Source organism: Capra hircus, chromosome 13, assembly GCF_001704415.2.
Source record: "Capra hircus breed San Clemente chromosome 13, ASM170441v1, whole genome shotgun sequence".
In the NCBI taxonomy this organism is placed as follows: Eukaryota; Metazoa; Chordata; class Mammalia; order Artiodactyla; family Bovidae; genus Capra; species Capra hircus.
This window is the reverse complement of record NC_030820.1, coordinates 62263593-62521342: the sequence shown is the minus strand read 5'-3', so window position 1 is coordinate 62521342 and position 257750 is coordinate 62263593. Positions and strand designations below refer to the sequence as shown.

At 46.3% G+C, this 257750-nt stretch overlaps 7 protein-coding genes and 2 long non-coding RNA genes across 15 annotated transcripts; 4 read left to right on the top strand and 5 right to left on the bottom strand.

Annotated features, from left to right (window-relative positions):
• On the top strand, positions 16325-46080 carry SNTA1 (syntrophin alpha 1). Its single transcript, XM_005688662.3, has 8 exons — positions 16325-16800; positions 19837-20022; positions 38102-38306; positions 41691-41898; positions 42054-42184; positions 44310-44506; positions 45220-45407; positions 45492-46080. Exons 1-8 carry the CDS (start codon positions 16329-16331, stop codon positions 45582-45584), a joined length of 1680 nt encoding a protein of 559 aa, XP_005688719.3. The 5' UTR covers positions 16325-16328; the 3' UTR covers positions 45585-46080.
• CDK5RAP1 (CDK5 regulatory subunit associated protein 1) lies at positions 51031-86895 on the top strand. 3 transcript variants are annotated; one of them, XM_005688465.3, is made up of 16 exons: positions 51031-51138; positions 51803-51974; positions 53663-53790; positions 54221-54551; positions 56631-56734; positions 57235-57269; positions 58298-58398; positions 60577-60787; positions 62338-62458; positions 63819-64049; positions 65096-65193; positions 65819-65874; positions 72036-72166; positions 75786-75935; positions 80196-80336; positions 86634-86895. In XM_005688465.3, exons 4-16 carry the CDS (start codon positions 54242-54244, stop codon positions 86712-86714), a joined length of 1770 nt encoding a protein of 589 aa, XP_005688522.1. In that variant the 5' UTR covers positions 51031-51138; positions 51803-51974; positions 53663-53790; positions 54221-54241; the 3' UTR covers positions 86715-86895. The 3 variants fall into 3 exon arrangements, with proteins under 3 accessions (XP_005688522.1, XP_005688523.1, XP_017913211.1); XM_018057722.1 differs by having other exon boundaries at positions 51039-51138; positions 51726-51974; XM_005688466.3 differs by lacking the exon at positions 51803-51974 and having other exon boundaries at positions 51033-51138.
• Positions 92239-108352, bottom strand: LOC102171893 (vomeromodulin-like). 2 transcript variants are annotated; one of them, XM_013968888.2, is made up of 14 exons: positions 107609-108352; positions 103875-104367; positions 103332-103433; positions 101836-101991; positions 100848-100926; positions 100451-100508; positions 99746-99816; positions 98367-98507; positions 97480-97602; positions 97116-97183; positions 96568-96598; positions 95094-95154; positions 94276-94355; positions 92239-92887 (listed from the first exon to the last, which is right to left on the bottom strand). In XM_013968888.2, the coding sequence occupies exons 1-14, from the start codon at positions 107922-107924 to the stop codon at positions 92864-92866; spliced, it is 1803 nt and encodes a 600-aa protein (XP_013824342.2). In that variant the 5' UTR covers positions 107925-108352; the 3' UTR covers positions 92239-92863. The 2 variants fall into 2 exon arrangements, with proteins under 2 accessions (XP_013824342.2, XP_013824341.2); XM_013968887.2 differs by lacking the exon at positions 92239-92887 and having other exon boundaries at positions 94010-94355.
• Positions 98426-113846, top strand: LOC108637413. The gene is made up of 3 exons (XR_001919058.1): positions 98426-98847; positions 113250-113484; positions 113597-113846. It is a non-coding gene; the product is annotated as an uncharacterized LOC108637413 (long non-coding RNA).
• Positions 125430-143384, bottom strand: LOC102187691. Its single transcript, XM_018056900.1, has 15 exons — positions 143276-143384; positions 141979-142195; positions 139553-139657; positions 138145-138276; positions 137086-137170; positions 136915-136978; positions 136380-136465; positions 135774-135956; positions 133355-133408; positions 131932-132084; positions 130553-130620; positions 130256-130301; positions 129697-129760; positions 127755-127834; positions 125430-125456 (listed from the first exon to the last, which is right to left on the bottom strand). The coding sequence occupies exons 1-15, from the start codon at positions 143382-143384 to the stop codon at positions 125430-125432; spliced, it is 1473 nt and encodes a 490-aa protein (XP_017912389.1).
• BPIFB1 (BPI fold containing family B member 1) lies at positions 150215-190490 on the bottom strand. 2 transcript variants are annotated; one of them, XM_018057721.1, is made up of 16 exons: positions 189777-190490; positions 171346-171495; positions 168774-168909; positions 167989-168096; positions 166868-167017; positions 166053-166134; positions 161996-162059; positions 159874-159959; positions 158673-158852; positions 157681-157734; positions 157063-157221; positions 154397-154464; positions 153884-153929; positions 152937-153000; positions 151896-151972; positions 150215-150391 (listed from the first exon to the last, which is right to left on the bottom strand). In XM_018057721.1, exons 2-16 carry the CDS (start codon positions 171458-171460, stop codon positions 150359-150361), a joined length of 1422 nt encoding a protein of 473 aa, XP_017913210.1. In that variant the 5' UTR covers positions 171461-171495; positions 189777-190490; the 3' UTR covers positions 150215-150358. The 2 variants fall into 2 exon arrangements, with proteins under 2 accessions (XP_017913210.1, XP_013824417.1); XM_013968963.2 differs by lacking the exon at positions 189777-190490 and adding an exon at positions 172229-172283.
• On the top strand, positions 177423-185459 carry LOC106502800. Of its 2 annotated transcripts, XR_001919057.1 has the most exons (6): positions 177423-177804; positions 177901-178179; positions 181276-181371; positions 182231-182816; positions 183020-183101; positions 185284-185459. It is a non-coding gene; the product is annotated as an uncharacterized LOC106502800 (long non-coding RNA). The 2 variants fall into 2 exon arrangements; XR_001296459.2 differs by lacking the exon at positions 183020-183101 and having other exon boundaries at positions 177427-177804.
• Positions 200241-207591, bottom strand: BPIFA1 (BPI fold containing family A member 1). Of its 2 annotated transcripts, XM_005688459.3 has the most exons (9): positions 207216-207591; positions 205504-205678; positions 205194-205353; positions 203642-203749; positions 203176-203325; positions 202253-202337; positions 201590-201653; positions 201007-201082; positions 200241-200430 (listed from the first exon to the last, which is right to left on the bottom strand). In XM_005688459.3, exons 2-8 carry the CDS (start codon positions 205661-205663, stop codon positions 201042-201044), a joined length of 768 nt encoding a protein of 255 aa, XP_005688516.2. In that variant the 5' UTR covers positions 205664-205678; positions 207216-207591; the 3' UTR covers positions 200241-200430; positions 201007-201041. The 2 variants fall into 2 exon arrangements, with proteins under 2 accessions (XP_005688516.2, XP_017913209.1); XM_018057720.1 differs by lacking the exons at positions 200241-200430; positions 207216-207591 and having other exon boundaries at positions 201042-201082; positions 205504-206541.
• BPIFA3 (BPI fold containing family A member 3) lies at positions 214889-225620 on the bottom strand. The gene is made up of 8 exons (XM_005688458.1): positions 225587-225620; positions 225275-225413; positions 219679-219829; positions 218570-218677; positions 217394-217543; positions 216106-216190; positions 215621-215684; positions 214889-215110 (listed from the first exon to the last, which is right to left on the bottom strand). Exons 2-8 carry the CDS (start codon positions 225396-225398, stop codon positions 215076-215078), a joined length of 717 nt encoding a protein of 238 aa, XP_005688515.1. The 5' UTR covers positions 225399-225413; positions 225587-225620; the 3' UTR covers positions 214889-215075.

The window sequence follows — 257750 nt, the reverse complement described above, 5'->3', positions numbered from 1 at the left end:
TAACCTACCTCCCTGACTCCAGAAGAGGAAAATCTCCCTCCGAGACCACCAGAGCAGAAGGCAGGAACTGCCAGGGCTTTGCCCACACTGGCTGCCTGCCCACCTGCCTGCCTGCCCTCCCTTGTTCTAGCAGATTAACAGTGACCTGTGACCCTGACAGGCTGGCCACACTCCCGGCCAATTCCAGCCTGTCGAAAGGAGTCCCCAGGGGTAGTCAGGGCTCGGGGATATGTTGGCCAGATGGGCCTGGGAGGTCTTGGGTTGGGTTTATCCCAGGAGGCAGAGCAGGTGGGCAGCCCCCAGCACCCCACCCCCATTTCCCCCATCATGCATCACTGGGTTGGAGCTGGAGCCAGATGGTGGGGATGGGGCAGCCTTGTAGCTTCTGATCTGACAAAGGATCCTCTATACTGCCCCCCTGCTCCCCCCCTCCCTCCCCGGCCCTGACCAGCTTGGCTAGTCTAGTCTCTGGCTGCCCAGTCATCCTCAGCCTTGGCCTGCCTTGCCCTGCATAGCTTTTCTGCTGAAACTGTCCCTCCCCACTGTGCTATTTGTGGAGGAAGTTTCCCAAGCAGTGTTCCTGGAGAGCCTTGAACTTGGAAACCCACTTACTATCCATCTGAGGGTGGGGAGAAGTGACTGAGTATGGCTCTGTTTTTATAACAGGTCACCAATTCAAATACACTAAGAAGATCAAGTGCAACGGGCCATGTAGGGATTGTGGCAAACCAGTGCCTGGCCCTCAGGGAGCCCTCACTGATGGCCCCTCTCATTACTGCAGATGGGAAAGCTGGAGCCTACAGCGGAGGGTGCTTGCAGGAGAGTCTCATGGATAGAAGAATAAGCTTGGGAGTCAGGCCTACCTGAATTAATCCAGATCTATCGCTGAGAGTGAGTCCTTGGGCAGATCACCTAAACTCTCATTCCTCATCCAAAATGGGGCTACATAAATCTTTATCATAGAGAACAGTCCTGAGGGAGAGGGAAGACAGGGCAAGGAAAGCATCTGGTACAGAGTTGGCCCTCAATCCATATGAACTAAATCTCACTATTGTCCCTGGAAACGAGTAAGAGGGTGAAGGTGCTGCTAGAGACAAGAAAGTCTCAAGGTGGGGAGAGGAGGATCCCAGAGCATCTGTAGGTGATTGATTCAGTCCTGGAGTCCTCCCCAAGGACGCCCCCAATTACAATTGTACAACCTTTTTCTTGGCTGTGACTCAGTTTCTTTATCTGTAAAATGGGTTAAATGAGAACTGTTATCTCCTAGGAGGCTATGAGGATGAAATAAGCTATCACCTGGAGGGTTTATGAACCATATTCAGTAAGTATTCATTACTATTAGGAGGTCAGGAGTCACCCCTGCTGCCTCCTCACCCAGGCTGGGTTTCAGAGGGTCTCCAAGTCAGATCTTGGGTGTAGCTGAGGGAAGGAAGGGAACAAGGCTGCCCTGGTTGGTCAAGAGCCCTGGGTTTCCTCTGGATGCACCACTATTTTGCTGGGAGACTCTAGGCCTCTGGGGAGTGGATGGTTTGGCCTCTGCTGTTTCTCAGGAGTCTGTGGTTCCAGAATAGTCTCTGATGTGGGCAAGAGCATGAAGGGAGAAGGCAGAGGGGAGGGAGGTGAGCAGAGCTGAGGCACGGGGCTGCAGTCAGGCCGGCCCTCCTGCGGTCCTGCCTCCAGGAATCCATCTCCCCACACAGGGTCTGGGCATGTTTCAACTGGCTCCTTGATGCCAAGCGAAGTCTATTAATATCAAAGTAATGAGGTAATTACTGTGATTTGGAAAAATTACTAGTGAGTGCTTTTGAGGGAATTTCAGACCAGAGAGGAGGGTGAATGAAACATCTGTGTGGAGAGGAAGGAAGGGTTATTCTGGACACAGCACAAGGATGGGTGAGCTCTGAGCCCAGGGGGGCTCCCTCCACTGCTTGGGACTCTTCCTGGAATGGGTGAGGAAGAGCTGTATGTATACATATTCCTCAGGAGGGGCAGAGAAGAGCTGTGTGTGTGTGTGTATGTGTGTGTGTGTTGGGGAGGGGCCTGGGTGAAGAACAAACAGGGGAACCAGAGGCCAATCGCCTTTTCATACCCTAGTCTGTAACCTCTGACCCTCATTGAATGATCTCCACCCCCAAGTCACCCCAGTTCTGGGACCACCGGCTGGAGAAGGGTTGCGTGGGAGACTCCTGAATCAGAGAAGCTGAGAAGAGCTAAGAAGTCAAGGTTGTCCATGGATAATTCTTGGACCACAGCATCATTGTCATCTGGGAACTTGCTAAAAATGCAAATGAGTCTATGGCAGACCCACTGAATCAAAACTCTGGGTTTATTAATGGCTAAACGGGGCTCAGCAATTGGTGTTTTAACAAGCCCCTAATAGATGCCTGAAATGATAGACAGGGCTAGGCTTAGGAATTGAGGATGGAGACTGCTTTGAGAGGCTTTGAGGGAGCTGAACTATAGGAATTGATGCCAGAATGGATGTGGAAGATAGCATGGTAGGAATAGTAGTAGCAACAATAATATTGATAATAATAATATTAGCAACTGAACATGTACACTTACTCTGTCTGACACTGTGTTAAGAATTTCTAAGTATTATCTTCATTTAACCCTCACGAAAACCCTAACAGGTATCTACTGTTATAATGCCAATTTTTGCATAGGAAATTGAAGAACAGAGAGGCTGAATGAATGTGCAAGGTCACATAGCGGATCAGTGATAGAAAGAGTCTTCAGATGCTGGCTTTTTGCTTCCTCTCTTCTGCCATCCTGCTTTGGTAAATCTGAGGAGGTGTTTGGTGGCCAAAGTGAGCAGTAAGAGGAGAGGTAACTTTAAGGGAGGCTAACTCTGACTTATAATTTTTGTTTTTGCTTCTTTCCCCACAGCTTGAGGGATCTTGGTTCCCCAACCAGAGATCAAGCCCAGGCCACCAGTAGGGAAAGTACTGAGTCCTGACCACTGGATCACCAGGAAATTCCTGACACTGTTTTTAAATTTACTGAGCACTTATTTTGTGCATTTGCTGTGCATTGTACACTTAATTGTCACCTTGATCCTCTAGGTACTGCAACTATCCCTATTGTATAGATGATACAACTGAGGCTCAGAGAGACAGGATCACCTGCCCAAGGACATAAACTGAGGGGTGCAACATAATTTTAATGCAAGGCAACAGGTATTTGGAACCCTGACTTTTAATCCAGATAGTCTTCGTGGGTGCTTTCCTGGCTTCTGCCAATCTGGGAGATCCACCCATGTGTCCCCAAGCACCTAAGATAGATCTAGGCACAGAGTATGCACCAAGTGAATGTCCATTGAGTGACATCAATAACATTCATCTAAATAAAACAATCTATAGAAGCCAGAAGAAGGGATTGAAATTTATGGAGTTCTCCCATGTGTGAGGCACCTTACACAGGGCCCATTTAATTCTCTCAGAGCCCTCCAACCTTTTGTTTTATTATCTCCATTTTATAGACAAGGAAAGTAGACTCAAAGAGAAAGCTATTAGAGGTCATATGATGTTGGCAGGGCCTTCCCAGGTGGCACCAGTGGTAAAGAGCTCGACTGCCAATGCAGGAGACATTGAGATGCGAGTTTGATCCCTGGGTCAGTTAGATTCTCCAGTATTCTTGCCTGGAGAATCCCATGGGCAGAGGAGCCTATAGTCCATAGGGTCGCAAAGAGTGGAACATGACTGAAGCGACTTAACATGCACATTCGATGTTAATGGAAGAGCCAGGGTTGAGGCCAAGTCAGTCTGACACCCAAATGGGTTCTCCTTCCACTGGGGAGGCGGGTGCGGTCTGTGACTGGGGGTTGAGAGCGTGCAGATGGGTTGGGTTCAACAAATGGTGACTGGTATAATATGGTTACAATAATAATTACCACCATCTGTGAAGTGAATTTGTAATTCTGATCTGCGGAAGAGAAGAAAATGCTTCAGAAGCGGCAATCTCAAAGATGCCTGCTTCCCACCCTCTTCTAGATTTCCATCTTTCTTGTGCCAGAGCTGGATGGCCAGCCTGCCCAGGACTCTGCAGCCCTGGCTCTCTGCTGCCCTCTGCTGGCACCTGACAGATGTGGCGCTAGGCTGTGGAATCCGCATGACCCCCAACATCAGCCTGTCTCCTGCTTATTGACAGTGTTCTTTGTGAGTGACCCAAACTGGGCTCTGGAAACAGGGCTAGTGAGGCTCTCTAGGGCCTCCCTCCTGAAATACTCTCCTTGTTTCTAATCCACCCCCCCCCCATATTGTCCATATTCTATTTGGTGGCCAGAGAGTTATTTTAAAAGCATGAATCAGTCAGCAATTTAGTGGATTAGATAACTCTGAACAACTCTATTTCTTTCTTTTTTTCTGAACAACTCTTTTGCTCAAACAAATCTAAAAGTGCTGGGTAAAACCTAAAAATGCACTATGAGCAGCTAAGAATGAAAGGGGTAGAGCAAAAACTATTTTCATACACAAGTATTTCTGCAACATCTGAGTCATGATGAAAATAAATCAACTCATGAAAATCAACTCATGAAGGACTGTTACATGCAAATCTCAGACATTTTTGGAAAGAGTTATTGTATCTTCCATTTTAGACCTTTGGACCCCATGGACTGTAGCCCACCAAGCTCCTCTGTCCATGAGATTCTCCAGGCAAGAATATAGGAATGGATTGCCATGCCCTTCTCCAGGGGATCTTCCCAACCCAGGGATCAAATCTACGTCTCATACATCTCCTGCATTGGCAGGTGGGTTCTTTACCACTAGCACCTCCTGGGAAGCCCAAGATACAATTCATCTACCATAAAGTTCACTCATGTATAACTCAACCACTTTTATTATATTTACAGAGTTGTGTGACTATCACCATACTCTAAATGGATTTTCATTACATTTTTATCACCTAAAGTGTTACTTAGCTATAAGAAGGAATGAAGCTGGATCGTTTGTAGAGACATGGGTGGACCTACAGTCTGTCATACCAAGTGAGGTAAGTCAGAAAGAGAAAAACAGATACTGTATATTAACACATTATATGTGGATTATATGTGGAATCTACTAATATAGTACAGATGACCCCATTTGCAGAGCAGGAATGGAGACAGACTAGCGGACGGACCTGGACACGAGGATGGGGAGTGGGTGGGATGAACTGGGAGATTTGAATTGATGTCTGCACTGCCGTGTGCAGGATAGCTAGTGGGAAGCTGCTGTATAGCACAGAGGGCTCAGTTCAGTGCTCTGCGGTGACCGAGATGGGCAGGATTGGGGGGGGGTGGGGAGGGGGAGAGGTCCAAGAGGGAGGGGATACATGTGTACATATAGCTGATTCACTTCATTGCACAGCAGAAACTAACACAACATTGTAAAGCAACTATACCCCAATTAAAGAAAGAAAGAACCCTTTCACCCCTTGATAGACTCTTCATCCTCCCAATCCGAGCCTAGGCAGCTGCCCATCTATTCTCAGTCTCTAAAAATTTGCCTAGTGATACAGATTTGCCTATTCCTTCCACATAAATGGAATCATTCAGGATGTGGTCTTTTGTGACTGGCCTCTTTCACTTGGATTTCCCTGATAGCTCAGTTGGTAAAGAATCTGCCTGCATTGCAGGAGACCTTGCAATGCAGGGTCTTTGATTTGATTCCTGGGTCAGGAAGATCCCCTGGAGAAGGAATAGGCTACTCACTCCAGTATTCTTGGGCTTCCCTTATGACTCAGCTTGTAAAGAAACCACCTGCAATGTGGAAGACCTGGGTTTGATCCCTGGGTTGGGAAGATCCCCTGGAGAAGGGAAAGGCTACCCACTCCAGTATTCTGGCCTGGAGAATTTCATGGACTGTATAGTCCATGGGGTCGCAAAGAGTCAGGCACGACTGAGAGACTTTCAGTTAGTACAATGGTTTTGAGGTTCTTTCTTGTTGTAGCCTGTATCAGTACCTTGTTCTTCTTTTATCGCATTGTTATCCACTCATCAGTTGGTTTCATGTCTCTCAGGCATATACCTAGGAATGGGCTTGCTGGATCATATGATAACAATGCTTCATAACATTTAAGGAACGGACTAACTCTAAAACTGAAGTTGTTATTATTTTTTTATATTTACTTACTTAATTTACTTTTGGCTGCACTTGGTCTTCATTGTTGCCAGTGGGCTTTCTCTCTTTGCAGCAAGCACAGGCTACTCTCTAGCTGTGGTGCGTGGGCGTCTCACCCCAGTGGCTTTTCTTGTTGCAGAGCACGGACTCTAGGGTGCATGGGCCTCAGTACTTGCAGCTTGTGGGCTCAGTAGCTGTGGTGCACAGGCTTAGTCGTCCCTCGGCATGTGGGATCTTCCTAGAGGGATCGAACCCATATTCCCTGCGTTGGCAGGCATGCTCTTAACCAACCACTGGACCACCAGGGAAGTCCCTGGAATTATTTTGTTAAACAACCTCTTAATTTTTTTTAAAATATAGGTCTTGTGATCTGAGGGTGCAGTTCCTTGACCTTCACACATATTTGTTGGATACATTGACTGTTTTGTTTGACGTTGACATAGCCTAGAGGTTTTCTTGATTTTTATTTTTTAATAATTTTATTTGCTTGTTTCTGGCTCTGCTGACTCATCCTGGCTGTGCCTGGGCTTTCTCTAGTTGAGATGTGCGGTGTGCGGGCTTTTCATCGCAGTGGCTCCTCTTGTTTCAGAGTACTGTCTCCAAGGCCCACGGGCTTCAGGAGGCTCAGTGTGGTGACTCGGTACTTGCGGCTCCTGGGCGCTGCAGCATAGACCCCATAGTTGTGGCACGTGGGCTTAGTTGCTCTGAGGTGTGTGGGATCTGGATCAGGGATCGAGCCCGTGTCTCCTGTGTTGGGAGGTGGATTCTTTACCGCCGAGCCACCAGGGAAGCCCCCTTGTTTTTGTTTTTTGTTTGTTTTCTTTTCCGACCCTGCCTCATGGCATGATCTTCGTTCCCTGAACAAGGATTAAACCTGTGCCCCCTATATTGGGAGCACAGTATTAACGACTGGACCTCCAGGGAATCTGTGGTTTTTTTTTTTTTTTAATTAAAAAATTTTTGTTTTTATTGCCTAATGTCTTTTTTTTTTGTTCCAGGATCCCATCCAGGACATCACATTTCCTTTAGATGACCTGTCTCCTTAGGCTCCTCTTAGCTCTGACAGTTTCTCAGTTCAGTTCAGATCAGTCGCTCAGTTGTGTCCGACTCTTTGCGACCCCATGGACTGCAGCACTCCAGGCCTCCCTGTCCATCTCCAACTCCCGGAGTTTACCCAAACTCATGTCCATCGAGTCAGTGATGCCATCCAGCCACCTCATCCTCTGTCATCTCCTTCTCCTCCTGCCTTTAATCTTTCCCATCATCAGGATCTTTTCAAATGAGCCAGTTCTTCCCATCAGGTGGCCAAAGTATTGGCATTTCAGCTTTAGCATCAGTCCTTCCAATGAATATTCAGGACTGATTTCCTTTAGGATAGACTGGTTGGATCTCCTTGCAGTCCAAGGGACTCTCAAGAGTTTTCTCCAACACCATAGTTCAAAAGCATCAATTCTTTGGTGCTCAGCTTTCTTTATAGTCCAACTCTCACATCCATACATGACTACTGGAAAAACCATAGCTTTGACTAGATGGACCTTTGTTGACAAAGCAATGTCTCTGCTTTTTAATATGCTGTCTAGGTTTGTCATAACTTTTCTTCCAAGGAGCAAGCGTCTTTTAATTTCATGGCTGCTGTCACCATCTGCAGTGATATTGGAGCCCCCCAAAATAAAGTCTGTTACTGTTTCCGTTGTTTCCCCATCTATCTGCCATGAAGTGATGGGACCAGATGCCATGATCTTACGTTTCTGAATGTTGAGTTTTAAGCCAGCTTTTTTACTCTCCTCTTTCACTTTCATCAAGAGGCTCTTTAGTTCCTCTTGGCTTTCTGTTATATCTGCATATTTGAAGTTATTAATATTTCTACTGGCCACCTCATGTGAAGAGTTGACTCATTGGAAAAGACCCTGATGCTGGGAGGGATTGGGGGCAGGAGGAGAAGGGGACGACAGAGGATGAGATGGCTGGATGGCATCACTGACTCGATGGACGTGAGTTTGGGTAAACTCTGGGAGTTGGTGATGGACAGGGAGGCCTGGTGTGCTGCGATTCATGGGGGTCACAAGGAGTCCGGCATGACTGAGCGACTGAACTGAACTGACTGACTGGCAATCTTGAGTCCAGCTTGTGCTTCATCCAGCCCAGGGTTTTTCATGATGTACTCTGCATAGAAGTTAAATAAGCAGGGTGACAATATACAGCCTTGATGTACTCCTTTCCCAATTTGGAACCAGTCTGTTGTCCCATGTTCAGTTCTAACTGTTGCTTCCTGACCTGCATACAGGTTTCTCAAGAGGCAGGTCAGGTGGTCTGGTATTCCTATCTCTTGAAGAATTTTCCATGGTTTGTTGTGGTCCACACAGTCAAAGCCTTTGGCATAGTCAATAAAGCAGAAGTAGATGTTTCTCTGGAACTCTCTTGCTTTTTCTGTGATCCAGCAGATGTTGGCAATTTGATCTCTGGTTTCTCTGCCTTTTCTAAAACCAGCTTGAACATCTGGAAGTTCACGATTTACATACTGTTGAAGCCTGGCTTGGAGAATTTTGAGCATTACTTGACTAGCGTGTGAGATGAGTGCAATTGTGCAGTAGTTTGAGCATTCTTTGGCATTGCCTTTCTTTGGGATTGGAATGAAAACTGACCTTTTCCAGTCCTGTGGCCACTGCTGAGTTTTCCAAATTTGCTGGCATATTGAGTGCAGCACTTTCATAGCATCATCTTTGAGGATTTGAAATAGCTCAAATGGAATTCCATCACCCTCACTAGCTTTGTTCGTAGTGATGCTTCCTAAGGCCCACTTGACTTCACATTCTAGGATGTCTGGCTTTAGGTGAGTGATCATACCATCATGATTATCTGGGTCATGAAGATCTTTTTTGTATAGTTCTTCTTTGTGTTCTTGCCATCTCTTCTTAATATCTTCTGCTTCTGTTAGGTCCATACCATTTCTGTCCTTTATTGTGCTCATCTTTGCATGAAATATTCCCTTGGTATCTCTAATTTTGTTGAAGAGATCTCTAGACTTTCCAATTCTATCATTTCCCTCTATTTCTTCGCATTGATCGCTGAGGAAGGCTTTCTTATCTCTCCTTGCTGTTCTTTGGAACTCTGCATTCAGATGGGTGTATCTTTCCATTCTTCCTTTGCCTTTAGTTCTCTTCTATTCACAGCTATTTGTAAGGCTTCCTCAGACAACCATTTTTGCCTTTTTGCATTTCTTTTCCTTGGGGATCGTCTTGATCCCTGCCTCTTGACAATTTCTCAGACTTTCCTTATTTTTGATGACCTTGACAGTTTTGAGAACTGGTCAGCTATTTTGTAGAATGTCTCTCCATAGGGATTTGTCTGATGTTTTTCTCATGATTCAATTTGGGTTGCTGGTGTTTGAAAGGAAGCCCCACAGATGGATTATCTACAGAAAGAAGTATTTGATTGACAGCTGACTTCTCAATAGCTTCAGTAGAAGCCAGAAGACAGTATCCTTAATGCTGGGGAAAAAATCTGCCAACCTAGAATTTCTACTCAATGAGGCTCTTTCAATAAAAGCATAAAATAAAAATATTTTCAGGTAAAGGAAAACAGAGAGTTTACCGTTAGCATATTCTCTCTCTCACTAAGGGAAATTCTCAAAGATTTTCTATTGTGCCTGGACTCTGCAACAAGAGAAGTCCCTGAGCACAGCAACAAAGAGCCCATCAACCAAACTAAAGTATATACAGACACTTTTATAAAAAATTAAAATATTTAGGGGAATTCCTTGGTGGTCAATAGAAAGTCCTCCTCTACAGAAAATCCCCCCAAAAGATGAAGCCCTCTTCATTGAGCCACCTGTCAGGGGCTCAGTAGTTGTAGCGTGTGGGCTTAGCAGCTACATGTGAGATCTTAGTTCCCCCACCAGGGATCAAACCTGGGTCCCCTGCATTGGAAGGCAGATTCTTAACCACTGGACCACTAGGGAAGTCCCTCCCTAAATATTTCAAGTACTTAATGAAAATAAAGGGTAACTCCATAAAACAAACCATGTTAGTTCTCTACTAAAACCCTCCAGTGACAGCTTGGAATAACTCTGGATGCCTTCCTTGCCTCATGAGATCTGTATTATCTGGCTCCCGTGACCTCTCTGCACTTTCTCCCTTGGCCATTAAACTACAACCACCCAAAGAAGCCAAGGTCTTTCATACCTCAGGGCCTTTGCATTATTTGCTCCCTGTTAACTTTTACATCTTAGTTTGAATATACCTCTTCCCTTTACCACTTTCCAATAGGTCCTCCTTACTGTTTTCCATTATTGTGCCCTCTTAATTTTTTTTCAGGCACCCATCAGTTTTGGAAGTTATTTGACTTGTTTTCTTGCTTAATAAGGCCTTCCCAGGTGGCGCTAGTGGTTAAGAACCTGCCTGCCAATGCAGGAGACTTAAGAAACCCAGGTTTGATTGCTGGGTCTAGAAGATCCCCTGGAGGAGGGCATGGCAATCCTCTCCAGTATTCTTGCCTGGAGAATCCCCATGGACAGAGAAGCTTGGTGGGCTACAGTCTATGGGGTCGCAAACAGTCAGACACAACCAAAGTGACTTAGCAGGCATGCATGTTTGCTTAATAAAGATTCCCCCACTAGACTGTAGATTCCATTATGGCAGGACTATATACATCTTGTTCATGGTCTATGACTAGCACCTCATTGGCTCAGACTGAGATTTAATAAATATTTTTTGAATGAATAAATTCAAAAGCCAGTGCCTGGCTCAGAGTAGAGACTTAATAATATTTTTGAATGAGTGAATAAATGAACTGATTGGGAGCCAGAATCTTAGCCATTGAACTACCAGGGAAGCCCCACATCAAGATTTTTGGATGCTAACATTTCTTTATTCTAAATTCCACAAGCCTACAATTTGAATTCCCTAAACATTCTGAGAGTCTGATTTTAACTTGGATCTTAGGGTAGCCCAGAAATAGCTAAAACTTTGGAATTAGAAATAACTTGGTTCCTATCCAGCTCTCTCATTTATTAGCTGTATAATCTTGGACAAACTGCTCTCTGTCTCTGAGCCTTGACCTGTAGAATGGAGATGACAGTGCCTGCCTCACAAGGTGCAAGAAGATTAAGATGTGGTGTGTAAGGGCAGCACTTGGTTTGATTTCTATCCCACAGGATACCACAGTTTTAGATTTTGGAAACCTCCCACCCTCTTTGGATTCCAGAGATCCAAATATCTCCCTGGGTGCAGTATGGTGTCACAGCGAGCTCTGGTGCCAGATTTGCTGGGCTTAGTACTTCCTGTCCCTGAACCTCAGTTTCCTCATCTGCCTAGTGGGGATAATAACAGGACCTATGATTTTCTTGAAGGTTAAATGAGATGATCCACAGAAAGCATGCTGGTCTTGTAAACTCTCGTTATTACAGCCTTCACTGGGTCTGGGAAGCCAGGAGTGTAGGAATCTCTGTTATTTGCCTAGGAGCTGAAGCACAGAGGCCTCCTTGTCTGGACGAGGGCCTGAGCTTCTTGGTCCAAAAGCCTGAGCCTGCAGGACCTTCCATGGGAATTCGAGACTGGTGAACTGATCTGCTCCTCTCTCCTTCCTTTTCCCGTCCCTCTCTCTTATCTCTTGGGAGTGAACTGGTTTCCCTTGGGAGTTCTGCCCTGGGGTTTGGTGAGGAGCCAGTCCTGCCTGTATGTGTCTGGAAGGTCAATTTCTGAGCCACAGCAGAGTGGCAGCAGCAGAGACATAGTGGAGGGGTAGTGTATTCCTCCAGCTATACCACTGCTGCGAGTGGACTGACGGGGGCACAGCTGATTGGCATTGCCCATACTGCGTGATCATGGACACACACACACACACATACACACACACACACACACTCTCTCTCTCTCTCTCTCTCTCACAGATACACAGAAAAAATACACGTACACATCTATACACACATGCATATACGTGCACACACACACCACTGTTTTCTCTGTCTTTACATTCTTCTTCCTTCTCTGCTAGCCTCCTTTTATTCTACACACATCGCCCCTCTCCTTCCTCCTTTCTCTTTAAAACCATAGAAAACAGTCCCCGAGGGGAGAAACTCTTTCTCACCAAGTTTGTCTGGGGCTCATTAAGTCTTTTTTAAGCAGGGCAGTACGTGGGGTGACTTTTAAGGATCTGGCTTTAGGATTTGGTCCTGGGAAAGGAATCTCATCTCCCCTCTGGTTTCTTGCCTCCTGCCTGATTCCACTTCCCTCCCCCACAACTCCCCCTCCTTCAGAATGAAGCTTTCAAAAGCCACATAAAATGCTGTTCTCTTTTATCATTGTTTAGCCTCAGTTTTCTCAGGTTCTTCTACAATCTTGAAATCTTTAACCATATTTTAAAAATATCAATGCACACACACACACACATATGTATATGATTCCACAGGAATGTGGGATCTTAGTTCCATGATCATAAATATGTGTGTATATATAGTGTTACATGTCTTTCTATCTTCCTCTCATTCTTCCTTCAGTTCTTTCTCACTTTGTCTCTTTCTTCTATATATTGGGTTGGCCAAAAAGTTCATTTGGGTTTTATCCAATATTTATCGAGTATCGGGTATTTGTCAGACCCTAGGTTTTCTTTGTTTTACTTGTGTCTATGGTGTTTTGATACTTATCACTCTAAATTAAAGCTATTTGACTGATACCTGTTTTCTAAGATTATTATGACTCACTTTTTTGTTTGTTTGTTTTTTGTTTTTTTTTGGCTGTCCCTGGAGGAATGTGGGATCTTAGTTCCATCATCAAGGATTGAACTTGTGTTCCCTGCTGTGGGAGCATGGAGTCTTTACTACAGGACCACCAGGGAAGTTTGATAACTCATATTTTTGAATGCTAATTATGTAGTACAGGAACTATGTTAAGTGGTTTATGAATATTATTTTATGTATTCCTCATAATAATCCAAGGTAATTTTAATATTCCTATATCATAGATTATGAAATGGAAGCTTATATGTTAAAAAAGTCACTCAGGACCACAGAGCTGGAAAGTGGCACAGTGTTATATGTCAATTATATCTCAATAGAGATAGGAAGAAAAGGCACAGTAGGGATTTGAACACAGAAAATCAGAATCCAAAGCTCCTGCTCTTAAGCACCATGAGATCCTCCCCTCCACACAGTGGACTGTACGTCCTGCGAGGTGAGACACTGGCTAACTTGTTTACAACTACTTATTTATACAATGACCACTGTGTCTGGCATAGAGTGGATAGTCAATAGGCATTATTGATTGAGCGAATGAACTGTGAAATCATCCTTTGGTGCTATGTGGGTTGCAGAAAGGAGTAAGGGGGATATAAGCTTGGAAGCCAGACGGACCCAAGGTTTGCATAGAGAACTGTTCTTACTAGCGCTGTGTCTCAATTTCCTCACCTATAAAATGGGGATAAGATACAGACTGAGCAGAATTCATGTGAAGTTTAAATGACAATGTATATTGATCAGCCAGCTAATGTACCTATGTGTAACAAACTGAACAAATGACACCTATTTTTATATGTACATGCACAAATAATGCATCTGCATTATGCATGTAGCCTTAGTAGGTTTTCAGTGGTATAGAGCCACTCCCCTATTGTTGGATACTTGGGTTCATCCCTGCTGCTGCTGCTGCTAAGTCACTTTAGTCGTGTCCGACTCTATGCGACCCCATAGACAGCAGCCCCCCAGGCTCCCCCGTCCCTGCGATTCTCCAGGCAAGAACACTGGTGAGTTGGTTGCCATTTCCTTCTCCAGTGCATGAAAGTGAAAAGTGAAAGTGAAATTGAAGTCGCTCAATCGTGTCTGACCCTCAGCGACCCCATGGACTGCAGCCCACCAGGCTCCTCCATCCATGGGATTTTCCAGGCAAAAGTACTGGAGTGACATGCCATTGCCTTCTCCCTAGTTATTCGCAAATAGATGTTTGACGAGGACAACTTGCATACGTACCTGTTTTCTTTCTTTCTTTATTGGAGTAATCATATAATTGCTTTACAATGTTGTGTTAGTTTCTGCTGTGCAATAAAGTGAACCAGTGATATGTGTACATATATATATATATCTCCTCTTCCTCTTGAACCTCCCTTCCCTCCCCCATCCCACCCCTGTAGGTCATCACAGAGCCCTGAGCTGAGCTCCCTGGCTGTACAGCTGCTCCCTACGAGCTCTCTGTTTTATACATGGTAGTGTATGTATGGCAATGCTGCACTCCCAGTTCAGCTCACCCCCTCCTTCCCCTCACACCTTGTGTCCTCACGTCTCTTCTCTCTGTCTAGGTCTCTATTCCTGCCCTGAAAACAGGCTCCTCTGTACCACTGCACCTGTTTTCTTGTGAGCTTTTTTTTTCTTCCCCTTGATAGTATTTTATGTGGAAGATTCTACTTGCAGGGAATCTATACACTGATGTGGCCCTATTTATTGTCCAACAGCATCCCAGGTAGGAGTGGAAGATGGAAACAGAGTAGATATGAGGGCTGGTTGAGGTCTGTGAGGTAGTGTGTTTTTTCTGGTAATGATCACACCTCATCTGTCTAGTGCCCAGGGTCAGTGCCCAGGCACTGGTGTGAGACAAGACTAGGTTTGAATCCCAGCTCTGCCCTACTCACAAATGTGTGAACTGGGCCAATTAGATCTTCTGAATCAAAATTTTCCTTTCGGTATAACGAGAGTATTCTTAACTGTAGCTACTTCACGAGGCTACTGTAAAGCTAAGAAAACACATGAAAATGCTCAGATCTAGGCCTGGCCAATTCAACAAATAAATAAAAGTGGATTCAATAAAAAACAAAGTGATTATATTGATTGCATAAGATTCACAGAGTAAAATATATTTTCCCACTGATTTAATCCTGACACAGTCCCTGTGAGGGTTATAGGGGTTATTAGGACCCCCATTTCACAGATGAGGTAATTGAGGCCTAGAGAACTGTAGTGCCAGGACCAAGGTCGATATGGAACTCACAGTTTCTGAACAGGGTTAAAAAACAGGTCTCCAGAGGTCCAGATCCAGAAGCCCCACCTTCCAGCCTTCTTCCCCAACACCAGGGGTTCTGGGTTCTTCTCTGTCCAGTGTGGAATTCAGGCTTTTCTGTATTCGACTGTGAAGAACAGGGGGTTAATCTCTTCAACTCCTTTCCAATTTCGACGTGGGGAGTGTTACTCCTTCCCCAATCCCTCAACAGCCAGCATCGCGCTTATCCCAGAGGGCGGGGCCTGTCAGCGTTAGACACCGCACCCCACACTAAGCCATACCCACAGACCGAAGTTCCCGCCCCACAGTCGGAAACCCGCAAATCTCCTGCACTATACGCCCGCCTGCGAAGTCCCTTGCAGCTCGATGTCTGCCTCTTAAACTCAAGCCCTGTCCCTGCAGTCCAGCGCTCTGCCATATGCAGCCCCACTCCCGAGTTCAAAGCCTCGCCCCACGATCCACTGTTCTGTCTCTTTTTCTCGTGATCCCACGGCTGCGAGCTACGGCCTCGGCCCTCGACGGCTTCGCCTGGCTGTCTCCTGCGCAGGATCTTAGGGTCCAGCCCGGGACACGAACCCAGGGCCCCGCCCACCCCACTTCATGCTCTCATTGCCTTAACTTTGGGTCCCGTCCGGACACCCTTATGTCCCCATGCCCATGTTGTTGTCGTCAGTGGCTCAGTCGTGTCCGACTCTTTGTGACCCCATGGACTGCAGCACGCCAGGCTTCCTTGTCCATCACCATCTCCCAGATTTCGCTCAGACTCATGTCCATCGAATCGGTGATGCCATCCAAGCATCTCATCATCTGTTGTCCCCTCTCATCATCTGTCGTCCCCTCTCATCCTGCCTTCAATCTTTCCCAGCATCAGCGTCTTTTCTAATGAGCCGGGTCTTCGCATCGGGTGGCCAAAGTATTGGAGCTCCAGCTTCAGCATCAGTCCTTCCAATGAATATTCAGGGTTGATTTCCTTTAGGACTGACTGGTTTGATCTCCTTGCTATTTAAGGGACTGTCAAGAGTCTTCTCCAGCACCACAGTTCGAAAGCATCAATTCTTCGGCGCTCAACCTTCTTTATGGTCCAACTCTCAAATCTGTACGTGATTACTGGAAAAACCATAGTTTTGACTATATGGACCTTTGTGGGCAAAGTAATGTAGTCTCACAGTATATCCTCTGGCTCTTGGAACCCGCCACAGCCCCTTCTGGCTTGCCGGTGACCACGCCCCTCGCTGTTAGCCACACCCACATGCAGCCCCGCCCACCGAGGCTCCACCCTCAGCGGCCTGGGGTAGGGTGGCGGCTGGCCCAGCTGGGCCCCCGCTGCCCTCAGCTCTGGGCGCTGGGTCGGAGCGGGCCGGGCACTGCGGGGGCAGGGCGAGCGCGGCTGCCCGGGGGCTCGGAGGCGAAGATGGCGTCAGGCAGGCGCGCCCCGCGCACCGGGCTGTTGGAACTGCGCGCCGGGGCAGGCTCGGGGGCTGGTGGCGAGCGGTGGCAGCGGGTGCTGCTCAGTCTAGAGGAGGACGCGCTGACCGTGAGCCCCGCCGACGGCGAGCCCGGACCTGAGCCCGGTGCCCAGCGGGAGCCGGAGCCCGCGCAGCTCAACGGCGCCGCCGAACCTGGCGCCGCGTCCCCGCCGCTGCCGGAGGCGCTGCTGCTCCAGCCGCGCCGCGTGACGGTGCGCAAGGCCGACGCCGGCGGGCTGGGTATCAGCATCAAAGGTGGGCGCGGGGGCACCGAGGGCACGGGTCTTGGTGTCTGTGGGACCGCTAAGGCGCAGGGATCGCGGGGGCTGGCAGCGTATTGAGGACGTGGAGTTGGTGGACTTCTGTCCGTGGTAACGGCTTCTGGGAGGACAGAACCGAGGGCACCAGAGCACCAAGGTCGGAGAGGGCTTTGAGGTCTCATTCAGAGGGCACAGGTGTGGACGGCTTTGGGGGCACGCCAAGGGCAAGTGGGTGGGGAGTTGTTTGCTGAGGTAAAGAGGTCTGAGACTGATTGCCTTTCAGGAGTTGCATGGGTATCAAGGACAAGAGGGACCCCAGTAGAGCAAAGGATAGAGAAGGGAGACTGAGGCCTGGGGTGCTACTAGGCAAAGGAGGAGGAAGTCTTCAAGAGACAGTCAAAGTAGAAGGGAAGGAGGGGCAAGGTCTGGAGTGGGAAGCGTTGCTGGGATGGCGACTAGGTGGACGTGCCAACTGGGCTGGGCTCACAGACAGGGGGCTGCAAAGGACCTGGAAATCTGAGCGCCTAGGAAACCTGTATGTATAGGTGAAGAGTCTTAAGTGTCCACCATCACAGCACTGAGATGGGCTTTCAGCCCCCAGTACTGACAGCTTTCTTTAAGGTGCAACCCAGACTGAAGTCCAGAATCACCTGTGTGAACTTGTGTGGTAAGATCCCATGGACTGTAGCTTGGTAGACTCCTCTGTCCTTGGGATTCTCCAGGCAAAGATACTGGGTTGCCATTTCCTCCTGCAGGGGATCTTCCCGACCCAGGGATAAAACCCACATCTCTCATGTCTGCTGCGTTGGCAAGCGGGTTCTTTACCGCTATTGCCACCTGGGAAGCCCTTTTCCATCTCTGGACCTGAGTTTCCTCAACTATATAATGAGAGTAATGATAGAATTGGGATGTTTCTATGAAAATAGGTGTCCAAAATACTCAGTCTGCCAACACATAATAGGTGCCTAGATAGTTATTGCTGTTAGATGAGAGGAAAAATGAAGGTCAAGAAAGACTCCCAGAGTAAGTAACCTGGTGCTGAAAAGTCCGCACACCCCAGCCGCTGCGTTCACCATTTCTTCCTGAGGGGGTGGGGATGGTGGTGACTTGGGTACCATTGTGTGCCGAGTGCTATGCCCAGTACTCTAGGCTCAGGACCCGCTTCATCCTGGCAACAAGTACTAAAAGATAGGAAGTATAATCTTCATTTAGCAGGTGAGGAAACTGAAACTTGGAAAAGTAAAATGATTTTCCTAGGATCACACAGTTGGTGAGTGACAGAGCTGGGATTTGAACCTCAATTATCCAGCCACTAAAGAGTGTTCAGAGAAGTTGATTTTTCCCCAGGAAAAGGAAAGACAATATCTGAACCTAGGTCTCCTGGTTCCAGAACCAATACTCTTAACCCTCTGGTAGGCTGCGAGTCAGGCTCTCAGATACCACGCTATTGCTGCATCCTCAAAGATGGAGGAAAGTTTGGAAAAACTCCAAACTTCCATGCAACCAACCAAAGGGATCTAAAAGGGGGGTAATGAGAAAGCCAGGGAGTGGACACCTGTTTTGCCCTCAGCACCAGCGTGGGTTAGGGCAACAGATCAAGGCAGAAATTGTACACTCTGTGTTAAAGCAGGAAGGAACTTAATGTTCATATAGCATTCCATTTTGCAGATAGACTGAGTCTTGGAGAGGAAGAGGACTTTTCAAGGTCACATAAAGTTATTCCCTAGCTTTACTCCCAGATGGGGGTAAAGGAACTTTTAGGAGGTGTCAGGGGGAATACCAGCTCCATTCAATTCTTTTTGTATGGAGACTGGACTCCTGTTGCTGTGTTGACCTTTCCTTTAGGGTCCAGCCCAGCCCAAGGCATTGAGGAATGGCCATGGATTCAAACTGACTTGAAGTCCCTAGTTTCAGGTAGAAGAGGGCAGAGAGATACTGGGTTGGCCAAAAAGTTCATTTGGGGTGTTCCATATCATCTTATAGAAAAACTCGAATGAACACTTTGGCCAACTCAATTTAAATAGAAACTCTTTCCTTTCCTAGGCTTCGAGCTCTGTGCACTGCAGTGAGCAAACTGCTGGGCCTATGTGGGGGTCCAGAGAGGCATTCCAGTCCTACTTCTGCTACCAGTCTGTTGAGTGACCTTGAAATTATGACCTCCTCTCCCTGGGCCACTTGTTCCTCATCTTTGAGGATGGAGCAATAGTGTGGTATCTGAGGGCCTGACTTGCAGCCTACCAGAGGGTTAAGAGTGTTGGTTCTGGAACCAGGGGACCTAGGTTCAGATATTGTCTTTGCGACTAATTAGCTGGGTGACCTTGGACAACGGATTTGTCTCCACACTTCAACCTTCCCAATAGGAATCTGAACATGCCTGTGTGATTGGGTATCGTGAAGATGCAATGAGACAAGATTGAAAGCATTTAACACAGTGCTTGGCACTTGGTATGTGGAACTAATGTGACTGTTATCGATGTTTATTATTTTTAAAGGACATTCAAGAGTTTATAAATAAAGCAATATGGTAAAATGTATTAATATTTGATTCTTTTGTCTTTTTGCATCAGAGATGCAATTCAGATAGGCTTTTGAAATCTCTAGACTTTAAAGCCCTGGTTTCTAGCCTGAGACCTAGGTTGTGAAGCTTTCAGCTTTGTGGCCATAGCAGTAACTGACTTCTATCTTTATTCTCAATTAGAGGTTATCAGTGAGTTCCCCCATTATGGGAAACTCACTTAAAAAATAAGAAGTTATTGAAGAATCATGTAAGTTCTTCCAACACTGGTGACCACCCAAAGCACTTAACCAAAAGATCCATTATAACATTATAAATTTAGAAAATGCCTTTTAGGTATTATTAGTGCCCCAAACTTCTAAGGCTCTTTTCTGAGATTCTCTTTGCCCCGCACTGCTGCTTTCCCAGTACTGGGCTGGACACAGTGGGAGACCTTCAGAAATAATTTTGCCTTGTTGTGACTCGCAAGTGTTGGAATGTATGCCTCAATTTCTTCCTCTTTCTGTGCTTGTCCAGGGGGCCGAGAGAACAAGATGCCTATTCTCATCTCCAAGATCTTCAAGGGCCTGGCAGCTGACCAGACGGAGGCCCTCTTTGTGGGGGATGCCATCCTGTCCGTGAATGGGGAGGACCTTTCCTCTGCCACCCATGACGAGGCGGTGCAAGTCCTAAAGAAGACAGGCAAAGAGGTGGTGCTGGAGGGTAAGCACTGGGGACCCCAGGGATGTTCAGTTCTTCCCTACAACCCCCCAGGCCTCAAGCAGTGGAGTCTGGGAGGTGGGCAGGGTTGAAAACAGAAACAGAACTTGGAGACCTGCCTTGAGACATTGGTGTGGTGGAGAGAGAGCCGCTTCAGAGCCAGACAGATCTGGACTTCATTTCCTCTCTTCCACTCCCTAGCTGTTTGACCTTGGATGAGTCACTTCATTTCCCTGAGCCTTAGTTTTCTCATCAGTAGGGCAGGGATATAACTTCTGCCTTGCTGGGTTGTGGGACTAGGATGAAAGGTCCATGGTAGGAACTGCCACTCGGTGAGTGACACGGGAAGAAATGGGTGGGGACTGGGGGAACAGGAGACTTAGAATCTTGCCTGAGAAACCAGGGGAGCGCTCAACTCTGAATCCTCCTATCACCCAGGGGCCCTAGAACCCTGCGACCCATCCTGCCTTGGGAGGGTACTTGGCCTTTATGTAGCAGGACATTGGCTGCTTCTAGCCAAGATCCAAGAGGAATATGTTTTGGAGGGGAGGGAAACTTGGTGGCTCCCTGCCCCTCTCCCCTCACTGTGTGGTCTTAGCCGAGACCTTTGCTTCCTCCCGGCCTCAGTTTCCCGTCACTTATTATAGTCTCTTGCTGGGGTGGTCCTGCTTCTGCCTTTTGCCATCTCTGTCAGGAGGTTTCTGCTTTGCTCAGCCCATTCGTCAAATTCTACTCTGTCAGTTCCGGAAACCATGGGGGCCCGAGGAATGTGTCTTTGGCTCCTGGCCCAGAACAGGCACAGGGAGGTGGCGGGGGCTGATGGAGAATGCCACGGCCAGCGAAGCTGCTGCACTGAGCCCCAGGCCCAGGTCCCGACAGGTTGCCAAAGATGTCTCCAAGAGGCAACAGAAACCAACAGGCTCTGGATGCCTGGGTGATCTTTGGCATTCTTGTGGCCCTGACCTTGATACTCTCTCATTTCGTTTTATTTTATTTTTACATTTTATTATTTATTTAAATGTACTGTGTGTCTATTCAAATGCTGCTGTTGCATTTTTAAATATACACTTAAAGCTGACTCTGCGGGATTGATCCCTGAAAGCTTAAGGATATCAATCATATTTTAACAGCAAAGTTAAATAACGAGATCACACATAAAGGAGATGGATATAGCAGATTTTCTTTCCACATGCCTCATCACTTTGATATTTATAGCCAGCAATGCAGTTTGAAATAGTTGAAATTCATCAAAATGTCATATTTCGGTTGACTTGAAAAGCTCTTTTAGTCTCTGCTGTTTGAAAATTTAGTTCATAGATGGTAAAATTTCTACTGTAGACATGTCTCTAATCCACACTGAGGTCTCCCTCCCCTCCTCATCTTTAGGTAGAGAACGTCTCTTTCTGGGTTCTTAGTGTGGATCATTCTGAGAAGGTAGTATCTTTGAGTGTTAGACATTTGAAGCATTTCCTGGTATTGGGGCTAATACCCAAGCCTCTGTCTACCTCATTCACTCCATTCCTTCCTCATTAAAGCCAAGATGCCTTTCCAGAGACCTACTATGTACCCAATGTGCAGAGCATTGGGGTAGAAGGTAAACTGGACCCAGGGCCTGCCTAAAAGAGCCCACTATTGAATGGGGGGACAACATATGAACACTGTCTAAAAATGGGACGACAGAGGATGAGGTGGTTGGATGGCATCACCGACTTGATGGACATGAATTTGAGCAAGCTCCGGGAGTTGGTGATGGACAGGGAAGCCTGGTGTGCTGCAGTCCATGGGGTTGCAAAGAGTTGGACACGACTGAGCGACGGAACTGATTCCACACAAGCCATTTAAAAATCAGCATCTACAGTCCTGTCTGCTCTGAAATTAATCTGGCCTTGAGCAAGACCCTCATCTTCTCTGGGCCTCAGATCTCATATCTGCTGGGGTTAAGCTAGATCAGAGATATCCAATAGCTTTCATTCTGAGTGTCAGTTTCCTTGGTAGCTCCTGGGAGTTCCATATTTGGAAACATTGGGAGGTCTTATCTGAACTCAGCAGAAAGGAACTGGAATTGATTTGCAATGTTTAGTGCAGATAGAGAAGGGAAGAGATATGGTATACATACCATCCCAAGACTGGGGGTCTCTGGCACTTGTGTTCTCTAAAACTTTTCTTTGAGCAAGATCTTTCCTTGGCAAGCCCTATTGCAGGCTGCTGGGTGGAGCCTGGCCTGCCTCTTGCCCAGCATAGGATTTGGCACACAGTAGGGTGGAGAAGGGGATGCCTACCCATTCCTGTTTTCTTGCCTGGAGAATTCCACGGACAGAGGAGCCTGGCAGGCTACAGTCCATGGGGGTGCAAAGAGTCAGATTAATATTTTCACTTTTTTCTGTTAGTAACTCCTCTCCTGTCCCATCACATTTACATAGAATTGGTATTATTTCCTGCTTAAATGTTTGGTAGCAGTCTCCAGCAGAGAAGGCGATGGCACCCCACTCCAGTACACTTGCCTGGAAAATCCCGTGGATGGAGGAGCCTGGTAGGCTTCAGTCCATGGGGTTGAGAAGAGTCGGACACAACTGAAGCGACTTAGCAGCAGCAACAGTCTCCAGGGAAGTTACCCTTATAGAAAAGTTTTTTTTTATTTGCCACGCTTTGCAACATATGAGATCTTAGTTCCCTGACCAGGGATCAAACCCAGGCCCCCTGCAGTGGAAGTGCAGAGTCCTAACCACTGGATCGCCAGGGAAGTCACGATTTTAATGTCCTTAATAAGACAATTTAGATGATCTATGTTTTCCTTGAATGTGTTTTGGTAGTTTACGTCTTACAAGGAATTTGTCTATTTCATTTAAGCTGCCAAATTTCTTGGCATAAAGTTGTTTATAATCTTCGTGTATTTTTCCTCCCTGTTGGATGAAAGCACTCTCCTGCTTTCTCTTTCTCTCCTCCTCCCTTTATACTGCTCTACTCAGTGGTTCCAAGGGGATTCTGTCTCACGGAGCAGATAGCTAAGCAAACCTACCAGATCACCATTTTGTCATGGGTGCTGAGATGGAGTCTGCCTAGAGGTCAGAGGAAGCAGTGGTTTCCTCTCTCTAAATGGTCAGGAACGACTTCCTGGAGGAGGGATGCTGGCATCTGATGAACAATAAGCAGAGGTGGGAATGGGGTAGAGAAAGGGCATTCCAGGAATGGAAGTTGAGCAAAAGGGAAGGGTGAAATGACTTGACTTCCCTGGGGAACTGCCTGGGAAGTAATTCAGTTTTATCTGAGCTTAGGTGTGAGGAAGCGGGTGGAGAAAGAGGAGGCTATTCAACTTGACAGATCCTGCAGGGCCTTGAGTGCCAGAATAAAGGAATTTGGATGGAAACAGAGCTATTGCAAGGGTTTTTCAGCAGGGGCTCACACGGTCAGCTTTGGGCTTTACAGCATCAACCTGATTTGGAAGGAGGCAACAATAGATGCAGAATGGCAGCAAGGAGGGAACTTCCCTGGCAGTCCAGTGGTTAAAAATCCACCTTCAAAAAAAAAAAAAAATATCCACCTTCCAATGCAGGGGATGTGGGTTCAATCCCTGGTCAGGGAATTAAGATCCCACATACCCGGAGCAACTCAACCTGTGTGCGGCAACTACTGAGCTTGCGTGCTGCAATGACAAGAGTCCGCGCACTGAAATGAAAGATCCCTCATGATGCGGTGAAGATTCAGTGGGCCCCAACTAAGATCCGAGGCAGCCAAATAAATACATAAATATTAAAAGAAAAAAGAATGGCAGCAAGGAGGCTGGGGCCATGAGCAGAAGGGAGATCATGATGCTTTGACCTAAGCAGGCTTGGATAAAACAAGTCTCGAAGCTGTGGGGCTTCCCAACTGGCTCAGCATTAAAGAAACCACCTGTGAATGCAGAAGCCTCAGGAGGTTGAGGCTTTGATCCTTGGGTCGGGAAGATCCCCTGGATGAGGGCATGGCAATCCACTCCAGTACTCTTGCCTGGAGAATTCCATGGACAGAGGAGCCTGGCAGGCTGCAGTCCATAGGGTCACAAAGAGATGGACATGACTGAGCACTCATGCATGCACTTGATGTTGTAGCCTTCTTGTTAGTTTTTTTTTTTTTTCTTCCAGCTTTTTCTTAGCTGAAGTCTGTCTCAGCTGCTCTCCAGTAGGCTTGTAGAAGGAGATAATTCCACCCAAGGCAGCAAAGGGCTGGGGGCGAGAACTGGGGTCAAGAATCTTTGAATTGCACAGGTGATCTGAAGAGCCTGGAAGATGTGAGGAAGCTAAGATGCTGGGTTGTGGCTGGTCCTTGAGACTTAGGGTAGTTTGTGGAGAACAGGCAGCTGCCCTAGTCTGGAACCAAAGCTCCTAGAAGCCTCTCTGGGCCTAGGTTGCTCCCCAGCACCCAATCAGTGATCACATTATTCAGAATTTCCCCACCCTCATCCCACTTCTTAAGGCCACCTCCAAGGAGACAAGGGTTTCCCTAATAGCTCAGTTGGTAAAGAATCCGCCTGCAATGCAGGAGACCCAGGTTCGATTCCTGAGTTGGGAAGATCCCCTGGAGAAGGGATAGGCTACCCACTCCAGTATTCTTGGGCTTCCCTTGTGGCTCAGCTGGTAAAGAATCTACCCGCAATGTGGGAGACCTGGGTTTGATCCCTGGGTTGGGAAGATCCCCTGGAGAAGGGAAAGGCTACCCACTCCAGTATTCTGGCCTGGGTCGCAAAGAGTCGGACAAGACTGAGCGACTTTCACTTTCACTTTCCAAGGACCCATGGCCTATCCTTTGGATGTGAATTTGGCAGGGTAGCAGGGCATCTTTCCTGAGGTCTGGGGCTTGGTAGGTACAAAACTCCCTGAGAACATCCTTGAAGGAAAGCTGTCACTGGCAAACTGCTGTTGCCAGCCAGAACCCTATATACCTGGCCTAAGGGACTCAGCAAGCCCAGCCTGCCTTCTGGACCTTTTCTTTTTTTTTTTGGACCTTTTCTTCTGTGAGGTCAGGATTTTGCACAAGTGTCTTGAGCCTATTCTCCGTTAAAGGGATGTGTTTGTGATCAGAGTCTGGGCCCAAGCTGGCAGCCAGTACTCGTCTGTCTGCTTCTTAGAGAGGCCCATTGTGTGCACAGATCTGGAGCCAGGTCCTTGGAGACTGTGCCTGGGGGAAAAGGGAGGGATGGTCAAATGCCTCCACTCCCTCCATAGCCCCTCAGCAAGGCTGGCAACAGGGAGCCTTTGACGCGTTAAAAAATAATGCTAAAGGAAATGGATAAAGTCAATTTTAGTACTTTGTACAGAGAAGATTCACCTCACATAAAGATCAGGCTTTTAAAAGATACAGGCAGAGAATAGTATGTACATAAAAATACAAAGAATAGTCAGAATTGCTATAATTCCCATTTTACAGACAAGGTCACCAAGATTTGTTAAAAATAAGTAACTTCCTTCAAGTCATACAACTAATAAATTGGCAGACTCGGAATTCAGACCTAAGGACTTCCCTGGCATGCTGGTAGTTAAGACTCTGTGCTTTCATTGCAAGGGACAGGGGTTCAATCCCTGATCAGGGAACTAAGATCTTGCATGCTGTGTGGTACAACAACAACAACAACAACAAAAAGAATTCAAACCTAGATTTCTCTGATTGCAGAGGCCACTGTTGACTCTGCCTTGGATAATACCCACTTCTCAGGGTAGTTTGCAAGATTAAGAAATAAGGCATGTTATGTGCTGAGGCCAGTGTGCATAAGTAGGCACTCATTTATGTTTATTTTGTTTGCTATTTATAAGGATGAGACAGTGCACTTGAAGTTTATGGCACAGTGTCTTCCACACGGTAAGCATTTGATCAATGTCCACCTTTGTTATCATCGTATCAGCAGCAGCAATTTTTGTTTTCTCCAGTAAACTTGAAGGTCTCTGACAGCAGGAATCATGTGTAGTTTGTCTCAGATCCCCAGGCCTGGCGCCAAACCTAAATGCTGGTGAGTTTGGGGGAAGTGATCCCTAGGAGGGGACATCTCTGACTCTTTCTACTTTGCCTTTAACCTGTTCAATTGCAGTTGACTTTCCTAAATGTTTAAAAGGGGGTTCCAGGCTCATGCTGGATTCGACTGACTCCTGAGAGTTTCCATTATGAGTCCTCAGAACTCCAAGACCAGGTCCTTGCCAGCCCGTCCTCTGGCAGATGGGTACTGCGAGATATCCTGCCTGAAATTTGGCTCCATATATCACCACTGTCAAAAGTGGGATGTTGTTAACTGATGCAGCTAATGTGAGGTCACCCTGTTCAGTTTAGGTGAGTGTAGCTATGCCTGAGAGGTGCCTGAGGGACTCTTGTCCTGGGAACAGAGGCGTAAATGGAGCCCTTGTCCAGTCCCCACCATGACTGCAAGGACCTGTTGTTCTAATCATTGTTCTCAAGAAAACATTAATTTGGCTCTGCACATATATGGCTTAGGGCCATATGATTCCCCACAGACAAAACTTGGCTTAATCCAGCTCTGGCCTGTTCCTTGGATCTTTGATTAAAATGCTTGTGGGACACTGGGGGCAGGTTTTGGCCTCTATTAACAATAGAAGCTGGTTGCTGATGGTAGCGGAGGGAATTCTAACAGTAATGATAAGAATGTTAGTAATAGTGATGGTATGTCTGCTGTTTATTGAGCACCTATAATGTCCTGGATACTGTGCTAAATGCCCTCTGTATGTTTTCTCATTGGAGCCTCGAAACCACCCCTATGATTCAAGGTATATCATTCATCTCATTGTACAAATAAGAATATTAAAACTTATAGAGGTGAAGCTACTTGCCCAAAGTTACACAGAGGCAGAGATGGAATTTGAAGTTAGATCTGTCAGATGTCAAAGCCCATGTTCTTAAATGCTTATCCTGCACTGCAAGCCATGTCATCCATGTGAGACTCAGTTTATTCAATTTATTCAACTGTTAAATAGAACAGTTTAGCAATGGATCAGTCTCATTGAATTGGTGTGGTTAAGTGATGATATGTCAGTGAGATTTGAGCTTTCATGCTTGGTATATAGTAGATGCTCAAAAAGTGTTTCTTTCTTCCCCTACTAAGATCCTAGTAGGCTTCTTGAGTTGATGAGGGCCTTGTCTTTGAATCCTGGCTAAGATGGTTTGGAATGTGGTATATTTTTGAAAAATAGAATTTTTAAAATGTCAAAAATAATATACACTTAAATTAAAAAATGGAGAAGGAAATGGCAACCCACTCCAGTATTCTTGCCTGGTGAATTCCATGGACTGAGGAGCCTGGCAGGTTACAGTTTATCGCAGAGTTGGACACGGCCGAGTGACTAAGCACAAATGAAAAAAAAACCCAGGAAAGTGCAAAGCAATTGTCTTCTCATAGATTAACGTTACCCATGGCTAATATTTTCACACACTTCCAGAGAGAAGTTTCCATATTTGTTTTTATCATTGAGAAAGTTGAGGACCTCTTTCCAACTCAGCTCATGTGGCTCTGTTTCATTTTCTTTAATGGTTGCACAATATCCCATTATTGGGATTCAGATGTTCGTTTAACCAATATATCCTGAGCCCCTGTTCTATGCCAAGACTCGATGTAGGCACTTGGGACAGAGCTGTGAACAGGACTGAGTGATCTGCCAAGGAACTCATTTCTTGTATTTAGCAATACCATATTCAAGGAATTCACGTTGTTTCTAGCTTCTTGCACCATAGACAATGGTGTCATGACCCCTTCGTGCACCTGTGAACATTTATCTGAAGAGGATTCCTGGAAAGGGTATTTATTGCCAAGTTCAAAGTGTTCGTGTGCCTTTAGGATCTTGATAGATGGTGCCTCTTATACTGCATATATAGGGCTTCCCAGGTGGCGCTAGTGGTAAAGAATCTGCCTGCCAATGGAGGAGACATAAGAGATGGGGGTTTGATCCCTGGGTTGGGAAGATCCCCTGGAGGAGGGCATGGCAACCCAGTCCAGTATTTTTGCCTGGAGAATCCCATGGATAGGGGAGCCTAGCAGGCTACAGCCTATAGGGTTGCAAAGAGTTGGACACGACTGCACAAGGGTCTGGAAGGTGAGATTTTATTCCCCAGAGTGTTGCCCCAGACAACCCAGGCAGCTCTGCTGCAGGGCCTGCCAATGACTGGGAACTATTTATAGTCCAGGCTTGCTGGACTAACAGGACCTCAAAGGTCATCCCTTCCCAAGGGATGTCACAATATCCTGAGTGGACAGGTGGGCAGCCTGGACTTGAATCCTCACAATGCCCTACTCAGAGAGCTGGCATATCAGTGCCAATTATATAGGCAGGCAAACTGAGGCTCAGAGAGACCTCGGGACTTGCCTAGGCCAGAATGCAAGTGATAGGATCTGGATTGAAATCTTTGCCTGTCACCTGTGTTCATCTCCTTATTCTGTCATACTAAGAACAGCAGCAAAAATAATAACCAACCGCATTACGATTTGTTGAAGACCTGTTCTGTGCCAGGCAGGGCAAAGTGCTTTACAAGTGTTGGATCTCAGTATGCTAGGAGGTAGATATATTTTACTCTCATTTTAAGGATGCAGAAATAGAGGCTTACAGAAGTCAAGTCACTTGTTCAAAGTCACAGAACAGGGAAATTAAACACAAGCCTGCATCACTTGAGAGCCCAATTCAATGTCTCTAGCCTGGGAATCCTCAGGATTGTCAATATTCATTTATTTAAAGTATTTCTTATTTACTGATTACCTGGATATGTCAGGCACTATTCTAGATGCTGGGGATATCCTAATAAATAAAGGAAACAAGCCCCTGCCCTCGTGGAACCTACATTTTGTATTGAGGAGAGAGGCTGTTGACAGTAAGCAAGTGGATAGATCATGTATTTTCAGGCAGGGGCAAGTAAGTGACCACCCACTGAACAGACAAGGAACAGTTTGAGCTTAGAGGACAGGCTTGAGCCAAGATTCAAAACCAAGACATGCACCTTTATTGAGCACCAGGATATGCACTGGGTGTGCTGTGTTGAGCCAGAACGGATTTATCCCCTTCTCTCTGCAACACATAGGTTCCCTTCCAATTGTCCTGGGCCGGGCAAAGGGTCCTGCCTTGTCTCTCTTCCTTGTGTTTCTTTACCTTTTTTTTTTTTTGGCCATATCATGTGTCTTGCGGGATCTCAGTTCCCTGACCAGGGATTGGACCTGAGCCACAGAAGTGAAAGCCCGGAATCCTATCCACTAGGCTACCAGGGAACTCCCAGTTCCTTGTGTTTCTTGTGGAATCTATTCCTGGCTCCTTGGGGTCAGTGCTGGCTTCTCTCCTTGGCAGAGTTGGGAATCGGGGCCTCTGGAAAGGGCAGGGTGTCCTGTGTGTGTCTGTTTCTGCTTCCCTGAGGAGGAAGGGCCCAAGTGTCACTGTTTACCAGGTTCCTGGGCCAGAGGTTTGGCTGGAGAGGGTGTGGACACCAACTGGGTCTATACTTGGAGGCTCAAAGAATCCTGGCCACAGGGCCACATTCTTGCCCTCAGCTCTCCAGGCCACTGCCTTTGGGCAGCCCCGCCCTGCTTGGTCGGGTGACTAAGGCAGACATCAGAGGCAGGGAGACCTCAGAGCTAGGCTATTTACGGCCACACTCTGGGGCCTTCAGGACCCCACCCCCACCCTGGGACAGGCCAGTTGGTTTGTGAAATGCCAGCCCGGTTTCAGACATCAGCTGGTGTGCTGTCCGTTTATGGTGTGTTCCTGTGGGCAAGGAGAAGGAGGACCCACTTCCAGGATGGCCTGAGCGAGAGAGGCCTCTAGCAGTTTCTCTGGTTTCAAAACTGACAAATGTCCATTTGCTGAGTACATAGCGTCAGAGATCCCTGCCAAATTCTGGGGCTACAGAGACCAGTCAGTCAAGGTCCCTGCCCTCCCAGTGCTCTCAGCCTGGAGAAGGACACAGATTCCCATATGGACATATAGGGAAGTGGGGTCTAGGGACCTGCAGAGGTGGTGGGTATGCAGGATCTAGTGGGTACCTGGGACGGTTTTCTTGAGGAGCAGTGTCTGGGCTGAGCTGGGACCTCCTGGGCTGTGGCAACTTCTCCTCGTTGAATAAATCTTTTCTGTCCTGGCATTCATTTCTCCATTCACAGAACACTGACTCTGAGTTCGAATCAAACCCCATTTGTGTCGTCTTTGTGTGTGTGTGTGTGTGTGTGTGTGTGTTGCTCAGTTGTGTCTGACTCTTTGTGACCCCATGGACTGTAGCCTGCCAGACTCCTCAGTCCATGGAATTCCCCAGACAAGAATCCTGGAGTGGGTTGCCATTCCCTCCTCCAGGGAATCTTCCCGACCCAGGGATCGGACCCAGGTCTCCTGCAGGCAGATTGTTTTGCATCTGAGCCAGCAGGGAAGCCCGCTCCCAGTTTGGTGAGAAAGAAAGCCCCAACACACAGAAGCAGAGCAGAGTTCTAAGGAGTGTGGGCAGAACCTGTGTCAAGTGTTTTACATCATCTCATTTAATTCTACTGTCTCTCTAAGGTATACATTGTTATTCAGATTGAGGGCCAGGGAGGTGCATTACCTTATTCAGGGGCTTCCCCGGTGACTCAGTGGTAAAGAATCCACCTGCCAATGCAGGAGACATGGGTTCAGTCCCTGGGTTGGGAAGATCCCCTGGAGGAGGAAATGGCAATCCACTCCAGTATTCTTGCCTGGGAAATCCCATGGACAGAGGAGCCTGGTGGGCTACAGTCCATGGGGTCACAGAAGAATCGGACTCTACTTAAGCGACTGAACAACAATAACAGCAACAATGGCCACGCAGCTAGGCAGAGCTGGAATTCAAGCCTGAGAGTGCCTGTCCCCTAACCATGTACTAAGGTCATTCGGTGCAGAGGAAGCTGCATTTTCAAAGGTGTTTGGAAACTCCTACACCTTCTGAGAGCTCTGAGCAGGTCAGTATGATTGGATTAGAGGGCTAGTTGTGGCTGGAGGTGAAGCCAGCAAGGTAGGCAGGGCCCAGGTCCTGGAAAACCTTGAAGTTGGATGAAGAGTGCAGGGAGCCAGAGCATGGCTTTAAGCAGGGGAGGGGCATAGCTAAATATAGTAGGGAGATATATCAGTTGCACCCTGAATGGGGGTGGGGGATGGGTGGGTGCTGCATTAGTTGGGATGCTTTTGTCTGCAAGTAACAGGAACCCCATTCAGAGGCTTAAATGTTAAAGAAAATAGGTTTTCTTCCAGAATACCTAAAGTCAGCGTGGCTCCAGGGTAGATTAATTTAAGGCCTTGCATTCCTCAATGTGTGGACCCCAATCCTGTGGTCAAAGTGACTATCATTGCCTTAGAACAAACTCCCTGCTTTCTAGCAACTTCCAAAGGCTAGAGGAGAGGAAGGGAAGGGAGTATATTTTCCCTCACAGCTCATTGGACAGAATTATATTATCTGCTCCTTTCTAGGCCAATCACAAGTAAGAAGGATGGAATGATCATGATTTAGTCAGTTCAGTCGCTCAGTCATGTCTAACTCTTTGCGAACCCATGAATCGCAGCACACCAGGCCTCCCTGTCCATTACCATCTCCCGGAGTTCACTCAGACTCACGTCCATCGAGTAGGTGATGGCATCCAGCCATCTCATCCTCTCTCATCCTCTTCTCCTCGTGCACCCAATCCCTCCCAGCATCAGAGTCTTTTCCAATGAGTCAACTCTTCGCATGAGGTGGCCAAAGTACTGGAGTTTCAGCTTTAGCATCATTCCTTCCAAAGAAATTCCAGGGCTGATCTCCTTCAGAATGGACTGGTTGGATGTCCTTGCAGTCCAAGGGACTCTCAAGAGTCTTCTCCAACATCACAGTTCAAAAGCATCAATTCTTTGGCACTCAGCTTTCTTCACAGTCCAACTCTCACATCCATACATGACCACTGGAAAAACCATAGCCTTGACTAGACGAACATTTGTTGGCAAAGTAATGTCTCTGCTTTTCAATATGCTATCTAAGTTGGTCATAACTTTTCTTCCAAGGAGTAGGCGTCTTTTAATTTCATGGCTGCAGTCACCATCTGCAGTGATTTTGGAGACCCCAAAAATAAAGTCTGACACTGTTTCCACTGTTTCCCCATCTATTTCCCATGAAGTGATGGGACCAGATGCCATGATCTTCGTTTTCTGAATGTTGAGCTTTAAGCCAACTTTTTCACTCTCCTCTTTCACTTTCATCAAGAGGTTATTTATTTCCTCTTCACTTTCTGCCATAAGGGTGGTGTTATCTGCATATCTGAGGTTATTGATATTTCTCCCAGCAATCTTGATTCCAGCTTGTGCTTCTTCCGGCCCAGCATTTCTCATGATGTACTCTGCATATAAGTTAAATAAGCAGGGTGATGGTATACAACTTTGATGTACTTCTTTTCCTATTTGGAACCAGTCTGTTGTTCCACGTCCAGTTCTAACTGTTGCCTCCTGACCTGCATACAGGTTTCTCAAGAGGCAGGTCAGATGGTCTGGTATTCCCATCTCTTTCAGAATTTTCCACAGTTTATTGTGATCCACACAGTCAAAGGCTTTGGCACAGTCAATAAAGCAGAAATAGATGTTTTTAGAACTCTCTTGCTTTTTCTATGATCCAGCGGATGCTGGCAATTTGATCTCTGGTTCCCCTGACTTTTCAAAAACCAGCTTGAACATCTGGAAGTTCACAGTTCACATATTGCTGAAGCCTGGCTTGGAGAATTTTGAGCATTACTTGACTAGCTTGTGAGATGAGTGCAATTGTGTGGTAGTTTGAGCATTCTTTGGTATTGCCTTTCTTTGGGATTGGAATGAAAACTGACCTGTTCCAGTCCTGTGGCCACTGCTGAGTTTTCCAAATTTGCTGGCATATGGAGTGCAGCACTTTCACAGCATCTTTTTTCAGGATTTGAAACAGCTCAACTGGAATTCCATCACCTCCACTAGCTTTGTTCGTAGTGACGCTTTCTAAGGCCCACTTGACTTCACATTCCAGGATGTCTGGCTCTAGGTGAGTGATCATACCATCGTGATTATCTGGGTCATGAAGATCTTTTTTGTACAGTTCTTCTGTGTATTTTTGCCACCTCTTCTTAATAACTTCTACTTCTGTTAGGTCCATACCATTTCTGTCCTTTATCGAGCCCATCTTTGCATGAAATGTTCTCTAATTTTCTTGAAGAGATCTCTAGCCATTCTGTTCTTTTCCTCTATTTCTTTGCATTGATCGCCTTAGAAGGCTTTCTTATCTCTTCTTGCTATTCTTTGGAACTCTGCATTCAGATGCTTATATCTTTCCTTTCCTCCTTTGCTTTTCGCTTCTCTTCTTTTCACAGCTATTTGTAAGGCCTTCTCAGACAGCCATTTTGCTTTTTTGCATTTCTTTTCCATGGGGATGGTCTTGATCCCTATCTCCTGTACCATGTCACGAATCTCATTCCATAGTTCATCAGGCACTCTATCCATCAGATCTAGTCCCTTAAATCTATTTCTCACTTCCACTGTATAATCATAAGGGATTTGATTTAGGTCATACCTGAATGGTCTAGTGGTTTTCCCTACTTTCTTCACTTTAAGTCTGAATTTGGCAATAAGGAGTTCATGATCTGAGTCACAGTCAGCTCCCGGTCTTGTTTTTGCTGACTCTATAGAGCTTCTCCATCTTTGGCTGCAAAGAATATAATCAATCTGATTTTGGTGTTGACCATCTGGTGATGTCCATGTGTAGAGTCTTCTCTTGTGTTGTTGGAAGAGGGTGTTTGCTATGACCAGTGCGTTTTCTTGGCAAAACTCTATTAGCCTTTGCCCTGCTTCATTCCGCATTCCAAGGCCAAATTTGCCTGTTACTTCAGGTGTTTCTTGACTTTCTACTTTTGCATTCCAGTCCCCTATAATGAAAAGGACATCTTTTTTGGGTGTTAGTCTTGTAGGTCTTCATAGAACCATTCAACTTCAGCTTCTTCAGTGTTACTGGTTGGGGTATAGACTTGGATTACTGTGATATTGAATGGTTTGCCTTGGAAATGAATAGAGATCATTCTGTCATTTTTCAGATTGCATCCAAGTACTGCATTTCGGACTCTTTTGATGAGCATGATGGCTACTCCATTTCTTTGAGGGATTCCTGCCCGGGGTAGTAGATATAATGGTCATCTGAGTTAAATTCACCCATTCCAGTCCATTTTAGTTCGCTGATTCCTAGAATGTCCACGTTCACTCTTGCCATCTCTTGTTTGACCACTTCCAATTTGCCTTGATTCATGGACCTGACATTCCAGGTTCCTATGCGATATTGCTCTTTACAGCATTGGATCTTGCTTCTATCACCAGTCACATCCACAGCTGGGTATTGTTTTTGTTTTGGCTCCATCCCTTCATTCTTTCTGAAGTTATTTCTCCACTGATCTCCAGTAGCATATTGGGCACCTACTGACCTGGGGAGTTCTTCTTTCAGTATCCTATCATTTTGCCTTTTCATACTGTTCATGGGGTTCTCAAGGCAAGAATACTGAAGTGGTTTGCCATTCCGTTCTCCAGTGGACCACATTCTGTCAGACCTTTCCACCATGACCCGCCCGTCTTGGGTGGCCCCACATGATTAGCTAATGATCATGGTTAAAGCTAATAATCATAGTTAGCTTTAACCAATTAAGATTTTTTCCCCCTGGGCTGGGGAGAAGCCCAGCCTTTAGGGCTCAGGGTTCTGTTAGCAAGGAGAAAAAAAAAAGTAGGGTTTTTTTTTTAATGGTTTAACTGACAGAGAGGCTGTGATGTGCCCCATTTCTGTCGTCCCTTGAGACATAGTCTTGGGGTAAGTCATTGCTGTAATGGTGAGGATGAGTCATTTTTAGCCTAAGTTCCCCGTCTTTAGACCTAGGCTTAGTTCTTTCAAAAAAACTCTGCTCTTGTATTCAATATAACTTCTTTTCCAACACCGTCCCTCTCACTTTCACCCTTGTTTGCCTTGAATCCTATCTGAGCAGTCTCTAGTGACAGAAATAACTTCTTATCTGGTTCTTCCACGTAGCTGGGCCAAGAACTTCTTCCCCCTGCTTCCGGGTCTGTCCACCCACAGCCAGAGCCTACTGACTGGGCCTTGACTGCAGGCATCAGATAGCCAACAAGCCAGATGGCCCTGGAGGTAGCAGTGGCAGAGAAGAGAGGAAGAGAGGCTGTCCCAGGGCTAGCAGGCATAGGCGTTCTTCAGTAGGGCAGCCAAGGGGACAGCTGACTGGGAGAAGAGAGACCAGTGCTTGGGCAAGACATTAAAAAAAATTATTTATTTATTTGGCTGCACCAGGTCTTACTTGCAGCATGTGGGATCTAGTTCCCTGACCAGGATCAAACCCAGGCCCCCTGCATTGGGAGTGCAGAGTCTTAGCCACTGGACCACTAGGGAAGTCCCTTGGGCAAGACTTTCAACCATCTTGACATATACACTGTCCTCCTAGTAGCTCATTTTAGAGACAAGGAGACTGCTGCTCCTCAGAATTGGGCACAGGAGATGCTGCTGGGTCAGATGTGGCGGACAGCTTGGTTGCCTGCCTTTCAACCATTTCCCCTTCTTCTATGCTACCAGAGCCTGATTTAATTGAATGGGAATATGCTCAGCCCCAGGGCTTCCCTTTGCCAACAAAGGTCCATCTAGTCAAGGCTATGGTTTTTCCAGTGGTCATGTATGGATGTGAGAGTTGGACTGTGAAGAAAGCTGAGCACCGAAGAATTGGTGCTTTTGAACTGTGGTGTTGGAGAAGACTCTTGAGTGTCCCTTGGACTGCAAGGAGATCCAACCAGTCCATTCTGAAGGAGATCAGCCCTGAGATTTCTTTGGAGGGAATGATGCTGAAGCTGAAACTCCAGTACTTTGTCCACCTCATGCGAAGAGTTGACTCATTGGAAAAGACTCTGATGCTGGGAGGGATTGGGGGCAGGAGGAGAAGGGGACGACAGAGGATGAGATGGCTGGATGGCATCACTGACTCAATGGACATGAGTCTGAGTGAACTCCGGGAGTTGGTGATGGACAGGGAGGCCTGGCATGCTGCAATTCATGGGGTCGCAAAGAGTCGGACATGACTGAGCGACTGAACTGAACTGAACTGAACTGAGGGCTTCCCTGGTGACTCAGACAGTAAAGAATCTGTCGGCAGTGTGGGAGATATGGGTTTGATCCCTGGCTTGTGAAGATCCCCTGAAGAAGGGAACGGCTACCCACTCCAGTATTCTGGCCTGGAGAATTCTGTGCACAGACGAGCCTGGCAGGCTACAGTCCATGGGGTTGCAAAGTGTTGGACATGACTGAGTGACTTTCACTTTAATGTTCAGTCAGCCCCAGAGGCTGACTTGTGATTGGTCTAAATCAATCATGACTACTTCCTCTTACTAATGATTGTGCTAGAAGTTGGCATGCCAGTCCAGTTGGGCCAATGAAATACAAGGTTTCATGGCAGTATATACCTCTCTGATAAGAGGGAGGTATGAGTTGACAGTGCTTTTGCTGCCTATCTCCTTCCTTCCTGGTTTGGTCATGTAAGGGATCGTCGGCTGGACTGTGTTGCAGCCATCCTGTGGTCATGAGAGGAAGGCCAGGAGAATGGTAGGGATGCCCATCCAGGATCCAATGTCATTGAGTCACTGAACCAACCCTGATATTGCTTTCCTCTAGACTTCTTGTCACATGAAATCATAAATATCTTTCTTGCTTAAGGCACTAATATCATGTATTCTATTATTTGTAGCCAAACCCACCTAATTGATAGAGTAAGAGGGACCAAAATATTTTATTATCAATCAACATTAATTGATTGGTAATGGCTACCATGGACTTACCAGGTGGCTCAGGGGTAAGGAATCCACCTGCCAGTGCTGGAGACGTAGGTTGGGTCCCTGAGTTGGAAGGATTTCCTGGAGAAGGAAATAGCAACCCACTCCAGGATTCTTGCCTGGGAAATACCATGGACAGAGGAGCCTGGCGGGCTACAGTCCATGGGTTTGCAGGGTCAGGCTGAAGGACTAAGTACAGGCAGAAATATAATAGAAGCTCCTTGCTTCCTCAGGTAGTAGTTCAAGTCTGACGTGGCATCTCCAAAGTCTCAGCATCCACTTACTTCTGTTTTATTGGTTAGCCTTTTGGAGTATGGCTCATATTCTCCTGGTCAAGATGGTGCTCCCCTGGTCTGTGTTTCAGCTAGCTCAACCCTGTGAGGGGAAAAGGCAGGGAAAGGAAGGGTGTGCCCCCCTTTTTAATGGGCAGGACTTGGTAGCCTAACACATCTCTTTTGTTCTCATCCAGGCCAGACTTGGTCACATGGGCACTTATAGCTGCAAGGGAACCTGGAAATTGAAGTCTTAAGTTGGAAGGTTATCACTATTTTGGAGGAAAATTGGCAGCCTCCATCACAGGACTATCTCACGCAGCCCCTCCTTTTAGCAGATGAGAAGACTGAAGAGAGAGAGGCAAACAAGGGGACAGTGGGGGAGCAGTTCTGTCTCCTGACTCCTGTCTTGGTGCTTGCTCACTGCCTTGTTGCAGTTGTTGCCCATTCTCTTTAAGTAGTCATTTTGAAACTCTAACCACTTATACTTACGGGGTTAGAACTTAGTCATGTGGCCATACCTAGCTGCAAAGGAGGCTGTGAAATGTAGTCCACCAGGTGGCCATGGGTCTATGAATAAGAAAGGTGAAAGGATGAATGTTGGCCTGCATCCAGGATTTTCTACCATGTAGCCCTGTCAGAGACGTTAGCCTAGAGGAGGATAGTGATGTCAAAGTGTGTGTGTTAGTTGCATCCGACTCTTTGTGACCCCATGGACTGTAGCCCGTCAGACTCCTCTGTCCACGGAATTCTTCAGGCAAGAATATTGGAATTGAAAAAAAAGACAAAAAAAAAAAAAGAGAATACTGGAGTTGATAGCCATTCTCTTCTCCAGAGGATCTTCCTGACCCAAGGAGCCAACCTAGGTCTCTTGCATTGCAGGCAGATTCTTTAATCATCTGAGCCACCAGGGAAGGGGAGTGGACATAAATTAAAATTTGATGAATTAGTGACAGTTGTTACATGTGGTACATAGGAGCCCACGTCATGGTGGTAACTGCTGACCTCTCCCCTAACCAGTCAAGTACATGAAAGAGGTCTCACCATATTTCAAGGACTCTGCCAGCGGGACCTCGGTTGGCTGGGACTCGCCTCCTGCCTCACCCCTTCAGCGGCAGCCTTCCTCCCCTGGCCCCCCACCCCGGGACCTCCGTGATGCCAAACACATGTCCTTGAAGATGGCATATGTCTCAAGGAGGTGCACCCCTACAGACCCAGAGACCAGGTAAGCCTAGCATAGGGGGCGGCTCAGACAGACGTGCCCTCATGTTAGGTGGTGGGGCCAAAGGAAAGATCCCTTGTGTTGCAAGTGACAAGCACAATGCCCAAACGCAGTAGGTGCTTAAGCAATGCTTGTTGAATGGAGACAAGAGTGAAGTTATGGGGATGATGGTGTGCTTTTCTTCTCTCTTCTTCCTCTGGGTAGTTCACATCTCAGGAGGAACTTGGTCTGCAGAGGAGTCCTGGATTCCAGTCTTGGTTCTCCTTGAACTGGGCCCTTTTCCTCACTAACCTTGAGATTCTCCCTTATGAAAGAAGGATATCAGACTCAGTGATCCCCTCAAGTCTCTTCCAACTCTGCCGAGGTTCCAAGATACCTGGTAACTTTCACTCAGGGCCATGGAAGGTTACCATCCCTTACATCTGAGCAGCCCTTGACATTGATGATAAGACTGATACTAGCCAGCATTATTGAGTACTTATCATGCACAAATGAATTTAACTCTCACAGCAGCCCTGTGAGCAGAGTCCTATTGTTTCACCCCGCTATTGTAGATGAGGACAGAGGGAGGAAGTAACCTGCCCAAGATCACACAGCCAGGAGGAGAATGGAGCTTGCCTCATTCCAGGTAGCCCTCTCAGCTTCAGAAGCTACTTGAGTGATGGCAGTGGTGAATGCAGTCCAGTTGATCAAATGTGCAGCATTGGGGCGGGGGTAAAAGGCCTGTGCTCTGGGTGCTAATTACAGCTGAGGTTTAATGCCCAGTCAATGCCCAAATTGGCCAGGGAGGTCTGATTAATGTCCAGCATTCAGACCTCCTATCCCTACTTGATGCCCTAGCCCCAGCCTCACCCATGAGGCAAGAACTAGTGATTCACAGGCTACTTACAGGTGCTCCACTTAGGGACCTTTTGTGTTGGGTGAAGGTGAGGTGGTATCAGTCCTTCCTGCGACTCATAGAACTTTAGGTTAGTTATGGTTCCCAGCCTGATCCCAGACATCACCTGAAGCATGTGTGTATTTGTATTTCTGTGTGTGTGTATGTGTGGATGGCATGTAAATGCAAGTGTTTGTGTGTATATGTGAGCATTTGCACAGGCAGGGATGTAGATCTGTGCATATGTGTTTGTATGTTTTTGTGTTAATATCCACACATGTATATGCATGTATGTACATGTGCTTGACCTGTGCACACATGTGTAACTTGAATATAACTGGGGTTCCATATCAGCACAATATCCCAGTCAAAGGAACATCATTCGGTAACCAAAGCATAATGAATAACACTTTTACTTAGTGTTAAGATTACGTTGGTGTGCAAGCATCAGAAACCCCAACAAGCAATGGCTTAATAAATGAGGAGTTAATTTTCCACATGTTTAAAAAGAAGTCCAAGACTTCCCTGGTGGCACCGTGGATAAGAATACGTCTGCCAAAGCAGGAGACATGGGGACCTGGGTTCCATCCCTGGTCCGAGAGAATTCTACATGCTGTGGAGCAACTAAGCCCGTGTACTGCAGCTAGTGGGTCCAGGTTCTGCAGCTACCGAGGCCCGTGTGCCTAGAGCCTGTGCTCCACAACAAGGAGCCTCCGCCATGAGAAACCTGAGCACCACAATGAAGAGCAGCGCCTGCTTGCTGCAATAGAGAGAACACCAGCACGAAGTAATGAAGACCAGTACAGCCAAAAATAAATACAGAATACATAAAAGAGAAACCTAGCAGTCAACTATTTATGCTGCTACTGATGGTCAAGAATACCCTCAAGGCATCAGGCTTCCAGCTTCTTCTTCTGCCTTCTTTTACCATTTTTATTAAAAAAATTTTTCTTGGCTGCACCATGAAGCTTATGGTATCCTAGTTCCCAGACAAGGCATTGAACCTAGGCTCTTGGCAGTGAAAGCATGGAGTCCTAATGGCTGGTCTGGCAGGTAATTCCCCTCCTGCTGTTTTTTAGTATGGATTTTCTTCTTCTTGAAAATAGCTTGGTGCCTGCACCTCTATGCATGTGTCCATATTCTAGACAGGAAGAAGGCAAAAGACAAAGGAATTGTTCCCCTGGTATTTTGTTTTATTGCTGCATAAACAGCCATCCTAAAATTTAGTGGCTTAGAAGATAGCAGTTTAATATTTTTCACAGTTCTGTAATCTGGGCTGGCTTAGCCAGGCAGTTCTTCTGTTCCTTGTGCCATCTGCAGGGGCTACAAATCCAAGAGAGCTGGTTCACCTACGTGCCTGCTTCCTCAGCAGGGGTGGTTGGAACAGCTGGCGGCTGGCTAAGCATTCCTCTTTTTGTAGGGCTTTCCCACGTGGCTAGCTTGTTTTCCCTCTCAGCACAGGTGACCTTGGGGTAGCTGGATTTTGTGATCGCTTAGGAATGCCAAAATGGCACTTCTGCCACATTTTGTTTGTCAAACCAAGTCGGAAGGTCAAGGAGAGGAGAAATAAACTTCACCTCTCGGTGAGGGAGTGCATATAGGGAGAAATGAGTTTGGTGGAGGCCATCTTTGGAAACTAACAGCCCAGCTAGGAACACTTCAGTTGGGAAGGGACTTCGCTTTCTATTTCATCAGTCAGAATTGGATTGATGGCCAGTGCTAGCTGCAGGGGAGATCTGTAGTGGAGGAAGGCAGAGGTGAAGGCATTGGAATGGATATGTGCAAGCCATTCTCCAGTTTCTGCCCCACTGCACTGGTTACAGAAATTCCAAAGGGCAGTGAATCTTTAAAGCCCCACAGAACTTTCGAAGGTCCTTTCCCTGCCACTGACTCCCCTTGGACCTCCTTGAGACCTTCCCCTTACATTTGCCTGTGTGGCTTTTTGTCTCCCCACGCTTTCCCTTCACCATACCCTGGCTTTTTCTTTTCTTTTTTAACCATACAGTGTGCCTTGTAGTGGCGCTTCCCTGGTGGCTCAGTGGTAAAGAATTGACCTGCCGATGCAGGAGACACAGGTTCCATCTCTGGGTTGGGAAGATCCCCTGGAGTAGGAAATGGCAACCCACTCCAGTATTCTTGCCTGGAAAATTCCATGGACAGAGGAGCCTGGCTGGCTACAGTCCATGGAGTCTCAAAGAGTCAGACATGACCCAGTGACTAACACTATTACTACTACTACACTTTTGAGTGTGTGTATTTGTGTGTATATGCCTGTATGTGTGTTGGAGAGAGAGATATAGTCTCTTATCACAAGATAAGATAAGATAGATAAACCCCATGAGGCCCAACAACTGTGGCCAGAGCCCAGCAGCGGGAGTTGCTCCTGATTCTTTCATGGACATCCCCTGTGGTTTCCTCTGGTTTTGTGGTAGATGGGGGTTCCTTGGCTCAAGTTTCAGGGTTGGGCACCTGTCTAGCGGGACTCCCCTCTACCTCACTTGTGCCTGCAGGTATCTGGAGATCTGCTCGGCTGATGGCCGGGACACCCTCTTCCTGAGGGCCAAGGATGAGGCTAGTGCCAAGTCCTGGGCAGCTGCTATCCAAGCCCAGGTCAACACCCTGACGCTCCGGGTCAAGGATGAGCTGCAGGCGCTGCTGTCAGCCACCAGCACAGCCGGGAGTCAGGACATCAAGCGGATCGGCTGGCTGACTGAGCAGGTGCCTGCCTGGGCCCCGGGGACCCCTCCTCCCCTCTTCCCCTCTCCCAGAGGCGACCCCAGTCCCATTTCCCCTCACTGCCTCACCCCGCCCTGGCCCTCTCACCTCTCTTCTCCCCTCCCTGTCCCCCCTCACTGGTGCCTTGCCTCCTGCAGCTGCCCAGCGGGGGCACGGCACCCACCTTGGCCCTGCTGACCGAAAAGGAGCTGCTCCTCTACAGCTGTCTCCCCCAGACCCGTGAGGCCTTGAGCCGGCCGGCGCGTACTGCCCCCCTTATCACCACCAGGTATTTGCGGGTAGGGCAGGCCTGTGTGTCCCACCCAGAGCTTGTGGGGGCGATGCTCTAGATGGACCTCAGGAGCTGGGGACTCCAGCCCCATTCTACGCTGAGTTATTCCCCAGGTGGCCTGAAGCGAGTCCCTGCCCAGTTTGGGCCTTGGTTTCCTCATCTATAAAATGGGGCCTCAGAACAGAAGGATATGAGGTCCTATCAGTCAGTCACTCACTGACACCTGCTCTGTCCAACCTGGTGCTGCCTGGTTCAGATGAAAGACAGTCCCCAGAGGTCTCTGTCCTCAGGGAGGACCCAGCCTGGTGCGGAGATTGGCCTGGGAACAGCCTTTACAATGCAGAGTGTAGAAACCGCTTAACTCTACCTGGCCTGCAGGTGGGGGTGGGGCAAGGCTTCAGGTAGAAGATGACATATGAGCTGGACTTTGGCAGATGGGTAGAAATTTGCTATTTAAGGAAGGGTGGAGAAGCATCTTACACAGAGGGAACAATATAGTCAGAGGGACAGAAGCATGAAGAGCTCTCGCAGCTTCACAGAGCTCACTGAGTGTGCTGTAACCAGGGTGTAGACTCTGTCTGGGAAGTGGAGAGAAAGAAGGCAGGGAGTTGGCAGGCCCTGATCTTGCAGAGCTTCTGTTGCGTGGATAAGGACTGTTAGCTTTATCTTAAGAGCTGTGGCAGACAGAGTGAGAAGAGTTTTAACCTGAGAGTGAGGTGTCTCATCGGGTCCTGTTTTAAAAAGGATCTGTGTGGCTGCCGTGCAGAAAATATACTGGAGGAGGGGGATGGGAGCAGTTACGCTGGAGAGACAGTGGAGGTGGGTGGAGGCAGCAGATGGAGAAGAAAGGCCGCATTTGCATTGGAAACACATGGTGGGAAAATTAACCAGGCTTCGTACTTGCCAGATGGGGAGGGTGAGGGAGGTGTCCTGATGAATGGATGAACGGGAGTTTTAGAGCTGGTGTCTGGGTGGGCAGTAGGAGTGAGGGTGGGAGTGCAAAGGGAGGGGGTTGGATCAAGATGTTGAGTCCAAAGTGTCGGTGGGGGGCGGGTAGGTAGGGAGCTTGGGTACGAAACTGGGGAACTTGTGAGTCTGTTGCTTAGGGCTGCCAAGTAGGAGACTGGGCATCAGAAACAGCTCCAAGGGGGGGAACTGAAGCTATAAGAGAAAGCTTGTGGAGTGAGGACCAAAGAGGGCAAAGGTATAGAACTCTGGGGTCTGCTGTCCAGAGAGGGCCAGTGAACTGCCCAAGGTTACGCAGCAAGTGGGAGTCAGGCTGTGAGGTGTGGGCCCTTGTTGCTCATGCCTCCTCACTCCAGGCTGCATTCCAGCTCACGTGTCAGGAGCCTGCTGCCTACTAGGGATGAGCAGGTCGTGAACGTTCTACCTAATCAAGTGATTCATTAATTCAGGCCACAAATGTTTGCTAAGCACCTACTTTGTGCCAGGCATTGTTTTAGTTTCTGAGACTATAGAGGTGAACAAGGTAGATAAACATTTGTGCCCTAGATGATATTCTAGAGAAAAAGGCAATCAAAAGCCAACTGTAACAGTAAAAAGTAAGTATAATTTCTGGTACCATAAGGAAAAGTGTGGCTAGTGAGTGATAGGGGAGAGTGCTGTTTTATCTTTTGGCTGTGTGGCATGTGAGATCTTAGTTCCCTAACCAGGGATCAAACCTGGGCCCCCTGAGGTGGAAGCGCAGAGTCTTAACCACTGGACCGCCAGGGAAGTCCTGAGGTGTCATTTTAGGCAGAGAAGTCAAGGAAGGCTTCTCAGAGGAGCTGGCGTTTGAGCAAAGGTCTGAAGGAGATAAGGGAGAAAGCAATGCAGATAATCAGGGAAAAGTTTGCTGGGCAGAGGGAACAGCAGAGGGGCTGAGGCAGGAGTGTGCTTGGCGTGATTGAAGACGCTAGAGTGGCTGGAGCTGAGGGGGCCAGGAGGAGGGTGGCAGGAGATGGTCTCCTGTGACTCCATCAGTGACCGTCTGGAGGTCCTATCCCCCCACTGGGTGGAAAAGGAGTCGCAGGGCCCCTTCCCAGGTCACTGCTCCCTTGGCCCAGAACTATTTCCCCGCTGCCCGGGGCCTCATGCTTAGCCCTCTGCCCCCTGCCCCCAGGCTGGTGCACTCAGGCCCCTCCAAGGGCTCGGTGCCCTACGATGCAGAGCTCTCTTTTGCCCTGCGCACGGGCACGCGCCACGGTGTGGACACTCACCTGTTCAGCGTGGAGTCACCGCAGGAGCTGGCTGCCTGGACCCGCCAGCTGGTGGATGGCTGTCACCGGGCCGCTGAGGGTGTGCAGGAGGTGTCGACAGGTGGGCTGGGTGGATCTGGGAGTGCCTTTCTGGTAATGAGCCGCTTGTCCCCAGGGGCATTCAAGTTTCCTTCTTTAGGATGCTTCAGGAGGGGGATTAAGAGTGGGATTTGGGGTCTCCGAGGGCCCTCTGTTTTGGATGTGCAGGTGTCCTGGAAGGTAGTGAGACTCGTTTCCCAGGGGTTTTCTTGTCCTGGCTTTGTGACTCCGCTGGTGAGGATATGAGAGGTGGCACTTGGGGTAGGGTTGCCAGAAAAAGTACAGGACACTCACTTGGATTTGAATTTCAGGTAAATAGCAAATAATTGTTTAATTGAAGGAGATCCAAATTACCCATTGCTTATCTGAAATTCCCATTTAACTGGGCAAGAAGTCTGTAGGCATCTAAAGTCTCCAAAGGCCAGGCTTGGTGGGCCTACCTTCACAGGGAGGGGGCCTCCTGTCCAAGGCGGAGTTGAAGATTCCCCTGTCCTCCTTTGGTGCTGCTGGCTGTGGGTCTGGAAGTGGGGTATAGGTTTTCTGCCCACTCATCCTTCTGTATTTTAGAGTGTGGGGGACTCTCTACAGGGTGGATGTACAAATGGCATGACAGACAGTGAGCTTCCCACCCCCGGTGGCATTCAAGCCCCACTTTTGGGACTGCCAGTGGGGACTGGAGGGAAGGCTTGCAGTCTCTGAGGTGTCGCTGCGCCCGTGCCCACGCCCTCCCCACAGCCTGCACGTGGAACGGCCGTGCCTGCAGCCTCTCCGTGCATATTGACAACGGCTTCACACTGTGGGCGGCGGAGCCAGGTGCAGCCCGAGCCGTGCTGCTGCGTCAGCCCTTTGAGAAGCTGCAGATGTCCTCAGACGATGGTGCCAGTCTCCTATTCCTGGACTTCGGGGGCGCTGAAGGCGAGATTGTGAGTGGAGGGGGTCGAGGGGTGATGTTCTCCTGGAGGCCAGGCTGGGTGGGCTCCTGACCCTTCTTTCCGTTTACCCTGTAGCAGCTGGACCTGCATTCGTGCCCCAAAACCATGGTGTTCATCATCCACTCCTTCCTCTCGGCCAAGGTCACCCGTCTGGGGCTCTTAGCCTAGAGGTGGTCAGATGCATTAGCCCTGAAGAGGGAGTGTCCACCACACGGCCTGACCTGGCCCTCCGCTGATTGCCTGCTTGCCGCTGGGCTGAGGGAAGGGAGAGGAGAAGAGCAAGAAGGCGGAGACCCAGCTTAGGACACAGCGGATCCCACCAGTGATGGGGGAGTGTCCCTGCAGCTCCCCCCATCCCCACCAGTGCCTTTCGTGGAGAGATATTTTGTGTACACAGAAGCCATTCCGAGTCTAGTATGTGCCCCTATGGGGATCCTGACCCCAGCTAACAACTGCTGGCCCGCCTAGAGGCCCCTAAACTGTCCCCAGAGGCCCCACCTGAAGCTGGAGCTCCCTGGGGCCCACAGTGAGAGACAGAGAAGACTTTCATTCATTTCTCCCCTCAGCTCCACCACCTTGGGGCATCAGGTTCTTCTCTTCAGCCTCTCTCTCCTCCTTACTCATGGATAAATAAACAGCCTGTGAGCACATAGGCAGCCTGGCCCAGTGTCTGTGGTTTGTGCCTTGGCCCGTGGGTCCTGTGGTGGCCCTTGTAGTCCAAAGATGGACCAGACCGAAGACTGGAGTCCCTTTCCTTAGAGAAGAACAGGCCTTTAACCATAGGGTGGAAAAAGAGTCTCTTGGTTATCTACTATTGCAGAACAAATGACCCCCAAATTTAGCAGCTTGAAACAATGAACATTTATTATCTTTCAAGTTTGGTGAGTTAGAAATTTGAGAGGGGCTAAGCTGGATTGTTTCTGTCTCAGGATCTTTCATGAGGTTATCATCAAGGTGTCAGTTGTACTCATCTAAAGGCTAGACTGGGGTCAGAGGATTTGTTTTCTATATTTCTAACTCATGGCTGTTGGCAGGAAGCCCTCGTTCCTCACCATAGTCACCTCATTATGACAATGTGGCTGGCTTCCCCCAGAGTGAGTGACACAGACGAGAGAACCAAGAGGAATCCACTGTGCCTCTTATCACCCAGTCTTGGACGTCACATACTGTCATTTTTGCTCTATTCATTAGAAGTGAGTCACTAATCCCAGCCCACTCTCAAGGGGAGAGGAATTAGGCTCTACCTGTTGAAAAAAGGAATGTCAAAGAATTTGTGGACCTATTTAAAAACCATCACTGAGAGCCTCTGGCCTGTTTCCTGCAGAAGAGAGGATGCTTGGCCTGTGCTTCTTGGAATGTTTCTTTGGAAGCTGTACCAGGCAGCTGGCTACATATGAGCCTTACTTGCTTACATTGTCCAGAAAACCACCATGACAACAGTAATTGTAGCGTACATTCAGAGAGTGCTTGCTATCTGCTCAGCCCTGTGCATGCATTTCCTTATGGGGTCCTCACCGCATACCTATGTGGTAAGCACAACAATCCCCATTTCACAGGTACGAAAACAAGGCTCAAAGGGGGAGAGACACTTGCCCAAAGTCACACAGTTATGAAATTCTGAGCTTGGATTCAAACGATGTCTTTCTGACTTCTGACCGCTTGTTCACCTTAGAGACTTTCTGGTCCTGCACTATCCACTAGAAATATAATGCAAGCCACATATGTAATTACTAGTTTTCCAGTAGCCACCTTTTAAAAAGTAAGGAAAAAATAGATGAAGATAATTTTAATAATATGCTTTATTTAACCTAATAGAGGCAAACTGTTAGAACTTCAGTACATAATGTACAAATTCATTAATGAAACATTTTGCTTTCTTTTTCTCATAGTTAGCCTTTGAAATCTGTGTATTTTATACCTACGTCTCTATTCAGAGGTCAGATTTTCATTAGAAACCTTTGATTGGTATTTTCATAAAATTTACAGTTAAAAAAATTAGATTCACATAATCAAGTTATTTCCAAATATACTAAAGTTTTCCAATAACTGAATTGAGTATTGGTGTTTAAAATTAATCAGAATGGAATTAAGTTCAGTTTCTCACTCACACTACCTGCATATCACATGATCAGTAGCCATATGTGGTTAGTAGCTACTGTATTAGACTAAGGAGTTCTGAGCACCCACATGAGGAAATTGAGGCCCACATGAATTCATGTAACAAGCCAGAACTAGAGCTGGTCCTAGAAACGTGGGGAAATGCAGGTAAGCAGAGATATTCCAGTTTTGCCCGCCTCAATCTGCCTACTGTCAATCCACTGTTTATTCAAGAAATATATAGTGCACACCTAGTCTGTATTAATCCTTGGGGCCAGGAGCTGCTTTGCTGGGAGCAAGACTGACAGGTCCCCATGTGCAGGGGAAAGAAATTCAGCAGAAGCTCTCACAATCAAATGTGTGACTCTGATTGGGTAGACACATGGAAGTATCAGAGAGGCCAGCTGGGACCTGACCTGCTCTGAGGGTGAGGGCAGGTTTCTCTGAGGAGGAGACCTGAAGCTGATGTGCATCTGAAGGAGCATGCTAAAAATCAGACAACCCCAATCTCTGTTGCCCTAGAAACAAGCATTTATTTTCATGCTTCTGGGGCTGCATGTTGACTGCAGTTTGACTCTTAGAAGTTGGGCTTGGCTGGGTGGCTTCGGTCCAGGCTGTGGGTTGGGCTGAGGTCTACTCTATGTTTTTCCTTCTGGACCCCAGGATGAATGAGCATCAACTCCCAGGGCAGTATGAGACAGTATGAAATCTGTTATGCATGCATGCGTGCGTAATCACTTCAGTCGTTTCAAACTCTTTGTGATCCTATGGACTGTGGCCTGCCAGGCTTCTCTGTCCATGGGATTCTCCAGGCTAGAATACTGGAGTGGGTTGCCATACCTTCCTCCTGGGGATCCTCCCAACCCAGGGATCAAACCTGCATTTCTTACGTCTCCTGCATTGGCAGGTAGGTTCTTTCTTACTAAGGCCACCTGGGAAGCCCCTGAAATTTATTATGGTATGCTTCAAACTTCTAAAATCCAGGTTTGTTTTTTCCTCACTGCCCCCAGACACCACACTGGCCCAGGACTCCACAATCCCTGGACAGCTGCCACAGCTCCCAGATGATCCACTTATTTGTCTCCTCACTCTCCTTCCCTCAGTGCAGCATATTTTCCACACAACAGCCACTTTATATGCAAAGAAAGTGAAAGTCAGCAGGGATGACTAACTTGGCCATGGCTATCATAAGCATTGGAGCCTTAATGTGAACTCAGCCAGTCTGACTTTGAACTAGTCAGTCAATGATAATAGGGCTTTTGAATCAGACTGGCCTGTGGGTGGATTCCAGTTCGGCCGTATATTCGTTGTGTGAGCTTCAGCACATGACTACCTATTTGTATTTTCAGTTTTCTCACCTTAAAAATGGACCAATAATAGCCTCATAGACTTCTAATTAGGTATCAAAGAGATTAGTTGTAACAGGGGTTGTCAGGGCCCCCAGAGTCTTAGTAATTCAGAGTGGCTGGAGCCATTGTCTGCATCTTATAGTCAGAGGGCTTTCTCCCAAACCACAGCCTCCACATTAACATATATAAGAGTATACTTCCACCATGGCTGCTAGTATATAACTACCCCTTCGGGTGAAATAATTCTGAGATCTGTGTTTTACTGTTTCCTAGATCTCTGCAACAGAATTAAGATTCAGATGCCCACTTCAGTAACTGGCTTGGTAACACGTTCTTTATTGGATGTCTCCCCTTCTCTGTCTCCTTTTCTGACTACCTTATCAGTGTTTTCTGAGATCACCTGCATGCACTCAAATCCTTTTTTCAAGGTCTGCTTCTGGGAAACTCAAACTAATACATAAAGCAGTCATTTATTCATTCAATGCGTACTTATTAAGCCATAAAATGAGTCAGACTCTGTGCTAGATCCTGGGGATATTGCAATGAACAAGACAGATTGTGTTCCTGCTCTCAGGGAGCTGAACGTCTAGGAGCTAGGCAATGCTAAGTAAGCAAATAATGCTATCATTATGGATAGTGACAAGTATTGTGAAGAAAATGATGTGATTAAAAAAAAAAGAAAATGATGTGATAATAATGGGAGCATTTAAAGTGGGATGGTCAGAAAGGGTCTCTCTGGAGAGCTGGTATTTAAGCTGAGACATGAAGGACGAGAAGGCACCAGCCTTGAAATAGTCTGAGGGAACATCCCAGAAAGAAGCTAGTTAATACAAAGGCTCTGAGATAAATAGGTGCTTGGGGTATTGAAGAAGCAAAATAAAATTATGTAGTTGAAGTGTATTCAACTAGAGAGATCATGCTAGGAAAAGAAAGAAATAAATGGGTTGGAGAAGTAAAAGAAAGCAGCAGCTAGATCATGCAGGTCCTAGGACACAGCAGGAAATTTAGATTTTATTGCAAAGGCAATGACAAGCCACCGGGAATTTTCAGCAGAAGAGTAATGTGATCTGATTTTCCTTTTTTTTTCCTGCGGGGCTGGGCAGCTTTTGGGATCTTAGTTCCTTATCAGGGATCCAGATCAAACTCTAGCCCATCGCAGTGAAAGGGCAGAGCCTTAATCACTGGACCGGCATCGAATTCCTGTGACCTCAGGATAAAAACGAATATATTCCCTTAGCTCTGTGTGGGATATAAGTCAGTAGGAGACTAGGTTAAAGACAGGAGCAAGGAGACCAGTTAGGCGATAGCAGCCGTTTCTGATGAGATAACGGTTGCCTGAGATAGAATTGCAGCAGGGGCAGAAAGGGAGGATAGAAAGTGACAGATTCGAGACATTTTGGACTTAGAGCTGACAGAACTTTCTGACTGCAGAGACTGAGGGGGAAGAAACAAAAATGAGTTTCTCTCAGTGCAACTGGGAGGATGCTTGGGTCTGAAATGGGCAAGACTGGGCAGACACAGGTTTTGGTTGAGGATGTGTGTGTAGAAATGACGAATTCTGTATTAAGTTAGAGGCGGTCGATAGGTACCCAAAGGGAGGTGCCCCATAGACAGTGGAACTCTGGGTCTGTGACTCCAGCAGGGGCGGCAAGAGGGGGTGGTCTCTGCTGGAAACATGAATTGCCAATTATTTATAGCGCAGCGCTGTCCAACAGAAACAAAAAGTGAGCCACGTAAATAATTAAAAATTTCTCAGTAGCCATAGTTAAAAAAGAAAAAAAAAAAAAGGAAAAAGAAACAGTTGAAACTAACTTAAATAATATACTTAGCCCAATAGGTCCTAAATATTATCTCAGCACGCAATTCATGGGGTTGCAAAGAGTCGGACACGACTGAGCGACTGAACTGAACTGAATCAATATAAAAATTATCGATGAGACAGTTGGCCTTCTTTCTTCGACATTCAGTGTGTGTTTTACACTTAGAACATAGCTAACGCGCACTCGTTATATTTCAAGCGCTCCGTTGCCGTATGCAGGTTAGGGGTTACCACTTGGTTCAGGGCAGCAGAGGAGGATTTTCAAAGCCAGAAGCTTAGGCGCACCCCGGACACTATAGACGACGCACTTCTGCCGGACGGAACACCCCGGACCGAATTTGCGGCGGAACGGAAGTTGCGTGTATCCGTGCGCAGCCGCAGACGGACGAGCCAGGAGCTTGCTGGTTGAGAGGACGGACAATCCACGGCTGGAAGCTGGGTAGTCGGGCTGCGGAAGGTGAGCGGCGCGCGTTTAAGGTGCCCGGCGCCCTCGCCTGTGGCCCATGACTGGAGCTAGAGGGGCCACGGTGCCCCGGGAATGCTCAGTGTCCAAGGGGAGAATGGGGCGGTGGTTATGGCGCGCGCCCTGGAGTCAGACTCTGGGGTATTCTCACCCTAGCTTCGCTGCCTATTCGTTTGTGACCTTGAACAAGTCACCTCTCTTCCCCTTGAACCTTAGCTTTATCACCTGTGAAAAAGTGGGGATGATAGAACCTGCCTCACAGTTGCTGTGAAGATCAAATACGGTAATCCGTGGAAAGCGCCTCGCACCGCCTATCACGTTGTAATCACCCAGTAAAAGGTTTGGGATGCTTTATTGTTAACTTATGTTGACAAGAGGCTACCGAAATCGTTGACGTCGTTTTTGTCAACTACAAATTAATGTAGCGCCGCACAGAGGCGCCTACATTGTGCTATGTAAGCATTTTATTTGTATTACCACATTTCATCCTCACAAAAGACATGGAGATAGATGCTGTGATAGGTCACTATTATTCCTATTTACATATGAGGAAATGGAAGGTCCCAAAACTTTGATTGCAGGTGCCGGAAGTTACCTGGTGAAGCAGTTGGGTCAGACTCTTAAGACCTTAATCACAATGTTCTATATCCACCATCAGGGAAGTGGCCTTGCTGCAGTCCATGGTATCTCAAAGAGTCTGAACACTGAACAACAACAACAACAACAACATCCATCAACAAAGGAGGTGTGGGCTGCAGAAGTGTGGTTATCGAAGACTTAGTGTATGCAAAGTTAGGTTTTGATATCATTAATTCTCAGCTCTTTGAGAGGTAGGTATTACCTTTTCCTTATTTAACGGAGGTGGAATTGGTGACTCCGATAGGTATTTGACTTGCCCAGGGTCACACAAGTAAGGGGCAGAAACAGGTGACTTTAAAGCTCACACTGAAAGCCTGCTGTTCCCTGTCACTTGAAAGTAGGTTGGCATTGCTCCTAAGTGCTGGTAGCATGTACCTTAGGTGATCAGATTGGAGAATTAACAAGCCCCGTCTGTCTCATTTTATATGTACAGCACCTGCCATGTTACTAGAATGGGAGATACTAAGGATGTAGAAATGAATGAGATTTGTTTCCTTCTTTCAGGGACCCCCGGCTTATAAGGGATAAGCAGCAATTAACAGCAAGGTGTGATGAGTCTTGTGATAGTTAGAAGAAGTCTTTGGGAACCCAGAGGAGGACCTCTAGACTTTGGCGTTAGTGGCCTGAAAAGGCTTCCAAGAGGAAGTAAACTAAAAGTAGTGTAGGAATTGGTTAAGTCAGTTGAGATAAGATGTACCATTCAGAGAAGCCAGCACGTGTAAAAGTCTAGAAGCTAATGAAGATCTGTACAAAGATGTCTGATGTGGGTGGAGTGAGGTAGTCAGGCTGGAGATGTGGGGTCCATTAAGACTGTGTTGTGGAAAGCAAGTCTCCTTTTTTATTAATGCTAGATTCTTTCCTGGGAGGCAGCCATTGTTTCTCAGTCTTTCTCAAGGTACAGTGTGCATTTACAAATATGTACCTGAATTTTCATGCTTTCTTTCCTACACAGATCTGTGGATGGCCTACTATATCTAGTATAGCACTTTGCTTCCCTGCTTTTGTCATGCAACCCCACTTTCTAACAGTTGCATCTTATTCCATTGTATGGGTGTGGTATGACTTATTTACCAGTCCCCTGTTGATGACGTTTAGATCTTTTCCATTTCTTTGCTGTTAGAAACGCTACTGTATCAAGTATCCTTAGGCATAAACTTATGTATATGCAAGGGTCTATCTGTAGGATAAATACCTAGGAATGGAACTGCTTGGTCAAAAGGTTTGTGTGTGTGTTTTCTTAATTTTTATTGGAATATAGTTGATTTACAATGTTGTGTTAGTTTCAGGTATAGAGCAAAGTGAATCAGTTATACATGTACATATATGCTCTCTTTTTAAAATTCTTTTCCCATATAGATCATTACAGAGTATTGAGTGGAGTTCCCTGTGCTATATGGTGGGTCCTTATTAATTATCTAGGATTTGTGTGTTTGTGATTTTGATGGAAGGTGGCAAAATGGTCACTGTAAAGGTTGTGCCATCTTCTGTGCCTCCCAGCCATGTGTGAGAGGGTCTGGGTGAGAAGTTTGAAGGCAGTAATGTGAAACTCTTGGAGGGTAGAAGGAGTCACTGATCAGGCCTATGGTGCCCCCATGTTAGATACTTTCGTTTTTGAAGGAAGACAGAGGCAGTAAGTGGTTTTCACAGTGTGGGGAGGCAGTGTATCAGGGCGGTTAGGGGCACAGTCTTTGTGGTAATTGTCGTTCAGTGGCATTTGTGTCATACTCTTTGCGACCACATGGACTACAGTATGCCAGGCCTCCCTGTCCCTCACCATCTCCTGGAGTTTGCCCAAGTTCATGTTCATTGGATTGGTGTTGCCATCCAGTCATCTCTTCCTCTGACACCGTTTTCTCCTTCTTCCCTTGGTCCTTTCCAGCATCAGATACTTTTCCAATGACTTGTCTGTTCACATCAGATGACCAAAATACTGGAGCTTCAGCTTTATGTTAATTCAGACCTTTGTTTGGATCCCCACCCTGCTGCTTATTGGCTGTGGGAGCTTAGGTAAGTCCTTCACCCTCTCTGTGTGTATTTCCTCCTCTCTGAATGGGGATAATAATAGTGTCTGTTGCCTGTGTTACTCAAGATTGGTGTAAAGATTTAAAGAATTAATACGCTCAAAGTCCTTGGAACTGTTTCTGGCTCGCGGTGCTGCTTTGTTATTTTGTCAGGGCTTCTCATTTCATCTCTGTCACTCCTCTGTTTTGAAAATAGACTGCCTGGATTTGCATCTCATCTCTAGCACTTTTTATGATATTTGTCAAGTTGCTTCAGTTTTTCCATCTTTAAAATATTATTAAGGGGATAGTATTATTAAGAGTACATTCTTGAGTTTTTATGAAGATTAAATGTATTAATATATTTCAAATGCTTAGAGCAGTGCCCTGTGTATAGTGCTCAATAAATTTTGGTGATGTCTGTCATTCTCTTGCAGACTGTGGGCTCCTTTAGTGCCATGCATCCTTTACAGTGTGTTCTCCGAGCCCAGAGGTGTCTGAGGCGGGGGCCTTTGGCCTCTGTGTCCTGGCTGCTGCTCAGGACCTGCAGGGCACACAGCAGTGTCCCCAGCTCTGAATGTCCCAGTCCAGAGAGGCAGCAGGAGGATGGAGTTTGGAAGGATTTCAGCTCCAGGCTGGCCACTGGACCGACTTTTCAGGATTTTTTAAGAAGTGCTTCAGTTCCTCCAGAGCAACCGTCTTCTTCAGAAGTGGAGGACCCACCCCCATATCTCACGGTGGATGAACTTCTAGGAAGGCAGAGGAGAGGTTGGTTTAACTTTACTTCTCTTTGGACTTCCTGCTTTACTCCCTTTCAGTGCTCATGGCCTGATTGTTAACAGATCTTTTATAGACCTGGCTTTGGAGTTACGGGGTTAACTCAGTAGAAGGTTAACCCTCAGTAGAGGGTTAACAGAGTAGAAAGGCTCCTAAGTTATGGAATCATCAACCTCTACCAAGCAACAATAATATAAAGAAACGTAACAGTTCGGATACACGCAACTTGCGGGTGGAAGTCCTGGGGAGTCCTCTCTTTGGTTACCTTTGGAAACCCTGCAATCTCTGTTCTGAGTTTTAGATCATCCTAAGTTACAAGGCAGATTTCGCAATTGGTGCTATAGAAAATCATTATGCTTAGGCAGAGGTTTTCTTAGAAACATAATGCCCTCAGTTAAAATGTGTTAAAATTTGAAAAGACATTAAAAGACAACCAGACCTCTCCCGTTTTGCACTGTTTCAAAAAAAAAGCTTCTGTTTATAACTCTTAATGATTTGGTCGCATTCATATGGTGCAAATTACTTGTAATATGCTATTTTCATTTAATATTCTTCCACATACCAGTCTTCATAATTAAAAAATTGTTGCAAAATATCACATGCTGTACCATGGTGTTTTCCAATTGTTGGGACATTAGGTCGTTTCACAAATTTTTATATTATAAATAACACTATTACAAGTGCCTTTGTATGTATACACACACAGATACACATATTCACACGTATAGAGATAGTTTTGCTTCTTCAAAAATTTTTTTCTAGAGTAAATGTCTAGGCATTGAATTGGTAAATTGAGGAGCCTGTATACCTCATGACTTCTCAGATTTTTGTAGTCCTTTAAAATTTGTTATTCCCTTCTGTCTCTCCCTGACATAAGTTTCGTGTTTTCTCTTTTTAGACAAAGAAAGGGAGCCAAGGAACATTTAGAAAATTTCCTGATTGTTTATTTTTAAAAAAAATTACTGCTATTTTCTATTGGTTTTCATGTGATTGTCCTTCAGCTCTTTTTTTTTTTTTTAACTTTTTACTTTACTTTATAATACTGTATTGGTTTTGCCATACATTGACATGAATCCACCACGGGTGTACATGCGATCCCAAACATGAACCCCCCTCCCACCTCCCTCCCCACAACATCCCTCGGGGTCATCCCCGTGCACCAGCCCCAAGCATGCTGTATCCTGCCTCGGACATAGACTGGTGATTCGATTCTTACATGATAGTATACATGTTTCAATGCCATTCTCCCAAATCATCCCACCCTCTCCCTCTCCCTCTGAGTCCAAAAGTCCGCTATACACATCTGTGTCTTTTTTGCTGTCTTGCATACAGGGTCATCATTGCCATCTTTCTAAATTCCATATATATGTGTTAGTATACTGTATTGGTGTTTTTCTTTCTGGCTTACTTCACTCTGTATAATCGGCTCCAGTTTCATCCATCTCATCAGAACTGATTCAAATGTATTCTTTTTAATGGCTGAGTAATACTCCATTGTGTATATTGTCCTTCAGCTCTTAACTCCATTTAGAATTTATTTGGGTTTGTGGATTAAAGTGTGTTGGTGGTATAGGGATTGATAGAGGGATTTAGTTTGAAGGGGTTTGCTTGGGTGTGAAATTGATGTTCTTAAAACTTGGTGCAGATGTATTTTATGTCATGTTAGTCATGCTTTCATTTAAGATGTTTGGAGTTACTGTACGAAGTTGCCTCATTTTCATTTTGTGGCTTTATTGACCCTCTAGCCACCGCTGTTATCTCTAGAGGCTGGAGAACCTCATTCTGTACAACTGTATTTCCTGAGTCTTAGGAGCACGTTTTCCCCATTTTTAAATGATCTGACTTATAGTTGGTGTGTGTAATGAAGTATTTCTTTTGCTCTGAAAGGCTTCATTATTAATAATTTGGAGGTCCATCTGGCAATTAATGGTGTCTCTGAATTGAGGCACCAGGGGACGTAAGCGACTAACCAGGTGCCTCAGGTGTTTCTGGGGGATTTGGGGAGGCAACCTTTCGGGACGTGTGGTCCCCTTTTGTCTTCTCACCTGTGGAATTGCCCTCTCATTGCAGTCTACCTTGAGACCTATGGCTGCCAGATGAATGTGAATGACACAGAGATAGCCTGGTCCATCTTACAGAAGAGTGGCTACCTGCGGACCAGTGACCTTCAGGAGGTATACACATTTCCCTCTTGCCCTGTTTCCTGGGCCTGGGTGAGATTTTGCATTTGTGCTAGTTCTTAGGTGGAGTTTCAGGAACAGGCTGTGGCCTTGTGAGAATGAGTTCCCTTGAGGGAAGTGAGGAGTATGGGACCGAGGTGTACTTTTGTTGCAGTTATTTTGGAAACTTTTATGGTGGTGCTCACCTTCAGGCAAGGAACTAGGTTGAAAATGGGCTGCGAGGAGAAGGCAAATGGGGAGTTAGTGTTTAATGCCTATTGGTTTTAGTTGGGGAAGGTGAAATAGTTCTGGAGGTTGATGGTGGTGATCGTTGAACAATAGTGTGAGTGACATAATGCTACTGAACTGTATACTTAAAAATGGTTAAAATGGTAAATTTTATGTTGTGTGTGTTTCACTGCAATCTGGGGGAAAATAATGGACTGTGGGCAATGATTCTACAAGACTGATTTCAAAGATCATAATTTTCCTCTTTTTCCTTGCTCTCTACCCAGGCTGATGTGATTCTCCTTGTCACATGTTCTATCAGGTGGGAATTTATTCTTTACCTAGAGAGTGATTAAGTCTTATGTAAAATGCCAGAGCCAGCAGTGCCAGGGTGACCCAGCCCATGGAGATGGGTCAGCAGGTTTGCAGTTTTCCAAGTGAATATAGTACTGATAGAATGGTCAGGATTTGCTGAGCGTATACCTTCTGTCAGGTCCTGTGCTGAGCACTATCTGTGCACTGACTGATTCTCATAACAACCCTACGAGGTAGGTGCTGTTATCAAACTCATTTTATTGATGAGGAAACCTAGAGTGTGCTGAGTTGCCCAACATTTCCTGGGGTTTTTCTTGCACATGTTTATGCTGTATCTCACATCATAAGGGCTAGGTCCAGTCAGTGGCTAGGGACAGAGCTCTTCTGACGGAGATGGGTGGCATCCATCACAAGTGAACAGACCATGTTTATTGCTTTGATTCTGTGTACACGGCATGTTAGTGTTGTTTCCTCAGCTGGCTGTATTACCAATCAATCCAGCATTTTTGTTTTGAGGGTCTTGCAGGACATTGAACTAGGTGCTTGGGGAGATTCAGAAATGAACCTTTCCTCCATGGAGCCCGACTTTATGGAGCTTAGTCTGATATGGGAACTAAGACAGATACACAAATAGCTCTAACATCTGGCAGAAAGCACTAGGTAAAAAAATCAAACAGTAAAAAGGAGAAATTGCTGAGTACAGGGAAAAGAATAGTTAAAAGTGATAGGAGAACAAACTCTCCACCCGAGGAGAGTTTGGGAAGTCTTTGTGAAATAGGTTGTTTTTGAGTTTGGCTTAAAGGCTCATCAGGATTTGAGATGTGTAGGGAGGACTTGTTTTAGGAATGGTTTCAGCTGCACCGTTTGTGAAATGTTAGTTCCTGACCAGGGATCAAACCTGCGCCCTTGGCGGTGAAAGCTTGGAGCCCTAGCCCCTGGACCACCAGGGACTCCCATTCTTCCCAGTGTCATGCTCTCTCAGGTTGCTCTGTAGTTTATTTTCAGGTTCAGTTCTGCCTTTGTTGATCTTTGTAGGGAGAAGGCTGAACAGACCATCTGGAATCGTTTACATCAACTCAAACCCCTGAAGTCCAAACGGCTCCGCTCCCGAGTGCCTCTGAGGATTGGGATTCTAGGTATCTGGTAATTTGCAGGTTTTGTGAGTTTTTTGAGACTTGGGCACCATGTAGCTTCATATGCTATGGTTTCTCTTAGATGCTGGATTCTCAGTCTTAAACATCACATTCAGCCCTTGTATTTAATGTCAGAAGGTGTAGAATTAAATGAGATGAAGCTCCTAAAAGGACTTTTCTTAGTGCCTTGAAAGTAATAGGTACTCAGAAAGTGATCCGTCCTTCCTAGTCTAATGTGGCTTCTGGTAGCACAGAGTAATGGATAGGAGTTTCGAGTCTGAAGGGACAGTTTGAATTTATCAGGTAGGTATCTTTCATCTTGACTCCTAAACATGCCCAAGTGAAGATCCAGCTATGCACTGACCAGTATGATAGCCACTAGTCACATGTGGTCATTTAAATTTAATTACACTTAAATAATATTAAAAATGCACTTCTTCAGTCCCACTAGCCACATATTCACTGCTTATTAGTCACACTTGACTAGTAGCTGCCAGTTTGAACAGCATAGATAAAGCACATTTCCTTCGTCTTAGAAAGTTCTATTGGGCAGCTCTGATCTAGAGAGCTGGGAGGCATATTTCAAAAATAAATATTCTGTACCTTCATGGTCCCAGAATTTAGTCAATGTATTTAACCTTAAAAATAGATTCTGTCCATTGTGGAATAGTTAAGTCCTCTTGATGATGGATCGAAACAAAGGTTGGAGCTTATTCTCTTATACAGATTTATGTACTAAGTGATGCAGAAAGATGGACGGATTAGCTAGGATATTTTGTTCCATTTCAATTCCTTCATTATAGAAGCCCCTATATGTATATGTATATCTATATATGTATCTATCTATCTATCTATATATATCTGTTTGGAGTGTTAGAAATGTCTAAAATAGTTTTTTGTTTTTTAAATTGTAGTAAAGTATATGTAACATAAAGTTTACCTTTTGAACCTCTTCCAGAGGCACAGTTAGTTCAGTGGTATACAGCATATTCACATGGTCGTGCAAACATTACCACCATCCATTTCCAGAACTTTTTCTTCTTCCCAAGCTGAAACTCCGTACCAATTAGGTAATGACTCTCCCATTCCTCACTCAGTTCAGTCACTGGCAACTGCCATTTTACTCTCTGCCTTGATGAATTTTACTGCTCTGAGTACTTCATAGAAAAGGAATCTACAAAAATATGGTTATTTTTGTAACTGGCTTAGCACAATGTCCTCAAGGTTCATCCAGGTGGTAGTGTGTATCAGAATTTCCTTCCTTTTTAAGGCTGAATAATATTCCATTGTATGTACGTGTGACATCTGTTTATGGACATGGGTTGCTTTCACTCTTTGGCTATTCTGAGTGATGCTGCTATAAACATGATTATCCAATCAAGAATTGTTCTTAAATGTTTTTAAAGGGTATTTTTAAGAAAATGGACTTTCAAATTCTAGTTTTTTACTGATAGCAATGGTTTTCTTGGTTATGGAAGATACCAGCATAGATGGATAACTCATTTCTTGTAGGTTTTGATAAGTATTATGAGTGATAGCAAGAGTTCCCAGGTGGGTGAAGCACTCGCCTACCAATGTAGGAGATGCAAGAGGTGTGGGTTCGATCCCTGGGTTGGGAAGATTCCCTGGAGGAGGGCATCACAACCCACTCTAGTATTCTTGCCTGGAGAATCCCATGAACAGAGGAGCTTGGTAGGCTACAGTCCATGGGGTCACTGATTTGAACACAAGTGAGCAACTGAGCACACACATACACATGGGCAACAAGAAAGAAAAAGAGTGTAAGGGCAGTTGTATATAGGTAAATTTTATTTAAAGAAATAAGTTTTTGACACAAAATAGTTTTATTTGTAGTACCAAGTAATTTTCAATTGAAAAAAGATGGTTCATGTCTAGAAATGTTTTTGAATGGTGGTTTAATTTTTGTCAGGCATGTAATTGAATTGCTGTAGAGCCCTTTTCCTGATTTTCTTATATAGAAATATGCAAAAAAACAAAAAAAGAACTATGCAGGTTCCAGAGGTATAGAGTGTTGGGCAAATTTAAGGGATGATGCTAAATTCCTAGAGAAGTTTCTGTGCTTTTGTCTTTGATCCACCTGGAGAGAATGTGTACTGGAAAGAAGTCGTGAGACCAGATGAATTTGGGAACGGGTCTCAGCTTATTTCTTTTCCCTCCCAGGCTGCATGGCTGAGAGACTGAAGGAGGAGATCCTCAACAGGGAGAAAATGGTGGATATTTTGGCTGGCCCAGATGCCTATAGGGACCTTCCTCGATTGCTGGCTGTTGCTGAGTCAGGCCAGCAGGCTGCCAATGTGCTGCTGTCTCTGGATGAGACCTATGCTGACGTCATGCCAGTCCAGACGAGCCCCAGTGCTACCTCTGCCTTCGTGTGAGTCACTGACCAGGAGATGGGGAGTCTCTTTCCTTACTTTTAAAGTAACATCTTACCTTTATTACATTAAAAAATAATGCACATAGTAAAACTAAAGACAAAAAATGGTGTAGTAAGACTCCCTTAGAACTCTCATCCTCAGTCTCCTAGACTGACTATGAGGCAGCCATGTTGGTAGTTCCTTATGTAATCCTTTCAGAAGTATTTTTTGCACATGCATTCATATATATAATATGGACTCTTTTCTACCTTCCCTTCTCTTACTCTTTTCACTTAAGAAAATGTCTTGGGCTTATCTGATCTTTTTTCCCCCTCCCTTGATCTTTTAACTTAAAAAGATCTGATGACAAAATAGTTCATATTTGTTGAAGAGTATGTGGAAAGATAGAAAAACATAGAGAAGTGAGTAAGAATTACTTAACACATTTTACCACCTATTGATAAACACTATTATCATTTTAGTGTATATCATTCTATTCTTTCCTCTGTGTTTGCATGTGTATGTTTTTATGTATTTATTCATAAAAATTGGCTCTTGATATACTTGGTTTTATACCTTTTCTTATTTAAAATGAACAAAAGAAAAGAAAAGAAATAAAATGATGAACATTTGTTATATCATGAAATTTTCTGTAACAGATTGGTGAATAGGCTTATACCCTGTTCTTGTAAACTTTTACTGTAATACAGTCATGCTCATTTGTTTACATATTGTCTGTGACTGCTTTTGCCACTACAGTATTAGTATGGTTTATAAAACCTGAAATATTTACTATCTGGGTTTTTTACAGAAAAAGTTTGCAGCCTCTCATTTTAATGGCTATCCAATACTCTGTTGTTGGAATGCTTAATAAAAAAATTAATAGCTAATGTTTACTTAAGTTCTTCAGTGAACATCTTAAATACATATCTATCCGTAATTGTTTCCCTAAGATAAATTGAGGCTTTCATATATAGGATGCAAATGAAAGAGAGTGATGTAGCTTAGATACTTAGCATATGGATCAGGAATGAGTGAGAGATGCAGAACCTTACATTTCAAATCCAGGGTCTTTACTCGTTATGTACTCTGGGATAATATTTATTTTTTTCTGGTCTGGATTTAAAGAATTCAAAAATATGTAAAAATGAACAGTAGAAAGTCCAAATGTGCAAGATCTGTACGCCATTCCTTCACTACTGTGGTTCCTTGAGGTAACCACCAGTTACAGTTTGGTTTACATCCTGTGATTATCAGATAATTTTTTTTTTTGGCCATGTCATGTGGTTTGTGGGATCTCAGTTCCCTGAGCAGGGATTGAACCCAGGGCATGGCAGTGAAAGCCTGTAATCCTAACCAGTAGGCCACCAAGGAACTCCCGATTAATAGTTTTTAAAGATAAAAATGTCTGCTTTGTTGCTTCTTAGATCTCAGATTGGTCCTGTGTGAGCATGTTGCCAAGAGAATTCAGAGCTAAAGGATAAATGCCAAGGGAGCTGTGACCTTCTCCTTGGGTTGGACCAGATCGTCCTGCTCCTTTACTGAGTTCTGGCGCTTTCCTCCCCAGGTCAATCATGCGAGGCTGTGACAACATGTGCAGCTACTGCATTGTTCCTTTCACACGTGGCCGGGAGAGGAGTCGGCCTGTTGCCTCCATTCTGGAGGAAGTGAGGAAGCTTTCTGAGCAGGTGAGAAATTTTCCAGCCGTTCTGACTGTGAGTGTGTTTGTTGGAGGATGAGGACAACTTTTCTATAGTTTTACAGCCTGTGCTGTCTCTCAGCTGTACATGTTTAGAGCCATAGACCAGAAAGAAATTCTGGGTGTACATCTTGGGTTGCTGCCCACTAAGTATAGGCAGATCCACAGAGAGGTTTCCTCAGGAGAGAGTTCAGTAGAATGGAGAGAGCATGAATGAAGTGGTTATGAATTTGGGTTCCACCATTCTCTGGCTTGATGTGTGTGTAGAGAGAGCAGATGTCTGAATGTGAATGATAAAGAAATGAGGCACAGTGTTAACAGTTACTGAATCTGGGCAAGTAGTTTATGGGAGTTTTATATGCCATCTCAGTTTTTCTGTAAGTTTGAAATTATTTCAAAATAAAATAATAAAAAATAATCTTTATAGCAACCATTTTTATTTTACTTTCTGAAATTTTACAGTGCAGATTTTCAAACACACAAGTTGAAAGATTAATAAACATGATTATTGACATTTTTTCATATGTTTTTTATCTGCCTATCTCTGTAGATACATAAATATATTTTTTTCCAAACCATTTGAGAGTAAGTAGTAGTCATCAAGCCATTTTCCCCTGTGTCTGTCAGTATGCATCTTCTCAGAAGGAAGAATTTTTGTCCCTTCATAACCATAATACCATTATCATAAGTAGGAAACAATTAACTGATATTTTCTAACATGTAGCCTATATTCAAAATAATTATCCAAAAATGTCTTATTACTGTTCTGTTTTTAAGCCAAGATCCCATTAAGATTTGTATAGTTTCATTTGATTGTATGTAATATTTCTTCAATCTCTCTTAACCTAAAACAGTCCTTTCACTTATTTGTTTTTTTGTCTGAATTGATGCATTAGACATATCTCCATTTGTTTGGTTGCTTCCTCATGTTGTTATTTAAAATATTCCCCTGAATTGTGGTAAACTGAAAGGTGTAAAAGCTTGATTGGATTTAGACTAAATATTTTTGGCAAGAATACTGCATAGATAATGATTATATAACATTCAAAGGACAGAATGGTATCATCATTTGATTTTTGGTGTTATAAATTAGCTGTTATTTTTGAATATTGGGTGTGCATCCAGCTTTTTTGCTATTTTTAAAAATGCTTTGAAGATTTTTACATATGGTTTTATCCTGAAGTTCAGTTCTTTGGACATGATGCCCAAGATGAAATTATTGAGTTAAAGAGGGAGTATATTTATGGATGACTCTTGGCAGGTTTAGCTAACTTTAGTTGGAGATTTGGCATAATGCCGCCAAACAAGTTTTAAAATTGCTTCCAATATATTTATTTTTCCTTTTTCAGGGGCTGAAAGAAGTGACACTCCTTGGTCAGAATGTTAATAGTTTTCGGGACAATTCAGAGGTCCAGTTCAACAATGCAGTGTCTACCAATCTCAGCCGTGGCTTTTCCACCAACTATAAAGCCAAGCAAGGAGGCCTTCGTTTTGCTCACCTTCTGGATCAGGTGTCCAGAATAGATCCTGAAATGAGGATTCGTTTCACCTCTCCCCACCCTAAGGACTTTCCTGATGAGGTAAGTATTGAGAGTTTACTGTACCAGATTGACATCAGTATCCCTAAGCATGAAGGCTGGAGCCAGTAGGGTGTGGCAGAGGCATCTGTCCTCAGAGGTCAGGGGATCCTGAGCTATGTTACTGTATTGCCCTCTGAATCTACCCCCTTACGGAAAGATTTGAAGTCCACTAAGGTGGAGGAAGGTGTAGGATTGATACTGAGACCATCAGTGGACCATGAGGGCTGTGCAGAGAGAGGTTTTATTACAAGATGGTATGGGAAGGACAGGTAGGGAGGCAATGTGATGCAGCAGAAAACAATTTAGATTTTGGCCTCAGACAGAGGTGAGTTCAGTCCTGGCTCTTTTCCACTGCTTTGCCAGTTCAGTTCAGTTGCTCAGTCTTGTCCGACTCTTTGCAGACAGCAGCACACCAGGCTTCCCTGTCTGTCACTAACTCTTTACCAGTAGAGATGACTTTTTCAGCTTGTCATCTTCATTTGTAAAATGGTTAATAATCACTGCCTGCTTTGCGTTGTTGGGAAAGTTTTTTGTTTTGGTGAAATGTCTGCCTTTTGGCCCCACCCCTACTTTTTCCCCTCTGAAATATTTGTCTTATTGAGTTGTAAATGTTCTTTATGTATTCTTGGTACGAATCATTTGTCAGTAAATTTTTTCAAGTATTTTCTCCTAGTTTTAGTTTCTTGATGGTATCTTTTAAAGGGGCTAATTAGTTTATAAGCTAGGTGAGACAAATGCTCTTTTTCCTTTCTGTTCTGTGTTGGCACTGTCCCTATATAGCCTCGTGACCTGAATCTGACCTCTGCTTGCTTTCTTCACTCTTTAAAAGTAGTAAAAGTAGAGAGATACCATCAGGTGAAATGTCTGGGACAGACGGAACATGGCTTGAGCAAAAGTAAAGAATTTGGGTGGTTTATATATTTGGTTTTGTCAGCCTCTTAATTCTTAAAAATTAATCTTGGTGGAGAAACAGTGGGAGTGATATTCCTTTCTGCAAGATTCTTTGGTGAGATTTTGATGACCTTTAATGTGTTCTATTTGACCAGGTTCTGCAACTGATTCATGAGAGGGACAATATCTGTAAACAGATCCACCTACCAGCCCAGAGTGGAAGCAGCCGTGTATTGGAGGCCATGCGGAGGGGGTCAGATTTGCTTGGGGAGGGGCATTCCATACCAATCCATGTTTAAGGACCAAGCAGTGTCTAACAACCTAGGATGGTGTATGGCACATGGTAGCTGCCCAGTAAACATTTATTACATGAGTAAACTGATGGACTTTATAACTTGCTTTGTTCTGAGGATTGGATCACTCATTTGTTTAGCATGTGTTTAAGCACAGTAGGTACTGTGTGGCACACTGAGATTTTTAATCTTTATAGCTTCTATTACTTACTTTGGAAATAGTATAGCAAAGACAAGACCAAAAGGAGAAAGTGACAGATGACACACTGTGTAAACTAGTGATTTACCTTGTATTCCACATTGGCAAAGAATCTTAGAAACATTAAGTATTCATTTGTCTTCATTTCTTAGTTAAATAAAAATGGCTATTTAAAATTAAGTTCTTGAATTAAAATTTTATAGGCTCTGGATTAGGTTACAGTATAGGATTTGGATCTGCAGGGCTCTTTAGGATATTTTAACTTACTCTTGTACTGTCCTGTGTGAATGTAAAGTGATTAAGTGAGGTAATTCATAGTGTTATCTTCTTATAGCATTCATTTAAAGAAGATTGGTTCATTTGAGCTTTTTGTTTTTTTATTGCAGGTATTCAAGAGAAGCTTATGTGGAATTAATTCAGCATATCAGAGAGTCTATCCCAGGTACATTTAAGAGACATATTTTGCTGGGCATGTTACTTTACCAGTGACCCCCTAGTCTTTGTGTCTGGATATAGGCAACAGTTGTGGTAGTACATGGTGTCACCTTCAACACTTCTTTTACTGTTCTTCATTTCTCTCTTTCTCTTATTTCTTTCTGACCAAATATCTTGGTCTTGCTAGAAATACTCAGAGATGTGGATTAGCTTGTGGCCTCAAACTAAAGAGATTCCTTTTCTAGAGTCTTTATGTTTCTGAATATGAGACAGACCTTGTTTCTGCTCGTTAGCAGCAAAGTTATGGTCTAAATTAGTTCTGATTTGGGAGCAATTGATATCTTTTTTTTTTTTTAACTTCTGTTTTGTTTTGGGGTATAGCCAGTTAGCAGTGTTGTTTGTGGTAGTTTCTGGTGAACAGTGAAGGATTCAGCCGTATGTATATATATATCTATTCTCCCTCAAACCCATCCCATCCAGGCTGCCAAGAACATTGAGCAGAGTTGTATGTGCTATACAGTAGGTCCTTGTTGGATATCCCTTTTACTCTGTAGTTTTTTAGATTTGTTGACAGTGTCTACATTGTTTTACAAATTTCTAATTACTGTAATGTGTTTTGCACCAAAACTTCCATTTGGGTTGGACAGGATAGTGTAGAGATTCTCTGGCTGCAGTTTCCTCTTCTATAATGTGGAACTAATAGTACTCACCTTATTGGATTATTGGGATAATTAAAGTGTTTTGGAATGTTGTGTTTAATTTCAAAAGTATATGTTTGTATGAGGTACTCAAAAAGTTCTGCATGATAGATCACATGCTGGGCCACAAAGCAAACCTCAGTAAATTTAAGAAAATTGAAATCATATCAAGCATCTTTTTTAGCCACAACTCTATGAAATTAGAAATCAGCTACAAGAAAAAAATTGTAAAAAACCCAAACATGTGGAGGCTAAACAGTGTTACTAAACAACCAGTGGATCACCAAAGAAATCAAAGAGGAAATCAGAAAATTCCAGGAGACAAATGAAGATGAAAACATGATGATCCGAAATCTGTGGGATGCAGCAAAAGCGATCCTGAGGGGGGTTTGCACCAATGCAATCTTACCTCAAGAAGTAAGGAAAAATCTCAATAAAATAACCTAACCTTATACCAAAAGCAGCTAGAGAAGGAAGAACAAACAAGACCCAAAGTTAGAAGGAAAGAAATCATAAAGATCAGAGCAGAAATAAATGAAATAGAGACAAAGAAAGCAGTAGAAAGGACCAATGAAACTAAAAGCGGTTCTTTGAAAAGATAAACAAAATTGATAAACCTTTAACTAGACTTATCAAGGAAACAAGGGAAAGAGCTCATAAAAAAAATAGAAATGAAAAAGGATAAGTTCTAGCTAACACCACAGAGATAGAAAGGATCATAAGAGATTTCTTTAAGCAACTGTATACCAATAAAATGGACAGCCTAGAAGAAATGGACACATTCTTAGAAAGGTAAAATCTTCCAAGACTGAACCAGAAAGAAAGAAAATATAAACAGATTAGTCCTAAGTAGTGAAATTGAACTGAGATGAAAAAACTTCCAACTAAAGTCCAGGACCAGATGGCTCCACAGATGAATTTTATCACACATTTAAGAGAAGAATTAACACCTATCCTTCTGAAACTAGTGCAAAAATTGCAGAGGAAGGAATGTGCCCAAACTCATTCTATGAGGCCACCATCACCCTGATATCAAAACCACAGAAGAAAAGACACCACCAGAAAAGAAAATTATAGGCCAATATCACTGACAAACATAGATGCAGAAATCATCAGTAAAATAAGAGCAAACTGAATCTAGTAATACATTGAAAGGATCATATACCATGATCAAACGGAATTTATCCCAGGGATGCGAGGATTTTTCAATATCTGCAAATCAGTGTGAAGCACCACACAAATTGAAGAGTAAAATCATATTATGTCAATAGATGTGAAAAAAAGCTTTTGACAAAATTGAAGCAACTATTATGATAAAAACTCTCCAGAAAGTGGGCATAGAGAGAAGCTACCTCAACATAACAAAGGCGTATATGACAAACCCAGAACTAACGTGATACTCAAGAGTGAAAAGCTGGAAGCATTTCCTCTAAGATCAGGAAGAAAACACTTTTATTCAACATAGTTTTGAAAGTCCTAGCCATGGCACTCAGAGATGGAAAAAGAAGAAATCCAATTGGAAAAGAAGTAAAACTGTCACTGTTTGCAGATGACATGATACTATATATAAAAATCCTAAAGATGCTACCAGAAAACTGCTAGAGCTTATCAGTGAATTTGGTGAAGTTGCAGGATACAGAATTAATATACAGAAATCTCTTGCATGTCTATACACTAAGAACAAAAAGATAGCAAGAGAAACTAAAGAAACAATTTCATTTACCACTGTATCGAAAAGAGGAAAATACCTAGGAATAAACCTACATAAGGAGGCAAAAGACCTGTACTCTGAAAAGCGTAAAACATTGATGAAAGAAGTTGAAGTGATACCAACAGTTGGAAAGATACACCATGTTCTTAGATTGGAAGAATAGTATTGTCAAAACAACTACTACCCAAGGTGATCTGCGGATTCAGTACAATCCCTATCAAAAGTGCAATCTCTATCAAATTACCAATGACATTTTTCACAGAACTAGAACAAATAGTTTTAAAATTTATTTGGAAACAGAAAGACCTCGAATAGCCAAAGCAATCCTGAGAAAGAAAAACAGAGCTGGAGGAATCAGGCTCCCTGGCTTTAGACGATACTACAAAGCTACAGTCATCAAAACAGTATGGTACTGGCACAAAAACAGAAATAATAGATCAATGGAACAGAATAGAAAACTCCAAAATAGACCCCACACACCTTTCGTCAGTTAATGTATGACAAAGGAGGCAAGAATATACAGTGGAGAAAAGACAACTTCTTCAATAAATGGTTCTGGGAATACTGGACAACTATACGTTAGTATAAACTGAATTTTAAATCATAACTAGGCTCAGACGCATGTATATTAGGAACCATTACAGTCAACACATTCTTGCCAACAAGGTGTTTCTTTGTTCCTATAGCATAAAAATCAGTGCTTTAGGATTTGACGAACTCTTGGAAAGCATTTTCTGCCTCCTGTTGGTTTTGGAAATGTTTTCTCTGCAAAGTTGTCAAGATACTTGAAGAAGTGGTAGTTGTTTGGTGAGAGGTCACATGAATATGGCAGATGAGGCAAAACTTTGTAGCACAACTTCTGAAGTGTTAGTTGTCTCATATGTACTTAGGTTTTCTTTTGGAGAAGAATTGGGCCCATTCTGTTGACCAATACCGGCTGTAGGCATTGCAGTTTTTGGTGCATCTCATCGATTTGCTGAGCATACTTCTCAGATGTAATGATTTTGCTGGGGTTTAGAAAGTTGTAGTGAATCAGACTGGCAGCAGACCACCAAACAGTGACCATGACTTTTTTTGGTGCAAGTTTGGCTTTGGGAAGTGCTTTGGAGCTTCCTTTTGATCTAGCCACTGAGCTGGTCATCTCTTGTTGTATACAATCCACTTTTTGTCACACATCACAGTCTGATCAAGAAATGGTTTGTCATTGTTGTGTAGAATAAGAGAAGACAATACTTCAGAACAATGGTTTTTTAATTTCAGGTCAGCTCATGAAGCACCCACCCGTCGAACTTTTTCACCTTTCCGATTTGCTTCAAGTGCTGAATAACCATAGACCAGTCAGTGTTGAGTTCCTCAGCAACTTCTCATGAAGTTGTAAGAGGATCAGCTTCGATGGTTACTCTCAGTTGTCGTTGTCAACTTCTGGTAGCCTGCCACTATGCTTCTCATCTTCAAGGCTCTCATCTCCTCTGCAAAACTTCATAACCACCACTCCTTTGTATATTTGTTAGCAGTTCCTGGGCCAAATGTGTTGTTGATGTTGTGAGTTGTCTCTCCTGGTTTATGAGCCATTTTGAACTCAAATAAGAAAATTGCTCGAATTTGTTTTTTTGTCTAACATCATTTCCATAGTCTAAAATAAATATAAACTTTTATATAAATATAAAATTTTTATATAATATAAAAATTTAAAATAAAAATATAAATACATTTAAAAAACTTATTTAAAATTTAAATTAAAAATTTAAAAATTATTTTAAAAATATACTTTTATATTTTTTAAAATATAAAATTTTATATAAACTTTTATATAAATATAAACTTTTTTAAGTCTAAAAAAATAAAGTAATAAGTCATTAGCCCAAAAAACATAAAGCAAGAATGCACATTAGAATTATATGTAACATCCACATTTATATAGAATGTATTCATGTCAGATGGCAAATTCAAAAACTGCAGTTACTTTTGCACCAGCTAATATAAAAGAATGAAATTAGGACATTCTCTAACACCATACACAAAAATAAACTAAAAATGGTTTAAAGATCTAAATGTAAGACCAGATACTATAAAACTTTTAGAGGAAAACATAGGCAGAACACTCTGTGATATAAATCACAGCAATATCTTTTTTTTTTTTTTTGCATACTGCTTGGCCTGCGGGGTCTTAGTTTCCCAGTCAGGGGTTTAACCTGGGCTATGGCAGTGAAAGCACCAAGTTCTAACCACTGGACTGCCAGGGAATTCCCACAGCACTACTTTTTGCATCTACCTCCTAGAGTAATGAAAATAAAATAAAAAATAAACAAATGAGACCTAGTTAAACTTAGAAGCCTTTGCACAGCAAAGGAAACCATAAACAAAACAAAAAGGCAACCCACAGGATGGAAGAAAATATTTGCAAATGAAGCGGCCAACAGGGGATTAATCTCCACAGTGGCCAAACAGCTTGTGCAGCTCAGTATCAAAAAACAAACAGCCTAGTCAGAAAATGGGCAGAATACATAAATAGATATTTCTCTAAAGAAGACATACAAATGGCCAGGAAGCATTTAAAAGATGTTCAAACATTGCTAATTATTAGAGAAATGCAGAGGGAAACTATAATGAGGTATTGCCTTAACACCAGTCAGAATGGCCATCATCAAAAAGTCTTCAAACAGTGAATCTTGGAGAGAGTGTGGAGAAGAGGAAACCCTCCTAAACTGTTGATGGGAATAGAAATTGGTGTAACTACTATGGAGAACAGTATGAAGGTTCCTTAAAAAACTAGGTATAGAACTATATCATATGATCTAGCAATCCCACTTGTGGCATATATTTGGAAAAAAAACATAATCCGAAAAGATAAGTGCATCCCAGTGTTCATTGCAGCCCTATTTACAATAGTCAAGATACGGAAGCACCCTAAATGTCTCATTCCTTGATAGAAGAATGGCTGAAGATGTGATACACACACACTGTGGAATATTACTCTGCCATAAAAAGGATGAAATAATGCCATTTGCAGCATCGTGGATAGTCTGAGAGATTACCATACTAAAGTGAAGTAAGTCAGAGAGACAAAGACAAATACATGGTATCACTTATATGTGGAATCGAAAACGGTGACACAGATGAGCTCATGAAACAGAAACAGACTCACAGACTCTGAAAACAAACTTACGTTTACCAAAGAGGAAAAGTGTTGGGGAGGGCTATGCTAAGAGTTTGGGATTAACAGATCAGTTCACTACTATATATAAAACAGATAGCAACAAGGACCCACTCTATTAGAGCACAGTGATCTCAATATTGCGTAATAACCCATGTCAGAAAACAGTCTGAACTAGAGTAGATATATGTAAGTGTGAAACTGAATCACTTTGCTGTACACCTAAAACTGACAACGTTGTAAGTCAGCTATGCCCCAAGATAAAATAGAAGATTAAAAAAAAAAGTAAAAGCAGGACAGATTTGAAAATATGGACTCCTACTGTGTCCCTGTCCCTCAATCCCATGTTTGAAGTGAAAAATGCCTTTTCTAATATGAAGCTGAGGGGAATGTAGACTGAGAAGCCAGGCTTTGGCATGGGAATGTTGTCAGTGAGCACTCATGTCCCTCCTCTCTCTGTATTGATGGTTCTGTTTCACTTGCACACGGGTTAAATAGCTCCGGGAAGGCTGTACAGTCGCGAGCCCTCCCTCTGAGATCTCCAGTGCCAACGGCCTCTGGAAGGTAAGCAGCAGTGACATGCTGTCCTTTGTTGTGTGTCCCAGGTGTGAGCCTCAGCAGTGATTTCATTGCTGGCTTTTGTGGTGAGACAGAGGAGGATCACCTTCAGACAGTGTCTTTGCTTCGGGAAGTTCGGTACAACATAGGCTTCCTCTTTGCCTACAGCATGAGACAGGTGAGTCCCGGACAGGGGGAGGAGCTCTTTCCAATTCTGAGACATCATTCCTGACCAGTTTCTGATTGATTGTGAACTGCTGGAAGAAAAGAAAGTGACAGCAAGGCTTTTCTTGAGAAAACACAGGGATCTTACCATTCATAATTTTTTTTTTCTAATAAACCTGTTTACTCTTTTACACAGTCCAGCAATTTGAGATGAAAAACAACTGCTTTTGCTAGTATTTCTCATCATTAGAATATTTTAAAAAATTAATTAATTAATTTTTGGCTGTGCTGGGTCTTTGTTGCTGCACAGGTGTTTCTGTAGTTGTGGCGAGCAGAGTCTGCCCTCTGGTCGCTGTGCACAGGCTTCTCACTGTATAGCATGGACTCTAGAGGGTTTGGGCTTTAGTAGTTGCAGCTCCCGGGTTCCAGAGCACAGGCTCAGTAGCTGTGACACATGGGCTTAGTTGTCTCGTGTCATGGGGGATCTTTTGGATCAGGGATTGAACCTGTGTCTCTTGTATTGGCAGGGAGATTCTTTATCACTGAGTCCACCCTTTATTAGAATATTTAAAATTATTGTTTAGAATTTGAAAGTGCAAGGAGGGACGCCGTTCTCTTTAAAAGAAACTGCAAATCCTTTACTAACATGCAGAACTTCTTTTTTGGCCTAGAGATGTGATTTGTTTTATGGAAGCTCCTTGTTGCCCTTCCAGCCTTACTCAGCCATTAAAATAAATATTTATTAGTATTTATGTACTTGGTTGCGTTAGGTCTTGGTTGTGGCACATGGGGTCTTGGTTGCGGAACATGAACTCTCTAGTTGTGGCACTCAGGCTTAGTTGCTCTGTGGTGTGTGGGATCTTAGTTCTCTGACCAGGGATTGAACCCATGTCCCTTGCATTGCAGGGAGGATTCTTAACCACTGGACCACCAGGGAAGTCTCATCCTCAGCCATTTTTAATTTCCATTTTTCTAGGCCAAGTGAACCCACTGATATCTGCTTTAGAGTTTCTCTTATAAAACAATTCCCAGGAGAACAAAGCAGAAGGAGATGAGAAAGAAAAGGGCAAGTGATGCGTATTTCTTGCAGAGAGGAATAGTCTTGGTTGCCTGCTGTTTTCTTGATAGCAGGAATGAATTGCTTGGGTCACTTATCATCTTCCCAGTCACCTCAGGGGTCACTTGGTTTGTGTTTGGGCTGGAGACTCAGGGGCTTCCATGGCCAGGGAAAAGCTGTCTGATGAATGATTGAGCTATGAATGTCACTCAGCTGTCTCTCATCAACCAAGCTAATTCATGTCTTTTAAAGCCCACTGCCAAGTGTTCTCGGAGAAGGCAATGGCACCCCAACTCCAGCACTCTTGCCTGGAAAATCCCATGGATGGAGGAGCTTGGTGGGCTGCAGTCCATGGGGTCACTAAGAGTCGGACAAGACTGAGCGACTTCACTTTCACCTTCATGCATTGGAGAAGGAAATGGCAACCCACTCCAGTGTTCTTGCCTGGAGAATCCCAGGGACGGGGGAGCCTGGTGGGCTGCCGTCTATGGGGTTGCACAGAGTCGGACACGACTGAAGCGACTTAGCAGCAGCAACAGCAGCCAAGTGTTCTATAGACAGTGTAAGTGGGCCAGTGTGTGTATTGATGCCTCTTACAGAATTGTTTCAGGGATAAAGCATCGGAGGAGCTGTTGGCTTCCAATTTGCTTCGTTTCTGTGGATGTCACAAATATGCAAGAGAAATTTCTCTTTAACTCTAGAGTTGGAAATGAGTTTTCAGTGTGTGGTGGAAGCATGTCCTATGGGCACTGCTTATGAATGTTGATTTTGGAATCTATTTAACAATTCCTAGATTAGAGTGAAAGTCATAGAGACTTCATCAAGTAGCATAGTGGGTAAGAACAAACAGTTGAATTGTGCCTCTCCCATTTAATAGCTATGTGACCTTGGACAAAGTCTTTGCTTTCTTCATCTGTGAAAGGGAATAACATTAATACCAACCTTATCAGATTATTTTGAAGTAATATATTAGCTCAATTAAATATATATAAAGCACTTAAAATAGTGCTATATACTAGTTGAGTACACAACAGAGGTAAATTATTATTGTTAGTAATAAGACAGAATTAGAGTAAACTCTGTAAAATAATTCTGTTTTAGAATTCTCTACCCATTCTTCATTTCCCTCTGGATTTGGTAGTTCTCTTAGAGGATTAGAGTTAGGCAGATTGGTTTAAATGTCCAGACTCTGGTGTATAGACTTTCCTCTTTTGTTTAGTTCTGTGGTTCTCCAGCTCTGTTATGAGCTTGTGTTAATAAAGATATGTATAAACGTGTGTATGTATATATTTATATATAAAGATGTATGTACACTATGATTTTGGATGATTTAAAAGTTTTTCAGGGATAAATTTTATTTTTTGACTAGGTAATACATGTGCATGGTATAGAATTCAAAACATCAAAATAGTGTGTAGTGCGAAGTAGTTGTTTTTTCTGCCTAGATTGCCTGGTTTTTCAGTTCCTTCTCTGAAGGCAACTGTTCTTAGCAACTTATTGTGTAACCTTCCAGAGATATTTCATGTATTTATATTTATATGTATCCTTTCTATAGCAAACTTGCTATACATGATGATCTGTACCTTGCTTATTTCTGATCAGAGTATATTTTAGAGAGCAATCATATCTATATATACAGAGCTATCTCATTCTTTTTCACAGTTGTGTAATATTCCATTGTGTAGATAAACCACAGTTTATTTCACAGGTTCAGGTCAGTTCAGTCCAGTCGCTCAGTCGTGTCCGACTCTTTGTGAACCCATGAATCGCAGCACTCCGGGCCTCCCCTTCCATCACCAACTCCTGGAGTTCACTCAAACTCACATCCATTGAGTCAGTGATGCCATCCAGCCATCTCATCCTCTGTCGTCCACTTTTCCTCCTGCTCCCAACCCCTCCCAGCATCAGAGTCTTTTCCAATGAGTCAACTCTTCACATGAGGTGGCCAAAGTACTAGAGTTTCAGCTTTAGCATCATTCCTTCCAAAGAACACCCAGGGCTGATCTCCTTTAGGATGGACTGGTTGGGTCTCCTTGCAGTCCAAGGGACTCTCAAGAGTCTTCTCCATCACCACAGTTCAAAAGCATCAATTCTTCAGCATTCAGCTTTCTTCACAGTCCAACTCTCACATCCATACATGACCACTGGAAAAACCATAGCCTTGATTAGACGGACCTTTGTTGGCAAAGTAATGTCTCTGCTTTTCAATATGCTATCTAGGTTGGTCATAACTTTTACTTACGATAAACACTTACTTGCTTTGGATCTTGTGTCTTTATAAAACTGCTGCTCAGAAACCTGTACATGAATTGTTTAATATATGTGTGCTATAAAAGCATCAAGAACAATTTTGAGTCTGTGATTTTCATGTGCTAAATTTAGAGTTTAACTCTTGTAAAAGTGTGACTCTATTGCAGTTACCTTTTTCTCTTAGAAGGTCTCTGAACTAGAAAACTGATGCGGTGTGGCTTGAGTTCCTGTACATGTATCTGTAAATTGCAGATTGGATGAGCATGTCTGTCTTAAAAATGGATTCTACAAGTCCTTGGTGACCTCTATCTCTTTTTTCAAATAGAAGACACGGGCATATCACAGGCTGAAGGATGATATTCCAGAAGAAGTAAAATTAAGGCGTTTGGAGGAACTTATCACTGTCTTCAGAGAAGAAGCAACAAAAGCCAACAAATCCTTTGTGGGTTGTACCCAGCTGGTGCTGGTGGAGGGGGTGAGGCTATGTGTATATGTGTATTTTTTGTTTGTTTTTTAGAGCACAGTGTATCTCCCTTTATTTAGATCTTTGATTTATCCTATCAGTTTTTGAAGTTTTCAGCATATAGGTCCTGTACATGTTTTGTTAGATTTATACATTTTTTTTTTTTTAGCTATTGTAATTGCTGTTGTATTTTTCATTTTGGATGTCCATGTGTTCACTGTTAGTATGTAGAAATAATTGTTTGTTTTGAAATAATTAATTTTTTGTTTTGAAATAATTGATTTTTATATTGTAGCCCATGATCTTGCTGAACTCAGTAGTCCTAGGAGTTTTTTGGGTAGGTTCCTTGGGATTTTCTTAGCAAGTTATCATATTACTGGTTTTTTGTTTCTTCCTGTTGTTCCAGGTTCCGTCTTTTATTGTTTCCTTTTTGCTTAGAGAATTTCCTTTAGACATTCTTGTAGTAGATTCTCTTCGTTTTCCTTCTTCTTGGAATGTTGATTTCTTCTTCATTCCCGAAGGACATTTTTCTATTTAGTGGAAGGATTGGGGAAAAGTTTTTCTGCTCCATCTTTCTAGAAGCAGTATCGTGTGTATTTTGAGAACCAATTTTATTGTCTGTTTTCAGTCCTTTAAAAAATCACACCGTCTTAGAAATATACTGTGTTTCAGAAAGTTTGGGCTTCTATAGTCTTCCATGGTCAAGCTTGGGAATCTAGCCATCATTTCGAGCACTAAACAGTTAGGATAAGGGGTGTTAGGGAACCTGACCTTCTGTGAAGCTGCATGTTTCAGCTCTTGAAGAGAAGGGGAAGGAGAGAGGCAGCACCCTTTCTGTGACTCCTCACAAGTTCTGAGTTGAGAGAGTCCTGCTCCATACCTTAGGATATGGCAGCTTCAGAATCACCAGTTGCTTGGTATTTGTGTTTGTTAAGACTCTCCAGTAATGAGTAACTGTGGAAAATTTGTTCAAGCCAAAAGTAATTCTGCTTTGTTTTAAGACTTGAGGAGTATACTGTGGAGCCCAAGGGTAAGAATACTGCCAGGTGTCTGGATGGGACCGTACTGGGAAGCCCCTGAGGCTCAGACTTTCTTCTCTTCTCCTCAGGTCAGCTTTTCCTGATTCTTCATCTGTGTGGCAGAGTACAGCAGCCCTGTGTTTCATGTTATATAGTTCCAGCTGTTCACAGACCAACGTTGTGTTTTTCAGCTCCAATTCAGATTTCCAGGAGAGGGAGTCTGATCCGCTCAGCTTGGGCTAGGAATCCTCCTATGGTCTGGTCCAGCAGTTGCTGTTGGTTGATGATACTGAGCTGGTGAAATATCCCCAAAGTGTTTGCCTTGATAAGTGCTTTGCTATTTAGGATATCAGCTATGATTCTTGAAGATCTGTGTACATGAACGTGTCTATTAGCAATCCTCATTTTGTCCAGTAGGAATTAGGTCTTACTGTATCCCCAGCTCTCCTCATACAAGATCTGGTACAGAATAGTGTACTTGCCTTTTGATTGAATGAATAAGTACTCAGAGGTTACTAATCTTTGTCCATGACTTTATTGGCCCCATGGAGAGCACATGGTAATTGTTTCAACCAAAACAAGGTTTTTTTTTGGTCTTTATTTTACTTACAATTAAATGAAATTTAGTTAATTAAGTTGGCTGCGCGGGGACTCAGTTGGGATCTTCAATCTTTGTTCTGGCATGCTGGGTCTGTTTTTAGTGGCACGAGAGATTCTTGGTTGCAGCACAGGGAATCTTTGATCTTTGTTGTGATATGTGAACTCTTAGTTGCAGCGTATGGGATCTAGTTCCCTGACCAGGGATTGAAGCCGGAACCCCTGCATTGGAAGTGTAGAGTCTTAGCTACTGGACCACCAGGGAAGTCCCAACAGTAGTTTCTTATTATTTTCAAATATCTAGTCAATGTTCCAGTTTCCCTCTTTGTCTTATAAACGTTCATAGTTGCTTTATTCAAATCATGGAACATGAATGCTGTCTCTTTAAAAAAAAATTATTGTAAAGCCATCACAAACCTTGCAGAAAAATAGCATTATAGTACAAAGAACTTTTTTCTTTGAAGCATTTGAGAATAAGTTGCTCTGATGCCCCCAGCTCTCCAAACGTTAAAGTGTTTATTTTGTGTGAACAGGAGCATTCTTCTGAATAGCTACAGTACAACCATTAGAGTCAGAAAATTAAGTTTGTTAGATTATTACCATCCAGTCCTTAGACCCCCACTTAAGTTTCTCCACTTATCTAAGAACTGTCATTTATAAGAAGATTCAGTTCAATATCACATGTTGTGTTGTCATTTTATCACTTTTTAGAAATTTAATGGGGGCTTCCCTGGTGGCTCAGAGGTTAAAGCATCTGCCCGCAATGCGGGAGACTTGGGTTCGATCCCTGGGTCGGGAAGATCCTCTGAAGGAAATGGCAACCCACTCCAGTATTCTTGCCTGGAGAATCCCATGGGCAGGGGAGCCTGGTGGGCTACAGTCCATGGGGTCGCAAAGATTGTATTTTGGCATGGCTTTGTTTGTGTTTTGTTTGGAATATATCAAGGCTACATAATTTGTGGGTTTATACTTTTTATCAGATTTGGAAGATTTTCATTTATTACTCTTCAGATATTTTTCTGTACCCCTCCTGCTTTCTCCCACCCCCTCCCCTTTCTTCTCTCCTCCAATCACCTATATATCCAACCACTTCATATTGTGTCCTAGGTCACTGAGGCTGTTCAGATTTTTTTTCTGTCTTTTTTTTTTTAATATCTGTGCTTCACTTTGAATAATTCAGTTTCTGTTATTCTGTCTTCAGTTTTGTTATTCTGTGACAGTGTCTCATTTGCTATTATGTATTGAATTAATACATTCAGATGTTGTATATTTCATCTGTATAAGTTACATTTGGTTTTTTAAAAAACATCTTCTAGTATTTCTCTCCTGTGTTCTTGTTTTCTTTTGAAACTTAGTATTTGAACTGAATTATAATAGTTGGTTTAATATCTTGTGATAATCCCATCATTGCCATCATTTCTAGGTCTGCTTCATTGACTTTTTTCTTGATTATGAGTCACATTTTCCTGCTTCTGGGCATATCTAGTGATTTTTGATTGGATGTTGGACATTGTATTGTTGGACATTATTTTTGAATGTCTGGGATTTGTGTTGGGCTTTGTTTTAATAAGCAGTTTCATTACTCGTGGTTTTGTTTGATCCTTTTAAGGTTTGTTTTTAATCTTTGCCAGAAAAGTGTTTTTATTCTCGGAAAAGTTTGGCCTTAGTGTTAGGTGTGGCTGTGGATTCTAGAGTCGCCGCTGTGTGTCCCAGGGAATCAATGAGGACTACTTGTTGCCAGATCAAATGATTCCCAGCCCAGTGTGAGATCTGGGAGCTAAACAGTTCTCAGCGAACCAATTCTTTGTCTGACTTCATGGATTTTCAGCCCCTCTTTTCTAGAACGTGCTCTACAATTTCCAGCTATTGCAGGTTCCCTGGACTTTGGTCCATTTTCCCTCAGTTCAGAACGAACCTCCGTGTTCTGCCTGAGGTCTCCCAGCTTTGCGTTTTCTGGTCTGGCACGTGTCTTCTGGTAGATATGCAGGGGTGATTCTCTCCATTTGTTTTCCTTCTCTTGGAGATCATAGATTTCCACAGTCTGTTGTCCAGTATCAGAAAATAGGTTTTTCGTATATTTTGTCCAATTTCCTGGTTATTTAAGGCCTGAGGATGAATTTCGTTCCTGTCACTTCCTCATGACTGGAAGAGAAAGGCTTGTGTATGTTCTGGGAATTAATACCCAGAACTGCATACTGCATACTGATTTTATTATTTTCCTGGCCCAGTCATTTACATGTTAGAATGGACGCTCTGGCTTCCAGTCTTCCATTCACTGAGACAGGTAACCTAGGCCAGACAACCCGAGAACATTCTTGAGTGATTGCTTTGAGACTCTGTGAAGTGAGAGTCATTTTATTGATTATATCACCCATATGCCATTGGCATCAAGCCTGTTGGAGGTTCATTCCTGTGAAAGGTAATTCTGTAATCAAAGACTCATTGATCGAGTCATTTATTATATTGACATACTGTCAGCAGAACTTTATTGAGTTTCTGTCATGTGCCACTTACTGACCTTGTTGGTAAAGCAGCGGTGAAGTCTTAGTTGATGCCTTGGTTAAAAAGTGCTCTGTGGCTCAGACCTCTGGGGGTCTGAGACAGACCAAGAGCTGATGACTGACAAATTCGTAACCTCTCCTCTCTTCTTTTGCAGCCCAGTAAACGCTCTGCTACTGACCTGTGTGGCCGAAATGATGGAAACCTTAAGGTGATCTTTGCTGATGTAGAGATGGAGGATGCCACTGACTCTGGGCTCAGGGTCCGAGCTCAGCCTGGGGACTATGTGCTGGTGAAGGTAAGGAGTTCTTTTTGTGCTTTTGACTTGTGCTGTGAAATGGGAGTTGGATTGGATAATTTGAGGGAATGAAGTTTTTTTCCTGGAGAAATGCTTTAGTAAGATAAAAATCTCTTCTCAACCCCACCAATGCAAGGGCACTTGAATTAAATTTTAGACTACTCCTAACTAGGCCTTATGTTTTATCCTCTTCACTAATGCCCTGAAAGGATTATTTCTGGGAATTTAGTGAGGTTAGAATAACAGTAGCAAGTAGTTTTCTGCTGGAGAGAGGCCAGGAAGAGTAAGTTCTTATGTGAGTTGATAGTTCTTTCTGGCAGAGATGAGCATTCCCTGTGAGGTCTCTGATGCCCCAGACGTTCCTGACCTACAAGTTTCCTGCATCCCTTCCCTGGACTATAGGTCTAGCTGAATGGCTGTGGGATTTTTCCCTTTCATTTCACTGAAGATATTCCCCCTTCCTGAATTCCTTCTCTCTTCTTTTTCTCCTCGTACTACCGCAGGTCTGCCACTGCCATCTTCCCTTTTTTCCCTCGTGTCCACTTTGCCCCAGTGCCAGAGGCTGGCAGGACATGTGCTGATGAGGTGGGCAGGAGCACAAGTACTTTTCCAACACTGATCTCTGAAGCATCTGCAAAAGACAGGTGGCAAGAGGCTGATTCTTCTACTGATGTCGTTCAGAGTTATATTCTCTGCCCTGTCACCCTCTACTCTTCCGTCCTTGTTACTTCACTTCCCGCTTGAATCATCATAGGAGCCGTGGTTCATGGTATGCAGCAGACGGAGTCTCATTTCCTTGGTGTGTAACTTCTGTAGATTGGCCTGGAAATTTTACCAGCACTCAGAACTTTTCTGTTCTGTCCATCTGACATAATCAGTGATTTTGTAGGTTGGGGACTTCTGTGATCTCATTCCTTTCTTGCCTTGTTCGCACAGGGGATTGTCTTACTTTCCGCATTGCCTAGAGGTTTCCTCAGGGGAGGAATTCCTACTAGGTAGCAACCTGATTGATGTGGAAGCAGTCTCTCATAGGCTTTTCCACTTGTTCTTTCTTTCTTTTTGACACTGTCTTGTTTTCTTCATCTTCTGAATTTTTGCTTCTTTGATTTTCAGTTGATTTTTCATACCTCTTCCTATTCTCTTTCTACTATAAATAAAGGCTACTTGATAAAAGGGATGAGGTTAGTGCGTTGGGTTATAATGTTAGTATGATATTCTTCTGTAAAATGGAAAAATTCCATTTGTCAAGAAAGACAGAAAGGTGAGACTTGGGACTGTTTTGTTGTTGTTCCAAAGTGACGTAATAAACCCGACAAGTAAGATTTAGTGGAGGGAGCAAAATAAAGGAGAAACTGTGGAACCAGGGGTCTGTTGGCTGTTTCTGTCACTTGTATCTGCTGTTCTCATCTTTTTCCACTGAGAAAGTCTCTGGGCTGTACTAGAACCATTTCCTCATAAATTCCGTTTTCTTGTTGCCCTTTCTTCATTGATGCTTATTTGGCTAGACTCCAACCTTGGTGAAAATGGTTATTTGCTTACTTTGTATCTGTGTGAAAACAGCTGAATATTGTTGGGGAAGAGCACCCAGTTAATCTATATGACATAGGTTAGGTCCGATGATGGTGACTGAAAACTCAGAATACACTGGCTTAAATAAGCAGAAGTTCTCTTTCTCATAAAAATCTAGATATATGGAAGGTCCAGGACTGGTGATTGTGATGGCTCCATGATCAGCAAGGGTCTCACCTGCTTCTGTCTTTTGCTCTTCTCTGTGTGGCCTCCATTCTCAAGGTCATCTTATGATTCAAGATGGCTGTTGCAGCAACTATGTCCATATCCTAGCTTGTAGGAAGCAGGAAGAGAGGTGAAGGGCCTGCCCTCTTCCTTTCAAGACACTTTGCAGAAGTTGCACAAAAAGGCTGCAAAGAAGTTGAGAAGTATGGTCTTCATTCTGAATTACCACGTGCCCATTTAAAAATGGGAAATTCTGTTACTGAGGAGGAAGAGGAGAACTGTTGGGGGACAAGAAACAGTCTCTTCACAGAAACCAACTGCACTCAGTTCACATTTATGCCATAAAGTTCAAATTGAATGCTCAGCATGGCCCTGAAATCCTAATTTTACAGTATTTTCCCAGTAAATCACTGCAGATGGTGATTGCAGCCATGAAATTAAAAGATGCTTACTTCTTGGAAGGAAAGTTATGACCAACTTAGACAACATATTAAAAAGCAGAAACATTACTTTGCCAACAAAGGTCCATCTAGTCAAGGCTATGGTTTTTCCAGTGGTCATGTATGGCTGTGAGAGTTGGACTGTAAAGAAAGCTGAGCGCTGAAGAATTGATGCTTTTGAACTGTGGTGTTGGAGAAGACTCTTGAGAGTCCCTTGGACTGCCAAGAGATCCAACCAGTCCATCCTAAAGGAGATCAGTCCTGGGTGTTCATTGGTAGGACTGATTTTGAAGCTGAAACTCTAATACTTTGGCCACCTGATGCGAAGATCTGACTCATTTGAAAAGACCCTGATGCTGGGAGGGATTGGGGGCAGGAGGAGAAGGGGATGACAGGATGAGATGGCTGGATGGCATCACCGACTCAATGGACATGGATTTGGGTGGACTCCGGGAGTTGATGATGGACAGGGAGGCCTGCTGTGCTGCGGTTCATGGGGTCACAGAGTCAGACACAACTGAGCGACTGAACTGAACTGAACTTTTCATTCTCCTTAAATCTTCACTCATGTCTTTAAATTCTAGTCTCAGCTGATGTCTTTGTCTCATCTTGTATAGAGAAAATAGATGCAGTCGCGTGACATCTCACTGTCTCCTCGTTGTTTGCACCCACTCAGTGCATCGCTGCCTGTCCCCGCTGTCTGCTCATGTGGGCTGTGTAGGAAGTGTCTGCATCTTCTGTCACACTGCTGCTTGTGCTTTTTGCTTCCATCCCTTCACATCCTCTCCAGATTTGCATTTTTCTTCTTTCTCTCTTGTGTCCTAAACTTAATGTGGCCAAAATAGAATGAATTCTTCCCACTTTCCTGCAATTTTCTTCTTTTGAAGCCTCTTCCATCTCAGCAGATAGCACCACTCAGTTGCTAAAATCAAGTATGTAGGAATCATTCTAGGTATTTATTTTCTTGTACTCCCCTTCAGTAGTTCATCTGTTTCAGCTCTACCTATGGAATGTATCTTGGATCTCTTTCTTTCTCTAAGCTGTCATCTTGGTTAGCTTAGATTAGAGCAGGCTTTTCACAAGTTTTCTTGTTTCTGTATATTGAAAGTGAATTATTTTATTAAAGCATATCATAAATGTAGAAAATTGCTCAAAAGTGTACTTAATACTTGATGAATCATCACAAAGTGACCCTACCCGTGTGACTGCCTCCTGAATCAGAAAACAATATTTTCAGAACCACCAAAACCCCCCTCATGTTCCTACCATATTCTTCTTCCCTCCATCCTAATCTTTAATACCATAGTTCAGTTTTGCTTATTTTTGATATAAAATTGAATCATACAGTGTTGATCTTTGATAACATGGATATTGTGCAGTTCATCTATGATAATATTTATCCATATTATATGAATATACCACAATTTATATATTGTACTTTTGATGGCCATTTTGGTGGTTTTTCAGTTTGGAGCTATTACAAATAGAGCTGCTATATATGTGTTATAGTGCATTTCTGTGGGGTATATGGTTTGAAATTGCTGGGAAACTGGATATATATAATAGAAAGAGCCAAAATGATTATACCATTATGCACTCCCACCAACAGTACCTGAGTATTTCAGAGGCTTAGTATTCCTGCTTTCATTCTTGCCCTCCTCTAGTCTTCCTGCCCCACAGCAGTCAGTTTGATCTTTCTAAATCAGATCACTCACTCATTTGCTTAAGCCCTCCAGTGGTTTCTCATTGGAGCCACAGGGTGTCCAAGGCCTTTTATGGTCTTTCCCAGCTACCTTTCCAACCTCATGTCCTCTATCCTCTTTTTATTCTCTTTCCTCTAGTCTTGGTGGCCTCTTTTTTTGCCTCTCAGACTTAGTTCTAGTGTTAGGGACTTTGAAAATGCTGTGTCACTTAGGAGAGTCTTGATTTTTGCCTGGCTGCCTTCTTTTAAACCTTCCAAATTCTCTTAAATGTCACCTCCTTGAAAAGCTCACTAGTGCTGAAAGCAACTTCCCTCTGCCTTGCTCTTGTCACTCTTTGGGCATTAGCCATTTTATCTTCATCAGCTCAGTTCAGTCACTCAGTCGTGTCCAACTCTTTGCGACCCCATGGACTGCAGCACACGAGGCCTCCCAGTCCATCACCAACTCCGGGAGTTTATTCAAACTCATGTCCATGGAGTCAGTGACGGCATCCAACCATCTCGCCCTCTGTCTTCCCCTTCTCCTCCCACCTTCAATCTTTCCTGGCATCAGGGTCTTTTCAAATGAGTCAGCTGTTCGCATCAGGTGGCCAAAGTATTGGAGTTTCAGCTTCAACATCAGCCCTTCTAATGAATATTCAAGACTGATTTCCTTTAGGATGGACTGGTTGGGTCTCCTTGAAGACCAAGGCTCTCAAGAGTCTTCTCCCAACACCACAGTTCAAAAGCATCAATTCTTCGGCTCTCAGCTTCCTTCATAGTCCAACTCTCACATCCATACATGACCACTGGAAAAACCATAGCCTTGACTAGATGGACCTTTGTTGGCAAAGTAACATCTCTGCTTTTTAATATGCTGTCTAGGTTGGTCATAACTTTTCTCCCAAGGAGTAAGAGTCTTACAATTTCATGGCTGTAATCACCATCTGCAGTGATTTTGGAGCCAAAAAAATGAAGTCTGTCACTGTTTCCATGGTTTCCTCTTCTGTTTGCCATGAAGTTATGGGACTGGAAGCCATGATCTTTGTTTTCTGAATGTTGAGCATTAAGCCAAGTTTTTCACTTTCCTCTTTTGCTTTCATCAAGAGGCTCTTTAGTTCTTCTTCACTTTCTGCCATATAGGTGGTGTCATCTGCATATCTGAGGTTATTCCTGGCAATCTTGATTCCAGCTTGTGCTTCATCCAGCCCAGCATTTCTCATGATGTACTCTGCATATAAGTTAAATAAGCAGGGTGACAATATATAGTCTTGACATACTCCTTTCCCTATTTGGAACCAGTCTGTTGTTCCATGTCCAGTTCTAACTGTTGCTTCCTGACCTGCATACATATTTCTCAAGAGACAGGTCAGGTGGTCTGGTATTTCCTTCTCTTTCAGAATTTTCCAGTTTATTGTGATCCACACAGTCAAAGGCTTTGGCATAGTCAATAAAGCAGAAATAGATGTTTTTCTGGAACTCCCTTGCTTTTTCCATGATCCAGCGGATGTTGGCAATTTGATCTCTGGAGCCCTCTTCCTCTGGTTCCTTTTCTAAATCCAGCTTGAACATCTGGAAGTTTATGGTTCATATACTGCTGAAGCCTGGCTTGAAGAATTTTGAGCATTACCTTGCTAGCATGTGAAATGAGTGCTATTGTACAGTAGTTTGAACATTCTTTGGCATTGCACGTCTTCGGGATTGGAATGAAAACTGAACTTTCAGTTTTCCAAATTTGCTGGCATATTGAATGCAGCACTTTTTAACAGCATTGTCATTTAGGATTTGAAATAGCTCAACTGGAATTCCATCACGTACACTAGCTTTGTTCGTAGTAACGCATCTTGACACAATAAATGTCTTAGGAAGGTGTTTGACTGGTACAGCCTGGATCAGAGTTGCCTTGGGTTGGGAGGGCAGCGTCTGTTGTGGGCTTCCCAGGTGGCACTAGCGATAAAGAACCCGTCTGCCAGTGCAAGAGGTGCAAGAGACTTGGGTTTGATCCCTGGGTCTGGAAGATCCCCTGGAGGAGGACATGACAACCCACTCCGGTATTCTTGCCTGGAGAATCCCATGGACAGAGGACCTTGGCAGTTCATAGGGTCGCAGAGTCAGACATGACTGAAGTGACTTACCACGCACGCATGTCTGTGTTAGGCAGCTCGTACATGAACCTTATGGTTGCCTCTGGGGAAGACCATCTCCCAAGAGAAAAGGGAGTAGTGGCTGTTTGGAACTGACCTATTTTGGACTTCTTAAATTATATGCATTAGTATTGTATCGGACGTCCCTGGAGGCATAGAGGAGCCGTGCAGTCTCGAGATGCTGGGCTGTCATCTCCCATTAGATTCCATTTGGTGGCCTCTCCTTTGGACCATTCACATTAAGTCCCTGTAGTTCAGTCCCAGTTACCTTGCTTTCTTCTGATTGGTTTTCTTTCAGATCACCTCAGCCAGTTCTCAGACACTTAAAGGACATGTTCTCTGCAAGACCACTCTAAAGGACTCCACAGCATATTGCTGACCTGAGTGGTTGGCGTCAGTCCTTTCTGGCAGGAAGAGAAATATGACTGGTCACTAATGAAAGACGAAGCTTTGGAGCCAAGCCTCAAGTGGTGAAGCAACTTTCTATGAAATGGAAGATGCATTTCTTTGCTGCTTTGTGAATAGCTTTTACAGTCATTAAATTTACCTAAAGTAGTTCATTTTTATCTACTTTTGCTTCATTTTGCCTTGGTGAGTGTCTCTGAGATTTTCCCTAGTTTCCCAACTCAGTTTCTATTGTGGACTGTAACACTTCTCTGGCTTTCTCTCATGTACCCTAGGAATTGGAGACTAAAGGGCCAGGGAAGGTGGAGAGAACCATTTGCTTAGGAAAACCTACTCTAGATCTTTCTAACATTTTGATTTGATAACATTGACTCAGCTACCTATCTCCTCACTTTATTTTACCTGAGAAATTCCCTCATGGACCCTTTTGTTTTTTAAAGCTTGCCAGATTATTCTTTGCCTTCAGGGGTTTCCCTTGTGGCTCAGAGGGTAAAGCGTCTGCCTTCAATGTGGGAGACCTGGGTTCGATCCCTGGGTTGGGAACATCCCCTGGAGAAGGAAATGGCAACCCACTCCAGTATTCTTGCCAGGAGAATCCCATGGATGGAGGAGCCTGATAGGCTGCAGTCCATGGGGTCGCAAAGAGTTGGACACGACTGAGTGACTTCACTTTCACTGACAGCATTTGGAGTTTAGAAAACATCATTACCTTCTAGTAGGCTCTGAGGAGTCATTATTGGCTCCTTAATCTGCCAAGATTATGTTATTCTGTGGGGATCATGTGGAAAAATCCAAAAGATGGTGGTATAGAATATTTGGAGTCAGAAGGACTTTGGTCTAAGTTCCTGCTCCATTGCTTCAGAGTTGTGTGAACTTGAGTAGTTACTTTATTATTTATCTGTGCCTTGATTTTCTCATGTGACATGGGATAATAATACAATGCTTATCTCATCTGGAGTTCAGTGAGATTGTACTTGTGAGGAACTTAGCACTGTCTGTGGAACACAGTAAAATCTTAACAGATGAAGAGTGATCATTGAAAGATTTTGCTTCTAAAACACACTGTGTATATTAGGATATGCAGAGGCTTTTGTGTGTATGCCTATGATCTCCTTTTTACCCCTTCCCACTGACCTGGATGGCAACCTTTAGGAATCCCAGGCTGGGAACCTCTTCCATACCAGTTGGCATGGCTTGAAGGAGTTGATTTCTGTCCTCAAGATCCATCTTCTGGGACTTACCTGGTGGTCCAGTGGCTGAGACTCTGAGCTCCCAATGCAGGGGGCCCAGGTTTGATCCCTGGTCAGGGAACTAGATCCCTCATGCCACAATGAGGTTGAAGATCCTGCATGCTGCAACTAAGACTTGTCGCAGCCAAATAAAAATAAGTAAATATTTTTTAAAAATCCATCTTCTATGCAAGAAATATTTGTTATGGCTCTTTACCTCAGTTCTTTATTCAGAAGACATGAAAAACTTTTGGAAATTTTATTTTACTTTTTATGAAAAAGTAAGTCATACATGTGGTAAATAATTCAAACAATATAACAGGTATCTGTAATTGGTCAGATTACTTTTTTCCTGGATCAGAAAAGGCCAGCATTTGGGACTTCTCTGGTCCAGTGGGTAAGACTGCAGTCACAATGCAGAGGGCCTGGATTTGATCCCTGGTTGGGGAACTAGATCCTGCATGCATGCTGTAACTAAGAAGTCTCACATGCCACAGCTAAGACCCAGTACAGCCAAAATAAATAATAAACAGACAAATAATCATTAAAAAAAGAATGGTGCCTCATGTATAGTTGGTGAAAGTGAGAAGTGAAGGTGTTAATTACTTAGTCGTGTCCAACTCTTTGCAACCCCATGGACTGTAGCCTGCCAGGCTTCTCTGTCCATGCAGTTTTGCAGGCAAGAGTACTGGAGTGGGTTGCCGTTTCCTGCTCCAGGGTATCTTCCTTACCCAAGGATTGAACTTGCGTCTCTTGCATTTCCTGAGGCGAATTCTTTACCACTATGTTGCCTGGGAAGCCCTTAATGGTTGCTTTGAGGATTATAATCTTAATTTATTAACAGCCCAATTAATTTAGTTTCAATAGGATTCAAAAACATTGAAGGGTACCATTCCATCCCTTTTTGTTGTTATTGTTCTAAAAATACATCTTAATGCACTGTGTACCCCTTAACATAGATTTATAATTTTTGTTTTACTTAATTCACTTCTGAATCATACAGGGTAAAGAAAGAGGAGTTACTATTGATTTTCAGAAACTCACATTTGCACTCAGATTTAAATAAAGGAAAATTAGGTTCCTCCTCTTAATGGGAAGTGGCTGGGTTCCTGAAGAGTATGTGGGATGGCAGGTCTTGGTGCCATCTTTGGAATATAGTCTGCCACAGATCTCATGGCTAGAGAAAGAGTTTGGTGATGAGTTTGGATAGTTGAAAAAAACTGGGAACTTAGTGTAGATGAAATATTGTCAGGGAGGGACAGACTGGTCTAATATGAGATGAGATGGGAATGGTTGGCTTTAGGTGCGTTGTCCAGAACCTTTGAAACCTGATGGATTTTATTTAAATACAGTGGGGAGGCATTGGATGGTTTTTAATTTTTTAAATTTTTAATTTTTGACTTCAGAGAAGTTGCAAAGTGAGTTCATAGAGCATTCTCCTAAGTCATCACACAGCATAGTGTTTATTTGTCAGAGCTAGGAAATTAATATTGGCACGTTGCTTGTTTTCTAAGAGCAAAAACTTCATTCAGATTTCACCAGCTTTTCTTCTAATGAATGTACCTTTCTATTCCAGGATCCAGTCCAAGATACCACATTGCATTTAGTTGTCATGTCTCCTTAGTCTCCTGTGATTTGTGAGAGTTACTCAGTCTTCCCTTGTTTTTTTGTGACTGATGCTTCTGAAGAGTGCTAGTCACAAATTCTCAGTTTGGATTTTTCTGGTATTTTCTTATGATTAGTACCTTTATTATCAATACCAGAGTGTACATGATATAAACATCATTGTTGAAGTTAATCTTTTATCACCTACTAGATGGTGGGGGTTAAGCCCAAACTCCAAAGTGGGGGGTTATTTACATGTATTATTTGAAATTCTATAGGAAAAATGCCTCTTTTCCTCTATTTATGAATTTATTCCATCATTTATGTCAGAATGGACTCATGGGTGTTTATATTTTGGTTTATACTCTGATGTTTATTTGATTTTGCTCAAATTGATCTCAGTTTGGGCATTGGGAGCTCTTTCAGGTTGACTCTTGTGCCCTTTTATTTTTCTTGGTTTTTGTTAATGTTTCATGTTTTGAAATCAACTTTAAATTTTAAAATAATTTTACAGAATTATTGCAAAAATGGTGCAGAAAGTTTCTCTATACACTGTACCCAGTTTTCCCTATTCTAATATTTTATTATGGTTCATTTGTTACAATTACTAAATCAAATTTTCCCTAATCTCTTTTTATTTTTCCAGAATCCCATCTGGGAGGCCACATTACAGTCATATCTTTTTAGGCTCCTCTTGACTCAAACTTGTAATTTTGATGACATTGATAGTTTTGAAGAGAACTGGTCAGATATTTTGCAGTGTCCCTCTGTTGGGATTTGTTACGTTTTTCTTGTGTTTAGATTGGAATTACGTGTTTTGGGAAGGAAGACCACGAAGATAAAATACCATTCTCATTCCATCATAAGGGTACATACTATTAATATGATTTATCACTGTTTATTCTAACCTTGATCGCTTGGCTTCAGGTAGTGTTTGTCAGAGTTTTTCATTGTACAGTTGCTCTTTTTTCCCTTTCCATACTGTGCTCTTTGGAGAAAAGTTGCCATGTGCAGCTGAAGCTTAGTGAATGGAAGTCCTGCCCTACCTCCTCAAGGGTGCAGTAGCTATGTCAGTCATTTTGGCTGCTTCTGCACGGGAGATTTGCCTGTTCTCACTTGTATATTTACTGAATCATTTATTTATATTAGTATAGGCTGCTGGATATTTAACACTCTGTGGGTTATAATCCAGTTGTTCAGTCACTAAGTCGTGTCTGACTCTCTGTGACCCCCTGGGCTGCAGCATGTCAGGCTCCTCTGTCCTTCACTATCTCCCAGAGTTTGCTCAGATTCATGTCCAATGGGTTGGTGATGCTCTCTAACCATCTAATCCTCTGCTTCCCCCTTCTCCTTTTGCCTTCAGTCTTTCCTAGCATCAGGGTCGTTTCCGATGAGTTGGCTCTTCACATCAGGTGGCCAAAGGACCAGAGCTTCAGCTTCAGCACTCCTTCTAATGAATAGTCAGGATTGATAATCCAATACTCCTTTTTATATTTCATTGGCCAAATTGTTGTAGCTCTGGAAGCTCTTTCTCGAGCCCTCTATCCCTTTGACACACTTCCGCCTTTGTACGAGTTGCCTTCTTCCTTGCATCTGAGCTGTTCTGGGTCATTTTTCATATTTCGTTTCTAGTCCTAGAATTAACCATTTCTCCAAGGGGACTGATTAGGTTCCTTTGATAAAGAATGGTATAGAAATCAACATCTGGGTACTAGGTATACTCGTTGCTAATGTGATTTGGAAGGTTTCTTGTTTTTTATTTATTAAAAATTTTTCTTATGTGTACCTTTTTTTTTTAAGTCTTCATTGAATTTGTTACAATATTGCTTCTGTTTTATGTTTTTGTTTCTTGGCTGTGTGGCATGTGGGAGCTTAGCTCTTCGACCAGGGATCAAACCCTCACCGTCTGCATTGGGAGGCAAGGTCTTAACCACTGGATCACAAGGAAAGTCCCATTTTTTGTTTTTTAAATAGAAGTGGAATTCACATAACATAAAATTAACTAAGTTAAAGGAGACAGTTTAGTGGCACAGTGTTGAACTACAGCCTCTATCTAGTTCCAAAGCATCACTCCAGAATAGAACCTCATACCCATTAAGAGTGTGACTGGGTCTTTGTCATGTGCGGTGCTGTCGCCCAGTCGCTGGCCTTGCTTCCCTTTCTGATCTTTTGTGTCTAACAACCTGAGCTGTTTTAGTTCCGGAGCACATAGTTGTGCAAGACACTGGCATAGGGCAGAGAGTCTCTGCCTGGTATAGAGTTCAGAGTTGTGATTCTCATTATCCCTGTTGTATATTTTTCTGGGTTTCTCTGCATTTACTGACCTAACATTGATTGGCTTTCCGCTCACAGCCACTTGGCTTGGCCTGTAGTCCCTGAGCTGGGATCCAGATCTTTTGCTGCCCTATTTGTGGTATTATCGGACTCTTACCTGCTCTGTTCCATCCAGCTTTTAGCATTTGGACTGTGCCCTTGGTGGCTCAGAGGCTTCCTTGGTGGCTCAGAGGTTAAAGCGTCTGCCTCCAGTGCCGGTAACCTGGGTTTGATCCCTGGGTCGGGAAGATCCCCTGGAGAAGGAAATGGCAACCCACTCCAGTATTCTTGCCTGGAGAATCCCATGGACAGAGGAGCTTGGTAGGCTACAGTCCACGGGGTCACAAAGAGTCGGACACGACTGAGTGACTTCACTTTCACTGTGCCCTTCAGTTTTTAACATGTGACGATGGGGAAGTTGGATCCTAGCCCCTGTGTGATTTTCATCTTGGGCCAATGGACAGAAGAGAACGTTTCGGGAGGGGAGGCCTGAGCTATGGGAAGAAAAATCTTAATCATTGTCAGGATTGTTCCCTAGAGCACTCTGTAAAGTAATCCTGAGTTTTGTGGCCTCATCACTCTGTAAAGTAATCCTGAGTTTTGTGGCCTCATCACTCATATTACTAAATTTTTGTCCCCAGTAAGAAGTGCTTTTACTAGTCATAAGCACACAATGGAACTCCTGTTTGTAAGAATTAAAGACGTCACTTTTTTTTTTTTTTCTGCATGAAAACAGGTTATTTATTGGTGAGATAATTAGAAAAGTCCCCCCTATCCCTGGATTCCTGCCTTTCTTAGACTTGTTAATTCAGGGTATTGTTGGTGAAATTCCAAAGCATAGCTGGACATGTTGAGAACACTAACTCTACTTAATTCCTTAGTCAAAAAGATGTCTTTTCCACTGTGTTTCATAGAGAGGGATTACAGAATATCTTTGCTTTCATTCTGAAACATTCCCTGGCTTCCGGTGCTGGGTTTAGTTTGTGGCTTGAAAATCATTCTGTGGGGAGACAAAAGACAGCTAGTTATACTCTTAAATACATAAGCTGGTGCAGGCACAGGCTGAGCCAGCCAGTGTACTCCATCCCCCTGACCGCAGCACTGGCTTTAAGGAAGGGGATGTGGAACAGTTCAGGCCAATGGGAGCCCCAGATGTTACTTCTGGATGACTTTCATTTGTTATTCCAAGAACAGGGTGAAGTTCCTGGTAGTGAGGGACCCCCAATGCAGAGCCAAAATAGAGCCCACCCCAAAGCATTTAGAGTCAAGGGATGGATTCTGGTGTCACATTTGGGCCACTGCTGAAGTTAGCACCATCCTTGGGTGTTAGGACCAATAATTCTGTGTTGTTGCTTGAACCAGTTTTGGTTGAGCTTCCTGTCACTTGCAGCTGAAACACAATTGGCGTTCGTCTGATCCAGTCCCTTAACTGGGGCGGAATGGGGGAGGCTAAGTGATATGTCCAGGCCCCTCATAGTTATGGAGCGTAAGAGTAGGAGGTAGAAAGTTAACATTGACGCAAGTGCTGATTTTACCAACCTCTACACTGTAGTAATTGACTTGGTCACAGATTCATGGACTTTGGGGGATTAAGTAAAAATTGGAATGTAAGACTTCTGAAATGTGAGCCAACGTGAAAGAAATTAATGTTCTCTCAGTCAGATGGCATACTCATTAGACATGTTTATCAAGAATGGGACATTGTAAGGGTGATGGAGATTCTAAACTTCTTTACTCTCTCGTATATCTTCTCTACTTCCACCCCTCTTTCACTGTTTTCCTGGTGGCAAATTTACATAACGTTTCCATCCTTTTAACTGTTTTTCAGAAAGCAAGTTCTCTTTTCAGTTTTCCCTAAGTGTGAGGTTAGATAGATGGGAAGAAGGGGAAAGCTGAGGCAGGGTGGTAAAGAACAAGAGGCTTTACAGTCACAAGGCGACAGTGTGGATGAATTAGGAACATGTAGTGGGGATGCAGGGCTTCCCGATGGCCCAGTGGCAAAGAGTCTGCCTGCCAGTGCAGAAGACACGGGTTCAATACCTGGCTTGGAAAGATCCGTTGGAGGAGGGAATGACAACACATTCCAGTATTCTTGCCTGGAAAATCCCATGGACGGAGGAGCTTGGTGGGCTACAGTTCATGGGGTTGCAAAGAGCTGGACATGACTGGGCACGTGTGCACGTGTTTCCCGTCTCAGGGTTAGAACGTACATGGTAACAAAAGGGACAGTAGGCAATGAATCTGCTTAGGAAAGACTAGGGAGACTGGATGGAGCTGGTGAGGCAGCCCAGACAGACTGATGCCAGGGCCCACTGGCCTTCTTCATTACTCTGAAGTGCAGAGTGGACTTTAATGTGAGAGGAAAATGTTTATATTTCTTTCTCTTACCGATTTAAGCACTTGAAGCTTGGCACTGTTTAGAGAATTTGGGATTGCTCCTAGTGGAATATTCCATTGATTTAGATTGCCTGAAAAAAAGAAGGCACATCTTATGGTGTGAGTTGAAAGAAACAATGGCTAGGCTGGGGTGGTTTTAGCCACAGTCAACTGGAGAATGTCTCTGGGCAGAGTGTGGCTCTAGGGGAAATCTCTCCCCCGCCCCTTCACCAGAGGGATCTGAGTTAAGACACAATTTCTCCCAGTCTTTTGTGTGTGTGAGGGTGAGTTCTCAAGGACCCTAGACCTAACTGAAAACCTGATGGGTATAATCGATACCAAGAGATATGCTGGCATGTCTGCCCTCTTTCTCTTAAGAAACCAGAAGAATTAAGCCTTGCTCTTTTGATTTCATTTGCAATACATCAGCCCTCTAGAGTTCATCATTAATATGCATAGATGGCATTTTGTGCCCTATCTCTTGATCATCAGGGTTATGAAGTCATACTCCTAAGTTTCTCAAACTCTGTTGTCTATGTGACTAGGTGACGTGGTCCATGCTGCTTTCCTCTAAGTGGCATAATGCTGTTCTGAAGACACCTAGTGGGCTGGATTTCATTTGGACCGGGAGAAGAGACGTTTGGATTTGGTTTTCATGTTTTGCCATCTCAAGATGCTGCGGTCCCTATCTGAGAATAAAAACGTGCTCCAGTCCCTCAGTGACCAGATGACACTGCTCACTGCTGCGGCACAGGCTGCAGTGTGCTGTCCCGTCCCTTCCTTTCAGTGACACTCACTTTCCTGGTGTTCACGTTACTAGTTCCACATACCGGTAACAGCAAATACAACTTTCTTCAGAACTTCATGTAGCACATCTCTTTCTTCCTCCACCTGAAAGAGTTGGGTGGAGTGTTTTTGTTAGAACATCTGCTAGCCTCCCGGCTAGTCCTCACATAGTGGAAAGTGGTCTTGGGTTCCTCTGGACATGTGGGCTTTTTTTTTTTTCTTTCTGGTACTGGACAAGGCTTTGTGGGGAGGTGGATCTCAATCTATCCCTCAGGCCTCTAATTCTTTGGGGGTTTTCAAAGGCCTTTCAAGTAGGTTTTTGATGCCTTGCGTGGCTCTTTGGCCAGTGTTTCTTGGGCTCCTGTTGTGTTCCAGACATTGCTGTAGGCACTGAGATGCAGCTGTGTGCCCTCAGGCCAAATGCAGTTTCAGTAGTTGGGGAGGATGGACTGTGCTCTTTGGGATCCCTCCCGAGTCCCTCTTGGATCTGGTGCTCTGCTTACCTCCCTTCTTTTGCGTTCCCCTCAACAGGACTAGGATTCCACTCCGCCTACCCTTTGCACGTCCCGTTTCCTCTACCTGGTTTACACCTTTGCTCCCTGGTAAACTCCTGCTCCTTCTTCAGGGCTGAGTTCAGGCATCATTTTCTCAGTGAACCCACGGTCTGCCTACCAGTTCATGCTTTCTGCCCTCTGGCTTTTCCATGGTCAGTTGAGAGCTATCGCATCAGTGTGTGTTCCCTGTCAGGTGGGTAGTTACATGAGGTCAGGGTTCATGCCTTCTGTGATCCTTCCCCTGCACAGAGCTTGGCCCAGTACAGATACGGTGAAGCAACCCGGGCTTACACTGACTCCCAGAGTCTCCCTCTCAGCTGACATCCCCCTGTCTCAGGGCTGACACCTGGGACTTAGACATAAGGCTGCTTGCCTCTGAGTGCATGTTGTGTACCTCCAGCCAGTGTGTGGTTACCAGACTCTTAATGATGGGGCTTAATTTATATATGGTTTTAATCTGTCCCTGTCCTCCTGCTTAAACTGGAGTGTCACTCCCGGAATCTGGGACCTCACCATTGTTTCATGTTATAGATTTAGGGTCAGACATGTAGTGATGCTCACTAAATGTTTGTTGAATGAAATTATGTTTGTGTGGAAGATCAAATATCATAAAGGTGGGGGTAGTGAGATGCTCTGGTGAGCCAAGGCCTAATTAGAACCCCCATCATCTTCCTTTCTGTGGACCTTCAAGACTTCCTGGTATATCCGAATTACCCAACACAAAGAGCATAGATTCTAGGCCTGCCTTTAGGTCATTGACTGAGCTTGGGGAACCGGGTTTTAAGAGCTTCCAGAGAGAACCTAGGTTCGGAACCTGCAGTCCTGTTCCACAGTGCGTCTGTGATCCAATCTGTGTGATTTTTTTTTTTTTTTTGTAGAGTCCTGTTTTACTGAGTGCCTGGCTTGAAAATAAAAATTTCTCACCCATCATAGATAAATATTTTGAAAACGCAAATTGACTTACAGCCTCAGGGGGTGGCATGCTGTGTTTAGCACTGTCAGGAAAGAAAATACAAGGAAAAATTATTTCCAAATAACAATTATTAACCAGTGCTAAAGTAGAGTTTAGGTATTAGCTCAGTTCCTTCTTGAAGTCACTTATAAAATGTTGTAATAAATACATAGGAGAAAGAGCAGATTTAAGGTGCATAACAGCATATGAGTAAAACGTCTTTCTGATTTCCCTGTAATGATCCAGGTATTTCTCAAAGGCCTTGTCCATTATTCTTTGCATGTGATTTGAATTTGGTTCTTTTTTTTTTCTTAATTAGAGGATAATTGCTTTACAATATTGTGTTGGCTTCTGCCATACAACAACATGAATCAGTCATAAGTACACATATGTCCCCTCCCTCTTGAGCCACCGCCACCCTCGCCCCATCCCACCCCTCTGGGTTGTCACAGAGCACCGGCTTGAGCTCCCTGTGCCTATACAGTAGTTTCTGAATTGGTTTCTTTTACTGCATCCTAGGCTGGTAAATGGCAAGAGGAGTTTGTAGTTATAGACCGTACCTGACAATCTTGATGGTTGTTTTGATTTTGTTGTTTGAAATCTCACTTGCATGGGAGATGGTGACATTCTGCATGAATATAAAACAAACATGAGTTGAAAATACCTTCACCAGGCTACTCAGCAGACGCGTCATGTTGTGATATGACCAGCAAGGTGACAGGTGAGGCCTGGAGTGGAGGCGACCAGGTCTTAGGAGGCAGCCTACCAGCCTGGTTGGTCTCCTCCTCCTAGGGACACCCAGGCACTCTGACCCCCAGAGGTTTGGTACTAGTTCCCCCTACAGAGCACTCTTCTTTCCATGGGACCTCTGCTCCTATTTGTTCCTCCTCACAGCTCATTCTCGACTTGTTACTCAGCACTCACCGTCTGCTCAGTGGCTATGTTCTCACCATCCCTTTCCATGTTGACCCAGTAGGTGGCTTTGATTTTGTTGTTTGGCAGGTGGTAGTAAACGATTTTGGTGATCGCTGCTTCCAGGTTGTTTATCTGCGGTAAAGGAGTCATCGTTTACAGAGTATGGAGAGGGAGGAGGGCTGCAGGATGTTGCAGGGTGAGATATCCAAGGATTGCTCAGTTCCGTTATTCAGATATTTACGGATCCTGTGGTATGCATTGGTCACCTTGCTGGGTGCTCCCACAGCTGATATGAGCACACAGACACCGTCTCTTTCCAGACATCTCCCTTTATCTCATTTCCTCTCTCGAAAAGAAGTGGGGCCCATGACGCAGAAACATGTTTCTATTACTCCTCATCCAGTTTAGAGCCCATTTTTTTCTCTGCTCTTGTAGCAGATAGCTCTGCACTTGATGATTTTGGGAGAGACTGTTAAGGAAGCATTGAAATAGAGCCTGGCACATAGAGAGTACTGAAGATTATGATTTTGTTGTAACTACCTGCCTTCTACAAGTGAATACCTCCTATGTAGATAAACCCACTCCCTGTACATGCTGTGAGTGTTGGTTAAGTTGCTTCCTTCACTTTAGTTGCCTGTAAAATGGAGAGAAGCAGCTCTGCCTCCCCAAGCTCCTGCTCCCCCTGTGCCCCTGCTCTCTTCTTTCCCCTAGTGCATTATATACAAGACCCAATTAGACCACCATTAAGGGAAAATTTGTATCCCATAGCATTCCTCGTCTTTATCTCTGGAAGAGCATTCCAGAACCCACTTGGCATTTCTACCTTCTCACACTTAGAGGTTGATAGGCTAGACTTAAGCAAAGGAGGGTGGAAGGGCCCTGTGGATGAGGCTCACCTTGACAGAGCTCTCCTTGGCACTTTTAGTGACAATCTCCCTGAGCATCATTCGGGACAAAATCACGGCAGTGTTGACATTTTTAGGATCTGGAGGAAGGTAGCTTCCAGGCACAGGGGATTTATTTTGGTTAAAGTAGGCCTAGAGAGAGAACAAGAGAAACATCCCTGTTATCGTGTGAGACTGCCCTCGATTTCAGGGTCTTCGAAGGCCTGTCTGTGATGCTGAGGAGTGAGGTGGCCCCATGTGAACCCCACAGTGGACGAGCATGAAGACAAAGCACAGCTGACCTCCCTGCCCCCTTGTTGCGGGACTGTAGGGGAGTCGTGGGAGAGAGGAGCCCCTTACAGAGGAGGAAGCACTGCCGTCTCCAGCCGATTAGCCCTGAAACTGCTCCTTGGTCCCCCAGACCTCCGATTTTCCGAGAGAGGCTACATGTCTTCATTTTCCAGTGAATTCCTCCATTTGAATGTTGCCTCAGGTAATATGTGTGTGTGTATGCATGTTTGTACCTAACTCACAGTTCTCCCAACCTTACAATGACTGTCTTGTCAAGCACACGCAAGGCTGATCTTATCTATGGAATTCTGGCCTCCTTTGAATGATTCCTCTTCCTTTCGTATACATTGTGCCCTCTGTTTATAAAATGCAAACTGCACATGGCAGGAAGTGTGACAAGTCTAGAGAAGTATGAAGAAGGGAAAAGAGATTTTGAGTGGATATCACTAATATTTCACCTTATTTTCTTTCTTTGCCTGTACATAATATCACTTATATTTTGCTTTAAAAAATTAACCGTACCTTCATACTTTGTAAACATTTCTAGTAATCTCATAGTTAGCTTAGTTATTTCCTTCTAGTTCATTTCCAGTTTTTCTCCCTCCTTGTCATTAATACTTGTATTTCTTTGTGCTTAAATATATCTGTACTTGGGATGTTTGTATAGATGGATTCCCACGAGTAGAGTAAGTGGGCCCAAAACCTTGCCTCTCTTCAGTACTCCTCATGGCCTAGTTTTCCATTCCCTGGGTGGCTGAAAGGGTGGGTGGGAGAGTCTGCACTTTTTCTTTCCTTAAATATATTCTGTTGAATGTCTAACCAATGCTGGGAACATCCTACTGGTCAAGAAAAAGTTGTCATCATTGGGTATGCATCTCAGGCCCTGTGCATTAGAAGTAAATGGAAGGGAAAGCATGGCTGGCCCCTGTAGCAGGCACTCAGCTGTTATGGTAGAAGCCTGGAGATTGCCCCAGGGTGAAGGTCTGGGGATTTGAGAAGGGAGGAAGACTGGTTTGTCATGATTTGGAGTTTATTTGGTGAGTTCAGGGATGTCTCCAGCCCTCTCACAGATCCCATTCATAAGCACAAAGAACACTTACACAGTAGAGGATTGAAAGACCCTCTGCAGAAATCCTGGAACTTCTAACTTGGTAGTTGAACAAGCCAGTAGCTGCAGTGAGAGGAAAAGAGAGCATTTGGAAACATGCGCAGTCCCCTGGAGGCTGTGCCCTGGACGCCTCCCTCTCCCTTGGTCCCAGGCAGAAACCTGCTGCCTCCCTAGCTTTTCCACGTGTGTCTAGGAGGAGACTACGGAGAGGAAGGTGATGTGAGAACACAACTGAAAGAGTCTCGCTGCCCAGGCCCCATGTTTCGCCTGTTCTGGGTCCTGGGAAATGTTGACAGGTTCCTGCCTGGACTGTCTTGGCAACTGCCATCCTACTGCGTCCTGTTATCTTGGTCTCCTGGATGTTAGGAGACGTGGGAGGGAATTTCTGCTTCCCAGCTTCCTTGGTGTGAGGGTGCTCCTTGCTCAAACTCCACACTGTGTGGAGCTGGGGAGCTGGGACTGGGGAGCCACCAGAGACTCCAGAGGGCCTCTGTGTCCTGTTGTGTCCTGGAGAGTGAGTCACTGTGGTTCAGCGAAGCTGCTAAGTTGCCCCATTTTCAGCCTGGGTGCTTGGGGATGCAGCTTACAGCTCCGTCCTTTCCTATCACCTATAGGATCCCAAAGGAGCCTGGGCCACCTCCCTCCATTGACCTGGGCAGCCCTGCCGGGAGGGTGGGGGTCTGGTGTTTGTACTCACAGTTCTTGCATTCGTTGACATCACTGAGCTCAATGCCACATGATTTGGATCGTTCAATCTGTTAAAGGGCTCATCTGTTAGCTTTGCCAAGGGAGTGCAGCAGTCCTGTCCTCCTGTCCCCTTCCGTCTGTCCTCCTCTTCTCCCTGTCCTATTTCCTGGTTTCCTTTTTGCCAGAACTCATCCTCCCCTACTCCTGCCCCAACCTGGAACATTATCCTATCCTGCTCCTGGGGTATTTTGGGCTGGGGGTAGGGGAGGGGATGCTAATGTAGAAACGGGACTCTTGAGGCCTGATGTCCCTTTAGTACCAGACTGTATCTGAGGTAAGGGCCTCTCCCTGTGTCCCCCAGCAACATAGACCTCCGAGGCCGTGCCCTCCCCTGTCCCACGACTTACATTCTCGTTCATAGTTACTGTCAGCAATTGAGAAATGGTATCATCCAAGGGCAGAGGCAGAGGCAAAACACCTGTGACCCTGGGGAAGGTACATGCGGAGAACATGTATCACACATGCATACCTGTGTCACCCTTAACATTTGCCCAAACATCCATTGATGAACCAATGGCAGTGATGTCCTGCTATTTAATTTGTGCCCTAAGCTCTTTCACCTTCAGTTTTAGTCACTAAGGAAGATGGAAGAATACCTAAGAAAACTACCAAAGCCAGAGAGATGACCCAGCAGTCTCACATGGAGGAATTTATCCTTCAGATACCACGACAGTGTAAACAGACTTGTCTGGGACCTTATTCACCGGTTGAATACAAAAGTTAGTAGCTGGAAAAAAACCCGACTATTCCTTGATAAGGCTCTCTTAAGTAAGTGATAGTGTATCTTCATAATGGAGTACTAGACAGCCATAAAATATGAAGAAGCTATTTATATTCTGATGTGACCAATTCCAAGCAATTTTTAAAAATATCAACGGAGGCCAGAAAAGTGTATATAATAAACCAGCCCATTTCTGTGTGTGTATACACATGCACGTTTGTTGCATATGCAAATAATGTCTCTGAAAGCCAATGGAAAAATTGGGTCCATCGATTGCTTCCAGGAAGGATAATTAGCCGGTGTGTATGGGTGGGAGGGAGACTTGTACTGTATGGCTTTTTGAATCATTTGAATTCTGATCTAGGTGAATGGATTGCTAATGCAGGAAAATAGAACTGAGTACAAAAGTATGCTTAGCAAAGAACACAGGCAGAGTGAGAGAAGGCTATGCTCAGACCCAGTGGGCCATTTGCAAGCAGAGGCCCTTCTCTGGGCCTCCCTTATGGATGGTTCAAACCACTGGTTTGGCTGAGCTGGTCTCTGTGGTACCAGCAAGGATATCCTGACATACAGGCCACTTGATCCAGAAAATGAGAAAAAATGGTCTCACGTACACCTCTGCTATCTGCAGGTTGACATTCTTGACTTCGATGTTCTTCCCCTGGACTAGGAGGCTAACACATTGCGTGTTGTTGGTGGAAATTCCAATTTGCAGAGTTACATCTGCATGCACTTGAAATCCCAGTATGCTGACTACAGGTCCTGCTAGGCTGTGGAGAACAAGATGCAGGTGAACCCAGGTCCCATTGCAAGATGTCACTCAGCAAAGCAATAGGCACTGTGGGAATCACCAGATTATTTGAGTGAGGGTAAGTTTGGTGCTTTCCAATAAGTATGCCCTACGGTTGGCCAATCTCCTGTGCATAGAATTCAAGAGCTTGGCTCAAAGGAGGTATTTGATAAACATTGTCAAAATCACCCTCCTAACCAGTCTTCAAGGGTCTTTTTTTGTTGGGTGGCGCCAGGCTGACTTGTAACCAGATGCGCATTACAAGTTCACTTTTGTGCCCAGCACTCCCAGCTGTCTGTTGTGTGGGTGCCAACGGACAGGAAAACCCACCATTTACCAGAGCCTGGTCTTCTTTGAGTCAGATATTTTGGAGAAGATAGGTGGTTCTCCCTGACACGGTTAACTGTAGTGGTCACAGATAAGGACTCTGGAACTGAACACCCGGGCTCAAATCCTGTCACTGCCATCATTTGGTTGAGGGACTTTGAGCAAGGTTTATAACTGGTTTTGCTAGTTTAAACTGGTTTTCTAGTCTAGAAACAGGACTGCTTTCCTGATAAGGTTGTCAAGAGGCTTCATGAGTTCAGAGTGCCTCAGTTAAGGGCCTGGCTGGAGCTCAATCAGTGATAGTTATCAGGGATATGAATGTATTAGTCCAAGAAATCTCCCCAGTGTGGATTCCCTTGCCCCTCTCACATCTTCCTGGGTGCCCTGGGCCTCCTCTGTTAACCTGTCCTTCCCCCAAATGTTGACATCCACTGAAGACAGGGATGCCTGCCTTTAGTCTTCCCTCTGCCCAACACGGCGTCTGGTACAGAGCAGCAGTTATTAACTACCCTTTAGGTGGATGAGTGAATGTGTGTATGCATGCGTGTTTAAATCTCTAGTTTCCTGAGGGCATTTTAATCATCTCTGTTTCCCCTCAACTTCCTAGCACAGTGTTTGTAGAGTGAGCTGACTCTCCTTGGAGAGTCAAGATTATTTGGAAGGCATATTTCCCCTAAGACCAGGGTACATGTTGATATGAAATTCTCCATGGTTTCTGTCTTCATTGCTCATCTATCAGATTATGCAGATTTCACATGGAGATCTGGATTTCTGGCTTTTTTTTAGTACTGTTGGAGTGTGGGGCTCCGTGGTGTTACGTTGCCACCTTGCTCCTCGGGGCAGGAGGAGAGAGGCAGCTGGGCCTGGGGCCCCTTTCGCTCCATCCTCAACCATCCTGCCTTACTCTTTGTTGTCTCTGCTTGGCTCTTGGACACTAGATCTTAAGTCACTAGTCCAGGCTGTCCCAGTTGACTGATTTGGAAATAGGCTCACCCATTTCCACCTATGAAGGCAGTAGTCACGGCGTGGACAAGGATCCCGTTGCCTGTCATGGTTGACGTCATGTTCTCCACAGTCACTTTTTCAACCTCTAATCTGTAAAGTTACAGCATCAAGTATAAGTGTCGGTCCTGGCTCAAGGAATCAGTCTGGGTAACAAGAGAAACACTTGAAGCAGGCAGTTAACAACCTACCCACCCATCTATCTCTGGGACTCCCCAGCCCCCTTACCCACTTAGTTCTTTCTTTCCTCCTTCCTTTTTTTTTATTTTAAAAACAATACAATAGCTCTGGCTCTTGGGGGCAGTTCCACAGACAGCACTGCTGCTCTCAAGAAAAAGGTGGCCCAGTTCTTTAAGGTCAACAAATCTTGATCATATTTCCCCCTGAAAGGATAGCCTTTTGGCACTGAGTTAAAATATTGCTTCATGAAAACGTGGTTGCTCTTTTCCATGGGATCATTGGGAGCTGAACATGAGTTTCTCCAAACAGTAGCTTTCATCTTGTGCTAGACATTAGGGTCAAGGAAGCACTTACCCTAACAAGAGATCTGCCAAGTCGATATTTCCCAGCAGGCCTGTGAGCGCACTGTCAATGTCTTTTGGCACCACACTGTTCAGTATGCCGTCAGTGGTTTCTTTGAGTTTGTCTCCAGTCAAGAGACCAGTGCTGTCGACAAGTGGCAGACTGCCCAGAGCCTCCTGGCCGAGGTCACTGACAGCACTAGTGGCTTCTGAGAGCAATGACTGGGGGTGCTTTGGGGGCTTGTTGCTGCTCCCCTTTCCCAGAATACCACCAAGGCCACCACCTCCAAGGATATTGAGGGGTGCCGTTCCTTTGCCCAGGATACCACCAAGGCCACCACCGAGGCCACCACCTCTAAGGATATCGAGGGATGAGCTAAGATCTAACACAGACAGCAGGTCAGAGTTGGACACTGTGGATATCACTTCTCCCAACACACCGGCCAGATTTATCTCCTCGCACTTCAGCATGTTCTCTATCTTCGGGGTCAGGGTGGCATTCAGATCTGAAAAGGGTTGAGAGACATTATCCTGCTGCTAGCTGCCCAGCCGGTTCAGCCAGAAGAAGCTTTCCAGCTGGAGAGCCAGCACCATTGAGTTGTGGGACCCATAGGCACTGAATATCATGCCTCCCTGAGATATCAATCCCTGCCACTGCCCACCACAAGGACAGCCTGGTGTTCCAGAAACATACCTGTCCCCTCTTAGGAGTTAGCCTCTACTAGCACCTACCTGCAGAGAAGGCAATGGCAGCCCACTCCAGTACTCTTGCCTGGAAAATCCCATGGGCGGAGGAGCCTGGTAGGCTGCAGTCCATGGGGTTGCTAAGAGTCGGACACGACTGAGCGGCTTCACTTTCAGTTTTCACTTTCATGCATTGGAGAAGGAAATGGAAACCCACTCCATTGTTCTTGCCTGGAGAATCCCAGGGACAGGGAGCCTGGTGGGCTGCCGTATATGGGGTTGCACAGAGTTGGACACGACTGAAGTGACTTAGCAGCAGCAGCAGCAGTACCACCTACCTGAGACCAACGTGGTATTGAGTATGTTACTCTAAAGCAATTTGAGCATGGCATGAAAGGACCTAGTTTAGCTTTTGAGCCTAGTAGCCCAGAGTATATACATATAGTCTAGATTCTGCCCCTTGAAGGTCAAGTGGCCTGGGGCAGGCTCTTCTTTTTTCTGAGGCCCAGTTTTGCCTCAGGGGTGTCTTGTCCAGGGGTATATGATGGAACCTGCAGCATGATTCCCTGGGGGCAGGCCAAGTGAGTGAAGGCGATGGCACCCCACTCCAGTACTCTTGCCTGGAAAATCCCATGGATGGAGGAGCCTGGTGGGCTGCAGTCCATGGGGTTGCTGAGAGTTGGACACGACTCAGTGACTTCACTTTCACTTTTCACTGTCATGCATTGGAAAAGGAAATGGCAACCCACTCCAGTGTTCTTGCCTGGAGAATTCCAGGGATGGGGGAGCCTGGTGGGCTGCTGTCTGTGGGATCGCACAGGGTCGGACACGACTGAAGTGGCTTAGCAGCAGCAGTAGTAGCAGCAGCAGCAGGGCAGGAGGTGGCTAGGGAGGTAATGGAGCTAACTGATCTAGATCTCCTGTTCTCTGTCTGTGTGGTTCTGCTCCTCACACCAATCAGAATGGCCAGCATGTAGACTTTTACATTTAATAATAAATGCTGGAGAGGGTGTAGAGAAAAGGGAATCCTGCTCCACTCTTGGAAGGAATGTAAATTGATGCAGCCACTGTGGAGAGCAGTATGGAGTTTCTTTAAGAATCTAAGAATAGAGTTACCATTTCACTCATCAGTTCTACTCCTGGGCATATATCCAGAAAAGACAGAAACACTAATTAAAAAAGATACATGCTGGGACTTCCCTCGTGGATGCTGGGACTTCCCTTGTGGTCCAGTTGCTAAGACTCCCCACTCCCAATGCAGGGGGCCCAGGTTTGATCCTTGGTTGGGGAACTAAATCCCACATGCTGCATCTACAGATTCTGCATGGTGCAATGAAGATTGAAGATCCCGTATGCCACAGCTAAGGCCTGGCACAACCAAATAAATAAGAAATAGAAATTAAAACAAGCAAGCAAACGAAAAACCAAAGAGACACATGCACCCCAATGTTCACAGCAGCAATGTTTATAATAGCTAAGACATGGAAGTAACCCTAATGTCCATTGACAGATGAGTAAAGAAGATGTGGTACACACACACACACACACACAATGGAATCTCAGCCATAAAAAAGAATGGAATAATGCCACTCACAGCAACACAGATGGACCTAGAGATTATCAGACTAACTGAAGTAAGACAAATGCATGATATCACTTATGTGTGAAATCTAAAAAAATGATACGTGAACATATTTAACATTTACAAAAAAGAACTGGACTCACAGGCTTAGAAAACAAACTTATGGTTACCAAGTGGGTGGGGGAAAGGATAAACAACATGGATTTGTTGTATACAACAGGGAACTATATTCAATATCTTATGAAAGTGAAAGTCGCTCAATTGTGTCCAACTCTTCGTGACCGCATGGACTATACAGTCCATGGAATTCTCCAGGCCAGAATACTGGAGTGGGTAGCTGTTTCCTTCTCTGGGGGATCTTTCCAACCCAGGGATTGAACCCAGGTCTCCTACATTGCGGGCAGATTCTTTACCATCTGAGCCACCAGGGAAGCCAGTATTTTATGAGAAACCATAATAGAAAAGAATATGAAAAAAATATATAAGAAACTGAATCATTTTTCTGTACACCTGAAACACTGTATCGACTATACTGCAATTTTTTTTTTAAGAAGATCGGCTAGCTGCATGAATCATGGAGGATTCATTGGGTACAATACTGCAGCGAAAATGAGCGGACCAGAATTTCTCATCACAGCACAAATGAACTGCCTCAGAAACGTTTAAGTTTGAGTGACAGTGCAAGCAGGTCACCTTTAGAAAACTTTATAGCATTTAGTGCAAATATTTATCTTGAGAAGGAGTATCCACATGTCATAAAATATAAAGAAATGGCAGGAGGAAAATAATCAGGCCAGAGGCCTTCTCAGGAGAGGAGATGGAGGGTGGAGCAGTGCAACCCCAGTAGGAGCCTGGGGGTCTTCAGTCCTATGGCCCGTTTTATTCCTCAGTCTCAGTGGTGGGTACAAGGGTGTTGCTGTTGTTTAGTCACTAAGTCTTCTCTGACTCTTTTGAGGCCCCATGGAATGTAACCCTGGCAGGCTTCTCCATGGGATTTCCAACTCAAGAATGCTGGAGTGGGTTGCTCTTTCCTTCTCCAGGGGATCTTCCTGACCCAGGAATCAAACCCACATCTCCTGCATTGGCTGGCGGCTTCTTTACTACTGAGCTACCAGGGAAGCCCCCACAAGGGTGTTAATTTTATATTCACATTGTTTAAGGTTTTTATTTTTTATGTCTGACATAAACATATGAAATTAACAGCCTCTACTACCAAGTTACTGTTTGATGGGTTACAACTATCACATGTACCACTGTCTGAACTTCCCTCTGGCCCGCAGCAGTACTGCTGCACCAGAATGTCTGCGAGTGGGGTTCCAGGCAGCTGTTTTGGTAATAAGCTCCAAAGGTGATACTGCTATCACCTCTTATTTCAGAACCACCTGTCCAGAAGGTGTAACTAGCCTTTGGGCTTGGAGATGAAAAGCACGTGTGAAGGGGTAGAAAGTCAAAGCTGTGCAGGTAAAATGAATCTTACTTACAGTCATTGAGTTTGCTGCTAGACACAAGGTATTTGGCCACGGGTGGACATCTGGCTCCTGAGGTGCCAGCTGCACGTCTTGGAGGTGGAGAGCCTTTTCTGATTGAGGAAATTCTGGGGACTTGTGGGTCAGGCACACTGATCAGAAAATGAACGGGAAGCCCAGAGGTTATTTGGTAAGGAGGGGCTCCCAGCTGTGAAGGTGTGGTCGGTAGGTCAAGCGCTCCTGCCTGGATGGCTAGCATGATGGCCAAGGCCCACAGGGTCAGCATCTTGTGGCCGATATCTGCAAAGGAGGGCCTCATCAGACACCACATTCCCAGTGGACCACAGGGCTGCCAGCATGTTTGTCTTGGTTGTGCACATGCCAGGGTCCTAGCTCTTGTAGGAAGGTGCCACTCATGTTGTCAATATTCTGATCAGTATACCGTATTCGAGGGATGGCATTTCAGCCCATGACAGTCAATATCTTGAGGAAGGGCCCCTTTTTCTACAGCTTCTTTAACTTTGCTCAGAGGTGTCTATGGGCTGGTGGGAACCCTTTGAGTACAGGCCATGCCCTGCCCAGATCTTAACTGTACGGTCCCACATTCTCCTACCAGTCTTCCGGATTCAACTAGCCTTGAAGTGATCTGAGTCACCAACTGGGGAACTCAAGTGTTTTGAATGATCGAGCTGCGAGTGTTGTCACCCCCGTGGTAGTTAAGGTCTCTCCTTGTTTTCAGGCAGCCAATGTATAGCAGTGTCCTTGTTGATGTGAGCTTATCACGTGCCAGTCCCTCTGTGGAGTGTGAATGGATGTCAGTTGCTCTAAACTCCTCACGGTGCTGAGATGGAAGGCCTGTGTTCTCATTTTTTACTTGGTGAAACTTGTGTTTACAGAGTGGCCAGTATGCTCACCTTTACCCACTGTCTACCCCCAGCTGGTAGTTTTGCCTGATCAGGACTAAACCACCCAAGGAATCAGCCCTAGGCTTGGCACCCTCCACTCATTTGGTCATTGGGCTATCCTAGCAGGTTAGCTCAGTGTATCAAGGCCAGAGTCATCTCCCTATGAGTGAGACCATCTCAGGGCTTCTCTGACTTTTTAAAGCCCATTCCCTTGTTCTGGGAGAGCTGCTGATTTTGTCTGATGGTGGCACTGGTCAGTCCACACTATGATATTGGTGGCACCATAATGTAGGAAGCTCACCTGTGTGTGTATTGAATGACTGAGTTAACCTATTCATCCACTTCTTGGGGCCCTCCTGTGGGCAGGGCGCTGGATGCTCCTGCTGACCATTGGCTGTGGGGTGTCTTCCTCTTGGCTGAGATTGAGCAGCCTTAGTGACTGTGAATATGTAAGCTGTGTAAATCTCCACTCTACTTCTTGGGATGTGTCCATAGGTATTTCCTTAATGAGTATTGGTTCATGTTCATACTGGTCAGTTGTGTTAAGCAACAATTCTCTGCAACAATTCTCCCAACGAATCCAGCACTAGACAATATTATTATCATCTTCTGCAGCAGAGGAGCCTCGGTGCTAATGAGAAGGCAGTGTCTAGACCCAGGCAGGAGAGCCCTGTTTGACTCTGAGCTCAGCTGTGTGACCCAGTGGAGATTACGTCCCTCCCCTGCTGGTCAGATTCCTCTGTTCCCAGGATTCTCTTGTCTTTTCCTTTGCTCATGTTTTGGGTAACATGGGGGTTTGTGCCTTGGGACATTTCCCCTCAGTGATGCAAGTAGACTCTGAGCTCCTCTCTGTTTGGATTTCCTAAGCAGTCAAGTTTTGTAAAATTGGGCTTGTTGACTTTCGCCATGTGCCCGCATTGCCCAAGTCAAGCTGCCTGTTATTTACTGACACCATAGGAAGAACTGCTATTACAGAAATGTTGGGGAGGACATACGGGAATCCACTGACAATCCTTCGCATTGAATAAGTTTGGCTTTTGAAAAAACACACCTCTTCTTTATTTTTTCATTTTATCCTCATCAGTGAGGAATTAGAATTAGTGTCTCAGGAAACATGTAAGTGTCTTGTGAGGGAAAAATATTAAAATTCTGTGCCTGTGACTGAGTCGATGGCAGTATTGTTAGACATTGTCTTATGAGGAGCCTGTTGATAATTCTAGTAATAAATCTCCCATTTTTTTAAAAAGAAGTTGCCTAACAGGCCCCTGTTAATACCTACTGTGCTAGGCAGAGTGCTGTGCATTTTAGCAGGGAAGTGGTATAGCTAAAGAGATTCAAAACACAGAACCCAAGTTATCTACCCTTTGACAAGCTGTCCTATGCTTGTTTCCATCCCGGAGTTTTGACCTTTTCTCTTGCATAGTGTTTATTGAGAGTTCTTACCTTGTCCGGTGCCGATCGGTCAGTGTTGGTGGGCACAAGTTTTCAGGAGGTGCCTTACTCCTGCTTCTGCCTCCGATCTGTCAGAAGAAAAGCTCCATCCCATTTTTATAGCCCAGTGTCTCTTGGAAAAGTCTCTGGACACGTAGGGACACCATCCAAGCCTCCTGATAAGGGTGATGTGATACAGGCTGACTTCCAAGATCAGCACCTGCTAATGGTTTTGATGTCTGTTGGTGTCTTTCTGAGATGTTCAGGGTTCTTGGAATTCTTTTGGAGAGAGCTGGCAGGCCAAGTAACTGTTCCCTTCTTTTTAATCTTCACAGGCCTATTATCTTTAAAAATTTTTTTACATTTAATTATCTTTTTTCGTCTGGGCTTTTCTCTGGTTGTAGCAAGTGGGAGCTACTCTTTAGTTGCAGTACATGGGATGCTCATTGCAGAGCAGCGGCTCTAGGGAGCTTGAGGGTTTGATCCCTGGTCCTGGAAGGTATCACATGCCTCGGCGCAACCCCGCCCGTGGGCCGCAGCTACTGAGCCACCACTCTAGAGCCTGTGTGCTCCTCAACAAGAGAAGCCCCCGCAATGAGAAGGCTGTGCGGCACAACTAGAGAGTAAGCCCTGCTTACCACAACTATTGAAAGCCCACATGCAGCAATGAAGACCCAGCACAACCAATAAATAAATAAAAATTTTTTTAATTAAAAAAAAAAGAGTCTGGGTTAAGAATTCAGTTCAAAGGAATTTGACAGTCCCTCTCTCTTGGGTTTAAGCAGCTCTCCAGCCACATGAAATTCCCCTGCACTCATCCAGTATTGGCTGCCTCTTACGTGCCCCTCACTGGGCAGTCTTTGCCCCCTGTAATATGCTTATTATCTGCTGCTTCATGATAAAGGGCTCTGAGTCCAACTGAGCTGGGTAGTAACATCATGGTGAGCCTCTCCTGGAGATTCTCTGAGTATATTTGCCTCTCTAGGCCTCTCAGCTGTCTACCATAAAGGACCTGTGTGCTCATTCATTCCTATATTGCCACAAATATATAGTGTACCAGGCACTGTTCCTGGGGGCTTCCCTGGTGGCTCAGACAGTAAAGAGTCTGTCTGCAATGCGGGAGACATGGGTTCGATCCCTGGGTCAGGAAGATCCTGGAGAAGGGAATGGCTGCCCATTCCAGTATTCTTGCCTGGAGAATTCCATGGTCAGAGGAGCCTGGAAGGCTGCTACAGCCCATGGGGTTGCAAAGAATCAAACACGACTGAGCGACCAACACATATACAGTGTTCCTGGAGGCGGTAGAAGGGTGTACAACTCACAGGGTCCCAGCCCTAATGGAGCTGATGGTCCAAGTGAGAGAGACCTACCCACAGATGAGTGGATGATCATGGATCAGGGTCTGAAGCAAATGAAGCTGGTTCTGGAAGCTAGTGGGATTGCATTGGGCGGAGCATCTAGAAGGTTCTCTGGGAGTCTTCAGGGCAGGTGTGGGCCTGGCCCTGCCCTCTTTTCCTAGTGAAGAAGACCGGCTGTCCCTGCGGGCATGATTATCACCTGGGGGTGGGGGTCATTGTTAAAAGTTCTAATTCTTGGATCCTCCCTTCCCTAAGTCTTAAATACTTTAATAAGTCAGGGTTGAGGTGAAGAAATTTGTTTAAAAAGCCTCCACAATGGTCCAGGCAAGTGGCCCAGGTTTGAGAACCACTGGTCTAGCCCATTCCATGCCCTTGTTTTTTTTTTTTTTTGCAGATGAGAACACTGAGTTCTAGAGAGGAGGTTATGTATGTGCCTCAGGACACCAAGAAGTATAGCTGATTTAGGATCTGAACTCAAATCTTCTTGCTATTAATAGATATCAAATCTCCCCTCAAACCCACTGTTACTTTCTGCTGTGAGCCAGGGAGATGGGGTTGTCAGTGAGTTCTTTCCTATCCCTGAAGTACAGTGTGAAGCTCTCAGTGACCCTTGGCATGAGTACATGCCTGCGTTCATTCAGTGGATATCACTGAGTACTTTCTCTTTGCCCTGTACTGCGGTAGGCTGTGGGGACTAGGTAGTGGGCCAGACACACAGGTTCTCCTTCACGGAGCTCACACCTTAGTTGGGGACACTGTTAATAGGTTGAATTCTGATAGTGATACTAAAAAAATAAAAGATGGAGAGAGGGAGGGAGTTCTCTTTGGACAGGGTGCCAGGTGATGAGTGACATTTTATCCCTGTTGGGGGAAATATGAGGGATCCAGGCCTGCAGAGGTCTGGGGCTTGGAAAAGTACAAAGAACCTGACATGGGTAAGATTGACTAGTTCAAGAGGTGGGAGGAAAGATGCTTGGCTGAGGGTAGAGAAAACTGCCCTGGGAGACAAGTATTAGTTTTATTCCTGCTCTGGACACCAGTGAAGGGAAACAAATAGGAGCCTCGGCCCCAAGGCATGCTCGGTGCTACACTGAGCTAGAACTGCTTTTTCAGGGGGACTTCAAGCACGGTCATTACATGATTTTCTCAGCTCCCTTTCCTTTCCCTAATTACCCCAGGAATGAGGCTTGAAGGGTGTCAGGAGCCTGCTGTAGTGCTCATCTGTATTCAGGATTTTTCAGTCTCCAGCGGCAGCAGCAGCAGCAGCCCAGACTTCTTCTCACTTATGATCTCATTTAATGGCTCCCTCAATTATAAAGCCTATCCCATGGGTGTCAGGCTTTTTCTGTATTTTAGAGAAGCCCCAGTCATCTGTTAGGTTCCTAGCACTCCATGTGCTAGGCATGACACCATGATCACGCCATGATGTTCCCACAGCTCTGCAATGTAAGAGTGGGGGAGAGGGTGTGATTTGGACTCATGGGGTGGTCAGTGTCTTAAATGGGGAGTGGGAGCTGGGGTGGGGATGGGGCTGGGTCCTTGCCTTCAGGCAGGCTCAGCATTTTGCTGCAGGACCCCTCCAACCTCACTGTTCTCATACTGTGAAGCTCAGCTCCAGTTCCGGTTGCCAAATGTCCCGTTTTCATCTTTGCTGAAATGTCGATGCCTAGAACAAATGACAGCTGACCTTTTCTCAGAGGGCAGAAGGTGTACCTGATGATAGCAGAAGACAAAGCTGACTGTCCTGGCTCTTATTTTTCTTGGACCTTTGAGAGAAATGGAATCACCTTTTACGTGAAAATCTGTGACATCTGTTGGTGGGTGTGAACTTTGATTTCAGCATTTCCAGTGATTCTTTGGAGCCAAAGAATGAACCCAACTCCATGTTCTGGAAGGGGCATATCTGGAAGGCAACCTCTGATGGGGCCTTCTGGTCTTTGTCTCTCTCTCCTTGAACTTTAGGAGATGTGGCAGTCTTTGAATTCTGCTAATCCAGGATCCATGGGAGGTGTTTCACTCAGAGGTGGTGTATCAGGCGGGACACAAGGATGTGGTTGTTCTCAAGCTCTCAGTGATTTGATCTGCTGACTCTTGAAGGGTAGGGCCCTTTCAAGTCTGGCCGAGACTTAGCCCCACAGGAGGCTGGGCAAGTGCCAGCCCTTGATGGCTTCTATATGAAGATGTCACAATGAACCAGGTAAACTTGGGGGCGTCCTGTTTCCAATTGTCTCTCTCTCTCTAAATTCATTTTTATAAGAGTTATTTTTTCTGGGGTTTTCATTTATGACACTGGATTTAATGTTTTTTAGACCCCAGTTCTGATGCGAATGCTGCAACCTCCCTCTGTTTTCTCTGCTGGATCCTAGAAGTCAGCTACTAGAGGAGAGAAGAGGGGTAGCATGACTATAAGGGGGACTATACTGGCAAATGTCACCTTTGATTCTTGGTATGTTGTCTTTTCATTACTCCTCCGTTATAAACATTTCCAGGGATTTCCCTGGTGGTCCAGTGTTAAGAAGCCACCTTCCAATGGTCAGAAAACTGAGATCCCACATGCCTCGGGACAACTGAGCCTGTGCATTACAACAAGAGAAGTCCGTGGATGCCACAATGAAGACCCAGTGCAGCCAAAAATTAATTAATAAAACAATTAAAAAATCAAACATTTCCAATTTTCCTTTTGCTTTCATTGTCCCTTGAGTTACTTAGAGGTTTGTAGTCTAATTTCGAATCATCCTCATGTCTCCTAATGTATTGATCTGCTATTGATTTTTAGTTAATGATATTGTGGTTATGTATTTAAGCTTTTTGCATTCATTGAGTATGGTTTTATGTTTACAGCATGTGGTCTATCTTGACGAAGAACTCATGAGCTCTTTGGCTATGTGTGAGCCAAGGTGATGTAAGCCAACCACCTGTTATGTTGCCCACTAATCACAATTTAAAACTCTGAACAGAATATAAAAGGAAAATACCCCAAAGGTCTGAGAGTAAATAATAATAGGTAAGGGAAGGAGGTAAAAAGTTTCAGGCATAAACTTCCTTTTTTCCCTTAGGTTTTCTTCTTTGATTCCTGGGAAGCTCCTGTGCTGGAATTGTGCAGCACACTGAAGTACAAAATCTCCATAAGATTTCCTCTATATTTTGGCTGAAAGTGACAGTGTTAGTTGCTCAGTCGTGTTTGACTCTTTGCGACCCCATGGACTGTACTGTCCATAGAATTCTCCAGGCAAGAATACTAGAGTGGGTTGCCATTTCCTTCTCTAGGGGATCTTCCCAACCCAGGGATCGAACCTGGTCTCCCACATTGCAGGCAGATTCTTTACTGTCTGAGCCACCAGGGAAGCCAAGTCATATGAAAGTGAAAGGGTTAGTCACTCCATCGTGTCCGACTCTTTGTGACCCCATGGATTGTAGCCCATCAGGCTCCTCAGTCCATGGGATTCTCCAGGCAAGAATACTGAAGTGGGTAGCCATTCCCTTCTTCATTATTCTGGCTAGACTACTGGATAAATGGGCTTCATTTGAGCTCATGAGATAATAGAAAATAGGTATATTGGTCTCTGCCTCCAGTTCCTGGCACAGAGCTCCTAAAACCCTTGTAAATTCCCAAGTGATGAGTGCAATAAGAGCATCTTTTGTTCTAATGAAGTGACAGATGGTAGCTTCTGGATGGTTTCTAGATAGGAGTTGGCCACCAGAAAGACCAAGCCATGATGAGAAGGTTGGAAATTTCAGCCTCACCTTCCATTCTCTAGAGAAGGGAGATGGGCTGGAAATGGAGTTAATGATCGATCATGCCAAACTGAGGAGCTTCCTATACAATCCCAGAAGTACAGGATTTGGAGAGCTTCTAGGCTGGGGAACAGATTTACATCGGGAGGGTGATGCACCCCAGATCCACAGGAACAGAAGCTCCTGGGCTTGGGACCATCCCAGACCTTGCCCTGCATCTCTTCATCTGGCTGTTCATCTTATCCTTTATCATATCCTTTTGTAAACTGAGTTTATAAACTGAGTTACTTTAAATTCTGTGAGCTGTGCTAGCAGGTTAATCAAACCTAAGGAAGGCGGTCATGGGAACCTTCAGTTTGTAGCTGGTTGGTCAGAAGCACAGGTAACAGCTTGGGGATGCAACCAGCGTCTGAAGGACATTAAACTGTGGACATGTGTAAGTGTGATTAAAAAGAAACATTTGAAAGATTAGGAAATATGTATGTATGGCTATAGGGGCTATCTTAATATCAAACCAATGTAAATTTTAGAACAAGATATTGTATCAGGGATCAAGAGAGACATTATATAATATAGAAGAGTCAGTTTACCTAGAAGCCATAGTAATCCTAAACATGTCTACATCTAACAACAGATCTTCAAAATACATGAAGGAAAATCTGATGGAAATGAAAAGAGAAATAGAGAGACCCACGGTTACATTTGGAGATTTCTTTGATTAACTAACAGGTTAACCAATGATTAACAACATTCTTCTTTCAGTTGATAGAAAAAGTACACAGAAAATCAAACACATAGAGAAGCTGAACAACACTTCCAACTAGTTTGAACCAACTGATGTACAGGACAGTCTACCCAGCAACAGTAGAATGCAATGTTTTCAAGATTGTATGAAGCATTCACCGACAGGCTATATTCTGGTCCATAAAACAAACTTAAAAAAAAGTCAAAGTGTATTCTTTGATTACTGTTGTTGTTCAGTTGCTAAGTCGTGTCCGACTCTTTGTGGCCCCATGGACTGCAGCATGCCAGGCTGCCGTGTCCTTCACTATCTACCAGAGTTTGCTCAAACTCATGTCCATTGAGTAGGTGATGCCATCCAATCGTCTCATCCTCTGTCACCCCCTTCTCCTCCTGCCCTCAGTCTTTCCCAGCATCAAGGTCTTCTCCAAAGAGTTGGCTGTTTGAAATAGGTGGCCACAAGAAACTTTCTAAGAAATAGACATGCTTGATTGCATGTAGTCCCCCTTTACCAAAATCACATATATACTGTCCTTCCCCCCTACCCTCTTTGGAACAGTCTCTCAGAGTTATCTGAGGTTCTGTCTCCTGGGCTGCAGTTCTCATATGGCCCCAAATAAAACTTAACTTGCAACTCTCGTGTTGTGCATTTGTTTTTAAGTCAACAATAGGATAGAAGGTGAAGATACAAACATCAATTGCATTTGTATATTGACAATTAAGAGCTGTATATTAAAATGAAGACTATATTTTACAGTAGCACAAAAAATGAGCTACTTAGGTATAAATCCCTCAAAACCTGTTCCTGAACAGTCTTTGTGTCAAAAACTACAGAGTTGATGAAATAAATCAAAGCAGACCTAAAAAAAAATGGAGAGACACGTGTTCATGGGTTGGAAGGTGCAATATTGTTAAGAAATGCATTCCTTAAATTCCAGTAGACTTTTTCTTAGAAATTGACAGTCTGATTCTATCATTAATATTGAAAACCCAAAGCACTAGAATAACCAGCACAATTCTGAAAAAGAACAACAAAGTTTTATTTGGCAAAAGAATGAAAAACGGGGCCACGTGGGGTGGGGGTGGGCACAGATTGGGAGAGAATCTGAAGTTGGGCTTGTGTCCAGGACATGTAAAGAACTCTCAAAATTCAGCAGGCGAAAACAACCCTGTGATGTTCTCTCCAGGATCTCGCCATTAAATTTTTAAAAAGATTTTATTTGTGTTTAATTGGAGGATAATTGCTTTACACTGTTGTGTTGGTTACTGCCATATAACAATGTAAATCAGTCATAACTATATGTATCCCCTCCCTCTTAAGTTTCCCTCCCTTCCACCCACATCCCGCTCCTCTAGGTCATCACAGAGCACAGGGCTATTACAGCAACTTCCCGCTAGTTGTCTATTCTGGCCTCCATCGAATAACTCCTCTTCCTATCGTATGCGTTGATATAAGATGCAAATAGCACATGGCAGGAAATTTGAAAGTTCAGAGAAATATGAAGAAGGGAAAAGAGTCTGAGTGACAGCATTTGTATTTCTTCTTTTTTTTTTTGCATACCGAATATAATTTTTATTTTGCTCTTGAAAAATTAGCAGTACCATCAAAAGCATCTTTTTGTATATCGTTACAATTTTTGAAAACTTTCTAATGATCTCATGAGTGCGTATGCTAAATTGCTTCAGTCGTGTTTGATTCGTTGTGACCCCTTGGACTGTAGCCCGCCAGGCTCCTCTGTTCATAGGATTCTCCAGGCCAGAATACTGGAGTGGGTTGCCATGCCTTCCTCCAGGGGATCTTCCAAATGCAGGAATTGAATCCAAGTCTCCTGTATTGCAGACAGATTCTTTACCACTGAGCCACTGGGGAAACCCCTAATGATCTCATACTTGGCTCGAATATTTCCTTTTAATTCTTTTCTTTTTTTTTTCTTTCTGCTTCAGTAGTATCTGTATTTCATTGTGTGTATTAATATATCAATTCTTAGGGTAATTAGGACAGATGGATTCTCAGAAGTGGGCCCCAAACCTTGCCTCTCTTCAGCACTCCTCATGGCCTAGGTTTGCATTCCCTGGGTGGTTGAGATGGGTGGGTGGATGAGTCAGCACTTTCTGTTTTCCTATGTATTGTCTGTTGAGTGTCTGGACATGTGCTGGGCATGTCCTACTGGTCAGGAAATGGTTATCATTGTCGTAATGCCTCACAGGGATTGTACATTAGACTTGATGGAAATGAATACATCATCGACCCCTGGCAGGCTTTTAGGTGTTATGGTTGAAGTCTGGGAGATTCGCTCCATGGTGCCAGTGCCATGCCTTGGTATAGTTGGCACTCAGCATTGAGTGACCTTCACTACAGTGGGGGATTTGAGGGAGAGGGTGTGGGGTCCCTTTGGACAAGGTGTTCAGGGACGGCCTCCATGTCAAGTGACCTTGTTGTATCAGAAATGCGTGACATGAAGTATCCAAACATGCAGAGATTTGGGAGAGAAGTAATGGGTGCAGGATGAAAGTACACTCCGTCTTAAGTGGGCAAGTGCATGAATGCAGGCCTGGGGGACTTTAAACATGCTGGTTACATGATTTGCTCATCCCCCTTTCCTTTCCCTAATTGCCCCAGAATGAGGCTGGAGGGCTTCCCAGGTGGCGCTAGTGGTAAAGAATCCACCCACCAATGCAAGAGACCTAAGAGATGTGGGTTTGATCCGTGGGTTGGGAAGATCCCCTGGAGGAGGGCCTGGCAACCCACTCCAGTATTCTTGTCTGGAGAATCCCGTGGACAGAGGAGCCTGGAGGTGGCAAAGAGTCAGACACAACTGAGTGACTTAGCATGCAGGAATGAGGCTTAAAGGGTGTCAGGAGCCTGCTGTAGTGCTCATCTGTATTCAGGATTTTCTAGTCTCTAGCAGCAGCAGCCCAGACTTCTCACTTATTACCTCATTTAATGGCTCCCTCAATTCTAAAGCCTATCCCGTGGGTGTCAGGCTTTTTCTATATTTTAGAGAACCCCAGTCATCAGTTAGGTTCCTAGCACTCCATGTTCTGTGACTGGGTGCATCCTGACATGATTATGCCATGGTGTTCCCACAGCTCTACAATGTAAGAGTGGGGGAGAGGGGGTGATTTGGACTCATGGGGCAGTTAATGTCTTAAATGGGGAGTGGGAGCTGGGGTGGGGATGGGGCTGGGGCCCTGCCTTCAGGCAGGCTCAGCATTTTGCTGCAGGGCCCCTCCAACCTCACTGTTCTTATACTGTGAACCTCAGCTCCAGTGCCGGTTGCCAAATGTCCCGTTTTCGTCTTTGCTGAAATGTCGATGCCTAGAGCAAGTGACGGCTGACCTTTTCTCAGAGGGCAGAAGGTGTGCCTGATGATAGCAGAAGACAAAGCCGACTGTCCTGGCTCTTATTTTTCTTGGACCTTTGAGGGAAACAGAATCATCTTTTAGGTGAAATTTGTCATGCCTGTTGGTGGGTGTGCACTTTGATATTGGTGCTTCCATTGATTCTTTGGTGCCAAGGAATGAACCCAACTCCATGGTCTGGAAGGGGCATATCCGGAATGCAGTCTCTGAAGGCCCTGGGGGCCTCCCAGGTCTTTGTCTCGCTCCTTCCTTGAACTTTCGGAGGTGGAGCAGCCTTTGAATTCTGCTAATCCAGGATTCTTGGGAAAGTGTTTCTGGCAAGTATGGTTTATCAGGCTGAACACAAGGACATGTTTGTTCCCAAGCTCTAAGTGATTTGACCTGCTGATTCTTGAAGGGTAGGGCTCTTTCAGGTCCGGCCAAGTCTTGGCTGGATCACAGTTCCAGAAGATAAAGCAGAGACCAATTCTTAATGACCTTTGTGTGAAGGTGTCTTAATAGGACTGGCTGAGCCATGGTTGGCATCAGGCTTTTGACCTTTCATAGGTATTTTAAAAAAGAATATTCATTTATTTATGGCTGTGCTGTGTCTTCATTGCTGTGCGTGGTGTTTCTCTAGTTGTGGCAGGAGGGGCTGCTCTCTAGTTGCGTGTGTGGGCGTCTCATCGCAGTGTGTCTCTTGTTGCACAGCAGGGGCACGAGGGCGCATGGGCTTCCCGCGGTTGTGGCTCGCAGGCTCAGTAGTTGTGGTGCACTGGCTTAATTACCTTGCAGCATGTGGTATTTTCCTGGACCAGGGATTGAACCCATGTCCCCTGCGTTGCCAGGCAGATTCTTAACCACTGAAGTCCCACAGGTGTTTTTTTAGTGACATGCGCACAGCCGTGTGCATACTTGTATGTTTGTCTGCATATATGCTTGTCTGTGTCATCTCGTCCCCTGGGCTTGTCAGCCACGTGTGGCTTTCCTTCCTCAGTTTCCTTCTCTCGTGCACTTGCTCTCAGATCTTTGCCAGCAATGGCAATTCACAGAGGCCTCCTGTAGGGGACTGACCTCCCTGAACTCTTCAGTTGCTTGTAAAATTTGGGTTAATTTTCATTTTTAGGGTACATATCTTTCATGAGATTTTCAGTGAGCTCTGTGATTTATCAAAGGTGAAAGGTTAGTGTTTTAGGAAAAGGCAAAATTTCTGTGCACAGGCTTTGGGGCCAGACAGACCTGTCTGTGAACTCTGGTCCAGCTACTTACTCTTCTGTGGCCTTGGGCTGTCATCCGACTTTTTTTGCGCCTTAGTTTCTTCATCCATAAAGTAGGGATAATATTGTACCTATCATAGGGTTGCCTTGTGGATCAAATGAGGTGAATATGTCAAACAATTAGCAGCATGCTTGGCATGTATGTGTGTGGGCGTGCTGAATCGCTTCAGTTGTGTCTGACTCTGCGACCCTATAGACCATAGCCCACCAGGCTCCTCTCTCCATGGGATTTCCCAGGCATGAATACTGAAGTGGGTTGCTATGCCCTTCTCCAGGGGATCTTCCTGACCCAGGGATTGAACATGAGTCTCCTGCATTGCAGGTGGATTCTTTACCTTCTGAGCTACCAGGGAAGCCCCTTGGCCTATATGCTGCTGCTGCTGCTGCTGCTAAGTCACTTCAGTCGTGTCCGACTCTGTGTGACCCCATAGACGGCAGCCCACCAGGCTCCCCAGTCCCTGGGATTCTCCAGGCAAGAACACTGGAGTGGATTGCCATTTCCTTCTCCAATGCATGAAAGTGAAAAGTGAAAGCGAAGTCGCTCAGTCGTGTCAGATTCTTTGCGACCCCATGGACCAGAGCCTACCAGGCTCCTCCATCCATGGGATTCTCCAGGCAAGAGTACTGGAGTGGGTTGCTGTTGCCTTCTCCAGAGTATTCCGTAATTTACTATCATCATCATCATGATGTAATTTTGCATCAGTTTTTTCAGAATTTTTTTTTTTTTTTGGTCTACCTTTCTCTCAGATTCTATACCATTTTCCTAGACTTTGGCAACTATTTATACTTTATTTGCTATAACCAAATATGGATTTGGGTTTTTTTAACTGAAATATTGGATTCTTTATAATGCTTTTACGAGAATTAAGGCAGGCATAGAGACATTTTATCACTTCCCTGGTGGCTTAGAGGGTAAAGCATCTGCCTGCAATGCAGGAGACCCGGGTTCGATCCCTGGGTCGGGAAGATCCCCTGGGGAAGGAAATGGCAACCCACTCCAGTATTCTTGCCTGGAAAATCCCATGGACAGAGGAGCCTGGTAGGCTACAGTCCACGGAGCCACAAAGAGTTGGACATGACTGAGTGACTTCACTTCACTTCACTTCAGAGACATTTTAATGTCACTAGAGTTTTTACTTTCAATGGGAGGACAGAGTTTTGTTGACACATCTTACTACAATGATAAATGTGAATATATCTTGTCACAAATGCATGAGCGGTTTCAAAAGGTTAAGTATTTAAGACATGTTTGCAGATGTCTTTGTTTTGACTCTGTTTCTTTTCCACCCAGTTGCCCCACAGACGTCAATCTGTTAGGCCTATGGTTTGTTTATAGGTCAAAGCTGAATATGTCTATGCCTAGAGGAGTTTTTCATTCATTCCCTGAGGGGCTACACATTGTTTTTCCTGCTTTCTCACTGAGTGACTTTACCATCCATGGGCTACATTTTGCTGCTTGAAAGTGCAACAAGTTGGCTCCATACATAGCTACAGGTGTTGTTCTGATGGCATTTTACATATCAGCCAGCTTGCGTTTTCTGGGTGTAGGGGTTGGGGAGTGGGTGGATCTAGCTTTGCCTGAGATGGAGAGAGGATCATGTCATGGAAATCACACTGAAAAGATACGAGACTGTGACCGCAGCCACCAAGCCCCTGTTAATAAGCATCAAAAAATGCTTTCCGTCCCTACACCAACCTGCATTCAGCAGCAGCAGCACATTACCATCACCCACATCCCCATTTAGAGATGAAGAGACCGGGGCTCAGAGAAGCTGCTATTCCTCTACAAAAGTGGCAGGGCAGATGTGCGTGAAACCAAAGCCTTGACCTAGGACGCGCCGTTTGTCTTCTCGTGCCACTGGTCTGTGCTATTCTTGAGGGCTGGGGCGTGTCTCACTTATCCTGTACATCCCTGTCTCCACTCAGTGTGCAGTAAACATGGAACAAATGAAGTACTGGTCGAATGAATGAACGGGTCAACTTCTCAGAGCCTCACTTTCTCTCCCTGACTGTCAAATCAGCTACCAGTTCCTTGCCTGCTACTCATGGGGGATTATGGGAGTCAGATAACACAGTGGCTCTGAGTGTGTAAAGTGACAGCCTTATGTGAGGCAAGGAGAGTTCAGCCATCCATCCATCCATCCATCCATCAGTTCATCTATCTATGTATTCCTCAGACATTTATTAAGCACCAGCTATGTACCAGGCACCATGAATGCATTAATGCGCCATGGTCTCTCCCCTCATGACTTATAGTCAGACAGACACAGACCAAGTAAACAGGCCAATAAAATTCAGTGAAATAAAGGACAAGTTGTGTTAAGAGTTTTGAAAGAAATGAAGCCTGAGATGGCAGTAGTTGAGGGCCTCTCAGAGGAGATGGTTCCTAAGTTGATTTAAAGGATGAGAAGAAACCACCCAAGACAGGGTGAGGGGCTGAGGGAGAGGGAACAGCTTGGGTCAGCCTGCTGTAGGGAAGATCTGGTGTGTTTGAGCAACTCACAGGCCGATGAAACTGAGGAGGATGGAGGGCTGACCTGGGGCCAGTCAGGAAGAGCCTTGTGGGCCGTGGTGAAGACCACGGATTTTCTTCTGGGTTTTAACCAGGAAGTGACATGATTCGATTTCTGTTTGGAAAAGTCTGTTCTGGCTGCAACTTGGAGTCCAGGTGGGAGGCAGCCGGAATAAGCCAGGTGAGAGATGGTGGAAGCCTTGTTCAGTGTGGTACTGCTGGTGGATCTGAGAACTATTTAGGAAGTAGGACCACAGGACTGGACCTGGCGTTGGACTGGGTGTGGAGGAATCAGAGCCCTGAACTGGGGAGTTGTGGTCGGGGTGGGGAAGAGTGAGTGCCTTCAATGTTCCTCCTTCTGGGCCCCTTTCTTTCTTCCAATAAACCTCTCCCCGTTCTTTAGGCTATTTTCCCAGTTGGTCAAAACACGTCCATCCTGTGTCATGTCCCTCAACACTCTTGGTTCTTGATGGCCTCCCTCCTGGGTGACTCAATGGCTTCACTCCATGGGGCATAGAGGCTTCTCAGAGGTGCCCACTTTGGGCATTAGAAAGTGGGACGAGAGAGGGCAGAGGTCCAGCCCCCTGTCTCATTCTATCAGAGGAGCTCCCTTGTCATCTGTTTTATGTAGCAGATTTCTTTTAAGCTTTTATTTGAAGACATGGATCATGAGCCTTGAAAAATTGAAAATCACTTCTTAAAAAGATGTATTTCTTAAGAAGACCTTCAGGGGGGTTCTTTTTGGGGAAGATCTTAGGTCACCAGAGCAGGTGAGTGGAGGAGCTGTTTTGGGCTGTTTGCTACTTAGCTGAGCTTCGAGGCCTGGGATGGGGGTGGCGGCAGGGAGGGACCATATGGGGTGGAGGGAGCAGGAGGGTGGTCTTTGGAGCCCCTGTCTTGACTTCTAGCATCAGAAGTGGTGTTGCCCTGCTGGCAGATGGGAGTGATCTCACACCGTATCAGGGAGCACCCAGTGTTATCATGAGGTTTAATGGGATAACAGTGTCTGCAGACTGCAGAGTGACATGGCTCTGGTAAAGCCATAGGCGAGGAATGAGGATCTTCGAAGGCTCGAGGGAGAGGCTCTCTCCTGCTTGGACAGGTCATTCCTGCTGACGAGCAAGCCAGGGTCCTGAGGAAGTCTCCATTCAATCATTTTGCGCCTAGTATCTACCTTGTGCCAGGCGATGTGGTCACACACAGGTGGGAAAATTCTGGGCTGGGGGTAAAGTTTCGTGTCTCCTCTGGGAAAGCGTGTTCCAGCCTCCACCTTATCTTAAGTGTGTCATATACATGTCCAGGGTGAGGTCCAAGAGCAGGACGGTCCCGCCCTCCTGCCTGAGGTCCTCCTGATGGCTCCTGCACTGGGGCTCCTGTGGGGGACTTTTTCCCTTCAAGGTGAGGCTTGTAAAACAGGTCGAGGAGTCAGGTAAAGGGCTCACAAGTGGTCTGCTCTGGGCTCCCACCTCCTCTTTCCATCAGGGACCCTGCAGCAGACTGGTGAGTTCTCCCTATAATTTGGGCTGCTTGGTAGAGAATCAGCTCCCAGGACGGCCTCCCCAGCAATTTCTCCAGTTTCACAGGCCAGCTGGGGTTCCTGGGCAGCTGACTACCTATTCATTCTCAAGACAGAGCCTGCTATGAGTCTCTATAAGAGTCTGAAGTTTTCCCCCATCTGCCTTTTTCTGGGGCAGGGCCCAACCTGCTGAGGGCTTTGATAGGTGCCCAGGTGTGGGAGGGGGCGTCCCCCTGCTTGGCCATCCCTCCATCCTTGGCAACCATGGTGCCGTTTACAGTTCAGACTGCAAAGCCCTCTGGTGCCTGGCTTTTCTCTGCTTGCTGCTTTGCTCTGCCTGGGCCACATGGGGCTGGCAGGTTGGTGGTGAGGATGCTTCTGGCTCTCTCCCCTGGGCTGTCTCCCTGCTCTCCCTGGCTCTCCTTGCTCTCTCCCTGCTCTTGGGCACATGAAAATCACTCTGCTGCTCACCACGCCTTCGAGGCCAGGGGAGCTCTGCAGTGTGGCTGTCTCACAAGCACTCACCTGCGTGGGGGTCTGCCTGCTTCCCTCTCTGCTCAGGGCTTCCCAAACGTCTGTCTCCTGTGGTCCCTCTCTTCTTAGGGACTCTCTTTCCTGCTCCCTTTCCCCTCCTCCATCTTGAGCAGGGGAGCTTTCCTGTGTGATCCTTTCCACACCCCATCCTCTCGGGCTAGGCTTTCGGAGTTCAAGCCCCTTTTCCATTTTTTGAGGCACTTCTATCGTCTAAGACACTGAATACAGAATTCAGAATACCCCTCTGAGGGGCTAAGGGAAAACAAGAGTGGCCAGGGAGACAATCCCTTCATTGAAACATTTCAGAACAGCCTGGCCACTTCCCAGAACCCCTTAACAAATTCAGAACTAGACTCCTCAAGCAAGAATCATCTTTACTGCAACTGTGATTTTCCACTGTGACTGTAGCCATTCTTGGACTCTCAAGGGCCTGAAGCACTTGTGGTTGAGGGGAGAGACTGGCTCTCGGTAAGAACTGGTTATTCCTACGGAACGGTCAGCAGCAGGTAGTCCTGTGGACAGAAGCAGGGAGATGCGTCCCTTCAGTCCACACCGCGCACAAAGCCAGCTCTCCCCGAGGCTGCTCCTGCCACGCCTGAGAGGGACTGTATGCCCTGAGGACATGCCTTCCCCTGGTGGCCAGAGGGCACAGTCAGGAACCGACTGGCCAGGGGGATAGAGTGGAGGGGGAGGAGGGTCTCGGGAATGTTTGTGAGTGAAAGGGCAGACCAGTCTTTGGGGCTTGTCCTGAAAGCCTGCGTATCAAGGTGACTCTCATATTTTTGTAGCATTGGGGTTTGTCTTGCTTGGGTCACCCTGAGGTGGATTGGAGCCTTTCACTTGTTCCCACCCACAATGCTCAAACCCCTGCCAGACCTGACCATGTTGCTGGAATCCATCCATCCCTGCACCCTTTTCCCCCACAAGAATAGGAGCTCCTGGAAGGTTTAGGCCCTGGGTCTAACTCATCTGTATCTCAGCATCACTCAGCGCAGGGCCAGGCACAGAGCAGCCAGTCACATTTATTGCCTGAATTAATGAGTGAGTGATGAGGGCAGCCATGGAAAGACGCACAGGTTGTGCACTGTCCAACTCTAGGTGGTGTCATTCATGTACACTAGAGTATAGGTGCTAGAGCTGCACACGACGCCATCAACTTGACAGTGTGGGAGAGTCTAGAAGTGAATTAATGAGTGAGCCACTGAGCCCACCCACAGGTTCTCCCCTTGCCTCGCGGTTGCTGTTATGGTTCTTTAGTTGCTAAGCCATGTCCACGTGTTTGCCACTCCATGGAATATAGCCCTGTCCATGGGATTTTCCAGGCAAAAATACTGGAATGGGCTGCTATTTCCTTCTCCAAGGGATCTTCCTGACCCAAGGATCAAACCCGCGTCTCCTGTACTAGCAGGCAGATTCTTCACCACTAAGCCGCTAGGAAGTCCCCCTGCCCCTATAGGCCTGGTTATGTGGTAGCTGCAGGGGCTATGCCCTGATTATTCTTCTGGGTTCTGGCCCCAACAGCCAGGATCTGTGGCAGCATTTTTGAGCAGGCGGGCCCCTATGTTACCTCTAGTAGCCCTTCCAGCCCTGACCTGCTAGGGTCACCTGGAGCTGACCCTTCCCAACTAGGGCCACCCTGGGCTGAATCTAGGGCGGAGTCTGAGGCTGGGGGTGGGGGACAGCGCAGGCGAGGAGCTGGGCTTTTGCGATAGGAACTGCTGCTGTCCCCTCCTGCCTCCTCCTGCTCAGTAACTTCTGGTCCTTGAAAGCAGATTCGTAGTGTTTCCTGAATGTCAGGACTGGGAACTGGGAGTGCTGGGTCCAGGACTGGGCATAACTGGTGGTCCTGAAGCTCGAAGTGTATGCCTTGGGTGGTGGGTCACATTCTGTCAAATGTTGGTCTCAGTGGTTGCTCTTGTTTGTGAGGGGAGCCCTCACTTCTGGCCCAGGGGGAGAACTATCTTTCTCTCCATTACACAGAGACAACAGGCTGAGAGACTCTAGCGGCTTGCCTGAGGTTGTACAGCCAGGAGGTTCTGTGATTCTCTTTCTGCCTTGCACCCAGCATCCCTTCCTGTGCTGCTGTTTAAGGCAGGAACAAAGAAATGAAGGGCATCTCTAAGCTCTGTCCTTTCCTATCAGCCTCTTCTCAGGTTCACCCGCAGAGGGAAGGGCAGGGGGCTGAAGGGGCGAGGCGACTCTGGGGGCTGATTCAGAGCTGGCAAATGCTGATGGAACCACCTCCATGGTTCTTCTGCTGGTTTCCCCTGCCCTCTGGTCTCTGGCAGCATCTCCCCTTCCTGGCATTCAGATAGCAGGTGCAAGAGGCAGCAGCCCTGTTTTGGGGGTCAGGATACCCAGTTCTAGCATGGTGGGTGGTCCAGGCTGAGGGTACAGGCTTTGAAGTCAGATGAACCCCAGTTGGAATCCTAGCTCTGCTGCCCCGGGCAAGTTTCTCTACCTTTCTTTTGTAAAATGGGAGAAGTAATAGCGTCAACTTGATGGAGCTAATTGTTCAGATCACCTGTGTCAGGCCTAGAGGCTCTCGGAGAGCCAGGGGTGTGGCTCCTGGAGGGATTCATGGAGAATCCCGCTCCCAGAGCCTCAGCTTGCTCATCTGTAAGTGGGGCAGCTCACCCAGTATGGCTGTGAACAGACAGTGAGATGAGGAAGGTCAAGGGAGCGCCACCTTTGCCGGAGCCTTAGCGTCCCCCTCCGCAGGATGGGGACAAGCACCTGTGGGACCCCATGGCTCCTGTAGCTCTGACCTCCCATGTGCGCCCCGGGAAGCTCCTTTTCCCATCATTTACCTCGGAGGGCTCCATTTGCGCCTGGTCAAAGGAGATGCCCTTGATGTTGGGCAGCAGGAGGCCTTGTTTTCTGAGCAGGTCTGCAAGAGGGGAGGGCGGGGGAGCTCAATGTGCTGTGGGCAGGTGTCTGTGGGGCTGGGTGTGTCCTCCTTTCTGCTCTCCCAGAGAAAGTTGCATCCTTGACCACCAGGGGGCTTCCCTGGGGGCTCAGATGGTAAAGAAACTGCCTGCAATGCGGGAGACCTGGGTTCGATCCCTGGGTCAGGAAGACCCCCTGGAGAAGGGCATGGCACCCCACTCCAGTATTCTTGCCTGGAGAATTCCATGGACAGAGGAGTCTGGCAGGCTACAGTCCATGGGGTCGCAAAGAGTCGGACACGACTAACCCTTGCCCACCTGGCCTCTGGCTGCCTTGTTGGACTGTCTGTAACTACCATCCACCTCCAGTTGGTTCCCCTTCTTGAAAATGAATTGGCTCACTTCATGCCCAGAACCTTCCCTGGCTACCATGGGCCACAGAACAGATGGTAAACCCTTCAGCCTGCTTGGCATTTGAGCCCCGCTCTGCTTCTCTGGCTTTACTCTGAAGTCCTAACTTGAGTCCTGGAGTTGGAGCACAGAGGAAAGCTCATGTCAGGGAAACAAGGAGCCAGGGTTCAGGGCTCAGATCTGCCAGAGACTTGCAGAGTGCCCTTGGGTAATTCCACGGGGGACATCTCTGGGTCTCTCTGAAAGAGGAGGAGGCTGAGCCAGGTGATTTCTCGGAGGTGAGTGAGGTCTGAACTGTTTATCCTACATGTATTAATACTTTCTGAGGGTCTCCTGGGTGGGAGGCACTGGACAAGGTATAGGAACACAAAAAACAAAGACCAGGGATCCCTGCCCTCCAGCAGCTCACCCTCTGGCTGGGTCCTAGGCAATGGCTAAATAATCACGTGGGTAGACAGGTGATGGGCAGCAGGTGTTGGGTAGACAGTGATGGGTAGACAGACCGCATCAGGGGAGGTGGAAGGAAAGGGCAGCCGTGACTGCCACGGGGCAGAAGAGCCTGACTACGTGCTGCATTTCTGGAAGACTCACTTGCCACACCCCTCCGTCTTCCTGGGACCACTTCCTGCTGCCTGCACTCTGTTGCCTCAGGGTCTGCTTCCCAGGAAACCCAAACTAAGACAAGGGTGTTTTGGGAAAGTTTGATTTTATTGCTGTTATCTAAGATGGAGGCGATGTCTCAAAAAGTTCAGCTTTCTGGCGTCTCTCAAAGGTAAAACATGTCTTCCCTGCTCTCATTTGAGCTGAGTGCTTGTGCGTGCTCAGTTGCTCAGTCGTGAGCAACTCTGGGACCCCCCTGGGCTGCAGCCCGCCAGGCTCCTCTGTCCGTGGAATTCTCCAGGCAGGAATATTGGAGTGGGTTACCATGTCCCCCTCCAGAAGATCTTCCTGACCCAGGGATCGAACCCGAGTCTCTTCTGTCCCCTGCATTGGCAGGCGGGTTCTTTTACCACTGAGCCACCTGGGAAGCCCCAGCTGAGTGCTAGCTGCCTGCTAAAGGCGGGACGTGTTCTCCGTAGGCCTGATCTGGGCTGCTTCCTTTGGGTTACCTCCCTGGCCCCTGCAGGTATAGGAACGCTGAGCTGTGGGCTCCACCACCTCTGAGGGCCTCTCCTTTTCTTACTTTCCGTCATGTTACCCCCACCTCCCTACGAAGCCCTTCCTCGCCCCACTCTGAGCTCTTGTTACCACTAGCAGCCTGAGCAAAGAAAAGGAGGGCACAGGTAGCCCCTCTCCCACCCCCGATCTGCCACCCCCCCCACACCACCTAGACTTCAGGGTCTCTGCAGTTCTCAAGCGTGGAAGCCAGCTGTCTGCGTGGGGCTGCAGGCATGGCTGATGCGGCTCCCAGCCGCGTGGAATGCTGGCCTGATAGGAACACAGTGGCACTCACTGTTGTGATGGGGCAGGACCCTCCAGTTCAGAAGCTCGAAGAGAAAGGCCTCTAGACGTTCTTTCTACAAGGAATGAAAGAGGAACAGGAAGGTCACTTCTGCTGGCTTGGCAGATTCTGACCATGGGAATGGGGGGACTCCAGTGTCCAGGTGCCCACAGGAGACCAGGAGGAGTCCTGGGAACTCCACTATTAAAGGGCATTGGAGCCAGATGACCAGACTCATGAAGGGACTGGGGAACATTGGGGGCCCTGAAAAAGGGTCGCCTCACTCCAGGTCACAGTAAGATTCTTTGTTTCTCTGCAGGGCAGTCCAGGAAACTGGTTGGGTGAGAGAAAACCCCAGGGCCAGATCTGCAAGGGGACCAACTTGTTAAGTGGATGAAAGTATGAAATGGACAAGTTGACATTCTGAGGGTTCTCCCCACCCCCGTGGGCAGGATGAGATCACCCAGAAAGCGAGTGAGGCTTCCCACCCCCACGACTCAGGGCCTTCTTTCAGGCCTGCGGGTGGGTGCTTCAGAACCATGAGAGGCCAAGGATAAGGAAAGAGACTCACCTGCGTTTCAAGGCCAGCGGGGTAAGGGCCCAGGATGACTGTAATGCTACCAGAGAAAAGAGATCACCCTTTTAGGTCATGGCAGTTGCTTGGGGTGGGAGAAGTGTGCACTGTTCAATGACTTCACATCACAACACCCCTCCCCCCGCCTGCCACTTTCCTTCCCACCTCCTCTCAACGGCTCCATTCAACTGACAGTGAGCTGGGAGCCTTGCACCCCGAAACCACACTCTCTCCTTCCACACTCCCTGTCAACCCCCTCATTTTTTCCTGAACATCCCACACAAAAATGTTTACCTGTTTGGAGTGAATTGGAGTTTTAATTCCTGATTTTTCGAGGAAAACACAGCATTTGAAACGAGTTTCTATGAGGAGTGGAGATTATTAGGTCAGAACAGGAGAAGAATTCATATTCCAGATGGAAGGATTTTCTGCACCCCCACCCTACATTTGAAAAGACCCTGATGCTGGGAAAGATTGAAGGCGGAAGGAGAAGGGGACGACAGAGGATGAGATGGTTGGATGGCATCACCGACTCAATGGACATGAGTCTGAGTGAACTCCGGGAGTTGGTGATGGACAGGGAGGCCTGGTGTGCTGCAGTCCATGGGGTCACAAAGAGTAGGACACGACTGAGTGACTGAACTGAACTGAACACCTTACATCATCCAGGGCTAGCCCCCCTCACCCCATCCTCTCCCCAGCCCCAGCTGTTGGCTCCTGTGAGTTCAGACCACGAATGTGTGGGTGTTGCCATGGGAGAGAGCACAGTGACGGGGTGGGGGTGGGGGCGGGGGGTTGGGTGGGTGGTGCTGGGTGCTTCTGGAGGCCAGGGCTGGATATGAGGGGAGGGGGAAGCTCAGCTCAGTGGAGGGAAGGCCTTTTGCAATGAGTCATTTTGTGGTGGAATCACTAGCTGGAAGCCAGAGGACCTCTTGGTTTTGAGGGGGTTGTCCCTGGGCCTCCATAATTCACACAGTTACCCCCTAAACCAGAAACCAGAATTTTCACTGCCAGCCAGAGATGACTGATGTCTGGTCCAGGGAATCATGCCAGCTAAGTTCCCAGGATCCAGCTGCATACACCAGATGGTCCTAAGCTCACCTATAGTGGAGAGACCTTTCTGCCCTGCAGTTGTTGTTTAGTCGCTAAGTCGTGTCCCACAGCACCTTCCCAATTTCAAGGTCTGTGGAGTGGGAAGCAGGAACCCCAGCGGGGCTCGGGATAGAGGGGCTGAAACTTCAATGGAGCTGTCTTCCCCAGAATTCCTCCCAGGATCTAGCCCTCTCTAGCTTGGGTCACCTCTCTCTTGGGGAGCAGAGAATACAATCACATTTAGCCCTCCATGAACTCTGTTTCTCTGCGTTTTCTCCTGGTTTTGTGGACAAGGGTTTCAATGCAGCCATGCCCAGAAGAGAGAGTCAAGATGGTGTCAGAGGCAAAACTCTGTAGTTGCTGAAGAAATCTCTGGGGAGCACGGGGGCTGGACTTAGGGGAGCAGGTGTGAAAGTATTTTAATTTTCTCACAGCAGGCACAGCTATGGAATGTTAGCAGATGTCATGGCGGCGAGGTTTGCCACTGCCCTCTGTCATGCTGCCTCAGTCAGCTGGCCCTAGAGGGGCCCTCAAGTGGCCCCCAGCTCCTTAGGGAACGAAGAACTTTGAGGCTTACTCACCCAGGAAACTGAGACGGGGGAGGTGTTGCTGGACCCCACCAGCACCAGGGAGCCCGGCTGGATGACGGAGGCTGTGTGGCCTTCAAGGTGGACAATGGGAGGGTCAGGGATGCTGATGGTCACTCCCACGTTCCCTCTGGATTGATCAGAAGTCTAAAGAAGGTGAAAGGAGAGAAGGTGCCGGCTGGGACAGAAGACTGAGTTCCTTAGTCCCCAGCTGGGAAGGATGGGAACAAGGCCATCTTAGGAGTCAGGGTCTAGTTCTGTAGCAACTTGCTGTGTGACCTTGGGAAGGTCACTTACCCTCCCTGAGCTCCTCTGATGTGAAATGTCATCCCCCTTTTCCTGGGCATGCAAAGCAGATAAGAGCATAGATTTTGGAGCCAGAGTCTAGTTCTGCTACTTCTAAACTGTGTGGTCTGAGACAACTTTCTTAATTTCTCTGTGCCTCAACTTTCATGCTTGCATTGGGTTGGCCAAAAAGTTCATTTGGATTTTTCCGTAACAGCTTTTGGAATGAATGAACTTTTTGGCCAACCCAATAAAATGGGGATAATAATCATACCTACCTCATCAGGTTGTTGTGGTGATTAAGTGAGTCAATTAATGTAAAGTGCTTAGAAAGGAACTTTGCGTCTAGTAGCACTATTGTTATCTATTGTGTGTGTATGTGTTAGTCGCTCAGTCGTGTCCGACTGTTTGTGATCCCATGAACTCCTCTGTCCATGGGATTCTCCAGGCAAGGAAACTGAAGTGGGTTGCCATTCACTTCTGCAGGGTATCTTCCTGACCCAGGGATCGAACCCAGGTCTCCTGCATGGCAGGAAGATGCTTGACCATCTGAGCCACCAAGGAAGCCCTGTCTGCTGTGGTTATTGTCATTATTCTGTGTTCATCAGGTTCCCTGTTCTCAGAGCCTTTGGAGAGAGGATGCTGAGCATGGATCTTGGAGTCTGGGACCAGAACAAATCCTGGTTCTTTCTCTTATTGAGCAGTGTGAGTGTGGGCAAGTGAAGTCACTCTGCTCAGCCTCAGTTTGCACAAGTGTCAAAAGCAGGTGAGAGGGCAGGCTTTTCGAGGATTGTGTTGAAGTAGGTGGAGCGGTCTGGCGCACCGTCTGCTCACTGCTATCTGCCATGTGCTTGGGTATGCCTTAGCAGGGTTGGGGTTTTTTATTCAGTAGTGAATTATGACAGCCACAGCCAAATTCTTGTCACCAGCCATGTCACCTGGGTGGGACAATGAGCTAAGTGAACTGTCCCTTTTAATCACTTGTGAAGAAGGTACAGTGATTTCCAGAGTCCACAGTAGGAACATCTGGCCAAATGCAACGTGTCTGTGTGGCCCAATCCTGTCCTCTCTTCTAGAATCTTTCCTGAGATCCTGCCCGAGGTGCTGGGGGAGAAGCAGGCAACACACCCACCTTGGGCTCAGGCTCCAGTGTGCTCAATGACAATAGCTGGATGAGGTTGGCAGCCTGGAAAACGGGCAAGATATGCGTTGGCCTTTAGAATCCTGCAGATCCTTTCTGAGCAGGTTCATGGGTTGGGAGGGGTGTCAGTGGGGTTCAGTGAGATGTAATTGTCCCCAGCTGAAGGTACCACCGACACACCACAGTCTCAGCACAGGAGGAGCCATTCATTTGGCTTCTCACCATGATTTACACGGGAAGGCTGACATTACTGTTTCAATGATTCCCCCACCCCCAACCCCCACCCCTGGCCAATGTTTTATTGTGAAAATTTTCTTTCTTTTAAAAAATAATAGTTATTATTTATTTGGATATACCAGGTTTTAGTTGTGGCACACAGGATCTTTAGTTACGGTATGCAAACTCTTAGTCGCGGCACAAAGGATCTGGTTCCCTCACCAGGTATCCAACCTGGGCCCCCTGCATTGGGAGCATGGACTCCCAGCTGCTGGACCCCCAGGCAAGTACCATGTGAAAATTTTCACACATGCAGCAAAGTTGAGAGAATTGTATAGAGAACATTTGGATACTTATTACCTAGATTCTTCTATTAACATTTTCCTGCACTTGCTTTATCATGTATTTATCTGTACTCTGTTGATTTTCGAAAATCATAAATCACCAGAGCAAACACTGTAACATGTATACAGTAAAAATTAAAAGTCCATCTGAACACTTTTTCCCCTTTTCCCCTAAATCCTGTTCTCAAGGGTAACTGCTATTGATATTTTGGAGTATATCCTGACAGACTGTTCTCTACACACACAGGAATGAATAGATGGGAACATTCTAACCACATGGTCCTGCATGTTGTTTATTCCTCTCAACATCAGTACCTGTAGAGTAGCCCCATTCTTTTAAACAGCTGCCTGGTATCCCACCACATACCACCATAACATGACTTTTTTTTTTTTTTATCAGTTCCTTATTGATGGGCTCCTAGTTTAACTTGATTTTTCACCCTGTAACAAGTGAAGCTGCAAAGATCACCCTTGCATATGTACCCACTGGTGTACGAATTTCTGTGGACATGGAATCACAGGGTTCATATCCAGACTTGGAGCTGCCACCTGTGTGGAAAGGAGGGAGCAGCGTGGGGAAGCAGGAGTCGTGGCTCTAGCCCCGATCCTACCTGCTGGGTGACTTGGGAGGTCACGTGCCCTGTCTGGTCCTTGGTTTCCTCGTGTAAAAAATGCAGCAATAACACTAGATTTCGTTCAGATATGGATCTTGGGATTCTGTATTTCAATATTTACTGAGCACTCACTGTGTATAGAGTATACAGAGTATTCACAGAGTATACTGTTCACGGTCCCCATCCTCAAAATGAGGGAGACAGTGAACACGCGATGCTAAGGAAATGAACACACAAATGTACGTATGTGTGTTTATGTGTATATATTACATATGTACATATATATATGACTTTGCACATATAACTTTACTCATACACATATACACAGTTTGATCTATATTTTGAAGAGAAAAAAATAGAGAGGGTAGAGAGAGAAAAAGCTTACTTTAGACGTTTAGATGTGGTGGCCAGAGAGTGGCTCTCTCAGGTGATGATATTTTGCACTAAGAACAACGGTGGAGGGAAGATTGTTCCAGGTAGGGACAGAGTGTGTGCAAAGGCCCTGCGGTGAGCCCAGTCCAGCCTGCGCGACTGGAGTCTAGTGGGTGGGCGGGGCTAGAGAGGTGGGCGGGGCCAGACCGCACAAGGCTCCAGGGCTGCGGGGAGGAGACTGGATTTTATTCAGAGTGTGATGAGGAGACGCTGGGGGCTGCTGAGCAGTGAGCGATCTGGGTTTCTCCCTCCTTTGACCCCCTTGTTGACCCTGGGAACTTGCTCTTCCTGTAGACTTGTGTGTGTGTGTGCCTCTTTGCTACCATTCAGGCCACTTCCTCAGAGATGTCTTTACTGACCTCAGTGTCCAGGGCAGTCCTCTCATCTCCACCAGTCACTTGCTTATCCACTGCTCTGCTCATTATAAATAGACACGTTATTTTATTTATCTGACTGTTTTCTTGTTTAGTTTCTATTCCCCCAATAGACTTTGACCTCTTCAAGGACAGAGACCCTGTGTGTACAGGGCATGGCACACAGTAGGACTACAATACATATTTGCAGAATAAATGTTATGAAGAGAGGAAAACCAAAGGGGCCTGGGTGTTCAAGGAAGTCTTACTAGAGGAGGCAACTTCTATACTGTGTTCTGAAGGATGAATAGGAGTTCTCCAGGTGAGGTCCAGAGAGAGGAAGTGACTCATCTGGACCCACCAGAAAGGTACTTCTGCCAGCTGGGCTTCAGTTTCTTCATGTGAAAAATAGAGCAATAAAGCAATATACTCCTCTTCTTTAAGCACTCACCATGGGGTCCTGGGGGCTCACATAGATCTCCTTGCTGGTGTACAGGCAGGACAGAATGTCATTGTAGGTTTCCAGTGAAAAGACCAGGTCTGCCAGGCTGCCCTGGGCTAATTTTGGGAGGGGCTTGGGGGCCAGGTGGTCAGGCCTTGGGACTCTCTGGCCTGGACCGCAGGGGGTCACAAGCTTCAGAAAAATGAAGAAGGAAGGAGAAATTCAGTGAGTACAACTTCCCTGGCCAAAAACTGGCTACAGTTAATATATGGAGGATTCACTATGTGCCAGACACAGTGCTGAACACTTACAGGCGCATTTCAAGCTCACAATAGCACTGGGTGGTGGAAACCATTTGATAGGTAAGGAAACGAGGCCCAGAGGGCTGAAGTGACTTTCTTAAGCTGGGTTTTGAACCCATGAGCTTTGCCTCCTTGCTTATTGCTCAAGTAACTCCAACCCTTTCTCTGTGACTTTGTTAACAGCGCCTCCTTTCTAGTCACTCAAATTTTCCTGTCCTGCTGACCCACTTGCTCCTCATTCTCCTCCGTGCCCATCCTCCCCCAGACCCGTGGATGTCCCCAGAGGGTCTGCCCTGCCCAGGGGCTGACTTACCTGGACTTTCATCAGGATGGCCTCTTCTGTGAATTCTGTGGTGGTGACATAGTACTGGAAGTCTTCTGGGCCCGAGCTGGCTGGGGCTGCAACAAGGAAATGGAGGCTGGGCCCCAGCCTCCCAGGGGGATGAATGGAAGGGTGTGGGGAGGCTGCGAAGCAGTAGAAATTCCTTTTCCTTCTCTGCTTAGCTTTATGTTTATTGTGGGATGGCCTGAGCGTCTTGTAACAATGAACATTTAATGAGCCATAGCTCTGTGCCAGATTATATGTGTTATCACAATGGTCCATTCTGTGAGGTTGTGGTTAATCCCATTTTACAGATTGGGAAACTGAGGCTCAGAGTGGGAAATGAGTTATCAAGGTGATAAGACATAATAATGCCCCTTCCCTCTATCCACAGGAAGTAAGCTCCCCATGTGAAAGCTTTGTCTGTTTTATTTCCCATCATATTCCCAGAGCCTAGATGAGTTCCTGGCATGCAGTTGAGGGACAGCAGATAAGCCCCACTTCCCCTTGGCGAGGAGCTACGAACGCAGAGTGATGTGTAACAGGTCTTCCAGCAGCGAGTTGAGCAGGGTTGTGGCAGTGGGGCACACCTGGAGCAAAGGCATGAGGGGGTCATCACTGAGGTTGGGGTGAGGTCAAGGGGCCGACCTAGGAGTCATACCCCTCTTTCAGGGGGCAGGGACAATGAGCAACTTACTATCTTCTGCAGGAGGAAGGGCAATGCCTCGTCCAGGACACCTGTCACCAACGGCAGAGCTTCGTTCACCAGGAGGGGGTTCATCCTAGGGGTGTGGAGAGCAGATGGGGTCTCAGACACATGGAAGGGGAAACTGAGGCCAGAGGGGGTAGTCCAGATAGGGCGGAGGAGGCCCCAGCGGGTCTGTGTAACAAGGAGGCTCAGGATGGCTGCTTCCTTCCCAGCCTGGGGTCCCTCTTCTCACTTCTCCCCTCTTTCTTCACTTTCCTGTTCTGTTTTCTCCCCTTCTTGCCTTTTGCTTTCTCTCTCCCAGACTTTGTCCTCCTCAACTTTATTTCTTCGTGAGTCTCCCTCTGCCTCTGTTGCTTTATTTCTCTCTCTGATAAAGTTCTCTGGGATTTTCAAAGAGGGAGAGATCACAGCTGGCAGTGGAGGTCAATGGAAGGCTTCCTGGAGGAGGTGGATACTACGAGTCATAGGTAGGGGCCTTCCTTGGTGGCCCAGTGGTTGAGAGTCCACTTTCCAAGCAGGGGACCTGGGTTTGATTCCTGATTAGGGAACTAGGATCCCACATGCCACTGGGCAACTAAGCCCATGCTCTCTAGAGCCTGCGTACTGCAACTAAGACTCGACACAGCCAAAAATACACACATACATACATACATAGTTTTTAAAAAAGAATCACAGGCAGTGGCCACTTTATGTGACATGTTCTGTGCTCAGCAGCTCACATAGGTTAGCTCATCTCTCCCTGACAACCACCCTGGGCGGCCAGGGTTCTCTGAGTGATACTTTTTATTGGCGAGAAACTAGGCTCCTGGAAGTCAAATAGCTTGGCCAGGGCTCCCAGTGTTAGGAAGCAACTGAGCCAAGATTTGACCTGCATGGATGCACACTTTGACCGTAACACTCAACACGGGGCAGGAGATGCTGATGGACGGTGTGTACAGCTGGTGGCCTTGGAGCTGACCCTGTCCCTGACAACCTGGGCTGGGGTGAGGCAGCCCCAGCCTGGAGTCTCACTGGAGGGCTGAGCACAGGAAGGGGGTAGGTACTCACTGCTCCAGAACCTCGATGCTCAGGTACCCTGGTGGGGTGTGGCACTCCTCAAAGGCCACGTGGGTCTTGTTCCCCATCTGCTCCAGCCGAGCCCCGATGTGGATGTTCTTGATGACTCTGAGCCGCAGGATCCTGTAGGCACAGCGTGTCCAGGCAGGCTCCAAGTCGCAGCCCAAGACAGAGTCCAGAACTCACCGGCAGGTGGGGCCCTGCCGTTGTCTGGAGGGCTCAAGTGAAAAGCTAGGAGGTGGCATGAAAAACACGGAATTCCAACTTTGGAAAAGCCTAAAAGATCTGGCAGCTCTGGGCCAGCGTCCTCACAGGGTGGCTGATGTGAGCTGGACGTGGGCCACGTGCGCTTCAGTTTACTACAGTCCCCGCCAGGCCAAGGGTCAAGTGCATTTTTACTGTGCATTATTATAAGGGGGATGATATTTTTCTCATATAACAGAGATCTGTTTCTCTGTGGCCGCATCTCTATGAAAGAAACATTTCTTGTCACTCACATTTCAATTAGAGAGGGAATCTAAACGAAAAAATGCCATATTTTACAAAAATAATTTTGTTTATTGGTGAGATTGGATGTTCCTAAGGGCAATGCAAGGAGATTTCCTGTTTCATGTGCCAAGGCTGCCCGTATCGCTCCCTCTGTTGTCTGCTGTGCTTACAACCCCAGGATGGCATATCCTCCACCGCTTAGTGGGTGGTCTGAGCTCTCAGACTGGCAGTGAACTCACAACAGGCAAGGGCAGCAGAGGACTTGATCATAACTGTCCGTGGATGAGCCAAGAGGACGGATGGCCTTGCTCAAGCCGAGTTCCAGTGTGCTGGGCCTCAGGGTGAGCTTGAACCAGACCCTCCTTGGATCATCCCGTGAGAGCATCTGCCTTTTACTCCAGATGACACATGTCCCTTGACACGGAAGTCAGAGGGTTTATCGCAGCCTCTGCTGCAGATTCACTGTGTGGGTCACTGTGTAGGCGGGTCCCTCTCCTACAGTTTTTCCATCAGAAAAAAATGACTTTGGGCAATTCCCTGGTGGGCCAGTGGTTAAGAATCTGCCTTCCAATGCAGGGGACGTGGGTTCAATCCCTGGTGAGCGACCTCAGATCCCACATGCCATGGGGCAACTAAGACTGCATGCTGCAACTACCGAGCCCTTGAACCACAACTAGAGAAGCCTGGGCACCGCAATGAAGATCCCACGTGCAGGAACTAAGACCTGATGCAGCCAAATAAATAAATATTTAGAAAAAAAGGAAAAATGACTTTGAAACATGCCCAAGTTTCAAGGATTACTGTGACCCTTACAGTGACACAGGCAGCAGGCTTTTGCTAGTCTTGCACGGCTGCCTGGAACCGAGAGAGGTGGGGAGAAAGCACATACCCACCCAGCGCACACACTCACCTCTGGAGTGAGAGGTACAGTTTGCTTCTCAATGTGACCTGCAACAGGCTGTCACTCAGGACTTGCAAGGTGACCTCAGGTCCTTTGGAATCTTCTATGACCAACCTGTGAGCCGTGTGCATGGGGATGTTTTTGTGTTGCCTGGTAAGCCCCCTGTGACTCTGTGGAGTGTGTGTTTCTGTATTGGCTAGAATAGGGGCAGACATCGGGAAAGGGGGGGCAGCTTTGGGACAACCCCTTCCATGACCCTCAGGGCTTCCTTGGTGGCTCAGACAGTAAAGAATCGCCTGAAATGCAGGAGACCCGGGTTCCATCCCCGGGTCGAGAAGATCCTCTGGAAAAGGGAATGGCAACCCACCCCAGTATTCTTGCCTGGAGAATCCCATGGCCAGAGGAGCCTGGTGGGCTATAGTCTATGGGGTTGCAAGGAGTGGGACATGACTGAGCAACTAATACTTTCACTTTTCACTACCTTGACCTCCGGCCTGGCTACAGAACAGTGGGCTCTCGTTGCAGCCTCTAAGCCTTGAAGACGTGGGCAAGTCCCTTCCTTTCTCTGGGTGTCAGTGCCCCCCTGCACAAAGTGAGAATACAGTAGAGGAGCTACCTGTGCTCATCTGACAGGTCTGAATTCAGATAAAAGCATTCTGCAAAAAAAGACGAGAGCAAGCAGGAGTCAGGGAAAGCAAGACGGCTGGTGATCCCACTGCCTTCTGCCCAGGGACCACCTGCCCAGCTGAGCATCCAGGAGCGAGGACATGAGCCTTCTGCTCCCTGTGGTGGCCTCAGGTCCCTGCATCTCTCTGAGCTCGGAGGAACTCAGAATTCTTTTAAAATATTAGATATAAGCTGGTGACTCATCTGATGCTGACTGGAGGAGCAGCAACAAGTTCCAGTGCTGGAGGAAGACCGGGGTGGGTCAGACTCCCCAAGGGCTATATGCCTGCCTCCAGCGTGGAAGCTTCCAAAGAGCTTTGAAGTATGACTTGGACCTTGTGCGTTTTTTTCTGTGGCCTTTCCAAGCCTGTGCTAAGCTGGGTGGGCAGAGGTGGTGCCAATGCATGGGCAGGGGTGAGCGATGGCCAGACCTACCACTCACTGGGGCAAGTATGGGCCCAGCACCCCCTCCAGGCCTCTCTGGGAAGCACCTCCACCCTCCCTAGTGCTCTTACTTTTCATGCCATTACACCCCCATCAGAAAACTTCTGGACTCTCTCTGGCTCTCCCCGCTCACACTGAGAGGTGGATTTGGAGGCATACCTGTGACTACTGAGGTTGACCTTGGAGGAACCCATGCCCCAGCCTACATAAATAAGCAGCATTCATTTATGCTGGTAGTTATTTTACCAGAAGTTGTGACTAGGGACTGACTTAGGAATTAAGGACCCCACATCCATGACTGTCATGGGGGGAGATCAGGCCAGGTGGGCCAGATCTTGGTTATGGAGAGAATTTCTGTTATGGGTTGAACTGTGTCTGTTTCCCCCCAGTTCATATATTATTGAGTTCCTAACCCCCAATACCTTATAATGTGAACTGAGTTAGAAATAGGGTTGTTGCAGATAGAGTTAAGATGAGGTCGTACTGGAGTAGGGTGGGGCTCTTGTCTAATGTGACTGGGGTCCTTGTCAAAAGGGAGAATTTGGACACAGATGTAGACACACACCCAGGGAGATTGCCAAGTGAAGATGAAGGCAGAGATCAGGTGATGATTCTACAAGCCAAGGGAAACGAAAGATTGCCAGCAAGTCTCCAGAAGCTAGGGGAGAGATACGGAAGATGCCTGATTTCAGACTTCCAGTCTCCCGAATTTCTGTTGTTTAAGTGACTCAGTTTGTTGGACTTTGTCACAGAAGTCCCAGCAAACCAATACAATCAGAAAACCTGGGCTTTTATTAAAACCCTCCAGATTTATAAAAAAAACAAAAACAAAAACACTATGGCAGTTTGCAATAGCCAGGGGTAGGCTAAATGTGGAGGGTTGGAGGGCTGCCCGGCTAAGATCCTTGGTTGTGATTCTATCTTGTTCCCTGGAGGATTTCAAGTGGCTTTGAGAGGTGTGCTTAGTTGCTCAGTCATGTCTGACTCTTTTTGTGACCCCCTAGACTGTAGCCCACTAGGCTCCTCTGTCCATGGGGATTCTCCAGGCAAGAATATGAGAGTGGGTTGCCAAGACCTTCACCAGGGAATCTTCCCAACCCAGTGATTGAACCCAGGTCTCCTGCATTGCAGGTGGATTCTTTACCATCTGAGCGTCCAGGGAAGCTTCCTTTTGAGAGGTTTAGGGACAACAAAAATGCACTTGCTGAGGGCTTTCCAGATGGAGAAAAGCTCCAAAGACACTGGGGCTCCCACCGCCCACCCAGTGTTCCACTTGACAGAGGAGAACTGAGTCTGAGCAGGGAGAAAAGCCAGAAGGAACTCACCCCCCCAGCTGGAGCAGCTCCCTCAGCGGTGAGTGGCCCTGTCCCGAGAGCAGACCCCTGACCAGTGGCAGGTCAATCCCACTGCTCTTCTTGGAGAGGCTTTTTCTTACGAAGGGCATGTGATCCAAGATGGCAATGCCTTCACCTGCAGCCCCCCTCACAGGGATCCTGGTCACACGGTCCAGGACGCGGTGTTTAAAGAACAGGTCTGAAATGTCTGAGGACAAGACGCTCCTCAGGGCAGGGCTCACCCTTCATTCAGTCATTCAACAGCTGCCCACCAGCACCTGCCCCGGGCCAGCGATTTAGGCATTTAGCAGCAAGTACTTATGAAGTGCTTACTCTCTTCTGGGCTCAGGGACCAGGAGCCCCGTGGCTTGTGCCCCCATGGTGGTTACACTGTAGGGGTGGGGGCAGTGACAGGCAACAGCTGAGCCCTTAGATAAGCAAGCAAAGCAATTTTTGGAAAATAAAACGGAGTTGAGTTGGGGCATGATGGGGGGAAGTTAGTTTTAGATATGATGGTCTGGGAGAGCCTGTTTGAGGGGGGAGGCATTTGAGCTGAGACCTGAATGAAGTGGAGAAATCCACTATTGCAAGATATTGGGAGAGAGCAAAGTAGACAGAGGCAACAGGCCATGCAAAGGCCCTGAGGTGGTGATGAGCCTGGTGGGTGTGTGAAGCAGAAAGGTCAGTGAGGTTGGATCGTGCTGAATGGGGTAGGAGGTGAGTGGGTAGGCAGGACCTCACAGCAGACTTAGAGAGACAGACAGACAGGATCACAAGTATAATATGCTTGGATAAGGCCATAGACAAGGCTTCATCAAAGGGCTGTGGGAACCCAGTGGAAGAAACCTGCTTCTTGGGACAGACACTGGGACTGTTAGGCCTTGGCCTTAAGGTACGAATCAGAATCCGTCGTGTTGGGGGATTGAGAACAGGTAAAGAACAGCGCAAGCAGAGGAAGGAGCCTGGGAAGTCTCCAAGGCCAGTCAGGGCAAGTGGTGGAAGAGGCTGGAGAGGCAGGGCCTTGGAAACCAGGATGAGGAGCGTGGAGGATCTCCTGAAGGCTGTGACTGGGGAGCCACAGCAAGTGTTAGAGCAGCGCGTGCTGGAGTCAGCTGTGGGCGAAGGAAGGCAAATTCTGCTGCTGCTTGGTGGGGAGGCCAGAGGAGGAAAAGCCCTGAGCAGGGAGGTGGTGCCACTCCCCGGCCCGCCGCCTCCCCCCTGCTCCCCTGCACCCTCCGCCGCTCTTCCCGGAACTCCTGCCTCCCACCACCCACCCCTTAAAATTTACCTGTCTCCAGCTGATCCTTGCTGATGCGCATGAAGACGAAGTGCTGGGCTTCGCCTTGGACCTGGGGCAGCAGCCCCCAGCAGAGCAGTGGCCCCCAGAACTGCAGCATCCTCATGCCCAGGACCTGGGGACACAGGGCTGGGAACCCCGCTGGCCACCTCCATGGCCTCAGTGGGGACCCACTGCCAGCTTCTCCCAGCTCTGCCTCTTCTAGAGCCATCTCTCCAGCTTTCCTTCCTCGCTTCTCCCCTTTGCTCTCGAGCTACCAGTCCTTGAACACAACCTGTGCCTCCCACCATCTCACGTCAGTGCTTTCCATTCCTTCTGCCTGAAATGTCCTTTCCCCTCAAATGGGCTGGCTTCCAATCTGGACTTTGCCACTTCCTGACTGTGTGACCCTGAGCAGATTATTTGGCCTCTCTGTGCCTCAGTTTTCTCATCTATAAAATGGGAGACAGTCATAGATTATTGTGGGGAATGCACTCAGTAAAATGTGCAAAGCACTTAGCAAGTAGTGTGCCCAATAGCTGTTAACGCGGCTATGTGATATTGTGAGACATTAAAAGAGGTAGTACTCCCGTTTAACCATGGAGGTTTCTGAATCTTGAGGAGAGGACATGGGGTAGGGGTTCTGGAAGAAACACCACTGTGGCCAGGGTAGGCACTAGGGGGGCTTGAAGTCAGGGCTTTTTGCCAACTAGTAAAAATGTACCAACAGTACATTCGTACTGGGTCCTGCCTGCTGAACCTCAGCCCTGCCCAGGCAGCCAAGGGAGTATAGTTGGGACCCCAGAGCCTGCGGCAGGGGGCTCTCCAGGTGGGCAAGGCTGTGCCCAGGAGATGCAGCCTTTGGAACTGCAAGGCAGAGACCAGCCGGATGAAGACCCCTCCAGGGCACATACCAGGGTAAGCAGGACCCATTAAAGAGCCAGCGCACCTCCACCCCAGTGCCCAAGAAGAAACCACCCAGAGGGTAGATGCTGGCCCTGAGCAAGGACAGGATGCCCCCAAAGTGGTTGAGCCTGCTCTGGAGCGCCTGAGAGCATCCTGGCATTGCCTTGAATCAGCAACATCCAGGTTTTTGTTGCTTGATGGCAGGAACTCAAACTAGTGATTAAATTGGGTCCTAGAGAAAGAGACCTTCTTGTTTGCTTGCAGCTGTGAAGTTTGGACTGGGAAATTTGTATTCACGGCATAAACTATTTATATTCAGCTACTGGGGTGATTTGAAACTCATCTACTCCTCATCCAGCCAGTGTTTAGCCAGTGCCCATGTCAGCCACTTTTCTCAATCAGTTCACCCAAGTCGTGTCTCTCCTCCCTTCTTGCCCTTAGTACTTCTCACTAGCTCTCTCCATGTCACACCAGTCTTGAATCATACTGGCTGAGACTAGAGTCCTTTCTGTGTAGCAGGCTCCATGCCGGAAGCTTTATGAGCTTCATTGCATTGTTGAATCCTTACTATGATAGTCTGGGATCACTGAAGCAGGCGCATTTTACAGAAATCGGCGAAAGAGAGGAGAGGTGGTTCACCCAAGGTCACAGAGTTAGTAGCTGCGGACCCTGGATTCAAACCCAGTTTGGCTGAGAAACTGGGAAATGGACCTCTGTGCCGCATCCCCACATTATTGTAGCTGCTCAAGAAATATTTGAGAAATGCCCAAGTTAGCCTCCCTGTCCTTACCTCTCCAAGAATAGGGCTGCCAAGAATCTCTGCCTGGCCTCGGTCACCAGCTTCTCAGAAAGACAAGACTTTTATAACCTGAGCTCTGAAATTCAGGTGGAAAGGAGCAGGGCAGGAAGTCCAGCCTCCTGGCGGGGTTTGCACTCAGCGGAGCTCTTCAGTGGAGGGAGGGGTCCTCTTGGCACCAGACTGTTAGGGGCTTCTGACTAAAACTGGTAAGGCCAGTCACTGGGGTCCCAGAATCAGGCTCTAGTCCTGGGTCAGCAGACCCCAAGGAGGAAATGTGTGGGGGCCCTGTGGTTTGGGGGGTGGGCCCTTTCCCTTAGGAGCCACTTCAGAGGTGTGGAGCCTGGGGCAGAGCCTCCAGCTGAGCCTCCAGCTCTCAGGAGGGACCCAAGGAGGCTGCTATTGCAGGATGCAGAGGTCACAGAACCCAAGGGAGCAAAGATGGATGTTGGGGTACGTGTGGAGGAGAGCAGGTGAGGGGTGGAGGCAGGCGTGGGAAGGGCCCAGTGACCACCCGTGGCCGCTCCCCATGCCCTTTCCATATATGTCACCCATGCCACGCCTCTGCAGCCAAACAGGTCTGGGTTCAATTCCCCACTGTCACTCAGTAGCTGGGTTTAAGTGTGGGCCAGTTACTTTCCCTCCTGAGCCTCACTTTTCATGTCTGCAAAATGGGAATAATAAATCTATCTATATCTTTTGGGTATTGTGAAGAGTCAGTGGGGCAAGTCATGAGGCTGTCAGAGCCTGGCACGTAGGAAGGGTTCCCCAAAAGTTGCTTAGTTAATAATTAATTAATTAATTTTTGGCTGTCCTGGGTCTTCACTGAGACTCACGGGCTTCTCTTATTCCAGAGAAGAGGCTCTAGAGTGCATGGGCCCAGTAGTTGCAGTGCACGGACTTAGTTGCCCTGTGGCATGTGGGATCTCAGTTCCTTAACCAGAGATCGAACCCACTTCCCCTGCATTGGTAGGCGGATGCTTAATCACTGGACCACCAGGGAAGTCCCCAAAGTTGCTTATTTTAATTTTGATTTTCAGTTCAGTTCAGTTCAGTCGCTCAGTCGTGTCTGACTCTTTGCGACCCCATGAATCGCAGCACACCAGGCCTCCCTGTCCATTACCAACTCCCGGAGTTCACTCAGACTCATGTCCATCGGGTCCGTGATGCCATCCAGCCATCTCATCCTCGGTCGTCCCCTTCTCCTCCTGTCCCCAATCCCTCCCAGCATCAGAGTCTTTTCCAACTCTTCGCATGAGGTGGCCAAAGTACTGGCGTTTCAGCTTCAGCATCATTCCCTCCAAAGAAATCCCAGGGCTGATCTCCTTGAGAATGGACTGGTTGGATCTCCCTGCCGTCCAAGGGACTCTCAAGAGTCTTCTCCAACACCACAGTTCAAAAGCATCAATTCTTCGGCGCTCAGCCTTCTTCACAGTCCAACTCTCACATCCATACATGACCACTGGAAAAACCATAGCCTTGACTAGATGGACCTCAGTCGGCAAAGTAATGTTTCTGCTTTTCAATATGCTGTCTAGGTTGGTCATAACTTTTCTTCCAAGGAGTAAGTGTCTTTTAATTTCATGGCTGCAGTTACCATCTGCAGTGATTTTGGAGCCCAGAAAAATAAAGTCTGACACTGTTTCCACTGTTTCCCCATCTATTTCCCATGAAGTGATGTTTCCCATGAAGTGATGGGACCAGATGCCATGATATTAGTTCTCTGAATGTTGAGCTTTAAGCCAAATTTTTCACTCTCCACTTTCGCTTTCATCAAGAGGCTTTTTAGTTCCTCTTCACTTCTGCCATAAGGGTGGTGTCATCTGCGTATCTGAGGTTATTGATATTTCTCCCGGCAATCTTGATTCCAGCTTGTGCTTCTTCCAGCCCATCGTTTCTCATGATGTACTCTGCATAGAAGTTAAATAATTTTGATTTTACAGATAAGAAAATGGAGACCCAGAGAGTCTAAGTGATCTGCTCATACACACACACAGCATGTATGTGACAAAACTGGGATTTGAAATCAAGGCTCAGAGAGGAAACTGGCTACCCAGTGAAAGGGAAATTCAATGTTACTATGTACGCAGCTCTAAGACCTTGAGTCCTCATTTCCAACCAAACCACTCTGTGAAGGTCCTCTCTTGTGGGTACTGGTAACACATGGTAAATGCGTGTAACTGGCTGCGTCAACATCCCCCAGCCGGTGCAGCCATCCCAACGATGGGCAGGACTCACCTGTAGGAGGGTTTTAGATTTTTCCATAGGGTTCTCCTTGTGGATAATTCCTTTCCCTTTCACCATCAGGGATGCAGTCAGGGCAGGTGTTGAACTCCATTCTTGAGTTGGAGGCATGGGGCAGAGGGGCTGGGGTGGAAGGGCTGGTTCTAGAAGGCAGCAGCTGCACAAGAAATGCTAAGATAATGTTGCTAGCTAGTGTCAAAACTAATGGCTAATGTTAATATGGTTGGGGACAATATTTCAGATGGGATGCACTTTTCCTAGGATCTTGTAAAATCATGGACTGTTTTCCTGGAAGATGCTTTAAGAACTGGGAGGTCCTCCTTATTTCTGTTGATTACTGTCAGGTGCCATCAGCCTGCCACTGGCAGAAAGAGGCTCTGGGGTGAACTTCTCCATCTGAGCCACTGAGGGCTGGTGCGGGATGTTGGTAGAAGTGCAGAGATCGCCTCTGGCAGAAAAAGGCTCTAGGGTAAACTTCATTTGAGCCGCCGAGGGCTGGTGCAGGATGTTGGTAGAACTGCAGAGATCGCACAAGGTCTCCCTTCCCTTCCAATATCTGGCTCCTCTAAATAGAATAGGAGGGAATATTTTGGCTGAAGTGCCATGGATTCTGTTTACTTTATTGACTAGTCTCTGCTAAGAGATGGGAGATTTCCTGAGTGTCTCCTCCGTGGAAGGAAAGCTCTGGGAAGAGCTTGTATACAGAAAGGTAAAAGACATCTTTACCCTTGTTTCTGAGCCTCAGTCTATTCATCTGTAAAATGGGAATGTTAACCCACAGGAAGTGTTTAGCCCTGTGCTGGGAACTGAGTAACTCTAAGGGAACAGAGGCTATTAGTTGTCCTGTTATTTTGAGGAACAAGAAAACTGGGTCATTGTCCTGCTGTGGATTCAGATGGGAGGCTGGGGCAAGTGGGTGAGGCTTGGGTGCCCACCATTTCAACGACTCTGTGGTCACTTGAATTCTCATCTGTAAGACAAATACAATGATTCCTTCGAGGCAGGAAGAGTTACCGTGACATCACTTGGTGTTTATTGTTTGCTGCTAAGGCTCAGAAGGAAGCCAGGGACTTTTCCCTCACAGTCCAAGAAGGGGCTGAAATCTTGGAGCTTCGGATCTGGGGCTCCTGCCTTGGAGGTGTACACATGCTGCTTGTGCTTCAGGGTGCAAATTGGAAGGAGACTGGCACAGAAGACCGCCTCCCTTCTTCTTTATGGGGGCCAGAGACCCTGCAGAGTGATGAGGGAGCAGAGAGCAGAGTGAGGCAGTATGGTGTAATGGTTAGGGGCTGCGTGGTAGTCAGGCTGAGCCATGAGAGCCTCAGTGTCCTCACTTGTCAGCTGGCAGTGCCATAGGCTGTAGAGCAGGCTGTGGGAGCGAAGGTCTGTAAGATCCTTGCTCCTGCAGAACAAATGTTCATCTTGGTTTGGGTTCCCCAGAAGCAGAGCTTGAGACCAGGATTGAGAGCGGGTAGTTGATTTGGGAGGTGGTGCCGGGAGACATTGGTAGAAGAGGGGGAAAGTGAGGCAGGGAGGGAGACAGCCCATAAAAGTGTGTATCAAGCAAGTGACCTGTGGACACCTGGGGCTCAGTCCCTCTGGGGTGCCGCGGGAGCCAGTGTGCAGAGTTTCCCTGCTCCCACGGGGTAAGAGAAGGGTTACTTATCCACCGAACTCCAGGAAGCCAAGGGGTCGTGGGTGGTCAGGACCTGGGAGCCACGGCCATGGCTGTTTTGGACAAGTGCCCCAGCGAGGGCAGAGGTCTGCGCCGTTCACCTCTGACACAGGATCTTGAGGGCAGGGTGGCCATCTGTTCATCAGGACCAGATTTTACCAAAGACCAGAGGTCGGCTCCATCCTCCAGTCTCCGTGGAAACCTCAAACTGAACCTTGTAGGACCCTAGGGAGACAGAGGAGCCCCACCCAAGACAGGATGGAGATGGACTCTCTCATCTTCCTTGTGAATGGGGCTCAAAATCCCAGATTTCACGTGACTTAGAAAAATAATGGAATGTGGTGTGTAGGATGTGGACCGCAAAGCATGGCTGGGGGTCAAGGGTGCGTGGGGAACTGAGGCACAGGGCCTGGCACTCAGAATTGCCCAGTGAGTGTTCACTGACCCCGGTGTTAGCACCCTGTGTGGGCCTAGCCATGTCCTGTTGGAGAAACTCCTTTCTGGCTGCCGTTCCATGTTTCGAGGTGTTCTTACAGCTGTTTTTACTGTGAAGTTGGGTAGCGTCTTTTCCTGAAACACCCGCCCGCCCCTTCCTGCCAGGCCCCCATGGGACATGAGCTCTATGTGCCTGACGGGCCCGAAGGCTGGAGAACAGAGGACTTATTGTCTTTCCCCAACCTGCTGACATCAGGGGAGCCAGGGAGGCAAGGGCAGTCACGCACCATCTCAGCTGGAAGGGACTTCAGTGATAAGACCCAACATCCTGGAGCTCAGGTGACAAGAATGACAATGACATCACCATGGATGACATTGTTTGAGCGCTTCCCACGTGCCAGGAACCATTTTCTTTCATTTCATTCTCACCACAGCTTTCCAAGGTAGGGACTACAAGTCTCCCCATTTTACAGAGAAGGAAACTGAGGCCCAGAGAAGGGGAGCCACATCCCAGGGTCAAACAACCATCGAGGGGTCCAGATCAGAGCTCAAAGCCTGCTTCCAAGAGTCACGCTGTTCAGTGAGCCCTCGACCCACCACATCACCAAGGTCAACTCAACGTGTGTCCCCGCCAGAGAGGTTAGCCTACCATTGGTGGTCTAGAAACTGACATGGAAGGCGAGAGGTGGCAACTGGCTTTCTCATTCCTGAAGCTCAGGGAGGTGGTCAAAATCCTGGACCTTGTCCACATGTGTTTTGATGTCAGCTAGACATGGCTTGGACGTGGCCCCAATGACTCAGATGTACTTGAACATGACCTAGGTGTGGCTCGGATATCTAGTCCCTAAGCTTACCGGGGGTGAAATGACCCTGAGTTGGGACAAAGACACACTCCGGACTGCAGGATTCACAAACAGTTTATTTATTGTAGTGAGGGACAGACTGCAGCGCTGGCTCCCACACTCGCACTGAGACACAGCATTCCGTGGAGGGCCGCAGTGCAAGTCTTCACTGGGAGAGAGGAAAGTGGGCTGAGGTTCTAAGAGGAGGCTGCGGTGACCACAAGGGCGTCCTGGAATTGGAGGAGAAAAGTCAAAAAAGTTTTAAAAATTTTATTTGACTGCAGCAGGTCTTAGTTGTGGCCTGTGGGATCTAGTTCCCTAACCAGGGATTGAACCTGTGCCCCCTACATTGGGAGCATGGAGGCCTAGCCACTGAATAGCCAGGGAAGTCCCCTCAAAACATGTTTTAACATCCTGCCCTGTTGTGGCTTATGGTGGTTTGTCCTCCGCCAGGTGGCTGCTAACACTGGGAGTCAGGACCCTGTACTCATAAAGGGTTCTTGGAAGGGTCAGGGTAGGAGGGTCTGTGTGTGACAAGTGACACCACGCAGGGGTCTGGGGCATGGATGAAGTAGCCGGCTGCACAGTCTGGGATTATATAGGACAAGTGTCTCCACCCCAGCAGATCACCAAATCTCGCAAGAAGTTTCGTCAAGTGTAGATTCCTGACTGTATCCATTGGGTCTTAGGCAGCTAACATTTTTAACAACACTCTGATTTTTAGGGGGAAACTAAGTGTGATATGAGGAATGGAACCTATTAAATTCTCCCCAAAACTTCTACTATGATAATTTTCAAATATGTAGCAAGTTGAAAAAGTTTTATGCTGAATATTTGTATATACTCATCACCTAGGTTCTACCATTAACTTTTTTTAAACCATACTTGTTTTATCTCAGATCTATCCATTTATTCATTAAAACATAAGACTGTAAACAGGGTATCAGTGTGATGCTAGTCCTAAACAAAGGAATAGAGCAAAACAGGATATTTGGAGAAAACATGAAAAAAAAAAAAAAGTGAAATGATGCCTTTCCAACCCAAGCTGCCAGCGATGAATTATGGTTTGCAACTTGATTTAAAAAAAAAAAAAAAAAGAAGAGAAAGTTGCTAAATGCCCCCTAATAAGAGATGCATGAAATACACTAAGCTCTAGCCACCCAGTTATATGGATACCAGTTATCCATCCAACATGAGTTAAGTGCAGCACATGTCTTAGATAAACTGCTTGTGTGATAATTGAATCGTTTTATGTAACAGTTCACTAGTGCATGACCTGTGTATTCAGACATCCCTGGCTAGAAATAGGCAGAGCTGGATTTGAACCAGTTCTTTGGTTCCTGAGTCTAGACTTAGCCTCTTTTGTTATCATGCACATTATGTGGTCATACTTCTCCATCAAAGCCAGCTGAAGTATGGACAGATTTTGAAGGTGGGCAGCTGAAAATGAGTCAAATGTCAGCATGTCTTTGGAGCCAGTTAACAAAGCCTCTTTCCTTTCCCCCCGCCTGAATGACAGGTGGGATGGAAAAGGCTGGAGGCGCATGACCCCCGACTAGGACAGTCACCCTCTTCCACTTATAGACTAGGACACAAGGCTGTGAGAGAAGGGACTCGCCCAATGTCCCCATAAGTGACCCGAGGAGCTAGGATTGAATGCAGCCCCCATCTCCCATCCCAGGGCTCTCCCTCTGACTGTGCCCTCCCCGGGGGAGGGTGTTTAACTCCACTCACCTCGGTCAGAGACAACGAAACCGACTTAAATCCCAAGTCTTTCACCATTGACACTGGGATCCCAGATCTTAATTTGCCTGAAATCACAAACGTGGTCAGAGACTCGTGAGCTGGTGGTGGGGTTGGGTAGCTGTCAGTGGGCTCACAGTTCCTGCACGTGGCATGCTTGATTCAGACTTCTGCCTCTGCTTCCTGTTCTCTGGCCTTGGCATCCACCCTGCCTCATCTCCCCATTCTTTGCCTCCAGCCCCAGCTTCTGGCTGTTCCAAAGGGCACCCTCACATCCTTTCACATTCCTGCTCAAGAACCATCAGGGGCTCCCATCACCCACAGCAGAGGGGCTTATACTTGAGATTTCTCGCTCTAATAAAACAAGGACATGAAAGAAGCTGGGTGGACCTAGGTTACCAGTTCACCCACCCCCATGACCTGAGGTTCAGTAAGAATAATCCCCTCTTTTCTCTTGGCTTCCTTCACTAGTGACACAAATAGCAATCCAGCTACAGCCAACAACAGCAAGAACTGTTGACACTGGCTGTGTCAGGTGCCCCCTCTCTTCTCTGTAAAAACCTCTTCTTTATGCCTCTGAGGAAGGTGTTGCTCTTTCCCCATTTTACAGATGGAGAAACTGAGGCTGAGGATGATAAGGTAGTTTGTTCAAGGCCAGGCAGCCAGCAGAAGAAGAATCAGCACCAGAGCCCAGGTGTATCGTAAGTCCATTGAGCATGCTCTGGTTGTCTATTTCCACTCCTGTCTCTCTCCTGCTGTTAGCCCGTGAGCCCGGGACATTTCCTGCACCCTCTGTGGGTGCCCAAGTTCTGGCATGAGTGAGCAAACTGGGCTGGGGTGTTGGAGATGGGAGAGCTCATTTCCAGCTGGATGACCCAGAAGGCTTCCTGGAGGAGGCAGAATTAGAACAAGGCTCTGAGGATAGCTGGAAAATAAATGAAAGGGGCCCCACATGGAGGCACAGGCAGGAGAGGGTAAAGCGCCTGCCCTCAATGTCCTGGGGAGCAGGGAACAGACAGCAAAGGGACGCACCATTCTCGTTTGGCAGCAGGATGGAGGTGAGGATCTCCGTGGTGATGTTGTTCAGAAGTTTAGGCTGTGAAAGAGAAACGGCCCCGTCACCCTGGCTGAGAGTCTGTAAGTCCTCTCAGCCATTCCTCAGATGGGCATGGCCCTGCCCTGTGGTGAGGGCAGCAGGTGAAGATGCTGAATCTCAGGTTCCCTGCTGGTCGGAGTTGCAAGGGTTCAAGGATCAGACATACCGTGGGGGGAGCAAACCAGCTGGCCCCAGATCGGGCAGGTGGGGAGACTGGGGTGCATTCTGGGGTGCACATCTGGCCCCCAGTCTCTAGGGCCCCACTGCTCTGTTCCAGCAGATTTCTCCAAAGGAATTTCATCCTGTTTCCTGAGTTTCTGACTTCTCAAAGGAAGCCAGAAGTCCCGATTTTCATGTGGAAACCACCCCGCTTAAAATATTTAAAAAAGAATTAAGAGGCAAAACAAAATGGTGGAAAAATATGCCTCCCCCACCCAAACAAAGAAACAAATACCCCACCATGGCAGAAGAGAGGATTCAGCCAATTTGAGATCTCTGATTCATTCTGACTCTTCAGGGCAACTCAGGATTCAGGGGAAGGGTCTGCCCAGGGTCACTGAGATGAGTCTATATGAGCAAAATGTGTTACAAAATAGATTTGTTTTCTAATTTATGGTCAAAACTTTACAGAAAGTAAGTCTGTGTGTATCTGTGTGTTCGTGAATGTGTAGACTCTCAGCTGTATCTGGCATACAGTAGGTGCTCCGTAAACACCTGAGCCAGGAAGTTGGACTTTGTGGCTGAGTTCGGGGAGGGTGGCCTGCTCACCATGGAGCTGCCTGTGGGGACCTAATTCAAAGCCATTTCTAGGCAATGTCTCCTTTTGCGATGGATCATTCTGGGCCATCTCCTGCATCCCCAGGGAAAATCTGTTCATACTCACGTTGAACAGGCCGATGTCTGAGTTCATCAGATGGATCCGATCAGCTCTGCAAGAGAAGATGCCCATGAGGTTGGTCCTTTGGAGTCACATCTATCCACCCATCCATCCATTCATTTCACAACTATTTACTGAGCACCTACTATGCACCAGACACGGCACAGGCTCTGGATACAGCAGGGACCCACATGAAATCCTTGCTTCATGAGCTTATATTGTAATGCCCTCATACACTGGAATGAGCTTACATTGTAATGTGCAGGGGAAGTGGGGGAGATAGCAAACACATGGTTGCCCCAAAAGCAGGCAGAAGGATCACCCCCAGGAGTGAGGACCATGGTAAATGGAGGAGACCATCCGGGCAAGGTGGCCTTTCCCTTTCTGCCCATCCCCAAGCAGCCTTCACGTGACACTCACACCCCAGAGGTTCAAGACCCTGGGTGTTTAAAGAAAGCAGTAGTCACCAGGCAGACTCATTTCCATCGCCAGAACCTTCTCAGTAATTTTTGTATTTACCTGATTTCATTAAAGCTGAGCACAAGTAGGCAATCTTCGATGTAAAACTGAACGTCCGAGGAGGCTTCCTGCAACAAGAGAGAGAAACCCAGGACCCATTTAGAGGATTTTTGTCAGGGGTTGGGTGTGGGGCTCTGCATGGAAGCTCTGGGGTCAAGCTGACATGGTCTGAATCTCAGCTGTTGGCTGTGACCTTGGGAAAGGGTCTGACCTCTGTGGGCCTCAGATTCCTTCTCTACGGGTACAGGGCTGGTACCTGTACCCATGCCCCAGTGAAAAGGTTGCACATAGGCCTGCTGATGAGGACAATGATGACAGTAGCCAACATCCACGGGAGCCCTCCTGTGTGTCAGATGGTGTTTTATGAGCTTTATCTGACTATCTCCTTTGATCCTCATGACTCTGTGAAATAAGTCCCATTATTATCCCATTGTAGAGGTGTGTAAACTGAGGGACAGGCTGGATGGTGACTGTTATTATTATTGCAAAAGTCAGAAGCTAAGCCAGCCTCAAACACAGGTAGATACATCCAGTATCTTGACCCTTAGACTCAGGGGAGCTGAGTACCCGGCTCCAGGGCAGCTGCACCCAGAGAACAGACTTCTCTGGCAGGCCTGGGCTTGGAGGTCTTTTCTAAATTTTTGATTTTTTTTTTAGGCTATGCCGAGTGGAATGCTTTTGAACTGTGGTGCTTGAGAAGATCTTGGGAGTCCCTTGGACAGCAAGGAGATCAAGCTAGTCAATTCTAAAGAAAATCAACCTTGAATATTCATTGGAAGGACTGATTCTGAAGCTGAAGTTCCAACACTTTGGCCACTTGATGTGAAGAGCTGACTCATTGGAAAAGGCCCTGACAATGGGAAAGATTGAGGGCAGGAGGAGAAGTGGGTGGCAGAGATGGTTGGATGGCGCCACTGACTCAATGCACATGAGTTTGAACAAACTCCGGGAGGTAGTGAAAGATAGGGAAGCCTGGCATGCTGTAGTCCATGGGGTGGCAACGATTGAGCGACTGAACAACGTATGTGGAATGTGGGTCTTAGTTCCCTGACCAAGGATGGTGGCCTTTGAAAAGTGCCTGCTATTGGCCACGGAAGGGAAGTCCCCAGGGAGTGTGGCTGGCTGGGGTCGGTCCCCTCTCCCTGCTTGGCGGGGGATCAGGGTATCCCCACACCCCCATGGGAAGCCAGGGCACCATGCACCCTGTAATTGTGTGAATGGTGCCCACTGACAAGGTGTATGGACAGCTTGCACAGGGCCTGCAGCCACCCTCCTGTAAGGAGAGGGTAATGTTGGCCTTTGACAACCAGATGCTGTCCAGACTCCTTGGCTAGGCATGGAAGGCCTTGCTTATCCAGGGCCCAACCATGGGTCTTGCCTCGTCTCTTCCTTCTCCTTGCCCTCTGTAGGATGCAGTTGGTGCCCCACTCAGATCCCCCTTTTTTGGGTGGGGCACCTATTCCTCAGCTGCTGAGTGTCACGGCTGCTAACAGTTCCCAGCCGTTCCCTGGTCTGGGGAACTGCCTTTGCTGGATCGACCTTGCTGGGAGGCTATGTTCTTTCTACCTTGGGGGCAGTTAGTGACCAATAACTGACAGTCAAGGGCATGCAAGAGGCTGGCCTTCCTGTTTCAGCCTGGGCTCAACCCCGTGGTGCCACCATGCTCCAGAGCTCGCTGTGGGATGAAGCAGAAACCAGCTTCCAGCTGAAGCCACATCCTTGCTCGGTCCTTCTCTTGGGAGCTCTCCCCCAGTACAGCACTTTTCTAAGGGTTTTTGTCTTGGGCCTGTTTCTAGCGGTCCTACCTAAGATATCTTCTACTAGGCCTGTCCTTTGATGAGCCACCCCGAGATCTTTATCCACAGAGTCCTTCTAAATGGAAGCTCTGAGATCTGACCTGCTTTCGTTACTGAGGAAAGCAATTCAGAACTTACTTGCAGATGACTTCGTTCTGTTTATCCTTTGGAAGAGGAAGAAGAATTATCCCCTTTCCTTCTAGGCCTGTGGTTTGGATAGAGCCAACCTCAATCTCCCAATTTGGGATGTGTGTGTGTGTGTGTGTGTGTGTGTGTGTGTGTGTGTATGTGTGTGTGTCCCAGCTCAGAAAATTTACATATTTCATTTTTCTGGTCACGCTGATTGGTTCATGAGTGAGCATCTGACCCTAAGTCATCCAATGAGAGTCAGCTTTGGAACTTTTGCTGGAACTACTGGGAAAGAGAAGCTTTTCCACTGAGGTTGCCAAGCTGATAGGTTATAAGCCTGATGTGGCTTAGGGGCACTTCCAAGAAAGGACAAACTGCCTGAGGATGAAGGCAGCACAAAGAAAAACAAGGCTGCCAGATGGGAAGAGAGAAGAATGAAGATGACATTGTTTGAATACCTGATGTAGCTATTCTGGAAACCAGCACTGACCTGGACTTTTCAGGTATATGAGCTAAAGCAGTTCTTTTTGTGCATGTGAATTAAATGTCTGCCCAAAGATTCTGACTAATTAAGAGTTGAGCCCCCAAAGCCCCTGATTCTTGGTTCAAAATTCCCTTCCCCTAGCTCCGCGAGGTAACAAGAGTGGCGGAAAGGTTTAGCAAAGCAAGAGGGGGTGAACAAGAGCAGTGAACAGGGGGATTCCCAAGGTTGCTGCCAACATCTCAGGCAACCGAACTCACGATGCCCAGGGTGAAGAGGGGGCGGCTGTCTTTATCGGTGGCGAATATTTCCAGCACGATCAGTTGGACCACCTTGGCATTGCCCTGGTCCAGAATGAGCGTCGGGGTCGTCTGACTCAGGATCTTCACCATCTGTGTGGGCCCCAGCTGCTCTGCTGCCTGGAAGGACATCAGACCCATATGATGCCTCCCAAGTGCCTCCCCACAGTCCACGAGCCCCATGTGGTCCGTGAGCCCTGGCCGCTGCCCACCTTCCTGGCCTCCCCCATTCCTCTCTGCGCCTCCTCGGATCCTGGAATAAATTGTTGTCTGCATGTCTCACAGTCTTCGGTTTGGCCTCTCCCTCCGTCCAGAATGTTTTCCTTCAGGGGAGCCCTCCCTCATCTCCCAGGCTGGTTCAGATACCCTGGCCGTTCTGCTATAACCCCTAGAATCTGTCTGTCCTTTGTCACCACTAACTGTCCTGTTAGAGTGAAACCTCCATGAGGACAGGGAGCAGTGTGTTACAGTCACCAGTGCTGGGGGGACAGAGTGGTCCCACACTTCCCTCCCTCCCCAGACGCCAGCGGACAGACCACAGTAAACACCCTCCAGGTTGCAGATGGCAAATGGACCAACCGTTTCGTCGATCACCTTGATGCTTGACTTCAGCTGGCGGGCTACCTCAGGAAGCTGAGGAAGAGAGGAGGTCAGAGCTGGTCAGCTGGTGGGGAGAGGGGAGACACACCTGCAGCAGTCCTGCTGCCAGGATCCCCCCAAACCCTAGAGAAGCTGGGAGAGGCTGGTGGCCCAGTGCACGTGTCTGCCCCTGATGGGAAACAGCCTCTATGTCAGTGGCTGTGGGAAATGAAGTCCCAGCCAGCCTGGATGTTTGCTGTGGATTGGTGGTGCCTGTGGGTCTGCGGGCAGCTTCCTGTTCTCAGAGGACACAGAGAAGCAACCCAGTTCTTACTAGAGCTGTGAATGTGGTTGCTGGTGACCACACCCACTTCCCTGTCTTTCCAGCCTCTCGCCCTGACTTCTAATCCCCCGAGAGCTTGGTGATCTGTCAGCTGACTTAAAGTCCTGCCCTGCTCCCCTATCTTTGGGCCAACCCTGCCCTTTTCTGGGCCCCATCAGTGACCTGGAGGAGATGGCACACCCCAGTGGACTGGCGGTGGTTTTCTGTTGTGCTGGGTTAATAAGGATTCCGAGGCTGTGACAGAATCCAGGCTCAACAGGCAGGAGGGCCCTGGGAGATGAGCGGTGTCTGCCGTGGGCCCTGCTGTGGACGGCAGCAGTGCATCGCCGTCCCCGGGCCAGTCAATATCTAGGGTGCCCTTTGGACAGGACTGTTCTCTGCTAGAGGAAGCAGGTCTTTCCGGCTCCAGGAAGGCAGAACTAGGACTGGTGCTGGATGTTACAGGAGGTTTTCAGCTTTCTAGTTGTATTATGTCAGAGGCAGGCTCTGTTCAAGGAAGGAGCAAGCTCTCCATTGCTGCAAGTATGTAAATCGATCCTGAAAGGAGGTTCCTGCTTTGGGGGGTGGGGTCCTTACGCCCTCTTTGATTCAGGAAATCCCCCTGAGGCAGCAGAGCTGGCTTCAGGCTCTGTTCCATGCTGAGACTTACCACAGAGTCCAACAGGACTGTGAGTTTTCCCGAATGGAGCAAGGCAGCTATGATGGCGACCACCACATCCTTCCTCACGGTGAGCCTGAAGGGGGTCTGGTTCAGGGTGGGCAGATTCAGGGAATCCCCAACATCATTGAACAGCTTAGTCACCTTTCCTTCCGAGTTGAACAACCTGGCCTGCAGAGACACAGAGCAGAGAGAGCTTAAGCTCCACAGTGTATCTAGTAATAACCTAGAAGGAAATGACACCCTCCAGCCTGTTTCTCTTTTTGCAGTTGCCACCAGGAAGCTTAGCCTGGCAGTCAGTGCCTTGCTGTAGATGAAGAGCTATCTCAGCTACTTAGCAACACCTACTCCATCTGCACCCCTCAGGTAATCTCCAGTTAAAAAAAAATCTAGATGTCTCGTTTGGTACTTAGGTTTCAACTTTTCAGACACCCCAGAAACCCTTTAGAGGAAGAGAAAATTCAAGACTGCAGCAGAATGGATGGGAATGTTTGATGCTGCAGTTTTCCAGGGGTCCATGAAAACGGGTCTGAGGTTCACGCTGCCTTTCTTGGGCTGGTCCCAGAGGGTGTCCGGCCCCTGTGTGGTGGGTGGCTCCATATTTTAGAAAGAACTGATGGTTATTGGGCGCCTCCTGCCTGCCGGGCCCCATGTACTATCGTTTTCCTCCTCTATTTAGTGACTGTGTTATTACATTTTACAAAAGAATTTGAGGATCAGAGAGTTGAAGAAGCTTATCCCAAGTCCACACAGCCAGAAAGTTTTGGAGCTGGAAGAGAAATTTAGATCTGTGTGATCCTCCATAATGTGTCTGCATCCTGGGCTCTTATTCAGAATCACCAGATATTTGAGGACTGTCAGGTGCTTGCCTGAGAGAAAGACCAAGAGTCCCTCCCACTCTGGCCCCTGATGGTGGAAAGCAAGGTTGGAGGAGTTTGGGTCATTGGGGTCAATATTCAGTGTATGGCCCGTACATTCCCCTTGCTGACTATTCTTTTTTTTGCCAGAACGGTTTACATGGGACGTGGTCAGCTTGTTGAGACTTTTCTAAGTCTGCCTCTGTGTACTGTGACCCGTGTTTTCTCACCTGAAGCAGACCAGTGGTCTCCGACTACCAGTGGTCTCCGACTACCAGTGGTCAGAGAAGGGAAGGAATGTTCCCACTTTCCCCTGGAGGTCCCATGACACTCACCCCCAGGATGAGATGGACAACACCGTGGTCGATGACAGGAGAAATAAAATCAAGCTTCAGGTGCTCAGAGTTGAGAGGCATGGGCACTGCTCAGGGAGAAGAAAATTCTGTGAGGGTGGAGGGCAGTATTGGATGCCTTGGTGGGAAGTTGCTTTTGGCTGAAGCACCATTTTTGCACAGGGTGAGGGGGGGCGTGTGTAGGGGTAGGGGCAGGAGTCATGATGATGTTGATAAGGACAATGATAAATATGATGAGATACTGGCTGACACTTATCAAACACCCGGTAATGCATTAAATTATGCACATGTTAGCTCATGGAATCCTCACAATAACCTTAGGTCCTGCTATTACCCTCATTTCACAGATAGAGAAACCAAGGCTCAGAAAAGTGACATGACTTGCTCAAGGGCATACTGTAAAAGGATCTGAACCCAGTTGGTCCTGTGTCAACATTTTGGTTTGGAACAAAACTGACCTATTGTTTATACCTCTTCATCTCCCCCACCAGTCTGATCTGTACCCCCAACCCTGGCAGGGTCTGGGTCTGTCCTAGGGATCCCTTGCGTCCTCCTCGGGATTCCCCACTTGGCCACCAGGTGGCAGTGGCGTCTCATCTGCCCTAGCTGTTGGGTGGAGAATAGAGACCAGGGAGGGATGTGGGAAGTTCGTTCCTTGGTCTGCTTGCTTCTGGGAGAGCCTGTGGAGTCTGGGGAGTCTGGGGAACCCTCCCGCTCTGCCCATAGGGAACAGAGGAGCTGGAGAGACTTGGGGTTCTTGCCCTAGTAGCTTTGGCTAGCCTCTTCCCGCCTCTGAACCTCAGTTTCCTCATCTTAAAATGGGGAAAGTGAAAGTGAAAGTGAATGTCGCTCAGTTCTGCCCGACTCTTTGTGACCCCATGGACTATACAGTCTCTGGAATTCTCCACACCAAAAATGGGAGGCAGTAGTATACTTGCCTTGTAGATTGTACAGGACTGACACCTAGCAAAATCAGCTCACTCAGATCTGAATGAACCAGACTTGAAACTTACAGAATTGAGTTTAAGCCTTCCCCTATCACTAATTCCTCCTGTGAACTTGGACAAATGATTTTATTTCTGAGTTTCCTTATCTGTTAAGTGGAATAATGATCACTACTTCATGGAGTTGTCTGAGGAGTCAGTGAAGCAGTGTAAAAAAAATACTCAGCCCAAGGACTTGGCCCAAAGTGGGTGCTCTATAGATGCTGAAAACCTATTGATTCCATTCTCCTCTTCCCAATCCTCTCTGGTGGCTCTTTGAATGGGCCTCTTCAGATCTCCAAAGATTAGATGGTAGTGTTTTCTTCTCCCCACCAATCCCCTCTCTGAGGGCGTCCAAGAATTCAGACTTTCACTGTGAAGGGTCTGAGGATACAATTTGTTTCTTCCCTTGATCCCTCTTCTCTGATAGCCCACAGTAGTCTCTGTATCATCCATCCATCCATCCATCCATCCAGCCAGCCAGCCAGCCAGCCATCCAGCCATCCAGCCAACCATCCATCCATCCAGCCATCTATCCATCCAGCCATCTATCCATCCATCCATCCATTCATCCATCCATCCATCCATCCAGCCAGCCAGCCATCCAACCATCCATCCATCCATCCATCCATCCATCCATCCATCCATCCATCCAACCATCCATCCATCCATCCATCCATCCATCCATCCATCCATCCATCCAGCACACATCTCTAAGCACCTCTCTGTGCCAGGCAGAGCATCTGCCATGTACCAGGCACTCTCCCATAAAATTTTAATCCTCAACAATCCTGGATGTAGGGATGTATAAGCCCCCTTTCTCAACGCTATGGAACAAATCAGTGGCAGAACTGGAATTTGAACTTGGGTTTATCTGGGGGCACCCACTGGCTTACATAGAACCTTGCATGTATTATGTACTCATGAAATCACAGCTGTGGTGATTTCCTGTCTGTTCATCCTGGGCAGAGATCAGATGATGCTTGTCCTTCTTGCTACTGGGCTGAGTTGCTGCTCAGGCCTGACCAAGGGAGGCTTGCCTTGGGCAGAGGGCAGAGGCAGTGCTTGGAAGTCAGCTCAGCAGTCAAGGAAAAAGGAGAGAGAGAGAGTGGTGCACTTACCCTTCGTCAGGTTCAAGAGTTCCCCACGCATATCCTCAAAGCCCGCCTTGAGCACAGGACACAGCTGCAACAGCACAGATGCGGGCCTCCGTCAGCCAGGGCCAGCACACAGCCCCACAGCGACCCGTGCCCAATGCACCTGGCTGAGCCCCGCCCCTGTGCCCACGGCCAGCCAAATGCTCACCGTGTGCCTGAGCGCTCAGTGGTGCATCTGCTCCCCCAACCATCACCGCAGCTCAGAGATCACCACAGCTGCTGGCGTCACCTGGGATCTTTTGTAACGATTTGTCCCTTGCCCTGTGTCCAGGTGTGTCTGACCTGCTAGCTGTGCTCCCCATGAGACTCATCGTATTCACAAAAGCCCATGTTTCCATAAGAGGGAAATCCAGAATGCGTCCCTTCCTTCACTTCTCAGTCAGCCCTTGGTACTGACTTCCTCGCATGCGTCACATTAGAACAGAGGCCAGCAAGACAGACCCAACCAGACTGGTAAACATTCTTTGTGGGTTTCTAGCCCCAACACATCTCTTTGCCCCTTGAATTCTTCTCCCCTGAAAATTCCAGCTGTTCTCGGGAATTCCCTGGCAGTCCAAAGGTTAAGACCCTGCACTTCCAATGCAGGGAATGCAGGTTCAATCCCTGGTCAGGGGCTAAGATCCTACATGCTGTGTGGCTTGGCCAGAAAGTAAAAAAAAAAAAAAAAAAAAAAAAAATTCCAGCAGTTCTCAGCAGGGGTGATTTTGTCTCCCAAGAGACATTTGGAAATTTCTGGACATTTTCAATTGTCGCAGTTTACCGGGTAGTGTAACTAGCATCTAGTGGGTGGAGGCCAAGGATGATACCAAACATCCCTCAGTACATGGGACAGCCCCGAAACGAAGAATTATGGGGACCAAGTGTCACAGTGACAACCCCAGCCTCAGCTGTTCTGCTTGGGAAGGAAGTTAAACATTCACCTCACTTCATCCCGGGCCCCAGAGGCCGTGCTCCTTGCCCTAAGCAGCCTGTTTTCCAGGGCAGTGCTCTGAGACTCTGTCATTTTGCCTTAGGTTAAACTTCACCAGTGAAGAACCTTCTGGTTGACCACCTTTTGCTGCTTTTGAGAAATGACTACGCACTTTGATAAATGTTAATTTTTCCTATGAAAAGCCAGTTCCCTTCTCCAGCTGCTTTGCCAACCCTGAACCCAGGGAGGATGGAGGAGTTGGGCTCAGGGACTCCCAACATACTCTGCCTGTTCCTCGTGGGAAAGGTGCCCCTGGCCCCCTCTGCACACCCTGTCATAATTCCCCTCCCTTTAGTTCCACCCCGGGTCTCAACCATGGTGACATGCTAAAATCCTCCTTTGGGGGAGCTAGAATCCTCTGAGATACCAGGGCCCCACCAGGCCAATTAAATCTGAATCTTTGAGGTCGAACCCTGATATCATTATTTTTAAAAAGCCCTTCCAGGAAGTTCTGACAGGCAACTGGCATTGGGACCCATGCTGAAAGGGGCCTTAGCATTTTCTAGGTGGGCTCCTGCCACATTTAAACATGCTGCCCCTTTTCCTTTCATGCCAAGTGAAATATTCATAGGAGGTAGTTTCAAATCCAGTGATTCCTGGCGGGAAATCATGATGATTGATGGAAGGCCAGTTTTCTCAAATTGTTCACTGGATTTGGCTTTTCACCCTTAAAAGCAGATATTTTCTCAAATTGTTTCTCAGTTTTTCAAATTGCTCAGTGTATTCGGCTTTTCACCCTTAAAAACAGACCATTATGCAAAGAATATTTTATAATCCCAGGTTCTTGTATCTTTTCTAGTGGAAGATATATTTTTAGCTAGTAAAGGATAATGCCAGTTAAAATGTGATTTTGCCGGAAGCTGGGAAAAAATTTCCAGCTGAGCCCTACTTTAAGAAACTGTCACCTTTAAGTAGAAGAAAAATTTCTTAAAAAAAAAAAATCTCACATAAGTAAAGCTAAGTTTTACAAAATTATTCCTTTCAAAAGGCTCTCTGGAAAGGTTTTAGAAAGTATTAAATAGGACTTCCCTGGTGATACAGTGGATAAGAATCTGCCTGTCAATGCAGGAGACACAGGTTCGGTCCCCTGGGAAAATTCCACACCCTGGAAGCATATGAGCCTGTGCACCACAGCTATTGAGCCTGCGCTCTAGAGCTTGTGTGCTGCAACTACTGAGCTCATGTGCCTAGAGTCTGTGCTCAGCAACAAGAGGAGCACCATGATGAGAAATCCATGAGCTGCAACTAGATAGCCCCGCTCACTGCAACTAGAGAAAGCCCTCACATGGCAATGAAGACCCAGAGCAGCCAAAAAACAAAACAAAACAAAAAAAAAACATAAAAATTTAAAGAAAGTGTTAAATATGGCGCAGCTATTAAAATAGTTGTGACTATCATACAGTGGTATAGGAAATAGATATAACTTAGAGGATATCAAATAATACTGATGCTGAGTGCAGCCACATAAAAATATGGAGATTTGGAAAACAATATACAAAAGAAAAAATAGCTGCTAAGTTAAGGTAGGAGGATTATGGGCATTTTTCTCCCAAACTGTTGGTTATTATATTGCATTTTTCAGTCAAAAAAGTTTTATTATAAAAAATATATTAATTATCTGATAAGGTATTTTTAACCCCAGGAGAACCACTGATATGAGCACATCTTGAAATTCACAGTGAAAATCAATGGTCATAATGGCAGTAAATCCAACTTATGAAGAAGGCAATGGCAGCCCACTCCGGTACTCTTGCCTGGAAAATTCCATGGACGGAGGAGCCTGGTGGGCTGCAGTCCATGGGGTCACTAAGAGTTGGACACGACTGAGCGACTTCACTTTGACTTTTCACTTTCATGCATTGGGGAAGGACATGGCAACCCACTCCAGTATTCTTGCCTGGAGAATCCCAGGGACAGGGGAGCCTGGTGGACTGCTGTCTGTGGGTCGCACAGAATTGGACACGACTGAAGCAACTTAGCAGCAGCAGCAGCATTGAGTTTTAGCTTATCTGTGACATATAAGGGACATATAAAGGGAGATGGACTCGTGTTCACTGACTTAGAAAAATGAATCCAACAAGACCTGCTGGGTAACAACCCCCTGATGACACAACCAGGGTAGTGTGGGACCCTGCTGTGCTAGAGCTAGCTTGGATCAATTTTTGAGAACCAATTGTTAAATTTTCAGAAATTTCTAAGCTTGGTGTTAAACCTGACATTATTAAAAATCAAGTTGTATACACTTACAATTAAATAAATTATGCTAAGAGCAAAGTCAACTCAAAACTCATTACTTCCTAATTATTCTGTTCTATTTTACCATTATCCATTGCTCCTGAGATTATATACGTCTCTTGAATCTGCATGGTGGAAACACCATCCAGTAATGTGCAACCAAACATCTCTTCCTGACCCTGCTCAAATGTTTGTCCCAATTTCTGTTCCGTGAATTCACACTGCTGCTGCTGCTGCTAAGTCGCTTCAGTCGTGTCCGACTCTGTGCGACCCCATAGACGGCAGCCCACCAGGTTCCCCTGTCCCTGGGATTCTCCAGGCAAGGACACTGGAGTGGGTTGCCATTTCCTTCTCCAATGCATGAAAGTGAAAAGTGAAAGTGAAGTCGCTCAGTCGTGTCCGACTCTTAGCGACCCCATGGACTGCAGCCCACCAGGCTCCTCTGTCCATGGGATTTTCCAGGCAAGAGTACTGGAGTGGGGTGCCACTGCCTTCTCCTAGTAGCTTGAAATTGGCAACAGAAGAGGTGTTTACATCAGGGAAGTCAGTGAATGCTACAAATCAGGGCTTCCTTCCTCCAAGACCTCTCGAGTCGATTGTTAACAATTTATCAGCACATCACTGTTCAAGGTCCCTCGGCTGTCTTTTGGCAGTTTCATTACCTTGACCACAAGGATCCACTGCTGAAAGAATGACCCAAGCCCAGAAACTTCCCACTCAAAGGAGACACAGGTCCCTCAGCACCAGCCTGCAGTTCCACCTCTGACTCACAGGGGAGCAGGCTTCACAGACCAGAGAGACCCTGACTCTACTTACCTCGCTTTTCACCAGTTTGGGGAGCGCTGGCATCAGAAGGCTTATGACCTTGTCAGCTAAGCATTGGAGCAGGAAGGAGAGCCTTTGAGGGAGGAGAAGAGGAGAGAGATAAGGTGGGTCAGGGATGGTCACCCTCCGCTGTGTTATAGAAGGCGAGACCAAGTCCAGGGAAGGAAGGAACTTGCCCAAGGCACAGGGCCTGTTAGAGACAGGGCTGGGTGTAGCCCCTGAGCCTGGGGAAGATGGTGGCAGATGGTTCAAGGGACATGGGCTCTGGACACTGGAATGAAGGCAGTGGGCATTTCCCCCATTCTCCTGCTAAGGAGGGGTGGAGGGAAGCATCCAGTCTTTGAGCAGCTGTTGTGTGCCCTGCACTCAGGTGGGTACTTGAGGACACTGCCTGATCTCATCCTCTCACTGTGGAGGTGAGGCGCAGGGAGGTGACTTGTCCAGAATGTTGCCTGGACAGTGAATGCGAGAGTTGCATTATGCTCGCCTGACTCCATAGTTTAGACCCATGGCTGCACTCAAGCCTGCCAGTGGTGTTTGGGGCCCAGAAAAGAGCCTCCTTTCCACTTTCAAATGTGTGTTCCAATTTCTGGCACGATGCCTGAAATCCCATCATTATTGCTTCACCCTTGAGCTCTCTTTGGTGTCACAGATTTCCTGAAAGGAGCCCCAGACCAGGAATCAGGAGGGAAAAGTCCCTTTCTTTCTGTGGGCCTCAGTGTTCTCCATCTGTAAAATGGGGCCAGGGCACCACCTGCTTCCCTCCCAGGTGTGCAAGGGGCCCGGGGAGAGGTGGCGGCACTCACTTGTGCAGCAGGGTGATGCGCAGGCTCCCGCCGGTGTTGGAGCACTCGCTGAGGACCAGGCGGGCGTGGTCCTTCTCGCTTGTCTCCATGTGGATGATGGCTTGGACCTCCACCTCCACGTGCAGCTCCACAAGGGTCTTGAAAAGGGGCCTGGGAGTGGAGGAGCCCCAGGCTGTGAGCTCCAGCCCGGCTCGAGGCTGGATCAAGCCGCGGCTGCTGCCCACCGCTGCCTCCTGCCTCTTGCTCCTCCCTTCTCGGGCTCCATGCTGGGTTCTCCTCATCCCCTCATGTGTATACCTCACTGTGTCCCAGCCTCGGTGTTTGGATTCCTCTTCTGATTTAAATCCTCTACGCATGCCAGCTTCCAAACTTATACCTGGCTTCTTTCTCAAATGCCTTACTGGTGTCTCAGATTTAATGTGTATATGGACAGAGGAGCCTGGTGGGCTACAGTCCATAGGGTCGCAAAGAGTTGGACGTGACTGAGCAATTAATACACACAAAATGAACTACGGACCCTTCCCCAACCCCTCTCCTCTCTTGATCTCCCCTGCCTTTTTCTGGCCACTCCATACTGTCTTGACCCTTCAACCTCCCCACCATCCTAGCCCCAACCCGAGCCCTAATTGAATCTGTCAGCAAATCCTCTTGTGTCCTCCAAGACATATTTTGAATCCAGCTTCTTCTCACTATCATCCTGCTCCTAAACCCTGGTCCACACTCTTATTGTCTCCTCCTGAATTATTACAGTAGCTTCTGGATAACCTCCCTGCCTCCACCCTTGCCCGCTCCCCCTACAGCAGCCAGGAGGCTTCTTGAAGAATGTGAAACCACGCCACATCCCTCCTCTGCTCAGAGCCCTGCATGGCTCCTGTCTTCATTGGTAAAACCAAGTCCTCACCTTGGCCCACAGGCCCTGTACAATCTGACCTCCCACCCGGCTGTCCCCGCCCCTCCTTCCTTAGGCCGCCCTGTGAACCAGGCAGCTGCACTCTTGCCTGAGAGCCTTTGCCCTTACTCTCCCCTCTGCTTGGAACTCTCTTTTCCTGCATGGAGGATGGGGGCGGGGAGGAGTGGAAGAAACTGTCTGGCTCGCGGTGCCTGACTCAGGGGATACTCACGTGTTGAATCCAGCCACCATGTCCAAGGGGGCCTTGACCATCAGCTGTCTGCCATCGGCCAGGGGCTGCACCTGCAGCTGATGGATGCTGGCTGAGGTGACTTTCAGCCTGGACGGGACACGGGAGGCTTGAGATTCATGCTTCGTATTCGACTGAGCATCATCCCCAGACTGGTCCCCATCTTAGCTGTCCCCCAAAGTGTCTAGGCAGCAGCTGGACCCAAGCCCTGTCCGCTGACTCCCCTCGGCATGGTCTTGCTCCCCTCTCCCTCCCCACTGTCTGAAACATTTGCATGGCTCCCCTCCTAACTCAGGAGATGAACCTGAGCTTCTGGGGCTGACCTGTAAGACCCTCTGTGCCCTGGCCCCTTTGACTTCTCCCTCTTGGCCTTGGGATCTGAGCACCAGCCATTCTGGCTCACCCCTACCCTTTGCCTCTGCTCAGGTCAGTCTCACTGCCCAAAATGCCATTTCTTCTTGTCTCCTGGTGAGCATGGAGTCATTGTCCCCACCACTGAGAAGCATCGCCTTTTCTCTTCATCCTCCCACCCCAGGCGATCTTCCTCTGGGGTGTTCCCTCTTAGGGTTCCTGGGTCCCTCCTATGGTTCTTGGTAACTCCTCTGGGAGCCTCTGAAGGAGAGGCTTTTTTTGATCCATCTTTCATGGTCAGACACAGAGTTGACACCAACTGACGCTTGTTGACCGATCCATTGAGCGTGCAAAGCGTGTCCTGGGCAGAGGAGTGGGCAAAGAGCCAGCTCCCAGCTTGGTTCTGCTCCACTTACCAGAGGATATGCTGCAGGATGGATTTCACCAGGCTGCTGGTAATGCCCCCGGACGACTCCTCCTCCATGGCAGTGAGCAGTGGCAGCTGCTGCAGGGTGTTGGTAACGTCGCGATTCTTCAGTTTCTGTGCCAGCACTGGAGACAGATCCCAGGGGTCAGGGTCCAGCGGGAGGGGCGAGGAGGATGGCTTGGTGGGGGCTCCAGGCTGGGAGGGGACATCACTCAGGGCTACTTGGACTGGGACATAAGCTGAGGGGAGGGATGACTTCATCCTGAGGATGATGGTCCGGATGGATCATGTTCACATGGAGACTGTGGCTGGGCATGGGCGGGACCAATCCCACCTTGAATATTGCCAGCCTCCGCCAGGAGTGCCGGCCAGGACACCTGGAACAGGGACCCCCGTGTCTCTCACTATCGACTGGCAAACACTTCGAGAGGCAGAGAGCTCCTAAGGCCTTGTTTGGGGCTGTTTTGCTGCTGAAACGAACTTGCTAATGATTCCCTGGCATCTGCATTCCATGGGCCTGTTGCCCAAAGAGCCCCAGGTGCTGTACAGAGAAAGGAAGAGCCGGGAGCCCTGGGTTCTGGTCCCTGCTGGATGTCTCCCCTGACGACTGGAGCCCATTTGGCTTGTGTGTAGCGCAGGTCAGAGTGCTGGAGAGCTGATGCTGAGAGCCGCATTGGACAGCAGCCCTCAGCCAATGAATGGCTGGTGGGAATTGGTGTATAAAGGCCCTGCCTCCCTCCCTCCACCCCTGGGCAGGATGACTCAGGTGTATGTCCCCCACCGTGTCCCAGAATCCCTGTGTGTTAGTGCCTCGCAGAGACCAAGCTAGCCTTTTTGCCTGCACTGTGACGGTGGAGCTGGCCCCCATACATAAGCCTCCTTTGCCAGCCAGCGCACTGTTCAGTACTGTGTGTCGAGGTTCTGGAAGGACACGGAGGAGGAATAAGAAGCTTGGCCCTGGCATGCTCCTCTTGCCTAGCTCCAGTGGTATCACCTCCCAAGACTTCGGGCTGGGAGTTGAGTGGATTTCCTCGGGCAGCCAGTGACCCCCGGCTCCCTTCTAGGTAGTTGCCAGAGACAGTTTCCCAGTGAATCAATGGTAGTCCCTCCTGCAGAGAATTCCATTGGCTCCCTGGCAGGCAGTTCTCTGCATCTAACCTCAGCCTGTCAACCAAGGACCAACTCTGACCTGGGACAGTTCAGGGAATTTCCCCACCATTCTGGGGGCTTCAACCTTCTCCCGCCATGAGTTCTGGGGGAGGATTCTCCCCACCAGGTTTTTTCTGTACTTGGATTTCAGCTCCCTGCTGCATCCCAACCTCTAAGGGATTCTTTGGCATTCTCTCTTTTTTCCTTCTTAGCTGGTTTCCTAGTGTTTCAGTTCTTGCCAATAATATCTGATACAAACCCATCTGTTGGGCTTGCTGTGTGGTTTCTGCCTTCTGACTGGCCCTGACTAATGCAGTTCCTCAGCGGGACTGAGCCCCAGTTCCCAGTGATAACTGGCTCGCCTTTACCTGACTTGCTTCTTGCTCTCCTGCAGCTGTTGCCTGGGATCACCTCCAAAACCACCCGCTTGCACACAGCTCCTCGACTCATACTCTGCTGCTGGGGAACCTAAATGGCTGCCCCTCTCCAAGCTCCTTCTGGCTGAAATTCCATGTGCTTGCAACTCAGTGTAGGCCCAGAGCATATGTGCCTCCCCCAGGAGTGCCTGGAGTTCTCAGCTCCCCTTCCATCCTAGGGGATCCATCCTCTCTAGTGGATATATATATCCACAGGCTATAGTGCCTTCCAGCTGTGTAGGACCTGGCCCATGCACAGGGCCACAGCCCAGGCCCACTGTACACAGAAGGTTGGTCTCTGTGCTCCAGTTGGACCATTTTTGGTGTCACAGCTGGGCCGAGGATGCTGCTAAACAGCTAGTAGGCCTAGGACAGCATTCCCCCTATAACAAAGAAGTATTCGATCCCCAAAGTCAGCAGTGCTGAGGCTGAGAAGTTCAGCTGTAGAGGTCATTAAGCAGGTGTCACTTTCTGTCTTACTGGATGATCCTGACAACCCGGGGAGCGGGGAGGCCCTCTTGCAGAGGAGGAAGCCAAAGCTCAGGGAGCTGCTGGGGCCACAGAGCTGGAGCTTGTGAAAGCTGTGCCTGGGGTGCAGGCAGCCAGACTCCCAGCTGAAGGTGCTTGCTTTGGAGACTAGTTGCCTACTAGGTCTAACCCAGAGGAGGGGCTCTGGCAACGAGGTTTAGGCAAGAGCAGCCGGAGAGGCATTTCCATCATCGCATGTGGTGGCCCCATACTCCTCTGAGGGCTGTGGACCTCAGAGTAGTAGGTTTTAGAATCATGGAATTTAAGAAAGAGATATTGGAATCATAAATACTTGAGAGCATAGACCCTCCCAACCTTTGTAACTCACCCCATCAAGTCTCACTCCAGACTTGGGATCCAACCATGCCTTGTATACCCCTAGTGATGGGGAACTCCCTCCCTCCCTTGGAGGGCTGCTCCACCTACCCCCTGCCTTACAGTGATAAAGCCTGGGTGGCCAAGACTTACTTTGCTTGATGACTTCTGTGCTGAGACTGAGAACCGCAGGAGGGGTTAAGGTGGCTCCTACCAGGTTGGCTGCCAGCAAACCACAGAGGAAGGTGAAGGTCCACGGGTAGGCCATCTTCTTCGAGGTTAGCAGGTGGCACGTGGCAGAACCTGGGATGAGCACAGAGGGCTCCATTAGCTGAGCAGAGAAGGCCCAGGCCAGGCCTGCCATACTTGGTGACTTGGGGTCATAGAGTCCAGGAGAGGCTGTTTAGTGAGATGGTTAAGAGAGCAGGCTCTGGAGCCTGACTGAGGTCTCTGTGTCCTTTGACAATCAACTTAACCTCTCTGTGCCTCAGTTTTCTCATCTGGAAAATAGGCATCGTGACTGCTACTTCATGGAGTTGAGATTAAATGAGATAATATCTAGAAAGCATTTAGCACCATGCCTTTTGCATGGCGGGATTCCCAGGTGGTGCTGGTGGTAAAGAACCTGCCTGCCAGGGCAGGAGATATAAGAGATTTGGGTTTGATCCCTGGGTGGAGAAGAAACCCTGGAGGAGGGCATGGCAACCCATTGCGGTATTCTTGTCTGGAGAATCCCACGGACAGAGGAGCCTGGAGGGCTACAGTTCACAGGGTCACAAAGAGCCGGACACGACAGAAGCAACTTAGCATGCAAGCATGCAAGGTGAGCACCTGGTAAATATTAGTTATTTTCTTACAGGACATCCAGCCTCAGTGCTCAGGACAAAACATTTCTGCTTCTGTTTTTTTTTTTTTTCCCCACCCATCATTGTGGCACTTAAAGCCCTCAACCTCAGCCAATTTCCCTCCCTGGGTTTCCCCTCTTGCTCTATGAAGTTCCAGTCATTCCAAGCTGCTTGAAGTTCCCAGAACAAACCCTGCTCTCTCCCCTCTGTGTCCTCGGTCTGCTCTTCCTGCTTCCTGCAATGCTGTCCCCCTTCCTTATCTGCCTGCTGAACTCCTGTTCACTCTTGAAAACTCCACTCACGTGTCCCTTTCTCTGCAGAGATTTCCTTTTCCTGGAACCTGAGAGCCTGGACCATACTTGCAGAGAGGTCGCCCTGGGGGCTAGTGTGTGTCCAGGACAGGAAGTGCAGGCTGGAAGGAGATGAGCATTCATGTAGGAGGCAAAGTGGTAGGAAAGCTGTTTTGCTTAATTCGCAGGATCCCATCGACCAGACTGTGAGCTCCAGGAGGACAGATTGGGTCTACCTGCTCCCCTCTGAGTCCTCAGCACTCAGCATAGCACACACTGGTTAATAAGTGGTTGCTGAATGAATGAACGGCCCTGGAGCCCTGGAAGAACGGGGGAGTGTGAGTTTCTTAGACTGAGGAGGTCTGGGCCATGGGAACTGCTGTTGATTCACAGGACCCTCATTCCTGAGTCTTGGATGCCTGAAGGAGAAAGAGAAGTGTTGTGGGCTTGGGAGTCAGACAGACCCGAGTGGGAGGGCAGCCTCTACAACTTGCTGGGTGTTCTCAAGCAAGCGACTTGTCCTCTCTGTCTGTTTCCTCATCTATAAAATAAGGGGTAATGATAATGATACTTACCTCGCAGGGATGTTGGGAGGATTCAATGGGACCAACCCTTTGTGGCCTCGTATGCCACAAGTGCCCGATGAGGGTTAGCTGTTATTCTGATAATGACAGTTATTGTCGCTAATTCTGGGGTCAGAAGGAGCCACCTTGCAGTCAAAGCCAGAAGGCAGAGGGGACGCCCTCCCTGCACCTGCTCCTTTGCCCAGGAAGCCCCCATCCCCACTCCATTGTCTTTTTGTTTCAAGTATCTTGACCCTGTTTTCCCTTCATTATTAACTCACACTGCTCTCTTCTCTGATCAGAAGCTCTCAGGGGGGCAAGTGGATGGTTGCCTTCCCTTCTGAGGAAAATTTTCTTCTCTACAAATCCAAGCACGGTACACCCACCCGCCACATTGCATCTCGCCTCCTGTCTTTTGCCTCTTTGAGTATGCAGTCCCCTTTGCACGAGATACCCTTCTTTCTTTCTTTGTCCAGCCAGTTTCTACTCAGCTTCTCCACCAATATATCACCTCTTTCAGGAAGCCTTCCCTGACTTTCCTCTACCACCATGTCCCTGGGCTCTCCTCGAGCATAGCATGTTGGTCCATCCTGGGAGTATCTTGGGGTCCAGGACAGTTTGATAGTTTTGTCTTTAGAATCACCCCAGCCCAGGGCTGGCCATAGAGCAGCTGGTGTGCGTGGAGTGGGTTAATGTCACTGGGATGAGGTCAGGGAGAGATGGGACCAGTCCAGTTCCCTCCTCATTGCTGTTTTGTCTTCTGGGTGAAAAAGCTGGACTCCTCTCTACCCCCGGCCCTGACCCTAACAGGGTCCTAGTGGACTGAGAGGTGCCTTACCCTGGGGTCAGGCCTCTCTCTTGCTCCTGACCTGACCCCAACAAGTGTCTCTAGCTCAGACCCTTCTTGGTGATGTAGGCCCTTCACCCCTTCTCTACACATTTACCTGGACACACGGGTGCCTTGGCCTGCTGCTCTCCTCACCTGGGCACTGGGTCTGGAAGCCCAGCCTTATATCCTGCACACCCTCTGCATTTGGACTGAGGTCTCCAAAGTAAATATTTGTGGCATCTGGTAAACCACAGAGCTGCTGGGAGGCAGGCTTGGGACTCCAGTTTCCTGAAGTTTGGAGAAACGAGGATCCGGCTGACGTGAGGGATGAGGGTGGGGCCCTGGGGCACATGGCAGGGAAGCTGGGCCAGACAGCGTGTGGCCTGTGTAAAGGGCTCCCTGCCTCCTGGGCAGCCATTCCTGTGAACAGGGGCAGTGATGACAGCAGGCACAGGGATGGGAACAGGGGCAAGGATGAGACTAGGGGCAGAGATGAGAACAGGGGCAGAGATGGGAACAGGGGCAGGGATGAGACCAGGGGCAGAGATGGGAACAGGGGCAAGGATGAGACCAGGGGCAGGGATTGAGAACAGGGGCAGGGATGAGACCAGGGTCAGGGATTGAGAACAGGGGCAGGGATTGAGAACAGGGGCAGAGATGAGAACAGGGGCAGAGATGGGAACAGGGGCAGAGATGAGAACAGGGGCAGAGATGGGAACAGGGGCAGAGATGGGAACAGGGGCATGGATGAGACCACGGGCAGAGATGGGAACAGGGGCAGAGATGGGAACAGGGGCAGAGATGGGAACAGGGGCAAGGATGAGACCAGGGGCAGGGATTGAGAACAGGGGCAGGGATGAGACCAGGGTCAGGGATTGAGAACAGGGGCAGGGATTGAGAACAGGGGCAGAGATGAGAACAGGGGCAGAGATGGGAACAGGGGCAGAGATGAGAACAGGGGCAGAGATGGGAACAGGGGCAGAGATGGGAACAGGGGCATGGATGAGACCACGGGCAGAGATGGGAACAGGGGCAGAGATGGGAACAGGGGCAGAGATGGGAACAGGGGCATGGATGAGACCAGGGGCAGAGATGAGAACAGGGGCAGAGATGGGAACAGGGGCAGGGATGAGAACAGGACCAGGGATGAGAACAAGGGCAGGGATGAGAATAGGGGCAGGGATGAGAACAGGACCAGGGATGAGAACAGGGGCAGGGATGAGAACAGGACCAGGGATGAGAACAGGGGCAGGGATGAGAACAGGACCAGGGATGAGAACAGGGGCAGGGATGAGAACAGGACCAGGGATGAGAATAGGACCAATGATGAGAATAGGACCTGTGCTGAGAACAGGGGCAGGGATGGGAACAGGACCAGTAATGAGAACAGGGGCAGAGATGAGATCGGGGCACTAATGAGAAGAGGGGCAGTGATGAGACCAGGGACAGGGATGAGAACAGGACCATGATGAGAATAGGGGCAGGGATGATGTCTTAAGCACCCGCAACATAGAAGCTTCCACCCCAGGCTTCACATCAGTCCTGTCAACAGAGTCTCATTCCCACCAGGGTCAGCATGGCTATCCTGACTTTGCCACAAAGGCACCAGCTTCACCAGCCAATAAATGGCAGAGCCACATTTAAACCAGAACTCGGACTTCAAAATCTATCTAGGGATGTCCTGGTGGAGGCAGGGGGCCCTGGGAGAGACTGAGTTCAGGTTCTGGCGCCACTATCTCCATGCTGTGTGACTCAGCACATTCCTAACCTCTCTGAGTCTCTGTTTCTCATCTGTGAAATGGGAATAATGTCAGCACATGGGTCATACATCCCGGCACAGAGTAAGTGCTCAATAAATGTGCACTTTTTGCTTTTGTATTAATATTATTTCTTACAATAGAATAAGCCTTTGCAGAGAGGTTACAATCATATTAACTGGGAGGATGGAAGGAAGAGCCTTGCCCATCCCTTATTCCTAAACACATCTTAGGATTTAGGAATACACATATCCATGAATTAATTCACCCACGAGAGCAGGTTTGAATCTCATTTTTGCCATTTTGTTGTGTAACTGTGGGCAAGGTACTTCACCTCTCTGGGTCTCAGTGTCTTCATCTGTAAACTGGGGATAATGGTAACCCAGGCTGCTGAGATTGTGAACTGAGCTGCGCACTCACCCAGCACTCAGCCCAGGCTGAGTTATTCTGCAGCAATGAGCACTGTCTTTGCCTTGCCTGCGGCCTCAGCAATCTCAGTGAATATTTGTGGATTGAATGAATGAGGCTTTGTTTTGAACCAAGGGGACAAATGAACTGCTCCGCAGGACCCCTCTCGCTCACCACCTGGGATTGGCCTTGAGTGTACCCAGGGAGTCTGAGGCCCTGAGAAGTGAGTGACTTGCTCCAGGTCCACGCTCAGCGCTTCTGGAACTGGGACTTGAGTGTATTGTTTCGTCCAGATGACACGCTCTTCACCACTATGCCACCCGTCCCTGGTGAGTCCAGTTTGTGTCGGGAGGTAGGACTCAAACAGGGCCTGGGGAATCCTTGCTGCCCAGCTTCAGTCTAGAGGCCGGGGATGTGGTTCAGAGCTGGGAGCACTGGTACTGAATCCTGAGTCCTTGTGCAGGGGGACAAGAGGAGGGCGGCGAGGGCTGTGGGGACACCCAGTACATGGCTGGGCCCTGGTGGGGCTGCCCTCCCTGGAGATGAGAAGAAGAGGGCAAGAGTGTTTGCCCTCCTGCCATGTCTGAAACGGCCTCACGGCTCCAAATGCCTAATGGTGAGAAGCTTCTGGGACCGGAGAGACTTCCTGGAGGGAGCCTGCCATTTCCCCGGGCACATCTCCAGAGGGCAGAGGCCTCCTCCTGGGCTCTCCTGCTGGCCCTGCTGCCGCCCATGGACAATGGGCCTCTGTGGGAGGCCTGAGCCCAGTGACAGGGCCTAGGCCTCAACCAGCTCCTGCTTCCTGCCTCTCGGTCCAAACGCACTCACTGGGGTCAGCAGGTGTGACGGTGCCTCTAAGTCTTGGCACACCTTGGAAGCCACAGGGCACCACGGCCCTGCTCTCAGTGCCACTCAGCTCCCTCCCCCCAACCCCAACTGCTCAGGGCCTCTTTGTCCCAGCCTTTCCTCTTTTCAGCTCTTGGGCCTTTGTGCTGTGTCCCTTCCCAGAATGCCTTGCCCAGCCCCTGAGAACTCCATTTGCCCTGTCTGCTGCAGGCGTCTGGAGTCTACCGGCCGTGGACCCAGCCCTGTTCCAGGCTCATCAGCTGTGTGGCTGGGGGAAAAAGGCTCCTCTCTGGGAGCTGCCACTTCCTCAGTTGTAAGATGGGGCTGTTTTGAGGGACACATAAGAAAATGTAAAATGCTTAGACCGTCAGTGAAAGTGAAGGTGTTAATCGTTCAGTCTTGTTCGACTCTTTGCGGCCCCATGGCCTGTATGCTGCCAGGCTCTTCTGTCCATGGGATACTCCAGGCAAGAATATCAGAGTAGGTAGCCATTCCCTTCTTCAGGGGATCTTCCTGACTCAGCGATCGAACCAGGTCTCCTGCATTGCAGGCAGATTCTTTGCCATCTGAGCCACCAGGGAAAGGCGATTATTATTATTGAAATATTAATATAATTGACCTTCAAGTCCCAGTTCAGAGGCAGTATCTGCCTCAAGCTGCCTGACTGCTGCCCATGGATGAGTGTCCTCCCCAGCACTTCCTCAAGTCCCCAAGCTCAAGTATCGCCGGAGGCGCTGCACTTCCACAGAAGCTATAAAGCAAGAGGAGGAGCCAGCCCGCAGTGTGAGCAGGCAGCCAGGAGGCAGTGGCAGCGCTCTTGGGTCCCTCCTATGGGGGCTCCTGGCCCAGACTAAGGTGAGAAAGGAGAAAAGAGGGCAAAGGAGGCAGGTCTGTGAAGATGCTTCTCAGCAGACAGCTGTGGGCCCCTCCCCCACTGGCTCAGTGAGGCGAGCAGGGCTGTGTGCCCTAGTCCAGGCCTAGAGGGGTGCGACCCTGGACCTGGGACGTGCGATGGACAGGATCCTGTCTCGTTTCTGAGAGAAACAGGCTGAGGAGCTGACGTCATCAGCTCAGGTGGGCAGAGTGGCATTTGAGAGGGAAAAATTACTGCTCTCTGCTCGCTAAGGATGTGGTCAAAGTGTGTGTGTGTCTCTGTGTGCTTTTCCAAAGGCCTGGTGTGGACCCTGCAGGACAGCGATCTGGTCTGGGGCTGATTTCCGTTCTTCCCATTCTCAGCCTCTGGGCAGTGAGGAAGGGGTGCCAGAGAACCAGAAGCTGGGGTGGCATGTAGGGGGGTCAGCGATTGGAGAAGCTCTGCCCTCCTCTGGTGCTGCGGCTTGAGAGGCCTGGCATGAAGGTGTGAAACACCCCCATGAAAGTGCCCATGAGACTCAACTCTAAACAGTTTCTGCCTCTCCAGGAAGCCATCTTGCAACAGTACCAATCCAGGTAACTCTCTCCTGCTTCCTGCCCTCTTCTCCCTGCCTGTGATCCATCCAGATGGAGCCAGAGAGGAAGAAAAGGTGAATGTGTGTTCCTGTGTGTGTGTGTGTGTGTGTGTGTGAGAGAGAGAGAGAGAGACAGACAGACAGACAGACAGAGAGACAGAGAGAGAGCAAGCAAGCTCCTTTCCCCTGCCAAGCCGATAGCACAGAAACATGGGTTAAGCATGGGGAGAGTTTGCTGTTGAACCAGAGCTGTTCACTCCAACACGGCAAAGTGGCAGAGTGAAAAAGACCATCTCTTTTCTACACATCACCAAAAGCAGGGGCCAGGAGGGAGAGAAGAGCAGTATTAACACCCCTGTTTCCCAGATGAGGAAGGCTCTTGGAGAAGGACAGTGACTTGCCCGTGGCCTCACAGCTCTAACTGTGGAGCCAGGATCTGGACCCAGTTCTGTCTGACTCGGGCAGCCCATTCTGCCCTCCTGTCCCAGCCCAGCACATCACCCCAAGTGGGATGAGGGGCACCCTTTTCTCGGAAATCTGCAGAAAACCAGAAAGGGTCTCTGAGAACACGGCAGGGTTAGACAGATGGAAACCAGGAGAACCTGTGGACTTTTTCTGTCTCAGAGGCAAGAAGGAAGCCACATGAAACATTCACTCAAATGGGCTCAAGCCCACAATTTGAAAAGGCTCTTTGTTGGCACCAAAAATGCCACCAGAAACATTTCACCTCTTGGGCCAAGTCCTGTTGCATGGTAATGACTGCTGGAGATGTCCTCAAGTGTTGGAAGAAATTATGATGATTGATTAGCGATGTCTGCCATGGGCAATATAGATGCTATATCCTCTCTCCATCCCACCTGCATCCTTGTTGAAGATTTTGCATTCCCTTGAAAAATGTCAGAGAGATAACTGAGTAGGGAGAAAATCTCTAGACAACATAGAGTGTGCTAAGGCCTTTAGATAAATCAGTTCTTATCTCTGGGCCTTAGGCGCCCTAACTGTTAGATAATGATATTGGACTCTTTGATGCTGTGGGTCAGGCTGGCTCTGATAACCTTTGCTTATAGCAGTGGGAGCTTGGTAAATATGCAGTGTGGAATGACCTTTTCTAGAGAGCAAATTTGTTCTTAGGAAGGCTCATATCCATGACCCAAGGGGTGCGTAAGTTCTGTCTGAGGGAATTGCCCAGTGATGTGGGCAAAATGGACCGTTAGTGTAACTGAGCAGCATCCTATGGGGCTTCCTGGGACAAACTTTCCCGCTCCCACCCCTACCTCCTCTCTGTAGAAAAACTTTAGCCTCCTTCTTTGTGTTCCTAAGAATGAAGTTAATCAGAATAGCAAGAAAATGAAGAAATAAAGGAAAATGGCGAAGCAAGTCCAAATAAGATTAGTTTAGCCGTTATATGGCCAAGTTCCTTTAGCTCCTCCTCTAGAGCTACAGGTAATATCCTGAGCCATGTCATTCGATCTGTGTCACAGATACTGAAACCCCTACCAGGTGGAAGAAGTTAACTATATGCTGCCCACAAGCATGTAGACCCTAGACCAGTTGGAACCAGGAGGCTGATGATGTTGACAAATAAACTGTTTGGGTGCACACTGCAACATTATGTATCAAGTGGCACCAGTTTAAATGTCTATTGACAGGGGATTTGTCAAATAAATTGTGGGCCACCAGGCAGCAGTCACAAAGCAATATGGAGAAACTAATTAAAGACTCTTAGCAAGTGAAAAAAGAAATAGTTTCTTCTGCTTCGTATAAAATTTTTTTTTTTCCATCTGGATAAAATACTGGAAGGAAATACACCCAAACAGTAACAACGGTTTTTTCTTGGTTTGTGTCATCATCGGTGACCTTTACCGTTGTCTTTCTGTTTTCAGAATTAAACAAAGGTTACGCTGAATTCATATTTTGGATCAAAAAACAATCCCATGAAAATGAATAAATAAAGATTGGGTAGAGGACAAGGAGGTGGAGGAAAGCTCATTCTTTTCCCAGAGCTGGCCCACAAGCCCCCACCAACTCAGGATTCCTGGGAAGCACTGTCAGGGACAAGGTTGATAGCTGGAACAAAAGTCCCTTCACTTTAGTCCCGGAACCACCAAGAAAGGAAAAAAAAGAAATCTGTATTGGAACTTCATGGGTACAATCCCTCTTTTGTGGGGCAGGAATAGATTAAGATTCAATGCAAACAAAACTTGGCTAAACCAGACTCCTAGATCTAAGAGGGACATTGCAGGAAGGTCAGGTATGCCTTGCCCTTGTAGGACTCACAGTCCAGGGTGTGTGTGTGTCTGTATGGGGAGTCCTACAGGGACAGAAAGGACAGGTCATATGAGGGTCAAAGCAGGGAGAGAGTTAAAGACTGTGATTTCTCATTAATGAGGTAGCATGGAATCAGGTGGTGGTCAGCTTGGCCTTGGTAAGCAAATGCTCTAAGAAAGGGAAATCCAGGCAGGGCTACTGGGCTGAAACTGCAATAAACCTCTGCTCTCCTGGACGTGCTGTGATGGAAGTTGGCACAGGGGTGTTAGCAGGGCCAGACAAGCAATACAAAGGCCAGAGTGTGGGACTCAGGCAAAAGGTGTCAGGTGATAGAGCATGTAGCTTGGTCCACACCTGTCTTGAGTGTGACAGTTGCCAGCAGCCTGGAGAGGGTGCCCTACTTGTTTGGGGAGAGTAATAGTTGAGAAGGCTTCACGGAAGAGGTGACTTTTCATCTGGGCTGGTGAGTTGGAGAAGCTGACATGGAGAATTAAGAGAAGAGCACCTTCCAAGTGGAAGGACAAAGAGAGGAGGTGGGTTTTGGAGAGTGAGTCTGGGGCTTGTCTGTCTCTTCCTCTGGAGAAAGAGGACAAAGAAGGCTTTCTTGACATAAGAGAAGCCATTTTGGCTTAAGCCATTTTATGATCTAAACTTGGCCACAGTGCTTGCCCTTGAACAGTTCTCAGTAATCAATGATTTCAAAGGAAGTGAGTGAATGCAGGAACAAAGGAAAAGCTGTTGAGAAACAATAGCTCAGTGACAAAACAGAGTCCAATTTCCTCCTTGCGGGATATACCTAACAATCTCATACAGCCTTTGGGTTTTGCAGGAACTCAGGCCCCCACTCAGGCGTGGATGGAATGATGATGTTGGCCTTCCTGACTTCAGTCAACTGAAGCTTGTACTCTGAAGACCTTGGCCCCAGGTCTGTGCCGAATTCTCCTCTGCTCAAGCCCTTCATGAATATACATGTACCCTTAGCTTTAAACTTCCCCAATTTTGCTGTTCAGGGAGACACTGCTTTGGGAAAACACCCGGTGTTTTTGCTGGCTGCAAGTAACAAGTCCTTACTTCTGATCTTTGGCTCAGCACCCACCAAGCATTGCAACCAGTTTTTGGGTAACATCTGAGTGGGCTTGGGCCATTTCCATTGGAAACAAGACCCGGGTTTGGAGGTGGACGATGGGAACTGAGCACTAGCAGGGCGGGGGTCCTAGTAGCCCCTTGGCTCACCCCAGAAAGCCACAGGCTGCAATGGAACTTCCCTCAGGCAGAAGGAGAGTGTGGTCTGGCCTCCTAAACCAGGCCTGTGGAATGCTGGTTGTCTGAACTCTGTGATGCCATTTCTCCCAGGGCCTCCCTCTGTATCTCTCACACAGACTGGCTTCTCTATGTCTTTATCTCTTTCTTCTTGTCTCCTTCTGTCTCTCTCTTTCCATCTCGCAGGGGCCACATTAGAGGCCCCCGGAGGGAGCTAGGGGGAGCCCTGTGGAGGGCGCAGATGACCCTCTGCTGTCAGAAAGGGCTTGGGCCCTGCCCTCGTCACTGAGGTCACCCAGCAGCAGCTGACTTTGGCTCAGCTGTGGATGTGGGAATGGAACCACACAGACACATAAGCCCTTCCCAGGCCTGTTCTAAGCACCAATTAACTCACTTAACCCTCAAAATGTTAGGAGAACCGCTGATGAAAGCCACTGCCCCCTCCCACACCTCCTGGCCAGGCGCAGTAGTAATCCCTTTACTATTACTAACCACAGTAGTAACCATGAGCTATCATACAACAGGAGGTCCTGGGAAGGAATATGGAACGAACACCACCACCCAGAAGAATTTGGGAAATGTCAAAAGGAGGAAGGAGATGCCAGTCCATACGTCCTACCAAGCTTTCAGCATCTCATCTTCTCACTGGAATCCATCTTAGCTGAGCGATGCGCATGGCCAGGAAAGACCCTGAATCAGAATGACTGGGCAGAGACAGGTCATAAGTTGTCTCATTACCATAAAGCCTGAGACTGTGAGCCACGTGGTGGAGCAGTTGTCCTGAGTTCCCTTGCCCTCCCGCCCTCTGCTCAGGCGCCCCTTCCCAATAAAATCTCATGCTTTGACAGCACGTGCGTCTCCTCGGACAATTCACTGTTGAGTATGAGATGAGTGCCCACTCTCAGGCCCTGAAGGAGGCCCTCTTCCTGCAACAAATGGCTACTCTGGTGGGATCTCTTCTTTGCCACGACTGACATCCTGATCACTTGGGGTACTTGGGAACAAGCTTGCCTGCCCATGGACCAGACCCAGTGGTCACTACCTGGGACCCTTTGTCCCTGGTCTCCTCCTGATGCAGCTGGTTGGTCAGAGTGCCCTGACCCTGACCGGGTAAGGAACAAGAGACTCTGTTGACCTCATTCCCTTTCCTCTTTCCATCTCCTGCTATCCCACCCTTTTTCCTTCTGCCTTTATCCTGAATGCAGGAGTCTGGTTGAGGGGTCTCAGCCTGATCTGAGGGTCGGAGCCTGATCACTTCTGGTGGGCAGAGAACTCAGATTCTGATCTCATATCTGGTTTCTGATTTCTGCTAGGGTGGAGTTCCTGACCTTTCTTCCTGAAAAGCCAAGGGAAAGTCCTGTAATATCTGAGCGCTGCAGGTGGCAGGAGCCGTCTGTAAGGTCATCTCTTTTGTCCCTTCTCCTTACCCACTTCTTTCAACCTGCCTTTCTTCCCTCTCTTTGAAATCTTTGAAGATCTGAGCTATTTCTATTTACTCTCAGTGCTCAGATCTGAAGTTCTGTATCTCTGTAGGAGGTTTTCTGAGAGATTCTAATTTTGTATTTCAGGGAGTGTGTGATGAGGATGGTTTTGCCTATTTGTGCCTCATGTTAATACTTTGTGTTGTGTGTTGTGATTTGTGATGGCCATTTTGCCTTGTGAAGTGGGAAATTCTGGTTCTGTTCCACAGCAGAGCTGTCTTCAGTGAATTCTGTCTGACAGGAAATATTTTAGCTGTGAGCCTATGACTAAGAAAGGGATGCTATTTTATTACAACATTATGTGGCCATGATATTGTTTAGATTCCAGAGAAAATTGGTTTAGGTAAAACTTTTGAAAATTCCCAAGCTAGTTCTTTTTGCCTATAAAAGGCAAGCTTGATAAAAATGTCTTTTCAGAATTCTGACCTTGGAACAAGTCCTACTAGGAGAACTTGATTTTCTTTCCCTGTGCCTTGAGACCTGGAGATGGAAATGGCAACCCACTGCAGTATTCCTGCCTGGAAAATTCCATGGACAGAGGAGCCTGGTGGGCTGCAGTCCATGGGGCTGCAGAGACAGACATGACTGAGGTCTTGAAACCAGGGCTCTCAGGAACACTTATCTTTTAGGCCATCTCTAATTCCTAAGACTGAGGGAAAAAAATATAACAAGGAAGAAGCCTTTTAACAGGTTATGTATTCCAACTGTTGCTTATAAACTAGTGAGTTTTATATTATAATTTCTGATTCATGAGAAAGTTTAGAAAGTGAAGCTATGAGATCTCACATTGTGTCTGTCTTTATGTGTATGTGGACATTATCTTTGACTTTACTTTTGGAGGGTATTATCAAAGCTAATTTGTCAATGAGCTCTATTTAATTGGCTTTAAGAAATTAAGTGCTTATATAAATTCTGCAAAGTACAGAAGGTAACTGGCCAGAATTTGTTTCAGATTCATGCAAACTGGGAAATATTTAGTATTAAATTAATATCTGGAATTAATGTATAAACTTGTTGATCTAATGAAACTAGACATACTTTTACAGTCATCAACATTAAGTGTAATACTTTTACTGGGCCTAGGTTTAATACAAATTAAATAAGGTTTTATTACGTCTGTTGCAAATTTGTCAGCAAGAAAAATAACTTGGTATGATGAAATTTTATAAGTGAATTAAATGCAAATGAGCTAAGAGATTTTAGGTAAACTCTATAGGAATAATTATGTTTTAAGAATACCTATCTAAAAATAGTCTCTCTAGATTTTGGTAACTTGAAATTCCAGTGTTGTGACCTTTAAGTTGTCTGGTCTGTATTTGTCTTTCACATTTTTTATTGTTTCTTTGGCTAAGTGAATAACTATTGTTTCACAGTGGTTTTTGATTGTATCTGACTGAGTTTTGTCAAGGAAAATATTGAAAAGTTTTCATTTTGATATTTTCTTGACCAAACTTCCCAAAGAAAATTCTAATGAAGTCCTTTTGACCTCTAGCTGATTTTGGGATTCTTCAAAGGGCTCCTGAAACACCCCATGGAGAGATATTAAACAAATTAGGTTCATGTGGTGTGTTAAAGTACATGGGAAGTATTGTCTGATGAGAAGTAAATCTTAAGTTTTATTGTTTGGTAAGTGTTATTAATATAGATATCCTAGAAATTATATGGAGTTTCTAAAATTCTGATATGTCTTGGTGAAATATTATCAATTATGATTCTAATTATCTGCAAGTGTTGTATGTTACAGCAGTAGCCAAGTTTATTTGTCAGTTGCATTGTAATCTATTTTTTTTCACTGTGGGTTTTAAATCTTTTTGTCATTCATAGACATTTACAGTTTCATTCTAAACTTTTTGCAAAAATGCTCCCTCCTCAAGATTTGTAGAAAGAATTTTTGGATAAATACAAGTTTCTGACTATCATACCATAATGCTGAGAAAAAGAAAGAAAGTGAAGGTTGCTTAGTCATGTCCCACTCTTTGCAACCCCTGGACTACAGTCCATGGAACTCTTCAGGCCAGAATACTGGAGTGGGTAGCCTTTCCCTTCTCCAGGGGATTCCCAACCTAGGGATTGAACTGGGGTCTCTTCCATTGCAGGTGGATTCTTTACCAGCTGAACCACAAGGGAAACCCCACCATAAAGCTGAACTAAGAAATTGAAGAATTCTAATGGGAAACCTGCATGCATGCGTGCCAAGTTGATTCTGTCATGTCCGACTCTTTGCAACCCTGTGGACTGCAGCCTGCCAGGCTCCTCTGTCTGTGGGATTCTCCAGGCAAGAATACTGGAGTGGGTTGCCATGCCTTCCTCCAGGGTATCTTCCCGACCCAGGGATTGAACCCGCATCTTTGATGTCTCCTACATTGGCAGACGGGTTCTTTACTGCTAGCACCACCTAGGAAGCCCTGATGGGAAAACTGACGGCTTCATAAAACTATTAACAAAAAGGATTAGTTACATACGACTGAGTGAACTGGTGACTATAGTTATGATTTTTATGGTTTCCATCTGAAAAATTATTGGTTTGATCTGTGTTTTCCAGGTGTAAGGAAAACCTTCCCCTCAAACTCATTATGACTTAAAGTCACTTGGTAAATTATACCTTTGAAAACAGAATTGAGACACTTCCCTCTTTTCTCTGTCTGATCCCTACAGAGATTGGAAACTTTTAGGTTCCCAGCAGTTTTATAGGATAAATTAGGAAGGCTAACTCACCAACAGGTACAGAAATCTCAAGGTATGTTGGCGACCTTGAAAAGGGAGAAATTCACCTTGACCTGTCAGGTGATATCTGTGACAAGCTCTTGGCATGACTTTCCTAGCCCTGAGAAGTCTTGTAAAAGTTCAGTCTGAAACTCTATAAAAGTTTCAGCAAAGCAAAATAGGCCTATATCATCAATTATAGTTTATATAAATCATCAGGCCAACTTTATTGAGACCAGGCTTATTTTGCAAACAGATTAGTCTTAATTTAGCTATATTTGGTAAAAACTGAAAACTGAAACTGTTTGTTGCTCAGTCATGTCTGACTCTTCGTGATCCCATGAGCTGTAGCCTACCAGGCTCCTCTGTCCATGGGATTTCCCGGGCAAGAATACTGGAGTGGGTTACCAGTTCCTTCTCCAGGGGGTCTTCCTGACCCAGGGATTGAACCCTGGTCTCCTGCATTGCAGGCAGATTCCTTACTGTCTGAGCCACCAGGGAAGCCTGGTACTTTGGTAAAAATGAGGTTAATTATTAGAGATAAAACAGATTATGTTTCAGTGGATATTAAATTCCAGTTCTGTATTTACTAAGACTCACCTTGAAACAATGCTCAAACAGAGGAGAAACTACACTCTTACTAGCGTAAGAAGAAGACAACATCAGAAGTAGATAGCTAGCTCAAGAGCCTCGACCTGACTCATATCATTATTTATAATGCTTTCTTGACTTCTTGAACTTTGCATATGAATCAAATGTTTTTCTACCATGGGCACGATCCCATGCTATGTTTAAAAATCAATCCAATTTTAGATTTGTGACCAATTATAGCACTTCTGAGTTACCTTGGTGGATTTCTCCACTCTAAGGCTCTAATTGGTTGGCTTTTAGGAAATATATTTTAAAAGAAAAAAGTTATAGTCCTGTTCAAGACACCATTTATATTAATAGGTAGAATTCCCTCACCTGGCAAACTAATAATGCCTGCTCTGATCCTTGCCATAAACATGCATTTTCCTCTATGCTCAAGCTCAATCAGAGCAACAGGCAAAACTGAGCTTGGAATAAAAGGAATAAAACCATAATTATGGGATGGGTTTATGTACAGTACGGTAATTTAAGTTTAAAGCTTCTCTATATTGGGAACAGTTAAATCATACTAAGGATAATCAGTCTAGTAAACTATAAAACTGGGCTGGGTGCCTTATGGACAGTGCTAATATATAATTTCCCTTAAAGATAAGGACTGGTACAGAACAGACTAAGTCAGAGACCTGAGATATACTGGGTTGCACCTAATGGAAGTTCTTGACTTATAGTCTTCCTTATGACCTTACTAATACTGCTTGCTATATTATTTTTTTATATTGCCTGTTTTATGAAATTGTTTCTTTCATTACCAAATGTATGACTAAACCTCTGATAAAATGATGATATAGTCCCATATGAGATCAATGATTATAATAGTGTAACTCTAGATATGGGAAGAGGCAACAGGGGGAATATTTTCCTGAATATAAGGGACTAGTAAGACAGATGGTCCAGAGACCTTTGGTTACTGTTAATAAGACCTAGTCCAGATTTTTGGCCACTGTTGATAAGACCTAGCACATTGACTGGCCTGTTACTGAAACTTTTGCCAGACCTGGGAATGAGCATTCCTAGCATCATGGGATGAAATGGTCATAAACTGCTCCTCAAGCCATGGTTGTATTCATGAACCTGAAGGGGTCCTGCCAACTGCAAACTGGCATTTGCTCTCAGTCTCTGCAAGATTTAGGTCAATGGCCACTGACCTTCAATGTACCTTGAAAGGAGCTCAGGGTGGAGATCAGGAATGAAGCAACTTGTGCTCCGGGAAAAACTGGCAGAACAGGCTTCTAGATAGTTAGGCACTTTCAGAAAATGATTTTTAAGAGCCCAAACTCTTGTATCTTCTCATATATAGAAAAAACACCAAAATCATTAACTGTGGGTGACATCTGCTTTTGCCATTAAGCAGAGAAATGCAGCTGAAAGTAAAAATGGAGTAGCTGTGGTTCAGATGTCCAAGGTAATACTAGGTGGTATTATAGACCCGACTTTAGACAAGTCCTTGAATTAGGAAGAACTTGAGTTTTCTGAGCTGTGTCAGATTTGGGATGCCTCCAGCCACTCTCAAAACAATGTCTGCTGGCAGTTGGTAGCTGTAGTTATGGTCTCAAGGTATCCTGTTATAACTATTAAATTTTTAGAAAATGAAATTGCTTTAGATCAGATATTAGGAGAAAAAGATGTGTAGTGGCCAATGGCTGAAATTATGTATATATTAATACCATATTGGAAGTTAAAATCTACTTAGATAAAAGTTCTAGTTATCACTTCTCCTTCAACTACTAATTGAGTTTGTTACACTAAAACAGAGGACCAAGGGATTGAAATTTTAATCATATGAGACTCAGATCCATGGCCTGGAACTCAGAAATATGTCCAATTCAATGCCTGTTCTCCAAATTGAGGCAGGACTATGCCCATTTTGGCAGAAGTGGCCAGAGATATCGTCACCCAGTTCCCTGAACTGAGACTGAGCAGGACTCTGTGGGCCTCTGGAGAACAGAGACCAAAAATAAAGACAAACCTGGGATGCTGGAAGTGTACCACCAGAGCATCACGAGGCTTTAATGGTTTCATCCAGCCTGGGAACTGGATGCCCTCCATCCATACACCACACACACACTCCTTGTATAAATCTCTTGTTTGACTTTTATAGTCTAGGAACAGCCCTACCACCTCTGAGGGCTCACTACCTGCCAGATACAGCCTCCACCTGCAAGGTCATTGCTATGCCCCCCCATTGTTGTTGTTGTTTAGTAGCTAAATCATGTCTGACTCTTTGTGACCCCATGGACCGTAGCCCATCAGACTCCTCTGTTCATGGGGTTTCCCAGGCAAGACTACTGGAGTGGGTTGCCATTTCCTTCTCCAGGGGATCTTGCCAACCCAGGGATCAAACCCTAGTCTCCTGCATTGGCAGGTGGGGTCCTTACCGTGAAGCCACCAGGGAAGCTCTCCCCATTGTACATAAGGAAATGGAGGGGCACAAAGGTGGGAAGACTGGCTCAAGTGCACACAGCTTTGGAGACACGATGGCAGGATTTGAACTCCAGTTCATCTGACTCTGAAACTTGTGCTCTCAACCTTCCAGCCATCATCTCCTGCGCTTTGTGTACCACCTTCCCTTGCCTGCCCCAACTGCATTTACATTTTGCAATATCTGCCTGCCCTTGAGATTACTATTTACTCAGCACGCATTTTGGTAAATGGAATCAGTTTCAAACTTAAATACATTTGATTTTCCACTTCTAACAGAAAATTGTATAACACTGCCAAAAGTGAAAGAACAATATCGCTTCTCAGAAAAAAAGGTGACAGCAGGATTATAGTGATGAGATAATGGCTATAATTAAGATAAGATAAAGTCTATAATTAAGCTTAGTGAGCACTTATGCACCCTTGTTTGAGTTAACCCATTTAAGCCCACTCCAATGCCTGGAGTTGGGTGCTATTTTATCCTCATTTTGTGGATGATTCCCCTTCAGAGAGGTGACATACTTTTTCTAAAGCCACGGTGAGCCACAGCATGAGCTGTGGGGTTCTAGCTGGGAAATGTCGCCCGCTCAAGGCACCTAGGGCGGAGAACAGGCAGTGGTTGGAGAGGCTTTCAAGATATACCCAAACTCTGAGGAGGACTGAGAAAGAGCAGAAGGGGAATCCCCTTTCTCACTCCCAGCGATAGTGTGGGAGGCAGCCCGGCTTCTGGAAAACCTGCACCAAGCTCTCTGTCATGCACCAAGAAAGGCGAGGAGCTCTTTCTGAGTGTGACTGACCTGGAGGACAAATGTCTTACCGTGTGGGTGGCTGTGTCCCTTGGCACCAGTGGAGGCTCCAAAACCCAGACCGAGTGAGTTCTCAAATCTCTTTGCGTCTTTTCTGAACTTGGGACCTCCCTGGCCTGTGAATGTCTTGCTTTGGGCTTATCTCGACTTCCTGGAGGCTGGAAGGAGGGCACAGGGACCCATCTGGCACCTCCCTCGAAGTCACCCCATGGAGGTTCCTGTGTTCATTGGGTCACTCGGTCCTCTAGGAGAGGAGAAAGAGGGAGTTAGTGGGTGACCCAGGAGACCCACCTGGGAGTTGGTGGCATCACAGGGCCTCTTTTCAACATTCCCCTTTGTGTTGGGAAGGGTCGTTCAGGACACTCTCCTGCCCATCATCTCTGTACTTTCAGGATCTGCAGCTTTTGGGAGAGGTCATTCTGGGCTTTCACGGGGCCCTGACATCTGGCCTGTTTTCAGTCATTTCTCACCTTCCCGGTCGCCTCTGGAGTCTCCCCCAAATGGTGTTTCTGGCCTCCCTCCTCTCCATGCCACTGCCGGGCCTCAGCTCAGGTCTCATCATTTCTTCCCTGAGGCAACAGCAGTCAGTCTGGTCTGGCCCCCTCATAACTCCTCTCTGCAGTATAGCCAGAGACCTAGTGTTTTCTTAAGAAAGCTTCAAACACAGAGCAGTTAGTTTTACATGTAACACTACATGTTGCTGCTGCTGCAGCTGCTGCTGCTAAGTCGCTTCAGTCGTGTCTGACTCTGTGCGACCCCATAGAAGGCAGCCCACCAGGCTCCTCCGTCCCTGGGATTCTCCAGGCAAGAACACTAGAGTGGGTTGCCATTTGCTTCTCCAATGCAGGAAAGTGAAAAGTGAAAGTGAAAGTGAAGTCACTCAGTTGTGTCCGACTCTTAGCGACCCCATGGACTGCAGCCTACCAGGCTCCTCTGCCCATGGGGTTTTCCAGGCAAGAGTACTGGAGTGGGTTGCCATTGGTGTTACCACCTAAATTCTGCCCATCCATGTTTGTTTGATGCATTTCAGACTAAATTGCAGATGTGAGTACCCTTCCCACCTAGTCCTCAGCATGTGTATGGTGACTCAACCTTGCTTGCTGCTGGGCTCTCAGCTTGAAGGAGGCCAAGCTGTACCTGTTTCCAGTTGTCTGGTCCCTGGAATTCAACATAGGCTGCCTCCTCTATGATGTTCAGGTTCACCCCAATGAGATCAAAGTCGTGTGCCCATGAGAAAGTAGGGGCCACGTCTGCCCTGGCCTCCCAGATTGGCTCCCTCGGTCTCTCTCCAAAAATGTTTGGTGATGACATTGCCAAGGCAACTGGGACCAAAAGGGTCTGAGGCTTACAGTGGAACTGACCATTCAGAACACACAGGCTCTAACATCACAGCCCTCAAGGAACCATGCAGGGACAGAAAGGAGCAGAAAAACATTAAGCACTTTGGAAATATCACTTTTGATAAGGCTGTCGACATTGCTTGATAGATGCGCACTGGTCTTTAGCTAGAGAACTCTCTGGAACCATTGAAGTGATCCTGGGGGCTGTCCAATCAGTGGGCTGCAGTGGAAAAACTTTCAGTACACAGTGAGAAGCACAGATCTTAAGAGTTCGTTTGCTGAGATTTGACAAATATGGGTCAAATCACCTGTGTAACCCAAACCTGTATCAAAATACAGAATTTCGCCATCCCCTTAGAAAGTTCCCTTTCGCCCCTTTCCAGTCAATTTCACACCCTCTGTCCCCATAGGGGGAGTGGGTTCTCATTTCTCCCTACCGTAAACTGGTTTTGTCTGTACTTGGTTTTCATATAAACAGAACACATTGTACGTACCCGGTTGCACCTGGCTTCTTTCACTCAATATACAATGATCTTATTTACTTATTCTTTTATGTGCTTATTGTTTGCTCTCTTCCCCCGTCACTGGACGAGGAGCTCATGAGAACTGCAACTTGGTCCTGTCCACTGAATCGCCCCCAGTGCATTGCCACACTATGTGGCGCAGAGTAGGGGCTCAATACGTGCTGGCTGAAAGTGCAGCAGTGGTTGCCAGCGCCTGCACTCTTTTTTTAAAAAAAGTCTTTAAGAAAATCAAGTATAAAAATGATACACAGAGGGGACTTCCCTGATGGTCCGATGGTTGACTCCAGGTTTCCAATGCAGGGTGTGTGGGTTCAGTCCCTGGTTGGGGAACTAAGATCCTGCATGCTGTACAGTGTGGCTGAAAAAAAAAAAAAACAAACAAAATAAAAAAAAACCAACTCACTAAATAAAATAAAATAAAATAATGGCTTTATAAAAAAGGAAAAAAGAGGTGTATGCTAGGGTAAAGCTGTAACAAAATAATTTTAAAATGATACGTACATACACAAAGATTTGTGCATTACATTTGATATACATTTTACCTTAAAGTTAAAAAACTTGCACAACTACCGAACTCTAGTCAATGAAATGTCTCCTGGAGTGTTTAAAGACATAGTGGACTGCAATCTGCAATTTACTTTGAAATGCATAAAAAATAAGATGGAAGGATGCACAGACCTTTATGTGATAGGGCAAGTATGGAAGTTTGTTCATTACAGAACCTAGGTGTAGGTATATGGGGGTTTACTGAAATTATTTGCAATTTCCTGTATGTATAAATATGTTTATAGTAAAGTGTTGGGGGAAAGTCTTACATGCGTAGGATAAAAATTTCACCAATACAGTAGGATGTTGAGTGAAGCCCAGGTGCACAATTTCCTCATTCCAACCACTCTACTCCCTTGGAGTTTTATTCATTGTAGATGCTTCCTGGTCCGTCCTTCTAGAAAGGACTTATCCTTTTGCAACAGTTGTAGAAGGGTCAACCTGCTTTGTGTTTTGCACCTTGTTCCCTCACCCATCATAATGTGTCTTGGAGGTCTTCCCCACATCAGCACACATAGTTTGAGTTTTTCATTTCACAGGCTGTATTGTACCATAAACTTTCCCCCTTGTCTCCAATAGTGAGCATCTCAGGCACATGAATTCACACCCTTTCCAGTGCCAGATGGTACCTTGAGCTGGTCCTCCCACAGCTCTGATCATCTGCTATGAGAGGGAGGGAAAAGCACAGCACAGAGTTGTTCCACTCTCAGGCACAGGGACTGGCCTTTCCCAACCTCGTATTAGTCCATCATCTGTGGCGGGTTGTCCCCCAAGGGGGTGGGACCCATCTTGTTGGCTAAAAGCTGTTCTCTAGAGAAGGTGGAGCTGTGAGGCTCTGCCCAGTTGAGGGGGCGTAGGGGGAGAGTGCCAGCATCTGTAGCCCACTCCTTTCACTGCTTGGGCCGACTTGATATTCATATTAAGTTTGCTCTCTGCAGGCTCAGCCACTCCAGAATTCTAGGTGATATGGACTGAACTGTGTCCCCCTAAATTCATATGTTGTAGCCCTAACCGCCCAATGCTTCAGACTGTGACTATATTTGGAGACAGGGCCTTCACCAAGGTGACTGAGTTAAAATGAAGTCATTAGGATGGGCCCTACTCCAGCTGGCTGGTATCCTAATAGGAAGAGGAGATCACACCAGAGGCGAGGTTTCATGGAGGGGCCACCATGTGAAGAAGCAACAAGAGGCAGGACACCTGTGAGCCAAGGAGAGAGCCTCAGAGGAAACCAGCCCTGCTGGGACCCTGATCTTAGATGTCCAGCCTCCAAACTGTGAGAAAATACATTTCTGTAGTATTATGGCTTCCCTACAAAACTGATGCAGTTGTAATTCATGGGAAATTTCCGTACTGTTAATAATTGGAGTCCATGGTATTGCAGCGGATCATAAGGCCTCAGCCGATACTCGAAATGCTGTCTGTTCTCAGTTGTCCTAATCGTCAGCGCTTCTGCTGGGCCAAGAGCCTGGTTGGTCACCTGAATGGACGGTACCACATCAGGCACTCAGTGCTGGTCCTTGTTGGTGCAGGTCATACATACCTTCGGTGGCAGTTACTAAAGCTGCTTTGGCATTCCCAATCTCTAAATCTTATTTCTTCCAGGTCCATGATTAAATTATTAAGGCATTTTCTTCAGCCCACAAAACAGTGACTATCTGGCCATTTCTCTCTTTTCTCAATTGGATGACCACGTGTGCGGTCTGAAGTTTGCCCACTTCAGGATTCCTTCTCATTCTCATCTTCCAGGGTCACTCCTGAGTGAGCAGAGCTATAGTGAAACAGCATCTGTTTTCAGTTTACACCAACCTGTTAAAGGACCATGCTCAGTTTTTTTCCTCCTCCATCAACTGTTCATGTAGCCACAGGTGTGAACCAAGAGAGAAGTGGGAGGGCAAAAACACTAGTAGGTGACATGTGACACGGGACATGGATGTCTGGCCTCATGCTTAACTTATTCTTGCAGCTTATTTATGCCCCCTGGACCTTAAACTCAAGCTAGCTGTACTACTTCTATCTGATGTTGGATGGCTATAGGTCCTGCCCGACCTTACAACTTGCTGGATAACTGTGCCTAGTGCATGATGGGAAGCTCTGGCCTCACGGTCACTTGATGACCCAGTGAGGAGCTGTTTTTTCTAATGGTGTACAGTTCTCTGCTGAAGATGGCATGGGGTTTGTCAAACACGCCACATGGCATCTTTATCCATCACAGATACTTCTAGTGCCATGGGTTCTGTCTCATCACATGGCTCATACAAGTGCTGCTTGAACTGCAGCCTGAAGCTGCTGCAGAGCCCTTGACTGCTCTGGGCTCAACTCAAAACTTGCACAGAGTAGATGCTCAATAAATATTCCCCTCTCTGGGGGAATGGAGTATGGGGGGAGATGCAAATGCAAATGCCACTAGGGTAAATTTTCCAGAAAAAAAAAAATACAGAAAGCCCAGTTAAATTTGGACTTCAGCTCACAAATGAATAATTCATAGTTTAAGTATGTTTCACACAGTACTGAGGACATATACACAAAATATTCATTGTTTGTCTGAAATTCAAACTCAACTAGGTGTCCGGTATTTTTATTGCTAGATCAGGCACCCTACTTTTAGGGCCAAGCATCTAATAGCATAAGACAATTTGGTATGCTGGAGGTGGGGGAATAGGTGAATGCATTTGCAGTTAGTACCCAATAGGAGAATAATCAGTAGAAATGAAAATGTGCTGATTTGGCTGGAGGATAGTGAGTCTGTAACCCCTGGCAAAGAGCTTGAGCTCTAGAGTTTGACTTCTGGAATCTGAAACCTGAATCTGCTGCTCACAGTCTGGATGACCTTAGGTCATCTCTGGGTGAGGATTAAATAAGATTTTGCCTTTAAAGTGTTTAGTAAGGTGACAGGCTCAGCATTAAGTGAAAGTGAAAGTAAAGTTGCTCAGTCGTGTCCGACTCTTTGCAATCCCATGGACTGTAGTCTACCAGGCTCCTCTGTTCATGGGATTTTCCAGGCAAGAGTACTGGAGTGGGTTGCCATTTCCTTCTCCAGAGGATCTTCCTGACCCAGGGATCGAACCCAGGTCTCCTGCATTGTAGGCAGACGCTTTACCCTCTGAGCCACTGGGTCACCATTACTGCAAATAAATGTTCATTTTCAAGATGACTGCTGGGTTGCCATGCAACAGCTCTCTCTAGTGGTCACAGGGCTATGCGAAAGTGCTGGCTAGGGCCCTGGAGGTCTACTTGGCTTCTGGCTATCCAGAAGCCTGGCTTTCTAGGCATCAAGAGACTGGTCCCCCATTAGAGAATCTGAGGATCTGATCCCCAGATTCCAATCATTCATATGTCACCTCCACGATTTCTGCCCCAAACCAGCCACCATTACCTTATTACTCAGTATTCCTCCTTTCAACTGTCTATTTTTAAATAAAATCTATTGTAATAGGAAACTTCACAATTTTCAGTTAAAAGTCCCAGCATCATCAACTTTCAGAAATAGAATGCAACCACAAAGTAGATATAAGTGAAACAGAAGAAGGTGAAATTTTATGGAAAAATATGGCGAGAATTGGAGGGTCTCACTTTCTCTCTCTCTCGATTGTAGCCAGTTCACCCAAAGTAGTCAAGACAGACTAGCTCCCAAGCGAGACTTTCTTCATGCTGCAGTCACAAGAAGGGAAAAAGAAGAAAGAGAAAGCAAAAAAGTTTCCCCGTTGGGATTTCATGCTCTGTCTGAAGTCATCTCACAAACCATCAGCGCTGGGGGAGACACAGAGAGGGCAGAAATGTTGAAACTGTGCCCTTTATCTCTACTTCAGTCAGAGTATTTCTACTTTTATGTGATTTGAATGTAGTGGGAAGGAAAAGCTGCTTTTAGACCAACAGTCAAAATAACACTAACACAAAATCCAAACTGGATTGCAGCCACTTCCACCTTATGGGAGGCTCAAGATTTTAACTAGGGAGCAAAGTCTCGTTTGCTTAGGAAAACATGCTTCTGAGCCTTCGGCCGTTGAGTGCAATGCCCAGGGAAGCATCTGGAATGGAGAGGGGGACAGTGGTTTTAAAAATATGTCCACAAATTCTTTGATGTGCCCTTCAAAGAGGGGACTAATTCTCCCTTTGGGGGTGGAATGGATTTAGTGACACATTTCTAATGAAGAGAAGATAGTAGAAGGTGATGATGTGTGACTTTTAGAATGAGGTCGTAAAAGATTCTGCAGGTTCCTCTTTTTCTCTTTCTCAGATCACTTGCTCTGGGAGAGGCCAACTGCCATGCTGAGAGGACACTCAAGCAGACCAGTGGAGAGACCTGAGAGGCAAAGTACTGAGGGTAGATTCAGCCCTGGTTAAGTCTTTGGAAGACGCAGTCCTGGAAAATATTTTAATTGCAACTTCATGGGAGACTCTGAGCCACAACCACCTAGCTGTTTCTGTATTCCTGACCCACAGAAACTGTGATAGAATAAATGCTTATGGTGTTACGCCAAAACGTTTTGGGGTAATTTGTTACACAGCAATAGATAACTAATACAGGGGGAAACTAAGGGAGCCAGGTATTTAGCTGAAGCAAAAATAAAACTCTCTCCTGGGGAGAGAGTTTTCTTCTGAAACAAGGCCTGAAATGCTAAAAGTCTCCCATTTCATAGCTTAGAAGACCGATTCCCAAAGAGGAGGAGGCCATGCAGTGAGTTCTGCTCTGCTGCATTGCAGCTAAAGCTCAAGAGGGCTACGGGATCGTGACTGGTCTTGGCTACTTTGCATTCAGGGTTGCATGTCAGTAGGGGTGGGGTCTGAACCAGCGCTCCGTCTCTGGCTCTTGCTCCACTGCCTTGTCAACTGCCCAGGTTCTCAACTGTGTCCCTAAGAGGAGTAGGAACCCTCCCCACAACCTTGCATCTTAAAAAAAAATACTCATTTGTATATTTTTGGCTGTGGTGGGTCTTTGGGGCTGCGAGGGCCCTTCTCTAGTTGTGGCAGGTGGGGTCTGCTCTCTAGTTGGCGTGGGTGGGCTTCTCACTGTGGAGGCTTCTCTTTGTTGCGGAGCGTGGCTCTAGGGCATGGGGGCTTCCGTAGCTGGGGTGCACGGGCTCAGGAGTTGGGCTCTTGGGCTCTAGAGCACAGGCTCAATAGTTGTGGTGCACAGGACCAGTTGTTCTGTGGCGTGTAGACTCTTCCCGGACTAGGGATCGAATTCATGTCTCCTGTATTGGCAGGCGGACGTCATAGGACAAACTGCCATATCGAAATCTGGAGAGACAGATGAATACATAGAGTTATAGTCAAGAACAGCTTACCTGAAGCAGAGGCTGCTGGAGCCGGTAACCTGTAGGAACATTAATGTATAATCAGGCCTCCAGCCAAAATTAATGGTAGCTAAATATCTTAGATCACATTAATAAAATAATTGTAGTAGTGTGATTCTAGGTATGGGAAAAGGCAATAAAGGAAATATCTCCTGGATGCTGTTTGGTTAAAAGGTTAAAAAAAAAAAAAAGGTGATTATGACAAGTTCCTAAAAACTTGAATGTGGACTATCTTGAGAGTCCACAAGACTCCCGGGGATCCAGTCTTAAGGCCTGTGTACCATTTTGACAAATGTCCTTAGGGAAAAGACAGTTCATATTGACTGGCTGAACTCTGAGTCAGGTCATGTCAAGACAGCCTTGGGAATGGGCTCATCCAGGGAACTGATGGATCGAATAAGGACAGTTCTCTGGGAATGAGGCTTTGAAGTTGTTCCACCAATCCGCTTCTGCTGGCTTCCAGTTGTTGCCAGGCTACTGGTTTTCACCAAGATTATGGGATTTTAGTTTTCAAGTCTACTGTGGAACTGAAAAGTGGGAGATAGATAAGATAAAATGTCACAAAGCTTGATAAAATGTCACAAAGATTCAGCAATCTTTATTGAATAAACACCTCCTCCCCACCCAGATGCTGCAAGTTTTTTATTAATTTTAAGAGTTGTGAAAAAACTGGTTCTGACAATTTTTTCCAGTTTTCGGATTGCTTTAGATAAGAGACGATTTTGGAAGTCTTTAACCTGCCACTGCCACTGACATCCTTGTGGAGAGTTTTAAAAAATGTGAAAATGTCACTATTAAAAGTCGTAAAATGTGCTCTGACTAACCAGGTCACTTGGCAGACTGTCTTGTATCCAGGGGAATGTTAGACTGGTTAATTAGAAATTGAAATTGTTAGGGGAGAGAAAAGACCCACTAGTGAGCTTTAGGAAGAAGTCCAGGGAGCAGTGGGAAGAAAATAGTAACCAGGGATGGGCAGTGGATGTGCGTCCAGGCAGGAATACAGTTTGGTGCCACGTCAGAGGGCAGCATGGTCAGTGCTGATGGTCCACCACAGGTGTGTGTGTGTGTGTGTGTGTGTGTGTGTGTGTGTGTGTGTGTGTGTGTGTGTGTGTGCTCTTATCCCCCTTGATTCTTGGGGCTTCAGCCCTGGGAGACTCTCAGTCCTGACCAGGAAAGACATGCCTGGCTTCTCTCCAAGTCAGGTCCTGATTAATGGTTTCCAGTGTGGAAGGTCCTTTCTGTATTTCAGGTCATTCGTAGTCATAACAATCAATTCAGCTGCTTACAGAATTTAACTATTCATCCTGAGCTCAAAGATATTCTACTTCTGTGAGTGTGGAAAATACTTCCCCTCTTAAATCCTCATCAGAAGACATGTATTTGTTTCCTATAATAAACCTTCTTGCAGTTCTGAACAATTGGACTGTCCTCTGCTGATGCCATTTTGGTTGGTGGCAATAGAAAGTGCAGATTGTGGTGGGTCCAGACATAATGACAGACGTTTGGCAGGGGCTGAGAAACACCAGTCTGAATCTTCTAATTCTCACAAAGTTAGTGGGCCTCCCAATATCTGTGATGTTTCAGTCCCTGATTTGCCTTTCTGTCATTCTGTGACCTTGTACAAGTCATTCATATACAACAACCCAGGGCCTCCTCTATGGAGTGAAAAGGTGGGGCTGGCCCTCTTTTATTTGAGGTCTTTTAAGGACACAACTGAGCGACTTCACTTTCGCTTTTCACTTTCATGCATTGGAGAAGGAAATGGCAACCCACTCCAGCGTTCTTGCCTGGAGAATCCCAGGGATGGGGGAGCCTGGTGGGCTGCCGTCTATGGGGTCGCACAGAGTCAGACATGACTGAAGTGACTTAGTAGCAGCAGCAAGGACCCCAAATAAGGAGAGCATGTTTATTTTTTATTTGAGAGGACGATGTTCTTCAGCTTAGGTAGTCCTTCTTCCTTCTTGCTTCCAGTTTTTCATAAATCTTACCTGGACTCTGTCTCAACTTCCTTATATCCCATTCTCTTCTCAGGTCCTTAAAATCAGGCTGCTTCTTCTAAAAATATGATTCTCACTCAGGTCATCAATAATCCTTTCATGCGCAACTCCTCTGACCCCTCTCTGTGCTTGACTTTCCCAAGCCTTTCAGCAATGAACATTTTGGTCTAGCTTGTCCTTCCTCCTACACTTCCTTCCTGTCATCTTTATTGTCCTTTTGTTGAAAAAGCAGAGAAGAGGCTAGTGTAGACTGGAAGCAAATAAGCAAAAGAGCAGTGCTAGACGACTTGTACCCATCAGATCCCTGGATGGCTTCCTTGGGGTCTCCCAGGCACTTTCATGCAGCGCGGCCACAGCTAAAGGCATGATCTTCCTGCTGGAATCAACTCATCCCCCCATATTTCTGGTTACCTTTGGGATCCCCCACCTGAGACCCAGACGGGAATCTCACCTGCTCCCCCACCTCTACCCTTCTACGTCCACTTCCTGAACATCTCTCTAATCTGTCATTTTCATTTCTTTTGAAATGTCTGGTGTACCAGCACCTTTGCCTGGAGAGTTACATTTATCCACCCCCTAGTGGCACATTCTAAGAACCCCAGAGCAGCCGTTCTGAAATCCATGCTCATCTGAACATCCTTCTGTCCTGTCTAAGACCATTAAGGTCTTCAATGTAAGGTTCAAACTCTGTTCTACAGCTCTAGTCACTCAGGCCAGGACTCTTTCCCCCCTGTGAGCCCTCCAGTGATGGTGGAGAATGACAATATCTTATGCAGGGAAAGGGCAGTTTTATTTGGTGATAAATGAGGAACGACACATGCTTGGTGGGAAGCAAAGGGAGAAGTTTCCTTGGTGAGAAGGCTGCTCTGGTCTCCAAACATGGCTGTGTCATTGTCCAGGACCTGGGTCAGCCTTCTGTGAGCCCTCGGGCAGGCAGTGAATCCAGCCTCAGGAAATGGTTCTGTTGGGAGAAGACCCCAGGCAAAATGGAGACTCAAGGTCCTTGAGTCTAGATGGTATTGGCCCATGATCAAACCTGCCCTCCAGAGGGTGGGGAGGAGGCTGAGACCCTGGAGCTGGGGGTCTTGTCTCCAGCCGCCAGGGGAGCCCAGACCCAGAGTCAGGGGCTCCTTGTGCATGCGCTTGAGTGAGTGTGTGTCTGTGTGTCCATGTGTATTTGTGTGTGGCGTGTTTGCATATGTGAGTATAAAGGCGTACGTGTGCTGCTGTGAGATTGTGTGCATCTGTGTGTCTGTCTGAGTAATCATGGTGTGTCTGGGCACTTTGTGTGTGTGTGTGTGGGGGGGGGTGTATCCTTGACTGTGTGTACTTCCCTTTGTGTCTGTATTGTGGTGCCACTTGTGATTCTCCATCACTGTCAGCCTTTCTGCGGACTTCTCTCTGCATCTCGGTGTTTGTCTATATGGCTGTTTGTCTTTCTCTTTGGATGGCACTGTCCCAAGCCCCCTGCTGCCCTCACCAGGAGGAGAACAGCTGACCACCCTCCAAATCCTGTGGAGTGTGGAGCAATACTCACTGGCTCAGCAGAGGCCAGGTCCACTCCTGGAAGTCTTAGACTTTGATGACAAATTCTAGCCCGTGGATCAGTGCGTCTGGAAAATGAAAAAACAAACAAACAAACAAACCAATAACCACAGACCAGAGGGAAGGAGCCCAGGGATCTTCATGGTCCCCAGGGGCCTGGGAAATGGGAACTCTGAGATTCAACCATGCTCAGGCAGGGCTTGAAGGGGACTGTGCCTCCTTCATCAACCAGCCCAGCTATTCTTAAGTTATGGCTGACGTGGGGAGACAGGCTGGGTCTATGTCTCAAGATGATCCTGGTAACTCAAGGCAAAAAAGAACTCTAAAATGGGGAGAGCTGAGGCTGGAGGGCCCTAACTGTCCCATGTGTGCGGGGACAGAGCTCCCTGGGGAAAAGCCCTGCTCCTGCAGAGGGGAGAGAGGACTTGGAAGCTGGTCATGTCTGACTCTTTTGTGACCCCCTGGATCATAGCCCACTAGGCTCCTCTGTCCATGGGATTCCCCAGACAAGAATACCAGAGTGGGTAGACATTTCCTCCTCCAGGGGATTTTCCCGAATCAAGGTGGGTACTTACTGACAATGGAATGTACCAGAGTGACGTCCAAGCGGCTGAGAACTGCATTGACCAGGGGGCACACCTGAGCCGGGGTGGAGAGAAGCATTAGGCACCTTGGGAGACACAGGCAGCAACCCCATCCAGAAAATGGGTCCCCTGGGGAGATCTTCTGTCATTTGTCTGTGCCTGAGAGTGTCTGATTCTAAGCAGTCCCACAGATGAACCCTCACATGTCCACACTGGGCAGATGGAGATGATGAAGGCGGGGATGAGGTGTCCAAGCCTAGAGTGAGTGGCTGTTCACTCTGTGATCTGGCATCTGTTTCTGAATAGGGTGGACTGCTCTGGGAGGGGTGGGTTTCTGGTCATAGGAGATCCTGAGCATAGGCTGGGTGGGCCTTGTCTGCAGCCATAGTCGGGGTGGACTGGAAGCTTCTTGGGGTAGGAGCCCATCTGTTTCAGCTGTAGTGTAGAGTGCCTGGCCTAGAGCAGAAACCCATCAGTACATTTTGAAGGATGGGAAGAAGAAACATGGACAGATGGATCAATGGACAGATAGACTGATAGATGGAATTTACTTATCAAACTGAGTGACTCAGAAGAGCTCACCCCAGGGGCTTCTTTTAGCCTGGGAAGTCCTAAGATCCAAGGACCAGGAGGCCGCACTTTAACTCCACTTACCTTGCCCTGCACCAGCTCAGGAAGGACATTATTCAAGATGCCAGTGAGGTTGTCAACAAGGCTTTGAATGGGGAGGGGACCCAATCTGAAAGAGAAAAGCATGGAGAGTGCAGGGGCCTGGGGCTGGCACAGAGAAGCATGGGTATGCGCCCACTGCAGTCGCAGTACTGATAAGAGAACCCGGTCTTGTGCCTCTGTACCCACGTGCATCCATAACAAGGCGCCCATCCAAAGACAGTGACACCCTGCACAGCAGTGTACACACTAGGTACATGTAGAGGAAACACGTAGTGCCAGCACACAGTAGGTGTTCAATCAGGCTTTGTCGAATCCATACAGGAATGAGCGGTGCTTAGTATGCAGTTTTCATGAGGATTCAATGAGACAGTATAGGTATCACATGTGTGTTCAATAAATGTTAGTCATGATGGGGGTGACTCCTGTATTTTATACCTGCCTCCCTCTCCCTTTCAAGAGTAACTGAAATAATTACCCCTGTGGGCTCCATAGCTATTTTACTCTTTACTGGGACAAAGCATGTTCACATTTATTATTTTTGAGGATTCTCTCAATAAGGCCAATATAGCTCCATATTACAATTATCTGAGTAAGCTGAGACTCAAGTTGGGTGAGAACTGTTCAAGTTCACACAGGGAGCCCTCCATCTCTTGCCATACCCCTCAGCTAGATGGAGCTTGAACTCAGATTTCTTGCTGCCTAATCCAGCATAAAATTGGTCAGCCTGGCTTAAGAAGGGATAGTGATCATTTACTTATTCATCCATCCATCTGTTATCCATCCGTCCATCATCTCACCTGTCCACTCTCCCACTCACCCATTCTCCCTTTGTTCCATCTTTCCAAGCATTTACCCGTCATTCCATCATATTGTCTCAACAGGAGCAGCCACCCCTCTGGCCTCACCCATCAAGCAGGGAGATTTGCAGGCTGCCAGGGGAGTGAGTGCAGTCGCCAACAACCAGGTGGACACGCTTCTGCTCATCTGTCACAGCTAAGAGTTCCACGGTGACGTTTAGCTTCACAGCCAGCTTCAACAGACTCCCCACCAAGGGCCTGCAGAGGAGACAGTCCGCTGTAGCTGAGCTTCCATGTCCCAAGGCAGAGGAGGTTTTCTTCTGGACAGAAATGCCAGTCTCGCCTCATTCCATCTTGCCCACAACTGTACTCGTCTCAATCCCCAGTAGGCTCAAAGAGGCCAAGTGAGTCTCCTAAGGGACTCAAGTTTGCTTAGCATAGCAGCAAATGAGCTGATGTTGGAGGCTCAGGTCTTTTGGATAGACTCCAACAGCTTTTTTCTTGCTCACCACTCATGATCATCAGGGTCTCCTTTGGTGAGCCATCCTCCCATCCCCCCTTGGAGTCCACTCACGTTTTCACATTGAGGATCATGCCCAGAGGGATGGTGACATAGAGACGATGGCCATCAGGGCTCTGCACAAGGCCAAGTTCCAGCAGCTGAGGGTTAGTGATCTTCAAACTGCCCAGGGAGGAACATTGGAGTGAGAAACATTAACTCCTCTAGTCCTAAACTTAGAAATCACATCTAATCCCACCAGGAGCATCTCAGAGATGGAGCTACCCATAAGGTGGGATGGAGGAGATATGAGGAGAGTCTTGCAACAATAGCCACACGAGTTTTGAGTCTCACATCAGTTTTTCCCATCCTCTGCACTGGGTCAGATCCCTCTGCTCACCTTAGGTCTGTGAGGTTTTCCAAGATAAGAAACTGTGTCTCGGTTATGTTTGCATCCTTTACGCGAGCTCAGAGCCTTGCAAAGAAAGGGGCTATTTTGTAATGGCTGAGTTTGTGGACTAATGGGCAGGTGGGTGGATGAATATGTGGGTAGATGAATGGAAGAGAAAGTGGTTAGATGAAGGGCAGATGGTCAAGTGGATGTATGGGTGGGTAAGTGGATGATGTCGGGGCAACTGAAGTAAGTCCTCCACATTTAAGAGTAGGGATCATGAATCTTGCTGAGCCCTTCAATGGCAGGTCAATCAATAAAGTTAATCATGAAGACAGAGGAGCAGGAAGCTAGGGAGAACTGAGAAAGGGGGGAAGTAAGCCTCTTCTCTGAGGCCTCTTCTCTGAGCTAGCCTCTGTGTCAGATGATTTGCATCTTCTCCAGTCCTCCTGACAGTTCTTCTCTGTGGGTACCATGATCTTCATTTTACAGGTGGAGAAGCCAAGCCCAGAGAGACTGAGTGCCTTGCCCCGGGTCACCCAGCAAGTGCATGATGGATACAGAAATCAGACTCAAGGCTGTCTGTCTGTCTGTCTTCAAGTCAGAGGCAAGCATCTGGGGGGAGGGGGAGGCTAGGACTCCTGGGAATGGATTTGATCCAGTTCTGTAAAGGACCCAGTCTTGCCAGCTCACTTTCCACTCTCGCTCTTTGTTAATTGGATTGTTCCATGGACATCACATGATGATGTCACTGAGGAGAATAGCTTACACTTTCTCGCTTACATCAAAAGCCATTGTGTTCACTACTGAGGAGAGCAACTTAAGAAGGGATTCCACCAATGAAGAGAACAAAATTATTATGGTGGAGTGGAAGAAGCCTTGGCTTTTGACTTAGGTCAGTTAGAATCAGAACCCGCACTCTGAGTCACTCTGGTGGTGTGGGCACAGGCCCCTTTCTGTGCCTCCACTTTTCTATGAAACTAGGCATTATTAAATTGGGACTATGGTGAGGGTTATAGACGATGCTGGAGGTCCAAGCTGTGCTTCAGGACTGGGAGCAATTGCTGGTTCAGAAGAGCTGCTGCTCCCTGCCAGACTGTGAGGGGGTCTCAGCCTGAGTCCTGGCCTCATGTTCTGATGACCCTGCTCCCTCCTCCAAGGCCACTACCTGGGGCTGGCTGGTCTCCAGTGGGAGATCTCTGATGGGGTCCAAGGCCCTGTTTCAGGGCTACTCACTCAATGATGTCGTTCAGGAGAGGGGTGAGTGAAGTCACTTTCCCAAGCAGGCCCCCCAGCAGGCCACTGGGAGCATTCCCTCTGGTCTTCAGGATGTCCAAGAGCGGAAGGTTTTCGAGAATCCCCAACAGACCCTCAGCGAGCAGGCCATTGCTGAGAGCTGGAAATGGATGTGGGGTGCTTGGGGGTCAGATCTGACAATTATGGCTCCTCAGTCCTTACCCCCCTTTAGCCCCCTTCCCAACCATTAGATGATTGCACACACACACCCACACACACCTGGAAGAAGTTGTCACAGACTCTTACTTACCACCTGTCAAGCTTCCAGCAAGATCTGTGGGACTCGGGGCCAGGGCTGGAGTCACAGCCAAGGGCAGATTCTGGTCGAGGGGCACGGGCAGGGTTTCTAGCAGGGCCGTGGTCTGGGCCAACAGCCCACAGAGGACAATGAGGCTCCCGATTTGAAACATCCTCTCACTCAGTATCTGCGGAAAGGACCACTGTGGCACAGATACTAGAGAGGAACCCATCCACTGCCTGCCCCCGCCCCAGCACATCAGAGAGTGAACAGCAACAGCTAAGGCATTTGCTCTGAGCCAGGTGTCAGGCTGAGTGCTCCACATTCGGTGGCTGATTTCATCTTTACCCTTAAGATGCGGACACTTAGCACCTGCATTGCACCAGTGAGGCAATGGGGGTCTAGCGAGTTTAGGTAACTTTCCCCAAGGTCACAAGTACACATTGAGGATAGGACTTCAAGATAGATCTCTCTGCCTGGGGGCCTCTGTTTAAATTAAGTGACCATCAGATTTACTTTCCAGTTGGGCTTGCTTACAATGTATTAAATGAGACAAAGCAAATTAAAAGGCTTAAATGTGCTAGTGGCTGAGGAACTCGACTGCTTTGTCCCCATCCTCCTTTAAGTCCTCTGGTCTGCATGTAGCCCGTGAGGCTTTGTGGAAGCCCTTGCAAGTCACAAGACTATCAAGGGTGGCAGGGCTATAGCTACCATCTCATTCATACCAGAGCTGGGAAATCCTGGGAACCATCCAAAGTCCTCATTCCACAAGGACAAGAGGACGAGAGAGGGGTAGTGATTTTCCCAAGGTCAAACAGCAAGCTAATGGCAGAACTGCTGTTGGAGAAAGGTATCCCTCTCACCCCAACTCTCCACCCCCACCAATATACACACTATCTCGTCCATGTCTTTCTCTTTTCCCTCAAGATGACCTGGACGAACTTTCTGGGCGACCTCTGACATCTGCCTCCCTTTTGCACCAGTCCCCTTCCCAGATGCCACCATCCTTCTCCAGGGCCTTTTTGGTAGTCAGTAAAGGTGTCGACAGCTGGAACTGGCTCCCACAATCTGGAGACACTTGGTTGCTTTGGGCAAAATCCCATCAACTGGCTGATTTGGCCAAAGAGCCATCATTGCTGCTGCCACAGGTCCAAAGAGCCAGCTGTGGCTTCCTTGAGAGGTAAACTTGGCTTGGGGCCTCTGAATCTCTTTTTGGCAACAGATCTTTTATGACTCCAATGGAAGCTAGGGACCCTTGGTCCCAGAAAAATGCACCAAAATGTACAAAATTGGGTGGATTGTAGGAGGTTGCTGGACCATGGTCTGGATGCACAATGGAGCAAGCGTGTACACTGAGCAATGCACAATGGTAAACTCAAGATAAAACTCGTAGAGTCTGGGATTTAGGACAGGAGGAGCACGCCCATGAGAGAGCCCTAGCTCACGTGGAATTTGAGCAATGTACCTACAGCCACGTGCTCCCTATCACCATCAAATAGCCTGCTGCCAAAAGTCTCTACATTAATGTTAATGGTCTCTTAGGGAGGCAGAGTGGATGGTTATCACCTTGCCCCCCAGATGGCAAGCTTTGGCTCTCTTGGAAGACCCCCAAAGAGTGATCTGAAGTGCAGCCAGCCAGTGATGCCACAGTGTGGAGGCTAGCACCTCTGCCCGCCGAGGCAGTAGTGGTGGTGGTGGGGGAGGGTGGAATGCACAAGTCTCACCTGGCTTCTCAGACGTTCTGGCAGCTGTCGTGGTCTCCTTGCTTTGCTGAGAAGGCAGACTTTTTTATAGTGTGGAAATCAGGAAATGAGTGATGGAGAGATGGATTTATAGATGATTCAGAATTCAGCAATCTGTTGGTGTCTTTCAGGGCTCTCCAAAGTAAATAATTGCCAGTCACATTAGTAGGTGGAACCGTTAAGCTGTTTGATCGACAAGTTAAACAGAAAAATGAGATGCGGATGTTACTCAAGATTTCATGGTTTCGTGAGCGGGGGTGAGGCTGGGAACCCTTGCTCCAAGGTGACCTGAAGATTCTGTTTGGAACACTGGGAGAGGCAACTGTTGGAGCCCTGGTAGGGACCTCAGTCTCATCGTTGTTTAACTCGTTGTCCGACTCTTTGCGACCCCCTGGACTATAGCCGGCCAGGCTCCTCTGTCCATGGGATTCTCCAGGCAAGAGTACTGGAGAGGGGTGCCATTTCCTTTCCTTCTCCAGGGGATCTTCCTGCCCCAGGGATCGAGCCCACCTTTCTCACCTCTCCTTTGGCAGATGGGTTCTTAGCCACTAGCACCACCAGTCTCGTTGCTGTTCATTCGCTCAGTCATCTCCAGCTCTTTGCAGCTCCACGATCTGCAGCATCCAGGCTTCCCTGTCCTTCCCCATCTCTCAGAGTTTGCTCAAACTCATGTCCATTGTGTCGGTGATGCCATCTGACCATCTCATCCTCTGTCGTCTCCTTCTCCTGCTTCCAGTCTTTCCCAGCATCAGTCTTATCCAATGAGTTGGCTCTTCGCATCAGGTGGCCAAAGTCTCATATCCAATGTAGAAAAAGGATCAAATTGTCTCTGATTTCCCTACACCTGGGACACCCCTAGATTCCAGGGTGGGGGTCTCCTGACTTCTGAATCCCAATTGCATGACAGTCACATGCTGGGAGTTAGACATCGTCACAGAACCCTGGAGGGAGGTGTTGCTGCTCCTCCTTTGCAGAGGTGGAAACTGAGGCCCAGTGGGGACGGGTGCCCAAGGACACAGAGAAGATGAGGGCAGAGTTAGTTGCTCCAGTGCTTACTCCTGGACAAATGTCTCTTTGAGTAACAAAATACAAACAAACTATAAGGGACTGAAAATAACTGCATGCGTCTACAGTTGGGGCAAATTATTGACAACAAGACATAAAAAGACCCCAAACCCAACTGCTACTTCTGAAAGGCTGAGAACCAAAACCAGGGTGGTGGTGGTTGGGAGCAAAAGCAGGGTACTGCTCATACCCCCTGCACCCAACACCACCAAAAGGGTGGGCAGACCACTTAAGCCCCCGTCCAGCCCAACCCCTGGACACACCGCCTACCCTCACCCCATGGAAGGAACCAGCGTGCCCCGCCTTGGGGAGGGAGCAAGGGAGCCTGTTTCTTATTTTCGCTTCCCCCTGCTGCTAGCAGGGGCCCCAATAAAGTCTCCCCTGAATTTATTGTCTGGCCTCTAGTCAATTTCTATTGACTGAGGAAGGCCAAGAACCCTGGTCAGTGTCATTAGGACTCAAGCTACTGGGTAATAATCACAATAAAAACAGTGTCAACAGCTAAGGCTTGCAGAGCTCTGCCTAAATGTCAGGCCCAGCATTGCTGTTTTTCACATCCAGCCCTTCACGAATCCTCATAGCCTTGTGTGGGGTGGGAATGAATACATCCATTTTACAAAGGGGGAAACTGAGGCTTGGAGTCTGAGGCGACAAGTCCAGAGTCTCACGGTGGGCATGGGGCCCAGGTATCCATGCTCCAGTTCTTTCTCTTCATCACTGGGCTGAGATGAGGATGCCTTGGGCATGCTCTGACCATTTTGCATCCCTCCATCTGTGAATGTCATGCTCCCACTTGTATAACCTGAAAAAGGCTACCCGGTCTCCCAGGCCTGAGGGATTGTGTGGCATCCTGATCTCTACCCTCACCCTTTTTTCTTCCTTTCGCCAAATGAAGGCATGAGGAATTTGTTTCCACCCCCTGGGTCTTTGGAGTCTGTTTTACAGATGAAAAAAATGAGGCACAGGGAGTTCCAGGTCTTAGTCCAGTGAGAGCAGCTCTTGGTCTTGTGGAACCAAACACCTTATAAGCAAACTCAGAGAGTGAAGGAGGAATGCACATTTATTGAGTACCTACTGTGTGCCAGATGCTTTCCATACATGAACTTATCTTTGACATGATTGGTTCAGATTGTTGAACCTCAAATGTCGGAGGAGTCTAAGGTTCAGAGAGGGTGATTATTGCCGAGGAACACACAGCCAGTGAGTCGTGGAATCAGAATTCTCCCCCGTGTCTGATGTCCCGGTAAACAGTGAGCCATGCTGCCCTCCCTTCATTTCAGACTGCCACAGGAGCTACTCCTGCTTCCTGTGAGTCTGGCTGATGCCTCTAGGAGGCTGTGGCTTTGAACTCAGTTATCCATTCAAGCACATACCAGACTGTTCCCACAGCCTGGGTGTTGACAGTCACCCTCAGAGGGGCCCCCCTTTTTTTGTTATTTTGGTACAGCTCTTCTGGATTGGGTCACATAGTTACTATCTTTTGGGGAAACAGAGGCAGATAAGTCAAGGAATGGATTCAAGTTTGTTATTGGACAGCTAACAGCCAAGCTAGGAAGTTACATTTGTGTTATGGCAGAAAGGGGATGGTTTTGGGCACGTGTTGCCCTGGTTCAAATCCTATGACCTTGGGCAAATCCCTCCAATCCTTTGAACCTCAGTTTCCTCATCTGTAAAATGGGAAGTTAGTATCTACCTCACAGGGCTGTGGGGGATAATGTCTAAGGAGGGCGTTTATGTTCAGTTCATAAGCTCATGTGTCTACATGGTTTTCTTTAAAAAAAAAGTTAAGAAAGTTTAAAAAATTTGCTATTTGTTTGGCTGTGCCGAGTCTTAGTTGCGTCATGTGGGACCTTTTGTTGCAGTGTGTGGACCCTAGCTGTGGCGCGCAGGCTCCAGAGTGTGCAGTCTCGGCAGCTGCAGCTCTTGAGTTTATTTTCTCTGTGGCATGGGGGATCTTGGTTCCTAGACCAGGGATCAAACTTGTGTTTCCTGCATTGGAAGGTGGATTATTAAGTCCCTGCATGGTTTTCTTTTTAAATACATAATCCCTTTATTTTTTCATTTATTGTATTTTGGTTGCATCTTGCCACATGGCATGTGGGATGGTTCCCTGACTGGGGATTGAACCCAGGCCTCCATAATGGCAGCATTGAATCCTAACCACTAGGCCACCAGGGAACTTCCCCTACATGGTTTTTTTTTTTTCCCCCTAATGTATGTGGAGTTTAATATTTCAAGTATCATTTTGCTGAATAACAGAACCTTCCCCATCTCCCCCTGGCATTTTATTTCTGTTCCAGAGGCTTTATTTGTGCCAGGGCATCTGAAGGAGGCTGCCCTGTCCTTGTTTTGACTGGAAATGTAGAGGCAGCCACACCCCATTTAGTCCCTTGATGCCTAGATGCTGTGCTTTCCTTTCATCCTAAAAGCCCCTTCGAATTGACTTTTTTAAATTATATTTTCTCTTTTATTTTTAATCAGAGGATAATCGCTTTCCAGTATTGTGCTAGCTTCTGCCATGAAACAATATGAATCAACCACTTGCATATTTAGCGTCCTCTCCCTCTTGAACCTGCCTCCCATGCCCACCCCATTCCTTCCCTCTTATTTGTCTGCATTGGGTCTTGGTTGAAGCCTGTGGGATCTTTCATTGCCAGGTATGGGCTCAGTCGTTGCTGCAGGCAGGCTTAGTTGCTCCGTGGTATGTGGGATCTTAGTTCCCTGACTAGGGATTAAACCTGCATTCCCTGCATTAGCAGGTGGATTCTTAACCACTGGAACATCAGAGAAATTCCATCTCTTCAAATTTAGCCTTTACTTTTTACTCTCTTGCTGGACACCCAAAAGTGTTCTCTGTCGTAATTCCTTGGGCCTTAGGCAGGACCCTGGGGGGCTACCTTAGCCCATCTGTCTGGACTATGACCTTCCAGTCGACCTTCTCCCCTTGGGGTCCTGCCATCTTTCCTGGCTCTGGAAGGGAACAGGGGCACAGACCCTGCCCATTCTGGAATCCCCCACATCGACCTGGGGTTTCTGCTGGCCCTCCTCTTCTCGCCAAGGTTTGCCTGGGGAGAAGCAGGAGACACTTCTCAGAACCCAGGACCACTATGTGCTCTTCAGTTTCTCTTGGACTCTCACACACTCCACCAACAGGGGTGATTTTCTAGTCCTGGGAGCAAGAAACCTTGCTTTAATTAGCCATATGCATGCTATTCTTAATGTATAGCATTAGACTATACATTAGACTATGCTATAACATAGTCATATACATGCTATTCTCCTGTGTCCCACATTTTGAAATTGAAAAACTCAGGCTTAAAAAATAATTAACCTACAGTAAAATTGACTTTTGAGGGGGTGTATAATTCAATGAGTTATAACACATGAATAGTTTTATGTAGCCACAATAATAATCAGGTTACTACAGAACATTTCCATCACCCCCAAAATACCTTCATGCCACCCTTTCAGAGTCACTCCTTCCCTTCTCCCGACTCCCTCCCGCCCCTGCAACTGGCAACCACTCATCTGTTCTTTGTCACTGATGCTTTGTCAGAGACCCAGGTTTCGGAGACTCAAAAGCCTTCTCTCAGCTTCTGCTGCAGTTGCCCTTCCTGGAAGCACTGGTGTGGCTGGTTTCCCTGCCCTGAGCAGGACAAGGGTCATGAGGCATCAAGAAGTGTGGATGGACACCCAGCTAACGTTTCAGGACAGTGTTTTCCGCGTTGGTGATGTCAGTGCCTCCTCACTGTGTTTCTCACTTACTGGAGATTGTGCCCTTTTCATCCTACATATCAGACTGTGCTTGTGTTGGGGAGTCTTTACCGGCATTGTTTTGTGAATCAAGAGATCTGGGCAGAGTTCATTTTATTTTTCAGTTGTGCCATGTCTGCTCTCCAGAGCTTGGGAGTGGGATGCTAGCTCTGTCCCCTGGGAGCCAGAACTCTGTATGGAAGCAAGAGGAAGTTGTTACAAGCATAGGTGGGCAGGGTCTGGAGCAAGCATCTGAGTGTTTGGGGCTGAATTTCTGCTTCAATTACCCCCCTACTCCAGACCCCAGTATCATATTAGAGGTCCATTGTGCACCAAGCTCCTCCAGGAGAAAACGTGATGAGTCCATAGCTCTGTGAACCTTCAAATGGAAAAACAAAACCCCAGAATTCAAGAAACCTGAGGAGGGCTCTTGAGAAAGGCACTCCTGGCAGGGGTCAGAAGAAAGGTAGACAAAAGCTGCTTTCACCGAGGGACCAGGCGACCTCGCCAGAGGATGAGGCCAGCCCTCCCGTGTTTGCTCTTTGAATCATGAGCAGGAAAATCCCGTAAACTCAAGGGTGTCAAGGGGAATCTTTTGTGTGAACATGGCGTTTAGGGTTGCAAATCCCCGGTGAAGCATTTTGGATTAGGGAGTCTGAGTTGGAAGATGGAGACATGAGTATCGCTTGCCCCATTCTCATCTCTGAGCTGTTGACACCTCCTTGTTTGAGCTTGTCAGTCAAGCTGAATGAATATTTCATCATTTTCCCCTAAGTGTAGTAGGGTGTGTGTAGATGGGTGCAGGGATGTTGGGAGGGAAGACTGAAGTGGGGGATCCACAGTGGTCAAAGTTGTGGGCTCTGGAGTCTGGCTGCTTGAGTGCAGTTGGCTTGGTCATTTCCTGGCTGTGTGAGGATATTAGTTTTGAATAGGATAGCAGTTTTGAACTTCATGGGGTTTCTGTGAGGATTTGATGAGATGCTGGATGCAAGCTCTGTGCACAGCTTGTCATATGGTGAGTCCTTAAATGTGTGTGTTACTGCTATTAATTGTGTGTGTGTTATTTCCTCTTTATTTCTCAGTATGCTATTTCTTGCCTTGGGTGGAGGAGGACAGGAATCTCTGTTTAAGAACTGAGGGACTTCTCTGGTGGTCCCAGTGGCTAAGACTCCGAGCTCCCAATGCAGGGGCCTATGTTCGATCCCTGATTAAGGAACTAGGTCCCACATGTTCTGCAACTAAGAGTTCTCACGCTGCAACTAAAAAAAAAAAAAAAAGAATTGAATAGTCATTAATCAACTTATTAACAATGAATTAAATGACTTTTAAGAAGCACTTCCTATGGACCTAGCACATGTTAATCATACTGCAACTGCTTTTGTGTATTCCTGCAAATATCCTGCAGGGTAAATAGTTTTTATTTTCAAAATAAAAATTTTTGGTTAACGTATAATATAAATGGGAAAAATGCACATAAATGAATAGCTCAATGAACTTTCACAAACTGAACACCTTCCCTGTAATCAGCACCCAGATCAAGAAACAGAATGGCATCAGCCCTGCAGAGCCCCTCCCTCTACTTCTAGTCACTAAGCATCTCCCTGAGGATAACACCAACTTGACTGCTGAGTGCATGGATTATGTCTGCTGTGTTTGAGCTTCACATAGATGGGAGATCTGTGTTTTGGAGCCTGGCTTTATTAGGTGTGTGAGATCCATCCATGCAGTCCAGTGAGTGCAGGTCATTTTCATTACTGTAGAGCATTCTGCTGGCGACTGTCCCACAAGCTATTTATCTATCCACTGTATTTACCCATTTTTTTGGATGTGCACATAGGGAGTTTTCACTTTGGAGCTCTTACGACTACGGCTGCCATAAGCAATCTTGGACAGGTCTTATGGTGTCCACAGACACATATTTCTGTACTTAGGGGTGGGATTTTGGGTCCGAGGGAGGAATATGTTGCCCTTCTGGAGACGCTGCCACCTAGTTTTATAAAGTGGAGTTATGACTCACCTCCTTCCAGCAGTGTGCTGCAAGATTGCTCCACATCCTACAAGATTTCTATCCCCTTTCTGCAGGGAGGAAGACCAAAAGGTTAAGTGCCTTGTCCCTGACACAGCCAGGGAGTCCTAAGACCAGGACTCACCCATCATCTAATCACGAGTAAATGTGCCAGGCCTATGCTGGGGGCAGGTGGGGGGTGTGTGGTCACCGGCTACCCTGATGCACATGTCCATATGCTCATGGAACTTCTTATTGGGTTGAACTGAACTTGAACTCAGATCTGTTTGGTGCAAGTGTTTCTACTTTACCACTCTGTCACCATTCTTCGCTCCCTTGGAATCCAGCAGAGTGCTTGGCACATTTTAGATGCTCAATAATGTGAAAGTGTTAGTCGCTCAGTAATGGCCAACTCTTTGCAACCCCATGGACTGTAGCCCTTGGGTCTCCTCTGTCCATGGAATTCTCCAGGCAAGAATACTGGAGTGGGTTGATGTTTCCTTCTCCAGGGGATCTTCCCAACCCAGGGATCAAATCCAGGTCTTCTGCATTGCAGGCAGAATCTTTACCATCTGAGCCACCAGGGAAGCCAGGTGCTCAATAAACATGGGTTGAATGGATGAGAGGTTGGGAAATCTCAACAGGACCCTCCCTGCACTGATGAGCAGATCAATGGATGGGGGCTGCTGACTGCAAATTACAGGATAAGAAATGTTTTCTGTATCATTTCTGGGCTGACGAGCAAGCCCAGGTGTATCCAGTCTCAGGATGGATCTTCATCAGGTCTGACTTCTGGAACCCAAACCTCAGGACCTAGGCAGAAGGCCCTTTGCACTCTTCAGAGCTAGAATTTATTATGGAAGAGGATAGGATGTCCATAGAACCTGTGGTACAAGTTTTGGGGGCATTAGAAGCCCCATTGTAAGGGAGACTTAAAGTCTGCAAGTGTGTTATTTCCCTCTAATCATCAGTGGCTGCTGGAGGGCGCTCAAATCTAGTTCATGGAAGGTTGGCTGGACTCAAAGTTGGTTGAGTTCATGAGCAATATCCTGTTCTGTAAGTAGAAGAGGCAGAATCAGTCACCAAGTGTTTGCCCCCAACTCCCCAGCTCCACACTGAAGGGGTCTCTCATCCTTCCATGCTGACCAAGGCCCAGTGCTGGGGACATTTGCACTGAAACTCTTAAAATGATATCTAATCACTTCTTGTGTCTTTCATTCACAGTGAGTTCCCTGAAGGCAGGGACTTTATCTGTTTATCTGCAACTGGGGCTCAGATGGGCCCAGGTAGGGGGGGTCAGTGCTCCCTAAAGGATTGAGTGGAGATCCTGGGGGAAGCTCTGGAGGTTTGATGGGGTACAGTCTGATTGGTAGGGGTGCCCTCCACTGTCCCACCTCATTTGGGGACAGTGATGGTCACGGTCACTCATTCACCTCCGAGTGTTCTCAGAGCACATGCAGACACCCCTCAGAAGGCCTCCATGGGTGTTGAAGCAGGGGCAGCTCTCTTGTCCATTTGCCTATCTTCAGTCCTCCCCACCAAATGGACACAGGTGCTCACTTACCCATGAGGCTTTTCAACAGTTTCACATCCAGCTGCCTGAGTATCTCATCAATCAGAGGACATACCTGGGCCACCAGGACAGAAAGAAGGGTCAGATCCAGGACTGGAAGAAGAAAACTGGAGGGCCTGTGGCTGGGAGCCATGGGATTTCAACAAGGAACCATGGCAAGAGTGGCTTCCCTGTATTGAGTGCCAACTATTTGCCAGGAGCCATACACCACACTACTCTGCTTTGTCCCCCTGAATCTCTGTGACTTTCTGTGAAATAGAGAATGTGATGGTTCCCATGCTACAGATGGGGAAACTGAGGTTCAGGGAGGCTAAGTCACTTGCCTAAAGACACAGCTGGTAGATGGCAAAACTGAACATTTTAATGGAGATTTCCCAGGTTCTAAAGACCCATTTCTTCAATGAAATGCCAATATATATGCCCTGACCCGCAGACTCAAGGATGCCCAAGGTGAAAACCCTTTTTCCCAAACTTACCTGACTTTCTATCAGATGTGGGATAACTTTTTCCAGGTTGTCTCTGAAGTTGCGGAGAAAAGGATTCACCTTTGGTGGGATAGCTCTAGAAAGAGAGGTGGGTGTATCGCACAGAACAGATAAATATAGGAAACACTAATGTCAAGGGCTGTGTATGGAGAACATCTCACACAGCCATTGACTCCTCAGCCAGCTCTGCATGAGAGGTGTCACTGTAAGCAATAATCAAAGGGCGAAGTGATGTGCCTTGCCCAAGGTCACACAGCTAGTTAAGCGCTGATTGGATTAGAACCGGATCAGTAGCCACACCCCACAGTCCTCTTTGTGGATGTCTGACATGATCTAGGCATTCAGTGAATATCTGATGAATAAATGAATGGACATACAAACAGTGAGGACCTAGTTGCTTTCAGGCATCTGGAATTATGGAGAGAAATCAGACATGGATCTTGCCCTTGAGGGACTCACTAGTCTTGGGATTCACTCACTTGGTCAGCCAGCCTAGAGATCTTCATTTAGATCTGCTTTTTTCTATCTCATTCACTACTGTACCCCTAGCATTAAGTGCATCGTGCCTAGCACACAGTAGGCTCTCATTAAGTATCTGTCGACTGGCTGAGTGATGAGGAGGAGCTTTAAAGGAGAAGGGAGGGGCACATAGGCCTAAGGACCAGCATGTGCAAAGGCACAGTGGCATGGAAATACATCATGCTGGTGGAGGGAGTCCTCAGAGAGGCTTGAGGGCAAAGGGCTGCAGAGAGGGGCATGGGACAGGACAAGCAGGGCCTTGGGTGACATCCAGGAGTTTGCTCTCTATCCAGAGGGTGTTGGAGGACCGCTGCGGGGTTTGAAGCAGAGGCGGGGCAGGGAGTGGACAAGACCAGATTTCTGGGCTGGGGGAGAACAAAGACCAGAAAATCCCCGTGCTGCAGGGGGAGAATGGAGTGAAGGCAGTGAGGTCTGAGTCAGGGAAAGCCGGAGGAGGTTCAGAAAGTGGACTATGAGCCTGGCCAGTGGGTGTGGAGATGGAGAGACAGGGAGCAGGTGAGGGCTGCCAGGAGGTCACTGATGGGACCTGGTGAAGATGGCCTGTGGGGAGGGCGAGGAAGAGTCTGGCTTCTGGGAGGCTGGCAGGGCCATCCCCAGAATGGGAATGCAGGAGGAAGAGGTCTGGGGGAAAGCATGAGGTCAGTCTAGGGCTTTTCCAGGAGGTGGTGGAGACGTGCGACCGAAGCCAGTGCTGGTCGGGAAGGGGCCCAGCCCTGGGAAGGGGTGCCTGGGATCTTACTCAGTGAGGAAGGTCGTGTGGACACTCCTGGGCTCCACGTGGCATTTGCCTATCACCAGATCCCTCCGGCCAAACTCATCTTTCTCCAGCCAGAACTCCACAGAGAGGTTCATGCGTTCGTGTGTCTTTATGATATGGTTATTGAAGGGCCTGGGGATGAGAGAGAGGAGGAGGGGAAAGGGCAGGAGACAGAGAAAGAGTAGAAGGAGGAGAAAGCAGCCAACATGGAGAGTGGCTGTTTTGCGAAACCAGCCCTGTGGGGCTCCACGGTGCCTGGATATTAAATTCTGTTGTCAGTGGTTAAGGAGAAAAATGTTACTAGCCTAGGTGGCTTCCATAGATCCTTTTAAATAGACTAGATTAGGGGGCCTTTGGGCTTCCCTGGTTGCTCAGATGGTAAAACAATCTGCCCGCAAGCCAAGAGACCCGGGTTCAATTCCTGCATTGGGAGGATCCCCTAGAGAAAGGAATGGCAACCCACTCCAGTATTCTTGCTTGGGAAATCCCATGGACAGAGGAGCCTGGCAGGCTACAGTCTATGGGGTGGCAAAGAGTCAGACACGACTGAGTGACTAACATTTTCTGGGAGGGGGCCTCTGGAAATAAAAAAATGGAGATTTAATTTTATTCTAAAGATCTTTATCACTTAGTGGAGCCCTCCATTTCCTTGGGAGCAGCAAGTGTTAAAGGACAGTTTAAACAGGCAGAGGGAAGGGTGATGAGATCATTAAAGTGTTTCTCTCTCTCTCTTTTTTTTTTCACTTTACAATATTGTATTGGTTTTGCCATACATCAACATGAATCCGCCATGGGTATACACGTGTTCCCCATCCTGAACCCCCCTCCCATCTCCCTCCCCGTACCATCTCTCTGGGTCATCCAGTGCACCATTTTAAAGATTGTTGTAGGGAACTCACATAGGTTTAAATGAGCAAATGACCTGTCTCCACTTATCAGTGATCGCCATCCACATTTCAGCTGAAGAAACCAAGGCTCAGAGAGGTGAAGTGACTTGCCTGAGGTTACACAGCAAGTGAGTTTGGAAACCAGGATTTGAAACCAGGCTGGGGCAGAAAGATCTGGGTTCCCCAAATGGCCAAAATCTGCCTGCCCCCACTCCCGGCTTCCCAATGAAGAGGAACAATGCCCTTTAGACCCTGCTTCTGTATGACTCACAGTCTCAAGTCAATGTCAAATCCAAGTAAGATGTTTGCTGTGAACCACTCCTTATGGAAAGACATCCGGATCCCACCATAGTCCAGCTGAGCGTTGGTAATGTTGGCACTGCACAAGGAAGGAGAAAAAGGCCCCCACCAATGCTGAAGGATCTCAGACCTCAAGACCTTGGGTTGACAGACAAGGCTGGCAGTTGTGTTTGGAGTCAGATCCTTTTACAGATGTTCTGCTGGCAAGAGCTCCCGGTAGGAGTCCTGGGCTGCAAGCTGACCCCAAGCACCCCTAAAAGCTCCATACAGCTGTCTCGTGAAACCCACAGCCAACTGCAGACCCAGCCACTGGGCTTGTTCTCAGAGCCAGCCTAATACTCTCAGAGGATGACTGTCATAGGAATGAATGAAGGGAAGTGAGTGTGGCCTCATACATCAAGGCGATGAGCCCTGGCGCTCATTAAAATGGAGGGAATGAGGGATTCAGATCACAGAGAAGGCAGGTCAAGGGCACAGCAGTTGAATACCCTTGAGACCTGCATCCATTGAGAGGAAGGAGGGAAAAGTGAAGGTGAAAGAGGCCCAGTTCTGCGAGACTAATTATACCAACGGCCATGCAGTTGTATAATTAGTGGTTATGCAGTGGCTATGAGTGCAGTGGGGGAAGCCCCTAACAACTCTAGGAGGCAGGGGTCATTATGCCCATTTCACTGATGGGACTCAAGGCTGAAGCTCGGGGAGCTCAAATGCCTTGCCCAGGGTCACACAGCTTTCAAGCAATACAGTGGGGTTCAAATGTCTGACTCTAGCCCTGGATTCCTATGGCATCCCAGATGTTATCTGGGCTGTGCTCTGGGTACCTATGTCATAGATGAGATCAGAGTGGTCCAACAATTTCCCCAAAGTTGGTGGCAGTGCCAGGATGTAAGTGAGGACACTTTTGCTCCTGAAACCTCTGCCTTTAATGACTATGCTGTGCTGCGTTCCCCAGTGACTCCCCCCAACTCATCTTCCCTCCTTCCTTCTTCACAGGGCTTGCACCTCCAGGCCTCAGCTCTGCCCTCTAACACAGAGCCTTGTAAGGAATCCCAGGGCCAGGGATGGTGTTCAGGATCTCACCTGCCTTCTTGATGGTGATGATGGCTCATGCTGCTGATTAGCCAGCCCACCATCCCCGGGGCCATCTGCCCAGAGGCATTCAGACTGTCCAGGAGGTGAATGTTCTGGATTCGGCCCTCTGTATTGTGCTTCGTGAGGCCCTGGGCAATAACTAGAAATAGACATGGGACCAGTGACATTGCATGATGCCCTGGCAAAGGTTGGGGGGGGCAGGTGTTGGAGCCAGGAGGCCCAGGTTGCAGGCTGCAGCACCCACTTCTTGCCGAGTGATCTACTGGGGGGCTTCCCTGGTGGCTCAGATGGTAAAGGAATCTGCCCACAATGCAGGAGACCCAGGTTTGATCCCTTGGAGGAAGATCCCCTGGAAATGCAACCCACTCCAGCATCCAGTACTCTTGCCCGGAGAATTCCATGGACAGAGGAGACTGGTGGGCTACAGTCCATGGGTTACAAAGAGTCCCTGGTTCCATGGAAGACTCTTACACAACTTTATAAAAAGGTATTATGAAAGTAAATGGGAAAAGAAGATGCAAAATTCATTTTTGAGGCTAGTACAACTTGCATCAAGAAGAGTACAAGACTGATGACCTTGAGAGGTGGGGTGGAGTGGTGTGAGGGAAGCTCAGGAGGGAAGGAACACACGTATACTTATAGCTGATTCACGCTGTCGTACAGCAGAAACCAACACAACACTGCAAAGCAAGTACCCTTCAATTAAAAATGAAAAATTAGAAAAAAGAACAGTACAAGGGAAGTTATGTATCAATTTTATTTTTGAAAAATTTGCTAAGATCCTAAATAAATGACTAGCTAACAAACCTAATAGTATATTATAAAAATCACATGACATTACAAAATATAAATTTTGGTTTGATACATTGTAGGTACATTATAGTATACTACAAAAAAAATATTATAAAATAGTAGCTTGTAAAGATATAATTCAGTTCAGTTCAGTTCAGTCGCTCAGTCGTGTCCGACTCTGTGACCCCATGAATCGCAGCATGCCAGGCCTCTGGGTCCATCACCATCTCCCGGAGTTCACCCAAACTCACATCCATCGAGTCGGTGATGCCATCCAGCCATCTCATCCTCTGTTGTTCCCTCTTCCTCCTGCCCCCAATCCCTCCCAGCATCAGAGTCTTTTCCAATGAGTCAACTCTTTGCATGAGGTGGCCAAAGTACTGGAGCTTCAGCTTTAGCATCATTCCTTCCAAAGAACACCCGGGGTTGATTCTCCTTTAGAATGGACTGGTTGGATCTCCTTGCAGTCCAAGGGACTCTCAAGAGTCTTCTCCAACACCACAGTTCAGAAGCATAAATTCTTTGGCTCTCAGCTTTCTTCATAGTCCAACTCTCACATCCATACATGACCACTGGAAAAACCATAGCCTTGACTAGATGGACCTTTGTTGGCAAAGTAATGTCTCTGCTTTTCAATATGCTATCTAGGTTGGTCATAACTTTTCTTCCAAGGAGTAAGCGTCTTTTAATTTCATGGCTGCAGTCACCACCTGCAGTGATTCTGGAGCCCCCCAAAATAAAGTCTGACACTGTTTCCACTGTTTCCCCATCTATCTGCCATGAAGTGATGGGGCCAGATGCCATGATCTTCGTTTTCTGAATGTTGAACTTTAAGCCAACTTTTTCACTCTCCTCTTTCACTTTCATCAATAGATTTTTTTTTTTTTTTAGTTCCTCTTCACTTTCTGCCATAAGGGTGGTGTCATCTGCATATCTGAGGTTATTGATATTTCTCCCGGCAACCTTGATTCCAGCTTGTGCTTCTTCCAGCCCAGTGTTTCTCATGATGTACTCTGCATATAAGTTAAATAAGCAGGGTGACAATATACAGCCTTGACATACTCCTTTTTCTATTTGGAACCAGTCTGTTGTTCCAGGTCCAGTTCTAACTGTTGCTTCCTGGCCTGCATCTAGGTTTCTCAAGAGGCAGGTCAGGTGGTCTGGTATTCCCATCCCTTTCAGAATTTTTCAACAGTTTATTGTGATCCACACAGTCAAAGGCTTTGGCATAGTCAATAAAGCAGAAATAGATGTTTTTCTGGAACTCCTTTGCTTTTTCCATGATCCAGCGGATGTTGGCAGTTTGATCTCTGGTTCCTCTGCCTTTTCTAAAACCAACTTGAACATCAGGGAGTTCACGGTTCACGTATTGCTGAAGCCTGGCTTGGAGAATTTTGAGCATTACTTTACTAGTGTGTGAGATGAGTGCAATTGTGTGGTAGTTTGAGCATTCTTTGGCATTGCCTTTTTTTGGGATTGGAATGAAAACTGACCTTTTCCAGTCCTGTGGCCACTGCTGAGTTTTCCAAATTTGCTGGCATATTGAGTGCAGCACTTTCACAGTATCATCTTTCAGGATTTGAAATAGCTCAACTGGAATTCCATCACCTCCACTAGATATAATTATAGTACATTATAAAATATTTATTTTAGAGATGCTAGGATGGGTTTAACATAAGAAAATCTGTTAATATAATTTATCATATTAACATAATCAATATTAAAGTGGTAATTTTTAGGTGCAGAAAAGCACTTGTTAAAGGCTAATATGGATTTATGATTAAGAAAAATTTAGGAAACTAGGAATATAAGGGGACTTCTTTAACAAAATAAAAACTATATTCCAAAAATACAGAAAATATACTTAGTGAATAATTCTAGATATATTCTCAACCCTATAGGAGACCGTGGCTATACTGCAAAATAAGAAAAAGGCACACGAACTATAAGGTCTAGAAGAAAATAGAAAAGACTGTCACTATTTGCAGATGATGTTATACTCTGGACAGAAAATTGAACAGAATAAATAAGACAAATTATTAGAACTAATCAACCATAAGACTTTGGGGTAGCAGATTAATTTTCAAAAATCAACAACTCTCCTCTCATCTGTAGCAGCAATACCAACTAGAAAACATAATAGAAAATCAGGCAATATTTACTGAGGCAACAAAACTCACAAAATCTCTAGGAATCAATTTTACAAAGCATGCTCAAAGCATTTACTGAACTTTAAAATTCTATTAAGGGTTATAAAATAAAATCTGAATAGATGAAAAGGTATACTAAGTTTGCAATTGGATAATGTAATATTGCAAAAATATCATTAAATTCATAAACAAATTCAATGAAATCCTAATTAAATTTCCAGAAGATTACTTTTTCTTTTTCAATGAACTAAACCCAGTCTAAAATTCATTTGGAAGAAGAAAGTTCTATCAGATGAAATGGCATTTTACAAAGATGTAGTCCCATGGATGGAGGAGCCTGGTAGGGTGCAGTCCATGGGGTCGCTAAGAGTTGGACACGACTGAGCGACTTCACTTTCACTTTTCACTTTCATGCATTGGAGAAGGAAATGGCAACCCGCTCCAGTGTTCTTGCCTGGAGAATCCCAGGGATGGGGTAGCCTGATGGGCTGCCATCTATGGGGTTGCACCGAGTCGGACACGACTGAAGCGACTTAGCAGCAGCAGCAGCAGCAGTGTTTAAAATACTATGTTCTTGGTATGGAAACAGTTACACAGAAACAGAACACAGAACTCAAAAGGGAATCCATGTGTTTGGAAATTTAATCATTTAGTAGATGAGTTGAGAAAATGGACTCAAATGGAGAGAAGTGAAGTTGAATCTCTAACTTACGTATATAAATATACATATAGACAGCCTCCAAATGAATTAAAATGTTACATCTAAGTTTGAAAATATTCCTGTTCAATGAAGCATCTACCCACAAAGTTAACAGGTGACAGTTTGGGAGAAATGTTGGCAGTGCTTAGACTGACAAGGGACTAACATCAAATAAATTAACATCTCCTCAAATCAAAGAGAATTAAACAAATGGAAAGCAAATAGAAAAATGGGGAAAGGGTAAGAACAGGGAATTCAAAGAAGTTAAAATGGCTAAAAAAATTAAGATGTGATGCTCAGGACCTCCCTGGTGGTCCAATGGTTAAGAATTCACTGGCTAAGGACCCATATACTGCAGAGCAGCTAAGCCCACGCACCACAGCTACTGAGTCCACGCTCTAGAGCTGCAACTATTGAGCTGACGGGCTGCAGCTACTGAAGCCTGCATGCCTGGAGCCCGTGCTCCGCAGCAAGAGAAGCCAGGCAATGAGAAGCCAGTGCACTGCAATGGAGAGTAGCCCCTACTTGTGGAAACTAGAGAAAGCAATGAAGACCCAGTGCAGTCATAAATAAATAAAGAAAATTTTTAAAAAAGATATGATGCTCAAAGTTCCTACTAATCAGATAGTCAAGCTAAAACAATTAGATATTGCTCACAACAACAGCAAGAAAAACCAGACTAGCAGACATTTAGAAAGATGACATTATGTACTGAATTGCACTACCCCTCCCCAAATGAACATATCGAAGCCTCAGACTCCAAATTTGACGCTATTTGGAGATGAAGCCTTGAGGGAGGAGTTAAGCTTAAACCAGGTCATAAGGGTGGGGCCTTAATCCAATGGGACTGGTGTCCTTATAAGAAGAAGAAGAGATGCCAGAGTACACTCACTCACTCACTCTCTGTGTGCACACAGAGGAAAGGCTCGGTGAAGACACAGTGTTCTCACAGTGTTCTCCTGGCTGTCTGCAAGCCAGGAAGAGAGGTTTCACCAGAAACCAACCCTGGCAACTTGAACTTGCAGCCTCCAGAGATGTGAGACAATAAATGTCTGTTGTTCAAGCATCCTGGTCTGTAGCATCTCGCTATGGCAGCCCACGGAGACTGGTTCAGGTGGGCTTTCTCCAGTGCTGGGAAACATGGGGACAGAGGTGTGCTTGTTTGTTACTGGAATGGGTGTAATCATTCTAGAGAGCAGCCTAGCAGTCTTTAGTTAAATTCAGTTTGCATCTGCTGTAGAGCCCAGCCGTCTCCCTTTAGGATACACCCCAGAGAAATTCTCCCACAGGTTCTAAAAGGAACACATATGAGAATGTTCATCACCGTGCAGTTTATACTAGCAGGGAGTTGGAGACAACTCAAGTGTTCATCCCTAGGGACATGGACAAGTGGTTGTGAAGTGGATGAATTTCATAAACTTTTCTGCATTAATATGAAGCAACAGATGTCAACAGCATAATGTCCAGAAAAAACAGTAAAAAAAAAAAAATGAAGTCTTGTTTATTGGGTTGGCATCAACTTATTTATTGACATCATTAAGATGTCATGGAAGAATCTGAACAACCATTATGGCCAACTTATGTTTTACAAGGATATGGGTATTTTAAAACACATATATTAAACATACTGCATTACCTGCCAAGGAAGAGGGGAATAATAAGAGGTTGAGGGGAAAATAACATAAAATAATGTCCAGAAAAAACAGTACAATAAGAGGTTGAGGGGAAAACAACATAAAACACAAGAGGGGCCTTGCTATGGTGCCTGATAATGATGATGTGCTATGAACAGGCATATGATCAACTCAACCTCAATTTTTTGTACCTCGGGTCTATGAAAAAGAGAAGGAAAAGAGGGTAAGTGACTGATCCCAGCTCATCTAGCTGGGTAATGCTTTCCCACCCTCCCTGTGACAGCGGGCAGAGCATGAGGTTAGCTTACTTCTCGCCAGAGCTGATTTGCTGTCTGTGTGAGTCTTGGCCAGGCCAGGCTGGTGTGGCTTGTGTAGGGCTGAGGGCAAGGCCAGCAAGCCGAGGAGGACCAGGAGCCTCCAGACAGAATGCATCGTGGGTTCTGGGACCTGTGGGTATCAAGAAAGATCAGTTGATACACAGCTGGATGGCTGCAAGGGTGGCCACCGGGATGAATGGACTCATGGTTTTCGGTAGGAAGATGACACTGGAGTTAGCCCCCCAGCATGCTGTGGGGAGGCGTTGTGATGGGCTCTGGCAGCTGCCCCTGGGGCTTGCTCACATGGTGAGGGCAGCAGGCAGAGCACTGGGGTGAGGCCAGGGATCCAGAGGGAGGCTTGGTTGCTTGGAGACACCCAGTAGAGCCCACTGTTGGGTCATCCAGCAGGAGTCCTCTCCCAGACTCTGCACAGGCTAGGTGTTGGTGACTCTTCAGTGAATAAATGAATGAATGAATGGGTGAGGATGGCTAATCTCAGGCTTCCCAATTGGACTAGGATTTTCCTAAGGGCAGGATCACCTGTAATGTCTACCACCATTCTTGCTTGGTAGAAATTAAGTGCTGGTGATTGTTTATTGATGTAACCGAATGACTGAATACATGAAATAGTGAGATACATGAATAGTGGTTGGTCTCTGTTCAGTTCAGTTCAGTCACTCAGTCATGTACGACTCTTTGTGACCCCAGGGACTGCAGCAAGCCAAGCTTCCCTGTTCATCACCAACTCCCGGAGCTTACTCAAACTCATGTCCATTGAGTCGGTGATGCCATCCAACCATCTCATCCTCTGTCATCCCCTTCTCCTCCTGCCTTCAATCTTTCCCAGCATCAGGACATTTTCCAGTGAGTCAGTTCTTCACATCAGGTGGCCAAAGTATTGGAATTTCTGCTTCAGCATCAATCCTTCCAACGAATATTCAGGACTGATTTCCTTTAGGATGGACTGGTTGGATCTCTTTGCAGTCCAAGGGACTCTTAAGAGTTTTTCCCAACACCACAGTTCAAAAGCATCAATTCTTCAGCTTTCAGCTTCCTTTACAGTCCAACTCTAACATCCATACATGACTACTCTAAAAACCACAGCTTTGACTAGACAGACCTTTGTTTGTAAAGTAATGTCTCTGCTTTTCAATATGCTGTCTAGGTTGGTCATAGCTTTTCTTCCAAGGAGTAAGCATCTTTTAATTTCATGACTGCAGTCATCATCTGCAGTGATTTTGGAGCCCCCCAAAATAAAGTCTCTCACTGTTTCCATTGTTTCCCCATTTATTTACTATGAAGTGAAGGGACCAGATGCCATGACCTTAGTTTTCTGAATGTTGAGTTTTAAGCCAACTTTTTCACTCTCCTCTTTCACTTTCATCAAGAGGCTCTTTAGTTCTTCACTTTCTGCCATAAGGGTGGTGTCATCTGCATATCTGACGTTATTGATATTTCTCCCAGCAATCTTGATTCCAGCTTGTGCTTCATCCAGTCCAGCATTTTGCATGATGTATTCTGCATATAAGTTAAATGAGAAGGGTGACAATATGCAGCTTTGATGTATTCCTTTCCCAATTTAGAACCAGTCTGTTGTTCCATGTCCAGTTCTAACTGTTGCTTCTTGACCGGCATACAGATTTCTCAGGAGGCAGTTCAGGTGGTCTGGTATTCCCATTTCCTGAAGAATTTTCCAGAGTTTGTTGTGATCCACAGAGCCAAAGTCTTTGACATAATCAATAAAGAAGTAGATATTTTTCTGGAACTCTCTTGCTTTTTCAATGATTCAACAGATGTTGGCAATTTGACCTCTGATTCTTTTGCCTTTTCTAAATTCAGCTTGAACATCTGGAAGTTCATGGTTCATGTACTGTTAAAGCCTGGCTTGGAGAATTTTGAGCATTACTTTGCTAGCATGTGAGATGAATGCAATTTTGTGGTAGTATGAACATTTTTGGCATTGCCTTTCTTTGGGATTGGAATGAAAACTGACTTTCTCCAGTTTTGTGGCCACTGCTGAGTCTTCCAAATTTGTTGGCATATTGAGTGCAACACTTTCACAGCATCATCTTTAGGATTTGAAATAGCTCAACTGGAATTGCATCACCTCCACTAGCTTTGTTTGTAGTGATGTTTCCTAAGTCCTACTTGACTTCACATTCCAGGATGTCTGGCTCTACGTGAGTGATTATACCATCATGATTATCTGGGTCATAAAGATCTTTTTTCTATAGTTTTTTTGTGTATTCTTGCAACCTCTTCTTAATAACTTCTGCTTCTGTTCAGTCCATACCATTTCTGTCCTTTATTGAGCCCATCTTTGCATGAAATGTTTCCTTGGTATCTCTAACTTTCCTGAAGAAATCTCTAATCTTTCCCATTCTATTGTTTTCCTCTATTTCTTTGCATTGATCACTGAGGAAGGCTTTCTTATCTCTCTTTGATAGTGTTTGGAACTCTTCATTCAAATGGTTACATCTTTCCTTTTCTCCTTTGCCTTTAGCTTCTCTTCTTTTCTCAGTTATTTGTAAGGCCTCTGTTGGGACCTAACAAATGCCATGATAGGCTTCAGGGACTAAGGTAGGACTCACGGGAAAAGCTGAGTCATTGCCCAGTGAGGTCATCCCAGCGGATGCCAGGACTTGTCTAATCAGCATACTCCCCGTAACCTGGTTTGAGTTTATCAGGATGTAAAAGACATCCCCTTGCAGCCAATAGCCAATTAGTAAATACCAGGAAACTCCTGCAGCCAATCAGCCCTTGCCAACTCTCTGTCTTTGTTCTAAACCTATAAATACTGCTGTAAATCTGGGCTCAGGGCTCTTGCTCCACTCCACTGCGTTGGATGTGGCGGGAGCCCTAGCTCGAGCTAGAAATAAAACCCCTTTATGCTTTTGCATTGCTGTGGACGTCTTATTCTCTCAGTTTTGGGGACTCGGACTCTGGGCATAACAGCCTCCTCGGATAAACATTTTGACTTTTTACATTTCTTTTTCTTGGTGATGGTCTTTATCACTGCCTCCTGTACAATGTCACAAATCTCCAACCATTGTTCTTCAGGCACTCTATCAGATCTAATCCTGTGAATCTGTTTGTCGCTTCCACTGTATAATCATAATGGATTTGATTTAGGTCATATCTGAATGGTCTAGTGGTTTTCCCTACTTTCTTCAATTTGAGTCTGAATTTGGCAATAAAGAGTTTATGATCTGAGCCACAGCCAGCTCCTGGTCTTGTTTTTGCTGACTGTATAGAGCTTCTCCATCTTTGGCTGCATCTTTGGGTTGGTCTCTAAATCCCCCACTAGAGTAAACGTTTCTGAGGGCAGGGTGTGAGTTTAATCCCTCATGTGTCTAGTGCTTCCCATGTTTACCACGTGGCAGTTACTAGCAATGTTTGTTAATTGACACAAATGAATGACTGATCATTGGATGGGTGGTTTCTGGTTAAAATTTACAAGGAGGGGAGAGAGAACCTTGAAGTCAAAGCACTGCAAAGTTTACCTTGTTGCTCTGGGTTTGAGGGTCATAGAGAATTCAGCTCAAATCCCCTGTCCTCACCTTCTTAAGAAATGGTATCCCAACCCATCCAGGGGCTCCAGCTACAGCCCTTGGAGTCCCCCTTGACTCCTCTTTCCTCATCTCCCACAACCCATCTGTCCAGAAGTCCTGTTAACACTCCCCAAATCTGACCACATTTAACAGCTCTTCCTCAGTCGCCATCATCTTGGCCTGAGCTATTGCAGGTGTGTCTTACCTGGTGTCTCAGCTTCCTTCATGGCCCATTTACAATCTCTTTTGCATACAGCTGCCCGAGTAATTGTTTTGAGACCTAAGTTAGACCATGCACTCCCCTGCTCAAAACCCTCCAAAGTTTCCCACGAAAAAAGCTGAACACTATGCAAAGCCTCCCAGAGCCTGCAGGGTCCCTGTGACCTCTCTGACTGCAGCCCCTACCACTCTGTCTCTCCTTTATTCCCCTGCAGCTGCAAAGACCTTGGGGGTCTGGGCTCCACAAGTCAACTGCCTGAGCTCTGAGACAAAGGCAATTTCCCCTTCCCATGCTCCCCCCGCAGGGTGGGGTGGGGAGGAAGTGCAGGTCCTGTGTGAATTTCTCTGAAGCCCTATGCCATTCTTGGACACTTCACTTCTGGTTTCGTAAATCAAAAGCATCAGTTCAGGGTGATAGCTTTCCCGATTTGAGGTTCTCTCTCAGGGTTCATGATCCCCTTGAGGATGTTTGTAGAATATCAATTACTTTGAAATGTACTTTTCTAGTCTTCCTGGTCTTGTGTAACCAGCTGGGACTTTGTTATTATTTTGTCAAGAAAATTGGAGAAGAGAGGGCATTGTTGTCCTTGGCTCTTTGGAGGTGTGAACGGGGGGTGAGGGTAGGGGCTGCCCATCCCACCTCATCATGGGCTGTGGTTCTCAGGGCCACTGAGTGTAAAGAAATGATGACATGGAAGGTGTAGACTTTCCAGGTCTGGGGCATGATTTGGGAACAGGAAGCACTGCTCAGGGGTGAGCCCTGGATTTGGAGTCGGCTTAATGCATAATCACACGTGGTTAAGAGCATGGGCTTCTCAGTCACACAGACCAGAATGCAAATCCTGGCTTTCCCTCCTGGCAGACTCAGTTCCCAGATCTGTAAAAGGAGGAGGAGCATCGTGCAGGGCTATAGTGAGGATTAAGGGGAATCATGCTCAGGGCGACGCTCAAAATGCTTGTTGCTACGATTGCCGTCACCCTCACCCTCGCCTCTCTGAGTCTCAGTTTCCTCACCTGTAAACTGCAGAAGCTGGCGGAGTGAATGACACCACGTACGATTAGCCTGGAGATGGTGTCCAGGACACTGAAAATGCACAGCATGTTAGGGAGCTGCCTCTCCTGAGTGCATCTGCAAATGAGCGCGTGGCTGTTTGGGCAATTCTATCAGGAATTACAAGGCAGGGCTGTGTGCCTCCAGTGCCTGGGGGGAGTTTGCAGATGTCCAATCAGATGGTGGGCTTTGCTCTCATTCATTCAACAAAGCATGGAAGTGTTGAAGGCTCCGTGTCAGGCACCATGGCTCCGAGCATCCAGGCAGGTTCCTCATCCTCTTGGTGTTCACATACCCACAGGGAGACAGACAGTCTTCAGTGAGCATGTGGTTATGAAGCTGGGCTCTGCTGTGGAGTGGAGGTGGGAGGAGCTAAGCCAGGTACAGTGAGGGGAGACCTGGCTGGTGGGGAGGGGGTAATCAGAGAAAAGACCTGCCCGAGAAGGCAGAGTTGGCATTTAAGGGAAAGACTACAGCTAGTTGAGTGTTGTCCCACCTCTGTCCCTGCTGGTGCTCCCAGAGAAGGGGGTGCTGGAGGGATGCTCAGCTCCTCTGTAAGCAGCTACCTACGAGGATGGTGATGATATCTATCTGATGGCCTCATTCACTGTGCTAAGCCTCCTTCATGGGGGATCACATTCTACCCTCCTGCCATACATAAGGGGACGGGGACCCAGAGAAACCCAGCAGCCTGCCTTCCCAGAGCAGTGAGACGCTGTTTCCCTTTGGAAGATGGACACCCCAAACTTCACCCATTAGCAATCCCCAATACTATTTCAAATAACATTCCTTAGAACAGGCTTCTTTACGTTTTGGGGAGACATTTGGAAATGTGATGAAAACTTGGGTTTGTGATGATAAACATATATGTACCTGGTTTAAAAATGTTGCTCACAGTTCTGTGGTCATCCTAAGGCATGTAGGTAATTGGCTTTCAAATTGTGGTGTTGGAGAAGACTCTTGAGAGTCCCTTGGACTGCAAGGGGATCACAGTCAATCCTAAAGGACATCAATCCTGAATATTCATTGGAAGGACTGATACTGAAGCTGAAACTCCAATCCTTTGGCTACCTAATGCGAAGAGCCGACTCACTGGAAAAGACCCTGTTGCTGGGAAAGACTGAGGGCAGGAGGAGAAGGGGCAACAGAGAATGAGATGTTTGGATGACATCACTGACTCTGTGGACATGAGTTAGAGCAAATTTGGGGAAATGGTGATGGACAGGGAAGACTGTCATGTTGCAGCCCATGGGGTTGCAAAGAGTTGGACACAACTGGGAGACTGAACAAAAACAGTTGGCTCTCCAAGAGTTTGACTTGGAGGAACATTGATTTGTCCACCCATCCACTATTTCCTGTGGGCCCACTATGCGCCAGGTACTGCACTTGGCTTGGGCAATAACAGGCTCGCTGCTTTTCTTGCAGCTTATAGTCTGGTGAGAGAATCAGGGCAAAAGATGAACAAGACATGAAATAATGACAAATTGTATTGGGGGGTAAAGTGAGGTGAGACTGGGAATTGCAGGGAGGTCACTTCCGACAAGGGTTAGGGAGAGCATCTGGAGAAAGTGGCCTCTGAACTGGAACCAGAAGGAGATGGAGCTGGCCTTGGGTACTTATGTAAGAGGTGCCAGCAGGGGCAACCATAGGCTAAAGGCCCTGCGGTGGAAAAAGGAACAAAAGTAGGTCAGAGGAACAAAAGAATTGGGTGTGGCTGGGACCATCAGGTAAGAATTAGCGGCCATGTGCCCAAAGGAGGCACCGGCTCACATCCATGGCTCCAGGGAGGGGCATCCAGCCATGAAAGGGGACAGGCGCCCCTGGCAGAATGATGGCTGTCCAAGTGCTGTGTACGAGTGCCCTCCTGTGGCCACTGGGAGTGGCTTCTCCCATCTCCTTCACTCTATGACAGCTTACGGGCGCCCAGGCCAGAGGCCTTCAGACTTCAGGGAGCAGCAGAGCAAGTGGGTAACAGGCAGCCTCCTGCACCTGAGTCAGCAGGGTTTGGGACAGGCCTTCTTGGTCCACTCATTGAGAATCACTTGTCTGAGGAATGGGATCCATTATTCATTGATATGCTATTTATCACACAAGATTAGAACTTTAACCCACATACAAGTTTCCCTAAAAATGGAGGTAGGGGCCTTCTTGAATGGAATATTGGAATTTAACAAAAAATGATGACAGTGGGTTCTACCGTGGCCTGGAGAAGGGGAAGAGAAGATAGAAGAGCTGGGGTTTCCAGGGCATTGCAGTACTTTTGGAGGGATGGGTGGTCCTTGTGAAAATTCAGATTTCTAGGCCACCCCTGAGCAATGGAGTCAGAGTCTCCCTGCATATGGGACCTGGGAATGAGCTTCTGGGCTATCCTGCCGTACAGGGTGCAGGAGGTTTGTTTAGCTGAAATAAGAGTAATGATACTGGTCAACATTTGTTGAGTGCTGACTGTGCATGAGGGGCCATCTAAGTGCTTTACTTATAATTGCTTAGTTAGTCCTCCACACCACCCTCTGAGGTAGGTACTGATGTTATTGGCCTCCCTTTGCAGAGGCACAGAGAGGTTAAGTAAAATTCCCAAAGTCACTCAGCTGTGGGAGGTGGGGCTGGAGCAGGAACCACACAGCCAGACCCGCAGGAGGGAGATCAGAGGAGTTGTCACTCATTTCCCATCAGGCTCCCACCCTGCACTCCTCTATGCCCCCCAACACCCAGGCCCCCACAGGCAGCCCAAGGAGAGGCAGGAAGAGTAACAAGAGCAGACTCACTGAGCCCCGAATCCGTGCCAGGCTCTGCTCTAATTCTTTGTAGATTCATTTGATGACTCCTCCCAACAACCCTTGCGGCTTGCTCTGCTGTTGCCCCATTTCACAGATGCAAAGCCTGAGACACAGAGAGATGGGGGCACTTGCCCACGGACACGCACGCATAATGTGAAGCTATCTGATTATAGTAGGCGCTGGTTGGTCTCGGGATAAATTCACTCACAGTCCGCACCCTTCCTTCTGGGCTCTGTGAGCTTGCCTTGCCCAGCGGCGCTTCCTCTCGTATTCTGCAGAGACCGCTAAAGAGTCCGTGGGACCCGCACTGCGAATATCAAAGATTTCCAATGAGCCGGAGTTGCTGGTGCACCAGGGGAGTGAAGACTGGTCTTACCACAACCGTGCACACTCTGGACCACAAGGGGGCAGAAGCTGACTCCATCCAGCCCAGGGTCTTGCACAGCAGAGGTGTTCTCAGGAGGACTGGGGAAGGCGGGTCATCCAGGAGCACCGGCCATTCAGGGCCACAATGTTGGCCTTAAATGTCAGCCAGTGGGAAGCAGGGAATGTGCTTGAGCCCTTACTACTCATATTAGACCTCAGCATCCATTGTAAGAAGTTAGGAAAAGAGTCAGCTAAACTTAAAGGGAGCAGAAGCAAGGAAGTAATAAAAATCAGAGTAGAAACTAATGAAATAAATGCAGAAAAATAGTAGAGAAAATCAATAAAATCAAAAGCTGTTTCTCTTAGAAGATTAATAAAATTAAAAAATCTCAGTAGAGAGATTAGGAAAGAGAGAGGACACAAGTGACCAATATTGGGAATGAAAGAGGTGGCAGTATTACAGACTTCACAGATATTAAAAGGTTAATAAAGAAATATTATGAAGAATTCTGTGACAATAAAATCTACAACTTAGACAAAAATAAAGTCCTTGAAAGACGCAAATTACCTAAGCTTCTCTAGAAGAAATAGATGACCTGAAAAGCTCTATATCTATTACATAAATTGAATTTGTAGAAAAAGCCTTAGTGCACAGAAAACACTAGGCTAAGATCATGTCATCACCAAACATGACATTATATTCAAGCTATTCCAGAAAACTGAAGAGGAAGGAAGACTTATCAAGTTCTTCTATGAGGCCAGCCTTACCCTAATATCAAAACCAGACTAATACAGATCAATGTCCATTGTGAACACAGAGTCAACCCCCCCCCCCCCAAATTTAGTGATTTAAATATGGCAATGTACAAAAAGGGTAACACATTTTGACTAAGTACGGGCTTATCTCAAAAATGAAATATTAGTTTGGCATTTGAAAATCACCACATTAACAAACTAAAGAAGAAAAATTACACAGCTCAGTAAATACTGAAAAAGCATTTCATATATCTTCAACATCTAGATTTGATAAAAATTTTCATCTTGCTAGGAATTGAAGGGAACTTCCTCAGTCTGATAAAGGGCATCTACACAAAACCTACAACTAACATTGTACACAAAACCTATAACTAACATTGTAGTTAATGGTGAAAGACTAAATGCTTCCCCACTAATTTCAGGAACCAGACAAGGATGTGTGCTCTCACCACTTCTGTTCAATGTTGTTCTGGATGTTCTGCCTAGACAGGAAAGGAAATTAAACATCTGCATCAGAAAGAGAGACATCAACTAGCTTTATTCACAGACGATATGACCATCAACACAAAGTCTGATGGACTCTACAGAAAAGTCACTAGAACTAATGTGTGAGCTTAGCAGAGTTACAGAATACAAGATCAAGAAGCAAAATCAATTACATTTCTACATACTGGCCATGAACAGTTGGAAACTGACATTAAAACAGTACTATTTTCATAACATTAAAAATATTAAATACTTTGGAATAATATGGCCAAAGGTATGTAAGATCTGTACACTGAAAACTACAAAATATTGCTGAGAGACATTTTAAAAGATCTAGATAAATGGAGAGATATGTTCTGTTGGAAGACTCAATATTGTTAATAAGTTTTCTCCTTCAGTTTGATTTCAGACTCAATGAAATTCCATTAAAAATCCCTGCAAGACTGTGTAGAAATTGATAAATTTATTTTTAAAATTCACATGGAGATGTTAAGGAGTTAGACTAGCTACAATAACTGTGAAACAAAGCAAGGGCAAACTAGGTACAAGAAGCTTTGGTGATAGGAAATAATACCAGTTGGAGCCTTTGTCAAGTGCCAATAGAAAATTATAGTTCAAACCCCTTGGAGTTCTAGAACAAGGACGCACCATCTGCTGCAGAGAACTATATATCATTTGGAAAACAGCACCTAGCTTGATACCAGCCCCTGGTAGACAACTCTGTCTGACCGTGGGCTCGCAAATAACCATGTGGCCAGAACTACTCCTCATGAGCTTGGTACAGCCCGAGCCAGCAAATAAGCCAAAAAGTCAGGTTGGCGCAGGATCAGTCCATCACACATTGGAAGTGTCCTATCCGGGATTAGTCCTGAGCAGTTCAGAGGGTGCAACTAAGGTACATAAGCAGGTGACCCAGATCCCATCACCTGTCACTGCTGCACTGGCATCTTTTCCTCGACATCTATGGCCTTATAGAAGTTTTCTACAACCAACTGACAGGAGAAACATTTTTGAAATTTGATTCATGAGTGGATCAGGTTGGTATGCTGATTTGACATGAAAAAGATCTGTTCAGCACTGCAGCTCCTCTCACGAGGAGCCCAGACCATCTCTCTGGACAGAGCTTTAGGCCACGTACCTGTCACCTACTCTGTGCAGAGAGAGTGGCCTGAGGTAAGGCTAGACATGGACTTGTGGGCTGTGATGAAGGGCTCATTGGTCAAAGGACTGGAAGGAACAATATTGGATGATTGAGGATATTGGATGGGTCTGGGGAAGAGGCGCATGAATGAACAATGGGAGTGAATATCACTATAAATGGAAGCTTTTGCCCCCCCTGAAATTCATATGTTGAAACCTAACACCCAATGTGATGGTATTTGGAGGTGGGGCCTTTGGCAGGTGATTAGATCATGAAGTTTTCAGGATTAGTGTCCTTATAAAGAGGGCTGGTGGCTCAGACGGTGAAGTGTCTGTCTACAATGCAAGACCTGGGTTCTATCCCTGGGTTGGGACGATTCCCTGGAGAAGGAAACGGCAACCCACTCCAGTACTCTTGCCTTGAAAATCCCTTGGAGGGAGGAGCTTGGTGCAGGCTACTGTCCATGGGGTCGCAAGGAGTCGGGCACCACTGAGCGACTTCACTTTCACTTAAAGAGGCCCCAAAGAGCTCCCTTACCCCTTCTGACATGTAAAGACACAGCAAAAAGATGGCCATCTATGAACCCGGAAGTGAAGGCTCACCAGACCCAGGATCTGTCATTTCTTTAATCTTGGGCTTTCCAGCCTGCAGAACTATAGAAATAAATTCCTGTTGTTTATAAGCCATTCAGGCTAAGGTGTCTTGTTATAGCAGCCCGAATGGACTGAGACAATACAAGGAGTGTGAATATGTGCGTGTGTGTGCGTGCATGTGTGTGTGTGTATGTGTGATCAGTTCCCCTTTTATTTATTATTTTTAAAAATTGAAGTAGAGTTGATTTACAATGTTGTGTTAGTTTCTGGTATATAGCAAAGTGATTCAGTTATACATGTACAGATTGTTACACACGTATTTTTTTCTTTTTAATAAACATTTATTTATGATTTTTGGCTGTGCTGGATCTTTGTTGCTGCGCATGGGCTTTCTCTAGTTGTGGGACGTGGGCTTCTCAGATGGTGGCTTCTCTTGTGGAACATGGGCTTAGCTGCTCCGTGGCTTGCGTAACCTTCCAGGACCAGAGATATAACCTGTGTCCCCTGCATTTGCAAGCTGACTCTTAACCACTTGACCGCTGAGGAAGTCTCATATGCTTTTTCATATTTTTTCCATTATTGTGTATTACAGGGTGTTGAATATAGCCCTGTGCTCTATAGCAGGACCGTGTTGTTTGTCTATTTTATATATAGTAGTTTGTATATGCTAATCCCAAACTCCTAATTTATTTCTCCCCACCCCTTTTCCCCTTTGGTAAACAAAAATTTGTTTTCTGTGTTGTGAGTCTGTTTCTATTTTGTAAACAAGTTCAGTTGTATGGTATTTTAGATTCCACATATAAGTGATGTCATATATCTGTCTTTGTTTGACTTATTTCACTTAGTATGATAATCTCCACTTCTGTCCATGTTACTGCAAATGGCATTACCTCATTTTGCTTTATACAGCTGATTACTATTCCATTGTATATTACCACATCTTCTTTAGATGTTCATCTGTTGATGGACACAGACTGCTTCCATGTCCTGGCTATCGTTAACAGTGCTGCTATGAACATTGTTGTGCTTGTATCTTTCTGAATTAGAGTTTTCTCTGGATATCCACGCAAGAGTGGGATTGCTGGATCATATGCCAATTCCTTTTTAGAGGAAGCTCCATGCTGTTTTCTACAGAGGCTGCACTAATTTACAGTCCCACCAACAATGTAGGAGGGTTATTAACGGGTGTGAATCTTCGTGTTGCACCAGTGCCCACCAGAGAGCATTCATTGCAGAAGAGTCACAACCAACCAGCTGGTTGAGATGGCTCAGAGGGTAGATGCCAGCCAGCCTCTGTCCTCAGCCACTGAGTGCTGGTCTATCTTCTTAGCAAAGTATCTCCACCCAGGGCACACTTGCTTTTCACTCAACCCGAATATTTATCTAAACTAGACAATTGACCCCAGATATTATAGAGGCCACTCTTCTTTGATCATCTATGAAGGGTTTGTCCATTTTGAATTTAGTTCATTTCAATGACTTTAAGAAAAAGTGTAGATTTCACGTAACTGTTGTTTTATTGTTGGAACAACGGTCTTTCACTACTCAGTCCTAACCAAAGTGGAAAGCTTTTTCTGTAACAATTAAAAAAAAAAAAGAACCAATGTTGTTTGGGATACCATAGGGGTAAATAGGCATTCTGTCAGACCACAGATAGTGATGATGGCTGAATCACTAGGGACCGAAAGGCAAACCCATATCAAGAAGATGTGCTTATTATAGTGAGTAGAAATGACTGATTCTTCTCAACCTGCCATAACCTGGCTGGAAGATGTTCTTCCTTCCTCCTGGAATGGTGGTATATTAAGGGTTTATCAGAATTAGTGTTTAATATTCAGAGAGTATTGGGCATAATGTAAATGAAAATAATAGCATGTTCTTTTCTTTACAAGGAGTCAGATATATAAACTAACTTGTGACTTTAGGACCTGCTCAGGCTCAGTCTCTTATACACTGTCTCCAACTGGACATGCTGTGCATGCTCAACATTAAAACCTGATAGATCAGACTACACGTACTCTAGGAAGGGCATCTCAGGTTGCACGGTCATTTGATATCTCATAGTTAGATGGTCAGCTCTACCAGGACTCAGTTTCAAGACAGGAGCGGTTTTTCAAAATCAAAATAGTTATCTGCACAATAGGATAGTACTCTTCTCCAAAACACTGGAGTTTTCTCCAAAATTCTGTGCTGTGTTTCTCTTATTAAAGTTTGCCAGAACATCAGTACAACACGCTTGTTTGCTAAAGATACTTTAAAAGTAAAACTGGCTCTGCCTTGGTCATAAGGACAAAGTGGTAGAGAAGCTTGAACTGCTTGGCGGAGAGACTTTCCTTGCTCTGATTCCTACTCAAATCTGGTACCTTAAGAGTTAGTACATGCAATCAGTTAGTACATGCAGCTGTGGTATGTATGCGTGTGTGTGCGTGCTCAGTCATGTCCAATTCTTTGTGACCCCATGGACCGTAGTCCGCGAGGCTCCTCTGTCAGTAGGATTTTCCAGGCAGGAATACTGAAGTGGGTTGGCATTTCGTTCTCCAGAGGATCTTTCCAACCTAGGGACTGAACCCGAGTCTCTTATGTCTCCTGCATTGACAGGTTCTTTACCACTGACACCACCTGTGAAGCCTTAGTTGTATTATATATTGTCTTAAAAATCAAAATGGCTTATGAAGCTTTGTGCCTTTTTGTAAGAATAGGCATTGCAAGGGCACAACAATTTTTTATTTATCTTGGAGGGACAACCCTGATATGCTCCAAACCATTGTCCTTTCAAAAGTTTCATCACAGTGGTGGGGTCTGGGTTTTCATGAAATTTTGTCTTGTCTTTTTGATCTCATGTATTTTGATAATGCATTTAAATTTCTTGCTAATTTTTGCTCACCACATCTAACAAGCATAATGTTAACAGTGTATTGGATATATGAAATGTTCTTTGATGTCAAGATAATATTTTTGCAAGCAATATTATTATTATTTTTTAAATTGTACACTTTTAAAATTTCTTTATTTTTGGCTGTGCTGGGTCTTTGTTGCTGTGTGTGGCCTTTCTCTAATTGCATTGATTGGGGGCTGCTCTTTAGTTGTGGTTCATGGGCTTCTCATTGTGTTGGCTTCTTTTGTTGCAGAGCAAATGCTCTAGGGCAAGTGGCCTTCAGTAGTTGTGGTGCATGGAATTAGTTGCCCTGCAGCATGTGAAATCTTCCTGGACCAGGGACTGAACCCATGTCCCCTCCATTGACAGGCAGATTCTTAACCACTGGACCACCAGGGAAGTCCTGCAAACTACATTATGGTAGAGAGCAAGATGCTTACTGGCCCAAAGCAAAACTGTGAAGGTGTGTTGATAGCATCAACAAGTGAAAGCAAGCTGATTCTGATGGTTCCTACAGCTTGGTATAGAGTAAAAACAAAATATTTCCCAGGGCAATAGTGGATCCCAGGTGCCAGGGGGCTGTGGACAGCCAGCAGTCATGTTAGGTGGGGATGGGATAATAATATGATTTTCTTTTTCAGTGTGTCAATTTGGCTAGGCTACAGTCCTCAATTATTTAATCAGGTACAAATCTAAGTGTTACTTTGAAAGGAGTTTCCAGATGTAATTAAAGTCCATAATGAGATGATTTTATGTAAATGAGGTTATCTTGGATGATTTAGGTAGGACAAATTCAATCAGTTGGAAGACTTTTAAAGCAATACTGAGGGGGAGGGAAAGAGATAGAGGGAGACAGAGAATAAGAACAAGAAGGAGGAAGAGAAGGAAAAAGAGGAGAAAGATTTCCTGTGGGATACAGCTTCAGTTCTGGCTTTTCCCTTCCAGGTAGCTTTACCTTCTGGTTTTGGTCTTGCTTAACCAACCTCCATAATCACCTAAGCCAATTTCTCAAGAGCTCGAGCTTGCACTCTCTCTCTCCTCCCTTTTCTGTAAATTGATCCTGAATGTTACAAGTATTAGCATCCTTTTGTCTCTCAAATCTAAATTATAACCTTTGTCTCTTCAACTCTTCCAACTGCTTTTGGCTTATTATCCTGTGACAAGAGAAAACTCCAGGAGTTTCTGCTTGCCATTGTCTCCTAAAACAATTCTCACTCTATAGATCAGAGAGCCATCTGGGGATTCTGTCAGTTGCTAATTATATCTCTTCCAATTATACATGAATGAACTGGGGAAATACTCACAGAATGGGTCCCCATAATTATCGGGCCCACTCTGAATCAAGCTTGTTCCCGAATCCCATTTATCACTTGAAAAACAGAAGCCCATTTTAACTAGTGGACCTGGAAAATTGGGTCCCCAGAAAATTACATAAATTCACAGCCAGTATCTCACATTCCCAAAAGTTTGGGGTATTTTTTTTCATAGTACACCATGATTGTGATGAATGTCAGTGGGCCAATCTGGGAGAGACTTGAAGTAAGATTTACAGTATACACTGTGGCTACATTGCAGGATCCTTTGCCTTCCTTTCCATCAGTGCCTTCCTGATTCTGAACTAGCTTATAGCTGGAAACTGGATGAGAGGCTCTGATTCTCCCTTTTGGCAATCTGAGTCAGGTTTCTGGATACCAAACTTGAAGAGTCCCCTGATCAATTAACATTTAGTAGATGGACTAGTTTTTTTTTTTTTTTCCGGGAGATTTATCAATTAGCAACTGCCAAGTAATCGAATTACCAATTTATCATTGCTATTCATTAAAATGAGCTTGCCATCGTGTTTCTGCCAATTAAGCTCAGCACTTGCTCTCTGTTTTTAAATATTGCATCATCCCAATTGAAATAAAGGAATCCTTCTCTCTCTCTCTTTTGGCAGCACCACATGGCATATGGGATTTTAATTCTTCAACCAGGGATCAAATCTGTGCCCTCTGCAGTGGAAGCATGGAGTCTTAACCACTGGACCATCAGGGAAGTCCCATTAACCATTTTTTAATGGAGGCCTTCTCAATGGTCTCATTTCCCAAGAAACAGAAAGCCATCATAGAGCTCTTCAAGGATACTGATGCTCTTCTCCTAATGTAAACTATTTCTCAATTTTCTAGTGAACAGATGTTCTTTGGGCCCCCTCAGGAGATAATGGTGTTGGGGGAAGTGCATGAATTTGCAAAACAGAAATCCACTCCAACAGTCCTATCTCCCAAACTTTTGGGAGACTTACTTTAAGTAAAGCCTTAATTAAATAAAGCTTTAAAGCCTGGGAAGTTCTAGCATCTCAACCACAATGGATGAAGGCCATTGTTGAGTTCAATTTCCAGTAACCGACATAATAGACTGTTAAAGCCATTTTCAATTGTCTGGTACTAGGACTAAATTCAGAACCTTTCATAAATGTACCCATCAATTAATTAAGTACAATCCATTGCTATATTCTAATGTATTTAGAATCACTTGCTACAATATTCTCCATATCTGCTTAAATAAATTGTCAAAAATTTCAATTAAGTGTAAAAGTTGTTTTATCTTTTATTTTTGTCCCCCTAGAGCATGCTGAGATCTGAACCTAGTTGGGGGTCTAGTGGCAGCAGAAGGTGGTAGGATGAATTTTGAGGCTCTCTGAGGAGTAATCCTATGGAACTTGGAAGCAAACTTCTGAGGAAGGGACTCTTATTGGCTGGTACAGTATTCAGAAAATGGTTTTGATAAGGCTGGTTTTAGGAACAAAAAATAAAAACCTAAACTCAATCTGACTTCCCCTAGCTGAGTGAAGAACCATTGCCAGGTGATGCTCAGAGGAATAGAAATAAGCAGGAGACAGGAGTTTTCTTTTCTCCTCATCCAGCTTCGCAATCTCCCTCTGGTAGCCTCTGCTGGCAGACCCTAACAAGGAGCAAACCAGCAAAGAAGACACGTGGCTTGCAGGATCCCAGACCAGGATGGCAAAGCAGAGTATAGAATGATAGATTTGGAAGCAAGAGGCAAAATCTTAATAACCAACGTGGTTTATTTAGAAGGGTAAGTGATGTAATATTGTAAAATGCACAGAAGAGTGCCAGGTATGAATCAAGGTAGTGATGAGGAAGAAAAAAAGGGGGCAAAGCAGGTAGGGGGTAGGTTGGGTTGTCATCCAAAGTGCTAACTGCTAATGAATTGAGAAACATGAACACTGGATAAGGGTTCTTTGGCACTGGACACAAAGAAGTTCACAGACAGCCTAGGGCAAGTTATTTTGAGGATTTAGGGGAAGAAACCAGATTATCCAGAACTGAACAGTGGAAGAAGGTGAAGTAGAGGTAGTGAATAGCTGTATGTCTTTTGAGCCTGGTGATGGATGGAATAAGAATGGGGATACTGGAACAGACAATTTTTCTTTCATAAAGCACAAAACTTGTAGACTGGTCTAGCCTGAGAGCAATTAGAGGATGAGATCGACACTCTCACTTCACAGTGAGACCATGGCCCAGAGCAGGGAGCTACCCAAGGTCACAGAATCAGTTTAGAAAACACTTCTGATCACACAGGAAGACTTGGTTCTTAGCTTTTGGGAAACTCTGTATTGAAGTGTTCTGGTATTTCTGAGATAAAGGCTAAATCAGTCCAGGCATCTTCTTCCATCTTGTGAACTTTCATAACCAGACCCACTGCCATCTCTGGTTATTGTTGTCCCTGCTCACACGGTGCTATGGAAGCTGGACAGTCCACAGGTCAGAGCTACAAAAAATTTATTGTGGGAAAATTATAGTGAATCAATATATGGATTCTGGTGAGATTTATAGGGAAATAGTCTCTATACCGAGAGTAGTAGTGAGTCTTTGGGTCCAGGGCAGGTAATGAGATTCCAGGCAGCAGCAGAATAATCAACAAGCACATCTACATAGGTGATGGCCTGGAGCTTGGAGGACATTCCAGGGAGACCAGCCAGAACCTGACTCTGCATGAAATAATCAAGATATTAGTTACCTTCATACCCTTTCTAAGGAGGTTGTAAGCCGGTGCTGAGCCTTTCCCCTTCCCCCATCTTCCTTCGGATTGGTACGACTGTGCGCTATCCATGGTGCTGAACTATATTCCTATCCTGACACTCACGCTCTGCCTATCACTGAATAACAAATTCTTGCTGTTTTCTGGACTCTCATCAACTAAGGTGAATCTTGCTCCTCACTTTGGCTTACTTCATGACAGAAAGATGTAAAGTATTGCCAGATGCTTTGGTTGATCAAAAGACATATTTCTTACTTTTAATATTGGCAACTCATTCACATTTATAAAACACTGGATTGGCTAAAAAGTTGGTTTGGGTTTTTTTGCAAGTGTTATAGAGAAGCCTGAATGAGCTTTTTGGCTAACCCAATGCTTTCTATGTCAGTGGGCTGAATAAAATATAGGGGACAAAGTTCAGGACTTCTGTCCCAAACAGAATAGGATGCCTAGATATATTAATGGGGATAAAATGAGATGCTTTAGGCCTTTCAAAAGTTTGCAACTGGCAGCAAACTAGCTTACTTAGAGCTGCACTGTCTAATATGGCAGCAGCTAGCCACACGTGCATATTAAGCACTTAATATTGAAATGTGCTGTAAGTATAAAATACACAATAGTTACAAAAGATTTGGTACAAAATATAGAATGTAAAACATTTCATTAATATTTTATGTTGATTATAGGTTGACATGGTAATATTTCAGATATATTGGCTAAATAAAATTTATTACTAAAATCAATATAATCTATTTCTTTTTCCTTAAAAAATGGCATTACTAGGGCACTCAAAATTATGCATGTGTTTTGTGTGTTACATTTCTGTTGAACCACACTGGTTTATTAATAGACTGTTATGTAACTCAGCTAATCAACCCAAGGACATAGATCCAACTGTGATGTTGCCTATTCAGTTTCTTAAGTCTCCTGTCATGGATGGCATCTACTACATGGTGGCTGAATTCATCACATACACTTTGTCTCCAGAAAGCATGTGTACAGTTCATTACAAACTTATCATTACCCCTCAGAGGAGGATGCCTCCATCCCCCATGAGTCCTATGTCCAGGCACCCAAAAGTTCTCCCCATTGGAGAGAGCATCAGATGCTTTCCTACCCTTGTGTGTTTGCACATGCTGTGTATCCTTTGCTTTATTATTATTATTAATTAATTTATTTATTTTTGGCTGTTCTGGGTCTTCATTGCAGCACACAGGCTCTTCATTGCTGTGCAAGGGCTTTCTCTAGTTGCAGCAAGTGGGGGCTGCTCTCTAGTTGTAGTGCACAGGCTTCTCATTGGAGCGGCTTCTGTTGTTGCAGAGCATGGGCTGTAGAGCGCTCAGGCTTTAGTAGTTGGGGCACACAGGTTTAGTTGCCCCATGGCATGTGGGACCTTCCCGGACCAGGGATTGAATCTGTGTCCCCTGCATTGGCAGGTGGATTCTTAACCGCTGGACTACCAGGAAAGTCCCTATCGTTTGCTTTTAATGTCTTTTACCACAAGAAAACTCTTAATCATCCTTCATCACCCAGTTTAAATCCTGCCTCCTCTGTGAAGCCCCCCTTGATCTTGCCTCTCTACTTCCACAGAACACTTTACTGCACATAACATTTTCTATTTATTTGTCTTATCCTTCAGTAGGCTGGGGGCTCTTGAGGTTATAAGCCATGTGTGAGTCTTTGTAATCTGGCACTTGGGATAAAATGCGGAAAAAGATAAAGTCTTTGTCTTCTTGAAGTCTACATTTTAGTGGAGAATACAGAAAATAAACAGGTAGCATATTAGGAAATCAGATAGTAAAGAATGTTATGGTGGAAAGTAAAGTAAGGAAGACAGTGGAAAATATGTCTCTTTTTGAGAGACCTGAGATTGTGACACTTGAGCAGAGTGTATCAGCACAGAATAATTGCAAAAAGTACATGACACGTGAATAATGGCATCTCCTTTTACAGAAACCTCCCTCTTTTCTCCATCAAACATCACCCTTGTAAAGATGCTTCCAATAGCTGAGCCCTTTCCACACTGCAGTCACATTGCTCTTCTTTGCTTCAAAAAGGAAATCTTCCTGCCTCAGGACCTTTGCACATGTTCATCCTCCTGCCAGTGATGTTCTTTCCCAGGGTTTGGCACAACTCCTGCTTTATAATTCAGGGCTCAGCTGAAAGATCTCCTCAAAGGGGCTTCTGCTTGCTTATATTCTCTTAATTTGAGGTGTTCTTCCCTGCATTCACCCCAGTCACTCTCCTCCTATTTGGTTTTCTTCACTGTACTCACCATTCTCTGGAATTGACTGTGTGTTTATTTCCTAGTTCATTGTTAGTGCGCTCAACTAGGATACAAGCTCAGGAGAGAAGTTGTTCATGGCTGTATCCCTCATATCTAGCGCACGTGTGTGTGTGTTAGTCGCTCAGTCGTGTCCAACTCTGCAACCCCGTGAACTGCAGCCCACCAGGATTCTCTGTCTATGAAATTCTCCAGGCAAGAATACTGGAGTGGGTTGCCATTTCCTTCTCCAGAGGATCTTCCTGACCTAGGGACTGAACCCGGGTCTCCTGCATTGCAGGCAGATGCTTTACCATCTGAGCTACTAGGAAAGCCCCATATAGCACATAATAGATCCTTAAATTGAAATTTTATGAATGAATGACATAATGGCTCTAAAGGCCAAGCATCATCACTAAGGAGTGGAATATGCTCTGATGTCTTACCAGACTGGTACAAACATGGCTTCTTCACTTTGAAGCTATTTCAACGTCAGCTTGGTACCCATTCTGCTGCAGCAGCCAATCTAGAATGCAAAACAGATAGCTCAGTGGGAGTGAAGGCAGATCAGAGAGACCAAAGGGAATTTCCTCTGCTTTAACTGGGGGTGGGCAGGGTGGGGGAGTGAGCCAAAGGCTTGAAGACAGGAGGCTGGGGCTGTCACTATTGGTCATTAGCTGTCTCTGACCACTTCACTGACATTTCTGGGCCTTCTTTTTCTCATCTATATATTGGGAACAACTATCCTTCCCAAGCGAATCACTGAAGAGTGAGACAGTAGAGGAAGTTGGCATTATAGCAGCCAGAGTCTCCATTTGCCCGGCCATCTCCCCATTGTGGTGGCCCAGAATCATCAGGGTGAGACTGGGCTCCTCCACTCACATTTACTTTGAGAAGCTGGGGACTAAGCTTTGGGAACTTTAAAGCAGTGGCCCCCTACTTTCTTGGCAGTAGGGACTGGTTTTGTGGAAGACAATTTTTCCATAGATGGGGATTGGAAGAAGATGGTTCAGGCAGTAATGGGAGTGATGGGGAGCTATGGGGAGTGGCAGATGAAGCTGATTTGTGGGCCAGTTCCTAACAGGCTATGGACTGATAGAGGTTGGGGACCTCTGCCTTAAAGCTCAACCAGATTTAACTGCCTTGAGCTTCCTATTGCATAATCTGGGTGTCAATGGAGGGATGTGAGCAGCGGCCAGAAAATTGCTTACTGGGAGAGAAACTGCAGCATCTAGCACTTGGTAGAACTAGTGAATAGTCAGTGAAGGTAGGAAGAGTCTTTTCAACCCAGAAAGTCCATTGGTTTTCAGATTCCCACTGGGGCCTCAGCTGCTGAGATTCAGTCTTGGATCTGTTGATTTGGGTTCTTGCAGATGTGGGAACTTCAGCGGCTTAGAGATAGCGACTGTTGGAAGGAGGTAGGTTTTGACTGGGCTGAACTATTTTTTGCTTATAAAGCAACATCTAAAATTTAGGAGGAATTGGACAGTTTTGTCTCCCACAGAAACTTCCATTCATACTTCAGCTTCTCTAGGCTTTTGGGACCAGAATAGAATTGAAATCAGCATGACTTAGCTAGTGGTAGAAGTTTAATGGCTAAGGCAAGCAGGGTGATTACCCCTGGGCTTGGTGTGCACAGGACTCTCTCAATTAATGGCAGTTGAGGTCATTAGAATTGTTATTATTAGGGGTCATTCTGGTTCAAAAGATGAAGGGAGTTTCAATCTGAGAGAAGCATAAGGTGAGGTAAAGGCAGAGGAGATGAAATATGAAGGAGGGTTGGAGCTTTCTCCTGGAGTATTCCGGTCCCTTTCCATCACCATCACTTACTCATCAGATCATTAGCCACCTGTGGGTTCAGGTTATAGAGCCATGAATTGATGAAGGGGCATACCTGAAAGATAAGGAAATATGCAAGAGTCAGGAGGAAGGCACTACCCACTGGAGCCTGAATGGGAGTAATCAGGGCAAGTTCTTCTAAGCCAACCCACCCAAGGGAAAAATCAGGTAAAGGGCTTTGGGGGACAGACTGCCCTGGCATCATATGTCAGCTGAGCCATTTGGTAGCTCCATGACTTGGGTAAGTCATTCTTCTCTGGGACTTTTTTTAAAATTTGAAAATGGAAATAATATTGTTACCTAAAGTATGAGATTGTTTGAAGGATGGGATAAGAAAATTTACATAAGATACTTAGCACAGCTTCTGCGACCTTAATGAATGTTAGCTCTCAATTTTAAAATTACCTTCTACTGATTTTACTGATAAGGAAATTGAGTCTTGGAGAGGCTTATCAATTCTCCTCCAATCACACAAAAGCTGGTTCTGACATGAAGAATTAAATGTTTGTAAAGCACTTTCTCCATACCTGGATGCAGAATGGAAGCTTTTTTTTCCCATTTCTTCTTTCTCTAACTTTCCTTCCTAGGAGATTTCCTTCCAGTTTAAGAATAGCTGATCCTGGACTTCCCTGGTGGTCTAACAGTTAAGACTGCACTTCTGATATGTGCGTGCGTGCTAAGTCGCTTCAGTCGTGTCCGACTCTTTGTGACCCTATGGACCGAAGCCTGCCAGTCTCCTCTGTCCATGGGATTCTCCAGGCAAGAATACTGGAGTAGGTCACTGTGCTCTTCTCCAGGGGATCTTCCCAACCCAGGGATCCGACCTGTGTCTTTTATATCTCTCGTATTGGCAAGCAGGTTCTTTACCAGTATCGTCAACCTGGGAAGCACTTCCAATACAGGCAAAGTTTAATTCCTGATAGGAGAACTAAGATCCTACATGCTGTACTGAAGCAATTGGATTTTGTAGACTTACTTTTTCTCCAAAATTATTGATGATCAGGTTTTTTATAGTTATCTCCACATATTCCCAAACAAAATTTGGTATCCGACTGGTTCTAAATGAAGAATGAAAAAAGTGGGTAGAATGGATTAATTTCTCCCAGACTCTCCTTTTTTCATTTCACTTCTTTGCTCAATGGACCCCAAATTGCTTAAAGTCTATTGCTTGTTTCCACAGCACTTTATGGGGCTTCCCTAGTAGCTCAGATGGTAAAGCATCAGCCTGCAAGGCAGGAGACCCAGGTTTGATACCTGGGTCAGGAAGATCCCCTGGAGAAGGAAATGGCAACCCACTCCAGTATCCTTGCCTGGAAAATTCCATGGTCAGAGGAGCCTGGTGGGCTATAGTCCATGGAGTCACAAAGAGTTGGACACGCCTGAGTGGCTGACACACAGGCACAGTGCACTTCATGACTCAGCCTTGCCCTTCTGTCTTGACTCAGCCTTGCCCTTCTGCCTTGACCTGCTTCTTGCTGCTGCTGCTGCTAAGTCGCTTCAGTCATGTCCGACTCTGTGCAACCCCACAGATGGCAGCCCATCAGGCTCCCCAGTCCCTGGGATTCTCCAGGCAAGAACACTGGAGTGGGTTGCCTTAGGGATCCTCAAAATGAATCTTCCCATTTAAATCACTCTGACCTCATCATTGCTGCCCTTCATCCCTCTCTCTGTGACTATTTTATTTTTCTCTCCTGAGATGCCTTCTTCAACTCCTATCACCCTTTTAGATCCAGCCATTTCCTACAGAAAGCCCTTCTGAAGTTTTCCAGCCAACTCTGAGTTTGCTCTGGCAAACTCCTATTTCGCTGATTATCTAACATCCCAGTGGAACGTGTTCCCTTGGCCAGATGGCTGTGCATTCACCAAAGGAATATTTTAACAGTCTACAGTTGGGAGAGATGAGAAAGAAACAGGAAATAACAGTGACAAGGTATCTTTGTATTTCTGACTCAGTCTTTAATCCTTACAGGATTAAAGGAGGAAAATCTGTCCAATTCTCAGGTAACAGGTTTGTGCCTGTATTCTATAAATTATATATGTTTACATATATGTAAATATATATAATCATGGGGAGATGGCATGCTTGTGTGTTCAATCAAGTCTGACTCTTTTCAACCCCATGGACTGCAGCCCACCAGGCTGCTCTGTCCATGGGATTTTCCAGGCAAGAATACCGGAGTGGGTTGCCATTTCCTTTTCCAGGGGAACTTCCTGATCCAGGGATTGAACCCAAGTCTCCTGTGTTTCCTGCCTTGTCAGGCAGATTTTTTACCACTGAACCACCTGGGAAGCCCATATATAATTACATGTAAATATAAATTCCATGTTTTTTTATTCTATAACCTTGTGTATAAATCAATTGATCTATCCCTGCCAGCCTGACATCTTAGATTTCCCACAGAGAAGGGACTTGTTTTCTTCAACACATAAAAAGACATGGGAGCCATCTTCAGAGAAAAGCAGAGACATTACTTTTCCAACAAAGGTCCATCTAGTCAAAGCTATGGTTTTTCCAGAAGTCATGTATGTTTGTGAGAGTTGGACTATAAAGAAAGCTGAGCACCAAAGAATTGATGCTTTGGAACTGTGATGTCGGAGAAGATTCTTGACAGTCCCTTGGACTGTAAGGAGATCCAACCAGTCCATCTTAAAGGAAATCAGTCCTGAATATTCATTGGAAGGACTGATGTTGAGGCTGAAACACCAATACTTTGGCCACCTGATGTGAAGAACTAACTCATTTGAAAAGACTGTGATGCTGGGAAAGATTGAAGGTGGGAGGAAAAAGGGATGACAGAGGATGAGATGGTTGGATGGCATCACCAGCTCAATGGACATGAGTTTGAGTCAACTTTGGGAGTTGGTGATGGACAAGGAGGCCTGGCATGCTGCAGTCCATGGGATTGCAAAGAGTTGGACACAACTGAATGACTGAACTGAACTGAAGTGAAGGGGAGGTGACTGAGAGCCAAGGAGGCTGTGTTCAGCTTGGTTCTCACTTGGTTTGAACGTGACTGGAGAACATTACCAGATCTGTATGGGCTGGAAAGGATTTCACACTCAGTTCTCTCTGGAAACAGTGAGAAAACTTGGAGCTGAATCAAAATAAAGAATGCAGGAGTGAAAAAAGACAGGGATAAAATAGATTGGGGATGATCATTGGATTCAGTTAATTGTGGATGTCAGCCTAAGTTTTTAAAAATTTTACTAAAGAAGATTGTAAAAAAGAGATTATAAATGTATAGGAAAACACTAAACTCTGGTTAATAAAACAAAAAATCTCTGAAGATGGTTACTCAGAAGAGGAAATGTCACAGACTAATAAGAGATTAACGAAATCCTGGCCCTACTGGTAGCCTGCCCCCCTCTGCCTCCAAATAAAAAGAAAAGATAAAAAAAGGAAAAGAAGAGAATTGCATCTATCATATTTTCTAGCTACTGAAGAGAAAAGTTGTGAAAATGGAATAATTGGTGTTGTTTGAATATGAAGTGAAACTGACCAACACTGGCTAGAAACAAATCACTTAATTTAGCTCTAATGGTGAAGTATTTGGTAAGTTATTTGGAATGTCTTTAAACTATTATATGCCTTCAGATTTTAAAGTCATAAAAATGTTTATACTTCTTCAGAGTAAAACTCTCACTGTTTGCAGATGACATGATCCTCCAGATAGAAAACCCTAAAAACTCCACCAGAAAATTGCTAGAGCTAGTCAATGAATATAGCAAAGTTGTAGGATATAAAATCAACACACAGAAATCCCTTGCATTCCTATACACTAATAATGAGAAAGTAGAAAAAGAAATTAAGGAAACAATTCCATTCACCATTGCAATGAAAAGAATAAAATACTTAGGAATATATCTACCTAGAGAAACTAAAGACCTATATATAGAAAACTATAAAACATTGATGAAAGAAATCAAAGAGGACACTAATAGATGGAGAAATATACCATGTTCATTGATCAGAAGAATCAATATAGTGAAAATGAGTATACTACCCAAAGCAATTTACAAATTCAATGCAATCCCTATCAAGTTACCAGCCGTATTTTTCACAGAACTAGAACAAATAATTTCAAGATTTGTATGGAAATACAGAAAACCTCGAATAGCCAAAGCAATCTTGAGAAAGAAGAATGGAACTGGAGGAATCAACTTGCCTGACTTCAGGCTGTACTACAAAGCCACAGTCATCAAAACAGTATGGTACTGGCACAAAGACAGACATATAGATCAATGGAACAAAATAGAAAGCCCAGAGATAAATCCACACATCTATGGACACCTTATCTTTGACAAAGGAGGCAAGAATATACAGTGGAGTAAAGACAATCTCTTTAACAAGTGGTGCTGGGAAAACTGGTCAACCACTTGTAAAAGAATGAAACTAGATCACTTTCTAACACCACACACAAAAATAAGCTCAAAATGGATTAAAGATCTAAAAGTAAGACCAGAAACTATAAAACTAGAGGAGAACATAGGCAAAACACTCTCCAATATAAATCCCAGCAGGATCCTCTATGATCCACCTCCCAGAATTCTGGAAATAAAAGCAAAAATAAACAAATGGGATCTAATTAAAATTAAAAGCTTCTGCACAACAAAGGAAACTCTAAGCAAGGTGAAAAGACAGCCTTCTGAATGGGAGAAAACAATAGCAAATGAAGCAACTGACAAACAACTAATCTCAAAAATATACAAGCAACTTATGCAGCTAAATTCCAGAAAAATAAACTACCCATTCAAAAAATGGGCCAAATAACTAAATAGACATTTCTCCAAAGAAAACATATGGATGGCTAACAAACACATGAAAAGATGCTCAACATCACTCACTATCAGAGAAATGCAGATCAAGACCACAATGAGGTACCATTTCACACCAGTCAGGATGGCTGCGATCCAAAAGTCTGCAAGCAATAAATGCTGGAAAGGGTGTGGAGAAAAGGGAACCCTCTTACACTGTTGGTGGGAATGCAAACTAGTACAGCCACTATGGAGAACAGTGTGGAGATTCCTTAAAAAATTGCAAATAGAACTGCCTTATGACCCAGCAATCCCACTTCTGGGCATACACACAGAGGAAACCAGAATTGAAAGAGACACATGTACCCCAATGTTCATTGTAGCACTGAACATAGCTGCCAGGACATGGAAACAACCTAGATGTCCATCAGCAGATGAATGGATAAGAAAGCTGTGGTCCATATACACAATGGAGTATTACTCAGCCATTAAAAAGAATACATTTGAATCAGTTCTAATGAGATGGGTGAAACTGGAGCCGACTATATAGAGTGAAGTAAGCCAGAAAGAAAAAGACCAATACAGTATACTAACACATATATATGGAATTTAGAAAGATGGTAATGATAACCCTGTATGCAAGACAGCAAAAGAGACACAGATGTATAGAACGGACTTTTGGACTCTGAGGGAGAGGGAGAGGTTGGGATGATTTGGGAGAATGGCACTGAAACATGTATACTATCATGTAAGAAACTAATCGCCAGTCTATGTTTGATACAGGATACAGGATGCTTGGGGCTGGTGCACGGGGATGATCCAGAGAGATGATATGGGGTGGGAGGTGGGAGAGGGGTTCAGGATTGGGAACTCATGTACACCCATGGCGGATTCATGTCAATGTATGGCAAAACCAATACAGTATTGTAAAGTAAAATAAAGTAAAAATAAAATTAAAAAAATTTTTTATACTTTTTCAATATTTTTAGCTATCTACAATAAGGAAATGATCCCATTTGTAATTCTGTTTTTGGAAAAAAATTTCCAAAAGTCTCAGGATTATTTATGATAGTAAAAAATTCATAAATAACCTAAATGCCAACCAATGATCAAGTGATTCTGTTTTCTTTGTCCGTAGTACTATTCAGGGAACCATTTTAATGTAAATGAAATTACTAATTTTACAAACTACACAATTCTAAATTATTGTAGTTCTATTTATAAAATGTAGTCCATGAGGTCACAAAGAGTCAGACATGACTGAGTGACTGAACTGAACTGATTTACACAAAAGCCTGATTTTGGAGGATACAGTTGCTGGTGACATCTTTCAGTTGAAGCCTCACTGTGGGCTTCATCACACCTGGCTGGAAAAAGATGGAAAACTCACAGACTTCCAGATTGGATCCGAACACTCTCAGGAACAAGCCTGCAATGCCCGAAGGTGAGCCGGTATATGCCATTTACATCCTTCTCCAAACGAAGCTGGACTTTCATATTTGTTCTCACTTGAAATATGAGGGGATTAAGAACTGGAAGCCTGTGGGAGGGAAGAGTTAAGGATGGTGGGAGAGAATTTCAGAGCTTTCTACATTCCCATTTATTTTTAGAATGAGGGTCTCCATGTTTGCACAAGATCCTAAAAATCACCCTATTACAACCCTTTCCTCATTTTTCAAAAGATGTGACTCAAGACTGGAGAACAGGAATGGCTTTCTTGAAGTCATGTATATCCAGCCAGCAGCATCCAGAACACATGACTGACACTACGTCTGGCTCAGGGGACAGTTAGAAAGGAAAAAGTTGATTCTGAGTATGGCATCCTACCAAACCAAGAAACCATGACCTTGGAAAGTACTCTTTTAGAGGTCTCAAAATCTACTGCCTCGAGGGTCAGGCTTGAAATGGAAATGAATGAAATAGACCAGGGTTTGGCTTTGTAGGGGAGATGAGTGAAGTCTCTGATGAACTGAAGAACATCCATCCTCTCTAAAAATATACCATGCAGACTAAAAAACATATCCCTAGGCATCTATAAGTGTTAGTGCCAAGGGGTGTAGGGGTCTAGAGCAGATTCCTGAGTTCTCACCTTAAATCCTATTCAGTCAGAACTGAGTTGGCTCATGAAGTCCAAATCAATGAGTGGGGGCCTTTGAACGAAGCAGGGAAAAAGAAACTCACTCAACCTTCTTCCTTTCCTTAGAGGGGCCCCAGGATGGAAGCATTCGAATATTCTGCAGGCTCCTGATTCTACACATAGGGTGACCCAGGCTGGGGGGGGGAGGGGCTGTTTTATCTCAGCCACACAATGGGTCTTTCTGAGACTGTGCTGGATGCCCTCCCCCCTCCCCCTGATGCACACTGCGCAAAAGTGAACGGAGCTGCACATGAGATTCGCAGCTGATACTTACTTTGTATGTACAGAAAATGCCAATGCTACCAGTAATTCGGCTTCCTTGTTGTTGACGGAGTCCTGGAGGAAGACCTGAAGGAGGCGGGGGTCTTCTAGTTCTACCCTGGGTGAAGAAATAGCACAACAGGGGAAGGTTGTGGGCTTTAGCTGTGGGTGGACCTCACTTTGTGTGAAGGCAGGTCCCCTGCAGAGCAGAAGCTGAAGGTATGCAAATATGGTTGCTCACTCATTAATCATGGAATTGCATAGCTACTGCATGCTATGAGCACTGGGAATATAGCCCTGAGCAGAAAGAAGCTCTTGTCTTAATGTATCTCAGGATGATCCGCTCCAGTCCTTCGGTCAATACTAAGTCCATGGGGTCGCTAAGATCAGACACGACTGAGCGACTTCACTTGCACTTTTCACTTTCATGCATTAGAGAAGGAAATGGCAACCCACTCCAGTGTTCTTGCCTGGAGAATCCCAGGGATGGGGGAGCCTGGTGGGCTGCTGTCTATGGGGTTGCACAGAGTCAGACATGACTGAAGCAACGCAGCAGCAGCAGCAGCAGCAGCAGCAGCAAGCAGTTTGGAGGGCTTCCCAGATGGCGCTAGTGGTAAAGAACCCACCTGCTAATGCAGGAGGTGTAAAGAGATGTGGGCTCTGTCCCTGGGTTGGGAAGATCCCCTGGAGGAGGGCATGGCAACCCACTCCAGTATTCTTGCCTAGAGAATCCCATGGACAGAGGAGCCTGGTGGGCTACAGTGTGTGTGTGTGCGCGTGCTAAGTCACAAAGAGCCAGACATGACTGAGCGACTTAGTACGCACACACATGTTAAAGCAGGCTGGAATAAAAGAGTGGATAAATAGTAAGGAAATAAATAAGTAAACCCAGTAAATAAACCCAGGTCATAGGTACTGTGAAAAGGCCCTGAAGGATCAGGCAAAAAAAGATGACAGTGGGAAGAATGGAGTTTTAGACAGCCTAGTCAGGGAAACCATTTCATTGGCGGTGACATTTGGCCAGAATCACGAATAAAGTATGGGTACAGGTTATGAGGAGGGGGGCTTCCCTGGTGGCTCAGCAGTAAAAAATTCGCCTGCCAGTGCAGGGGACTTGGGTTTGATCCGTGGGTCTGAAAGATCCTCTGGAGAAGGAAATGGCTACCCACTCCAGTATTCTTGCCTGGGAATAAACAAATCACAAGGATAACCAGGGGAAGAAACAGCTAGGCTGAAGACAGAGTAAGTGCAAAGGCCCTGAGACAGAAACTTGGCTGGCATGTTTGAGGAACAGCAACAGACTCAGTGTGGCTGGTGGGCAGTGGGTGAGGGGAGAACTATAGGAGAAGTGAGAGAGTCAGGGCCAGGCATCATAGAGGCTTGTGGGCCAGGGATAAGGACTCTGGGTTTGGTTTTGAGAGCAAAGAGAAGACGTTGGAGGGTCTCAGTAAGGGAGTTAAAGAGTCTGTCTTACTCCTTAGATTTTTCTGGCTACTGGTGGAACAGGATGGAGGGGAGGGGCTTAAAGTGAAAGAAGAGGGTCTCTCAGATCAGAGGAGGTGGGCAAAACGGGCAGATGCCTGGATGTGTTTTGAAGGTAGGGCTGCCCAGATTTGCTGACAGGATGCGGCTCTGAGGGAAAGAGAGGAGGCTAGGACCACATTAGGAACTTTGGGCAGAGGAAACTTCATGAGTAGAGTTGTCATTAACTAAGATGAGCTAGGTTGGGGAAGGGCCAGGTGGGGTGAAACGAGGGTGGGTGGGAATCAGCAGTTATGTTGGGTGTGCTAGGAACAGGAGCTGGGCCTTTTTCACTCTGGTGGTCAGATAACATTGATTATTGTAGAAAAAGTGAAAGAGAAATTGTTAGTCACTCAGTCGTGTCCTACTCTTTGTGACCCTCATGGGCTGTAGCCTGCCAGTTTCCTTTGCCCATGGGATTTTCCAGGCAGGAATACTGGAGTGGGTTGCCATTCCTTTCTCCAGGGTATCTTCCCGACCCAGGGATTGAACGGAGGTCTCCTGCATCGCCGGCAGATTCTTTACTATCTGAGCAACAAGGGAAACCCCTTATTGTAGAGGTTGTTATTGTTACTGCCAATTGGGGTCTTACTAAGGATGGGGAACTGTGCAAACATTTTACACATATTATTTCATGTAATATTCACAGCAGTTTCCTGGGGATAAATGCTGTCATTCCCTGTTTAACAGGGAACGAGAGTTGAAAAGGGAAGGGAAGAAGAGAGAAGGGAAGAGAACTGTTGCCCTCCTGGCAGATAGAGAGATTGAATCCTATCTGCAGCACCTCCTCAACTCCTGTAGCCCCCTCGACACCCCCCACTGTGAGAATTTCTTCCAACTATAGTACATCCCCTATGTACGAATCTTTAAGTTGTGAACTTTCAAAGAGGCACATGTGTTTGCGTGTCCAATCACATAAGGTGTGAGTGAAACTGCAGCTTGCCCTCTGTCTCCCATTGCTGACCATCCTTCAGCTCTACCATCTCTCACCTCCTCCAGTCAGCAACTCTTCTTGCCCTGTTCACTCAGTGCCAACCCCGGTGTGCCAGCTGTTGTACTGTATGACTGTACTTTTCAATGTACTGTGCTATAAGACTTAAAATGTTTTCTTTATTTTTTTTTGTATTTTTAATGCATTATTTGTGTGAGAATATTATAAGCCTATTATAGTACAGTACTATATAGCTAATGGTGTTAGTTACCAAGGCTAAATTTGTTGGACTTACAGACACATTGGACTTATGAACATGCTCTCTGAAAGGAACTCCTTTTATGCAGGGGACTTACAGTAGTGGATCTAAGGTCATAGGTGCTGGAAGGGCTGCTGACTGAAGGGAAGGGCTCTGTGAGGTCAGGGAACGTGGGGTGCGCTCTAACAAACTGACAAACTGGGAGAACCTGGACCTGGGGGTGGTAATTGGAGCACACTTACACAACGTCGCTGTCACTGTTGATGTCCAGCAGGCCTGCTGGTTGGCTGAAGACATTCTGCAATGACTCTTGAAGGTCAATTTTCTGTAGGCTTGGGAGAAAGCCCACGCTGAGGAGTTCTTGAGTCAAGACTGAAAAATATGCCCCCCACCCCACCCCCAACGCAATTAGACATTTAGAGGTCAAAGTGCCTCAGGTGCAACCTTGACCTCTGAGTAAGTCCCATGAGGTGCTTCCTCTTCGTTCACCTAGCCATTCTGGTCTGCTCAGTGATGGGCCAAGTTCCAGACACCGTCACTCAGTAAACATTTGTAGGAGCCACAGCTCTGTCAGGGATGGGGCTGCCGCAGTGAGAACAGGCAGAACTCTCTGCCCTGGTGGAGCTGGCATTTCAGTGAGAGTGAGGG

Coding starts and splice junctions, on each gene's coding strand:
- SNTA1 (XM_005688662.3), top strand. CDS start 16,329: ATGCAGCCCCGCCCACCGAGGCTCCACCCTCAGCGGCCTGGGGTAGGG. Junction 20,023..38,101: donor CAAAGAGGTGGTGCTGGAGG/GTAAGCACTGGG, acceptor TCCCCTAACCAG/TCAAGTACATGAAAGAGGTC. Junction 41,899..42,053: donor TCGGCTGGCTGACTGAGCAG/GTGCCTGCCTGG, acceptor TGCCTCCTGCAG/CTGCCCAGCGGGGGCACGGC.
- CDK5RAP1 (XM_005688465.3), top strand. CDS start 54,242: ATGCATCCTTTACAGTGTGTTCTCCGAGCCCAGAGGTGTCTGAGGCGG. Junction 62,459..63,818: donor TGAGGAAGCTTTCTGAGCAG/GTGAGAAATTTT, acceptor TTCCTTTTTCAG/GGGCTGAAAGAAGTGACACT. Junction 80,337..86,633: donor GGGACTATGTGCTGGTGAAG/GTAAGGAGTTCT, acceptor GTTTTCTTTCAG/ATCACCTCAGCCAGTTCTCA.
- LOC102171893 (XM_013968887.2), bottom strand. CDS start 107,924: ATGTGGTGTCTGATGAGGCCCTCCTTTGCAGATATCGGCCACAAGATG. Junction 104,368..107,608: donor TAGCAGCAAACTCAATGACT/GTAAGTAAGATT, acceptor AACCCTTTTCAG/ATCTGAATGCCACCCTGACC. Junction 95,155..96,567: donor GCATGCCACCCCCTGAGGCT/GTAAGTCAATTT, acceptor CAACTCTTTCAG/GTGGAGGAAGAAAGAGATGT.
- LOC102187691 (XM_018056900.1), bottom strand. CDS start 143,384: ATGCTGCAGTTCTGGGGGCCACTGCTCTGCTGGGGGCTGCTGCCCCAG. Junction 142,196..143,275: donor CAAGGATCAGCTGGAGACAG/GTAAATTTTAAG, acceptor TCTTGTCCTCAG/ACATTTCAGACCTGTTCTTT. Junction 139,658..141,978: donor GAGCTGCTCCAGCTGGGGGG/GTGAGTTCCTTC, acceptor CACGGCTCACAG/GTTGGTCATAGAAGATTCCA.
- BPIFB1 (XM_018057721.1), bottom strand. CDS start 171,460: ATGGCCTACCCGTGGACCTTCACCTTCCTCTGTGGTTTGCTGGCAGCC. Junction 167,018..167,988: donor ATGGTGGCTGGATTCAACAC/GTGAGTATCCCC, acceptor CTCCACTCCCAG/GCCCCTTTTCAAGACCCTTG. Junction 154,465..157,062: donor CCCTCTTCACCCTGGGCATC/GTGAGTTCGGTT, acceptor CTCTTGTTGCAG/GAAGCCTCCTCGGACGTTCA.
- BPIFA1 (XM_018057720.1), bottom strand. CDS start 205,816: ATGTGGAGCACTCAGCCTGACACCTGGCTCAGAGCAAATGCCTTAGCT. Junction 202,338..203,175: donor CAAATCTCCCTGCTTGATGG/GTGAGGCCAGAG, acceptor TTTCTCTTTCAG/ATTGGGTCCCCTCCCCATTC. Junction 201,654..202,252: donor CTGAGCTGGTGCAGGGCAAG/GTAAGTGGAGTT, acceptor ACCCCGGCTCAG/GTGTGCCCCCTGGTCAATGC.
- BPIFA3 (XM_005688458.1), bottom strand. CDS start 225,398: ATGCATTCTGTCTGGAGGCTCCTGGTCCTCCTCGGCTTGCTGGCCTTG. Junction 217,544..218,569: donor TTTGACATTGACTTGAGACT/GTGAGTCATACA, acceptor TCTCATCCCCAG/GCCCTTCAATAACCATATCA. Junction 215,111..215,620: donor ACTGTTGAAAAGCCTCATGG/GTAAGTGAGCAC, acceptor TTCTACTTACAG/AACAGGATATTGCTCATGAA.